General features: G+C 44.9%; 2 protein-coding genes across 2 annotated transcripts in view; both read right to left on the bottom strand.

The window, feature by feature from the left end:
• Positions 1-27,152, bottom strand: part of LOC142312033 (alcohol dehydrogenase class-3) — a 38,934-nt gene extending 11,782 nt beyond the window's left edge. Inside the window, exons 1-7 of the mRNA XM_075350906.1 lie at positions 27,054-27,152; positions 24,036-24,137; positions 23,780-23,921; positions 15,763-15,850; positions 15,390-15,609; positions 6,552-6,812; positions 5,905-6,040 (exon numbers count right to left, since the gene is read on the bottom strand). Coding sequence (XP_075207021.1) covers positions 5,905-6,040; positions 6,552-6,812; positions 15,390-15,609; positions 15,763-15,850; positions 23,780-23,921; positions 24,036-24,137; positions 27,054-27,071 — 967 coding nt within the window. The 5' untranslated portion in view covers positions 27,072-27,152. The remainder of the gene's footprint in view (positions 1-5,904; positions 6,041-6,551; positions 6,813-15,389; positions 15,610-15,762; positions 15,851-23,779; positions 23,922-24,035; positions 24,138-27,053) is intronic.
• Positions 27,153-49,821: 22,669 nt separating this feature from the next.
• On the bottom strand, positions 49,822-224,055 carry DAPP1 (dual adaptor of phosphotyrosine and 3-phosphoinositides 1). The gene is made up of 9 exons (XM_075336994.1): positions 223,869-224,055; positions 147,764-147,886; positions 111,475-111,608; positions 80,534-80,664; positions 67,346-67,393; positions 64,099-64,161; positions 58,621-58,706; positions 52,538-52,625; positions 49,822-50,625 (listed from the first exon to the last, which is right to left on the bottom strand). The coding sequence occupies exons 1-9, from the start codon at positions 223,967-223,969 to the stop codon at positions 50,593-50,595; spliced, it is 807 nt and encodes a 268-aa protein (XP_075193109.1). The 5' UTR covers positions 223,970-224,055; the 3' UTR covers positions 49,822-50,592.
• Positions 224,056-273,488: the final 49,433 nt, after the last annotated feature.

Here is a 273,488-nt window from a genome sequence, read left to right as displayed (position 1 = left end):
GGACCACTCGCCACCGTCCACGCTTTGACGGCTGAGATAATCTGCCTCCCAGTTGTCCACGCCTGGGATATGGACTGCGGATATGGTGGACCTGGAGTCCTCCGCCCATTGAAGAATGCGTTGTACCTCCATCATTGCCAGGCGGCTGCGTGTCCCGCCTTGATGGTTGATGTAGGCAACCGCTGTGGCGTTGTCTGACTGGACTCGAATGTGCCTGCCCGCCAGCAGATGGTGAAATGCTAGGAGAGCTAGAAGTACGGCTCTGATTTCCAGCACATTGATCGAAAGGGCTGACTTGGACCAACTGCCCTGTGCTCTGTGGTGGAGACATACCGCTCCCCAGCCGGATAGACTGGCATCCGTGGTGAGAATCACCCAGGACGGGGCCAGGAAGGAACGCCCTTGGGACAGGGAGAGGGGCCGAAGCCACCACTGAAGAGAGCTCTTGGTCCGTGGCGACAGAGCCACTGACTTGTGTAAGGAGGAAGGCCGCTTGTCGCAACAGCGGAGAATGTCCAGCTGCAGGGGGCGCAGACGGAACTGGGCAAAGGGAACAGCCTCCATGGACGCCACCATTTGACCTAGCACCTGCATCAGACGCCTGAGGGTATAACGGCGGGGCCTCAGGAGAGAGCGCACCGCCAACTGGAGTGACAGCTGTTTGACTAAGGGCAACTTCACAAGTGCCGGCAGAGTCTCGAACTGCATCCCTAGGTACGTGAGACTCTGGGTCGGAGTCAAAGTGGATTTGGGAAGATTGACAAGCCACCCGAATTGGGCTAGAGTGCTGAGAGTGAGCGAGACACTCCGCTGACAGTCTGCACTGGATGGAGCCTTGACTAGAAGGTCGTCCAGGTAAGGGAGCACTGCCAACCCCTGGAGGTGCAGAACCGCAATCACTGCTGCCATGACCTTGGTGAATACCCGAGGGGCCGTGGCTAACCCGAAGGGGAGAGCCACGAATTGGAAGTGATCGTTTCCTATTGCAAAGCGTAGCCAACGCTGGTGTAAAACTGCAATTGGCACATGCAGATAGGCATCTCTGATGTCGATGGACGCCCGGAAATCCCCTTGGGTCATTGAGGCAATGACTGATCGCAGGGACTCCATGCGAAAGTGCCGCACCCGAACATGCTTGTTGAGAAGCTTGAGATCCAGGATGGGTCTGAAGGTACAGTTCTTTTTGGGAACTAGGAAGAGGTTTGAGTAAAAACCTCTGAACCGTTCCCGGGCGGGAACTGGTACAATTACGCCGTTGGCCTGCAAGGCTGCCACGGCCTGCGAGAAGGCGGCGGCCCTGGAGCAGGGGGGAGTTGAGAGAAAAAAATCTGTTTGGCGGGCTGGAAGAGAATTCTATCCTGTAGCCGTGAGAGATGATATCTCTCACCCACTGATCGGAGACTTGTTGAAACCAAGCGTCGCCAAAGTGGGAGAGCCTGCCACCGACTAAGGACGTGGCTGGAGCGGGCAGAGAGTCACGAGGAGGCTGCCTTAGTGGCAGGACCTCCTGCGGTCTTCTGCGGACGCGCTCTGGAGCGCCAGTGGGATTTCTGGTCCTTGGCTGAGTTAGCGGACGAGGCGGAGGGCTTAGAGGACGACCAGTTGGAGGAACGAAAGGAGCGAAACCTCGACTGAATCCTACCCTGGGCAGGTTTCCTGGTCTTGGTTTGTGGCATGGAAGTACTCTTCCCGCCAGTAGCCTCTTTAATAATTTCATCCAGCTGTTCACCGAACAGCCGGGAACCAGTAAAAGGGAGTCCAGCAAGGTACTTCTTTGAAGAAGCATCTGCATTCCACTCTCGAAGCCACAAGATCCTGCGGATAACGAGGGAATTAGCCGAAGCCACCGCAGTGCGGTGAGAAGCCTCTAGCATGGCAGACATGGCATAGGAAGAAAAAGCTGAAGCTTGAGAAGTTAAGGCAACCATCTCGGGCATAGATTGCCTGGTGAGGGAATGCATCTCCTCCAGACTAGCAGAGATGGCTTTGAGGGCCCACACTGCTGCAAAAGTTGGGGAAAACGCGGCCCCCACCGCTTCATACACGGATTTGGCCAGAAGGTCAATCTGACGGTCAGTGGCATCCTTAAGGGAAGTGCCATCAGCCACCGACACAACGGTCCGGGCTGAGAGCCTAGACACCGGAGGGTCTACCTTTGGAGAGTGAGCCCACTCCTTGACCACCTCAGGTGGAAAGTGACTTTCCCTGACGAAGCCGCCTGCGTGCGCCCCTGCATCTCTTACTACAGCCCTCTTTTCTCCAGGCAGCCTGTCCGTGACATTGAGCTTCCATCTGGCTCCTTTTGTCTCCACATTTATGTGGAGCCCCTTTACAACAAGCTTTCCGGTGGTATAGCCCCTGGACAGGGTCCTGAATTTACCTCCCTCTTTTCCCAGCTTCTTTGGTGCCTATCAGTATTCATTTCTATTGCTATTGTGTATGTACTATACATTGTCCGGATTATAACCTGTGTTGTGATTATATATCCTGTATTGAGCTAACTGGGAATCCTTCAGGTGAGCATGCTCTCTGCCCTCATTTCCACAGGAATATACTATTGTGATAATTGTCCTGTGCACTAACTTCTTTGACTGAGGGTTCAGCTGCTGTACTATTGGCTGTATTTATGCACTTTATGTTTATTATAACATGGGGATTTTGGTTGCTGGCTGTGCAGCCTTGTTTTTAAACTGTTTTTAACATTGTTCAATAAAGGTGTCCTATTTCCATATTCTGGGTTGTGCTCTTACATGTGCAGTTTATTTTAGAGGGACCTTGGCTATTATCAAATACAGAAGACAATACAATTGTCAGACTGTAACATAATACTGAGACCACCCGTGGGAAGAATAAGGTGCTTTTGAGTAACCCGTTAATTTTGATATGATAAATATCAGCAATATATTTTAAATAATTTTATATTTTTTTTATTTTTTTTCATAAATGCTGTATTTTTATTCACATACTTTTTCCCCTCCCTTCCCCTCCCTTCATATAATTTAAACAATTGTTATCTACTTATGTGAATTATTTTTTCTTGCCATAATCTGCTAATCCTGTATCTCACTGCATTTCTGGCATGGCAGTTTAGAGTAAGCCGAGTCTAGTTTAGTTTTGCATTAGGCATATTCCTTATTTTTAGCTTTTGCGGTAGCTTTTCTAGATCTATCCCGCAAATTAATAGGAAAAAAAAAACAAACTAGAATTAGCAAGATGGAAAGAAACTTTCTTGGCCTACAGCCATTCATGGATACTGCTCATATTACCATTATGGATGGGTTTGAGGTATTAAAATAAGATACTCACTGTTTCCCTGCAGCATCGCGGTGTCCTCCTGTCTGTGTGCCAGCTGTTCTGTGTAGAGAGCGGTGAGCACAGCGATGACGTCATCGCTATACACACGGCTCCACACAGGTCAGCTGGCACACAGACAGGAAGTGAGCAATGCTGCATGGAGTGAGGAGTATACAGCAGGAGCCCTCCAGCTGTGACCGCAAATCCAGCCGCGGCTGAAGTGACCGCGATATCCGCGGGACTTCAGTCAGGTGATGAGCGGTGACAGCTGAAGTCACCACTGATCCAGCACAGCTCACTTCACTTGCGGCCTGACCCTTACAGAAAGCGGTCGTGTTGTATGGCTGCACTCTGTGATTATCAGATGTAGCAGATCTGGGTGCGTCGTGGGACATCGTGTGCATTACATCGAACCTGGGTGTTTTAAGGGTTAATAAAGTGGTGAAAGAGGGTGGTTTTTTTTGTCTTTTATTTCAAATAAAGGATTTTTATGTGTTTGTGTTTATTACTTTCACTTACAGCTTTGTGATGAGGGGGTGTCTCATAGACTCCTGCCATCACTAAGCTAGGACTCAGTAGCAGCTATGGGCTGCTGCCATTAACTCCTTGGCACCGGATCAGGGCAATCAGGATGAGCTGGGAAAAGTCCCAGGACTGTCGCATCTAATGCATGCGGCAATTCTGGGCGGCTGCTGGCTGATATTTTTAGGCTTGGGGGGCTCCCAATAACTTGAGTCTCCTCAGCTTGAGAATACCAGCCCCCAGCTGAGAGACTTTATCTTGGCTAGTTATCAAAATTTTATCTTGGCTAGTTATCAAAATTGGGGCAACCGCACACCGTTTTTTTTTTTTTTTTTTTTTAAATTACCCCCATACAGTGTCAGCAGCAGATCCTCGCCCCATAACAGTGTCAGGGCAACATTTTTTTGCTTAAAAATGTCATTTTCTTATTTTCCTCCTCTAAAACCAGGGTGCGTCTTATGGTCCAGTGCATCTTATGGTCCGAAAAATACGGTACTCCATACCACCTCATTAGGAATAGCAGGCATTATTCAAGATAATTGGCCCAAAACAAAAACCATACATACATGTCTGTCTCAGATAATACCATAGTACTCCACATCCTAGGACAGGAAACCACTGTGGCGCTACCTTTTTATGCCTGCAGGTCTCTTGTCCTATGAGGTGGACTCTCTCTCATGGTGCTATCACATCCAATGGGAAAAACATTTCTATCGAACCTGTGATTTCCATAATTCTACAGATTTTCATTCTTGGTGTCCCAATTTCAATGTTGAGGAGGATATCCTAGAAAATAACCTACTTGTGGTAGTGCTGTAGTATTAATGGACCACATGTGGCTTTTTGTGAAGTTCTTTTTACATTATTATACATTGCTCTGGGCATTTCATACCTTTTTTTTACTAATCACCTGATACCTATTGTATGCAGAGTAAGATAAAGGGACCCTCTTATTGGTTTTAGGGGTCTTTATGTACTGTTTGGGAGTAGGTCACGTGAATATTTTTTACATGAAGTAGAAAGACCTACTGTATTCTTGGCATTTTATATGGTTTAAAAAGCAAATGTTGTTCTCAACTGTGAAAGTGTATTAGAGCTCTTTCGCTTGCTTTCTAATGATTTTTCAAGCTGCTAGAACGAAGATATGCATGATTACAGGGAAACGGTCAGCAGATTTTTTTGCTATTCAATCTGAGAGCAGGAAAGTCTGATTACACGGATTTGTCACTTAGACTTTGTGTTGTACTGTTAATACAATCAGTATTTTATCATCAGGAGATTATCACTGTTGACTACAGCCTACAACAGGCTAATCTGTGTAAACCTTCCACCACCAATAAGCAAAGGGAGAAAAAAGGAACAGCACTCACCGGTAATTGCTGTGAAGTATTCAGGTTTATTTCATGGTCGGAGGATACATGCTTCGGCGTTACAGGGAGGGAATGAGGATGGTTAGCACAAAAAGACTATGGCCGTTTCGCCCCTGTAGGTAGATCCTATCGTAGTCTTTTTGTGCTAACCATCCTCATTCCCTCCCTGTAACGCCGAAGCATGTATCCTCCGACCATGAAATAAACCTGAATACTTCACAGCAATTACCGGTGAGTGCTGTTCCTTTTTTCTCCCTTTGCTTAATGTTTCATGCTCTGATGCTTTTGGAACAAGCACCCCGTAGCTGTATTCAGCATAGTCCGACCTGGAAGTTTTCTCTAGTCACAGCAGAGATCAATAGCACCGTGTGTGCTTTCTGCAACTAGCCGCTGGTTGTTTGATGTGGACGGTCCTCGGTGGAAGTAGTGCCCCGCAGATCCTTCTTGTTATTACTTCCACCACCAATGATTGACAACTTGCTGACAATTCAGTGTACATGAAAAGCTGTCAATCAGGGGTGTTGGTGGAGATATACACAGCTCAGAGGTCTTAACTCTGCTACATCTACAGCAAACAAAACAAGGATTATATGAAAACTACACCAAGCAATCCAATGAGTAAATCCCTAGTATCAGGCCTTCTTGCCCTATATTATGTTGCTCTCAGATCATACAGCAAAAATCTCCTTTAACAAATTGCCAAAATGCGTTTTCTCACCTCCAAAAGCCGTTCCTTTCCATGTACGCCCGGTGACCAGCTGAAACGGTCTGGTTGCAATCTCTTGTCCAGATGCTGCGACTCCCACAATGACACTTACACCCCAGCCTTTGTGACAAGCTTCTAGTGCTGCTCTCTAAAATAGAAAAGGCAAGGCTGTTAAAGCAAAAATAGCACCATAGACATACAAGAGCATGGTGTTACTATGCACCACACAAGCTGCATAGCCATCAAGTCCTCTCTGGAAGGAGCAATCTCTCCTTTAGAGGTTGATAGGCTCCTTATCTTTATGTTAGGCAAGTTTGGCTGGGCTATCAACCTCTGTTTAGAGAGTTTGAGATGTCGTATTTCACAGAAAGTTATCCCCCCCCCAATACTATCCTCTCCCCTTGTAAAATACATCAATATTAACAAGCACAAGCCAATGATTATGGTATAGGAATGGCTTTGCCCGGTGACAAGCTGCAAATACTGGGAAAATGAACTCTTTTTTTTGTCCTAGTCTTGGAATACCAGAATAAAAAGCCTTGGCAATAGTTACTTGGCCAAATACAAGATTTCACTGAGTCTCTTAGTGGATGAGAAATTACTGAACTAAAACCTAGTTGGATAGGAAGCCTAAGATCCATTTTTCACTGGATAATTACCATAACGCCAACATTTCCTATACACTCGAAGGAATAATCCACGCCTCCGTCAGTCATGTCCACCAGCGCTTCCTGGATCGGCTTGCTGTAGTCTGAGGGACTGATGCATTCTGTGGCGCCAAACTCTTTTGCCTTTTCAAACTTGTCCTTGTTCAGGTCAATTCCGATAATGCGCTTGGCACCAGCGACTTTACATCCCATGATAACCGCAAGGCCAACTCCTCCTAGCCCAAATACCGCACAGGTAGAACCTGGCTCCACCTGCCATAAAGTAACAGTTACTAAAATATAGCACAAAGTGACAAAAATCTCAAAGCTCAAAAGGAAATATATATTATATATATAAATATATATATGAAACAGTAAGACGTGACAGCTGGAACCCCACTGATCACTAGATTGTTGGTACCTGGTTCATCTCACCACAACACGACACTGAAGAGTAGATAGAGTTGTATGAAGCAATGGCCAAGCATGTGAGAGGCTGCTCCACTGAAAGTAAATGGGAATGATAGAGCCAGAGCAGCATCGCGCCTTCTTGACCCCGACTCCATTCAAACGTCCTCCTACAGTTTTTCTCCAAAAATAAGACACTGACATACTTTTTTTGCCCCCTAAAAAAGCACTAGGGCTGATTTTTAGAGTAGGTCTTACTCTTGGAGAAACATGATTGGGGGTAAGTTTACTCCTACAATAAGCAGACACCCACCCCCACACCTTCCTAGGAGACTCATACATACTAGGGCCCATATGGCTGCGTTGCTCCAAGGTCCTCCTGTGATCTCTGGCAGGCCCTCCCAGTAGGTATGCTGCACGCTGCCTCCCCTGCTTCTGGCTGACACACTCACATACATCAGATCGCGCACACACTCAAACACAGACATACACATCAGATATCACAGACACCAGATATCACACTCACTCACTACATCCAGCGGTACAGAATGCCTCCGGCCATAGGGTTGGGAGGAAGTCACGTGTTGCAGGTCCTATAAGCAAGCATTCCATTGGCAAGTTCTTACGCTCCACCGCACTAGGTCTCTGGATCTATACCGCTGGATGTGGTGTGTGTTTGCAATCTGATGGGTGATTGTGTGTGTGATTTTGTGTGATCTGATGTGTGTGAGTGTGCAATCACTGCAGGTCCTCCCGCTCGGCGTCTGGTGAGTATGATTGCGGAGTGTCTACTGTCTATAATGAAGTGTCCTGCTGTATTCTTTAACTTCATTATTGAACCACGACTATGGCTTATTTTCGGGGTTGGGCTTATATTTAAGCCTTGCTCCGAAAATGCTGAAAATCACCGCTAGGGCTTATTTTAGGCGGAGGTCTTAGTTTTGGAAAAACACGGTACATGTCATGCAGAAAAATGGAAGAACTGGGATGCCTGTTCTAGTCAGCATTGCAATGGTGGCTCCAGCTATCAAAGTTATCGCCTATCCATCTCTTTTTAAGTGATAACATTTTCTGATCACTTTATATTCCACTTTTTATGTCTGACAAAATGCAACGACAGTCTCAATAGTTAGGGTTGTTCTGGGCACAGCAATAATTATGTATCATTTTTTACTTTTGTTTTTAGAAATAAACTGCGTTTTTAGCAGGAAATCTTTTTTCAATATTTTGGTTGGCTGTGGATTACTATAATAGAAGGGAATTTTGTTTACTTACCGTAAATTCCTTTTCTTCTAGCTCCAATTGGGAGACCCAGACAATTGGGTGTATAGCTTCTGCCTCCGGAGGCCACACAAAGTATTACACTTAAAAGTGTAAAGCCCCTCCCCTTCTGCCTATACACCCGCCCCGTGCATCACGGGCTCCTCAGTTTTGGTGCAAAAGCAGGAAGGAGGAAACTTATAAATTGGTCTAAAGTAAATTCAATCCGAAGGAAGTTCGGAAAAACTGAAAACCATTCAACATGAACAACATGTGTACACAAAGAACAACAGCCCGAAGGGAACAGGGGCGGGTGCTGGGTCTCCCAATTGGAGCTAGAAGAAAAGGAATTTACGGTAAGTAAACAAAATTCCCTTCTTCTTTGTCGCTCCATTGGGAGACCCAGACAATTGGGACGTCCAAAAGCAGTCCCTGGGTGGGTAAAATAATACCTCGTAATAGAGCCGTAAAACGGCCCCTTCCTACAGGTGGGCAACCGCCGCCTGAAGGACTCGCCTACCTAGGCTGGCATCTGCCGAGGCATAGGTATGCACCTGATAGTGTTTCGTGAAAGTGTGCAGGCTCGACCAGGTAGCCGCCTGACACACCTGCTGAGCCGTAGCCTGGTGCCGCAAAGCCCAGGACGCACCCACAGCTCTGGTAGAATGGGCCTTCAGCCCTGAGGGAACCGGAAGCCCAGAAGAACGGTTCCTTGATCCACCGAGCCAGGGTTGATTTGGAAGCCTGTCACCCTTTACGCTGGCCAGCGACAAGGACAAAGAGTGCATCCGAGCGGCGCAGGGGCGCCGTACGAGAAATGTAGAGTCTGAGTGCTCTCACCAGATCTAACAAGTGCAAATCCTTTTCACATTGGTGAACTGGATGTGGACAAAAAGAAGGTAAGGAGAAATCCTGATTGAGATGAAAGGGGGATACCACCTTAGGGAGAAATTCCGGAACCGGACGCAGAACCACCTTGTCCTGGTGAAACACCAGGAAAGGAGCTTTGCATGACAGCACTGCTAGCTCAGACACTCTCCGAAGTGATGTGACTGCTACTAAGAAGACCACTTTCTGCGAAAGGCGTGAAAGAGAAATATCCTTCATTGGCTCGAAGGGTGGTTTCTGAAGAGCCATCAGCACCCTGTTCAGATCCCAGGGTTCTAACGGACGCTTGTAAGGAGGGACTATGTGACAAACCCCCTGCAGGAACGTGCGTACCTTTGGAAGTCTGGCTAGGCGCTTCTGAAAAAACACAGAGAGCGCTGAGACTTGTCCCTTAAGGGAGCCGAGCGACAAACCCTTTTCCAATCCGGATTGAAGGAAGGAAAGAAAAGTGGGCAAGGCAAATGGCCAGGGAGTAAAACCCTGATCAGAGCACCAGGATAAGAATATCCTCCACGTCCTGTGGTAGATCTTGGCGGACGTTGGTTTCCTGGCCTGTCTCATAGTGGCAATGACCTCTTGAGATAACCCTGAAGACGCTAGGATCCAGGACTCAATGGCCACACAGTCAGGTTGAGGGCCGCAGAATTCAGATGGAAAAACGGCCCTTGAGACAGCAAGTCTGGTCGGTCTGGTAGTGTCCACGGTTGGCCCACCGTGAGATGCCACAGATCCGGGTACCACGACCTCCTCGGCCAGTCTGGAGCGACGAGGATGGCGCGGCGGCAGTCGGACCTGATCTTGCGTAACACTCTGGGCAACAGTGCCAGAGGAGGAAACACATAAGGCGGTTGAAACTGCGACCAATCCTGAACTAATGCGTCTGCCGCCAGAGCTCTGTGATCTTGAGACCGTGCCATGAATGCCGGGACCTTGTGGTTGTGCCGGGACGCCATTAGGTCGACGTCCGGCATCCCCCAGCGGCAACAGATCTCTTGAAACACGTCCGGGTGAAGGGACCATTCCCCTGCGTCCATGCCCTGGCGACTGAGAAAGTCTGCTTCCCAGTTTTCTACGCCCGGGATGTGAACTGCGGATATGGTGGATGCTGTGGCTTCCACCCACAGCAGAATCCGCCGGACTTCCTGGAAGGCTTGCCGACTGCGTGTTTCGCCTTGGTGGTTGATGTATGCCACCGCTGTGGAGTTGTCCGACTGAATTCGGATCTGCTTGCCTTACAGCCACGGCTGGAACGCCTTTAGGGCAAGATACACTGCCCTTATCTCCAGAACATTGATCTGAAGGGAGGACTCTGGCTGAGTCCAGGTACCCTGGGCTCTGTGGTGGAGAAAGACCGCTCCCCACCCTGACAGACTCGCGTCCGTCGTGACCACCGCCCAGGATGGGGGTAGGAAGGATTTCCCCTTCGACAATGAAGTGGGAAGAAGCCACCACCGAAGGGAGGCTTTGGCTGCCTGAGAAAGGGAGACGTTCCTGTCGAGGGACGTCGACTTCCTGCCCCACTTGCGGAGAATGTCCCATTGAAGTGGACGCAGATGAAACTGCGCAAAAGGAACTGCCTCCATTGCTGCCACCATATTCCCTAGGAAGTGCATGAGGCGCCTCAAGGGGTGTGACTGGCCTTGAAGGAGAGATTGCACCCCTGTCTGTAGTGAACGCTGTTTGTCCAGCGGAAGCTTCACTATCGCTGAGAGAGTATGAAACTCCATGCCGAGATATGTCAGTGATTGGGCCGGTGTCAGATTTGACTTTGGGAAATTGATGATCCACCCGAATCTCTGGAGAGTCTCCAGAGCAATGTCCAGGCTGTGTTGGCATGCCACTCGAGAGGGTGCCTTGACAAGCAGATTGTCTAAGTAAGGGATCACCGAGTGTCCCTGAGAGTGTAGGACTGCTACCACTGTTGCCATGACCTTGGTTAAGATCCGTGGTGCTGTCGCCAGGCCGAAAGGCAGTGCCACGAACTGAAGGTGTTCGTCCCCTATGGCGAAACGCAGGAAGCGCTGATGCTCTGGTGCAATCGGTACGTGGAGATAAGCATCTTTGATGTCGATTGATGCTAGGAAATCTCCTTGGGACATTGAGGCGATGACGGAGCGGAGCGATTCCATCCGGAACCGCCTGGTTTTTACGTGTTTGTTGAGCAGTTTTAGGTCCAGAACAGGACGGAAAGATCCGTCCTTTTTTGGCACCACTAACAAGTTGGAGTAAAAACCGTGACCCTGTTGCTAAAGAGGAACAGGGATCACCACTCCTTCTGCCTTCAGAGTGCACACTGCCTGAAGAAGAGCATCGGCTCGCTCGGGGGGCGGAGATGTTCTGAAGAATCGAGTCAGAGGACGAGAGCTGAACTCTATCCTGTAACCGTGAGACAGAATGTCTCTCACCCAACGGTCTTGTACCTGTGGCAGCCAGGCGTCGCAAAAGCGGGAGAGCCTGCCACCGACCGAGGATGCGGTGTGAAGAGGCCGAAAGTCATGAGGAGGCCGCTTTGGGAGCGGTTCCTCCGGCGGTCTTTTTAGGACGTGACTTAGACCGCCATGAATCGGAGTTCGTCTGACCCTTCTGTGGCCTGTTGGACGAGGAGAATTGAGACCTGCCCGCGGGCCGAAAGGACCGAAACCTCGATTGTACCTTCCGTTGTTGAGGTCTATTTGGTTTGGACTGGGGTAAGGATGAGTCCTTTCCCTTGGATTGTTTAATGATTTCATCCAATCTCTCACCAAACAGGCGGTCGCCAGAAAATGGCAAACCGGTTAAGAACTTTTTGGAAGCAGAGTCTGCCTTCCATTCACGTAGCCACATGGCCCTGCGGACTGCCACCGAATTGGCGGATGCTACCGCCGTACGGCTCGCAGAGTCCAGGACAGCATTAATGGCGTAGGACGCAAACGCCGACGCCTGAGAGGTTAAGGACACCACCTGCGGAGCAGAGGCACGTGTGACTGCATTAATCTGCGAGTGACAAGCTGAGATAGCTTGGAGTGCCCATACGGCTGCGAATGCCGGAGCAAAGGACGCGCTGATAGCCTCATAGATGGATTTCAACCAGAGCTCCATCTGTCTGTCAGTGGCATCTTTGAGTGAAGCCCCATCTTCCACTGCAACTATGGATCTAGCCGCCAGTCTGGAGACTGGAGGATCCACCTTGGGACACTGAGCCCAACCCTTGACAACGTCAGGGGGGAAGGGATAACGTGTGTCCTTAAGGCGCTTAGAAAAGCGCTTATCTGGACAAGCTCGGTGTTTCTGGACTGCCTCTCTGAAGTCGGAGTGATCCAGAAACGTACTCATTGTACGCTTGGGAAACCTAAAACGGAATTTCTCCTGCTGAGAAGCTGACTCCTCAATTGGAGGAGCTGGGGGAGAAAGATCCAACACCTGATTGATGGACGCTATAAGGTCATTCACTATGGCGTCTCCTTCTGGTGTATCTAGGTTGAGAGCGGCTTCAGGATCAGAATCCTGATCTGCCACCTCCGCTTCATCCTCTAGAGAATCCTCCTGCTGAGACCCTGAGCAGTGTGATGAAGTCGAGGGAAGCTCCCAGCGAGCCCGCTTAGGCGGTCTGGGACTGCGGTCCGTGTCAGAGACCTCACCTTGGGACCTATGAGTCACCCCAGGAGCACTTTGCTGCTCCAACCGAGGGGGGCCTGGGGTCAATGATTCAACAGTGCCCGGGGCCTGTGTCACCGGCCTGGACTGCAAGGCTTCTAGTATCTTAGCAGACCATTTATCCATAGTCTCAGAAAGTTTGTCAGCGAATACTGCAAACCCCGTCCCTGTCACCTGGACAGTGGTAGCAGGTGGTTCCACTTGGGCCACCAGTGGCAGAGGCTCCGGCTGAGTAAGTGCCACAGGGGCCGAGCATTGCACACAATGAGGGTAGGTGGAACCTGCCGGTAGTATAGCCGCACATGAGGTACAGGTTGCAAAGTAAGCCTGTGCTTTGGCACCCTTGCTTTTTGCGGACGACATGCTGTTGTCTCCTCTGAGTACAATCCGGGAGGGTATATAGCCAAAAACCAACAGTGCGACCGTACAGAGTAACTGTATAGCATATAAGCATATATATATATATACACTTCGGCACCCAGGGGGGCCAGCACCTAGAAACAGGTGCGGCTTACCGACCGCCCAAAGCGGTTGTGTGACCACCAGATTCCCTGCCTGGGCCTCCCAGAGCCGTGTTGTCTCTCCTCTCCAGCTTCAGAAGTGCTGACAGGAATGGCTGCCGGCGTTCTGTGAGGAGGAGGGGGCCGTGGGCGTGCCCTAGAAAGTGCGGGAATCTGGTGCCCCACGGTGCTCAGTGAGGGGGGAGGAGGATACAAAGTATGCTCCAGCCCTCAGCGCTGACGTCCAGTGCAGCGTCCCTCCCTTCCCCTGACTGGCAGGCCCGGGGGCGGGAATATGCGGTACTAGGCCGCAGAAGCCGGGGACTAAAGTTATAAGCGCGGCCGGCAAACAAGCGTGGCCAGCGCGGCAGTCCCGGCGCACTAACACACCCAGCAGTGCTGCAGTGTGTATGACACGAGCGCTCCATGCGCTGTCCCCAAGGGGACCCAGAGTACCTCACAGTAGCAGGGCCTTGTCCCTGACGATACCCAGCTCCTGTCCAGCAGATTCCCCAGGGGCTGCGGAGGGAGCACGGTCCCAGTGCCTGGAGACCGATTAGGATCCCACTTCACCCAGAGCCCTTAAGGGATGGGGAAGGAAAACGGCATGTGGCTCCTGCCTATGTACCCGCAATGGGTACCTCAACCTTAACAGCACCGCCGACCAGAGTGGGGTGAGAAGGGAGCATGCCGGGGGCCCTGTTATGGGCCCTCTTTTCTTCCATCCGATATAGTCAGCAGCTGCTGCTGACTAAATTGTGGAGCTATGCGTGCATGTGTGCCTCCTTCGCACAAAGCATAAAAACTGAGGAGCCCGTGATGCACGGGGGGGGTGTATAGGCAGAAGGGGAGGGTCTTTACACTTTTAAGTCTAATACTTTGTGTGGCCTCCGGAGGCAGAAGCTTTACACCCAATTGTCTGGGTCTCCCAATGGAGCGACAAAGAAATATATATTACAAATGTGGTAGCACGGTAATCGTACTGACCGGGATAATCATATTGTGAAGTCGTTATAACCATACAAAGAATGACAAGAAAAGAAAACAGACAGCGTTTTCTTTGTTTCCCTTGGCTGTTCACCCCACTTTTCAGTACATTATATGGTAAAATTAATTGATCAATTGAAATATACACTTCATGTCACATGGCAATGGAAAAATAAAATTGTTATGGCTCTTGGAAGATAAGGAGAGAATACAGTGGAAACTCGCTTAACGAGTAACCCAGTTAACGAGAATTTCACTTAACAAGCAAAGCTTTCTGTAAATTTGTAACTCTGTTTACGAGAATGCTTTGCTGTACGAGCAAATACTCACCGCACACACTTCCGGTTCCGTACATCCACCGCGCTCTGACCCGCTCTTGCAGTCCATACAAACACACACGCACAGTATTATGCTCACCTTACCTTCCGTTCCATCGCCGGCCTCCTGGGTCTTGTAGTTCACCGGTGCATCGCGACAAGGGAGGAATCCTCGTGGTGAACTACAAGACCCAGGAGGCCGGCAATGGAACGGAAGGTAAGGTGAGAATAGTATGTGTACCTTCCGTTCCATTGCCGGCCTCCTGGGTCCTGTAGTTCGCTGGTACAGGATGTGTATCGGTAACCATCGGCGACGAGGCAGGAACTTCCGCTGTCACCGCTACTCAAAGGCAGCGCGCTGACCAATCAGAGGCTCCTGCCTTTGACGTCAGTGCTCTAGGTGCGGAAGTTCCTCCCTCGTCGTCATGGTTACCCGATACACAGCCCGTACTAGTGAACAGCAAGTCCCAGCAGGCCGGAGATGGAACGGAAGGTAAGGTGAGCATATAATATGTGCGTGTGAGTTTGTACGTGTGTGGAATGGCACAATAGGGGACCAGGATGGGACATTAACAAGTTGTGGAACGAATTGTCTGCATTGCAATGATTTCCTATGGGAAACCTTGCTTTGCTGAACGAGTAACTTGGTTAACAAGCACACTCCCAGAACAGATTGTTCTCGTTAACCAAGGTCCCACTGTATAATTATATTATAATAAAAAAAAAAGCTGGCCTAGAAGGGGTCAATGTATACATTGTTCAATGTATTTGACTTGAGGTATTCTTAAGATTTGATATGAATATAGCCTAAATAATGAAATTGAATGTGAACAGAGGCTATGGCTTGATGTGGTCACCTTGGCAGTGTTCAGAGCTGCTCCATATCCGGTGGACACCCCACAGCCCAGCAGGCAGACTTTGTCCAGAGGAGCAGAGTCCTCTATTTTAGCAATAGAGATGTCAGCAACAACTGTGTATTCAGAGAAGGTGCTGGTGCCCATGAAGTGGAAAATCTGCTTTCCTTTGCAGGTAAACCTGCTAGTGCCATCAGGCATGAAACCACGACCTTGAGTTATCCTGTAAAAAGCACAAGTCCCATAATACCGTGTTAAATCAAACACTATAAGACAAATGAAGTAAAGCAACTAAGTGTGTGTAAACGTAATACTAACATACACCATCAGTATATAGGAAAACCAATAGTGAGATTCCTAGGCTAGAAAAGGTTACCTGATCTTCTGACATAAGTTGGTTTTGGGGTTCAAGCAAAATTTGCATTCACCACATTGAGGAATATAAAGAGGAATAACTCTGTCTCCTGAAAATACAAAATCAGAGACGACAGACGTTATGAAACAACTTAGTAATAGTATCAAGAATAATCATACCGGGTCATCATGATTGCAGACTACAAAGCCTGTATGTTCCTCAATTCTACAGAATCATTTCCATCAGAGTATATGTAATCAATAAAGAAAGGACAGAAGGGAGATCATTAGGCTATGTGCACACGCTGCATCTTTGTGGTGACCACAATGATGCACATTTTTGGTCCCAAAAACGCTCCCTCGGCATACATTTTACTGCATTTTTTTATTTTTTTTTTTACAGCGTTTTTGACCAGTACGGTTTTTTTTTTACGTCAAATCTATTGACTGGAAAGGCTCAAAAACTCAGAAAAAAAATTGACATGCTGCATCTTTGTGGCCACCACAAAGACGCAGCTTAAAAAAAAAAAATCAAGGTGTGGAAAGCAAAAATGAAATCTCAGACTTTGCTGGGGAAGGAAATGCATGCAGATTTGGGACCAAAACTGCACCCAAAAAACACGGTAAAGAAGGGAATTTTGTTACTTACCGTAAATTCCTTTTCTTCTAGCTCTTATTGGGAGACCCAGACGATTGGGGTATAGCTACTGCCCTCCGGAGGCCACACAAAGCACTACACTAAAAAGTGCAAGGCCCCTCCCCTTCTGGCTATACCCCCCCGTGGTATCACGGGTTCTCCAGTTTTAGTGCCAAAGCAAGAAGGAGGAAGCCAATAACTGGTTTAAACAAATTAACTCCGAATAACGTCGGAGAACTGAAAAACCGTTCAACATGAACAACATGTGTACCCGCAAACAACAAAAAAATCCCGAAGGACAACAGGGCGGGTGCTGGGTCTCCCAATAAGAGCTAGAAGAAAAGGAATTTACGGTAAGTAACAAAATTCCCTTCTTCTTCAGCGCTCTATTGGGAGACCCAGACGATTGGGACGTCCAAAAGCTGTCCCTGGGTCGGTAAAGAGATACCTCATGTTAGAGCTGCAAAACAGCCCTCCCCTACGGGGGTGTCACTGCCGCCTGCAGGACTCTTCTACCTAAGCTGGCATCCGCCGAAGCATAGGTATGCACCTGATAATGCTTGGTGAAAGTGTGCAGACTCGACCAGGTAGCTGCCTGGCACACTTGTTGAGCCGAAGCCTGGTGTCGTAATGCCCAGGACGCACCCACGGCTCTGGTTGAGTGGGCTTTTAGCCCTGAAGGAACCGGAAGCCCCGCAGAACGGTAGGCCTCTAGAATTGGTTCTTTGATCCATCGAGCCAGGGTGGCTTTAGAAGCCTGCAACCCCTTGCGCGTACCAGCGACAAGGACAAAAAGTGCATCGGAACGGCGCATGGGCGCCGTGCGGGAAATGTAGATTCTGAGTGCTCTCACCAGATCTAGCAAACGTAAATCCTTTTCATACCGGTGAACCGGATGAGGACAAAAGGAAGGCAAGGATATATCCTGATTAAGATGAAACGAGGATACGACCTTAGGGAGAAACTCCGGAATGGGGCGCAGCACTACCTTGTCCTGGTGGAACACCAGGAAGGGAGCCTTGGATGACAGAGCTGCCAGCTCCGACACTCGCCGAAGCGATGTGATCGCAACAAGAAACGCCACTTTCTGTGACAGGCGAGAAAAGGAAACTTCCTTCAAAGGCTCGAAAGGCGGCTTCTGGAGAGCAACTAGTACCCTGTTCAGATCCCACGGATCTAACGGCCGCCTGTACGGGGGCACAATATGACAGACCCCCTGCAGAAACGTGCGCACCTTAGGAAGACGTGCTAGACGCTTCTGAAAAAACACGGATAGTGCCGAGACTTGCCCTTTAAGGGAGCTGAGCGACAAGCCCTTTTCCAACCCCGATTGCAGGAAGGAAAGAAAAGTGGGCAATGCAAATGGCCAAGGGGATACTCTCTGTGCAGAGCACCAGGATAAGAAAATCTTCCACGTTCTGTGGTAGATCTTAGCAGACGTCGACGTCCTAGCTTGTCTCATTGTGGCTACGACTCCTTGAGATAATCCTGCGGACGCTAGGATCCAGGACTCAATGGCCACACAGTCAGGTTCAGGGCCGCAGAATTCTGATGGAAAAACGGCCCTTGGGACAGTAAGTCTGGTCGGTCTGGCAGTGACCACGGTCGACCGACCGTGAGATGCCACAGATCCGGATACCACGATCTCCTCGGCCAGTCTGGGGCGACGAGTATGACGCGGCTGCAATCGGATCTGATCTTGCGTAACACTCTGGGCAAGAGTGCCAGAGGTGGGAAGACGTATGGGAGCCGGAACTGCGACCAATCTTGAACTAATGCGTCTGCCGCCAGAGCTCTTTGATCGCGCGACCTCGCCATGAATGCCGGGACCTTGTTGTTGTGCCGGGACGCCATTAGGTCGACGTCCGGCACTCCCCATCGGCGACAGATTTCCTGAAACACGTCCGGGTGAAGGGACCACTCCCCTGCGTCCATGCCCTGGCGACTGAGGAAGTCTGCTTCCCAATTTTCTACGCCTGGGATGTGAACCGCGGATATGGTGGAGGCTGTGTCCTCCACCCACATTAGAATGCGCCGGACTTCTTGGAATGCTTGCCGACTGCGCGTCCCTCCTTGGTGGTTGATGTATGCCACCGCTGTGGAGTTGTCCGACTGGATTCGGATCTGCTTTCCTTCCAGCCACTGTTGGAAGGCCAGTAGGGCAAGATACACTGCCCTGATTTCCAGAACATTGATCTGAAGGGTGGACTCCTGCGGAGTCCACGTCCCCTGGGCCCTGTGGTGGAGAAACACTGCTCCCCACCCTGACAGACTCGCATCTGTCGTGACCACTGCCCAGGATGGAGGCAGGAAGGATCTTCCCTGAGACAATGAGGTGGGAAGGAGCCACCATTGTAGAGAGTCCTTGGCCGTCTGGGAAAGAGAGACTTTCCTGTCCAGGGACGTTGACTTCCCGTCCCATTGGCGGAGAATGTCCCATTGAAGTGGGCGCAGATGAAACTGCGCAAAGGGAACTGCTTCCATGGCTGCCACCATCTTCCCGAGGAAGTGCATGAGGCGCCGTAAGGGGTGCGACTGGCCTTGAAGGAGGGATTGCACCCCTGTCTGTAGGGACCGCTGCTTGTTCAGCGGAAGCTTCACTCTCGCTGCTCGAGTATGAAACTCCATGCCAAGATACGTTAGCGACTGTGACGGTGACAGATTCGACTTTGGAAAGTTGATGATCCATCCGAACGTCTGTAGCGTCTCCAGCGTAGCATGTAGACTGAGTTGGCATGCCTCTTGAGAGGGTGCCTTGACAAGTAGATCGTCTAGGTAAGGGATCACCGAGTGTCCCTGAGAGTGCAAGACTGCTACCACCGCCGCCATGACCTTGGTGAAGACCCGGGGGGCTGTCGCCAGACCGAATGGCAGAGCTACGAACTGAAGATGGTCGTTTCCTATCACAAAACGTAGAAAACGTTGATGTTCTGTAGCAATTGGCACGTGGAGATAAGCATCTTTGATGTCTATCGAGGCAAGGAAGTCTCCTTGAGACATTGAGGCAACGACAGAGCGGAGGGTTTCCATCCGGAACCGTCTGGCGTGCACATGTTTGTTGAGCAGCTTTAGATCCAGAACAGGACGGAACGAGCCGTCCTTTTTTGGAACCACAAAGAGATTGGAGTAAAACCCTCGCCCTTGTTCCTGAGGCGGTACAGGAACCACTACTCCTTCCGCTCTTAGGGAGTCCACCGCCTGCAGCAGGGCATCTGCTCGGTCTGGATGTGGGGAGGTTCTGAAGAACCGAGCTGGAGGACGAGAACTGAACTCGATTCTGTACCCGCGAGACAAAATGTCTGTCACCCACCGGTCTTTGACCTGTGACGTCCAAATGTCGGAAAAGCGGGAGAGCCTGCCCCCAACCGGAGATGCGGAGGGGGGGGGCTGGAAGTCATGAGGTAGCCGCTTTGGAAGCGGTTCCTCCATTTGCTTTCTTGGGGCGTGCGTGAGCCCGCCAGGAATCTGAGACTCTTTGCGTCCTCTGAGTCCCTTTGGACGAGGAGAATTGTGTCTTGCCCGAACCTCGAAAGGACTGAAACCTCTGCTGCCATTTTTTCTGCTGAGGTTTGCTTGATCTGGGCTGGGGTAAGGAAGAGTCTTTACCCTTGGACTGTTTAATGATGTCAGCCAATGGCTCGCCAAATAGTCTATCTCTAGATAAAGGCAAGCTGGTTAAACATTTTTTGGAACCAGCATCTGCTTTCCAGTCCTTTAACCACAAGGCTCTGCGCAAAACTACCGAATTGGCGGACGCCATTGAGGTGCGGCTGGTAGATTCTAGGACCGCATTGATAGCGTAAGACGCAAACGCAGACATCTGCGAGGTAAGGGACGCCACTTGCGGCGCCGCTGGATGTATGATAGCATCCACTTTTGCTAAACCAGCTGAAATAGCTTGGAGTGCCCATACGGCTGCGAATGCTGGAGCAAACGACGCGCCGATAGCTTCATAGACAGATTTTAACCAAAGGTCCATCTGTCTGTCATTGGCATCCTTAAGTGAAGTGCCATCCTCCACTGCAACTATGGATCTAGCTGCAAGTTTGGAAATCGGGGGGTCTACCTTTGGACACTGGGTCCAGCGCTTGACCACATCAGGGGGGAAAGGAAAACGTGTATCCTTAGAACGTTTAGAGAAACGCCTTTCTGGATGAGCGTCGTGTTTCTGGATTGATTCTCTGAAGTCAGAGTGATCCAAGAAAGCACTCAATTTACGCTTGGGATAGAGGAAACGAAACTTCTCCTGCTCTGCAGCTGCCTCCTCTGCAGAAGGAGCTGGGGGAGAAATATCTAACAGTCTATTAATGGCTGAGATAAGATCGTTTACCATGGCATCCCCATCCGGGGTATCCAGATTGAGAGGGGTTCCAGGATAAGACTCCTGATCACTCTCTTCAGACGCATCACAGGGCGACTGATTGCGCTGAGACCCTGAGCAGTGTGATGACGTTGAGGGTCTTTCCCAGCGAGCTCGCTTAGGGTGGCTGGGGCTATCATCTGAGTCATAATACTCAGCCTGGGAAGCCGGGGACCCCCTTGCAGTCTGGGCTAATTCCAACTGAGGGGGATTAGAGGACAGAGACCTCGCCGTGTCCATAGACTGAGCCCCAGTCATGGATTGCAAAGTTTCAAGGATCTTTGCCATAGTCACAGACATTCCATCAGCAAAAACTGCAAAGTCTGTCCCTGACACCGGGGCAGGACTTACAAGCGTCTCAGCCTGGGTCACTACCCCTCCGGACTCCGGCTGGCGAAGCAGCACCGGATCTGAGCATTGCACACAATGGGGGTCTTTGGAACCTGCTGGTAGAGCAGCCCCACATGCAGCACACGCAGTGTACACAGCCCTAGCCTTGGCAGCCTTGCGTTTTGTGGATGACATGTTGCTGCCTCCTCAGAGCGATCTGGGGTATCCAGCCAGGAAGCGACCTTACAGTGCAAGAAATAACTAAATATATATATCTGGTGACACAGTACACCAATACACACTGAGGCACTAGAGGGGCCAGCTGAAATGCCGCTTACCGCCCGCTTAAGAGCGGGTGTGTGGTCGCCAAAAGCCCCCTAGTCCAGGTCTCCCAGAGCCTTGCGTCCTTCCTCTAGCCAGACTGCATGTAATGGCTGCCGGCGTCCTGGGAGAGGAGGGGGGGCGGGCCCTGGGCGTTCCTGACTAAGAGCGGGAAGCCTGCTTCCCTCTGTGCCTAGTGAGAGGGCTGGAGCATGTAAATCAGGCTCCAGCCCTCGTCGCTGCTGCGAAACAGCGTCTCTCCCCTACCCTGATTGACAGGGTGGGGGCGGGAACGAAGCGGAGCTAGGCCGCAAAAGCCGGGGACTGGATTTATAAACGCCGCCGCCGTAAAAGCGCGGTCGGCGTGTCCCCGGCGCACCACAAGTCACAGCAGCGCCGCCCGGTCCAGTGGGGGTCGGCGCTGCGTTCCCACAACACAAAGTCCCCCAGTAAACTGTAGGAACACTAACTCCAACGTTACGGTCCCCGGCGCACTACAACACCCAGCCAGCCCGGAGTGTGTCTGTGCCTGCCGGGGACACCGAGTACCTGTATGATGCAGGGCCATGTCCCTGATTGTACTCCTGCTCCGTATCCATCAGGTGCTATGGGTCTGTGGATGGAGCCCGGCGTCAGAGCTTAGAGGCCGGCAGGATCCCACTTCCACAGAGCCCTACAAGGGGATGTGGAAGGAAAACAGCATGTGGGGCTCCAGCCCCTGTACCAGCAATAGGTACCTCAACCTTACAACACCATCCTCGGGTGAGAAGGGAGCATGCTGGGGGCCCTATATGGGCCCTCTTTTCTTCCATCCGAAATAGTCAGCAGCTACTGCTGACTAAAATCTGTGGAGCTATGCGTGGATGTCTGACCTCCTTCGCACAAAGCTTGAAAACTGGAGAACCCGTGATACCACGGGGGGGTATAGCCAGAAGGGGAGGGGCCTTGCACTTTTTAGTGTAGTGCTTTGTGTGGCCTCCGGAGGGCAGTAGCTATACCCCAATCGTCTGGGTCTCCCAATAGAGCGCTGAAGAAAAACGCAGCGTGCACACAAGGCCTAAGGGCCGCTTTACACGCTACGACATGTCGTTGGAGGTCACGGATTTTGTGACGCACATCCGGCCGCGTTAGCGAGGTCGTTGCGTGTGACACCTATGAGCGATTTTGAATCGTTGCAAAAATGTTCAAAATCGCTAATCGGTGACATGGGGGTCTAATCCCAAATATCGTTGCAGCTGCAGGTACGATGTTGTTCGTTGTTCCTGTGGCAGCACACATCGCTGTGTGTGACACCGCAGGAACGAGGAACCTCACCTTACCTGCGTCCACCGGCAATGAGGAAGGAAGGAGGTGGGCGGGATGTTATGTCCCACTCATCTCTGCCCCTCCACTTCTATTGGCTGGCTGCTTAGTGACGTTGCGGTGACGCCGAACGCACCTCCCCCTTGAGGGAGGGAATGTTCCGCAGTCACAGCGACGCCGCTGAATAGGTATGTGCACGTGACGCTGCTGTAGTGATAATGTTCGCTGCGGCAGCGATCACCACATATCGGCCGTACGACGGGGCGGGTGCTATCACGCTCGACATCGCCAGCAAATGCTAGCGATGTGGTAGTGTGTAAAACGGCCCTTAGACTGCACAGGGAGAGTCTGTGGTCTGTAACCATGGAGATACATCAGTTTGCATAGGTGTTGTAGATACAAATGGGACTCATGAGAAAGGGCATTTCACAGTAGACGTAAGTAATCTAACAAGTCCATATATATAGGGTTAGAACATCTAGTTGTTTTATTGAATGGTAACGGAAGCTGCCCGGGGGCAAAATATCAACATTGTAAAGGGAATACAGTATAACGCGCATCCAGTTTACCCAGAAAAGCTTGGAGGTGATCTGATTTAGGCAAACAGCTTAGAGGGAACCTCAATAAATAGAGGGTTTCTGTGTTGGCCCCAGCATCTTGAAAATGAAGCTAAAAGTAAGCGCAGCTCTTCCTCCTGAGACCCGCAGCATCACAGGGCACTGGATAATGTTACATTTCCTTTACCGGAATTCCAGTTTTAGCTCATAAAATTCTGACAAATTACTGTATTCCTTTGTGTGACGCCTGCCATAAACATAATGGAGAGCAGACGTGGCGGTCACACAGAGGAGCCGTCGGCTGGGGATTGTCACAATCTTTTTCAGTGGAAATCTCTTGGTGTCTGTCTTTAATGCTTAGACACAGTCATGGCGTTTAGGATATTTCTGGATTATGGCAGGATCCTGGCAGATAACCAATCTCCATTGTGCACACCCCCTATACATGAATGCCAGCCTCATACACCGGGCACACTCCACTCATCTCGAGACTTTCCTACCATCCTCGGGTATTACGTGGATTTGTATTTACCGGCTTTAACTCTTGTAACGCCTTCTCCTACGCTTTCTACAATTCCAGCTCCTTCATGGCCAAGAATCACTGGGAAACATCCTTCAGGATCAGCACCACTTAAAGTATAGGCATCTGTGTGGCAGACAGCTGTGGACACGATCTGAAAAATCACAGAGCAAGTAAGGCAATAAACCAAGCTTTATGGCCGCTTATTCCTGTCTCTATAAAGCACATCCAGTCCTATAAATACAGAGGGCACTATACAAAAGGTTACCTTAATGCGCACTTCATGGGCTTTGGGTGGTGCCACCTCCACATCTTCAATCGACAGAGGTTTTCCTGCCTCCCAGGCAACTGCGGCCTTACAGGTAATCACCTAGAAAGAGAAAGAACCCAGCACCTGAGGACACAGCCACACTGACACTAGTGGAGCAACAGCCAGTGTCACCTGTGTGATCTCTGCCACCCCCGTCACACGGCCACTTCAGCTGCTACAAAACCTCCAATCACAGGCACCAAAGTCACCGTCACAGGCGGGAAAGCTGCGTGACTGGTGACCAAAAATCAGACGTCTGGCAACACACGTGTGTGTCTAATTATAATACACGCATTAATATATATATATATACATACACACACACACACACACACTGTATATACACACACACACACACTGTATATACAGACACACACACTTCTATTGGCATAGATTCCTGAATCCTGAAAAGCTTCTGAGGGGGTGGGCTCGTCATGGAAGCTTCTACATCATCTGCGGTCCAGCTTCTATTATACTGTGTATAGTCGGGTAAGAAGTTGTGTATGTAGCACTTGGTGGCACTACAGTGGGGCACCACGCCTCCCTCTATGGCATCCGCACAGTGGGGCACCACGCCTCCCTCTATGGCATCCGCACAGTGGGGCACGACGCCTCCCTCTATGGCATCCGCACAGTGGGGCACCACGCCTCCCTCTATGGCATCCGCACAGTGGGGCACCACGCCTCCCTCTATGGCATCCGCACAGTGGGGCACCACGCCTCCCTCTATGCCATCCGCACAGTGGGGCACCACGCCTCCCTCTATGCCATCCGCACAGTGGGGCACCACGCCTCCCTCTATGCCATCCGCACAGTGGGGCACGACGCCTCCCTCTATGCCATCCGCACAGTGGGGCACGACGCCTCCCTCTATGCCATCCGCACAGTGGGGCACGACGCCTCCCTCTATGCCATCCGCACAGTGGGGCACGACGCCTCCCTCTATGCCATCCGCACAGTGGGGCACGACGCCTCCCTCTATGCCATCCGCACAGTGGGGCACGACGCCTCCCTCTATGCCATCCGCACAGTGGGGCACGACGCCTCCCTCTATGCCATCCGCACAGTGGGGCACGACGCCTCCCTCTATGCCATCTGCACAGTGGGGCACGACGCCTCCCTCTATGCCATCTGCACAGTGGGGCACGACGCCTCCCTCTATGCCATCTGCACAGTGGGGCACGACGCCTCCCTCTATGCCATCTGCACAGTGGGGCACGACGCCTCCCTCTATGCCATCTGCACAGTGGGGCACGACGCCTCCCTCTATGCCATCTGCACAGTGGGGCACGACGCCTCCCTCTATGCCATCTGCACAGTGGGGCACGACGCCTCCCTCTATGCCATCTGCACAGTGGGGCACGACGCCTCCCTCTATGCCATCTGCACAGTGGGGCACGACGCCTCCCTCTATGCCATCTGCACAGTGGGGCACGACGCCTCCCTCTATGCCATCTGCACAGTGGGGCACGACGCCTCCCTCTATGCCATCTGCACAGTGGGGCACGACGCCTCCCTCTATGCCATCTGCACAGTGGGGCACGACGCCTCCCTCTATGCCATCTGCACAGTGGGGCACGACGCCTCCCTCTATGCCATCTGCACAGTGGGGCACGACGCCTCCCTCTATGCCATCTGCACAGTGGGGCACGACGCCTCCCTCTATGCCATCTGCACAGTGGGGCACGACGCCTCCCTCTATGCCATCTGCACAGTGGGGCACGACGCCTCCCTCTATGCCATCTGCACAGTGGGGCACGACGCCTCCCTCTATGCCATCTGCACAGTGGGGCACGACGCCTCCCTCTATGCCATCTGCACAGTGGGGCACGACGCCTCCCTCTATGCCATCTGCACAGTGGGGCACGACGCCTCCCTCTATGCCATCTGCACAGTGGGGCACGACGCCTCCCTCTATGCCATCTGCACAGTGGGGCACGACGCCTCCCTCTATGCCATCTGCACAGTGGGGCACGACGCCTCCCTCTATGCCATCTGCACAGTGGGGCACGACGCCTCCCTCTATGCCATCTGCACAGTGGGGCACGACGCCTCCCTCTATGCCATCTGCACAGTGGGGCACGACGCCTCCCTCTATGCCATCTGCACAGTGGGGCACGACGCCTCCCTCTATGCCATCTGCACAGTGGGGCACAACGCCTCCCTCTATGCCATCTGCACAGTGGGGCACAACGCCTCCCTCTATGCCATCTGCACAGTGGGGCACGACACCTCCCTCTATGCCATCTGCACAGTGGGGCACGACGCCTCCCTCTATGCCATCTGCACAGTGGGGCACGACGCCTCCCTCTATGACATCTGCACAGTGGGGCACGACGCCTCCCTCTATGCCATCTGCACAGTGGGGCACGACGCCTCCCTCTATGCCATCTGCACAGTGGGGCACGACGCCTCCCTCTATGCCATCTGCACAGTGGGGCACGACGCCTCCCTCTATGCCATCTGCACAGTGGGGCACAACGCCTCCCTCTATGCCATCTGCACAGTGGGGCACGACGCCTCCCTCTATGCCATCTGCACAGTGGGGCACGACACCTCCCTCTATGCCATCTGCACAGTGGGGCACGACGCCTCCCTCTATGCCATCTGCACAGTGGGGCACGACGCCTCCCTCTATGCCATCTGCACAGTGGGGCACGACGCCTCCCTCTATGCCATGTGCATGTCCATTGCACGGAGCCAATTGTCAGCTCCCAGACGTGGAATAGCGGCCATGGCCAGACTCCACTGCACAGATCCACCTCTCTCTATACTCCTAGCACTGGGGAAACCTCATCTACTATTGCAGGAGACAACAAATAACGAATTGCAGAGTCCGAGAAGTAACTGTATTCCTATAGGCAGAGCCCGGTACTCCGGGACACAGACCCGCGGCTTATCACCTGCTGAGCACAGCCAGGTGACGGGGCAGCACAGCGCAGCCGCCATTACAGGAGACGTCCGTGCACAGCTCACCTTCCCCGCAGTGTCCATGCTGCACGCTGCACGCTGCACGCCGCACTCTGCCTCCGGTGCACGCACGAGCTCCACTCCCTCTGTGCTGGACGTAGGCGCCCTATACAGCGGTGCTCACAAGTTGCAGGATCTTCAGCGCCCCCTGCCGCGCTGAAGGACCCGAGCACGTGACTTGTGACAGCTAATCTGGGGGGAGTCCCTGGGTGGGCGGCCATATCTGGTGCAGGGGGCTCTACAGCTATCCTCAGCTCAAGAGTGTAGGAAAATAATAATAATAATAATAATTACTATTATTATTATTATTATTATTAATAATAAAGGGAACCTGTCACCAGTTTTTTGCTTTTTAAACCAAACCTAGCGCCTAATTAGGCTATGTGCGCATGCATAAAAATGCACCCGCTGCAAAAAAACAGCGGCAAAAAAGCATGCGTTTTTACCGCATTTTGGTGCTTTTTTTGCTGCGTTTGGCTGCGTTTTTGCTCACTGCATTTTATGCGTTTTTATCAATGAACAATGTCATTAAAAATTGTTGAAAGAAAAAAAAGGTCTGATGTAATTTCCTTCTTCAATATGTTCTTCTTTCTCCAATAGTGTATGCAGGAGAGCAGACAGCAGCTGCGGAACTACAAGGCTCAGCATCCTCCATCCAGGACTGTATGCTGGAGGGAGAGGAAGGGGGAGCAGAACTACAAGGCTCAGCATACTCCATCCACTAGTGTATGCAGGAGAGCAGACAGCAGCTGCAGAACTACAAGGCTCAGCATACTCCATCCAGGACTATGCTGGAGGAAGAGGCAGGGTAAGCAGAACTACAAGGCTCAGCATACTCCATCCACTAGTGTATGCAGGAGAGCAGACAGTAGCTGCAGAACTACAATGCTCAGCATCCTCCATCCAGGACTGTATGCAGGAGTTTTTTGCCCTCCCCAAAAAATGACGTGGTCTTCGCCATATTTTTATATGCTAGCCAGGTACAGAAGGCAGGTACGGGCTGCCCCCAACCCCCAGCTGCCTATTTGTACCTGGCTGGGAACCAAAAATATAGGGTAGCCCTTTATTTTCATTATTTCATGAATTTCATGAAATAATTTAAAAAAAAAATGACATGGGCTTCGCCAATTTTTAAGTCCAGCCAGGTACAACTAGGCAGCTGGGGATTGGAATCTGCAGTGCAGGGTGCCCAAGCTTCCTGGGCACCCACGCTGCGAATTGCAGTCCGCAGCCACCCCAGAAAATGGCGCTTTCATAGAAGCGCCATCTTCTGGCGCTGTATCCAACTTTTCCAGCTGCCCTGATGCCGGGTGGCTAGCTGGGTAATAATGAGGTTAGGGCTAGCTGTATATTATCAGCTGGCCCTAAGCCCGAAATTCATGGTGTCACGCCAATATTAGACATGACCACCATGAATTTCTAGTAAAGATAAAAAAAACACAACACACAGAAAAATATTTTTATTAGAAATAAAACACAACACAATTAGTAACTCCATCTTTATTGAACTAAAGAACCTCCCCCCTCTGCAGTAATCCTAGGTCAAGAGTCCCGCGATGTCCAATCCAGATCCAATATCATCTGATCAGTTTTCTGGAAGGCAAAGCGATCAGATGATGTGTCATGTTCAAGGACGTGAATCACATAACACATCAGCTGATTGTATAAAAGCCGTTTATACAATCAGTTGATGCATCAGTGCAAAAAAAATCAAACTACTCACCTCTGTGCAGACTCCTGTCCGATCGCTGCAGGAGCCGGCGGTAATCAGATGATGTGGTCACCTGATGGTATCAGCTGATAGTTTAAGCCGGCCGGGAGGTTAAAAGCCGGCCTCACCGCTGGACTTATACTACCAGCTGATGCTGTCAGATGCCGCATCAGCTGATCACCGGCAGGTCCTGCAGCCATCGGGCGTGTCCTGGGAGTCTGCAAACAGGTGAATATGAGATTTTTTTAGGGCTAGCTGTATATTATCAGCTGGCCTAAGCCCGAAATTCATGGTGTCACGTCAATATTAGACATGGCCACCATGAATTTCTAGTAAAGATAAAAAAAACCACAACACAGAGAAAATATTTTTATTAGAAATAAAACACAACACAATTAGTGACTCCATCTTTATTGAAATAGAGAACCCCCCCCCCCCCCAATCGGCAGTAATCCTGGGTCAAGGGTCCAGCGATGTCTAATCCGAATCCAATATCATCTGATCGATTTGCTGGAAAAAAGGCAAAGGGATCAGATGATGTGTCAGGTTCAAGGATGTGAATCACATGACACATCAGCTGATTGTATAAATGGCGTGCACTGTGCGCACATAGTCTATGAGTTTTCATTTTTGCTGTCTGCACACAGCGTTTTTTTTAACTGCGTTTTTGTGGTGCCCACAAAAACGCAGCATGTCAATTATTCCTGTGTTTTTCACCCATTGAGTTCAATGAAATGTTCAAAAACGCAATGAAAAACGCAAATTGCAAATATAGCTGCGTTTCTATGACTAAACGCAAGGGGTGGGTAGTACAGTGACGTGTACAGGAAGAGGATTCCTTGTTTTGGTAAACACAGAAGCGTGAATCCTCCCGGTACCGCCACCCTTGCCTCCACCTTCCGGCGCCATGTCCAGACGGGAGGTGGAAACAGCTGCGAAATCAAAAGTAAACAGTAGAAAAAAAAAATTCTCATGCTCACCTGTCTGCAGACTCCCAGGACACGTCCGATCGCTACAGGACCTGCCGGTGATCAGCTGATAGTATAAAGGGTACTTTACACGCTGCGATATCGGTACCAATATCGCTAGCGAGCGTACTCGCCCCCGTCAGTTGTGCGTCACGGGCAAATCGCTGCCCGTGGCGCACAACATCGCTAACACCCGTCACACTGACTTACCTTCCCTGCGACGTCGCTCTGGCCGGCAATCCACCTCCGTTCTAAGCAGCTGATGTGTCATGTGATTCACATCCTTGAACCTGACACATCATCTGATCGCTTTGCCTTTTTTGCGGCAAACCGATCAGATGATATTGGATCCGGATTGGACATCGCTGGACCCTTGACCCAGGATTACTGTGGAGGGAGGGGGTTTCTTTATTCTAATAAAGATGGAGTCACTAATTGTGTTGTGTTTTATTTCTAATAAAATTATTTTTCTCTGTTGTGTTTTTTTTTTATCTTTACTAGAAATTCATGGTGGCCATGTCTAATATTGAACCGACAAGTAGAAAAACAGCCATAATCCAATGAAATATATATTCCTTTATTAACAATATGATTAAAAACAACAGTAAATAAGCAAGGATAATGATGACAGGACGAAGGTACGCCGAAACACGTGTAGGGTGGGTTGGAGGCTCCCTATACACAGTCCACATGGCTTCAGGTATATCCATTTGACTGAATGTATTTACATTTTGCTTGCTTGCACATTGCACTTTTATGTAGTCCATTCTGACTAAGCATTTATGGAGTTACCAAAGGTGGTTGGCTTGGTGTCTTTGCATGTGACCTTACATGGAATTGTCTGCCATAGAAGACATATATATATATATACTAGAAGGTGGCCCGATTCTACGCATCTGGTATTCTAGAATTTACGTATTGTGTAGTTCATGTATGATTTTTGTTATATATATAGATGTTGTTGTGTGTAGTTACCAAGTGTTTGTGTAGGGCGCTGTACATGTTCTGGGTGTTGTCTGGGTGTGGCGGGGGGTGAGAGCGGTGTTGTATGTGTGTTGCGTTGTTTGTGGAGCGCTGTGTGTCTGTAGCGTTGTGTGTGTGTGTGTGTGTTGCGCGGTTTGTGTGTGTGTGGTGTGTTTTGGGGGAAGGTATGTTTTGTGCAATGTGTGTGTTGTGCGGTATGTGCGTATATTTATGTATGCCGCGGTGTTTGTGTGTTGGGTGTTGTGTGTGTGCAGCGTTGTCTGTGTGTGTGGGTGTCTGTGTAGGGCGGTGTTTGTGGTTCCCAGTGTGTGTGTGTGTTCTGCAGTGTGCGCGTGTGTGTGTGTGTTGGGGGGAGGTGTGCACCTCCCATTGTGCTCCATCCCCCATGCTGCGCACCCCCCATCGTGCTCCATTCCCCATGCTGCGCACTCCCCATCGTGCTCCATCCGCCATGCTGCGCACTCCCAAACGTGCTCCATCCGCCATGCTGCGCACTCCCCATCGTGCTCCATCCGCCATGCTGCGCACTCCCAAATGTGCTCCATCCGCCATACTGCGCACTCCCCATCGTGCTGCATCCCCCATGCTGCGTACTCCCAAACGTGCTCCATCCGCCATGCTGCGCACTCCCAAACGTGCTCCATCCGCCATGCTGCGCACTCCCCATTGTGCTTCATCCGCCATGCTGCGCACTCCCAAACGTGCTCAATCCGCCATGCTGCGCACTCCCAAACGTGCTCCATCCGCCATGCTGCGAACTCCCCAACGTGCTCCATCCGCCATACTGCACACTCCCAAACGTGCTCCATCCGCCATACTGCGCACTCCCCATCGTGCACCATCCGCCATGCTGCGCACTCCCAAACGTGCTCCATCCGCCATGCTGCGCACTCCCAAACGTGCTCCATCCGCCATGCTGCGCACTCCCAAACGTGCTCCATCCGCCATGCTGCGCACTCCCAAACGTGCTCCATCCGCCATGCTGCGCACTCCCAAACGTGCTCCATCCGCCATGCTGCGCACTCCCAAACGTGGTCCATCCGCCATGCTGCGCACTCCCAAACGTACTCCATCCGCCATGCTGCGCACTCCCAAACGTGCTCCATCCGCCATGCTGCGCACTCCCAAACGTGCTCCATCCGCCATGCTGCGCACTCCCAAACGTGCTCCATCCGCCATGCTGCGCACTCCCAAACGTGCTCCATCCGCCATGCTGCGCACTCCCAAACGTGGTCCATCCGCCATGCTGCGCACTCCCAAACGTGGTCCATCCGCCATGCTGCGCACTCCCAAACGTGCTCCATCCGCCATGCTGCGCACTCCCAAACGTGCTCCATCCGCCATGCTGCGCACTCCCCATCGTGCTCCATCCCCCATGCTGTGCACCCCCCATCGTGCTCCATCCCCCATGCTGCACCAGCATCAGCCTCTCTGCCCGCAGCATCAGCCTCTCTGCCCGCAGCATCAGCCTCTCTCCTCCCAGCATCAGCCTCTCTCCTCCCAGCATCAGCCTTTTCTGTCCCTAGCATCAGCCTCTCTCCTCCCAGCCTACCCCAGTCTCAGCCTCCCCCAGCATCAGCCTCTCTTCTCTCAGCCTCCCCATCCCAGCCTTCCCCAGGATCAGCCTCTCTCCTCCCAGCATCAGCCTCTCTCCTCCCAGCATCAGCCTCTCTCCTCCAGGCATCAGCCTCACTCCTCCCAGCATCAGTCTCTCTCCTCCCAGCATCAGCCTTTTCTGTCCCCAGCATCAGCTTCTCTCCTCCCAGCCTCAGCCTCCCCCAGCATCAGCCTCTCTTCTCTCAGCCTCCCCCTCCCAGCCTTCCCCAGGATCAGCCTCTCTCCTCCCAGCCTCCTCCAGCACGCCATGCTCCTCTGCCGACACAGATCCGATCGCATACACACACACACACACACCCGATCGCATACACTCACACACACCCGATCGCATACACTCACACACACACATATTGACGATATTGAACATACGCGCTCACACTCACAATATCCGGAGATACCACATGCTTCTGGCCATGTGATCCTCTGGCAGGTCCTGGAAGTTCACTGCACAGTATCGCCGCCGAGAAGCAAGCGATATCCCAGGATGTTGTGAGTGTGTGGATGCGATGTGATGTGTGTGTGAGGTGTGTGTGAGAGTGAGTGTGAACTGATGTGTGTGTGTGTGCGTGCGTGTGTGTATGTTCCGCCGCTGCAGGACCTTGATGCGCTGGTAACTATGCTACCATGGTTACCAGTGTATCCCGTCCCCCACTCGCACGGGAGCCCACACCAGCATACGGCGGCAACCCCAGCAATGCGAGGGTATGTGTCGGCTGGGTTGGCGGCGTACGCTGATGTGGGCTCCCAGGGGTACAGTACTCACCTGGGAGTCGTGGCTCCGTGTCGGTCGGTTCGGGGAATGCGTGCGGGGGGCGGGGCCAGAGCGAGCGTGCATTGTGTGAGGGGGGCGGGGCGTGGGCGAGTTACCTGGGCGAGCGGCCAATCCGTGCGGGGGGGCGGGGCCATGGCGAGCCCAGCGGCCAATCAGCTTTGTGTCACCGTAAGGACACAATTTTGGAGCAAGACAGACAGACAGACAGACACACAGACAGAATAAGGCAATTATATATATAGATATATTTATATTTGTATTCTGTGGCAGTTTTCCATGTGTGCTCGCCTGCTTTGAAGACCTTGTTGCCATCTGGTGGCCTTTTCATGTAATTACATTTTCTATTTAATATTTTTTGGATTTTATATATAATTGTACTGTGTTGTGGGTTCCTTCTGTCATCATTATCCTTGCTTATTTACTGTTGTTTTTAATCATATTGTTAATAAAGGAATATATATTTTATTGGATTATGGCTGTTTTTCTACTTGTCGGTTTCATATTTATATAAATAGCCTATTTATCATAGTTGGGGTGTATTTATTATATTTATATATGGTGATAGTTTTTTTTAACACACTATATTATACCCTCCATCTTGGCATTAATCGGTCTAGCATGTCTAATATTGGCGTGACACCATGAATTTCGGGCTTAGGTTGAGTTGATAATACACAGCTAGCCCTAGACCCATTATTAACCAGTGAGCCACCTGGCATCAGGGCAGCTGGAAGAGTTGGATACAGCGCCAGAAGATGGGGCTTCTATGAAAGCGCCATTTTCTGGGGCAGTTGCGGACTGCAATTCACAGCGGGGGTGCCCAGAAAGCTTGGATACCCTGCGCTGTGGATTCCAATCCTCAGCTACCTAGTTGTACCTGGCTGGACACAAAAATGGGGCGAAGCCCACATCATTTTTTTTTTTTTTTTTTTTAATTATTTCATGAAATTCATGAAATAATGAAAAAAAAAGGGCTACTCTATATTTTTGGTTCCCAGCCAAGTACAAATAGGCAGCTGGGGGTTGGGGGCAGCCGTACCTGCCTGCTGTACCTGGCTACCATACAAAAATATGGCGAAGCCCACGTAATTTTTTTTTTTGTTACGTTTTTGGGCAGAATTAACTCCTGCCTACAGTCCTGGATGGAGGATGCTGAGCCTTATAGTTCTGCAGCTGCTGTATGCTCTCCTGCATACACTAGTGCAGAATGAAGAACATATTGAAGCAGGAAATGACATCAGATCTTTTTTTTTTTCTTCACCAATCTTTAATGGCATTGTTCACTGATAAAAAATGCATAAAAACGCAGCCAAAAATGCACCAAATCACGGTAAAAATGCGTTTTTTGATGGTTTTTGCATTTATCTGCGTTTTTTAGCGGCCAGAAACGCAGCATTTTTGATGCCACAAAAAATCGTTAGATGTGCACATACCCTAAGGTTACATGCGTACGCTGTTGCATTTTTCACTCGCTTTTTGGTGCAATTTTGTTGTCAGAAAGTTCTGACTTTTGACTTCCCAGCAAAGTCTATGAGAAATCAGATTTGCTGTGCGCACGTTGCAGTTTTTTTGTCATAAACATCTGGCAAAAAAAATGCAACATGTTCTATTTTTTGCATTTTGTCCCTGCGTTTCTCACTAGTGATGGGAGGATTCGCAGATCAATCCCCTGCTGACTCGGGTTGGTGGGGGATTGATCCCCGGTATCTGGCTGGATGCCGGTCCCCATATAATCTATAGGAACCAGAAACTGGTATAAAAGGGGTAGGAGCAAGCGCTTCATACTCCCCAATCACTGGCTGTTACACTGCTCCCCTGGCCTCTCATTCTTCTTTCGGGGCCGCTCATTAAGCTCCTACATATTCACTGCTTCCCCTGCCCAACGGCGTCTGTGATTGGTTGCAGTCAGACAGCGCCCCCAGGCTGTGTAACAGCCTGTCTGATGCTTCCAATCACAAACCCGGTCTGCGAGTCTATAGCGTACAGTAAAAATAAATAAATAAATAAAAAAAAAAGGTGTGTGATTCCCCCCAATTTTGATACCCAGTCAAGATAAAGCCAGAGAGCTAGGGTATGGTATACTCAGGCTGGGGAGACCCACGTTATTGGGAGCCTCCCAGCCTAAAAATATCAGCCTGCAGGTGCCCAGGATTGTCGCATCCATTAAATGTGACAACCCCAGCACTTTACCTAGCTCTCCCTGATTGCCCTGATGCAGTGGCAATCGGGGTAATAAAGGGTTAATCTCAGCTCACAGCTGACACTAAGCCCTATATTAGTAATGGGAGGCATCTATGAGACACCCCCATCACTAATCTGTAAGTGAAAAGAAATAAACAAACACCCCCAAATCCTTTATTTGAAATAAAATACAAAGATCTTCTTTAACCCCTTTTTTAACCCCAAAAACATCCCTGCAAGTCCTACGTAATCCACACAAGGTCCCACGACAATTCAGCTCTGCCTGGTGAGAATGAAATTATGTCCAATCTCTCCAGTCTCCGGGAAACGCTGACAAGCCGGACCCTGCTGGCAGCAGTGACATCTGTAGCAATCACTATACAGGGCTGACTAGCGCAGCAACTCTGGGCTGAAATGCACGACTGCCAGGAACCAGTCGTGATCGGCTCTTACGAACTGGTATAGTCTCTTAATGACCGGTGCTCGTATGCTCAGATGTGGCAGCACGGAGATGGTAACTCAGACTTGGCAGCACGGAGGTGGTGGCTCAGACATGACAGCATGGAGGTGGTGGCTCAGACGTGGAAACACGGAGGTCGTGGCTCAGACGTGGCAGCCCGGAGATGGTAACTCGGACTTGGCAGCACTGGGTTGCTGGCTCATACGTGACAGCACAGAGGTGGTGGTTCAGACGTGGCTGCACGGAGGTAGTGGCTCAGACGTGGTAGCACAGAAGTGGTGGTTGAGAACAGGCTCTAGGATGAGATACAGATGAGAAATACGGGACTGGTACTAGGACACAATAACAGAACAATACACAGTGGCGCACAGAGACCTGGGAACTAGCAATGCATTAATAGGCAATATTGCTCATGCACCTCCTGTAAGGGGAGGTAGTCATAAATACTTTTAAGGTAACAGGGAACCTCGGGATAGCTTTCGGGTAATGGGACACTGTCCCTTTAAGAAAAGGAGTGTGACCATGCGCTCACAGAAGAGCTGTGCGCAGCCTGGGAGCAAGAAGAGGCCGCGGCAGACCCCAGGGCAGGAGAGGAGTGAATGGAACTACCGAGCAAGTGAGAGGGAGGAGGCCCCTGCTGGAGCCTGGGAGCGGCAGCGTGCGGGAATACCCCACTGGGACCGGGCAAGTGAGAGGGAGGACGCCCCTGCCGGAGTCTGTTAGCGGGAGCATGCGGGAATACCACACTGGGACTGGGCAAGTGAGAGGGAGGACACCCATGCTAGAGCCTGGGAGCGGGAGCATGTGGGAATACCCCACTGGGACCGGGCAACAGAGGGAGGGCGCCCTGCGGGGACCTGGGAGCGAGGACGTGCGGGGATACCAAGCTGGAACCAGGACCGGGTGATACACCTGGATAAAGTAATCTTCCTCCCTGGATATGTGCCACCCCCGCGATAGCCGACGAGCTGCTCAGACCCGGATCCGCAGTGGCTCAAGGGGTCTCTGGATCCGAGGCGGGGTCGCGCGGTTACCTCGGAAAAAAAAAAGGGGGAAATGTGTTTTGGGTGGTAAATGGGATAATTTTCGTGACGCCACCCACGGTGTGTGGTAATGTGAGAGACTACCGCTGCTGTTGGGGAGCCCGGTGACGATGTTGAAGCAGCAGGATGTTTAACCCCTCCGTGGGCAGGGGTTTGGTGTCCCGGGGTCCGGTGATGGGATGTAGTGGGGAACCCGTCGGGGGTGAAGGGATATCGGGTACTCACACAGTCCAAAGTCACTGACGCTGACACCAGGTAAACCAAACACTTGAATGCCCTGTTTCTCTTGGTTGAGTACGCTGGGTCCGTGCCCCTTTGGTGTTGCTGGTTGGTCTGAAGCCTTGTCCCTTGGCACTGTGTTTAACTTGGTGGATCCCTTTCACCTAAGACTACTCGGGTCTCACTCACCTGCATGGCTAGCAAGTGAGCCTGCTCTCAGGATTCACGCTTGTGATTTTCTGAACAATTTTGGGAAGTCCTATCCCCCTCGTTGCGCTAGTACTCTGATTCTGGAGCGGGTGGGGAATGGTTCCTGAAGACTCCGTTCCCGTCGGATGAATTACTGGGCTGCGTGAAGCTACTTCCCAGCCTAGGGTCCACATACCCCATCGTGCCATAGCCCCTGCCCGGTTGTAGCACAAGGCAGCCGGCCTGCTCTCTGTAGCAGCACGGCACCCCCTGTCACTACCCCCTGCGACCGGGGTTCCAGCTCCTACTGGCCAGGCCAACGTCTGGCACCTGGGATGGGTACAGGAGCCCAGCTCCACAGTGTGACCTGCACTGTCACCACTGTCTCACTGCTCAACTCTACTCAACTCAACTACTGACATCTCTGCCCTCCCTCTTCCATCCCCCCATCTGGGTGGCCCTATTCCCCTCAGGCTACCCAATGGGTGGTTGGTGGGTGTGGTGCAGTGTGTTCCTCAGGATTTGTGTACACCTGTTGGTAGTAACACCAAATTGACAGGACCCGTAACCAAGGAGGAGCGGGTACCATGCAGAAGGGCAGGTTGCATGGCACCCTTGTGACGACCTGATAGGCCAGGGCGTCACAGCTACATTTTTCTTGCTCCCTTGGTAAATTCTTCTTGCTCACTGGGTAAATTCTTCTGCCTCCCTGGGTAAATTCTTCTTGCTCCATGAATAAATTATTCTTGCTCCCTAGGTAAATTCTTCCTGCTCCATGGGTAAATTCTTCTTGCACCCTGGGTAAATACTTCTTGCTCCCTAGGTAAATACTTCTTGCTCCCTGGGTAAATACTTCTTCCTCCCTGGGTAAATACTTCTTCCTCCCTGGGTAAACACTTCTTCCTCCCTAGGTAAATTCTTCTTGCTCCCTGGGTAAATTCTTTTTGCTCTGGGGGTAAATTTTTCTTTCTCTCTGGGTAAATACTTTTTCCTCTCTGGGTAATTTTTTCTTGCTCCCTGGGTAAATTCTTCTTGCTCCCTAGGTAAATACGTTTTCCTCTCTGGGTAATTTCTTCTTCCTCCCTGGGTAAATTCTTCTTGTTCCCTGGGTAAATTCTTCTTGCTCCCTGGGTAAATACTTCTTCCTCCCTGGGTAAATACTTCTTCCTCCCTAGGTAAATTTTTCTTGCTCCCTGGGTAAATTCTTTTTGCGCCTTGGGTACATTTTTCTTGCTCTCTTGGTAAATATTTTTTCCTCTCTGGGAAATTTCTTCTTGCTCCCTGGGTAAATACTTCTTCCTCCCTAGGTACATTTTTCTTGCTCCCTGGGTAAATTCTTCTTGCTCCTTGGGTAAATTTTTCTTGCTCTCTGGGTAAATACTTTTTCCTCTCTGGGAAGTTTCTTCTTCCTCCATAGGTAAATTCTTCTTGGTCCTTAGGTAATTTCTACTTGCTCCCTGGGTAAACTCATCTTGCTCCCTGGGTACACTCTTCTTGCTCCTTGGGTAAATTCTTCTTACTCCCTGGGTAAATACTTCTTCCTCTCTGGGTAAATACTTTTTCCTCTTTGGGTAAATTCTTCTTGCTCCATGGGTAAATTCTTCTTGCTCCCTGGGTAAATTCTTCTTCCTCTCTAGGTAAATTCTTCTTGCTCCCTGGGTAATTTTTTTTTTGCTCTCTGGGTAAATACTTTTTCCTCTTTTGGGTAAATTCTTCTTGTTCCCTGGGTAAATTCTTCTTGCTCCCTGGGTAAATTCTTCTTCCTCTTTGGGTCATTTCTTCTTCCTCCCTGTATAAATTCTTCTTATTACCTAGGCAAATTATTTTTGCTTTCTGGACCAATTCTTCTTTTATTTTCTTGCTACATTCTGTTGTACTTGAGACAAATTTTTTTTGCTTCCTGGAAAGTTCATCTTGCTCCTCAGGCAAAATGTTCATGTTCCCCAGGTAAATTATGGTGCTCTAGGGGCAAATTTGTCTTGCTCCATGGGCAAATTGTTCTTTTTCCCTCGCTAAATTCTGTTGCACTCTGGGTAAATTCTGCTTCCTTGAATATAGATAGAATACTGGAGCTTGTCAGTATCAGAAGCAAAAAGGGGTCAAGGGTATGTAATACCTATTTACTTCTGTGGCAGCTGCTTGGATTCGAAATAGGCCCTGTGTGGTGGCCTACACCTTGTGCAGAATTATTAGGCAAATGAGTATTTTGATCACATGATAATTTTTATACATCTTGTCCCACTCCAGGCTGTATAGGCTTGAGAGCCAACTACCAATAAAGTAAATCAGGTGATGTGCATCTCTGTAATGAGGAGGGGTGTAGTGTAATGACATCAACACCCTATATAAGGTGTGCTTAATTATTAGGCAACTTCCTTTCCTTTGGCAAAATGAGTCAGAAGCGAGATTGACGGGCGCTGAAAAGTCCAAAATTGTAAGATGTCTTGCAGAGGGATGCAGCAGCCTTGAAATTGCCAAACTTTTGAAGCGTGATCACCGAACAATCAAGCATTTCATGGCAGATAGCCAACAGGGTCGCAAGAAGCGTGTTGGGCAAAAAAGGCGCAATAACTGCCCATGAATTGAGGAAAATCAAGCATGAAGCTGCCAAGATGCCATTTGCCACCAGTTTGGCCATATTTCAGAGCTGCAATTTTACTGGTGTATCAAAAAGCACAAGGTGTGCCATACTCAGGGACATGGCCAAGGTAAGGAAGGCTGAAAAACGACCACCTTTGAACAAGAAACATAAGATAAAATGTCAAGACTGGGCCAAGAAATATCTTAAGACTGATTTTTCAAAGGTTTTATGGACTGATGAAATGAGAGTGACTCTTGATGGGCTAGATGGATGGGCCAGAGGCTGGATTAGTAAAGTGCAGAGTGCTCCACTCCGACTCAGACACCAGCAAGGTGGAGGTGGGGTACTGGTATGGGCTGGTATCATCAAAGGTGAACTTGTGGGACCTTTTCTGGTTGAGGATGGAGTGAAGCTCGACTCCCAGACCTATTGCCAGTTTCTGGAAGACAACTTCTTCAAGCAGTGGTACAGGAAGAAGTCAGTATCGTTCCAGAAAAACATGATTTTCATGCAGGACAGTGCTCCATCACATGCATCCAACTACTCCACAGCGTAGCTGGCCAGTAAAGGTCTAAAAGATGAAAAAATAATGACATGGCCCCCTTGTTGACTTGATCTGAACCCCATAGAGAACCTGTGGTCCCTCATAAAATGTGAGATCTACAGGGAAAGAAAACAGTACACCTCTCGGAACAGTGTCTGGGAGGCTGTGGTGGCTGCTGCATGCAATGTTGATCATAAACAGATCAAAATCTATGGATGGTAGGCTGTTGAGTGTCATCATAAAGAAAGGTGGCTATATTGGTCACTAATTTTTTGGGGGTTTGTTTTTGCATGTCAGAAATGTTTATTTCTAAATTTTGTGCAGTTATATTGGTTTACCTGGTGAAAATAAACAAGTGAGATGGAAATATATTTGGTTTTTATTAAGTTGCCTAATAATTCTGTACAGTAATAGTTACCTGCAAAAACAGATATCCTCCTCCTAAGATAGCCAAATCTAAAAAAAAAACCACTCCAACTTCCAAAAATATTAAGCTTTGATATTAATGAGTCTTTTGGGTTGATTGAGAACATACTGTAGTTGTTGATCAATAATAAAAAAATCCTCTAAAATACAACTTGCCTAATAATTCTGCACACGGTGTATTAGCAAGGGACAAACAGTATTTGAATCAAGGAAAACTGTGCCACATAAAAAAATGTGTATGTACATACAAGTAATGCTGTAACAACTGGGACACATCAAATGAAGGGTGTGATGAATTGCAGAAGGCAAATTCACAATTAGAACCAAGGATTGAAAAGTGCAAAGTACAAATTTAATAAAGTAGTATACAATACACACTACAAAAAGGTATAAAATAATATAAAATGGATAAAACAATTGCATAAATGAGGAATAAAGGTTTGCTGAAGTCCTTAGTTAATATTAGTTGATGATATATGATAAATCAATCCATGCTGACAATGACAGTTTGTTAAGAAGAGAAGAAACAGAGGTCCTCTGATGGATTAAGAGCCACTCACAGTTGCTGGTCCTGCTAATGTCTATGGGGGAGCTGTGCCACTCACAATCTGGAGATGTCCTGGTGTAGTGGGGCAGATCAGGGATCCTGCCTCCGATCTGCTGTCGTGTGCTGCTGGAGCTGAGGATGCTCTGGCTGGAAGCATTGCCTCAAACTAACAAGGTTCATGTGGGTTGGAGCATAAAGGGTGCGACGACATGGAGTGGCTACAGGTGCCTGGCAGACTCAATTTCCAACGCATTTCGAAGGATGTGCCCTTCTTCCTTAGGGAATGACTGTGCACAGGCCTGTAGCTAGTTTAAATACAGATTGTTATGGATGGCAATTAGAACAATCAATTAAGTAAATTAAGGCTGTTTGATTTGAAGGGAATGAAAGGCTCATAGAAACACTGGTGTGTGTTGTGGAAATATAACAATGGATTTCAGGTCACCTAGTGAGGGAAAATGAATGTGCAAGAGTGATAGGTGGATGTATTTTAGAATTTGGAAAAAAATAGTTATTTTTAAATAAATAATTAATTGAGAAAAAAAAATATTATTAATAGAGAAAAAAATATAATAATCCTGCCTACATCTTGGCACTAAAACCGGTGCTGAGAGGTGGGCAGGATTGTGGGCGTGGGGAAGAGTAAATATTCCTACTGTTTAATAGCAGCACATGTGATCAGCCAGCTGCCAAATTCCTGCAGCTGCTGGGGGATCACATGTGCTGCTATTAAAGAGACTGAATATTCACAGCTCCACACACCCATAATCCCATGCATGGGGAGCAGCAAATATGTCGGCAGCTGACGTCGTGCACTGTCAGTTGCCAGCATCCGAAGAGAACACAGCGCACCAGATTAGCAGAGGGGAAGTGAGTATAAAGCATTTTTTTTTCCTGTGTGAGGCATGATGGAGTCTTGTACCAGGATGTGTCTAGAATGAGGGCCATGTACCAGGATGGAGGTATGAGGAGGGCCGAGTACCAGGATGGGCCATGACGAGATTCATGTGCCAGAATGGGGATATATATACCAGGATGGGGCCATGATAAAGGCCATCTACCAGGATAGGGCCATGATGATGGCAATGTACCAGGATGAGGCCATTATGTGGGCCATGTACCAGCATGAGGCAATGGTGAGGGCCATGTACCATAAAGGGAACAAATATACCAGGAGGGGCCATAATGAGGGTCTTGTACCAGGATGGGGCCATGATGAGGACCATGTACAAGTATGGAGACATATATACCAGAAAAGAGCCATGATGAGGACCATGTACCAGGATGGGACATCATGAGGGCCATGTACTAGGAAGGGGACAAATATACCAGGAGGGGCCATAGATGTGTATATATATACCAGGAGGAACCATGCATGGGGACATATAAACCAGGATGGGGACATATATGCCAGGATGTAGATAAATATATCAGTATGGGGACATATATATCAGGATTGGGGATATTTATCAGGAAGTAGCCCAGGGTGGGGACAAATATACCAGGATGGGGTCAAATATACCAGGACATAAGGACATACAGTGGGTATCAATTTGAAAATAAGTATTTTATACACTGACGATTTTGCAAGAAATGTCTGTAATTTTTCTTGTATGTACACTTCAATTGTGACAAACAAAATAAAAAAAAAAAAATCCAGAAAATCACATTGTACAGTATGATTATTAAATAATTAATTTGCATGAAATATGTATTTGATCACCTACCAACCAGAAAAAATTCTGGCTCTCACAGACCAATGTTTTATGGCATGATGTATTATGGCACATTGCATAGAGGATTATGGCACATGGCACATTGTTTGTGGCATGATGTATAATGGCTTGATGTATAATGGCAAATGGCACCTTGTATTATGACACATGGCCAAATGTGTGGCACATGGCACAATGTATTATGTCTTGATGGACAATGGCACATGGCACAATGCGTTTTGACACATGGCACCGTGTATTATGGCACATGACACTGTGTATTATAGCAAAAGGCAAAATGTATTATGGCATAATGTATTATGGCTTGACGTATAATGGCAGATGGCATGATGAATTATGAAACATCTATTTCAGGGCAATCTTTTTCTTGAACAATGGTTGGCCTCTAACACATACATGACTGGATTTATGAACATCTGTTGAATATTTAACTTTTTGTGAGATGGGGGAGCCCCATTTAGAGTTTTGCTATGGGGCCTCATGATTTCTATGTAAACCTCTCACTGTAGGTATGCCTGTGGTGGGATTTGCGGGGTGTTCAATTCTCGGGGATGCCTGCAGTAGGATTTTGAAGGTCTATAATGCTGTGGGGGTGCCTGTGGTGGGATTTTGGAGGGGTGAGATGCTGTGGGGACAACTGTGGTGGGTCTTTGGGGAGTGTGTGACATTGGGGAGTATGACTGTGGTGGGATTTGGCGTCTATAATCCTGGTAGATGCCTGTGATAGTAGTTTGGGTGTATGCGATGCTTGGGACACCCCTGTGTGGGATTTGGGCTTTGTATAATGTGGGGATGATGAATGTGTTGAGATTTTTGGGGTCTATAATGCTGTGCGGATGTCTTTGGTGGAATACGGGATATGTGCAATGCTGGGGGAGAAGATTGTGGTGGGATTTACATCCCAGGGACAGTGCCCTTAGCCCTACAACCCAGGGATAGTGCCCCCAGCCCTACAACCCAAAGCCAGCACCCCTAGCCCTGCAACCCAGGGATAGCACCCACAGCCAAAAAATCCAGGGACAGCTTTCTTAGCCCTACAACCCAGAGACAGCGCCCTTAGACCTACAACCTAGGGTAAGCAGCCCTCAGTCCTACAGCTGAGGGACAGTGCCCTTAGCCCTACTACCCAGGGACAAATGTCATATAGCCCTAGTATCCAGGGACAGCTTTCGTATAGCCCTTCTAACCAGGGACAGCTCTTGTATATCCCCTGGCCAGTTTGTGCATTGCAGTCCATGGTCATACCGTGTTGCATGGAGATCTTCATGAGCTCTTACGAGCGTTTCTTTGAAGGCAACGATAATGCTGATCTGGCCTTTGGTGAAAATGTATGAATATTCTTTAATCTTCACATTACTTTTATAATCCACGTAGTCTGTGTTACCTCACAATCTTGTAGAAGAGCAGAAAGTACTTAGCAAAACAAGTAAATATGTAAAAAGTACAAATATATTTTATTTCTCTTTGCACAGCCTTTGGTCCTATGTAATAAATGGTAAACATTCTTCCATTCCACACCATGGATATATAGTTATTAGTTTGGAGATTCACTACAATTGTACATTGTATTCAAAAATTTCAACAAGCTAATAGTTGTAACAGGTAAGGATCACTACAAAGGGCACTCAAGGGCACTCAAGATACAGCTTGACCTTTCACAATGTATTGAAGACCTATCTGTATAATGGGTCATCAATATAAAATTGGTGCTGTACCCCCAGGACACCCACCGATCAGCTCTTATTAACTCCGGCAGTCTGATGTACACATTGAATTGAGTTGAACTGCACAGTTCCATTCCATCTGTAGCTGCCAATGCTGGGTACTAAGGATCAGCTTCAACCGTCAACTGTCTATGTGCCCGTCTACCCGGGCACATAGGTCTTCTTTGATCCACTAGCCTGTATTGATCCCTGCCACTGCAGGTCGATCTTTTTCTCTCTCCTGCCATTGCAGGCTGATCTCTCTCCCCTGAGGAACTCTTTTTTTATTAAGAGGGAAACGCGTCGGGAGTACATATATTTTCATTTTGTGGTTGTGGGGCAGACAACTTATTTGGGGCTGCCCTTGTCAGGGCGGAAGTCTAACCACGGGGCACGACAGGGTTTGCTATTCCATCACCCGACGCATTGCCCTGATTCTTCCAGCCAGTGATCAACCCCGGACCGGTGTCTAATCTTATCCATGGAGAAGATCTGGGTGAGATTGTTCTGACTTATTGCCATTTTGGCATCACCTTTTGTTATTTGCACAATTCATGCACTAGCACTTTGGTACCCTTTTAATGTATTTATTAAAAGCTAAGTTTTAGTCCTTGCTATTATTCACTATTATATTGGACTATTGGGCTATATTTTCTGCTTGACAGAATCTGCTATTATATTCAGCTTCAATTACCATAAGGTCGGTTTCATTCATGGTGCAAGTACAGACTGATGTGCCTAGATTGGCCATGGTTTTCCTAACTCGATCTCAACATCCTTATAGGCATATATATAAGACTGCTGAGTTCAGGTCAGTATGCTCAGCTGGTCTGTACGTGGCCCATAAATGTTGGACATGTGAAACGGCGTAAGTAGGAGCGGATCTGCAGCCCCACCAATTTGATATTGATAACCTATCCTAACAATACTGTACGTCTATACAACTCCTTTAACAAGTGTACGTTAAGAATGATGTTAAGTGTATAGCCATCTTTTACCCTAAAAATTTGCTTCCATCATCCAAAGGGTTAACTAAACACACCAGATCCGTAATTGTGTTCAGAAAAAGTTATGTAAAGGTGGCCATTACCCTTAAGCAGCTGTCAGTTATTTTTCCCAACTCCTCCATTCACATACACAGTGCCTTGCGAAAGTATTCGGCTTCCTTGAATTTTTCAACCTTTTCCCACATTTCAGGCTTCAAACATAAAGATACAAATTTTAAATTTTATGGTGAAGAATCAACAAGTGGGACACAATTGTGAAGTTGAACGAAATTTATTGCTTATTTTAAACTTTTTTAAAAAATAAATAATTGAAAATTGGGGCAATATTATTCATCCCCTTTACTTTCAGCGCAGCAAACTCACTCCAGATGTTCATTGAGGACCTCTGAATGATCCAATGTTGTCCTAAATGACTGATGATGATAAATATAAGCCACCTGTGTGTAATGAAGTCTCTGTATAAATGCACCTGCTCTGTGATAGTGTCAGTTTTCTGTTTAAAGCACATAGAGCATCATGAAGACCAAGGAACACAACAGACAGGTCCGTGATACTGTTGTGGAGAAGTTTAAAGCCGGATTTGGTTGCAAAAATTTTTCCAAAACTTTAAACATCCCAAGAAGCACTGTGCAGGAGATCATATTGAAATGGAAGGAGTATTATACCACTGCAAATCTACCAAGACCCGCCCGTCCATCAAACAAGGAGAAGACTGATCACAGATGCAGCCAAGAAGCCCATGATCACTCTGGATGAACTGCAGAGATCTACAGCTGAGGTGGGAGAGTCTGTTCATAGGACAACAATCAGTCGTACACGGCACAAATCTGGCATTTATGGAAGAGTGGCAAGGAGAAAGCCATTTCTCAAAGATATCCATAAAAAGTGTTGTTTAAACTTTGCCACAAGCCACCTGGGAGACACACCAAACATGTGAATGAAGGTGCTCTGGTCAGATGAAACCAAAATCAAACTTTTTGGGCACAATGCTAAACGATATGTTTGCGATAAAAGCAACACAGCTCATCACACTGAACACACCATCCCCACTGTCAAACATGGTGGTGGCAGCATCATGGTTTGGGCCTGCTTTGCTTCAGCAGGAACAGGGAAGATGTTTAAAATTGATGGGAAGATGGATGGAGCCAAATACAGGAACATTGTTGAAGAAAACCTGTTGGAGTCTGCAAAAGACCTGAGACTGGGAAGGAGATTTGTCTTCCAACAAGACAATGATCCCAAACATAAAGCAAAATCTACAATGGAATGGTTCACAAATAAACGTATCCAGGTGTTAGAATGGCCAAGTCAAAGTCCAGACCTGAATCCAATTGAGAATCTGTGGAAAGAGCTGAAAAATTCTGTTTACAAACGCTCTCCATCCAACCTCACTCAGCTCGAGCTATTTGCAAAGGAAGAATTGGCAAGAATTTCAGTCTCTCGATGTGCAAAACTGATAGAGACATAGCCCAAGCGACTTATAGCTGTAATCACAGCAAAAGGTGGCGCTACAAAGTATTAACTTAAAGGGGACGAATAATATTGCACGCCCCAATTTTCAGCTTTTTATTTTTTACAAAAATTTAAAATAAGCAATAAATTTTGTTCAAATTGTGCCCCACTTGTTGTGGATTCTTAACCATAACATTTTTATCTTTATGTTTGAAGCCTGAAATGTGGGTCCCTGCTCCCTTTGCTTATGGCATCCCTTTTGTTAAGTGGCTGCTGACTGCGTCCCTTTGATTTCAAAGATGATATCCGCTTTTTGCGTTCGTGCTGCCCCCTCTACTAAGAAATAGCTGTGTCTGCTCAGATTCCAAGATGGCACAAGCTCCCTTTTCCTGGCTCCATCACTCTGTTAAGTGCTGGCTATGTCAATGTAAAATACAGCCAGTACGTAGTAGAGGGGGTGGTACCAGCACAGGGAACAGGTGCAATCTTGGATTTTAAGTACACCAACACACTTCTCTTTAAAGAGAAGCTGTCTGTAGCATTTTACTAAGTAACGTACAGACAGGGCCATATTGGCGCAGTTATAGTGATTAAAATGATAACTGAGTTGAAGAATACCATTTTCAATATTTAAAGTTTTTTCTATTCATATCTTCGTGCATTGGGCAGGCCTGAGGGTCGGGACTGGTGGAAAGGTCTTCAGCTCTGTTCTGGCCCTTCCGCTGCATCTGAATGTCTTTTCTTCATCTTTATTTAAATTTTGCCATGGAGTTGTTCCAGTCACTTGCACAGATTAATCTCTTTGCAGTCTTCAGGAACAAACAGTTGGCGGCTCCGCATGCTCAATGCCACCTGCACCATTTTACTGAAGTCTACTATGAGATCAATCTGCGCAAGCACCGCCTGCGACTAGTTTAGAGCTAGTGCAAAATTTAAACTTAAATCCTTCTGTTTTTGTTTTTTTTTTACCTCGAGGGACACATAAAATTATATGGCAGGCTGGATTTGGAGTGTGGGCCTTGAGTTTGACACCCCTGACATAATGGGTGACCAGTTTGGTTTTTTTAAAATTGTGTGTGTATATATAGTGGGTACGGAAAGTATTCAGACCCCTTTAAATTTTTCACTCTTTATTTCGTTGCAAACATTTGGTAATTTCAAAAAAGTTCATTTTTTTTCTCATTAATGTACACTCTGCACCCCATCTTGACAGAAAAAAAACAGAAATGTAGAAATGTTTGCAATTTTTTTAAACAAGAAAAATTGAAATATCACATGGTCATAAGTATTCAGACCCTTTGCTCAGACACTCATATTTAAGTCACATGCTGTCCATTTCCTTGTGATCCTCCTTGAGATGGTTCTACTCCTTCATTGGAGTCCAGCTGTGTGTAATTAAACTGATAGGACTTGATTTGGAAAGGCACACACCTGTCTTTATAAGACCTCACAGCTCACAGTGGATGTCACACCATATGAGAATCATGAAGTCAAATGAGCTCAGAGACAGAATTGTGGCAAGGCACAGATCTGGCCAATGTTACAAAAGAATTTCTGCAGTACTCAAGGTCCCTAAGAGCACAGGGGCCTCCATAATCCTTAAATGGAAAAAGTTTGGGACCACCAGAACTCTTCCTTGACCTGGCCGTCCAGCTAAACTGAGCAATCGTGGGAGAAGAGCCTTGGTGAGAGAGGTAGAGAAGAACCCCAAGATCACTGTGGCTGAGCTCCAGAGATGCAGTAGGGAGATGGGAGAAAGTTGCACAAAGGCAACTATCACTGCAGCCCTCCATCAGTTGGGCCTTTATAGCAGAGTGGCCGATGGAAACCTCTCCCCAGTGCAAGACATATAAAAGCCCACAAAGAGTTTGCAAAAAAACACAAAGGACTCCCAGACTATGAGAAGTGATTCTCTGGTCTGATGAGACGAAGATAAAACTTTTTGGTGATAATTCTAAGTGGTATATTTGAAGAAAACCAGGTACCTCATCACAGTGAAACATGGTGGTGGCAGCATCATGCCAGGGGGTATTTTTCAGCTACAGGGACTGGACAACTGGTTGCAATTGAAGGAAAGATGAATGTGGCCAAGTACAGAGATATCCTGGAAGAAAACCTCTTCCAGAATTTCCTGGACCTCAGACTTGGCCGAAGGTTCAGCTTCCAACAAGACAATGACCCTAAGCACACAGCTAAAATAACAAAGGAGTGGCTTCAGAACAACTCTGTGACCATTCTTGACCGACTCAGCTAGAGCCCTGACCTAAACCCATTGAGCATCTCTGGAGAGACCTGAAAATGGCTGTCCACCAACGTTCACCACCCAACCTGACGGAACTGGAGAGCATTTGCAAGGAAGAATGGCAGAGGATCCCCAAATCCAGGTGTGAAAAAGTTTTTGCATCATTCCCAAGAAGACTCATGGCGGTACTAGCTCAAAATGGTGCTTCTAGTCAATACCAAGCAAAAGGTCTGAATACTTATGACCATGTGATATTTCAGTTTTTGTTTTTTTATAAAATTTGGAAAAAATTCTACATTTCTGTTTTTTTTCTGTCAATATGCGGTGCAGAGTGTACATTAATGAGAAAAAAAAAATCAACTTTTTTGAATTTACCAAATGGCTGCAATGAAACAAGGAATGGAACATTTAAAGGGGTCTGAATACTTTCCGCACCCACTATATTTTATATATATATATATATATATATATATATATATATATATATATATATATATAAATTGTAACAGAGTCTGGCACCATTGAATCAGTTATTTCCTTTTGGTTTAAAGCATAAAGACAGCATCAAACTTGAGGGATATATGGGTGCTCACTCAACCTCAAAAATTGCAGGTTAAATCAACAAAAAATAGAGGGATGAAGGATTAAGGTGGCACTCACCATCCCATAAAAACCCATTATTTATTTTCAGTAAACGGATGGATGCAGGTGAACGCGGGCGTCACTTTGGACGACAGCTATTTTGCGCACAGCTGCACTTCAATGGGTCTTTATTTGATTAAGACCTGTTGCGCAAAACGGCCGTCATCCAAAGCACTGCCCTTCCTTCTCATCTATACAGTATATATATATATATATATATATATATATATATACATACATATATATAGGATTGTGTGGTGAACAAGAGTCTTCAGAATCTGGACCAGTGCGTTGTCTTAGGTACATGTCTGTGAAACTTATAATGTTTCCTGTGCATTATGTTATCTGTCAGTTAATAATGCAATCGCAAATATTACTCTCCAAGAATAACGGTATGTTCCTCTTTGTATAAAATAGTAAAATATATAAAGCAAATTTAATAATGCAAATGTCCAATTCTGATGTATATGGTGTCCTGGTCCCATCAACAAAGTCTTCTGAGTGACTCTTCCCGATGCCGGTTATCTTCTCATTGTTTGCCTTTTTATCTGAGACTTGAACAAGAAGAAGACATATTAGGAATGGATGGGCTGCAACCTAGAGATATATGTAGCTATGCATATACACTGACAAAAACAGATAAATTATGGGAGTGTTAGGTATCCTACTGCAGCGAAATAGGGAGTGCTTACATAATGTGAGGTAAAACATTATATCTGGCTTGATGACCATAGGATAGTTAACACTCTACTAGCTGTATATGACTCCTCCTGCAGCTCAATTTTCAGTATATACAAGTGCATCTCAATAAATTAGAATATCATCAATAAGTTAATTTATTTCAGTAATTTAATACAAAAAGGGAAACCCATATATTATATAGAGTCATTACAAACAGAGTGATCTAGTTCAAGTATTTATGTCTGTTAATGTTGATGATTATGGCTTACAGCCAATGAAATTCAAAAAGTCATTATCTCAGAAAATTAGAATAATTACCACAAAACACCTGCAAAGGCTTCCTAAGCATTTAAAATGGTCCCTTAGTCTGGTTCAGTAGGCTACACAATCATGGGGGGAAGACTACTGAATTGAAAGACATCCAGAAAGCAGTCATTGACATACTCCACAAGGAAAACACCAAAAGGTCATTGGTAAAGAAGCTGGCTGTTCACAGATTGCTATATCCAAGCCTATTTATGGAAAGTTTAGTGGAAAGAAAAAGGGTGTTAAAAAAAAAAAGCACAAGCAACTGGGATAACCGCAGCCTTGATAGGATTGTTAAGAAAAGGCCATTTGAAAATTTTGAAGAGATTCACGAGAAGTGGACTGCTGCTTCAAGAGTCACCACACACAGACGTATCCAGAATATGGGCTACAACTATCACATTCCTTGTGTCAAGCCACTCATGACCAAAAGGAGAAAAAGAACTGGACTGTTGCTCAGTGATCCAAGGTGTTGTTTTCAGAAAGTAAATTTTGCATTTTTTATTGGAAATCAAAGTCCCAGAGTCTGGAGGAAGAGCGGAGAGGCCACAATCCAAGCTGCTTGAGGTCTAGTGTGACGTTTCCACAATCAGTGATTGTTTGGGGAGCCATGTCATCTGCTGGTGTAGGTCCACTGTGTTTTATCAAGACCAAAGTCAGCGCATCCGTCTACCAGGAAATTTTAGAGCACTTCATGCTTCCCTCTGCCGACAAGCTCTTTGGAGATGGAAATTTAATTTTCCAGCAGGACTTGGCACCTGTCCACACTGCCAAAAGTACCAATATCTGGTTTAAAAGCCACAGTATCACTGTGCTTGATTGGCCAGCAAACTCGCCTGACCTAAACCCCATAGAGAATCTATGGGGTATTGTCAAGAGGAAGATGAGAGACACCAGACCCAACAATGCAGATGAGCTGAAGGATGCTATCAAAGCAACCTGGGCTTCCATAACACCTCAGCAGTGCCACAGGCTGATCGCCTCCATGCCACGCCGCATTGATGCAGTAATTTATGCTAAAGGAGCCCCGACCAAGTATTGAGTGCATTTACTGTACAGACTTTTCAGTAGGCCAACATTTCTGAGTGTAAAATCATTTTTTTAGTTGGTCTTATATAATATTCTAATTTAATGATAATGACTTTTGGGTTTTCATTGGCTGTAAGCCATAGTCATCAACATTAACAGAAATAAACACTTGATATAAATCACTCTGTGTGTAATGACTCTAATTAATATACGAGTTTCTCTTTTTATATTGAATTACTGAAATAAATTAACTTTTTGATGATATTCTAATTTATTGAGATGCACTTGTAGATGTGCAAGAGTGAAGTTTTCCAAGTCTAAACTATATGTGACTGGCCCATATGGGTCACTTGGGAGTAGACAAATTACACGGCTGATGGAAACTATTTTAGAGGAAGAACAATGTAAGACAGAGTCAAAAGCCATTTGTGTAAGTTTTTAATTTCTTACCATTTTCCACCTTATAATCTTTATCCATTCATCTGCTTCAGCTCCAGTCTTTGCACAAAGATAGTACGTCCTCAGAGGAAACACTAAACTGTAAAGAAACCGCACAGTCAGCTATTGGCTTACAAGATATTTACAACTGTTTGTAGCTACTTAATCCTTAATGTTATATTTACCAAGCTAATTTTCACAAAAAAATTGTCTTTCATCATTTGCAGAATGTTTATAATGTGTTTTAGACACTTTTTAAAATTTGGTGCTTGAACTCTCTGAAAAGGGGGCATTCAGTATGTGGAAAGAGGCATGGCTTCTCATACAATATGATACGAAAAAAAATGAGAAATGAGGCAAACTTGTGGTGCACATTTATGTCATTCAAGTATGTAGATTCCAACTCATCATTGATGTTAGCCCCATCTGTTCGGAGGTCAGGCATCAGTTCTGCTGTGGCCTGGAGAAACAAGTTATGAAGAAAGAAGTAGTCAGGCCCCACCAACAGATTCTTCCTTATTTATATAAAATCCATACACCGGACATCACATGGTCACGACAACTGGTGAAATAGTGTTGCTACCGTATAATGCTTGTATCGACGCGTTTCGAGGGGTGCACTCCCCCTTAATCATGATGCGTTGACATTGTAGCCAATGCAGTTAAATAGGATCCCGTTCCGGTTCTGTCACCGGTGGAATAATTAATTTATTAACCCATATATAGATATTATGAAATATGAGACAAAAATAGCATACAAACAAAATAGTGCATTAAAACTTGTGACATCAGAATTATATTTCAACATTACTTTGTAAAAGTAAGTTGCATTATGATAAGATGTTAGTAGAACCAAGTTATATCTTAGGATCTAATGTCATAAGTTTTGGCTGCAATGTCAACGCATCATGATTAAGGGTGAGTGCAGACCCGAAAAGCCTAGCTGTGAGAGTTATAGTAACACTATTTCACCTGTCGTCATGACGTGTGATGTCCTATGTATATATTTTATTTAAATAAAGAAAATCTGTTCGTGGAGCCGGACTACTTCTTTCTTCATTGTAAGAGCTCATTAAGACGTCGTTTTTTCTCATGCAAGTTCTGTCCATAATTTTCACTGATAGAACTTGTATTTATTATAGTCTATATGGTTTGCACAAAATCACAGAGACTTAAGGCCGCTTTACACGCAGCGATGTCGCTAGCGATAGAACCCGCCCCCGTCGTTTGTGTATCACGGGCAAATCGCTGCCCGTGGCGAACAATATCGGCGGTACGTGTCACACACGACAATCGCTGTGGCCACCGAACAACCTGTTTTTTAAGGGGGTGGTTCGTTCGCCGTCACAGCGACGTAGAAGCGGAGGGGCGGAGAGCAGCTGCATGAACTTCACTCCCACCTCGTTGCCGGAGACCGCAGGTACGCTGTTGTTCGTCGTTCCCGGGGTCTCACACGTAGCGATGTGTGCTGCCTCAGGAACGACGAACAACCTGAGTCCAAAATGATATTTGGGAAAGGAAGGACGTGTCAACGATCAACGATTTGGTGAGTATTTCTGATCGTTAGCGGTCGCTCGCCAGTGTCACACGCAACAATGTCGCTAATGAGGCCGGATGTGCGTCACGAATTCCATGACCCCAGCGATATCTCGTTAGTGATGTCGTTGCATGTAAAGCGGCCTTTACCCGATTTTTTTTGGCCTATGCAAGTCTAGGGGTCCATGAAAAAAAAATCGTACAGCACTCCATGGAGGCCATCCATGTGCTGTCCGTTTTTCATGGACTGTTTATTATGACAACTTGAAAAAATGTGTTTTTTATTTCACCCAAGAAAAGTCTGATTAAACTCTGACCAAACACTGATGAAGATCTGATTAAAAACATTGATGAAACTCAGACCATTTTTTGCACTGATGTCTGCATAAAGCTGGCTAATAGGTGGTGTGAATTTATACTAGACAGTCTTAACATAAAGCATATTTATCAAGTCGCATGTATCAACACTTTTATAAAATTGCCACATTTTAAAGCACTACTGCAGCAGATTTTTTTTCAGCTCTGGAGTGGTGCTTTTATTCTAAGCCCCCTACCCCCTGTCATATACTCACCTTCCAGTGGCTTCATCTTTAACCAACCCTGTGGCTCCATCTTGTGACTAACATCTGACTGTCTGGAGGTCAGAAGTTACGTCCCAAGCTCCTAATGCACCCTTAAGATAGCCAGAATGAGGCTCTCATAGACTTGTATTGTTTTGTGACTTTCGGCGTGCTCCATGAAACAATGGAGTGTGACGGCAAGTCAGAAACCACCAGAGACCTACCGGAGCAGTGGCAATAGAAGATGAAACCACTAGAAGGTGAATATATGACAGGCGGGCAGGGTACTTAGATTTCAAGCGCCACTCCAGCAGTGTAAAAAAAAAAAAATCACTTGAATAGTGCTTCAGCCTCTTCACCCCCGGACAATTTTCTATTTTCCGTTTTTTCCTTCCCTTCTTCCAAGAGCCATTATTTTTTTATTTTTCTGTCAATCTTGCCATATGAGGGCTTGTTTATTGCAGGATGAGTTGTACTTTTGATTGACACCATTCAATCTGCCACATATTCTATAGGAAAACAGGAAAGAAAATCCAAGTGCAGTGAAACTGCAAAAAAAGTGCAATTCCATGATGATTTTTTATTCACCATGTTCACTATATGGTAAAACTAACCTGGCAGTTTTATTCCCTAGTTCAGTACGAGTTTGTAAATACCAAACATGTATAGTTTTACTTTTATCTAAGTGATGAAAAAAAATTCAGACACTGTAAAAAAAGAAAAAAGAATTGCGCTTTTGTTTCCGAGACCCGAAGTGTTCTCATTTTTTGGGATCTGAGGCTCAGTGAGAGCTTATTTTTTGTGTCTTGATTTGATGTTTTTAATTATACAATTTTTGTGTAAATGCGATGTTGTGATCGCCTATTATTGCATTTTAATGCAATGTTGCGGCGATCAAAACAATGTAATTCTGGCATTTTGATTTTTTTCTCGCTATGTCCTTTACTGATCAGATTAATTGATTTTACATTTTCATCTGGCATTTTAGAATTTTTTATTTTTTTTGTTCTTTTATTTTCAATTGGGCAAAAGTGGGTTGATTTGAACTTTTAGGGGCTTTTTTCATACTTTTTTAAAAAAAATTTTTACAGTTTATTTACTTCCTTTATCAAATCCCTTAGAGGATTGAAGCCGGCACTGTCCGATCGCTTCTGCTGTTCAGTTAGATGCTTCAGCATCCATCACACCAGCAGACATGCTGATTTCCTGTGAATACCGCCGCTCTGCCGGCATGATGGCTTATCATGGCTGATCACGGAGCCACCAATGTTGGCGGGGAATGGCACGTTCCCCGCCGGTACATGTTAGATTGCGCTGTAAAAAGTTTGACAGTGCGATTTAACTAGTTAACAGACGAGGGTGGATTTTCGATCCACCATCACCTGATAGCTGCACACAAAAAGATCTCATTGTTAAAAGTTATCTGTCAGGAGAAAGGTATCATTTTTTTTTCTAAGGCATTACATATACCATGGAACATTGTGTAGACGACCATGAAAAAGTGGCTTAAATTTGGAACAACAATGATATATCTACAACTTGACATCTCAAAACTTGATGAAAAGTTAAGAAAATTGGTCTAGGAAGCTGTCAAGAGGCCTACAGATACATTACAAAAGTTTCAGCAATTTCTGGAAAGTACTAGTTGTGTATTGCACGTGACAACAGTCTATTGTTCATATGTCTGCCCTGTCAGGGTAGGGTGGCAAGACGGAAGCCATTTTTTACAAAGAAAATATCCAAGCCTTGTTGTGTTTTGTCAAAACCTACATCAAGACTGCCTAAAGCATGTGAGAAAACATGCTATGGTCTCATGAGACCAAGGATCTTTTTGGCTATAATTCCAAAATGTATGTTTGTTGCAAAGCCAACATTGCACATCAACAAAAGTACACCATACCCACAGTGAAGCATGGTGGAGGCAGCCTTATGCTTTAGGGCTTTTTTTAGCAGCTGTAACTGAGGCTTAATTCAAAGTGGTGGGAAATATGAAAACTTCTAAATATCAGTTAATTTTACAACTAAACCTTCAGGCTTGTGCTAAAAAGTTGAAGATTAAGAGAAATTTCACCATTCAGCAACACAACAATCCTATGTATACTTCTAAATCAATAAAAGAACTGCTGCATCAGAAGATGATTTTGGAATGGCTCAGCTAAAGGCCCCACCCGAATCCAATGTTACATCTTTAGGCTATGTGCGCACTTACCGGATTTTTCGCGGATTTTGCCGCGGATTTGCTGCATGTTTCGCTGCAGAAAATGTTCATAACATCTCTGCAGTGAATCACCAGCAAATCCTATGGAGAAAAAAAATCCTGTGCGCACTGGGCGGAATTTGACAGCTGCATGTTTTACTGCGGGAATCCCGCAGCAAAAACAAGCGCATGCCACTTCTTTTCCGCACAGCGCTGCGGGATTTTACTCCATTGACTCAATGTTAATCAAGAAATCCCGCAGGGAATAACGCAGGCAGCAAATTCTGTGCGGTTCACTGCGTTTTCCTGCGTTATTCCCTGCGGTATTTTGCGGTTTACCTCCGGTAATGTGCATCACTTGCTTGCGGTTTTACAGGAAGAGGAAGCCGTGCAGAGTAAACACACACACAGATCACAGACACAGACATCACAGACACATAGATCACATAGACACAGACACATAGAACATACATAGAAAGAAAACGGAAATATAGAAAAAAAAGAACGTGGGCTCCGCTGCATATTTACCTTCCAGCCGAGGTAAGCACACAGCGGCGGCCCGGTATTCTCAGGCTGGGGAGGGAGAGGGGCAGGGGTAATGTCCCCCGCCTCACTCCCCCTCCGGCAGCCGAGAATATCAGCCGCAGCTGCCCCGGCACTGTCGCATGCAATATGCGACAATACCGGCGTGTCCTCGGCTCTTCTTGCCACCGTGTAGCAGTGGTGGCAAGGTAATACAAGGGGTTAATGGTGATGGGGGACCACCGCCATTAACCCCAGGCTTGATCATGGCAGCGTCTATGTGACAGCTGACATGATCAACCCGTAAGTAAAGTGAAAAAAAACACAGACACCGAAAAATCCTTTATTTTAAATAAAACAAACAAGCCTCGTTCACCATTTTATTAACCCCCCCCAAACAAAGCTCCGGCGTAATCCAGGTCCGACGTCCAGCGCTGCTTCCATCCAGCCGCGACTGTCACAGACACAGCGCTGAATGAAAGCAGCAGAGGTAATTACCGGTCATTTCCCACGGCCGGTAATGTGAACTCACTGCCGACCGTGGGAAATGCAGCGATCTGTCATCTATCTCTCTATCCCTCTGTCTATCTATCTATCCCTCTATCTATTCTTCTGTCTATCTACTCAGAATTAAATGACTTTTTTTTTTTTTTCTTCAATGTGCTTTATTGCATTGAATGCAATAAAGCACATCCCAACCCGCACGCGGCAAAACCGCGGCAAAACCGCGAATAATACCGCGGTAAAACCGCAGCAAACCGCGGCAAACCGCATGCGGTTTTCGGGTACGGTTTCCCGCGTTTTTTTACCGCGGGTGCGGTAATCTTTTAGGGCATGCGGAATTTTCTCAAGAAAATTCCACTTCCCAGTGCGCACAGAGCCTTAGGTTGATCTGAAGAGGGCTGTTAATATTACTTTACATATTTTTTTTTCCACAAGAAAAGATTTAAATTTATTTCTCAAGGGATTTGTATAGGATTATGGGAAAAGTTCTGAAATGACTCTTCTTGGTATCATTTTTTTTTACATTACAAAAACTTGGCATAGTGTGTAGACTTTTATATCTATAGTATGTTAAGAATATGGTAGATTATTATGTAAATGGCACATGGCAGGTGTACAGCCCTATTATAATTTTTCTGGTGATGTCCAGGAGTGTTCAGTCACTGATTGTAACCACTAGTTTAATTATCAGTTTCATTGACATTCAGTATATAGAGAGTCATATAAAGAGTCATGTATACAAAATCCGTGATATTGGCAATATACTATGTACATACCAAAAACAATTCACTTTTGCCTGTGAATAGTCAAACTGTACCGCACTACACTCATTAAGGTCCAGTGTCTTTATTGGCTCCTGTGACTGCAGAAAGAGTAAAAAGTAATGACATTTTTAGGATTATAGCATAATGGTAGTAAAGGCAACTCTAAATTTGATCATTTTAATATAATTATATATGGTTGCATAAAGTAATGCAAGTTTTTTAGCGTATATGAATATGGATAGCTGTTTACAGCATAGTTCAGTATATAGTACCATATATTCTATATATACATACATGTACAATACATAAACTATACATATGTGTATATGCATGTGCATATTTTATTTATGAATGTATGTGTACACAGTAGAATAAGGTTTATGACATTCTTGAAATTATTGGTGCTCAAGAAGGGTTTAAACCCGTCATTAGATGCCGGAGAACGTGGCACACCAAAATTGAATATAAGGACTTTATTATACAGGCAATCAAAAAAAAATAGTAAAATGTAACATTTCGACCCCTATGTTTGGGTCTTCATCGGTCACTGAAATTAGATAACCATGTATGCGTATATAGGTCTGTCATGTGTATGTATTTTTCTTTTCTTCATTTCGTCATTTTCATCATTTCACATTTTGTTAAATTTGAAAAATAAACCATTCACATTTCAATTTTTGAAAGCCTTCTTTATAGCATTGTTTCGACACCTGCCTAAAACCTTTGCACAGTACTGTCTGTACACCATATATGTACATAAATTATTTTATATTAGTGCACTAATATACTCTATTATTTGATTATTAAGGAGAACCACAAGAGCTGACGCATAAATATAATAACCTTTATTAAATCCGGCTAATCAAAGTGCAAAGTGCATACATAAAAAACAGACACACACTGAACAAAAAGGACAGAGGATAATATAGTAACATGAAATGAAATTTCATAGCAAAAGCCCCTTAATACAGACGTGCACGATTATACTTCCTGATACATATACCAAAAGTGCCAGTGTAATCAATAGTTATAATAATATCACATGGAGGAAAAGCAGTGCAATAACAAATTATTGGGATCACATACCCGTGTACTGGAGGAACCACAGGAATCTCATATAAAAAAAACCCATCTAGAGGGAATCCCCAATGCACTGTCATGGCCAGGGATAGAAGGTATACAGGCCATATAGGACAACACAAAGGGAAGGGGAAATGAATGCCCTATAGCAAGGGAAAGGGGGCTAAGTGGTGACCCCTAACAAAAATTTGCAGCTCACCCTCACCAGCCCTATACAGGTTCCGCACCTGTCGCTGAGCAGGAATACCTCACCTTAGACAAACCCTGATCTGGGCCCTAAGTAAGGATGGAAGGTATGAGCTCTTCGTCAACACCACTGTCACTAAAGGAAGACAAAAGGGAACAATAGAGGGGAAACAGCAATGACCAGAGCCCTGGTAGATAGCAAAAGACAACACTTATCTGAGCTGCAGCAACCATAGAAGTCTGGAGCAACATAAAATGACCTTTCCAGAGCTCAGCATGGAACAAACTATAAACTGCACCCAAATACCCCCAGGGTGAGGTTTATATAGGAAGTCAGAGGCTGGCAACTGAGAGGAAAAACTGACAGTTTCCCAGTGTCCTAGAGTCTGCTGCTGAAGAAACAGGGAACTCTTAGATAAAAACATGTGCTGCTAATCTCTGGAATTTTCTAACAATCACTGCCACTGGATTGTCAACCGACTGTGACATCTGTGACACGCACGTTTCGTGGTGCTCACAAAGTAAACCACTCAAACAGGGGGAAGGATTCATATGGTTCACATGACCTGTGCACCTGTTTAAGACAGCCCTGAACCCGGAAGTGCCGGTATCTTTGCAAGCCTCCAGGAGCGATGCAGTGCGTGTACGGCAGATTCCGTCATCCCGTGGCACAACCCTGGCTATCCGAACATTCCGCACGGGATCAAGGACATGTCTGCATGCGCAGACACAACTATTGGATGCTGGAGTGCACCCAGGACTCAGGAAGACACACATTAACGCGCACCCCTGGAGGGGAGTGCAAAAGAGGCCGAAGTATGGCAAATATAAGCAATTACAAAGGTTGATGCATAGATTTAACAATAAAATGATATATTACCATCCATAAACAATTTGATAACAATGAATATAAGTACATAAAGGGTAATTGTTCATATTTGCCATATTTCGGCCTCTTTTACATTCCCCTCCGAGGTGCGCATTCGCATGTGTCTTTCTGAGTTCTGAGTGCGCTCCGGCATCCACTAGGTGCAACTGCGCACGCGCGGGAGCCATGATGACGTGTCCCTGATTGAACGCCTGCGTGGAATGCTCGAATATCCGGGGTTGTGCCACAGGATGACAGAGGTCACCGTGCATGTGCCACATCACTCTTGGAGGTGTGCAAAAATAGCAGTAGCTACACTTCCGGGTTCGGGGCTGTCTTAAACATGTGCACAGGTGTGTTGGTGATTCCTCTTAGATGAGGTTTTTTATATGAGATTCCTGCGGGTCCTGCATAACACAGGTATGCTATCGCAATAATTTGTTATTGCACTGCTTTTCGTTTATGTGATGTTATTATAACTATTGATTACACTGGCACTTTTGGTATATGTATCAGGAAGTTTAACAGTGCACTTCTGTATTCAGGGGCTTTTGCTATGAAATCTCATTTCATGTCACTACTATTATCCTCTGTCCTTTTTGTTAAGTGTTTGTTTTTTATGTATGCCCTTTGATTACCCGGATATAATAAAGGTTATTAGATCTAAGCGTCAACTCTTGTGGTTCTACTTAATAATCATATGTGCTTAGCCAGGTGTGGGTATGATTCCCCAATCCACCCTGGTCACTTCTACCTAATCCTGGATAGATGTAAATCTACTTATTATTTGTAGTAATCCAATTACTGAGCAAGGAAACATCTCTGTAATTTAGCTACAGTTCGCTATCAGATTTTTTTCACAATAGTAACCTGAATTCTAAAGCTGGTGTCACACATAACGACGACGACAACGACGTCGCTGCTACGTCACCATTTTCTGTGACGTTGCAGCGACGTCCCGTCGCTGTCGCTGTGTTTGACATCCAGCAACGACCTGGCCCCTGCTGTGAGGTCGCCGGTCGTTGCTGAATGTCCAGCTTCATTTTTTGGTCGTCACTCTCCCGCTGTGACACACACATCGCTGTGTGTGACAGCGAGAGAGCGACGAAATGAAGCGAGCAGGAGCCGGCACTGGCAGCTGCGGTAAGCTGTAACCAGCGTAAACATCGGGTAACCAAGGGAAGACCTTTCCCTGGTTACCCGATGTTTACGCTGGTTACCAGCCTCCGCTCTCACTGTCAGTGCCGGCTCCTGCACTGTGACATGTGGCTGCAGTATGCATCGGGTAATTAACCCGATGTATACTGTAGCAAGGAGAGCAAGGAGCCAGCGCTAAGCAGTGCGCGCGGCTCCTTGCTCTCTGCACTGTGACATGTAGCTGCAGCACACATCGGGTTAATTAACCCGATGTGTACTGTACCTAGGAGAGCAAGGAGCCAGCGCTAAGCGCGGCTCCCTGCTCTCTGCACATGTAGCACAGCGACGTTATGATCGCTGCTTCTGCTGTGTGTGACAGCTAAGCAGCGATCATAACAGCGACTTACAAGGTCGCTGTTACGTCACCGAAAATGGTGACGTAACAGCGACGTCGTTGTCGCTGTCGCTTAGTGTGACACCTCTGTAAGAGATTCAAGGGAAAATATTGATGAAAGAGGTTGTCCATGACCTAAGTATTGCTTGAGCAGGTCAGTGGAGGTCCACTCGATAGTGAAGACTGGTTTGCAAGTCTCATGGCCTTCCAAACGTACACAATGTACAGAGCATTGGTGATCTGGCTCTGTACACTGTGTACTTTTAGCAGACCAAGGAACTTGCAAACTAGTCTTCACTATCGAGTGTACCTCCACTGACCTGATACTGCATAGTGACTTTCCTCTAGTACTGCAGCTCAACTCCCATTAGAGTGAATTAAAGCTGAGCTACAGTATCCAACATTGGATCATATGTACTGCCCTTCTCCACACACTGGATGCCTGTAACATGAAAACTGATTATGCGTTAGTTATAATCAGGCACAGCTATGCAGCAAACACTATGATAGTAGAACCGCAGCTGAACACGTGCTTGTAATGTGACATAGTTCAGTTCTACTGTACTATGCTAGTTATAATCAAGCACAACTCTGCAGTGAGATCAGGAGACTAAACTGTCAGTCATCATATGTCTCTGACTGGTAACGCACCCTTTAATTTAAAATAAGCTTTGGAGGCAAACTCTCAGAGAGATCTATGTTGTGCCCATAAATCTTAACAGCTTATTTACATATTGAGAAAAATGTAGATTTCTCTGGAATAAGACATGCAATCACAGAAATCAAGATAGCATTTAATTCATCTTTCTAAAACTTTTCATGATATGCATGCACACTTTTTTAAAGCTTATGAGGGTTCATCCTACTGACAGATTCTTTTTAATTGATAGAAGTTGAAGAGGTTATGGAAGCACAGACATAAGAAAAATTATTGTTTCATGATTTGTAGTTGGACCATCATGACCTGAGCTTGACAGCCTCATATATGCCCATAAGACCGCTGAGGCCCAGGTCAGGAGACCCACTGCCAGTCCGTGCATCTCAGTTTGAGTACAGACCATGAAACACAAATGTGTGAAATTGGCCTAAGGCCCCCTTCACACGTCCGTGAAAATCAAGCAAGTTTTTCACAGACGTGTCAAAGGTGTATATTGTCCTCCGTGTGCCGTGTTTATGCCACACGTGAGTTCTCCGTGTGTTATCCGTGATAACACACGGAGAATGGGAACTTTCTACTCACCTGTCCCTGGCGTTGCTCTCCGTGGTGCTGATCTTCGGTCTCCACTCCTGCCGACTCCCCGCTGCTGCTGCTTCCGGCCCGCAGTGGAGTGAATATATAATGAGCATAATGAGTGGGGGTCGGAAGCAAGTGACAGCAGCGGCAGAGACAGCAGTGCTGGAGAAGGGAAGTACAGATTTTTTTTTTTCACAGACACGTGTTTTCTCCGGTGTGTGTCACACGGATTACATGTGTGCGGTCCGTGTGACAGCCGTGATGCCGGAGAAAAACGGACATGTCTACGTGTGGCGCACAAGGGCACATGTATGCTCCACACGTATACACGGTCCATAGCAAAACACGCACGTGTGCACATACCCATTAATTTTAATGGGTCTACGTGTGCTCGTGTCTCCGGCACGTGAGGAAACGGACCAAACACGTGCCGGAGACACGGACGTGTGAAGGGGGCCTAAGGCATATACCTTTGACTCCAGAACAGGGCCCTTCCTATACACAACCACAGACGTGTGCAAATCATTCTGCTTTTTCTGGTAATGAAATCAATCCTGTACCAGTGAGGTCTACACTTTTGAAACAACTTACCAACTGCTCCTTATAATATTTCAGCTCGTTCCGTGTCAGTATAAACCATCTGGTTTTCCAGGTCTATTAGACACAAGAGGAGAATGGTCACATTGTTGCAATAGATACAAGTGAAACTCCACAGTCTAGATTTATCACAGAGTAAAGAGTGGTTAAGCAGAAGGAATACAACACTCACAACGACTGATGGCCTGCACAAAAATATCACCGCGTGACAGATTACATTTCAGCCTGTTCTAATGATGATGGCCATCAGTTTTCCTCTTTCATCACTACTATCATACGTGCACGTGTAGAATCAAAATACACATCTTCTATGGAGACTTAGGAGAAGGAACTTAAAACTTATTATAAACTTATGTCCAAGAGGTTTAAAATCCTAAATAAGCATGATATTGCTGTAAGGCTATGTGCACACGTGGCAGGTTTTTTTTGTGTTTTTCCATTCTTCTTTTAATCATTAAAAGCAAGTAAAAAGCATCCTAGCAAAGTCTATGAGAATCCTAACTTGCTGTGCACACGCTGCTTCTTTTTTTCTTTGCAGATTTTGTTGCTGAAAAAAAAAGCAGCATGTTAATTGTTTCTGCGTTTTTTTTTCCTGTGTTACTATAATCCCCTGCAATACTTTATCACTACAGTGGATTATATTGCAGCACTTTGCCTCACACACCATGCATACAGCATGGTCTGTGAGGCGATCCGTAGCTCAGTAACTCAGGGTCGTCATGGTGATGACCCAGGGTTACTATAGCAGCAATCAGGTTCCTGTGATCACATTCCATGAACCCGATAACCAGGGAGAGGTAAGCAATTCCACTCCCTGCCTCCTGAATGCTGTGATTGCTTTGATCACAGCATTTAGACGGTTAAATTGCCAGAAGCAGAGCGGGCACTGCTCCGGGCACTGAGAGCTGGGACCCAGCTGTAACATCAGCTCGAGACCCGGCGGCAATCACAAAGATACAGCGCCTGAACCCCTGCTATTGCCATGACTAAAAAAAAGCAGAGAAAGAAGCAGAAAAAAACGGATATGAAAAAAACGGACAAACACAATAAAAAATGTGTGTTTTGTCTGCTGCGTTTTTCCTGCCAAAACATGCTATATTGTGTGCAGAAAAGAAGCACATTAGAAAGCAATGTGGGCACATAGCCTAAATGTTGTATTGATATACAGTAAAGACTAAAGGCCGCTTTACACCCTACGACATTGCTCAAGCAATCTCGTTGGGGTCACGGAATTTGTGACACACATCCGGCCGCTTTAGCAATGTCGTTGCGTGTGACACCTATGAGCGATTTTGAAACGTCGCAAAAACGTTCAAAATTGCTAATCGGTGACATGCCCCCCTATTCCCAATTATTGGTGCTGCTGCGTGTACGATGTAGTTCGTCGTTCCTGCGGCAGCACACATCGCTATGTGTGACACCGCAGGAACGAGGAACCTCACCTTACCTGCGGCCACCGGCAATGCGGAAGGAAGGAGGTGGGCGGGATGTTACGTCCCTCTCATCTCCGCCCCTCCGCTTCTATTGGACAGCTGCTTAGTGACGTCGCTGTGACGCCGAACGAACCTCCCCCTTAGAAAAGAGGTGGTTCGCCGGTCACAGCGACGTCGCTAGGCAGGTAAGTAGTGTGACGGGTCTGAGCGATGTTGTGCGGCACGGGCAGTGATTTGTCCGTGTCGCACAACCGATAGGAGCGGGTACGCACTCTAGCGATATCGGGACCGATATCGCAGCGTGTAAAGCGGCCTTTATACTTGGATGGAAGAATTGTGGGTTAATTACAGTGTGCCACAGAATACTACTGCATTGTAATGTGTACAATGGTTACAACTAGATAGTATCAATATTTTAAAGGGATTGAATAAAAAGTTAAGTTCTGTCTGGCATTGCATAAATAGCTCAAGAAAATGTCTTTAAGCAGAAACTCCCATCAGAAAATATCTATTGTTTAAATCAAGCTTTTATGTGTCATTAATTTTTTTTTTAACTGTGACAGTTTTTTTTTTTTTTTTTTTTTTTTTTTTTATTTTTTATATGATGATCTAAAATAGGAACCTTGTAATTTTCACACTGGCCACTCGGGCTTTTTTAGGCTATGTTCACACACTACATCTTTTCTTAACCACAAAGATGCAGCATTTTTGGCCCTAAAAAACGCACCCGTGGCAAAAACGCATAAAAAAAAGAATGCATTTTTACCGCGTTTTGACCAATGCGTTTTTTTAAGTCAAATGTATTGACTAGAAGGGCTCAAAAATGCTGGCAAGAACGCAAAAAGAATTGACATGCTGCATGTTGGCTGCATCATCAAAAATGCAGGCAAAAAAAAAGATTGCCCGTGCGGACAGCAAAATAGAAATCTCATAAGCTTTGCTGGGGGAAGGAAATGCATGCATTTAGGTACATCATTGTGACCTCAAAAATGCACCAAAACCGCAGTAAAAGATGCCGTGTGTGAACATAGCCTAAGTGTCATATTTCCAGTCCTTTCAGGAACAGTTTTGATCAGGCCTTATACATGCCTTATACACAGATGATACAAAGTAACAGCTGACCCTGCCCCTTTTGCACAAGCTCATTAGACACTTCAATCTAAAAGATACGGTTGGTCTGTCCATTGGCTATATACATGTGTTATTTCCTGAAACATCAATAAGTTAGAGTCTAAATTTACCCATTTGGCCTGTGTGAACATTGAAAGAATTGTATTTTTTCATCTCTAATATAGGTTGTGATATGAAAAAAAATCCACTGTCAACATTTTACATAAAAAAAACAGAACACAAAACCCTGATTTAAACAACAGGTCATTTTCAGATGATAGCTTCTCTATAATGGGATATTCCAGTCTACAAAATGATCACATGACTATTGTGATAATTGATAGATTACTGTGGGGCCCATCCTAACAGCAGAAAGTGGAAGTTGTGTCCCTTGCCTTTTTCTGGTTCTCCTCTGAGCAGAAGTGGATTGGATCAGCGAGTCGCATATGCATGCTACATGTTCATTTGCTGACTGTGGATGAAATGCTGAGCTTGGCTATCTTTATTAGTCCCATAAGCTATTAGTGGCAGAAATCATAATGACCTGGCTACTCCATTCAAGTCCTTCTGGCTACAGTCATGGGGCTATAACAATTATAATCTAGCCCATGGATAGTTGATAATATTTGTAGACTGTAATACCTCTTTAAAGGATTTAGCATAAAAAACTGTGGGCTACTTGGGATAAAGATTCTTACCTTTACACGTCCTCCTTGTTTTGTAAGATAACCTTCTTTTGTGCCCAGCTGCAAACCAAAACATATAAATTGTATTTACTGACTTAAAAGTCTTTTTCAAGAATGTAATAACATTTCCCCTATATGGTAAGTCAATCGCAGCCTGTCCTAGTCACATGTCAAGCTGCGTCTCAACTGGCACAGAGGAGCTGTATTGTTATATGCACACATAACAGTGAGCTTCTGGAGGGAGACGTATTCAACAGGAGAAGAAATAAATATTCTACTTGGCTGACTGAGCACAGAGGATTTTTTCCCCAGCCTCAGTTCTCCATGCTCAGTCTAGGGAAGATCTATTTCTTCTCCTGTCACAAACCTCTCAATAAGCTCACCACTATGTGTGTTTAAAAATACAGCTCCTCTGTGAGCTAAAGGCTGCTTTACACGGTACGACCGATTGTGCAATTTAACAATCGATCGTACCCCCCCGTCCTTTTTGCGTCACGGGCAAATCGTTGCTCGTGTCGCACAAAGTCGGTAACCTCCCGTCACACGTACTTACCTCTCGTGCGACCACGCTGTGGGCGGCGAACGTCCACTTCCTGGAGTGGGAGGGACGTTCGGCGTCACAGCGACGTCACATGGCCGTCGGCCAATGGAAGCGGAGGGGCGGAGATGAGCGGGACGTAAACATCCCGCCCACCTCCTTCCTTCACATAGCCGGCGGCGGCCGCGTGATGCAGGTGAGCTGCTGTTCATCGTTCTCGGGGTGTCACACGGAGCGGCGTGTGCTACCACAGAAACGATGAACAACTAAATTAAACGACATTATGGAACCTAGCGACAGGTACACGACTCACGATTTGTGAGCGATACTGCGTCGCTAGGAGGTGTCACACAGGCCGGCATCGCCAGCGATGCCGGATGTGCGTCACAAAAACTGTGACCCCGACGATCTATCGCACGATAGATTGTCTGGTGTAAAGCAGCCTTAAGACACAGGTTTCGAGATCAGTGTTTCTTCAGACTGCAGCCCATTCAGACACATCACTAGGATATCCTGCCGTTTGGATTACTTGACAGGGGCCATTTTATTTCATCAGATTGCAGCTCTCATTTCAGAGGTCATTTAGAAAATTAAAAGGACGGTATAATTTGTTACTTTGCTTTTTGTTTGCAGTGTAAGGCATTAGGGTACAATAAACTAAGGAATAAATTCAGGTCTCAATCTGTAGAACACTTATCCACTTATTAATGGACCTTTGGATAAAGTCATATCATCAAAAAACTCTAACATTTGATTTTAGGATTTTGTTCGTACAGTTTGTACAGCATATATTATATGGTAAAAATAAACTTACATAGATTTTTTTTAATTTAAGTGGTAACATTTTTTGAAAAGTTTATAAAAAACAAACAAACTTGGTTTGTGTTGGCAGGCATAGAAGTAGATACCATTTTGACCACATCCCGCACTGATGACCCGTTCATTGTAAACAATGCCCTTTGGAACCGGATGATGAATGCCCCATAACTTCAAACACAGGTAAGGAAGTGAGCGGTACTCAAGTGTCACATCATATCATTCAAAACCATTTACATCAGCGTGGTCTGCGAGCTAGATGGCCTACAAGGGTACCTAACCACACTACCAGGCACAGGCATCATTGTCTTGCATAGGCCAGGGAGCATCTACACTGGACGAGGGACCGGTGAGACCTTAGTGCTGCTCACTGATGAAAATCGATTCCCTCTGAGCAGAAATGATGGACGCCAATAATGTTGAAGACATCAAGGAGAGAATTATGCTTCCGCCACTGTTGTCACAATACAAGCCTTTGATGGTAGTGGTGTTAGTATGGGCAGGTGTGTCTAGTCAATACAGAACTGACTTACACTTTGTGAATGGTACAGTGACAAGCCCCAACTATTTGAATAATATCAAAAGAGGAGAAGAAGGAGATAAGGCATAAATGATGTACAAAAGTATTGACAATTTTATTAATAATTTAAAGGACAATACAAGATGATAAAAGGCATACAAAAAATTGGAAAGGTAACCGTGGTGTGGGTACGGAATGAATTCCTATAGGATAGGTTGGGGGGTAAAGTGGTTGCCACACAGAACCAGACCCAGAGGTATAGAAATGAACATGTGTGGGTAAGATAAACCCACACGTGTACCAGTAATAGGTGTGAATAAAACCAGGGAATAATAAATGCAACAGCTCAATCTATGGGGGCACACGTACAAAATCATATATATAAATCTGAGTGTATACCTGTGATCAGGCATATGAAAAGACATGTGCCCTCTCAAAGAAGCGTGTAAGACATGTCAAGGTGAGAACCAAGGAACAAATAGCACAATGTCTGCTTAATGGCTGTGGGGCCGTGCCAAAAATGGGAATAATTACGCCAAAAAGCAGAGACAGTGTACATGCAGGTGGTAATCACCCCAAACTAAAGTGGGAAGGAGCTGCTGCATTACCTGGTGGTGAGTGGGGCTGGCTCTGGAGGCAAAAGGTAAACCTCCAACAGCCGTTTCGCATATGCTTTTCCTAGAGGAGGTGTGTTAAGTGCACTGAGGGAGCCAGAATATATAGGGATTGCAAAGGTGCAGTGGATCATGTTTAATAGTGGTGGTTACCAGTGCGCGTGCGCCGGCGGTCGAGCTTGGCCGGAAAGCAAGGAGCAGGGACATCGCTGTGTACGGCGCGCGCGAAGGGCCATGGGACGCGTCACCATGACCACCACGCGCGCGCACCAGACGGGCCCGACTCCAAACCACGCCCGCTGTCAGAGAGCCGGAGGACGCGCGCCACCACTGAAAGGGGGTAAGCAGAGCAGAAAGAATATCACAGACAATGACATGGATAATATAAGCGGTACAATATGAGCGGAACGATCCACACTGATGTAAATAAGATAAGTTCAGAAGTATTGCATAGAAGGTTCAATCCCAGTATAGATTGGCATCAAGACAACCTGCAGGAAAATAGTAAATAAACGATAAAAAATAAACAGATTAAAAACAGGAAAGTGAAACAGAGCAAACACAGGTTAAAAACAAAAACCCCACAACTCCAGGTGTCAGAGGGGTGTCATAATCTACACATACAGCTAGCACAAGGCACAGGGAGGAACCAGGAGAAGGACCGGGAAAGCAGAAAATGGGAGCCCAGAAGTAAATATACAGTTGTAAATGGAAGTGAACGAGAGCTGAACCAAAAGGCAGAGGATCACTACAAAAATGGAGCATAACTCACAGTTTCATTCAGACCAAAGGGGACGAGGGTGTTCAGAGAGACAATCCACCTGGACTCCCGCTGTGCGAGAGTCTTACGTAGATTGCCGCCCCGGACACCCCCGTGTACCACATCAATACCCCGTGTCACAAGTGATTTAGGGTTACAATTGTGGTAAGTTCTAAAATGACGGGGAAGTGTTTTGAGGAGGGTAACGTCTTCCACCGAACCAGCTGCCGCGATATCTCTGACGTGCTCCCTGATTCGTATGCGGAGCTCACGTGAAGTGAGTCCCACATATATCAGGGAGCACGGACACGTCGCGTAATAGACCACATGTACCATTTTGTTATCCACTCGGCGTATTAGCTATGGCCAAATTATTGTATTTAATCTATTTGAATAATATCATTAATCCAGTCATTGTACCTCTGCATGAGCAACACAGGCCTAATTTCATCTTCATGGATGACAATGCTCTTGCTCATTGAGGTTGCATCATTAGGGAACAGCTGCTGAAGACTGGGGTACCTCAAATGGAGTGGCCTGCACATTCTTCAGACCTGAATCCCATAGAAAACGTATGCGATCAGCGGCGTCACCATGTAAAGGCTCGTAACTCTAAGGCCCCTTTCACACATCAGTGTTTTGCCATCAGTCACAATCCGTTGGCTCAACGGATCCGTCGCAAATTGTGGAAAAACTAATGCGACTGATCCGTAGAAAAAACGGATCCGTTGCATCAGTTTTTCAGCCCAACAGTGTTTTTACACCCCATCTGAGCATGCGCAGTTAAAAAAAAAACTGATTCCGTCATTTGACGGATTACGATGGATCCTGCGCCCATAGGCTTCAATTATACCAAACGACGGACGGTGATGGATCCGTTGCTGTCTGTTACTTTGTCTGTTGTCTCCGTCCGACAGACGAACAATTTTTGACGGATCGGTCAAACGTCGGATGAAACGTGAAGCCATGCATTGCAATCCGTTGCTAATACAAGTCTATGAGAAAAAAACGGATCCAGCAGCATCAGTCGCCATACCGTTTTTTTCCAAAATTTGACGGATTGTGACTGATGGCAAAAAACTGATGTGTGAAAGGGGCCTAACCCAGAAGCTCAATGACATGAGGGCTACCCTCATGCCTCAACATACAATAACTTGTTTTGTGAACAGCATGAGACATTGTTATCAAGCTGTAATTAATGCCCAAGGCCGCATGACATGTTATTAAAGGGAACCTGTCACCACTTTTTCGGTCTATAAGCTGCCGCCACCACCACTGGGCTCTTATATAAAACATTCTAACATGCTGTATATAAGAGCCCAGGCCGGGGGTATAACATAAAAAACACTTTATAATACTTACTTAACAGTCGCACTGTGGGCCTTATGGGCGTCTCCGTTGTCCGGTGCCGACGCCGCCTCTTTTTGCCATCTTTGTTCTCGTTCTTCTCTAGCCGCGGTGCATGACATGTCCGACATCCTACACACTTGCTGGCATTCAGGTCCTGAGCAGGCGCATTTTGATCTGTCCTAAGCAGGGCAGATCAAAGTATTGTGGTGCATCTGCGCAGGACCGGCGAGTGTGTATGACGTAGCTGCGTCATGCACCCAGGATTCAGAAAGAGGACAAAGATGGCCGAAAGAGGAGGCGCCGTCACCGGACAACGGAGACGTCCATAAGACCCACAGCGCGACCATTAGGTAAGTATTATAAAATGTTTTTTTATGTTATATCCCCGGTCCGGGCTCTTATATATAGCATGTTAGAATACTGTATATAAGAGCCCGGTGTGGTGGCAGGTTACCTTTAAGACATTGACATTTTTGGGGGCCGCCACTGTTGTTGGCTTTTGTTTCAATAAATTGTTTGGAATGAGGAAATGACCATTGTATGCTTCTATTTAAATCCCTTACTTTCATGATAAAATATCACTGTACCGTGAACTTTTTACATTTTCCATAAATTTCACCCAAAAGTCACATATTCCTAACTTTTTGTGAGTAGTATATCACTTGCTGTAGATGTTACTGTTCTCCTGAATCTGGTGTTTTTATTTTGTTCTTGATTCTCTCCATTCCAAAGGTTTTTCCCCAACTTCCTTCAGGAACAGGGGCAGGGAACCTCCGGCTCGCGGGCCGTATGCGGCCCCCGATGACGTTTTATGCAGCCCCTGGGCACATTCCCGGGGCCCACAGTACTTGGGCGGCAGCTGTGGTCTTGTCGGTTGCCGGCCCTTTAAATCACAATGTGTGGTTCGCATACTATTAGCTCCTCAGCCTGCTGGTCTGTATCAGCGTGCTAAGGACGTCGTTTGTGGGTGGGGTAAGCGTGAGTGCGCTGCACTCCCGTCCCACAGAAAAAGAGGAGCATCAGGTTTTAACGGTCTCCCTTTTATATGCTTCCCGCCATGTGGTGAGCCTCCTGCCTCCCACGGTGCTGTGTGACTCTTGCCTACTGCCGTGCTGTGAGCCTCTTGTCTCCCGTGGTGCTGTGAGCCTCTTGCCTCCCGCAGTGCTGTGAGCCTCTTCCCTCCCATGGTGCTGTGAGCTTCCTGCCTCCCGCAGTGCTGTGAGCCTCCTGCCCCCGTGCTGTGCTGTGGTGCTGTGAGCCTCCTACTTCCCACGGTGCTCTGTGACCCCTGCCTCCTGTAGTACTGTGAATCTCCTGCCTCCTGTGGTGCTGGGAGCCTCCTGCCTCCCGCGGTGCTGTGAGCCTCCTGCCTCCCGCGGTGCTGTGAGCCTCCTGCCTCCCGCGGTGCTGTGAGCCTCCTGCCTCCCATGCTGTGCTGTGGTGCTGTGAGCCTCCTACTTCCCATGGTGCTTTGTGACCCCTGCCTCCCGCGGTGCTGTGAACCTCCTGCCTCCCGCAGTGCTGTGAGAATCCTGCCTTCCGCGGTGCTGTGAGCCTCCTGCCTCCCGCGGTGCTGTGAGCCTCCTGCCTCCCACGGTGCTGTGAGCCTCCTGCCTCCTGCGGTGCTGTGAGCCTCCTGCCTCCCGCGGTACTGTGAGCCTCCTGCCTCCCGCGGTGCTGTGAGCCTCCTGCCTCCCGCGGTGCTGTGAGCCTTCTGCCTTCCGCGGTGCTGTGAGCCTTCTGCCTTCCACGGTGCTGTGAGCCTTCTGCCTCCCTCGGTGCTATGAGCCTCCTGCCTCCCTGCTGTGCTGTGGTGCTTTGAGCCTCCTACTTCCCACGGTGCTTTGTGACCCCTGCCTCCCATGGTGCTGTGATTCTCCTGCCTCCTGTGGTGCTGTGAGCCTCCTACTTCCCACGGTGCTTTGTGACCCCTGCCTCCCTAGGTGCTGTGAACCTCCTTCCTCCCGCGGTGCTGTGAGCTTCCTTCCCGCAGTGCTGTGAACCTCCTGCTTTCAGTAGTGCTGTGAACCTCCTGCCTCCGATGGTGCTGTGAGCCTCCTACTTCCCACGGTGCTTTGTGACCCCTGCCTCCGTGGTGCTGTGAACCTACTGCCTCCAGCAGTGCTGTGAGCCTCCTGAGGTGCTGTGAGCCTCCTGCTTCCCACGGTGCTGTGAGCCTCCTGCCTACCGTGGTGCTGTGAGCCTCCTGCTTCCTGCGGTAATGTGAGCCTCCTGCTTCCTGCGGTAATGTGTGACCCCTGCTTCCCACTGTGCTGTGTGACATCTACCTCCCGCCATGCTGTGAGCCTCTTGCCTCCCGCGGTACTGTGAGCCTCCAGCATCCCACGGTGCTGTGAGCCTTCTGCCTCCTGTGGTGCTGTGAACATCCTGCCTTCCGCTGCTGTGAGCCCAACACCCAGTGCTGTTTCCCCCCCTAGTATTGTGAACGCCCACCAGTGCTATGTGCCCCAACCCTAGTGCTGTGTGTCACCCCCCAGTGCTATCTGTGCCCCCTTGGTGATGTCTGTGCCCCCTCAGTCCTGTCCGTGTCCACTAATCCTGTTTGTGCCCTTCTAGCTCTGTCCATGCTGCTGCCAGTGCTCTCCGTGCCCAGTAGTAGTGTCTGTATACCCCTAGTGATGTCCGAGCCCCAACCCCTTCTGTGATGTTACATAGTTACATAGTTACTTAGGTTGAAAAAAGACCTAGGTCCATCTAGTTCAACCTTCCTCCACCAGTTCTACATTTAGTCACTAAGTCATTTATAACCAACAATGTTTTGTGTACTGAGGAAATCATCCAGCCCTTTTTTAAAAGCTGTTATAGTATCTGCCATTACTACCTCTTGTGGTAGTGTATTCCACAGTCTGACCGCTCTAACTGTAAAGAACCCTTTCCTATTTAGGTGTCGGAATCGCTTTTCTTCCACTCGCAGTGAGTGTGTATATGCCCCCAGACCCTCCTGTGATGTGTATACAGTATGTCACCAGCCCCTCCTTTGATGTGTATATGTTACGTCACCGCCGGAGTCTGCTCCAGCGACTTCTGCTCCGATCGCCAGGCGACGCCGTGTTCCTGCCGTGGATGGTGCTGGTGATGGGAGAGAAGTCGATGCCAGCGGCACCAGTGGGCGCAGGCTCCGATCATCCACTGGGCTGGGTTAGCTTGGGATCTGCAGTACCGCTGGCTGACTGTGGGTGGCATGTGTCTTCCAGCTGAAGTTGCCAGCGTTCTGCTACAGCCAATGGGAAGACACCACACCCTTCTTATTTCCCCTCCTGTCACATGATCACTGCCAGGTATAGTTCTGATTTTCCTGGCTCCTGTTATGTCCTATTCTGATGGTGATTCCTGTGTTGACTTCTGCATGTTTTTGACTACCCTTCTGCCTACTGTTTTTGTACCTTGCTGCCCGACCCGGATCTGACCTCTGCTACATTTGCTGACTACGTCACTGCCTGCCGATTCTGTCCCGCAATTCCTGGTTTGACCCTGCCTGACTACTACTCTCATCGGACTGCAGCCTTCCACGGGTAGTGATCTCCAGGGTCCTGTGTAATTCCAAATTCCTGTATAGGGGTTAAAGGGTTTCAGGGTTCTGGGGGTCCTACTTGGTGAGTGGCTTCCCTCTAGCCTCCCCTTTACAGCCCATCTGAGTCTGTGGATCCAGGCAGGCGTTACATTATATCTGGCCCTCTGACCAGGAGAGAAAAAAAAAATGGATTCTCTCCATGCTGTGCTAAATCAGGTGCACACTCTTTCTGGGCTTGTACATGGACTGACACAGCAAGTGCAGGATCTCAGGTCTGCTCAGGTCCAAGCCCCCGCTGCAGTACCTACCTCAGCATGTCCAGAGTCCCGTCGACTGCAAGGGAGCAGATTACGTGGTGGAGTGCCTGGATCAGAGAGGCAATCGCTTCCAAGGCAGCAGCACCACCTAAGCGGACCCCAGGATACCCGCTCAGGTGCCCAGGTACTTCCTGCAGACCCTATGAGGTTAATGTTACCTGTCTCATTGTCTCACCAGGGAAAATCTGTACGGCTGCAGGCCTTTATTGATTGTGGCTCTGCTGCTAATTTTATAGACACTATTGTAGCAAAAGAGCTGGGTTTGACTTTGCTAAAGTTAAATGCACCTATTAGAATATCTGCTATTGATAGCACCCCTCTCTCTCAGGGTGTGGTTACTTTTGTAACTCCAGAGATCTCCATGCTTGTGGGGGCTCTGCATGTAGAAACAGTGTCATTTTTTGTTCTTGAGAATCTGATGTCAGCAGTGGTATGGCTGCGTAAACATAACCCGGTCATAGACTGGCATCAGGGTGAGATTGTGCGCTGGAGCCCTGAGTGCCAGGAGACGTGCATGTCTTTATCTGGGAACCTGACTAGAGCTGAACCTATCTTCATACCTTATGCATTCAGGGAATTTGTATCTGAATCTGAAAAATTACCTCCGCACAGAGATTATGACTGCCCCATAGATTTGGTCCCCAATTCCCAACTCCCCAAGGGTAAAATATATAATCTTTCTGGTCCGGAGCAGAGAGGGTTCATCAGACCATCCAGGTCACCAGTGGGCGCTGGATTCTTTTTTGTTGATAAGAAAGATGGTGGCCTCAGACCTTGTATTGACTACCGTGAACTGAATGCTATTAATGTAAAGAATCAGTACCCTCTGCCACTCATCCCGATCTGTTTAACCAGCTCATAGGAGCCCGGTGGTTCACCAAGCTGGATCTCAGGGGTGCATATAACCTCAGCCGTATCAGAGAAGGGGATGAGTGGAAAACTGCATTTAATACTCCAAAGGGACACTATGAGTACCTAGTAATGCCTTTTGGATTAAGTAATGCGCCGGCTGTGTTCCAGAACTTTGTTAATTACATTTTCAGAGATATTTGTGGTCAATATGTGGTGGTCTATCTGGATGATATCCTGATTTATTCTCCTGATGCTACGTCACATGTCCAACATGTATGCACTGTACTCCAGAGACTCAGGGAGAATTCCCTATTTGCTAAATATGAGAAATGTGTTTTTTTGAGGCAGAGGTTAATTTCCTGGGTTATATATTGTCTGCAGAAGGCTTCCGCATGGATCCCTCTAAGCTTCAACCGATTAAGGAGTGGGTGCAACCCAAGTCTCTGAAAGCCTTGCAGCGTTTCCTTGGGTTCGCTAATTATTATCGCAAATTCATTAGAGATTTTTCCAAAATTGCCAAACCCCTCACCAATTTGACTAAAAAGGGGGCTGATGTGGTTAATTGGAAGCCAGAGGCGATCCATGCCTTCTCAAAATTAAAAGGATGTTTCTCCTCAGACCCGATTCTGGTTCAGCCTGACCTTATGCGTCCGTTTTTTGTGGAAGTCGATGCATCCGAGGTTGGAGTGGGAGCGGTGCTATCATAAGGTACTCCGTCTCTCACTCAGCTTCGTCCTTGTGCCTTCTTTTCCCGCAAGTTTTCTCCCACAGAGAGAAATTATGACATTGGTAATCGTGAGCTGTTGGCAATTAAATAGGCCTTCGAGGAATGGCTCCACTTCCTCGAAGGCGCCAAACATAAAGTCACAGTCATCACAGACCATAAGAACCTCACTTATCTGGAATCTGCTAAGAGACTCAATCCTAGGCAAGCTAGGTGGGCATTGTTCTTCTCCAGATTTGATTTTGTGGTAACATTCCGGCCCGGTACCAAGAACACCACAGCTGATGCACTTTCCCGTAGCTTCTGTCCCTCTCAGTCTGAAGACTCTAAACCAGTGCATATTTTAGCTAAAGGCATTATTATGTCATCGGTTTCCTTAGATTTGATAGAAAAGGTCCATAATACCCAAGACCAAGCTCCTGAAACCACCCCTGTCCATAAACTGTTTGTCGCCCCCTCACTGCGCCTACGGGTACTCCAGGAATCCCACAATTCTGTGCTGGCAGGTCACCCTGGTATCGGCAATACCCTCCGATTAGTAACCAGGAATTTTTGGTGGCCAACCGTAGTGAAAGATTGTAAGGAATATGTACTGGCTTGTGAAACTTGTGCTCGAGCCAAGACACCCCGTACCCGCCCTGCCGGATTTCTCCAGTCCCTACCTACTCCAGTAATCCCTTGGACACATCTCTCCATGGACTTCATCACTGACCTTCCACCCTCAGAATGGAAGACTTGTATCTGGGTAGTAGTGGATAGATTCAGCAAACAGTGTCATTTTGTTCCTCTGTCCGGATTACCCAATTCTGAAACTCTTAGCAAGTTGTTTATTAGGCATATTGTGCGGTTACACGGGGTTCCGGAAAATATCGTTTCTGACCGAGGAACACAGTTCGTCTCAAAATTCTGGAGGGCGTTTTGTAAAAAGATCCATATAGAGCTATCTTTTTCATCTGCCTACCACCCAGAGACCAATGGTCAGACCGAACGTTCCAATCAAACCCTTGAACAATATCTCCGGTGTTATGTGTCTGACCGTCAGTCTGACTGGGTGGAATATCTGCCGCTAGCTGAGTTCGCTATCAATAATCAGTATCAGGAATCCATCAAGACTACCCCCTTTTTCTGCAATTTAGGGTTGCATCCACGTTTTGGTTCTTTTTCTTCGGCTGTGATGGATACTCCTGAGGCTGACTCAACTGTGGACAAATTAAAGGCTATCTGGTCTGAGGTGAAAGAGAACTTTAAGAAGGCAAAGGTTGGTCAAGCCTCCTCTGCTAATAAGAGACATTAAAAGGGCCCTAGCCTTGGAGTTGGGGACAAGGTATGGTTATCCACACAGAATATTAAACTCAAGGTCCTTTCTGCTAAGCTGGGTCCGAGATTTATTGGACCTTACGAGATAATCGAGGTAATTAATCCCACAGCTTTCCGCCTGCAACTCCCCCCATCCTTCAAGATATCGAATGTGTTCCATAAGTCCCTCCTCAAGTTATATCGTGTCCCCATTCACCCAGTCAGTGACCCTCCTCCTCCTGTTTTGGTGGAAGGTAACTTGGAGTATGAGGTACAGAGAATACTTGATTCCCGTATTGTCAGAGGGGCGGTACAGTATTTGGTGCATTGGAGGGGTTACGGCCCCGAGGAGAGGTCATGGTTCCCTGCGAGCGATGTTCATGCTAGGGGTCTGGTCCGGCGGTTTCACCTCCAATTTCCTGGGAAACCGGGTTTTGAGGGTCCGGAGGCCCTTCGTGGAGGGGGGGTACTGTTACGTCACCGCCGGAGTCTGCTCCAGCGACTTCTGCTCCGATCGCCAGGCGACGCTGTGTTCCTGCCGTGGATGGTGCTGGTGATGGGAGAGAAGTCGATGTCAGCAGCACCAGTGGGCGCAGGCTCCGATCATCCACTGGGCTGGGTTAGCTTGGGATCTGCAGTACGCTGGCTGACTGTGGGTGGCATGTGTCTTCCAGCTGAAGTTGCCAGTGTTCAGCTACAGCCAATGGGAAGACACCACACCCTTCTTATTTCCCCTCCTGTCACATGATCACTGCCATATATAGTTCTGATTTTCCTGGCTCCTGTTACGTCCTATTCTGTTGGTGATTCCTGTGTTGACTTCTGCGTGTTTTTGACTACCCTTCTGCCTACTGTTTTTGTACCTTGCTGCCCGACTCGGATCTGACCTCTGCTACGTTTGCTGACTACGTCACTGCCTGCCGATTCTGTCCCTGTTCCGCAATTCCTGGTTTGACCCTGCCTGACTACTACTCTCATCGGACTGCAGCCTTCCACGGGTAGTGATCTCCAGGGTCCTGTGTAATTCCAAATTCCTGTATAGGGGTTAAAGGGTTTCAGGGTCCTACTTGGTGAGTGGCTTCCCTCTAGCCTCCCCTTTACAGCCCATCTGAGTCTGTGGATCCAGGTAGGTGTTACAGTATATTTCCCTTGACCCTCCTGTGATGTGTATATGTCCCTGGCCCCTCCTGTGATGTATATATGTCCCCAGCCCCTCCTGCAATGTATATATGCCCCCAGACCCTCCTGCGATGCATATATGCCCACAGACCCTCCTGCGATGTATATATGTCCACAGACAATCCTGTGAAGTATATATGCCCCCAGACCCTCCTGCGATGTATATATGTCCCAGTCCCTCCTGTGATGTATATATGCCCCCCAGCCCCTCCTGTGATGTATCTACCTCCAGTGTATCCTATGTGATGTATATGATTTACCAATCAGTAGTCTGCGCTCCAGACCGAGACAAACCTGGAAAAGCAGTTGTGAGAAGCAACATTATCAATATCGCCGAACATCACAGCCGCACAAAATAGAAGCAGCTCCAACCACTACAATAAGGGTGTAGGTGTGAGTTAATTAATTGTTTGACTAAATATATTTTAGGTAATTTTCAAGCTGATAATTTTATGTGGCCCCCGAAGGTTGGTAGAAATTACCAAATGGCCCCCGGCAGAAGAAAGGTTCCCTACCCCTGTTCAAGAAGATGTCCACAGAATAGTTTAGGACCATGCCTACTCGGCTAAGAATTCTAGATTTACATACTGGAAAAAGGGGGCCATATATCAGGAATGAAAAACAACACAAGATTCAGGAGAACAGCAGCATTTACACAAGGTAAAATGCAGATTTATATCAAGTGACAGGTCTTGTACTTACGGAAGGGGCCAAAGGCACCAAGTCGTTCTCAGAGCGTCCAGTCTGCATAGCAGTATGAACTCTGACAGATTCGTATATGGAAGGTTCTTCTACTGCTCGAGGATATGGATATCTCAATAGGATTAAAGTGCCTGCAGATAACAAGAGAACCATATGTCACTCCTCATGACCTCCTGAGGTTTCATGTTAGAGCAGTTTGATATTTATTTTCTCTCCATGTGCTGATATGTTGAGGTATAACATGGTAATATAAATAGCATTGCACATAGCTTTCCTGTAATGTATTCACACTGACCATATAGAATCCCCTTAAAGGGGTTGTCTGATCTAAATCCACAAGTCTTCAGTCTCTCTATATGACTGCAGACTTGTGAATCCTCACATCCTCGCATGCACCGTGAGCTGCCAGAAACTGAGGTCACATGGTTGTGGGTATGCGATATGCATTCTTCTGGCCAGAATCCAACTAGATGAGCGTGGCTTTGTCCTTGCATTGACTGAGGCCGTGTCCATCTAGTCGGATTCTGGCCAGGAGTGTGCATATTGCGTACTCACAGACACATGACCGCCATTTGTAGAGCTGACACCGGAGAATCCTCGCAGTGCACAGTGAACATGAGATGTGAAGATTCACAAGTCTGCAGCCACATAGAGAGAATGAAGACTTGTGGATTTAGATTGGACAACCCCTTTGATAACTTTTTGTATGATTATATGCTTTTTCTTTTGCTTAGGCCTCTTTCACACGTCAGTGATTCTGGTACGTTTGTGCTTTTTTTTAAACGTACCAGAATCACTGACATACGCAGACCCATTATAATGAATGGGTCTGCTCACACATCAGTGATTATTCACTGACCATATCTCCATGCAGCGTTCACGCGTGTCCGTGATTGCCGCACGGAGACATGTCCATTTTTTTCTGGCATCACTGATGTCCCATGGACCTCGCAGTGGTGTGATCCGTGAGACACGTGCCAGAAAAAAATGTGCTTTTAAAATAAAAATCATTTTTACTCACCCGGCTCCAGCGATGTCCTCTGCAGCCCGTGCAGCCTGCTGCTTCTGAGCCGGCTCATTACTGTCGCGCATATTCATGATGCACGACACAGCCGACCCGGAAGCAGCTGCTGCGGGGGTCAGCGCCAGCCGGATGCTGCACCACGGGAGTGATCAGCACCATGGAGAGCAGGAGCGCGCACAGGTGAGTTAATCTCTAAGTGCAATCACGGGCCACGGAGAACGGAGCCCGGATTGCACTTAGACAACCCACGTGTACCGTGATTCACGGCACACCGAGGGACATGTGCGTTACACGCTAGTGAAAAACGTCAGTGTTTTTCACTGATGTGTGAAACGGGCCTTACTTGCAGAGTTTTGGGAGAAGAAACTGTATAGAAACTGTATAAAAACTCTCCTCGAAAACTAAAAACATTAGAGTTTCGGCTCGGTTTCAGCTTGAAAATGGATTTGGGGAATTTCCTCTAAGTTTCCGTTTGAGTTCTGCTCCAAAACCTCCAAAAAAACCTCCATGTGCACATCATACATAAAAACATTATCTGCTGCAATCATAAATGTTTCCAGCAGATGGCATCCGCACAGCACAGATAAGAACATGGCACACATTTTACCTATGTCAATATTTATATACTACACAAAGGGTTGTCAACATAATTTTTTTTGTTTTTTGACAACTTTTCTAAAAGCCAAGGACAGACATTATTCTTTACGAACACAATTGAAAAGCATAACTAATCAATACGATTTTAAATCCTAAATGTATACAGCCAATGATATTAATTTCACACATTGACAGCATTTACTGCAAGCTAAAATGCTGAAAATAGCTGTCAAAATGTCCTGCACTATATTTTCAGACCGTCCAAGGCTTTCTGCACAGTTGGCAATACTGTCATCACACATACTACTGGGGTCAACACATTTTAAGCAACAATAAATATCCTGGGAATTATAAATCTAGTCACACATAGACAATTTATCAGAATGGGAAACAAGCAAGTAAAATAGGAAACGTGAATGTGCGTATATGTCACTTAAAATGGTTGTCCCAAAACAAAGTACATTTTAATCAATGGATCCTGAAATAATAATTTCCTCAACTGGATATGTTAAAAAAAAAGTTCAAGTTCCTGAGCTGAGATAATCTTATATACGGTATGTGTCCCTGCTATGTACTATGCAATCAATGTAGTGGAGAAAAGGGAGTAGTAGTCTGCGCTGCTGCTGATCCACGAAATCCAGGAAAATATTGGAAATATGTTTTATTGTCTGTTTCAAAGCTCATCTGGCTTCTTCATCAAGAGTACTACAATAATACAGCTTTGATCTATTTTTGTGATTCTCCTGATGAAGCTGGCTGAGCTTCGAAACGTGTAGAGATGAAAGCATATTTCCAATATTTTCTTGGAATTCTTGAATCACTCCCTTTCCTCCACTACATTGTTTTCACTGCGGGATTCCCGGTCAGAGAGTACTGAAGCAACTGTCGCATCTGACATCCTCAGTTGTGGGTTTAAACAACCCAAAATGTTGAGCAATTCCTATCTTCCACCTAACAATATTATCCAGACAAGACCGTATTGCGCTATGTTTCCCCTTTCTATCAAGCACTGTGTAATGGCAGTGATTGACTGTAGTCAGCACATACCACATCCCCAGAACATGGGATGAAGCAAGAGTATACACACAGGACAGTATAGGATCGCTGCTGCTGCTTTCTGTGAGATAAAACATTTCCTCTCCTGTTATTAAACACGTTTTACCTCCCAGAAAGTAGCAGCTGTGATCCCATGCTGTTCAGTCTCTATTCACTTGCTTCATCCCCTGCCCAGGAGAAGTGATACGTTCAGCCTATGTACCTGTAGGTCACACAAAGCCATTAAAAACAAAATATCAGCCCATAGAAAGGTGCTAAAGGTTCCTTACATATATTTTGTCACAAAATGTGTAATCAGTAAAAGCATTTACAGATCAGTGTACGCTATAATAATAGCTGTAATCCAAAAGCAAAACATTCAAAACATATTCATAAGATACAATATCATATCTTTATTAGTAACATCACAAAATAGGTTAGGAACAAGAGGAGGGCAGCGCAAACAACAGGAGATGGGATAAGTGCACGATTACTCTGTATAAGGTAGATTAGGTATCAAGTGAAGTATTAAGATAGTCCAAGAACATGTTAGAATAGGCACAATAGTCATGTACTAGATTAGAAAGTGTAGGGTAAATGTGTATACCTGTATTCATCTCCCATTGAAATTGTTCCGGGTCCCGACGCGTGTTTTGACATTTAGCAGTTGCCAGGCTAAATGCCGAAAAACAATTCAGGACCTGGTGCCATTCCAACAGGATGAGATGAATACAGGTATACACATTTACCCTACACTTTGTAATCTAGTACATGACTATTGTGCCTATTCTAATAGGTTCTTGGACTATCTTAATACTTTACTTGATATCTAATCTACTTTATACAGAGTAATTGTGTACTTATTCCATATCCTACAGATGTTTTGTGCTGCCCTTTGTGTGTACTCCTCTGGTTCCTAACTTTTTTGGTAATTTTTGATATTACTAATAAACGGCCATTACACAGTACATAGCATGCACACATTTATAAGATTAATTAGGGATGATCGAATACCAAAATATCCTCTACGAAGAATATCCGACGAATAGGTCGGCACTATTCGACTATCCGCGAATATTCGATACGCAATGTAAGTCTATGGGAAACTCGAATAATTTCACGTTGGACCTAACGGCGAGCTGTGGTGACTGAGGAAAAAGCTGAAATGGATGGGAAAAGGCAGAAATAGTATGGGCACTGTCTGTGCAAAGTGCGTGACTACATTTCTGGTGTCTTGGAATAACTGCTCAGAGCAGCATGCGGCGTTTACATAGTCGCCAGAACAGCTCTCAAACCAAAGTAATCACTTTTTTGACAAACAGAAGGCAGGTCTTTCAGTCTCTCTCTCTGTCTGTTGGTCTCTACCTCTCCCTCCCCTCTCTTCTACTCACCGATCACTGGCACGGCGCTGCACGGCTGTCAAACTGCTACGGCGGCTTCTCCTGCTTTTGAAAATGCCGGCCGCTTATTATTTCATCTCATATTCACTGCTTCCCCTGCCCACCAGCGCCTATGATTGGTTGCATTTAGACGTGCCCACACGCTGAGTGACAGCTGTCTCACTGCGACCAATCACAGCCGCCAGTGGGCAGGTCTATGTAGTGCAGTAAAATGAATAAATAAATAAATAAATAATTAAAAAATTGGCGTGCAGTCCCCCCAAATTTTGATACCAGCCAAGATAAAGCCACACGGCTGAAAGCTGGTATTCTCAGGATGGGGAGCCTCCAGCCTAAAAATATCAGCCAGCAGCCGCCCGGAATTGCCACATCCATTAGATGCGACAGTCCCGGGACTCTACCCGGTTCATCCCGAATTGCCCTGGTGCGGTGGCAATTGGGGTAATAGGTAGTTAATGGCAGCCCATAGCTGCCACTAAGTCCTAGGTTAATCATGGCAGGCATCTATGAGACACCCCCAATGATTAACCTGTAAGCGAAAGTAAATAAACACATACACCCGAAAAAATCCTTTATTTGGAATAAAAGACGAACTTCCACCACTTTATTAAAATCCCCAAATAGCCCTCCAGGTCCGGTGTAATTCTCACGAGGTCCCATGACGCATCCAGCTCTGCTACATGAAGCTGACAGGAGCGGCTGTAGAACACCGCCGCTCTCTGTCAGCTCCACGCAGCAACTGAAGTGAGTCGCACAATCAGCGGTGACGTCACTCAGGTTACCCGCAGCCACAGCTCTCAGGTGGAGGACTCCAGCTGGCCATGGGTCACCTAAATGACGGCACCACTGATCGCGCGGCTTACTTCAGTCACTCAGGAGATTTGCGGTCACTGGTGTATCCTTCACCTGTGATCACAAATCAGGCCACAGCAACAGACAGAGCCACGTGATGACAATGAAGTTGGGAGAAGTTCATCCGAGTTCATTTTGATCGTGCGGCTCTGTCTCGCAGCCAGCCATGCTCTATGCTCTGCTTGCTGTCAATAAATAGAAACATTCCCCATCATCTCTGCTTGCTGTCAATAAATCAAAACATTCCCCAATCATCTCTGTTTGCTGTTTGTTCACAAAATGGTCGCTGGCTTATATAGCCCCTATGACGCTGTGCAACCAAACCAATCACAGTAACACCACAACAAAGATGGCTGCAGCGTTACTGTGAGGGCAGGCAACATCAGATGTATTCATTGGCTGGAAAACAGGCGCCAGGAAATCAGAAATGAAAATGAAAGTATCGAAGTGAATACCATATTAGCCGTCATATAGCGAATACCTCGAATACCCCATTATCCGTCAGATACTGAATAGTGGCGAATACATTCGTACATCACTAAAGATTATCTCAGCACAGGAATACATTTAACACATACAAGATTTATTGATTAAAATGCACTTTGTGTGACAGCCCCTACAAACAGAACATTAATAAAAGAAATAATAACACAAGGCTCTCGATGGACAATCGAGGCTCTCCATCGGCTGTAAGCCGTGAACAATGTTGTGACATGATTGTATCGTGATATAGAGTTTACATAATGGGAAAATCAGTGAAGACCTTCAATTTCCATTCAATTATTTATTTTTCTACTTTGTGTTCTATATACGGTATCTGACATTAGAAAGAGCCTTCTTCCTTCTTGAGCTTCTAAGGGTTAACAGGCAGGCAGTTTAAGAAACTAACTTTCACCTCTAAGAATCAACTTCACATTCGAACCTCCTGAAGTACACAACCAAATTAGTAGCGGCTGACAGCTGTTTTGTGACCTGTGTGCAATGAGTTTGTGGTAGCCGCCCAGTCCCCATCCAACAGGTGTCTACAGCTCACAAATACACTATCTCTGCTGGCAGCTTCCAACTCGTGTCGAATCAATGGGGCTTGTAAGTTAAGCCACTCACTCAATGCCGGTGTTGATCCTCTTTAAAGCAGCGCTTCAGCAGAGAAGCACGGTGTCCTGAGGCTGATAGGAGGCGGAAGGATTCTCAGGGTGAAATGTAATACTATGCAGAACACAAACTGAACCCAAAAGGAAAAATCCTAATATTACTTGTAATACTTACAAATGGCTTCAGCTTGCTATAGCTTAACTTATATAATGTTTTATCATTACACTTATATTGTTCCTATTGCCATTCTCTGGACAGACAGTATTCACTTATGTTTTATTGAAAGGCATTATCTAATTTCCTTACCACACGTCCACCCTAACACACTCCAACTAATCTTGTGAAAAGCCAATTGCTCTAATCAGTCTGTTTTTAAACTATGTGCGGAAATCAAATCATCCAGGCTAAATAGAGCTAATGCTTTGTACTTGATGCAAGCTCAAAATGTTTAGATTTGTAGGACCTGAGAAAGTTGATTTGCATTCATACAGTACCAAGGTGTAAAGGATGCAGTTTCCTGCACCCCTGGTAACCGCTCACTTACTTTTCACCATTCAGAACACAAGCTGAGGCAAGAAGGTATGAAGAGATATCTGTCAAAAAAAGAAAATTTAACTACCAGTTTTCTGATATATAGCCAGGTGTAGTCCCCAAGTCTTAAAAGGAACCAGTCAGATGACTCATGCGGAACAAACCATGACCGCAGCCAGGTACTATTTTTCTTCCATACATTCCACCTTACTACTTTGATGCTTACAGTTACATAACTCTTACTTCACTTTGCAATACTTCATCAAACCACATTCACATCCTACACCCTAAATGTCTATATACTCATGACAATTTCCAATCCTTTATTGCCATTTTCAACATGATAAATCACATACCTTACATCTTTCCTCTTTTCCTTTTACACAATTAATCTTATACTAATCATCTTCTCCCTCTCTTCATGCTTTTTCTATATAACCCTTCTTCCTCTTCTTTTTCTTTTCCTTGGCCCCCTTTTTTCCGTTTATTCTACATATTCCTATTTTTTCTTGACCTAATATGAATTTAAATATTTTGAACATTGTACAATTGTCACATGTATGGAATTATTATATATATGAAATCCCCTTTTTTTTCCAGGGAACTTTATCCTTATCATTCTCTAACAATATGAATTGAATATTATAAACAGTGTACAATCATTACATATATATACTCTTTATGAATTTTGCTTGTCCTCTGTGTTATATACACCTTTTTTATTTTTTACTCACTTGTATATATCTTATTTTATGTTTAGTGCTACTGAGGAAGGTCCAATTTGGGTCGAAAACGGTTTGTCACGCACATGAATAAATAAATATACTTTTCATCATACCCTGTGAGTGCCTTGTTACTTCTTGCTTAGGTACTATTTTTCTCTGAAACGTTTTGGCGGATCAGAGAAAAATGTTTAGATGCAATCAGGGATGAAAGCCAGAGACGAGACTAGTCTGGCGCCAGCGAGCTGGCTTTTTCCAGTGCCTCTCAGGTGATTGACAGGTCTCTTCTGCTCCGTGTTTGTGTACATAGGGAAATATCTGTCAATCACCTAAAGCAATTTGGGGACAAGCCCCCAAAGGTGACGCCAAATTAGTCTGGCCAGATATGGTCTTTGGCTGGATCTTTAAATTATATATTTTCTGAACACCGATGTGTTTCAGAGAAAAGTACACTAACAAGCAAAAGGATAACAATGTTTTGACCTTTTGACATTAAGGCTCCATACTTCACCATCCACTACAGCTTTGAACAGGACAATCGAGAAGCAGCCATGAAGATTTCACAAGAAAAGAGAAACTGCAACATCAAGCTCATCGATAGCAGTCTCTCGGCCAAGAGATCTTGCTTCACTGCATCATGTGAGTTCCATGACAGTTGGAAGAATACGAAATGAAGTGCATTCATCCATTCAGAAGCCAAGAGGTGGAAGTCCAGGCCTAATATCAGAGTCAACAAGTCAGCTCGTATACTTCGAAGCTTGTATGCTTCATAATAGTAAGATCACAGCCATCCATGCAAACACCATGCGACACACATTACACAAGTATGAAATGGTGGCCCGAAATAAGGTAAAGAAGCCTCAACTTTTACATTGTCATAAGAAATATTAAAATGAGGGAGCCAGCATGATTTCTAAACTGTACTTATTAATAAATGGAGATTTTTGGCAAAACATTGCAATATTTTGAGCTACCCCGCCACTCCACGGCAAATCTCAAGGGGCAGTTCTACACTAATATTTTATTTTATCTGAAAGGTGCCATGCGGCTTCACACATTTAAAAGCAGAACTATTTAAAACAGCACTTACCTGATGCTTTTCATTCCCGTACCTGTGACTAAATCACAGCTGTGGACGGGACACGCCCAGGCTATTGCTGCTTATATTAAATAGCCTGTGGACAGGGCTGATGGCTGAGTGTGAACAGTCACCAATTGCTAAAATCAGACCGCTAGAACAAACAATCGTTCTAGCGGGCTGATTTTTGGCAAGTGGTGACTGTTCACACTCAGCCACCAGCCCTGTCCACAGGCTATTTAATCCAAGCAGCACTTGCCTGGGCCTGTCCCGCCCACAGCTGTGATTTAGTCACAGGTACGGGAATGTAAAGCATCAGGTAAGTGCTGTTTTAAATAGTTCTGCTTTTAATGTGTGAGGCCGCATGGCACCCTTCAGATAAATAAAATATTAGTGTAGGACTGCCCCCTGAGATTTGCCGTGAAGTGGCGGGGTAGCTCAAAGTATTGCAATGTTTTGCAAAAAATGTCCATTTATTAATAAGTACAGTTTAGAAATTGTGCTGGCTCCCTCATTCTGACATAAGAAATGTTGTTCGAGTTTCCAAGAAAGTATGAAAAGTGGACAGTAGAATATTGGAAATTAGTGATTTGGAAGGATGAGACAAAAGTCAATAAACTAGGCTCTGATGGGTGCAAATAGGTCTGGAAGAAACAAGAGAAAATGGACTAACGGATCGAGAAATGGAAGGAACTATCAAATTTGATTGCGAAAGCCTGATGATATGGGGTTGTTTAATGGTCAAAGGTATGGGATATGGAACCAGGATTGACAGTGGTCTCAATGCTGAGCTATATGTGAATATCCTACAAGATGAGTCACTTTGTCACTTTGTACACTTGAGTACTATGGGTATGAAAAGGACGACATAGTGTTCCTCCAGGACAATGTCCCAAAACATATTTCGAGACTGGTGAAGAAATTGTTTAATTACAGTAAAGTAGAGGTGCTGGATTGACCCCCACAGTCAGTCCCCAGATCTCAACCCAATTGAACACTTGTGGGTAGAGTTGAAGAAAAAGCTGTATACACACCCAAGTGAGTTGACCAGTATGCACCAACATTGAGAACGTTTAGAAAAGGCATGGGATCAGATTTTGGTCTAGACATGCTTGAATCTGATGTAGAGCATGCCCAGAAAGATTCAGGCAGTGTTGAAAGAGAAAGTTGGATTTACAAAATACTAACAAAGTAATAATAATTACAATATAATCTTTTAGCAGCAAAACAGTAACAATGCAGTGACATGACAAGAATCTGCATAACTAAACATTCTAAATAGTTGTAAATCAAATTTATGTATGAGATAGCCAAGATGATTCTCTTTAAAATGAAGGTAGTTTCACGTTCAACGCTGTAGTGGATGGTTGGAGCCTGAAAATACATACATATATATATATATATATATATATATATATATATATATTGTGGTTTGAGTGTATTAGAATACCCAGAAAGGTTATCAAAACTAGGTCTATTTGCCCTAGAAAAGAGAAAACTTAGGGGAGACCTAATGAATATTTACAAGTAATTAAGAGGGCCATACAGGTATCTCTCCCATAATCTGTTTGTACCAAGGACTGTGACAAGAACAAGGGGGCATTCTCTTTGTTTGCATGAGTAACAAGATAGAAAGATAGAGCCTGTTTCCTGATTATTGCTGTGTATCTGGAAGCAAGAATGTGTACACCAAAACCTACAGTTAATGTCTAATACAAGGGAACAGAATGAAGATGTTGATAATGATGACTGGCTGCATCTGATCCATGACTGGGGTGCTTCGTGACAAAGACCCTACAAGCCATGGTGGGTTGAAGATAGTGGCCATGCGAGCAATGGAGGGCTGAAGAGGAAATGCCAAATATGGACATAAACATCATATGTTTTCTGCGTGTGCTTCTAATATAACCAATGCCATACTGTTAGGAATACCTCTAAGGTATCAACCCACTATTGCTCTATAAAAGGCTTGTGTACAGTGCCTTGCGAAAGTATTCGGCCCCCTTGAATTTTTCAACCTTTTCCCATATTTCAGGCTTCAAACATAAAGATAAAAAAAATAAATTTTATGGTGAAGAATCAACAACAAGTGGGACACAATTGTGAAGGTGAACAATTTTTATTGTTTATTTTAAATTTTTGTAAAAAATAATAAACTGAAAAGTGGGGTGTGCAATATTATTCGGCCCCTTTGCTTTCAGTGCAGCAAACTCACTCCAGAAGTTAATTGAGGATCTCTGAATAATCCAATGTTGTCCTAAATGACAGACGATCATAAATATAATCCACCTGTGCGTAATCAAGTCTCCGTATATATATGCACCTGCTCTGTGATAGTCTCAGTGTTCTGTTTAAAGCACAGGGAGCATCATGAAGAGCAAGGAACACAACAGGCAGGTCCGGGATACTGTTGTGGAGAAGTTTAAAGCCGGATTTGGTTGCAAAAAGATTTCTAAAACTTTAAACATCCCAAGAAGCACTGTGCAGGCGATCATATTGAAATGGAAGGAGTATCATACCACTGAAAATCTACCAAGACCCAGCCGCCCATCCAAACTTTCATCTCAAACAAGGAGAAGACTGATCAGAGATGCAGCCAAGAGGTCCATGATCACTCTGGATGAACTGCAGAGATCTACAGCTGAGGTGGGAGAGTCTGTCCATAGGACAACAATCAGTCGTACACTGCACAAATCTGGCCTTTATGGAAGAGTGGCAAGAAGAAAGCCATTTCTCAAAGATATCCATAAAAAGTGTTGTTTAAAGTTTGCCACAAGCCACCTGGGAGACACACCTAACATGTGGAATAAGATGCTCTGGTTAGATGAAACCAAAATCAAACGTTTTGGGCACAATGCCAAATTATATGTTTGGCGTAAAAGCAACACAGCTCATCACCCTGAACACACCATCCCCACTGTCAAACATGGTGGTGGCAGCATCATGGTTTGGGCCTGCTTTGCTTCAGCAGGGACAGGGAAGATGTTTAAAATTGATGGGAAGATGGATGGAGCCAAATACAGGACCATTCTGAAGAAAACCTGTTGGAGTCTGCAAAAGACCTGGGACGGAAATTTGTCTTTCAACAAGACAATGATCCAAAACATAAAGCAAAATCTACAATGGAATGGTTCCCAAATAAACATATCCAGGTGTTAGAATGGCCAAGTCAAAGTCCAGACCTGAATCCAATCGAGAATCTGTGTAAAGAGCTGAATACTGCTGTTCACAAACGCTGTCCATCCAACCTCACTGAGCTCGAGCTGTTTGCAAAGGAGGAATGGGCAAGAATTTCAGTCTCTCAATGTGCAAAACTGATAGAGCCATACCCCAAGCAACTTGCAGCTGTAATCGCAGCAAAAGGTGGCGCTACAAAGTATTAACTTAACGGGGCCGAATAATATTGCATGCCCCAATTTTCAGGTTTTTATTTTTTACAAAAATTTAAAATAAGCAATAAATATCGTTCAACTTCACAATTGTGTCCCACTTGTTGATTCTTCACCATAAAATTTTAAATTTTTATCATTATGTTTGAAGCCTGAAATGTCGGAAAAGGTTGAAAAATTCAAGGGGGCCAAACACTTTTGCAAGGTACTGTATATAACAATAAAAAAGCACGAGTGGGTGTGCACCTTCTTCTGAGAGAGGAGCTTATACCAGCAATCTTTGTGTGGTCTGAATTCCTTCTGCTAGCACCCAGTTACTTTTGATTTGAGATTCAGCAGACACTCACTGGAAGGAGATTTCCTGAAATTGTGGGATCATCCTTATCAGGGTCCCTATCCTAATTTTGCACCTGGCCTATATGAGTCTACCTACCTCATCCAAAAGCATAAAAACAAAAAAGTGAGCCGGAGTATGAGATGGTATACATGGAGCTTCTGAGCTCATGTTCACACTGGCCATTAGACAAAGAGAAACCAAGGGAAAAATTGTGAAAACATACCCTGCTGTAACTAAATAAAAGCATAGTGCATATAAACATAGGGTACTTAGTAAACACTGTTTTTGATCAAAAAAAGCATAAAGCTATCCCACCAACGCCAAGGTGTACCCAGTTGGGATAGTACCTACACTCTCTAATATTAAAACCTAATATTAGAGAGTGTAGGTACTATATGGCGTTGGTGGGATAGCTTTATGCTTTTTTTGATCAAAAACAGTGTTTACTAAGTACCCTATGTTTATATGCACTATGCTTTTATTTAGTTACAGCAGGGTATGTTTTCACAATTTTTCCCTTGGTTTCTCTTTGTCTAATGGCCAGTGTGAACATGAGCTCACAATCTCCATGTATACCATCTCATACTCCGGCTCACTTTTTTGTTTTTATGTAGTTTTTTTGTATTCAGTACAAATGGGGTGTGGCCCTCCCTCTTGGTGAGCTGGACATTTCATTCTGTGAATCCCCCTGACTGTGTGTGTCCTGTTGGGACCCGGTCGCTCTCAGCCCTTAGCCACATTGAGGCCTATTTTAGACCCATGGTAAGGTTTTAATATTAGAGAGTGTAGGTACTATCCCAACTGGGTACACCTTGGCGTTGGTGGGATAGCTTTATGCTTTTTTTGATCAAAAACAGTGTTTACTAAGTACCCTATGTTTATATGCACTATGCTTTTATTTAGTTACAGCAGGGTATGTTTTCACAATTTTTCCCTTGGTTTCTCCTCATCCAAAAGCAGTATAAAGGCGATATTCACACATTTTTGTCGCTGATTTTTTTGCCGCCTGCGGCCACAACCTGATCGCTTGGCTGTAAAAAGCTGCAGCTAAAATGCACGTTTTGCTGCCTTTTTTGCTGTGTTTTTAAAGTTTCCATTCATTGTTGCTTCCACCTTGGAAACATGAATAATACAAGATGTGATGACACCAGTGCAAGACATATGTGAAACCCTCAAAAAATAAGATTTTTGAACAAAGGGCACTTTGATCAAATTATTTAGGAAAAATATTTTTTTAGGCCTGAAAAAATAGTTACTGTTCTGATCAAAAAAGTTGGATACATTTATGAAGTACAGCCATGAACTAAGGTTACACGTCTTCATGAAAACATACACAATCGCAACGTAAAAACAGCAGGAAGAAGTTGTTTTGGCAGTGTATTGTTTACTTAAGTCAGTAGTAGGGCATTGTATACCTAACATCTTGGTAAGGCATTGTTTACTTTCACATGTTGGTAGGTCATTGAACTTGTCAGGTATTGTTTATTTTAACACATCACTAATTTAATTAAACTGTACTTGGAGTCAGGTGAAGAGTTTATGGTATATATATTGGGAAAATCACAAACATAAATAGTTTCACATCCTAGCATACCTGCACTTCTTGCAATGAAAAACTGATAGGAGCATTTTTGCTACAGTTGTGCTTCACTTTTGCACTTACTCATTGCTTTTTATGGTGAAAAACCGCTGCAGAAGTGCTGGAAGAATTGACATGCTGCAATTTTAAAAAACGCAGCAGTTTTGCAGTTCAGTCAGGAGAAAAAAAGAAGCTGTGTGTACATGATATTTCTGAAATGTCATAGCTTTGGCTGGTTATGAGGAGTTGACTGCGAACTAAAGAGTATTGGTCCAATGGACATAGAAAAGAGCCCACTGCTCTAAGGGATTTGGACTTTTTACAGCACGGAGCAAACGATTGTTGTAGTTTATTAGAGATTTCTTGCTCTTAGTTTAAGATGTTCTGACTCAAGGTCTCAGGAACCCCATTAAGCCAATGTTATCCCTCTAAAAGTGTAAACTCCAGCCTGCCTCCTTGGACTCTAATATAATTAGGCCTACAGGATTCATTGTCCTGCATCTGGTGAGCAGCTGTGAGTCTTTGTTCATCTCTGCTCATCTCTGCAGGGGCCTACCTCAATACACATCTTTTCAGACTGGACTTCTAGAACCTTCTGTAAATTTTGAGTTCATGTAACTAATGTTGGATGTGGGGGTTGGATGTGATCACCTTTCCTAAATCAGGTGGTTGATTCCAGGAGAAGTGAAAGAGTGAGCCACATGCTTAGTGAGTTGGTGCTGTGACGTGAAGGAGGAAGATCTGTTGATGTGGCAAGGTCCTGAGCTGGACACAAGCGCTATGGTTCTGATATCTGTCGTCTGGATTTAAAGAACTACCCTAAAGGCCCAGTCACACTAAACAACTTACCAGCAATCCCAGCAACGATACAACCTGATAGGGATCGCTGGTAAGTTGCTAGGAGGTCGCTGGTGAGATGACACACTAAGCGACGCTCCAGCGATCCCACCAGCAACCTGACCTGGCAGGGATCGCTGGAGCGTCGCTACACATGGAAGCATGCTGCGCTTGGTAACTAAGGTAAATATCGGGTAACCAACCCGATATTTACCTTGGTTACCAGCGCACACCGCTTAGCGCTGGCTCCCTGCACACCTAGCCACAGTACACATCGGGTTAATTACCCGATGTGTACTCTGCTATGTGTGCAGGCAGCAGGAGTCGGCTTCTGCGGACGCTGGTAACCATGGTAAACAGCAGGTAACCAAGAAGCCCTTAACTTGGTTACCCGATATTTACCTTCGTTACCAGCGTCCGCCGCTCTCAGCTGTCAGTGCCGGCTCCTGCTCCCTGCACTCCTAGCCACAGTACACATCGGGTTAATTACCCGATGTGTAGTCTGGCTATGTGTGCAAGGAGCAGGAGCCGGCACTGACAGCTGAGAGCGGCGGACGCTGGTAACGAAGGTAAATATCGGGTAACCAAGGTAAGGGCTACTTGGTTACCCGCTGTTTACCGTGGTTACCAGCGTCCGCAGAAGCCGGCTCCTGCTCACAGCACATTTAGTTGTTTCTCTGTCGCTGTCACACACAGCGATGTGTGCTTCACAGCGGGAGAGCAACAACTAAAAAATGGCCCAGGACATTCAGCAACAACCAACAACCTCACAGCAGGGGCCAGGTTGTTGCTGGATGTCACACTAAGCAACATCGCTAGCAAGTTGTGCCTCAGCAGCGATGTTGCTAGCGATGTTGCTTAGTGTGACGGTACCTTAAGGAGTGTTGTTGATATTCGTTGTCTGGATTTGAAGAACTGTACTAAGGGCTATTGTTGATATCTGGAGGAGGATAAGGACTATTGTAAATAAAAAGAATTATCTTGTTAACCTGCCTAGGTGATTAATACAACCCTCAACCTCAGATCTTCACACTGGTACTGTAAAAAGCAGTTTTTATTTGCATTAAAAAAGCAGCAAAAAAATCAAACAAAAAGGCCGCAAAAATGCCACTTGTGAATGTACTGTAGTCTAATGTACTGTAGGTAAAGAGACTCTGATTTCAATGATGCATCACTTAGTTTACTGGGTTCAGCAGTTGTAACACAATCAGAGTTCTTACATGTAGCATGTCTCAGAAATGTAACCTCACCCCTACCACAGCTTTTTGTTTATATTGATAGGGAGCTGCTTATCACAGGAAGGGGGTGTGAAGCCCCGCCGGTGCTGTGTCGGTGTCGGTGCGTTACCTTCAGGGACTCCACGTTGCTGGATCTCCGTCACTGGTAGGAAATCTTCAGTTTTGATCGTGACGCCACTCTCAGATTTGCGGTCAGTGGGGACCGCCACTGCAGGTTAGGGGAACGCCTGGGGCTGATGGTGTGTGCAGTTAGTTGGAATAGCCTCCTGAGAGTGAGGCAAGCCCCAGGGCCCAGTGTAAGTTTGTAGTACCACAAGGCGCAGAATGACCACACAGGCAGGAATGTCTTTCAGGGGCTTTACTCACATTTGATGGCAGGGTGAGTAGCCCGGGCGTAGCTGAGATGAACCAGGTGGGAACCAGGTATCCTTCAGGCTGACTTTATGAGGGTGACTACTGACTCGCCTTCCTTAGCCCTTGGTGGTTTGGGGTGACCCCGACTTTGAGTCCCTATGGGGGTCACCCAGGGAAGATGCTGCAGCCTCTCTCCCCTTGTTGTTTGCCGTGTGCTTGTTCCCCGGACCAGGCCACTCCAGCCTCTTGCCTCCTATGACCTATGGGCCCTAACTTGTGGTTACGTGGCTGCGGCTTTTGTAGTGTTGTGGTGTGGGCTTTAAGAGCCCCACACCGGCAGGTTTAGCAGAAGAAAGTTGAATCTATCCCCGCTTCGGGATCTGCCGCCCGGTTGGGCCTGGTGCTCTCTAGCAGTCTCCTTACTTCCCACTCCGTTGCACTCTCTAGCTGAAGCTGGCTTTCAGGCAGCACTCCTAGTTGACCGTTCTCCCCCGTCTGTAGCCACTGCGCGGGCGCTGTTAGACAGCAACAGCCCCACAGGTCTGCTCCTCACTGAGCCCTATGGAGTTCTGCTCTAACTGACTCACTGCTCCTCCTCTCCTGTTCTTGCCTACGCCACCTAGCAACCAGACTCTCTTACCACACCCCTTGAGAGGAGATGGAGGCTCTACCCCCTCCACTATTCCAGTGAAGGTGAAGGCTTGCCCCCTCCTGGGATCCCCAGGGGTCCTCTCATGGGTACATGTGTGAGACCTGATCACTATGCGCCTGTGTTCCACACCCCAGTCAGCCATCTGGATTACCTGTATTGTACTGTCCCCAGCATGGGTGCAGTACTCAGTGGTGCCTGACCAGGTCAGGGGCGCCACAGGGGCATGGTCGGACTAGAGCTGGGTTCACACATAGCGACAGCGACAACGACGTCGCTGTTACGTCACCATTTTATGTGACGCAACAGCGACCTTGTAAGTCACTGTTATGATCGCTACTTAACTGTCAAACACAGCAGAAGTAGCAGCGATAATAACGACACGCGTCGCTGTGCTACATGTACAGAGAGCAGGGAGCCGCGCTTAGCGCTGGCTCCCTGCACTCCTAGCTACAGTACACATCGGGTTAATTAACCGATGTGTACTGCAGCTACATGTGCAGAGGGCAGGGAGCCGGCACTGGCAGTGTGAGAGCGGTGGACGCTGGTAACGAAGGTAAATATCGGGTAACCAGGAAAAGGTCTTCCCTTGGTTACCCGATGTTTACCCTGGTTACAGCTTACCGCAGCTGCCAGATGCCGGCTCCCTGCTCGCTTCAGTTCGTCGCTCTCTCGCTGTCACACACAGCGATGTGTGCTTCCCAGCGGGAGAGCAACGACCAAAGAATAAAGCTGGACATTCAGCAACGAGCGGCGACCTCACAGCAGGGGTAAGCTCGTTGCTGGATGTCACACACAGCGACAGCGACGGGACGTCGCTGCTACGTCACAGAAAAAGGTGACGTAGCAGTGACGTCGTTGTCATCGTCGCTGTGTGTGACACCACCTTAGGTCTGTAGTCACAGCAGTGATAAGGTCCTGGTAATAAAATCTTCATCATAAGTAAACAATGCCACATTGTCCAAAAAAAAGAGCCTTTTCAAATAGCTTTAGATCAGAAATTCTGACGGATGAAAAAGGGACAAAGGATCTAAAAAAATGTAGTCATCTCCTCCAGACTTTGGAAAGAGATGAGAAAAAATGGATGCAAAAGAGAGAAAAATGAACCATTTACAAAAATTGAAGAATTAAAACATGTAAATGTAGACAAGTAGAGAGATTGTTAATCTGATCAATCAGTCAGAGACATTTTGTAATTGAAATCCCTACTCATTTTGTTGTAAAATCTCACATTAGGGTAAGTTCAGACGTGCGTTTTTCGCGGCATTTTTGCGCAGTTTTCGGGTGCGTATTTGCTCAGAAAACTGCATGACTTTGCTTCCCCAGCAAAGTCTATGAGTTTTCATTTTTGCTGTCTGCACACAGCGGTTTTTTTCAGCTACGTTTTTGTGGTGCCACAAAAAAGCAGCATGTCAATTATTCCCGCGTTTTTCACTGCGCTTTTCATCCATTGAGTGCAATGGGATGTTGAAAGACGCAATGAGAAACGCAAATAGGTGCGTTTTGGTGCGTTTCTAAGACCAAAAACGCAGCTATAAACGCAGGAGGTGGGTAGTAAAGTGACATGTACAGGAAGAGGATGCCTTCGGTCAGTAAACACAGAAGCGTGAATCCTCCCGGTACCGTCACTGCCGCTTCCCCCTCCAGTCCTGTGCATGTATGCTGCCGTGCGGTGTCATGTACGGGCAGGAGGTGGAAGCGGTTGCGAAATCAAAAGTGAACAGTAGAAAAAAAAATGTCATACTCACCTGTCTGCAGGGTCCCGGTGCCATGCCCGCTCCCATCTCCTCCCGGTACCGCCGCTCCGGGTGTGTGCAGTCTCCCCGGGTACGTATGCCTGCAGGATGCAGGACCTGGTGATGGATCACCTGATGCAGTCACCTGACGCATCAGCTGATCGTAAGTCTCGGGGTAACGCCAGCGGCCGGCCGGTTTAACCTATCAGCGGATGCGTCAGGAGACTTCATTACCGGCAGCTCCTGCAACGATCGGACGGGATCAGACTCGCTCCAGGAGCTGCCGGTAATCAGCACATAAGTAAGTATTTTTATTTTTTTTTTACACCGATGCAGCATCTGATTGTAAAAAACGGCTTTTATACAATCAGCTGATGTGGGATGTGATTCAGGCCTTGAACCTGACACATCATCTGATCGCTTTGCCTTCCAGCAAACCGATCAGATGATATTGGATCCGGATTGGACGGCGCGGGACCCTTGACCCAGGATTACTGCGGAGGGGGTGCTTTATTTCAATAAAGATGGAGTCACTAATTGTGTTGTGTTTTATTTCTAATAAAAATATTTTTGTGTGTTGTGGTTTTTTTTATCTTTACTAGAAATTCATGGTGGCCATGCCTAATATTGGCGTGACACCATGAATTTCGGGCTTAGAGCCAGCTGATAATATACAGCTAGCCCTAACCCCATTATTACCCAGTGAGCCACCCGGCATCAGGGCAGCTGGAAGAGTTGGATACAGTGCCAGAAGATGGCGCTTCTATGAAAGCGCCATTTTCTGGGGTGGCTGCGGACTGCAATTCGCAGCAGGGGTGCCCAGAAAGCACTGGCACCCTGCACTGTGGATTCCAATCCCCAGCTGCCTAGTTGTACCCGGCTGGACACAAAAATTAGGCGAAGCTCACGTCATTTTTTTTTTTTTAATATTTCATGAAATTCATGAAATAATAAAAAAAAAAGGGCTTCTCTATATTTTTGGTTCCCAGCCGGGTACAAATAGGCAGCTGGGGGTTGGGGGTAGCCTGTACCTGCCTGCTGTACCTGGCTAGCATAGAAAAATATGGCGAAGAACACGTCATTTTTTTGTTTGGGGGGGGCAAAGAAATCCTGCATATAGTCCTGGAAGGAGGATGCTGAGCCTTGTAATTCGACAGCTGCTGTCTGCTCTCCTGCATACACTATTGGATGGAGGATGCTGACCCTTGTAGTTCGACAGCTGCTGTCTGCTCTCCTGCATACACTATTGGATGGAGGATGCTGAGCCTTGTAGGTCTGCTCCCCCTGACTCTCCCGCCAGCATACAGTCCTGGATAGAGCATGCTGAGCCTTGTAGTTCTGCAGCTGCTGTCTGCTCTCCTGCATACACTATTGGATGGAGTATGCTGAGCCTTGTAGTTCTGCAGCTGTCGGCTCTCCTGCATACACTAGTGGAGAATGAAGAACATATTGAAAAAGGAAATTACATCAGACCTTTTTTTTTGTTCACTGATAAAAAACGCATAAAGACGCAGTGAGCAAAAACGCAGCAAAACGCAGCAAAAAACGCACCAAATCGCGGCAAAAACGTGTGCGTTTTTTGCCGCTTTTTTTACGCGGGTGCGTTTTTGTGCGGTTTTTGCCGGAAAAACGCACAAAACCGCAGCGTCAAAAAAACGCAGTGTGTGAAGCTAGCCTTATATTGCATTTTTGTCCTTGAAGACAGGACAAATTAACACTGGGACTGGAGTAACATGTACACTTGCTAAGACTATGTGCACACGCTGCGTTTTTTTGACGCTGCGTTTTTGTGCGTTTTTGGCCGCGAAAAATGCACTGTGTGAACTTACCCTAAGAAGTATCTATAATTTACACAATGTAATTCTTTTTTTACCAGTATCAATGTGATTGACAGACTATGCGATACCTTGAATGTGCACACAGCCTAGGGTCCATTGAAGCGCCCCGAGGCTGTTTGATCCTATTCCTTGTTTTTGGATCATCTTTGACATACTCCATCAACTGTCTGTGTTATTATAAAAAGCAATATACTGTACTGAAAAATAGGTATGTATCAAAACAGTAGAGTAAAAAAATGATACATATATATTATTCTTGTCATGAGAAAAAAGTAAAAAAAGAAATAAAAACTAGTAATGCTCATTTTATTCTTTTCTACATTTCTAAGAAACTTGCTTTGGTACAGATATATTTCCAGTATTGTGTAACGCTGTGATAAACCATATTCTTCCCTTTTCTCAGAAATTAGACAACCAGCATTCACCACAGATGAGACACAATGCAAAAAAAGGACAGGCAGATGTTCAAACCTATATACTATAGCAGTATGAGAAATATTCAGTGAAAAGTTATTCAGAGAAATGTATTGTGACACCGGACCACTTTCCCTGAGATGATCTATGTTCTGTGTAGAGCCAGGGGGGTCCAAGTGATATTCCTGATGTACAGGTAATTAGGGTACGTGCACACTATCAGGACACGCCATGCTCTAGACTCAGTGTCTTCCTTCCTGCGGAGACGCAAGAGTCCTCCATGGGAGAACACAGCTATCCGTGCCCACGATCAGGATTCTGAGTGCAGCAAATTTTTGTTGTGTTCCTCCACTGAGAAAACTTGCATCTCCGCAGCATAAATTGACATGCTGCAGATAGAAAATCCACACCATGTCAGTTTACATTGCATAGAAAAGAAGCACAGTGGGCAAGGGATTTCTATAAATGCCATCCACTGTGCTTGCACTGTACAATGCAGCATTATGGAAGTAGTGAAAATATGCTGAGTCCAAAACGCTATGAACCCTGATTGTTGGAACGTACCCTTAAAGAAACCTGTCACTTTCTCAAACCGCCCCCAAGTCTTTATTCAACCCTTATTAAACTTTCAAACAATCCTCTTTTAGGAGCTTATGTCTTTGTCTATGACAATAGAATTGTATCCATACCTTGTCCTGTGATATGTTACCGTAATTAGTGGGTGACTAGTCCTGGGTATATTTTTTTCCCCAGAATAATCCCCGCTAACCATGTTATCACACCTCTGTGGCCATGAGTGTCATTATTTGCAAGAGCGGCGTCACCGCCAATTCTTTTCAGAACTCTGTCTCCTTGGGGACATAGCACAGCCAGCCACGAGACATGCAGAGGCGGCAGTATTGACTGATGGAGTCCTGCATTACCACTGTCTCTTTGGGCATATGCCAAGCACTGATCTTAATGTTAAGGAGCGTGTACACCTGTCTTACTGCGCAATATCAGGGAGGGAGTGATTATTATTATTATTATTATTATTATTATTATTATTTATTTATAGAGCACCATTAATTCCATGGTGCTGTACAGGAGAAGGGGGTTACATACAAAATACATATACAAGTTACAGTAGACAGACTAGTACAGAGGGAAGAGGGCCCTACCCTTGCGGGCTTACATTCTATAGGATTATGGGGAGGAGACAGTAGGTGGGGTGTAGATTGGGCGGCAGCTCCGCACGGTGGTCGGACGGCAGCTCCACACGGTGGTCGGGCGGCAGCTCCGCACGGTGGTCAGGCGGCAGCTCCGCACGGTGGTCGGGCGGCAGTGAGTTCATTGTAGATTGTAGGCATTTCTGAACAGGTGGGTTTTCAGGTTCCGTTTCAAGTTTGCAAGGGTAGGGGATAGTCTGACGTGTTGAGGCAGCAAGTTCCAGGAGACTGGGGATGCTCGGGAGAAGTCTTGGAGTCGGTTGCGTGAGGAGCGAATAAGAGAGGAGGAGAGAAGGAGATCTTGGGAGGACCAGAGGTGACGTGTTGGAGGGTAGTGGGAGATTAGTTCGGACATATACGGAGGAGAGAGATTATGCACAGCTTTGTAGGTCAGTGTTAGTAGTTTGAATTGGATACGGTGGAAGATTGGGAGCCAGTGGAGGGACATGCAGAGGGGAGAAGCGGGTGGTATTGAGGAGAGAGGTGGATCAGTCGGGTAGCAGAGTTAAGGATGGACTGGAGAGGGGCGAGCGTGTTGGCAGGGAGGCCACAGAGGAGGATGTTACAGTAGTCGAGGCAGGAGATTATGAGGGCATGCACTAGCATTTTAGTAGATTGCAAATTGAGGAAAGGGCGGAGTCTGGAAATATTTTTGAGTTGAAGATGGCAGGAGGTGGTGAGGGATTGGATGTGTGGTATGAAGGATAAGGCAGAGTCAAAGGTCACTCCGAGGCAGCGAACTTTGGGTACTGGCGAGAGCATGGTGTTATTTATTGTAATAGATAGATCAGGTGGAGAGTGTAGGTGAGATGGAGGAAAGATGATTAGTTCAGTTTTGGCCACATTGAGCTTTAGGAAGCGAGAGGAGAAGAAGGAGGATATAGCAGATAGACATTTCGGGATTTTGGACAGCAGAGATGTGGCATCTGGGCCAGAGAGGTAGATCTGGGTGTCGTCGGCATATAGGTGGTATTGGAAGCCATGGGACTTTGAGTTGTCCCAGGCCAAATGCGTAGATAGAAAAAATTAAGGGTCCTAGGACAGAGCCTTGAGGGACGCCAACAGAGAGATGGCGGGATGAAGAGGTTGTGTGAGAGTGGGAGACACTGAAAGTGCGATTTGAAAGGTATGAAGAGATCCAAGAGAGGGAAAGATCTCTGACACCAAGGGAAGAGAGAGTCTGTAATAGGAGGGAGTGGTCAACGGTATCGAAGGATGAGGACAGGTCTAGAAGTAGGAGTATAGAGAAGTGCTTGTTAGCTTTGGCAGTAAGTAAGTAATTCGTAATTTTAGTCAGGGCAGTTTCGGTAGAATGATGTGGATGGAAGCCGGACTGTAGGTTGTCAAAGAGAGAGTTAGAGGAGAGGTGGGAGGAAAGTTCAGCATGGACATGCTGTTCCAGGAGTTTTGAGGCAAGTGGGAGTAGTGATATGGGGCAATAGCTGGTAGTAGAGGTTGGATCGAGGGATCTTTAGGATAGGTGTGACTGTTGCATGTTTAAAGGCAGAGGGGAAGGTACCAGTCGTTAAAGATAGGTTGAAGAGATGGGTTAAGGCTGAAATAATAATAATAATAATAATATAATAATAATATTAATCTTTATTTCTATAGCGCCAACATATTCCGCAGCGCTTTACAATTCAGGAGGCTCATATACATATACATATCATATACATAAACATATACAAACAAGTAACAATTATAGAAGATACAATATTTAAAAGGAAAAAAAAAGGCAACCCTGCTCGTGAGAGCTTACATTCTACAATGAGATGGGGGGGAGGGGCAAGGTACAAGTGCTTATTTACAATGACAATCCAGCCATCTCAAGGAAATGGGGGATAGATAATGGCTTCCTGGACCAGTTGGCCAGAGCCTTGAGATGCATATGGGTGCCATGGAGTTTGACGTGGGGTTATGTTCTGAGAAGTTGTAGAGGGATTAGGTGACATTAGTTTGGCTAGAGAGTGTGATAGGCCGCCCTAAATAGATGCGTTTTTAGGGAAAGTCTGAAGCTGAGTAAGTTGTGATTTGTCCTAACTTCTTGGGGTAGAGCGTTCCAGAGGTTTGGTGCAGCTCGGAAGAAGTCTTGGATTCGGGAGTGGAAGGTTCGAATTAGTGTGGATGTTAGTCGAAAGTCATTTGCAGAGCGTAGAGAACGGGTGGGATGATAGACAGAGAGAAGGGTGAAGATGTAGAGGGGTGCTGCACTGTGGAGAGCTTTGTGGGTGAGAACAAGCTGTTTGAATTGAATCCTGTGATATATGGGCAGCCAATGACTGGCACAGAGCAGAGGCATCGGAGTAGCGGTTAGCCAGATAGGTGACCCTGGCTGCTGCATTAAGGATGGACTGTAGAGGAGAGAGTCTAGTTAGGGGGAGACCAATTAATAGAGAGTTACAGTAGTCAAGGCGAGAGTGGATCAGGGCCACGGTGAGGGTTTTTGTCGTTTTCATTGTCAAAAAGGGGCGGATTCCAGAGATTTCTTGAGGTGCAAGCGGCAGGAGTGGGCAAGAGATTGTATGTGGGAGGTGAAGGAGAGATCAGTGTCAAGTATAACCCCCAGGCAGTGGGCTTGCTGCCTAGGACTTATCGTTGTGCCACACACAGAGAGGGAGATGTCAGGTTTAGGAAGGTTGGGAGATGGAGGGAAAAGCAGAAGTTCAGTTTTGGAAAGGTTAAGTTTCAGATAGAGAGCAGACATGATGTTGCAACCTGCAGTCAGGCAGTCACTTGTGTTCTGTAGTACAGCAGGGGTGAGCTCAGGGGATGAGGTGTATAGCTGTGTGTCATCAGCATAAAGATGGTACTGGAAGCCAAATCTGCTGATGGTCATTCCAATTGGGGCAGTGTACAGGGAGAAAAGAAGAGGGCCAAGGACTGAACCTTGAGGGACCCCAACAGTGAGAGGAAGAGGAGAAGATGTGGAGCCAGCAAATGATACGCTGAATGAGCGACCAGAAAGATAAGAAGAGAACTAGGCAAGAACAGTGTCCTTTAGGCCGATAGAATGGAGCATAGAGAGAAGGACATGGTGATCAACAGTGTCGAAGGCGGCAGAAAGGTCAAGAAGGATAAGCAGAGAGTGGTCACCGTTACGTTTTGCTGTCAATAGGTCATTGGTCACTTTAACAAGGGCAGTTTCTGTTGAGTGTAAAGGCCGGAAGCCAGACTGTAAAGGATCTAGAAGAAAGTGAGTGGAGAGGTAGCGGGTGAGGCGAGAGTAGACCAGGCACTCCAAGAGTTTAGAGATGAAGGAGAGATTGGAGACTGGTCTGTAGTTGCTTGTGCAGGACGGATCAAGGGAAGGTTTTTTTTATAATGGAGTAATGATAGAGTGTTTGAGGGAGGAAGGGAAGATACCAGAAGAGAGAGAGAGATTGAAGATTTTAGTTAAGTGAGTAGTGACAACCGGAGTGATTTCAAAGACCTGGCTATGACGCTGCTCTTATGTCACTCGCACATACAGGGAAGTAATAACATGATTAGTGGGGAATAGTCTGGGAAAAACAATTCCCCCATGAATAGTTACCTACTAATTACAGGACAAGCTATAAAAACTATTTTAATATCATAGACAAAGCAATAAGCGACGGAAAATTAATTACGGTATATTAATGATTAAATAAATACATGGGGGTGGTTTGGGTGCCTGGGGAAGTTACAGGATCCCTTTAAACACAGATACAATACCACTGTCTCACTAAGGCCTGAAGTGTCTAAGGACTGTCTGAGGAATAAGCACATTTAGCTCACCCAAATTATAGCAACATATCATTATTAATTCTGGTCTTTTTACCACTCCATTTTTCTCAGAAAACAGTCTAGTAGGTGTCAGAATTCTGGGGCATTTGCCATAGTAAATCTGATTCAGTCTGGTCCAATGTTAGTGGCCACAAAGGCCCAGTAGCTATCAGACCTCCTTCATCCTTTTGTGATTTTGTCGGCTTTAACCAGCTGCTTCCTTTTTTCAGGTTGTGTGATGTAACCACGAAGTTCAAGGCTGCCTGGATCTATCATGAGCCATGACAGGTTAAACAGGCTTCATAATTGTGGATAATGATTTGATGACACCAGCTGTGAAGAATTCTCGTTCTGACTGAGTGTATTGTCATAGTTGTTGATCCAGGCTACAAAGATGTTTGTATGGATTATTGCATCTCTAATTAATGCAAGGTCTGTGACTTGAACTCCTTGTCTATTAATAACAAACATGATGCTCATAAGACTCTGATGACATTGGGAGTATTTCTGGCCTATACCTCGGAGTAAAGTCTCCGATATATGGTAGTATGATGAACCATATACTATGCACTGTTCCTTCTTTGGATTCCTTGTATAGAATAGTTTAGCAGTCTACTCTTTCAGAACACTTTTTTGGAAGTCTTCGTGTGCATGGAGGTCTATGTATACGTTTTATATATGCACCAGGAGATTTCACAGTTCATACACTTCATATGAAAGAAAGCCAAGATGTGAAATAAATGTTTGATTTTTCTGTGCCTGGCCATCTAATGTGCCCAGGAGCCTCCTGAACCTCCCCTGATAAATAATTATAAAATAATAAGCGGAAATAGGAGTCAGGTAGGAGGAATTGTAAAACGGTATCATTTTGTTCTCCAGGTAGATAAGCCACTGCCAGATTAGTCTGACATCATCTTACGTTGATTTCCCCGAGTATGAGGAAGCTCCTGGTCCGTGGTACATTTGCCCAACAGCTATAAGGTATGTGGACACCTTTGGGGGTGGTCTGTACACACTTCTCTTTTTTACTTTGGTAACACAAAGACAGAAGCAGTAGAGTCAAGGAGGACATTATACAGCAGTATTGACCAGTCTAGCTGTGATTCCAGCTCTGTGGTGAGACTTACTAGAGAAGCAAATTTCTCTGTTTCAGTGCCTCGATTTGTTCCCCCTCCCATCCATACCCTCTCTATAGATTTCAATAAGCTGTCTACTCTGAAACCCAGCTTGTTTTTATCAAAATGGATTTGGGCTGTTTTTTTGAGAGTGAATACTGAGTTCAGGAGGCAGGGGCTAGGTTGCTAACTGTCCTGAACTTCCAGGACAATCCATAAAAACAGGGCACTCTTTTGCCTTGTCCGTAAAAACAATTTAATGCGTCCGTGTTTTATTTTTTAGGCTGAAGAAACTTGTCCAGATTATTTTGACTGTAATTATCATCATTTTAGAGTTTACACTAAGTGCATCCGATGAATTTATAGCTGTAGCCATATAATCACTTTTAAATCATAATTATTTATTATGGTTATACAATTTGTCTAGAAAATATTTTGTGTGTCTGTATAATTTTTTAATAAGTTGTCAAAAAAAAAATCAGTTTGGCAATCCTAGGGAGGAGCAAGGAGAAGAGTCGAGAAAAGTGGAGAAAGAAGTGATTTTCTCTGAGAAGATATACTACAAAGTTTCTTATTATATTTACTTGTACTATTGCTTTATGCAAAGTTTGGTAAAAGTACAGTTCCAAGTTAAAATGGTACCTCATCTGAGAGCACCTTAATGTACGAAAAAAGCAGAGCTCAGAAAGCTAACCATACCTACTCCAGGCTCTCTATGTACAATGTCTATAGACAGTAAGCTGCTCATCACAGCAGTGTCTGAGTAGGGATCACGCACTGCTTTAGCTGACCTAGTTTGAGCAATGATAATCTCCTGAAGCTAAAACAATCATTTCAAGTAAACAAAAGCACAGACCTTGATAAGAGACATCTCTGAATTCTGTGTTTTAACCCCTACAGCATTCAGCCCTCAGATTACACAGCAAAACCTGATCCTTTAATGACATATTTAAACATTATTTTTTTTTCTCTTCCATGTGCTGTTTATTTCTAAAGTAGACAGTACATATGGCTATAGAGTTTATTAGAACTATTTACATATCCTTTTTATATGGATCGATATGTGTTCTATTAAACATATCCTACTCTCATTCAGTTTTGTGGAACATTCTTGGCCATGAAAGTCTATGTGGAGCCACTAAAAATATAAGACATCTGTTTTCCAACAGCTTTCCATCTGCTTTTCATCTATATTTATCTCATACTTAACCATGAAGAAAAGGTTCAGTTTACCTCCTTCGGTTTTCACACATGAGCCAAACAGTCCGTCTTTTTGGAGACTGAAAATGGGGACTGATATGTGAATGTGCCCTAAAAATTCTGTCTATAAAAGCTGATATATTCCTTATTCACATATTAGATTAGACACTTATTCATTACTATTTGTGACCTAAAATCAGGAGGAAAAAAATTTAGAATTGAAAGATTCACTCCTGCTTTGGATTTTGGAGTCACTCCTGATTTTGGCTTTTAATATTAGAACATTACTTGTCATCCAAAGAAAAAAGGAAGAAATATAGAATAACATTCAGAACAATGGGCAATAAAAGGGCCATCAACTATTATCATTTATAAACAGACTTCAACGTTGAAATTGTAACACCAAGAAAGAAAAGAAATGTGGAAATCACACAGTAACATATATATATATATATATATATATATATATATATATATATATATTATATATATATATATATATATATATATATATATATATATATATATATATATATATATATATATATATATATATATATATATATATATGTGTTAATGATATGCAAATGATGAGAAGAATAAGTGAAATGTTTATAATATCTTGAGTTATTCAGTATGGAGAATGAGCGCCAGCCACAGAAATACATGATCTTACACATTTTGGCATGCTATCAATGAAGTTATTAATGGTTGTGAGAGGCGGCATTCCATACTGAAGGCAACTGAGCATGCAAATCATCAAGATCCACAGCTGGCAGTTCCCTTTACAATTGCCTATCAATGATGTCCCAGAAGTGCTCGGAGGGAGAGAAATCCAGAAATAATGCAGGCCATGGTAGCATATTTAGGCTACACAGGCTTCTCACAGTAGCATGGTGTTACAATTTCAATATTTAGGAGTGTTTTTTGAAATTTTACATTTACAAGATTTTTAATGGCCCATTTACATTGAATGAGCATTCTTAAGAGCATTCGTTTCCCAATAATCTTGCAGTCCAAACAGGCTGCTTATCACCCAACCAAAGAGGAAAATGTTCACACGTTGGACAAAATGATGTTTTGTGCTGCACAAAAGATCATCATTCTCAGCAGCACATCGTCCTATGTAAACAGGACTGGCGATGCCGAGAACAATGGCAGCTTAATGTAAGATTGATCAATGTGCAACTAAAGAAAAATGGGAAAGGGAAATGCTTATGTTAAAGGATATTAAAATGACCAAAAACCGACAAGCATATTACAGATGTACAGGTGAACCTCAATAAATTAGAATATCATCAAAAACTTAATTTATTTCAGTAATTCAATACAAACAAACAAAATAATATATAGAGTCATTACACACAGACTGATCTATTTCAAGTGTTTAATTTCTGTTATTGTTGACGATTATGGCTTACAGCAAATGCAAACCCCAAAAGTCATTATCTCAGAAAATTAGAATATTATATAAGACCAACTGAAAAAATGATTTTAAACTCAGAAATGTTGGTGCCTACTGAAAAGTATGTACAGTAAATACACTCAATACTTGGTCAGGGCTCCTTTTTCATGAATTACTGCATCAATGTGGCGTGGCATGGAGGTGATCAGCTTGTGGCACTGCTGAGGTGTTATAGAAGCTCAGGTTGCTTTGATAGCAGCCTTCAGCTCGTCTGCATTGTTGGGTCTGGTGTCTCTCATCTTCCTTTTGACAATACTCCATAGACTCTCTATAGGATTTAGGTCAGGCGAGTTTGCTGACCAATCAAGCACAGTGATACTGTGGTTATTAAACCAGGTTTTGGTATTTTGGCAGTGTGGGCAGGTGCCAAGTCCTGCTGGAAAATGAAATTTCCATCTCCAAAAAGCTTGTCGGCAGAGGGAAGCATGAAATGCTCTAAAATTTCTTGGTAGACGGCTGCATTGACTTTGGTCTTGATAAAACACAGTGGACCTACACCAGCAGATGATATGGCTCCCCAAACCATCACTGATTGTGGAAACTTCACACTAGACCTCAAGCAGATTGGATTGTGGCCTCTCCACTCTTCCTCCAAACTCTGGAACCTTGATTTCCAAATGAAATGCAAAATTTAATTTAATCTGAAAACAACTCCTTCGACCACTGAGCAACAGTCCAGTTCTTTTTCTCCTTGGCCCAGGTAAGACACTTCTGGCATTGTCTATTGGTCAAGAGTGGCTTGTCACAGGGATTGTGACAGTTGTAGCCCATGTCCTGGATACATCTGTGTGTGGAGGCTCTTGAAGCACTGACTCCAGCAGCAGTTCACTCCCTGTGAGTCTCCCCCAAATTTTTGAATGGCCTTTTCTTAACAATCCTATCAAGGCTGCGATTATCTGGGTTGCTTTTGCACCTTTTTCTACCATACTTTTTCCTTCCACTCAATTCTCCATTAAAATGCATGGATACAGCACTCTGTAAACAGCCAGCTTCTTTAGCAATGACCTTTTGTGGCTTACCCTCCTTGTGGAGTGTGTTGAGGACTGCCTTCTGGACCTCTGTCAAATCAGCAGACTTCCCCATAATTGTGTAGCCTACTGAACTAGACTAAGGGACCATTTTAAACACTGAGGAAGCCTTTGCAGGTGTTTTGTGTTAATTATTCTAACTTTCTGAGATAATGAGTTTTGGGATTTCATTGGCTATAAGTCATAATCCTCAACATTAGCAGAAATAAACACGTGAAATAGATCACTCTGTTTGTAATGACTCTATATAATATATGTTTCTCTTTTTGTATTGAATTACTGAAATGAATTAATTTTTTGATATTCTAATTTATTGAGATTCACCTGTGAGTCATTTAACAGTGTAAACAGAATTTTACAAAGCCTTTAACCTTACTAATTGTAGTATTTAAAGAATAATTACACTACTGTGTATGCATTATTAAAAGCCAAAAAATGTACCGAAACGTAAAACCATTAGCAGATACAATGTAGCATACCTGATTCGCTTCCAATCAAAGGTTGATTAGCAAAATGTTCGATAAAATCTTTTACAGATAAGAATTCATTGAATCCGAACTTGATTGAGGTCCCACACTGATAGACTTGAAAATGTTTAACAGAGTCCTTGGCCCTAAAATAAAGAGAACCTAAAGGTTGTGAGTATTCTTTCATTGCCCAGAGAATATATTATAAATGCATGTAAATTCAATTATGCGCAGATATGGTACCATCACTTTTGCTGTTACCGCTGTTATTCATTTTTGTCATGTTATTGTTTATACGGGGAGCATCATCAAAGGAAAGACATAGTGAAGTAACTTAGGATTCCCCAGTATCAAACTCTAAAAATATTTTTAGGCGATTATCAAAGATAAACTCCACTGATAAATAAATGTGGGAAATAGTGGACAAAAATAGGTTGTAATCGTATATAAAGTTTAACATTTAATACAATTAATTAAAATGAATAATAAGTAGGGATGATCTAATATCACAAATATTCAGCAATATTCGGCTTCGCGAATATCCGACGAATAGGTCGCCGAATATTCGATGCGCAATGAAAGTCTATGGGAAGCCCGAATAGTTGCTATTCGGCAACTATTCGGGTTCCCCATAGACTTACATTGCACATCGAATATTCGCAAATAGTCGAATAGCGGCGACCTATTCGTCGAATATGGGCGTAGCCGAATATTTGAGGTATTCGATCATCCCAAATAATGACAAAAGAATAAACCATTTACATACAAATTCATCTTTTGTAAATATCAAACTAAAGAACAATATGTTAGACTCTGATATGGAAGGGGTTATCCACTACTCTCACAATCTCTTCTTAATCACTGTTTCAAATACAGAGCAACGTAGATTAAAGAAACCTAAAACGTAACTTTTAATTGACAAATAATAAAAAGTGAAGGCGTGTTCACTATAATAAAAACGTAAGAATAAAAACGTAGCAGTTTGGTCACCAAAAACACTGATGTCAAAGCTGAAATAGGGCACAACAACAGACCCAATCAAAATCACCACCATAAGTCTAGCTAGGCTGATGATAGGGCACAATGGCAGACCCAATCAATATCACCACCATAGGTCTAACTGGGGTGAGTTCCAGAGCCCCCTATAGTACACATACAGCAACCCCCTAGACGACCTTACAGGGGGAGGTACAGGGATACCTGGAAAGATATAAAGCGCCACCTGGAGCTGGACACCACAATATTAAATCTCTAAACAAAAGGGAACTGTCAACCGGTCTTCACTGTCCACTCCTTCTGACAACTCAGACATCCAGAGAAAGTAGGAGAGCAGCCACAGCTCTCAATTCCTTTGGCTGTCATATAAGTCCAAAGAAGGGGACAATGAAGCAGAAGCTGTTTGGCTGCAGGGCAATAACAATGTCATGCAAGTCCCAGTAGAGCCAGCGCCAACATCGAGGGAATGATGTCTGCACCAGAGGGGAGTATAGCGATTATTATCTTACTTGGTGGAAACATAGTGATTAAGAAGAGGTTCTTCAAGTAGTGGACAATCCCTTTAATATTTCAGTGAATCTGGATCTGGACTTCATCCTGGTTCAATTTTTGGATATCAGAGACAAAGTATAATAAGTGTTATATAAAAGGTTATAAAAGGTCTGTTATTCCTGTGACCTCAACATTTCACATGACTGCATCCTTTTAAGCCTGCAACACACTTCCGCCAAAAACACGTGCGTGTCTCACGTTCCGTTTTTCGGGTCCGTGTTCCGTTTTTTATGTCAGTTTCGCTGGTACGTGTGACATCCGTGTGATGGCGTATGCTCACCGTCCATGCGTGTTGAATGTCCGTGTATGCGTAAGATACGTATGTGTCATGTCCGTGTTCAGGCCGTTTGTCTTGATCCGTTTCTGATGGAAAAGGACGATCAAAATGCCTAACCAGAATCTCATAATGTGCCTAATTGGACTATCAGCTGCCATAATCACTACTAATTGGCAACCTTTGTTTAAACTCATTTAAAAGGGTTAAAATAGCTCTATAGACAGACACAAAGATGTCTCTTTCAAATGAGTGTACTATGTATCTACTCTGGTTGATTTCAAGGAGATATGGTTTACGGCGCCATATGCTAGATTTTAAACCAACAAGTGAGAAAAGGATGTGGATCCACCCCCTAGTCATGCTACGCAATACACATAGCCATTTTTATACATTATATGGTGAAATTAGAAAATATCCTTTGAAGTTCCACGCCTACTGCCTAAACTATTAACTACTAAAAACGCACACGGACGGTACGGATAGCACATGTACATGCTATGTGTCATGTACGTGCAGGCACGGACCCATTGACTTTAGCGGGTCTGTGTCTGCGTGATGCCAGAGAAACGCGGACATGTCAGCCGTGTGAAAAAACGCACACACATACAATCCACATGGACACACTTTCCATGTGGCTTTACGTGTGTGTGCTTGTTACCATAGGGTAACATTGGTGCACGTGTGCTCGTGCCGCCGGTAAGTGTAAAAATGCCCCTAACACGTACCGGCGGCACGGAAGTGTGTCGCAGGCCTTACATAGCCTGAAGTCATTGTGTCTTAATGCATCAAATACAGATCACACATAGAGGCAGCAAAGTTACCAATAATTACAGGTTTATGACATACAGCTGCATGGGTCAACATATAAAATCCAGGCCTGCCTGTCTTGTCACACTCCGATCAGTTGTTAATGTGCTATGTTTGGTTAAGCAGCAGGACTAAGCATTGCTTGGACTACAAAGTCACATTTACAGTAGTCCGGCACGCCCTGTCCTCTGATTAACACCTCACTATCAATGTACAATCTCTATAGAGAGCCTGATGTGGGCGGGACAGCTCTCTCATCTCTGCAACAAGATTAAATCTAAAAATTCTGATTGTGTCAGGACGGCTGCAGCCAGTAATCTAAGTGGTACATTGTTGGATTAACGATCTCTTTGCCTACATCATGCTACTCTCAGATTATGTAGGACATCCCTGCAGATTTTTTTAATTAGATCTGTCGGTCCTGAACTTTTAGGTTCATGAATAGAATGATCAAAGTACAGCTGAGTCTGATACAGAGTCAGCACAGGAGACAGTGATGCATCTCTTTAATGTAATACAGAAATCCCCAGGTACAGCAACCCTAAAATGCAAATCTAAACGTCACACTTGTCATTTCCTACCCCAAAATTACTTATATGATAACCTACGTGAAAAAGCAGAAGTCTCGGAAGGAATTATTACTGAGGTAAAATCCAGCTTTCACAAGCTCAGCAACAGTTTCAGAAAGAATAATAACTAAGCTGAAACACAGCTTTTATAGCCTTTGTAGCAGATTTTGAAAGTATCACAGAGCTGTAATCTCTGAAAGCATCATCACTAAGCAAACCAGATTTACCAGTGTCAACAGCAGTCTCAGATCACATCATCATTAAGCAACAACCCAGCTTTTCCAGCACCAGCAGCAGTCTCAGAATGTATTGTCATTGTGCTACAACCTAGCTTTCCCAGCAACAGTAAAGCTGGGTTTACACGCTGCAACATCGCAAAGGACATCGCTGTAACGTCACCGGTTTGGTGACGCAATAGCGACCTCCCTAAGTCTCTGCTAAGTCTCTGGTGAGCGTTCAAACAGGCAAACCTGGCCAACAACTCAACAGCGATCCGGACCTGCAGAGCGACCTACGGGACGTTGATAAGCAGCCTTTTGAAAGGGAAGTTGCTAACAAAGTCGCTGAAAAGGCTTCACACACTGAAACTTCATGCTGCACAGCGGGAAACAAAGGACCTAGGAATGGTCCTGAACGATTTGTAACGATTACAACTTCACAGCAGGGGCCGGGTCGCTGATAGGATTCACACACTGCAACATCGCAAACAACATCGCTATTGCGTCACAAAACCGGTGATGTTACAGCGATGTCGTTTGAGATGTTGCAGTGTGTAAACCCAGCTTATCACTCTCACAGCTACAACATAGCTTTCCCAACATCAGCAACAGTCTCAGAATATACAGTCATATGGAAAGGTTTGGGCACCCCTATTAATATTAACCTTTTTTCTTTATAACAATTTGGGATTTTGCAACAGCTATTTCAGTTTCATATATCTAATAACTGATGGACTCAGTAATATTTCTGGATTGAAATGAGGTTTATTGTACTAACAGAAAATGTGCAATCCGCATTTGAACACAATTTGACCGGTGCAAAAGTATGGGCACCCTTATCAATTTCTTGATTTGAACACTCCTAACTACTTTTTACTGACTTACTAAAGCACTAAATTGGTTTTGTAACCTCATTGAGCTTTGATCTTCATAGGCAGGTGTATACAATCATGAGAAAAGGTATTTAAGGTGGCCACTTGCAAGTAGTTCTCCTATTTGAATATCCTATGAAGAGTGGCATCATGGGCTCCTCAAAACAACTCTCAAATGATCTGAAAACAAAGATTATTCAACATAGTTGTTCAGGGGAAGGATACAAAAACTTGTCTCAGAGATTTAAACTGTCAGTTTCCACTGTGAGGAACATAGTGAGGAAATGGACAGCACAGTTCTTGTTAAGCCCAGAAGTGGCAGGCCAAGAAAAATATCAGAAAGGCAGAGAAGAAGAATGGTGAGAACAGTCAAGCACAATCCACAGACCACCTCCAAAGACCTGCAGCATCATCTTGCTGCAGATGGTGTCACTATGCATCGGTCAACAATACAGCGCACGTTGCACAAGGAGAAGCTGTATGGGAGAGTGATGCGAAAGAAGCCGTTTCTGCAAGCACGCCACAAACAAAGTCGCCTGAGGTATGCAAAAACACATTTGGACAGGCCAGTTACATTTTGGAAGAAGGTCCTGTGGACTGATGAAAAAAGATTGAGTTGTTTGGTCATACAAAAAGGCGTTATGCATGGAGCCAAAAAAAACACGGCATTCCCAGAAAAGCACTTGCTACCCACAGTAAAATTTGGTGGAGGTTCCATCATGCTTTGGGGCTGTGTGGCCAATGCCGGCACCGGGAATCTTGTTAAAGTTGAGGGTCGCATGGATTCAACTCAGTATCAGCAGATTCTTGACAATAATTTGCAAGAATCAGTGACGAAGTTGAAGTTACGCAGGGGATGGATATTTCAGCAAGACAATGATCCAAAACACCACTCCAAATCTACTCAGGCATTCATGCAGAGGAACAATTACAATGTTCTGGAATGGCCATCCCAGTCCCCAGACCTGAATATCATTGAAAATCTGTGGGATGAATTGAAGCGGCTGTCCATGCTCGGCGACCAACAAACTTAACTGAACTGGAATTGTTTTGTAAATAGGAATGACCAAATATACCTTCATCCAGGATCCAGGAAAACATTAAAAGCTACAGGAAGCGACTAGAGGCTGTTATTTTTGCAAAAGGAGGATCTACAAAATATTAATGTCACTTATGTTGAGGTGCCCATACTTATGCACCTGTCAAATTTTGTTTAAATTTGGATTGCACATTTTCTGTTAGTACAATAAACCTCATTTCAATCCAGAAATATTACTGAGTCCATCAGTTATTAGATATATGAAACTGAAATAGCTGTTGCAAAGACCCAAATTGTTATAAAGAATAAAGGTTAACATTAATAGGGGTGCCCAAACTTTTTCATATGACTGTATTGTTATAGTGCTACAACCCGGCTTTCCCAGGATTTGCATCACTGTCAAAGCTACAAAGCAACTTTCCCAGCACCAGCAGCAGTCTCAGAATATATTTTCATAGTGCTACAACCCAGCTTTCCCAACATTAGCAGCAGTCTCTGAATATATTGTCATTGTGCTAAAACCCAGCTTTCCCAGCATCCGTATCACTCTCACAGCTACAACCCAGCTTTCCCAACATCAGCAGCAGTCTCAGAATATATTTTTATAGTGCTACAACACAGCTTTCCCAGCATTTTCATCACTGTCAAAGCTACAACCCAGCTTTCCTAGCATCAGCAGTAGTCTATGAATATATTGTCATAGTGCTACAACCCAGCTTTCCCAAATTATCACTCTCACAGCTATAACCCAGCTTTCCCAGCATCATCAGCAGTATATGAACATATTGTCATAGGGCTATACAACCCAGCTTCCCCAGCATCAGCAACAGTCTCTGAATACTGCATATTGTCACTTATCTACAACCAAACTTTTCCAGCTTATCTCAGTGAAAACAATGCAATAAGCAGTTGGCCAACACCCCCATATGAATTAGACCATCGACAAACCCATCAATATCAGGTAAATCCGTGGAAAAAAAAATGGATTATGGATTGCTAAATAAGGATTTTTTTGTCTTTATCCGATATTTGTGCTGACCTTTCCCTTCAGACCTCAATAAATAAACATATGTATTAGGTCTGCAACACACATCCGTTTAAAACGTGCGTGTTTGGTCCGTTTCCGTACATACCGGAGATACGACCAAACGTGCACATATGTTGTTCTATGGTAAAAGACACACGTGCGTGTTATTTGATCTTCCGTGTGTTCGTGTGCGTCCCACGTTTTTTGCTCCGTTTGGCAAGGAAGCATGTTCGTTTTTGGGACGGAGCACGCACACACGGACATAATCTTAGCCTATGGGAGTCCAAATAAAACGTTCCTTGCACGGATGTGTGGTTATGTTGTCCGTGAGAAATGTCCATGTGTGATGCAAAATGTCGTTACTACATGTCGGAAGACAGAGTAGCGGGATGAGAATGAACTCGGGTGAACTTTACCCGACTTCATTGTCATGCCGCGGCTCTGTCTGTGTGCCGTGTACTGATTAGCAGTCACCTGTGAAGGATTCACCGGTGACCGCTAATCCCCCGAGTGACTGAAGTGTCCCCCCTGCTCTCATACTCACCGATTACCGATCACCGACGCTGCACGGCGTTCACACTGCTCCGGCGGCTTTTTCTAATTTGAAAAAGCCGGCCGCTCATTAAACAATCTCATATTCCCTGCTTTCCCCGCCCACCAGTGCCTATGATTGGTTGCAGTGAGATACGCCCCCACGCTGAGTGACATGTGTCTCACTGCACCCAATCACAGCAGCCGGTGGGCGTGTCACTATGGAGTATAGAAATAAATAAATAAATAATTAAAAAAACCGGCGTGCGGTTCCCCCCAAATTTAATACCAGCCAGATAAAGCCACACGGCTGAAGGCTGGTATTCTCAGGATGGGGAGCTCCACGTTATGGGGAGCCCCCCAGCCTAACAATATCAGTCAGCAGCCGCCCAGAATGGCCGCATACATTAGATGAGACTGTTCTGGGACAGTACCCGGTTCTTCCCGATTTGCCCTGGTGCGTTGGCAAATCGGGGTAATAAGGAGTTATTGGCAGCCCATAGCTGCCAATAAATCCTAGATTAATCATGTCAGGCGTCTCCCCGAGATACCTTCCATGATTAATCTGTAAATTACAGTAAATAAACACACACACCTGAAAAATCCTTTATTAGAAATAAAAAACACAAACACATTCCCTGGTTCACCAATTTAATCAGCCCCAAAAAGCCCTCCATGTCCGGCGTAATCCAGGATGGTCCAGCGTCTCTTCCAGCTCTACTGCATGAAGGTGACCGGAGCAGCAGAAGGCACCGCCGCTCCTGTCACCTCCACGCAGCAAATGAAGAGAGCCGCGTGATCGGCTGAGCTGTCACTGAGGTTACCTGGAGTGGATGCAGCGGTGGCCGCGGGTAACCTCAGTGACAGCTTAGTGACACGTCCACCGGCTGCTGTGATTGGGTGCAATGAGACACCTGTCACTCAGCGTGGGGGCGTGTCTCACTGCAACCAATCATAGGCGCCGGTGGGCGGGGAAAGCAGGGAATACGAGATTGTTTAATGAGCGGCCGGCTTTTTCAAATTAGAAAAAGCCGCCGGAGCAGTGTGAACGCCGTGCAGCGCCGGTGATCGGGGATCGGTGAGTATGAGAGCAGGGGGGACACTTCAGTCACTCGGGGGATTAGCGGTCACTGGTGAATCCTTCACAGGTGACCGCTAATCAGTACACGGCACACAGACAGAGGCGCGGCATGACAATGAAGTCGGGTGAAGTTCACCCGAGTTCATTCTCATCCCGCTACTCTGTCTTCCGACATGTAGTAACGACATTTTGCATCACACACGGACATTCCACACGGACAACACAAACACGTCAGTTAAGTTTCACACGCACACACGGACATTTCACACGCACATACGGCTAGCATACGGGATACATACGCAGGCCACACATACCATAAAAACGGACCTAAAAAACGGAAAACGGCCCGTTTTACACGGACGTGGTTTTCACGGATGTGTGTTTTAGGCCTTAAGCAGGTATGTTTTTGTAATAGGACAGCCTGTGGGTGATAGATGTTTTTTTAAGTATGTATTAATTAGATAATTGACAATGCATATTTTATTTTATTTTATATATGACATTCAATGCAAAAAAAATATTTTTTAATACATGACTTATAAACAAAAAAATGGAGATGTTAACTATAAATAGGAGCTATCTTTATTTGGAATAATTTTTTTGATATGATGTCTAGAAAAAAATATAACCAGGTACAAATAGATAGGGCTTATGGCAAAAGGTAGGCTTAATAATTGCTCTAACCAGTTCAAGACGAGCCTATTCCAGACCAGGCTTCTTTTTTTGTGATAAATGGTTTTTCTATCACTGTCATATTCTCTTTTTTTCTGATATCTGTCAAAATTGGTGTAAAAATAAGAGAAATAAATGTCTGTTTTTACACTTTTTATGACCACAAAGGATTACCAAAATACATTAAAAAATGTGTTTCCTATTGTGTAACAAATATTTTTATATATTGGACATGTTTGTTTTTCTTACGGGAAAGTAGCAGGGACTAGTAATGGCGATTTGGATTGACAGTGACATAGTTTAAAAAATATATTTATTTTCTACCTGTTATTTTTTATTTATATTTCCGTTTACTTTACACTTAGTGCCACCCTATAAGGGCATAAAATACCTTTGGGGTACACGTAAATATTAAAAATGTTTAAGTTTCATCTTATTTCCCTTGTAACTGGGGCTTGTATATTACCCTCAGTTACAGTGGAAATGTGGCTTTCTGGCTCCATAACAGAGCTGTCTTGGTCTACTATAAATCAAGAACTCCTGCTCCCTCACTATACGCAGCCATCATATGACTGCTGTATATGGAGGAGGAAGCGCCATAAAGCTATGTGCGCACACTGCGTCTTTTTGATGCTGCGTTTTTGTGCGTTTTTGGCCGCTAAAAACGCACAAAAACGCACCTGCGTCGAAAAAACGCATCAAGAAACGCATGCGTTTTTGCCGCGATTTGGTGCGTTTTTGGCTGCGTTTTGCTGCGTTTTTGATCTCTGCGTTTTGCTGCGTTTTTCAAATGCATTTCATGGGGGAAAAACGCAGAAAAACGCAGGAAAGAACTGACATGTCCATTTTTTTTTTTTAACTCAAAAACGCAGGTAAAAAAAACAGATGTGTGCGGACAGCAAAAATGAAAACTCATAGACTTTGCTGGGGAAGCAAAGTCCTGCAGTTTTGAGGCCAAAAACGCACCCGAAAAACGCGCAAAAACGCCGCGAAAAACGCACTGTGCGCACATAGCCTTAGCCTGCTGTTACTGCACACAGGGCTTGACACAGGCTGTAATAAAGTGTCTGACAGTCAGATCCCTGCTCCCACAACTGCATGATGTGCTTCTTTGCAGTGACATTTTAGAATGTCACTGCGGAGTAAGAGCAGAATCACCTGGGAGTTTAAAGTCTATGGGTGGTCCGGAACCTGGTAACATGTACACTGTGGACAATCAAGAGGCTGGTTTATCCTGCCTTCAGTACGGTTTCTTCAGGTAAAGGTAAAGCCATTATCCATGCTTCGGACTGCATAGGAATAACTGCACGGTGAGCTGGTACATTTTCTCACTCAACATATATACTGTGCATAGGATCAGAGAAATGACGAGAATGCAAGCACCATTATGCCCCACTTTCAACACTTGCTAAAGATCAGAACTTGTGGCAACAAGTTTTAACAAAGAAGATAGCTGGAGCAGTGTGCAGTGTGGGCATATTATATGCATTGATTACATACTTCATACATACATATACAGTATATATTTATACTGTATATATATATATACATACTTCAGTACTTGCATCCAAATTTATATTACGCACTTCACACACGAACACACACGTGTATATAAAGTACAGGCCAAAAGTTTGGACACACCTTCTCATTCAAAGAATTTTCTTTATTTTCAGGACTCTAAAAATTGTAGATTCACATTGAAGGCATCAAAACTATGAATGAAAACATGTGGAATGAAATACTTAAAAAAGTGTGAAACAACTGAAAATATGTCTTATATTCTAGGTTCTTCAAAGTAGCCACCTTTTGCTTTGATTACTACTTTGCACACTCTTGGCATTCTCTTGATGAGCTTCAAGAGGTAGTCACCGGAAATGGTTTTCCAACAGTCTTGAAGGAGTTCCCAGAAATGCCTAGCACTTGTTGGCCCTTTTGCCTACACTCTGCGGTCCAGCTCACCCCAAACCATCTCGATTGGGTTCAGGTCTGCTGACTGTGGAGGCCAGGTCATCTGGCGTAGCATCCCATCACTCTCCTTCTTAGTGAAATAGCCGTTACACAGCCTGGAGGTGTGTTTGGGGTCACTGTCCTGTTGAAAAATAAATGATGGTCCAACTAAACGCAAACCGGATGGAATAGCACGCCGCTGCAAGATGCTGTGGTAGCCATGCTGGTTCAGTATGCCTTCAATTTTTAAGAAATCCCCAACAGTGTCACCAGCAAAGCACCCCCCCACAGTCACACCTCCTCCTCCATGCTTCACGGTGGGAACCAGGCATGTAGAGTCCATCCGTTCACCTTTTCTACAAAGACACGGTGGTTGGATCCAAAGATCTCAAATTTGGACTCATCAGACCAAAGCACAGATTTCCACTGGTCTAATGTCCAGTCCTTGTGTTCTTTAGCCCAAACAAGTGGCTTGTGCTTGTTGCCTGTCCTTAGCAGTGGTTTCCTAGCAGCTATTTTATCATGAAGGCCTGCTGCACAAAGTCTCCTCTTAATAGTTGTTCTAGAGATGAGAGGGTGTGTCCAAACTTTTGGTCTGTACTGTGTGTGTGTGTGTATATATTATATATATATATATATATATATATATATATACACACATATAGATATATATATATATATATCTAATATATAAAGCTGAATGTGTGTATGTATGTCCGGGATTGGCATCTGCACCGTCACAGCTACAGCCACAAAATTTTGCACACTCACACTTCTGGACCCCGAGAGCGTCATAGGCTATGTTTTGAGGGGAAATTTTAACCCCACGCTTTACAGTTATTCGCCAAAAAACCTGCCTCAATTAAAGCGAATGGAGCTGGGAGCCACAGTGCAGCCAGAACTTCAGAAGAATGCGCAGCCACGCCCTTATATGGAATGTTGGCGTGTCACAATGCAGCCAGAGAAAGAGACAGACAGGGAAAGAGGCAGACACAGACAGGGTAAGAAACAGACATAGACAGGGTAAGAGACAGACACAAAAAGACAGACAGACAGGGAAAGAAAGGGAAAGAGACAGACAGGGTAAGAGACAGACAAAGAGACAGACACAGGGAAAAACACAGACAGGGAAAGAGAGGGAAAGAGACAGACACAGACAAAGAGACAGTGACAGACACAGGGAAAAAGACAGACAGGGAAAGAGAGGGAAAGAGACAGACAGGGTAAGAGACAGACAAAGACAGGTAAAGAGACAGACACAGGGAAAGAGACAGAGGAAAAGAGACAGACAGGGAAAGAGAGGGAAAGAGACAGAGGGAAAGAGAGGGAAAGAGACAGAGATAGACAGACAGACAGGGAAAGAGAAAGACAGACAAAGAGAGAGAGACAGAGAGATATATACAGAGGGGGAGACAGACATTATAATTACATTTATATATATTTGTTTTGTGGTTTTTGTGTGCAGAATACATTTTTGTTAATACATTCTATTTTGTTAACAGCAGTTATTAACCCGGGAGAAGCCGGGTAGTACAGCTAGTATTATATAAAGCTGAATGTTTGTATGTATGTACATGTACAGTATGCATGTATGTATGTATACCATACTATGAAGAAAAAGACATGGATCGCACATCCCAAAAATACAATGATCTAAAGCCGCTAGGCAAAAAAATTAAATAGAACATGAGGTTCTTTTGTTACCATTCTGATCAGATTGTATTAAGCCCACTGCCACGTCACGGCAAACCTCTTGAGTGGGTCCCTAACCTGACCTTTTTGTGTGGCACCGTGCACTGACCACCGCCGCAGCGACAAAGTGCCAGCAGGGCGGGCGACCTGGTGCCTCACAGCACCCATGCTGCAAGGCAAAGCCCCCAAGGCTCCAGGCCGCGCCACCCCACCAACACCACACCACCACAACAGCAGCCACCACACAGCACCAGCACACAGTGAGAGGAGCTGTGCACTCACCTCCCACTGGCTCCCATATGTGAACTGGGAGCAAAAAGAAGGCTGACCCCTCTTGCAGTCTCCTGCTGATTAAAATCACCTGTGCCAAATGGGGAGAGTGCAGATCCAAGCAAAAAAAAGCTTAATACAATCTGATCAGAATGGTAACAAAAGAACCTCATGTTCTATTTAATTTTTGCCTAGCGGCTTTAGATCATTGTATTTTTGGGATGTGCGATCCATGTCTTTTTCTTCATAGTATGGTATTTATATCAGTCTATCCCCCTCTTTTTTTTTGCTTGGATCTGCACTCTCCCCATTTGGCACAGGTGATTTTAATCAGCAGGAGACTGCAAGAGGGGTCAGCCTTCTTTTTGCTCCCAGTTCATATATGGGAGCCAGTGGGAGGTGAGTGCACAGCTCCTCTCACTGTGTGCTGGTGCTGTGTGGTGGCTGCTGTTGTGGTGGTGTGGTGTCGGTGGGGTGGCGCGGCCTGGAGCCTTGGGGGCTTTGCCTTGCAGCATGGGTGCTGTGAGGCACCAGGTCGCCCGCCCTGCTGGCACTTTGTCGCTGCGGCGGTGGTCAGTGCACGGTGCCGCACAAAAAGGTCAGGTTAGGGACCCACTCAAGAGGTTTGCCGTGACGTGGCAGTGGGCTTAATACAATCTGATCAGAATGGTAACAAAAGAAGCTCATGTTCTATTTAATTTTTGCCTAGCGGTTTTAGATCATTGTATTTTTGGGATGTGCGATCCATGTCTTTTTCTTCATAGTATGGTATTTATATCAGTCTATCCCCCTCTTTTTTTGCTTGGATCTGCACTCTCCCCGTTTGGCACAGGTGATTTTAATCAGCAGGAGACTGCAAGAGGGGTCAGCCTTCTTTTTGCTCCCAGTTCACATATGGGAGCCAGTGGGAGGTGAGTGCACAGCTCCTCTCACTGTGTGCTGGTGCTGTGTGGTGGCTGCTGTTGTGGTGGTGTGGTGTTGGTGGGGTGGCGCGGCCTGGAGCCTTGGGGGCTTTGCCTTGCAGCATGGGTGCTGTGAGGCACCAGGTCGCCCGCCCTGCTGGCACTTTGTCGCTGTGGCGGTGGTCAGTGCACGGTGCCGCACAAAAAGGTCAGGTTAGGGACCCACTCAAGAGGTTTGCCGTGACGTGGCAGTGGGCTTAATACAATCTGATCAGAATGGTAACAAAAGAACCTCATGTTCTATTTAATTTTTGCCTAGCGGCTTTAGATCATTGTATTTTTGGGATGTGCGATCCATGTCTTTTTCTTCATAGTATGGTATTTATATCAGTCTATCCCCCTCTTTTTTTGCTTGGATCTGCACTCTCCCCATTTGGCACAGGTGATTTTAATCAGCAGGAGACTGCAAGAGGGGTCAGCCTTCTTTTTGCTCCCAGTTCACATATGGGAGCCAGTGGGAGGTGAGTGCACAGCTCCTCTCACTGTGTGCTGGTGCTGTGTGGTGGCTGCTGTTGTGGTGGTGTGGTGTCGGTGGGGTGGCGCGGCCTGGAGCCTTGGGGGCTTTGCCTTGCAGCATGGGTGCTGTGAGGCACCAGGTCGCCCGCCCTGCTGGCACTTTGTCGCTGCGGCGGTGGTCAGTGCACGGTGCCGCACAAAAAGGTCAGGTTAGGGACCCACTCAAGAGGTTTGCCGTGACGTGGCAGTGGGCTTAATACAATCTGATCAGAATGGTAACAAAAGAACCTCATGTTCTATTTAATTTTTGCCTAGCGGCTTTAGATCATTGTATTTTTGGGATGTGCGATCCATGTCTTTTTCTTCATAGTATGACATGTATGTATGTACAGTTAGGTCCAGAAATATTTGGACAGTGACACAAGTTTTGTTATTTTAGCTGTTTACAAAAACATGTTCAGAAATACAATTATATATATAATATGGGCTGAAAGTGCACACTCCCAGCTGCAATATGAGAGTTTTCACATCCAAATCGGAGAAAGGGTTTAGGAATCATAGCTCTGTAATGCATAGCCTCCTCTTTTTCAAGGGACCAAAAGTAATTGGACAAGGGACTCTAAGGGCTGCAAATAACTCTGAAGGCGTCTCCCTCATTAACCTGTAATCAATGAAGTAGTTAAAAGGTCTGAGGATGATTACAGGTGTGTGGTTTTGCATTTGGAAGCTGTTGCTGTGACCAGACAATATGCGGTCTAAGGAACTCTCAATTGAGGTGAAGCAGAACATCCTGAGGCTGAAAAAAAAGAAAAAATCCATCAGAGAGATAGCAGACATGCTTGGAGTAGCAAAATCAACAGTCGGGTACATTCTGAGAAAAAAGGAATTGACTGGTGAGCTTGGGAACTCAAAAAGGCCTGGACGTCCACGGATGACAACAGTGGTGGATGATCGCCGCATACTTTCTTTGGTGAAGAAGAACCCGTTCACAACATCAAACTGAAGTCCAGAACACTCTCAGTGAAGTAGGTGTATCTGTCTCTAAGTCAACAGTAAAGAGAAGACTCCATGAAAGTAAATACAAAGGGTTCACATCTAGATGCAAACCATTCATCAATTCCAAAAATAGACAGGCCAGAGTTAAATTTGCTGAAAAACACCTGATGAAGCCAGCTCAGTTCTGGAAAAGTATTCTATGGACAGATGAGACCAAGATCAACCTGTACCAGAATGATGGGAAGAAAAAAGTTTGGAGAAGAAAGGGAACGGCACATGATCCAAGGCACACCACATCCTCTGTAAAACATGGTGGAGGCAACGTGATGGCATGGGCATGCATGGCTTTCAATGGCACTGGGTCACTTGTGTTTATTGATGACATAACAGCAGACAAGAGTAACCGGATGAATTCTGAAGTGTACCGGGATATACTTTCAGCCCAGATTCAGCCAAATGCCGCAAAGTTGATCGGACGGCGCTTCATAATACAGATGGACAATGACCCCAAGCATACAGCCAAAGCTACCCAGGAGTTCATGAGTGCAAAAAAGTGGAACATTCTGCAATGGCCAAGTCAATCACCAGATCTTAACCCAATTGAGCATGCATTTCACTTACTCAAATCCAGACTTAAGACGGAAAGACCCACAAACAAGCAAGACCTGAAGGCTGCGGCTGTAAAGGCCTGGCAAAGCATTAAGAAGGAGGAAACCCAGCGTTTGGTGATGTCCATGGGTTCCAGACTTAAGGCAGTGATTGCCTCCAAAGGATTCGCAACAAAATATTGAAATTAAAAATTTTGCTTGGGTTTGGTTTATTTGTCCAATTACTTTTGACCTCCTAAAATGTGGAGTGTTTGTAAAGAAATGTGTACAATTCCTACAATTTCTATCAGATTTTTGTTCAAACCTTCAAATTAAACGTTACAATCTGCACTTGAATTCTGTTGTAGAGGTTTCATTTCAAATCCAATGTGGTGGCATGCAGAGCCCAACTCGCGAAAATTGTGTCACTGTCCAAATATTTCTGGACCTAACTGTATGTCCGGGATTGGCATCTGCACCGTTGCAACTACAGCCACAAAATTTTGCACACTCACATGTCTGGACCCCGAGAGCATCATAGGCTATGTTGTGAGGTGAAATTTTAACCCCGCGCATTCCAATTTACCAATCAATTTTGCCCCTATCTACATAATGGGGAAAAGGTGAAACGAAAAGTGTATCCTCATCGTCGCATTTACAATCACGAAATTTTACACAGACACCTCATGTGACCCAGGGAACATCGTAGACTATGTTTTGACAGGAAAATGTAACCCCGCGCTTTGCAGTTACTCTCCAAAAAACATGCCTCCATTAAAGTAAATGGAGCCTGGAACTACAGGTTATTAGTAGGAGCTGTGATTGATTGCTATAGGAACAAAAGACATTCATAGTAGAAGAAGCTTATCTGTGAGGTAATAAGATGTCGGTGGGGAGACGGACAGAGATAGACAGAGAGACAGACAGGGAAAGAGACAGACAGAGACAGACTTGGAAAGAGACAGATGGGGAAAGAGACAGATGGGGAAAGAGACAGACAGACATGCAGACAGGGACAGAGACAGGCAGACAGGGAAGGAGGAGACAGCCAGAGAGACAGGCAAAGATAGATGGGTAAAAACACAGACCTTGATAGAGACAGACGGGGAAAGAGACAGAGAAATAGACAGACAATGAAAGAGACAGACAGAGACAGGCAGACAGGGAAAGAGACAGACATGAAAAGACACAGACAAAAAGACGGGGAGACAGATGGGGAAAGAGACATACCTGGGAAAGAGACAGACCTGGAAAGAGACAGATGGGCAAAGAAACAGAGAGATAGAGACAGACAAAGAAAGAGACAGACAGAGACAGGCAGACGGGGAAAGAGACAGACGGGGAAAGAGACAGACGGGGAAAGAGACAGACGAGGACAGAGACAGACGAGGACAGAGACAGACGAGGAAAGAGACAGACGAGGAAAGAGACAAACGAGGAAAGAGACAGATGAGGAATGAGACAGACGGGGAGAGAGACAGACGGGGAAAGAGACAGACCTGGAAAGAGACAGATGGGGAAAGAGACAGATGGGGAAAGAGACAGACAGAGACAGACGGGGGAGAGAGAAAGACGGGGAGAGAGACAGATGGGAAAAGTGACAGACCTGGAAAGAGACAGACCTGGAAAGAGACAGATGGGGAAAGAGACAGACAGAGACAGATGGGAAAAGAGACAGATGGGGAAAGAGACAGATGGGGAAAGAGACAGAGAGACAGACGGGGAAAGAGACAGACGGGGAAAGAGACAGACGGGGAAAGAGACAGACGGGGAAAGAGACAGACGAGGAAAGAGGCAGACCTGGAAAGAGACAGACCTGGAAAGAGACAGATGGGGAAAGAGACACCTGAAAAGAGACAGACGGGGAAAGAGACAGACAGAGACAGATGGGGAAAGAGACAGATGGGGAAAGAGACAGATGGCGAAAGAGACAGACAGAGACAGATGGGGAAAGAGACAGACCTGGAAATAGACAGACCTGGAAAGAGACAGACCTGGAAAGAGACAGACGGAGGACATTACTTGGCCAATTTAGTTAAATCTGTGTGGAGCTGCAGACTGTTATGTTGGCATCACTATCTGGGGAGACCTATAATTCATAAGCAAGCTGGCAAGAGTTAATCTCTGCTGGGCTGCTTATTAGGGCTCATTTACATGACCGTTCCGTTTCTCCTGGTCAGTTCCTGTTTTTTTGCGGACCGACTGACAGGACTATCTTTAAAATGTCTTTTGCGTAGGATTGGATGGCACACGGATGCACTTCCGTGTGCATCTGATCCTACAAAAAACACATCGGATGCCGTATGTCCATTTCGTTATAAGGACTATCTCCTATTCTGTTCCGTAATAATGGACCGTGACTCAATACAGGTGGTGACAGGAGGTGACTCAATACTTCCGTCGGGTGCCCCAGCAGTCTGTGTCCCGCTCACGCGCCAGCCCTGCTGCTGCTCGCACTGCAGGGTGTCAGCAGCTGCCCGCACTGCAGTGTCAGCATCTGCCCACACTACAGTGCGAGCAGCTGCGGAGATTATGAGCACTGCCGTCAGGAGGTTAGTAAAGTTCATTACCTGCTGTGATAAATTCCTGCACTCCTGACGTCAGCGCTTGTCACTGACATCTATGCCCGCCGCGTTCTTACATCACCTGTCACGGGCGGCTTGATACTGTGACTAGCGGTGACATCACGGCCCGCTCGCGAGAGGTGATCTGAGAACGCAGCGGGCATAGAAGTCAGTGACCAGCGCTGATGTCAGGAGTGCAGCGGTTTCCATCACTGCAGGTAATGTACCCAGCTAACCTCCTAAAGTCAGGGATGGTCATTCCCTGCAGTGACTTGGGCTGACCTACTGATGTTAGCTGAGGTCACTGCACTGCTCTCCCAGCCAATGCGGAATGTTCTGTTCTTCATTGACTGGGACAGTGGGTATGGATCGCGTGGGACCCTCTTATTGGATTACGCCGGACGCGGATTTGTTTTTTCTTTCCAATAAATTGGTGAAAAAGGGAATGTGTTGGGGAGTGTTTTTTCAAACAAAAATTTGTTTGTCGTCTATTTATTTTTTATTACTGACTGGGTTAGTGATGTCGGGTCTCTGATAGGAACCGTGACATCACATATGCCAGGGCTTGATGCCAGGTGACATTACACAGCTGGTAGCAACCCCATATATTACCCCATTTGCCACCGCACAAGGGCATCGGATGAGCTGGGGAAAAGCACCAGGATTGGAACATCTAATGTATGCGCCACTTCTGGAGCAGCTGTGGCCTGCTATATTAGGCTGAGGAGGGTCCAAGAACTGCGGACCTCCCTAGTCTGAGAATACCAGACCACAGCTGTCTGCTTTACCTTGGTTGGTGATCCAATTTGGGGGGCACCCAACGTTTTTTGTTTTAAATTATTTAATTTAAAATAACAGCGTGGGGTGCCCTCTGTTTTGGATTACCAGTCAAGGTGAAACTGCCAGCTGTGGTCCGCAGGCTGCAGCCGTCTGCTTTACCCGAGCTGGTTACAAAAGATAGGGGGGACCCCACGTTGTTTTTTTTAATTATTTATTTTTTGGCTAAATACAAGGCTAAGCACCCTTTACTGCCACATGAAAGGCACTAAAGGGTGCAAGATTAAAAAATGCAGGGGAGTGGGACATTATATATGTCTTTCTCATCTATTATCTATCTATTTATCTATCCCTCTAGCTATCTCTCGATCTATCCCTCCATTCATTCATTCATTCATTTATCCCTCTATCCATCTGTTTCTCTATCTATCCCTCTATCTATTCCTCTATCTATATCTGTCTATTCATCTATTTATCTATCTCGCTGCTTCTGTTTTTTTGCGGTCTGCAAAATAATGGAAGGCACACGGATGACACACGGCCCGATGACACACGGCCCGTATACAGAACGAAATTGATGACACATGGATGCCACACGGATGCATCCATGAAAAAACAGTACCGTTTTTTGTGGACCGCAAAAAAGGGATGGTCGTGTTAATGTAGCCTTATTCTCCTTGGTCACATGCTATGGGAGAGCCAGTCACAGTTGTTCTCCTCCTATGCAAGTGCAGCTCAATAAATTAGAATATCCTCAAAAAGTTTATTTATTTCAGTAATTCAATACAAAAAGGAAAACTCACATATTATATAGAGTCATTACTGACAGAGTGATCTACTGTATTTTCTATTATGTTGATGATTATGGCTTACAGCCAATGAAGACCCAAAAGTCATTATCTCAGAAAATTTAGAATAATTATCACAAAACACCTGCAAAGGCTTCCTAAGTGTTTAAAATGCTCCGTTAGTCTGGAGCAAAAAATTGTAGATACAGCCCTGTACTACTGCATTTACCTTGCGAGGGTCTCACAGCGGAGTGGAACCTGGGCTTCAGGCATTCAAAGCTGCGGAGTGCTCGTCCAACAAAATGACAGACGTCCAGAGAATGTTCAAGTAGAAAATAGAAGAAAGGGACCGCACAATCCACATGCCAAGTGATACTTCTTTTATTCCAAAAGGTGCGGCATAAAAAGCAGGGAGGGAGCTGGGTGCAAGCTCCTCCAAGGGACGACAGCCATTTCGCGTTGGTGTACGCTTCGACTGGTCCACAGGGAGAGACGGGAAGTGGCTCCTTAAGAGGAGTGCACCCAGCTCACGTCACTACCGTTAAAAACATAGAGAATGCAACATATTCAAGAAACATTATGTACAAATAAAATATCCAAAAGATAATTATTTCAAGATTAATCTTAAACATTCATTACAATAAATAAAAAATTGGAGGATACAGAGGTAAGGTCGTGGATTTATAGAAATACCGACAGGTCATTCCTGTCGTTCAGACCCAAATCACCTTGAGCTCTAAATTTTATAATCAGATGTACCTCCATCTGCAGCAATAGTCTATGCAAGTTGCCGCCCTGTGGAGGAAGACTAACCCTTTGCAGGCCGGCAAAGCGTAGAGTTTCAGGATTGCCCCTATGACAAGCCCTAATGTGCTCAATTAAACGGGGAGAACCTTTGCCTGTCAAAATGGAATTAAAGTGCTCCTTGAAACGTACATAAAGGAACCTTATGGTTTTGCCGATATAAAATCGTCCGCATGGGCAAAAAATTATATACACTACGAACTTCGTTCGGCAGGTAATAAACTGCTTAACAGAATGTGAATACTGGCCAATCTGAAGTGGATCACAGGTTAGATGCAGATTGCAAAACTTGCAATTCCCACAGCGGTGATTGCCTGTTGGACAAAATCTATCCAGCCACGTATTGGGGCTATTCAATCTGCATCTAATCAACATATCCTTCAGGTTATTACACCTTCGATAGGTTACCATAGGTTTCAAAACCGTCATGTCACTCAGGTCAGTATCCCTTTCTAAAATGTGCCAGTTTTTATGAAGCACCTTTTTTATAGTATTTTCTAGGGGGACCAAATTTGAAATTAAAAAAAAATCTTTTCCCCGGATCTTTTTTGGGAATCACAGAAGCAGGACAGGAGGATCTGGAAACAACCTTATCATATGCGGCATCGATAACGGAAGGTGGATAGCCTCTATTTTTTAATCTGAATTTTAAATAAGTAGCTTGTTCAATAAAAGTATTGTCATCGTTGTTAACCCTGTGAAGCCTCAGAAACTGGCCATATGGTAGAGCGGTTTTAGTATGCATAGGATGGGCACTATGGAAATGCAATAAAGAGTTCGAAGCAGTCGGTTTCCTGAAAACCTTAGTGTATATACTCCCACCTCGGACCTCAACATCAACATCCAAAAAATTGAGGGATTTTCCACCAAAAAGAGATGTGAAGGTCATATTCATCGTGTTGTTGTTATTTAAGTGGGAAACGAAAATTTCACCCGATCCGTCCCACGCGATAAATATGTCATCCACATATCTCAGGTAGTGTTTAATATGCTTCAAAAATAGATTAGTGTTTGCAAAAATATACCAGCTCTCAAAGATGCCGAGAAAAAAATTTGCCATGGCACAAGATACAGTGGTAGTATCACTTGGCATGTAGATTGTGCGGTCCCTTTCTTCTATTTTCTACTTGAACATGCTCCATTAGTCTGGTTTAGTAGGCTACACAATCATGGGGAATACTGCTGACTTAATAGATGTCCAGAAATCAGTCATTGACACACTCCACAAGGAGGGTAAGACACAAAAGGTCATTGTTAAAGACGATCGCTGTTCACAGAGTGCTGTATCCAAGCATATTAACGGAAAGTTGAGTGGAAGTAACAAGTGTGGTAGAAAAAGGTGTGTGTGTGATTTGCTCCTCCTGCACCTGTGATGCTTCCACTTTAGTGGCGGTTTAGTTGTATCCTGGTAGAGCACTAGTTTTTGGCCTGGGCGATGTACACACTGCAGCCCAACTTGCTGTGAGTAATAGAAAAAAGGTGCACAAGCAACCGGGATATGACAAGGCGTGAACTGCTACTGGAGTCAGTGCTTCAAGAGCCACCACACACAGATGTATCCATGACATGGGCTACAACTGCCACATTCCTTGTGACAAGCCACTCATGACCAATAGACAACACCAGAAGTGTCTTATTGGGCGGCACGGTAGCTCAGTGGTTAGCACTGCAGTCTTGCAGCGCTGGGGTCCTGGGTTCAAATCCCACCAAGGACACTATCTGCAAGGAGTTTGTATGTTCTCCCCGTTTTTGCGTGGGTTTCCTCCGGGCAGTCCAAAGACATACAGATAGGGAATTTAGATTGGCAATGCTGTAACAATTGGGGCTCACAATGTATGTAAAGCGCTGTGGAATTAATAGCGCTATATAAATGAATAAAATTATTATTAATTATTATTATTTCGACCAAGGAGAAAAAGAACTGGACTATTGCTCAGTGGTTTAAGGTGTTGTTTTCAGAAGAAAGTAAATCTTGCATTTCATTTGGAAATCGAGGTCCCAGAGTTTGAAGGAAGAGTGGAGAGGCCACAATCCAAGCTGCTTGAGGTCTAGTGTGAAGTTTCCACAATCAGTGATGGTTTGGGGAGCCATGTCATCTGCTAGTGTATGTCCACTGTGTTTTATCAAGACCAAAGTCAGCGCAGCCGTCTACCAAGAAATTTTAGAGCACTTCATGCTTCCCTCTGCCGACAAGATTTTTGAAGATTGAAATTTCATTTTCCAGCAGGACTTGGCACCTGTCCACACTGCCAAAAGTACCAATACCTGGTTTATTAACCACAGTATCACTATGCTTGATTGGATAGCAAACTCGCCTGACCTAACCCCATTGCAAATCTATGGGGTATTATCAAGAGGAAGACCCAACAATGCAGATGAGCTGAAGGCTGCCATCAAAACAATCTGAGCTTCCATAACAGTTCAGCAGTGCCACAGGCTGATCACCTCCATGCCACGCCGCATTGATGTAGTAGTTTATGCAAAAGGAGCCCTGACCAAGCATTGAGTGCATTTACTGTACAGACTTTTCATTAGGCCAACATTTCTGAATTTCAAATAATTTTTTCAGTTGGTATTATATAATATTCTAATTTTCTGAGATAATGACTTTTGGGTTTTCATTGGCTGTAAGCCATAATCATCAACAGAAATAAACACATGAAATAGCTCACGCTGTGTGTAACATATAATAAATGTGTTTCACTTTTTGTATTGAATTACTGAAATAAATTAACTTTTTGATGATATTCTAATTTATTGAGATGCACTTGTAAATATCGTCTAACTGAGGGTAAACGACAAGAGGGCACTAAAGCGGATCTGCAATCAACAAAACGCTGTGACCTTCTGATCCCAGATTCCCCCGCGATCACATCTGCCCATTACACACTCATGACAATTTCTGGCCGGTGAACCATAAGAACATTTTCTATTTTGTGAGATTTTTTCATTCTTTCCTTATGAGTGTTCTCACCCTCTTGACACTGAATAATGTTGCAATGCTGCTCAGACAACATACGGTAGTTACTCAGGTTATGTGAAAGAACAAAGGTAGTGTAATCATAAGTATGTCACCATGTCTCTCTAACAAGAAGTAAAAACTAAGCTCTGGCCAGACGCTTATGGTTATAGGGTGATCAAAATGGTTTATGTTATTAAATGTAGAATTTAAACAGTCCAACAACCAATGCTACCTCACTATACACTTACAATGGATTATTTTTTACTCCTGTATCATATCACACCAAATACGTGTGGTCTATGGTAATAAATATCTGTTCTTCCTATGAACAGTGACATGACTTATGCGTTTTAATATCAGTTAATATTATGGAATGAGTACATGGTATTAACGATAGCGGTACATTACTTTGTACACTATAGGGCACTATTACATGGGCATTTTTATCAGTATATATTAATGTAAGGTGCTTGTTGGCATTACAATTTTGGCAGTATTATATCTGTACCACTCTCCAGCACCTTCACTTCTAAGAAAAGATTTTGATTTTACTTTTCTCATATTACTCATCGTAGTAGCCCTTCATTATTTGCTATTACTGCTTTGTGATTGATTCATAGGATTGCACAGAAATGACTTTCAGAAAATCTATAATTAACATTGCTTTTAAAGAATTGTTTAAACAGATACAGCCCCTAGTAGAAAGCTAACACTGATATGTTACATAAGCTAAATGGGGTAATACAGCTTTTTGGTGCCCAAAGCAAACTGGAAAAATACCGTTTTATACAGAGATCCATAAAAGCGTCATTACAGTGTCTCCTTAAGGTTAAGGTGTCAGCAACAGTTATTCATAGTGCCCCTATAATGAGGGGCACTGCAGCCAGAAACTTGAGATGCTGCCCCCTGACTGCTGGCCCCTCTGCATGTTAAAATAGAGTTCTCCCCCCTGGAAAGACACTGACCTGCCGCCCCCGCCTCCTGTGGTGTGACTGGCCTAAGCCCCGCCTCCTGGATACATATCACCGTGCTGCCCAGCTTCCAGCCTCTCGGCTGCAGGACCCGGACCTGTTTCCCACCCTCCCTCCCTTTTGTTTTCCAAGTTTGTTGGAGTTTACTGTGTTTTAAGTCGCAGCAGCGGAAGGGGTAGGAAAAGTGGTGGTGAAATACCCGCGCCGGACGGCCGGAAGGCGGTACATTTGCCTGAACCCCGTGATGTTGGCAAGTTAATGCCTGGTTAAAAGCTGCGACCAAATTTTATGCCAAAAGATGAGAGTGGTTTTTCCCCATACCTCTCTCCAAAAATGGAAAATTCAAATAAAAGTATTTTAATTTATAAAAGAACGGTGTTGTGTCTTTCTAGGGGGGGAAAAATGGTGGTTGTTGGGTCCTGGCAGTCAAGTGCTAGCTGAAATTTTACTACAGGTGATTCAGCTAAAGTGCCCTTTAGGCTATGTGCGCACTTTGCAGTTCAATTCTGCAGCGAAAAAGTCACTGCGTGTGCGTCTCAGAACGCAGCTGAAAAAGACGCATTCTGCAGAACACAAAGTGCGGACATTCCTGGTGAGAATTCATGCGTTCTGGATGCTTTCTCTGCAATAGACAGAGTGGGAAAAGCATCCAGAACGCACATTTTTCACAGTACGCACCCACTCGGCTCTGCAGCATCCCCATAGACTTGCAGCAGAGCCGAGTGGGACCGCACTGTCACTGTCATGGCTGGCTGCGGACAGTGCCGCGAGATCAGAATGAACTCGGATGAACTTCACCCGACTTCATTGTGATCGCACGGCTTTGTGCGTGTACCATGACTTGATTTGCGGTCACACGTGAAGGACTCACCTGTGATCGCAAATCCCCTGAGTGACTGTAGTGAGCCGCGCGATCAGCTGTGCTTTCACTCAGGTTACTCGCTGTCACAGCTGCAGTCCTCCACGTGAGAGCGGTGGCCGCGAGTAATCTCAGTGACAGCTCAAGCTGATCACGCGACTCACTTCAGTTGCTGCATGGAGCTCACAGGAGCTACGGTGTTCTAGTGCCGCTCCTGTCGGCTTCCGATGTAGCAGAGCTGGAAGCGTCGTGGGACCTTGCGTGGATTACGTCGGACATGGAGGTGTTTTTGAGGGATTAATAAAGTGTTGAAAGAGGGTGTTTTTTGTCTTTCATTCCAAATAAAGAATTTTTTGGATGTGTGTGTTTATTTACTGTAACTTACAGGTTCATCATGGAAGGTATCTCGGGGAGACGCCTGACATGATTAACCTAGGACTTAGTGGCAGCTATGGGCTGCTGCCATTAACTCCTTATTACCCTATTTGCCACCGCACCAGGGCAAGTCGGGATGAGCCGGTAAAGTCCCGGAAATTTCGCATCTAATGGATGTGGGAATTCTGGGCGGCTGCTGGCTGATATTGTTAGGCTGGGGATCTCCCCATTACGTGGAGCTCCCCATCCTGAAAATACCAGCCTCCAGCCGTATGGCTTTACCCTGGCTGGTATCCAAATGGGGGGGAACCGCACGTCGTTTTTTTTTCCATTTATTTATTTATTTTTTAAACTGCTTGATATAGACAAGCCCACCGGCGGATGTGATTGGTTGCAGTGAGACAGCTGTCACTCAGCGTGGGGGCGTGTCTGACTGCAACCAATCATAGGCGCCAATGGCCGGGGAAAGCAGGGAATACGTGATGGATTAATGAGCGGCCGGCTTTTTCAAAAGAGAATAAGCCGCCACAGTATGAACGCTGTGCAGCGCCGCGCCGGTGATCGTGGATCGGTAAGTATGAGAGATGGGGGAGGGAGAGACTGACATGGACAGAGAGAGAGATAGAGGCATAGAGAGAGAGAGAGACCGACCGACAGACCGACTGACAGAGAGAGAAAGACGAAAGACCTGCCTTTATGTTAAAAAAACATGTGGATCACAATAAAATAAACACTATGAAAAAAATGAAATAAAATGATAACAATTATCATGCTATAAATCATACACAAAATAGCTAATTTTATTAAAAAGATTAATGTGATCTAATATTTATGTATAAAAAACCGTTAAATTATTGTTTTTCTCTTTTTTATAGTCGGGCTATATGTGTGTGAAAAAGGAGACGTCATGACCTCACTATAATGATAAAAACGCATGCTTTTATTTTGTCAAAAAAGCATGCGTTTTGAATCAAAAAAGCATGTAAAACGCTAGGAATTTGATTTAGGATGCGTTTTGATCATTATCATTGATTTTAATGTTAGCAAAACGCTGCTAAAATGGCAGAAAACAATTGACATGTTGCTTCTTCAAACACAAAGATTTTGAAAAATTTTAAGCAACTAAAACGCTGCGTTTTTAAAAGCATTGTGCGCACAAGAAAGCCCTATTTCCCATAGACTTTGCTTGTAAATCAAAACGCATGCATTTTTGCATTAAAACACTGCAGTTGAAAACGCTGCGGAAACGCATGAAAAAACGTAACGTGCACACACAGCCTAAGGCGGGCTTTAAATGTTGCGCGATAGCACCCGCCCCCATCGTAGATGCGATATCTGGTGCTTGCTGCCATAGCTGTAACAGCGTGTCCCTCCTCCGCCTGTGCTCATGGTGTAATAGTCTGTCCCTCCTTTGTACTGCTTCTGCTGGGAGATTGTTTGTTCTTCTCAGCATGGGACTTCTCCAACCACAACTTGGTAAACAGAACAGAGCCAGGAGTCTAAAGGCCACGTCACACTAAGCAACATCGCTAGCAACATCTCTGCTAAGGAACAACTTTTGTGACATTGCTAGCGATGTTGCTGTGTGTGACATCCAGCAACAACCTGGCCCCTGCTGTGAGGTCGTTGGTTGTTGCTGAATGTCCTGGGCCATTTTTTAGTTGTTTCTCTCCCACTGTGAAGCACACATCGCTGTGTGTGACAGCGACAGAGCAACAACTAAATTTGCAGGCAGCAGGAGCCGGCTTCTGCGGACGCTGGTAACCACAGTAAACATCGGGTAACCAAGAAGCCCTTACCTTGGTTACCCGATGTTTACCTTCGTTACCAGCGTCCGCCGCTCTCAGCTGTCAGTGCCGGCTCCTGTTCTCTGCACACGTAGCTGGAGTACACATGGGGTAATTAACCCGATGTGTACTGTGGCTAGGAGTGCAGAGAACAGGAGCCGGCACTGACAACGTGAGAGCGGCGGATGCTGGTAACGAAGGTAAATATCGAGTAACCAAGGTAAGGGCTTCTTGGTTACCCGATGTTTACTGTGGTTACCAGCGTCCGCAGAAGCCTGCTCCTGCTGCCTGCACACGTAGCAGAGTACACATCGGGTAATTAACCCGATGTGTACTGTGGCTAGGTGTGCAGGGAGCCAGCGCTAAGCAGTGTGCGCTGGTAACCAAGGTAAATATCGGGTTGGTTACCCGATATTTACCTTAGTTGTAAAGCGCAGCATCACTTCCACGCGGCGCTGGGGGCTGGTCACGGGTTGCTGGTGAGATCTGCCTGTGTGACAAGCTCACCAGCAACCCATGTAGCGACGCTCCAGCGATCCCTGCCAGGTCAGGTTGCTGGTGGGATCGCTGGAGCGTCGCTTAGTGTGACATCTCACCAGCGACCTCCTAGCAACTTACCAGCGATCCCTATCAGGTTGTATCGTTGTTGGGATCGCTGGTAAGTTGTTTAGTGTGACTGGGCCTTAATGTCCATTCATGTATCAGATGTCTAGGGGGAGGTGTGCCCACCTAAGGGGCTGATCCCAAGAGAGAAGAACAATGAGACCCTGGTTAGGTTAGTTGGATCTCGGCTGCGGAAGCACTAGGATCTATAGCTGAGGCTGGATCCTAGAGCCTGTGTATGGACTATGGGACATTGAGGATCAGCTGCCATGCTGCTGGATTTAAGGAACTCATATAAGGACCATTGCCCTATTTTCCCTGGCATCGGAATACCAGGCGGTGCCCCTGGATCTTTTGTTTTGTTGTGGACTCCTTGCAGACTTTAAGGATTTATATTTGTTTGGTGCTTTATCGTTGTGGTTCCAATAAAGCCCTTTGGATTGTTCCTTGGCCTGGCGTCCCTCACTGCTCTGTCGCATACCCCATCACAGTAGCGAACATTATCGCTACGGCAGCGTCACACGCACATACCTGGTCGGCGACGTTGCTGTGACCGCCGAACAATCCCTCCTTCAAGGGGGAGGTGCGTTCAGCGTCACAGCGACGTCACCACGACGTCACTAAGCGGCCGGCCAATAGAAGTGGAGGGGAGGAGATGAGCGGGATATAACATCCCGCCCACCTCCTTCCTTCCGCATCGCCGGTGGATGCAGGTAAGGAGATGTTTGTCGTTCCTGCGGTTTCACACACAGATGTGTGGTGCTGCAGGAACGACAAACAACATCGTATCTGCAGCAGTAACGACATTATGGAAATGAACGACGTGACACAGATCAGCTATTTTTTACGCTTTTGCGCTCGTTCATCGTCGCACCTAGGATTTACACATTGCGATGTCGCTACCGGCGCCGGATGTGCGTCACTAACGACGTGACCCCGACGATATATTGGTAGCGATGTCGCAACGTGTAAAGCCCGCCTAAGAGTGACAGACACTGTGTGAACCAGAGTTCCTCAATCCCAGAACACCTAGAAGAGCATTACTGGGTACCCAATAATAGAATTAGCTGTGATACACTGTTGGATGTAGTTTCTCAATATCAGGGTCTATATCTAAAACAATGCCAACTCTAGTACTCCTATTATTGTGTTCAAGTAAGAGCATGTGTGGCCACAGTTACACCCAGCATGGACTCATGAGAAACTTATTTTAATATCAAATAGGAAATTTTGACATGGATTTGCAAAGTAGCACATTAGGTCTATGGGTATGTGCACACATTGAGTATTTGGTTGCAAAAATTTCTGCACCAATTCTGCATCTCTTGGCAGGAAAATGCTGCAACAAAAATGCTTTTTTTTTTAATGCATTTTTGCATGAGGCTTTGCATGCATTTTCCAACTGCTTTTTTCTAGTGTCTTTGGACACCAATGATTGCTATAGAGATAGATAATAGATATAGATAGCAGGGAGCCGGCACTAACAGCTGAGAGCGGCGGACGCTGGTAACGAAGGTAAATATCGGGTAACCAAGGTAAGGGCTTCTTGGTTACCCGATGTTTACTGTGGTTACCAGCGTCCGCAGAAGCTGGCTCCTGCTGCCTGCACACGTAGCAGAGTACACATCGGGTAATTAACCCGATGTGTACTGTGGCTAGGTGTGCAGGGAGCCAGCGCTAAGCAGTGTGCGCTGGTAACCAAGGTAAATATCGGGTTGGTTACCCGATATTTACCTTAGTTACCAAGCGCAGCATCGCTTCCACGCGGCGCTGCTGGCTGGGGGCTGGTCACTGGTTGCTGGTGAGATCTGCCTGTGTGACAGCTCACCAGCAACCCGTGTAGCGACGCTCCAGCGATCCCTGCCAGGTCAGGTTGCTGGTGGGATCGCTGGAGCGTAGCGTAGTGTGACATCTCACCAGCGACCTCCTAGCAACTTACCAGCGATCCCTATCAGGTTGTATCGTTGTTGGGATCGCTTGTAAGTTGTTTAGGGTGACTGGGAATAATACCCTTGCTAACATAAATAGCATAGACTGACTAGGAAGATAAATCTTCCTTATCTGAAGGCACAAACAAAACAGGATACAATACAAAAAAACTTCAGAGATAATTCACAGAAGCAATAAGCAAATAACACACAAAACTATGAAGCAAAACCAAGAACTTAGCTTAGCTTGATAGCGAGGAAGCCAGGAGGACAAGAGACAGATTCCTATAGTCTCAGAATTTCAGACAACTCGCAAAGACAAACAGCCAGCACACGTCTATATCCAAAATTAAGGTTTGAGCTGCTAACCAGCTGTGTAGAACTGAGGAAAAGAATCTAACCCACTAACATCAACGACCACAGGAGGGAGACCAAGAGCGGAGCTCCACCAAACAGTATTCACAACAGGTCGCTCCTATTTTTAAGAGAGAGAGTTTTTTGTAACCAGAAATTAATTTATACATCTGAGCATGCTCGGTTGCTAAAAGACGGATCCGTCACCAGAATCCGTCATTTGTTCCTGAATTTATTTGGATCGTGTCATGGTGTCTAGCTTTTGAGGGTCTTTTGGTCTACTTCACTTTGTCAGGCAGGTCCTATTTAAGTGATTTCTTGATTGAGAACCAGTAGTAATCAGACCTGGGTGTGGCTAGGGAAATTGAACTCAGCTTCCCAGAAATGTTATTAACCACAGTTAATTTATGTTTTAAGGGGGGGGGGGGGGTGGCAGTGACTTTTTCACACAGGGCCCTGTAGGTTTGAATTTCTTTTTCCCTTAATAATAAAGACCTTCATTTATAAACTGCATTTTGTGTTTACTTGTGTTATCTTTGTCTAACATTTAAATTGATTTGGTTATCTGAAACATTTAAATGTGCCAAAGATGCAAAATAATAAGAAATACGAAAGGGGAAACTTTTTCACACCACTGTATATACTGTTCACCTTTCTTTTCTATAGAAATATGAGGGATCTGTTTATTAAACGTCTATTCGGAGTGACATTACTCAACTCCGTCTATGTCCTTCTTATATCCTTCATCTCAGACAAGTCTTACAATTTCAACCGTTCATAGTTACAAAAGAGAAGTTTCTCAAGCATATCTCAACCAATACAAGGGTGAATAAATCTTACTGATGATGCTGGTAACAGAAAGCTACAATGTAGTATGAAGATATATTAATGCCATAATACATAACACTATAAAAAAAAACCACTGAAAATGAAAAGCAGCCATACTTACCAATACCTGGATACTTACTAATACAGAGCAGGATACAGCAAGCTCTCATTATGAAAGTCCAAAATACTACAACCACTCATACACCTATCATCCATGGGGGATGATTGCCTAGTTTCTGTAATGCACACAGATAAGGCTTGAATAAGGTTCCAGTTTGATAGACAAGTGTAGTTTATCATATTGGGGTTACCAACCGACTATAAGTTAGCACGGTGCACTAATCATATGAGTTCGATTGTTTTTTTTTAACAATCCTCATGACTGTGCATTTATAATACTAAACAAGCACCCTCCCGCCATGAATGATAGGTGTGTGAGGTGTTATTTTTCCTATGATCTTTTTTCCATTAATGACCTTTTCAGGGAATTACATAACACCATGAACCAGAAGAAATACAGTGCCTACAAGTAGTATTCAACCCCCTGCAGATTTAGCAGGTTTACGCATTCGGAATTAACTTGGCATTGTGACATTTGGACTGTAGATCAGCCTGGAAGTGTGAAATGCACTGCAGCAAAAAAGAATGTTATTTCTTTTTTTTTTTTTTTTTTTTTTTTTTTTTTTAAATTGTGAAAAGTTTATTCAGAGGGTCATTTATTATTCAACCCCTCAAACCACAAGAATTCTGTTTGGTTCCCCTAAAGTATTAAGAAGTATTTCAGGAACAAAGAACAATGAGCTTCACATGTTTGGATTAATTATCTCTTTTTCTAGCCTTTTCTGACTAATTAAGACCCTCCCCAAACTTGTGAACAGCACTCATACATGGTCAACATGGGAAAGACAAAGGAGCATTCCAAGGCCATCAGAGACAAGATCTTGGAGGGTCACAAGGCTGGCAAGGGGTACAAAACCCTATCCAAGGAGTTGGGCCTACCTGTCTCCACTGTTGGGAGCATCATCCGGAAGTGGAAGGCTTATGGAACTACTGTTAGCCTTCCACGGCCTGGACAGCCTTTGAAAGTTTCCTCCCGTGCCGAGGCCAGTCTTGTCCGAAGAGTCAAGGCTAACCCAAGGACAACAAGGAAGGAGCTCCGGGAAGATCTCATGGCAGTGGGGACGTTGGTTTCAGTCAATACCATAAGTAACGTACTCCACCGCAATGGTCTCCGTTCCAGACAAGCCCGTAAGGTACCTTTACTTTCAAAGCGTCATGTCAAGGCTCGTCTACAGTTTGCTCATGATCACTTGGAGGACTCTGAGACAGACTGGTTCAAGGTTCTCTGGTCTGATGAGACCAAGATCGAGATCTTTGGTGCCAACCACACACGTGACGTTTGGAGACTGGATGGCACTGCATACAACCCCAAGAATACCATCCCTACAGTCAAGCATGGTGGTGGCAGCATCATGCTGTGGGGCTGTTTCTCAGCCAAGGGGCCTGGCCATCTGGTCCGCATCCATGGGAAGATGGATAGCACGGCCTACCTGGAGATTTTGGCCAAGAACCTCCGCTCCTCCATCAAGGATCTTAAGATGGGTCGTCATTTCATCTTTCAACAAGACAACGACCCAAAGCACACAGCCAAGAAAACCAAGGCCTGGTTCAAGAGGGAAAAAAATCAAGGTGTTGCAGTGGCCTAGTCAGTCTCCTGACCTTAACCCAATTGAAAACTTGTGGAAGGAGCTCAAGATTAAAGTCCACATGAGACACCCAAAGAACCTAGATAACTTGGAGAAGATCTGTATGGAGGAGCGGGCCAAGATAACTCCAGAAACCTGTGCCGGCCTGATCAGGTCTTATAAAAGACGATTATTAGCTGTTATTGCAAACAAGGGTTATTCCACAAAATATTAAACCTAGGGGTTGAATAATAATTGACCCACACTTTTATGTTGAAAATTTATTAAAATTTAACTGAGCAACATAACTTGTTGGTTTGTAAGATTTATGCATCTGTTAATAAATCCTGCTCTTGTTTGACGTTTGCAGGCTCTAACTTATTTGCATCTTATCAAACCTGCTAAATCTGCAGGGGGTTGAATACTACTTGTAGGCACTGTATGTCATGCATATTTATGGGAAGTGTTATGGTTTTCCCACATCACTAGTAGTGTTATATAGCCCAAAAGTGCCAAGAAATCTAAAAGGGATCCTGTCAGGTAATTCATGATACTCAACTTGTGGACATCCCAATCTAGTACAGGCTCCCTAATTGGAAATACATGGGGCAGATTACCGCAAGCTTCTCCCTGCCCAGTTCTGTATGAGTGACAGGTCTCTACTTAGGCGTGTATAGGGCGGGATGTATCTGTCTAGGTGAGCGGGGCAGCAAGAAGCTGGTGGTGACCAGTTTCCATGTTCACAACTCATAGTTAAACTATATGTTCCTGGAAATGCTGATACTTTTCCAACTAACATAGGTAACTGCATATATGGTAGACTACAATAGTAACTTCTGATGGCTTGTAGATGGTGGTTCAGAAATAAGATACAAGAATCAGTTTTAGTTCAGAGTTGGCAACATTCATGCAATACCATAGAACGGATACAAGTCAGGGCAGACACCGATCCAAAAGAGATAAGAAACCGTCCAAGCAAAACAGGAACAAATACCTCAAAAAATGGACCGGATCCAAGAAGCCTTGTTGCTAAGCAGGTTATGGAAGTTATTAGAAGATCTATCTAATTAAAAGTGACCTTCCGCAGAAGGTATAAACAGTTATGTAGGTGACAAAGTCACGTCGCTTGAAGTTGTAGGAAAGGGTTAACCGCGCTGCCGTGGAGATAAACAGGAGACGAATCCAAAGGATAATCTTCGTGATTTTTATTTTTCTACGCAGTTCAGAGTCTGACTGACTCCTTCATCAGGAATCAGAAACCACTTATGTACAGTTTTCTGCATCCTGATGAAGGAGTCAGTCAGAACCTGAAGCATGTAGAAAAATAAAAATCACAAAATTACCCTTTGGATTCATCTCTTGTTTATCTCCATGGCAGCGCAGTTAACCCTTTCCTCCCTCTCGCTATTATCTTGCATCTGCTGGGTACACGGCAGTCTACGTGGCTTGATACTACACTTTAATGGTAGTTGTGCCCCTCACAACTCCCTGAGGTGAGTGTTTCCAAGCTCTTTTTTCCTGTTCCACTGGGATAAGACACAATTTGCGGCTTTTTGTCTCCTCCACATTTTATTCTACCTTCAAGCTGTAGCATAGCTCAAGTGTGCTGCTGTAGAGGGGAGGGGCTAGTGATAGTGGTAAAGGAGAGGGACATTGGCTGATGTTGAGGGATGAGCTGACCCATGGAAATTGAGGTTCACCGGGTTCGACCGGACTTTAGTTAAAAATTCAGTTTGGGACCCAGGCCCTGAACCCGGAACCCCATATGATCCAATGGAAACTCAAACTTCTGTGCTCTAAAAGGGCTGTAACATGGGCATAGTAAGGGCTAGTAGACTGCAAAATGCAGGCAATTGCCCTGTAAACAAATGGTATGAGGAATACATTTTAAAAAAATGACGTTGGGTCCCCCTTATTTTTGATAACAAAAGCAAGTAAAGCAGACAGCTGCAGGCCTTGGTTGGTTATCATAAATAGATGGGATCCCACACCATTTTTTTTTTCTTCATTATTTAAATAAATTAAAAATACAGAGTGAGCTCTGCATTATTTTTGATAACAGCTAAGGTAAAGTGGACAGCTGCTAGCTGATATATCAAGATAGCAGAGCCCATGGTTATTTGGCCCTTCCCAGTCTAAAAATAGGAGTGCATCAGATGAGCCAATTCTGGCACTTTACCCGGCTCTTTCCAATTGCCCTGATGTGGGGGCAATCGGGGTAATACTTTTGGATGCATCACTTCTGGGACAGCTGCAGGCTGATATTTTTAGGCTGGGAAGGGCCAAAGAACCATGTGCCTTTACAGCCTGATAATGCAAACCCTCAGCTGTCTGCTTTACATTGGTTGGTTATCAAAATTAGGTGAGATACCACTCCGTTTTTAAAAATTATTTAACATTTATTGTACTGTATTTTAATAACCAGCCAAGGTCAAGCAGACAGCTCTTAGGGCTGCAGCCCGCAGTTGTCTGCTTTACCTGCACTGGTTATCAAAAATAGGCAGAAGCCTACATTATTTTTTTTCTTTATTGTTCACAGCAACGTACAGGCTGCTTACACATGCAATAAAGCTTGCTGATTGGCCAGGTCTTTGTAGCCATACCTGTCTTTTCAACTAAAGATTTCTTCCCTATATGCTTAGACTTCTAGGTACAATAAACAAATAGTGCACAGGCTTGGGTACATTAATCCCTGTTTAATCACATAAAATATAATTTACTGATATACTTGCTCTCGGACATACTATCTTAAAATTTGGATCTGGCAACGAAGATTAGATGCAGCACTATTGTTCTGCAACCCTCTTATGTTGTTACTCTAAATATTCTTTTGCTCCTTTATCACATTGACTTGTTTTATTTGCCAAAAACTTAGCTATAAGAAATTAATATATAATGGTTCTTTTTTGGCTGTACAGCTTCTGATGGGATTGAAGAATAGTCACTAAGGGCTTGTGCGCACGTTGCGGAATAGCATGCATTTATGCTGCGCATTGCACTGCATCGTAAATGCATGCGTCCTGCGTCCCCTGCACAATCTAAGTAGATTGTGCATGATACATGCGCACAATGCTTTTATGAACGCAGTGATTTGGGCGCTAAAATTTTGACCCAAAGCCGTGCGTTCATAAAATGAGCATGTCAATTATTTCTGCATTCTGGATGCAGCTCCCACCCTGTCTATGGTGGGGGCAGCAGCCAGAGCGCATGAAATCGGCTTTTTTTAACAAAAAAACTGCATTCATTATGCAGTCTTTCTTCAGCGATTTGACACCCACATGTGTTGTCAAATCGCTGCAGAATATTCTGCAGTTACGTGCGCATGAGCCCTTACTGTATTATGTTGTGCAATGTTGCAAATGGTATATCTATGTACACCACTTAATACAAACAAATACATTATGTTACGAAGATTTACATCTCAGTACCTACTGGATGTCACCTGTCATCCAGGCGTGCACCTACCTCACTGACAATGAGTAGACATTTTCCTTTGAGTCGCTGTTCCTCAGGAGATAACTCCCATCCTGGCCATTTGTAAGCAAAAGAGCTTCGGCTGCATGTCGGGACAGATTGTCATGGAACCACCTGGTAAAAAAAAGGAAAGAAACATTTGTAGCTACAAATCTGCAGCTCTGTAAAACACGGGGATAACTATTGTCTATATATCCACATTACTTGATATCAAGGCAGCTGACAAAGTGAAGTCTGCTACAAGATTAACCATACTTAGCAATTAAGAGGAAACAGGACTGATGCGTCTCCGGAAGTCATGATGACATACTGTGAAACCATCTATTGCAAGATCATCAAGTTTTAGGTAAATAAACACATCGCTGTGGGGGTAAGCACATACACATTCAACTATCTGACCAATATAGAACATTTGTGTGTAAACCGGTATCTAGAAGACAACTCCAGTATATCGAACAGAAAGGCTTTATTTTAGGTCAAAAGAACAAATAAGGAAGATGAGAATATCTGTAGGTGGATTCTTCATAATCTTCCTTACTCCAGAAAGTAACTTGTGCAGCTTCCTAATTTATACTGTGTTCCAACATCAAGACCACTGCTTGCTCCATAGAACTGTTTGCCGTATATACCAAGGGTAGAACTATCTCCATGTTTTAGTCCTTACAAGCTACAGATTTTCATCTTCTGAAAAAGTAAAATGTCTACCACCAATCTGTTTCTCTTTGTGACACGAGTGTATCAAATGAGGGCTTATTCAGTATTTCACATACAAGTGCTATCCATTAGGCCCGTTTCACACTTCAGTGAAAAACACTGACGTTTTTCACTGGCGTGTAAAACACGCACATGTCCCTGCGTGTGCCGTGAATCACAGCACACGTGGGTTGTCTAAGTGCAATCCGGGCTCCGTTCTCCGTGGCCCGTGATTGCACTTAGAGATTCACTCACCTGCGCCCGCTCCCGCTCTCCATGGTGCTGATCGCTCCCGCGGTGCAGCATCCGGCTGGCGGTGACCCCCGCAGCAGCTTCTTCCGGGTCGGCTGTGTCGTGCATCATTAATATGTGCGACAGTAATGAGCCGGCTTAGAAGCAGCAGGCTGCACGGGCTGCAGAGAGTGCGGCTGAAGCCGGGTGAGTAAAAATGTTTATTATTTTAAATGCACGTTTTTTTCTGGGACGTGTTTCACGGACCGCACCACTGCGTGGTCCGTGGAACATCAGTGATGCCAGAAAAAAATGGACATGTCTCCGTGCAGCAATCACGCACACGCGGGTACGCCGCACGGAGACACGTGCAGAGAAAAATCACTGACGTGTGAGCAGACCCATTCATTATAATGGGTCTGCGTATGTCAGTGATTCTGGTACGTTTAAAAAAAAGCACAAACGTACCAGAATCACTGACGTATGAAAGGGGCCTTACGGATAACACTTCTACCTATGACAGTCTGTGGGGCTGTTCACATGTGAATAGGCCATGATTTTTTGTGGACTGTATAAAATCACGAAGACATGTCAGATATTGATCCAAGTGTTGGATCCAAGTCGGCAATGAAAGCCAATGATTAACGGACAGCATTAGGGTACCATACATGTGCTGTCTGTTTTCCACTGATTGATAGGAGAAGGTGGAGAAACTATTTTTTTCTCTAAACTGAATAAAACTGATGACACTCTGACCAAACTCTGATGACTGACACTGATGAAAACCTGATGAAAATCACTAATCAAAGTTGTTCTTTTTATCTCGTGCTTCAAAAATATGACTTCTGAATTAGGCCTGACAGGTATCTGTTGCGCCTCATTCACATGTCCATGTTTACATACATTCGTGAAAAAAATGTTACCAGTGTCATCAGTGTTTTACATCAATGTGTCATCCGTGTGTGCGTTTTTACCATAAGTGTGTCATCTGTGTTTGGTCTTCTGACCATTTTTACCATCAGTGTGCCATCAGTATACGGTCCATGTGTCTGTTTTTACCATCAGTGTGTCAGTGTATGGTCCTTGTGTCTGATTTTACCATCAGTATGTCATTAGTGTACGGTCCGTGTGTCTGGTTTTACCATCAGTATATCATCTGCATTTGGTCTTTGTGTCCGTTTTTACCATCAGTGTGTCATCAGTGTACGGTCCATGTGTCCGTGTTTACCATCAGTGTGTCATCAGTGTATGGTCCGTGTGTCCGATATTACCATCAGTGTGTTATCAGTGTGCGGTCCGTGTGTCCATTTCTAAAATTAGTGTGTTATCAGTGTATGGTCTGTGTGTCTGTTTTTACCATCAGTGTATCATTAGTGTTTGGTTCGTGTGTCCATTTTTACCATCATTGTGTCATCTATGTTTGGTCCGTGTGTCCGTTTTTACCATCAATGTTTCATTAGTATTTAGTCTGTGTGTCCGTTTTTACCATCAGTGTGTCATCAGTGTTTGGTCTGTGTATCTATTTTTACCTTCAGTGTGTCATCAGTGTTTGGTCTTTGTGAACGTTTTTACCATCAGTGTGACATTAGTGTACGATCCTTGTGTCCGTTATTACCAGGGGTGTAATGACCATGGTTGCAGAGGTCGCCATGGTGTCCAGGCCTATCAGATTAGGGCCCGGCGCCCGCCCTGCAGATCAACAACCAGCTTCTCTCTGTGAGAGAGGAGCTGCACTGTTCTGTAGCAGACCACACGCCTGCTATATGGCCTGTGAGTAAGGGGGGCCCGGTGTCAGTGGCAGCAGCATCGGGCCCTCCTCGCCCATTATGGCACACAGCAATGATGAATCATCGAGCAGCACGCTCCGCTCCATGCTTCATCATTTTCCCTCGTGCCTGTGCTCGACTTCACAGTGCAGTTGAGTGCAGTGACGTCAACACTGTGTGATTGCTGTGCTGAGACTGCAGAACGTAAGATGGGGCATGCTCTGATTAGAGCAGTGGGGGAACGAGGAGAGGTGAGGACGGAGCAGCGGAGGAACAAGGAGAGGTGAGGACTTGTTTTTTTTTTAATCAGTGAGTACACGGTGGCCAGAGGCCTATGGGGCTGGATTATACATGGAGGTCTATTGGGCTGCAATATACATGGAGGATTATGGGGCTGCATTACATATGGAAGTCTATGGGGCTGCATTATACATGGAGGTCTATGGGGCTGCATTATACATATAGGTCTAAGGGGCTGCATTATACATGCAGGTCTATGGGGTTACATTATACATGGAGGTATATGGAGCTGCATAATACAACATGAAGGACACTTTATACATGGACTATAGGGGTGCATTATATATGGAAGAGTATGGGGCTGTATAATGCAATATGAAGGACACCTTATACATGGACTATAGGGGTGCATTATCAATGGACTATAGGGGTCCAATATTCATGGAGGGCTATGTGGCTGCATTACACATGGAGGCCTATGGGGCTGCATTATACATGGAGGTCTATGGGGCTGCATTACACATGGAGGTCTATGGGGCTGCATTACACATGGAGGTCTATGGGGCTGCATTATACATGTAGGTCTGTGGGGCTGCATTATACATGTAGGTCTGTGGGGCTGCATTATACATGCAGGACTATGGAGCTGCATAATGCAATATGAAGGACACCTTATACATGACTATAGGGGTGCATCATACATGGACTATAGGGGTCCAATATACATGGAGGTCTATGGGGATGCATAATGCAATATGAAGGACACCTTATACATGGACTATAGGGGTGCATTTTACATGGAGGTCTATGGGGCTGCATTATATATGGAGGTCTATGACTATACATGGAGGTCTATGACTATAGGGGTGTATTATATATGGAGTACTATGAAGCTGCATAATGCAATATGAAGGACACCTTATACCTGACTATACATGGAATATAGGGGTGCATTATACATGAAGGAGTATGGGGCTACATAATACAATATGAAGGACACCTTATACATGGACTATAGGGGTGCATTATAAATGGAGGACTATGGGGCTTCATAATACAATAGGAAGGTCTATGGGGCTGCATTATAATACATATAGGACTATGGGGGCTGCATTATAATATATGGAGGACTATGGGGGCTACCTTATACATTGACTATGGGGGTGCATTATAAATCATGGAGGACTTTGGGGGTGCATTATAATATATGGAGGACCATGTGGTGCAATATAATATATGGAGTACTATGGGTTGCATTATAATATGTAGAGGACTATGGCAGGTGTATTATATTATATAGAGGACTATGTGGTGTAGTATAATATATGGAGTACTATGGGGTGAATTATAATAATTGGAGGGCTATGAGGGCTACTACCTAATTTATACTGTGTTCCAACATTAAGGCGGGCTTTGCACACTACGACATCGCAGGCCGATGCTGCGATGCCGAGTGCGATAGTGCCCGCCCCCGTCGCAGCAGCGATATGTGGTGATAGCTGGCGTAGCGAAAGTTATCGCTACGCCAGCTTCACACACACACTCACCTGCCGTGCGACGTCCCTGTGGCCGGCGACCCGCCTCCTTGTTAAGGGGGCGGGTCGTGCGGCGTCACTGCGACGTCACACGGCAGGCGGCCAATCAGAGCGGAGGGGCGGAGATGAGCAGGATGTAAACATCCTGCCCACCTCCTTCCTTCCGCATATCCTACGGAAGCCGCAGTGAGGCCGGTAGGAGACTCGCTCCTGCGACTTCACACACAGCGATGTGTGCTGCCGCAGGAGCGAGGAACAACATCGGACCGTCGCGTCAGCGTAATCATGGATTACGCCGACGCTGCACCGATGATACGATTACGACGCTTTTGCGCTCGTTAATCGTATCATCCAGCCTTTACACACTGCGATGTCGCATGCGATGCCGGAAGTGCGTCATTTTCAATTTGACCCCACCGACATCGCACCTGCGATGTCGCAGTGTGCAAAGTGCCCCTAAGACCACTGCTTGCTCCATAGAACTGTTTGCCGTATATACCAAGGGTAGAACTATCTCCATGTTTTAGTCCTTACAGCCATAAAAAAATAAATTCATGTACGTGTACATTACAAATTAGCCATATACAAAAATTCGTCTAATGATTTTGAAAGGTTACCTGGATGAATTCATTCATGAATGCATAACAAAAAAAGGTCTCCTAGAAATGTATCAAATATTGATCAAAAATGCAACTACAAGCTACAGATTTTCAACTTCTGAAAAAGCAAATTTAGTAAAATGTCTACCACCAATCTGTTTCTTTTTGAGACATGAGTGTATCAATGAGGGCTTATTCAGTCTTTAACATACAAGTGCTATCCATTGTTTTTACGGATAACACTTGTACCTATGACAGTCTGTGGGGCTGTTCACATGTGAACAGTCCATGAGTTTTTGTGGACCAAGTGGACTGTATAAAATTAGTGTCTGGTTTTAACATCAGTATATCATCTGCATTTGGTCCTTTTGTCCGTTTTTACCATCAGTATGTCATCAGTGTACGGTCCATGTGTCCATTTTTACCATTAGTGTGTTATCAGTGTATGGTCCGTGTGTCTGTTTTTACCATCAGTGTATCATTAGTGTTTGGTTTGTGTGTCCATTTTTACCATCATTGTGTCATCTATGGTTGGTCCGTGTGTCCGTTTTTACCATCAATGTTTCATTAGTTTAGTATTTAGTCTGTGTGTCCGTTTTTACCTTCAGTGTGTCATCAGTGTTTGGTCTGTGTGAACGTTTTTATCATCAGTCTGACATTAGTGTATGGTCCGTGTGTCCTTTATTACCAGGGGTGTAATGACCATGGTTGCAGAGGTCGCCATGGTGTTTGGGCCTATCAGGTTAGGGCCCGGCGCCCGCCCTGCAGATCAACAACCAGCTTCTCTCTGTGAGAGAGGAGCTGCGCTGTTCTGTAGCAGACCACACGCCTGCTATATGGCCCGTGAGTCAAGGGGGCCCGGTGTCAGTGGCATCGGGCCCTCCTCACCCATTATGGCACACAGCAATGATGAAGCATGCTCCGCTCCATGCTTCATCATTTTCCCTCATGCCTGTGCTCGACGTCACAGTGCAGTTGAGTGCAGTGATTTCACCACTGTGTGATTGCTGTGCTGAGACTGCAGAACGCAAGACGGGGGACGCTCTGATTAGAGCAGCAGGGGAACGAGGAGAGGTGAGGACGGAGCAGCCGAGGAACAATGAGAAGTGAGGACTTGTTTGTTTTTTTTAATCAGTGAGTACACGGTGGCCAGAGGCCTATGGGGCTGGATTATACATGGAGGCCTATGGGGCTGCATTACATATGGAAGTCTATGGGGCTGCATTATACATGGAGGTCTAAGGGGCTGCATTATACATCCAGGTCTATGGGGTTACATTATACATAAAAGGTATATGGAGCTGCATAATACAACATGAAGGACACCTTATACATGGACTGTAGGGGTGCATTATATATGGAAGAGTATGGGGCTGCATAATGCAATATGAAGGACACCTTATACATGGACTATAGGGGTGCATTATCAATGGACTAATGGGGTCCTATATTCATAGAGGTCTATGTGGCTGCATTACACATGGAGGTCTATGGGGCTGCATTACACATGGAGGTCTATGGGGCTGCATTATACATGGAGGTCTATGGGGCTGCATTATAAATGGAGGTCTGTGGGGCTGCATTATACATGGAGGACTATGGAGCTGCATAATGCAATATGAAGGACACCTTATACATGACTATAGAGGTGCATCATACATGGACTATATGGGTCCAATATACATGGAGGTCTATGGGGCTGAATAATACAATATGAAGGTCTATGGGGCTACATTATAATACATATAGGACTATGGGGGCTGCATTATAATATATGGAGGACTATGGGGGCTACCTTATACATTGACTATGGGGGTGCATTATAAAACATGAAGGACTTTGGGGATGCCTTATAATATATGGAGGACCATGTGGTGCAATATAATATATGGAGTACTATGGGTTGCATTATAATATATAGAGGACTATGGCAGGTGCATTATATTATATAGAGGACTATGTGGTGTAGTATAATATATGGAGTATTATGGGGTGAATTATAATAATTGGAGGGCTATGAGGGCTACTTTATACATGGAGGACTATGGGAAATGCATTATAATACATGGAGGACTATGGGGGTGCATTCTATTATATGAAGGGTTATGACGGGACCCTTTATACTATATGGAAGGCTATGTGGGGGCCATTATTGTATTTGGAGAACTATATATGAGGGGGATGAAGATACAAGCATGGGATGGGAAAGTTTTGTGCTGAGGGGAAAAGGCTCTTTCCCTCAGCACCCAGCTTTCCCATGCTCTGCTATACATCTTCTCTCAGTACCCAGCTTTCCCATGCACTGATATGGGAAAGCTGGGTGCTGAGTGAAAGATGTATAGCAGAGCATGGGGAAGCTGGGTGCCAAGGACAAGATGGATATCAGAACATAGGAAAGCTGGGTGTTGATAGAGGGATTTCGGATCATGGGAAACCTGGGGGCTGAGGGTAAGAGCCAAGTGTCAGCGTCATTATCCCGTACCCAGAGTGTCGGCGTCATTATCCTATATCCCGATTGTTGGTGTATGTGGAGGGGAGCAGGTCCAAACTTTGCACCGGGGCCCATCAAACTCTACTTATGCCACTGGTTATTACCATCAGTGTGTCATCAGTGTACGGTCCATGTGTCCGTTTTTACCATCAGTGTGTCAGTGTTTGGTCCATGTGTCCGTTTTTACCATTAGTGTTTCAACAGTGTTTGGTCCGTGTGTCCGTTTTTATCATCAGTGTCTCATCAGTGTTTGGTCCGTGTGTCCGTTTTTACCATCAGTATGTCATCAGTGTGTGTTCCATGTGTCCATTTTTATCATCAGTGTATCATCAGTGGTTAGTCCGCGTGTCCGTTTTTACCATCATTGTGTCCTCAGTGTACGGTCCGTGTGTCCGTTTTTACCATCAGTGTCATCAGTATTTGGTCTATGTGTCCATTTTTACCATCAGTGTGCCATCAGTGTTTTTCACAGATGGAGTAAATAAATAATAAATGAGAGCCCTAATAAATAAGGGTACATTTTTTGGAATTTATCACAAGGGGAATTATAAAATCAGTTTTACTTGTGCTTCTGTTGTCCTTATTGATTCCAATGTTTAGTTTATTCGGCACATATTTATTATTAATACTTCGGTCTAGAGCTGTTTTTCATCTTTTTAGGCTACTTCTCCACAGTAGTGAGATATCTGACTTTTTTTTTATAAAGAAAAACAAAATCACAGTTCATAAATCTGGTATAAAAAACTTCTTGCATAACTAACCATACCTACTTTCTCATCCATTTTAAAAAGTGTTGAGATGAAAATAAAAATACAAAGACACATTTTTGCACAAAAAAGTACAATGCAAAATGAGCACATTTTTAATTCCCAAAAACCTTAAATAATCAGATTAAATCACTAATACGGCAGTGAATCTTTGCGGTGTATTATAAAGCGCCTGTTTATTAAATGTTGAAAGTGGACTCGCGCCACTACCCAATATGTAGCTAGAATGTTGAACAGCATGGCCCCTGGTAAGTTGTATAGTATACTGTTCCTGTTAACCCTCTTATAAGAGAAACTGTTCCTCTGACTTTTTCCCACAAAACTATTACTTTAGCACCAAACTTTGCATTTCCACAAGGGAAACAGGAGAAAATGCACAATAGAATTTGTTGTGCAAATGCACCTGACCACGTTGATACCCATATGTAGTGGAATACTACTCTTTGGACGCACGACAGGGCTTGGAAGCGAAGGAGTTCCATTTGACTTTAGGAGCACAAAATTGACTGGAGTCGTTAGCGGATGCCATGTTGTGTTCAAAGAGCCCCTTATGTGCCTAAACAGTGTAAATCCCCCAAAAGTGACCTTATTTTGGAAACTATACAGTTCAAGGAATTTATCTAGATGCTTGGTGAGCAGTGCACCTTAATTCCCCAGGTACTTAACAGAATTTTATAATGTTGTTGCAATGACAATATACGTTTTCCATAAAAATGTTGTTTCAATTCCAAAACTTTCATTTTCACGAGAGTAGCAGGAGGAAATGCACCAAACAATTTGTTGTGCAATTTCTCCTGAGTACGCTAATACCCCCTATGTGGTGGAAAGCTACTGTTTGGGTGCACGGCAGGGCTTGCAAGAGAACCAGGGAAGGGAAGCAGCATCATTTGACATTTTGAATGCAAAATTGTCTGGAATCGTTAGCCATGCCTTGTTTGGAGAGCCCCTGATGTCCAGAAACTGTGAAACGCCTCCAACAAGTGATCCCATTTTGGAAACTAGACCCCTCAAGGAATTATTCTAGAGATATGGTGATCATGTTGAACCCACAGGTGCATCATAAAGATCTATAACGCTGAGCCGTGAAATTTAAAAAATACATTATTACAAAAATGTTGCTTTAACCACCAATTTTCATTTTCATAACAGGAGAAAATAGACCATACAATTTGTTTCACAATTTCTCTTAAGTTTGCCCATACTCCTTAGGTGGCCAAAAACTACTTTTTAGGTACAGTGCAAAGCTCAGAAGGGAAGAAAGGCCATATTGGAGTCCAGATTTAGTTGGAATGGTTTGGGAGTGCGATGGCACATTGTCAAAGCGCCTGAGGTGTCAGAACAGCAGATATCTCCCATCCTCCACAAATGACCCTGTTTTATAAACTGCACCCATCAAATGAATTCATTTAGGGTGTAGTGAGCATATTGACACCACAGGTATGTCACAAACTTTTATACTATTGGGTGGTGAAGAAAAAATAATTACATTTTTACTATTACTGTTTAGCCCAAGGTTTCCAATTTTCACAAGGGGAATAGGCCCACAATGTGTTACACAATTTCTCCTGAACGTGGGAATACTCCACATGTGACTGTAAAGTATTATTTGGCCACACGGCAGGGCTCGGGAGGGAAAGAGTGCCATTTGACTTTTGAAACACAGATTTTCCTAGCATAGTTTATGAACTCCATTTGCAGAGCTCCTAAGTGCCAGAGCAGAAGAAACCCCATCAAGTGACCACAGTTTGGAAATTACACCCCTCTGGAAGTTCATCTATCGGTGTAGTGACTATTTACCCCTGGAAATACCCATGGAGTCAAATGCTTTGAATGTTGCAGAATAAAAGATTGCAAATAAGCCCTTTTTGTGCTCAGTACTTTGCAGTGCCTATGAAATTAAATGGGCTTCCTCACTACAACAAAGGCAAACATGTGGACACTATCTGTGGATTAGGAACATTGTGGAGCTCAGATGGGAGAGGGGGCATTATTATAATGATTTGGCAGTGCAGGTTATGCTGGATTTCTTTTTTAGGGGAGCAGCCATAGCACTTCTCCAGAGCCTTTGTGCTTCCAGTAAAATGGAAGCCCCCTATATTTAGGTAACAGATCACAGAGCCTAGTGGGATCTTGTGTTTTTGTGAGTTGAGTAGGTGGCAACATATTAGTGGCAACTTGGGTACAGAACATTTTGATTCATTTCACATTTTTCCTGTGTTCTATGCTGAGCATTTACATCAGGGTTTCCTTCTACATCTACGAAATACGTGGTTCAGGTGAAACGTCCGACATATCCATTCACTAATGAGGCAGCAGTTATTCTGGACTTTGGCCTCTTTTCAGTGGTTTCTGTCTCTTCAAAAGGTGCACAAAACTGTTGCTGACCACACTTTTGTGCATGAATAATAAGACTCTTACAAAGATGGTCACCACCGGACCACAGGACAGACGGTAGTTCAACGTGACTCCCTTTGCCTCATTGCAGTGAATTTTCAATTGGGAATTTTGTCTGAATCACGTTTTCCAGAGATTTACACGTAATCCCTGATGTAAGCGCTCAGTGTAGAGAGCAGAATAAATTTGAGCTGAGCCTTATTGCAATCATTGGGAGGCAGAATAAACAAATTAACAGCAGTTGATGAATTGGCTTTATTCTTAGTTTTTACGCCATTCACCTTGCGGTATAAGTGTGAGAGCGGCTTTATTCCTCAAGTCAATATGATTGCAGCAATACCAGATTGGGTTCTATCAAACTAAAAAATGTTTTTTTTAAAAATTAATATTTTATGCATCACCGAATTTTGAAAGCTATAGTTGTTTTTATTTTTCTGCTGACAGTCATATGAGAGCTTGTTTTATGTGGGTTGAAATGGAGTTTTTCTTTGTACCATTTTGGGCCACACAGTATTTTTGGATCGCTTTCAATACCACTTTTTGTGATGCAGAATCAAGAAGAAATAGCACTTCATGAATTGATTTTTTCAGTTTATTTTTTTACACAATTCACCATGTTGAAAAAGTGACAAGACAGTTTTATTCTGTGGGTCGATATCACATTTCTATTGTTTTTTTTTTTTTAAGGTTTTGCTGCTTTTATACCGTAAAAATAATTTTATAGAAAAAAGTTGTTGCATTGCTGTATTCTGAGGACTATTGCTTTTTTTATTTTTTCGATGATGGAGATGTATGGGAGCTTGTTTTTTGCAGGACAAATATGTGTACTTTTTTTTTTTTACATAAATATACTTATTTATTTGTACAATTTTTTTTCTTAATTTTTTTCTTTATTCTCTGATTTTTTAAAAAAAATATATATTTGTTTTACTTACTTTTACTTTTTTACTTAGTCTCTATATTAGACATTAACTTTTATTGCCCTGATCGCTGATATATTGTATGGCAATGCACCAGCATTGCCACACACTATAGCTGTCAGTGCTGCACTGATACAAGCCTCTGAGATCATGCTCCTGGCATGATCTCAGAATCTTTCTATAGCTGGGTCACCCAGAGGTCATCATCATGATCTCAGGTCACCATAGCAATGATCGGGCCCTCACGATGGTGTCGCGGGGACCCCGATCAGCTGTGAGAGGGAGCGCACTTCCTCTCCCAACCACCTACATGCTTTGATCGATTGCAACATTTAAGGGGTTAAACAGCCATGGACAGCGCTGGGACTCTGCTTTCATGTAATCTGAGCTCCCAGCAGCAATAGCATGGGTACAACTCCTGCGCCCGCACGATCGCCAAGATGTACCAATGTGTACAAGGTTTAGTCACCCCTGACAAATAGGACATGCCGGTACATTTGGGGCTGTGAAGGCATTAAATACAATGGAAAGATTCCTAATAAAATATTGGTTGGACTGTTACTTGTTTGTGGCTTATTGTCGGGGGTACCAGTGTTAGTGCTTGTTCCTGACTATAGAGGACATTCTACTTTTATCGAATTTCTTACAAGTATTCCTTTCCACTTTTGCAATGTTTTTGCCACATGCACAGAATAGAATGATCTAATGAATTCCAGACATTTTTACTTCCCCCTCATTTTAAGGCCAGCAAAATGTGAAGGAATACATTGACACAGTATGCTGTGTTTTGTGCAGATACTGAATAGCCACTTCATGTCTCAGGAAATCTTTCTGTGTTTTTCTGAAAAAATGTCTTTAAGTTGCATAAATTAGAAAAGTGACAACCCCACTAACCTACATAACATTGACAAAACAGAGCCCATCATAATGGTGACCATGGACATCATCTGCAAGGAGTTTGTATGCTCTCCCCGTGTTAGGGCTCTATTATGGGGTCCTGAATTATGCATGTGTAAAGTATGTATAAAGCTTCCTTCACACATCTGTGTCTCCGGTACATGTAGTCTCCGTTTTCACATGTATCAGAGACACGTTCACATGCATACTGATTAAAGGGAATCTGTCAGGTCCGCAATGCCATCCCACCCAGAAGCATCCCTAACCAGCCCTGTCTAATGCTATTTACTCTATTTACTAATATGAATGTTTAAAAAATTAACTTATTAACCTTGCTAATTAGGACCTTGACTAGTCGCAGGGGCGTTAGTTCCCCAGTCTAGTCATCCCTTTTTCCAATTTGTCACGCCCTATGGGTAGGATAACATGATTACCATGAGCCGTTGTCACCAACAGCTAATAGAAGTCTTGCGGCTCATTCCAGCCACGTCAGTGCGCTTCAGAAGCAGAGTGGATGTTTCTCGGCTTTATTAAGTGCACTGAGCATGACCAGAAGTTCAGAAGATGTCTCACATATACGTCTTCTGAACTTCCGGTCATGCTCAGTGTGCCTAATTGAGCTGGGAAGCAGCTAAAATGAGCCAAGCTAATGTATGAGATCACCAGGAGCTGGCCAGGAGAGGCGTGAGAACATGGAAAGAGAGGTGACTAAACTGGAGATCTAACGCCCCTGCGACTACTCAAAGCCCTATTTAGCATAGGTAAAGCAAGATTAACAAATTGATTTGTTAAAAATATTCATATCCGTGAATAGCATTATAAGGGAAGGTTAGGGAGGGAATTTGGACATACAACCATGAATGCTGCTGCTTTGGAGGGCATAAGTGACATGACAGGTTCACTTTAAAATCAATGGGGATCTTCAGATCTCCGTGTTTTCACACGACCGTGTGTCCATGTGAACCACGTGCTTGTCCGTGTGATTCACACGAAGACATGTCCATTTTTTCCAGCAGACAGCTAAAAGATGTACAAAACTAGATAAAAGATAGATATAAAAAAGTTGATAGATTGTACAGCTAGTTAGCCAAATAAATTAATTAAAGAAAAAAAAAAAGACATAGAATTTTCCCTATTTTTGAAAACCAGCAGAGGTAAAGCAGCAGCTGGGGGCTGCAACCCTGAACTGTCTGCTGTACTTCTTCTTGTTAGGAATAATAGAGGGAATTCCATGCTGGTGTTTTAAAATTATTTGGATAAAAAATTTAAAAAAAACACTGTGGACTCCCTCCTCATAGTCCATAACCGCCACGGTAAAGGAGACAGCTTGGGGCAAGTGAGAATCAGAGCACAACTGAGGAGAAGGAGGAGAAATTAGTCTCTCCATCTTCTCCATTGTCTGTTGCTGCATAAATCAGACTGTTCGCAGATGTCATCTGAGTGTAGCCCAATATTTCACACGCACCTACACACTTGTATGGTTGCGCGTGATCCGAGATACACTGCCAATCGTAGCATACTGTGATTTTTCTCTCATGTAAAACGCAGATCTACTCTGCGTCATTGAATAACCGGTCAGAGCGCATTGAGAGATTTTCTCACATTGCACTGATCTGATTAATAAGCTCGTGTGGCCCCGGCCACACATAGATATTCTTGAAAGGCAAAACCTCACTGTTACTTTATTAAATATTCAGTTTTAGTAAACTTTTGGACTGACTGCAGTGTAGTTGTTCAACTATAAAATTAATTGAATTTCCTAATTGTGCTCAGTGTTGTACATGTTTCTATTTCAACAATAAGGCTGTGTGCGCACGTTGCGCTTTTTCATGCGTTTCCGCAGCGTTTTGAACCGCAGCGTTTTAATGCAAAAATGTATGCGTTTTGATTTTCAAGCAAAGTATATGGGAAATTGTGATTTCTTGTGCGCAAAATGCTTTTAAAAACGCAGTGTTTTAGTTGCAGAAAATTTGTCAAAATCTCTGCGTTTGAAGAAGCAACGTGTCAATTGTTTTTGCCATTTTGGCAGCGTTTTGCTAACATGAAAGTCAATGAGAACTTTCAAAACGCATTCTAAATCAAAATCTTAGCGTTTTACATGCTTTTTTGATGCAAAACCCATGCTTTTTTGACAAAATAAACGCATGGGTTTTTGACAATATAGTGAGGTCATGATGTGTCCCTTTTCACATGCATAAAGTCCGACTAGAAAATAATTGAAAAACTATAATTTAACGTTATATTATACATAAATATTAGATCATATCAATCTTTTTACTATAATTCGCTATTTTGTTTATGATTTAAAAAATGATATTTGTTATAATTTTTTTCCATTTTTTTCATAGTGTTTGAATGTTAAAACTTTATTAAGTAGTGTATTTGTATTGAAAACGCATCTGACTTTAAGCAATGATAAAGCATGTAAAATGCGGTCAAAACGCAGGAAAACGCATGCGTGTTTTTAGCGTTTTTGTGGTCAAAACCAAATTTGACAATGACAAGTTCTGCCAGAAGATGCATTCATTTCTGCAAGGTACTGGACGCAACGTGCGCACACAGCCTAATTAGTTAATTCTTAACTTTATATTTTTTGAGCTTTTGTAACATATATTACAATTTCATACAAGTTATAATAAATTGGTGGCATACCACAGACAAATGGTATCAGAAAGAGAAGATCATGAAACTAATGTGCACAAAAATATTGTGTCCTATATCGTATACATCACTGTATGAAGATACTCACTTTCAGTTCTAAAAGGTTATGATCCAAGTGTGAAGCCCTGATAACAGTGTTCAGGTGAAAACGATCTGCTTACACCTGATGTGAATGTGATAATCCACAATGAAGCTCCGCCATGACATTTGGCACACTTTGTGAAACCCACACCTGTGGCCCCAAGCGCCAGGCCAACTGGCTGAATTAGTTGTGAACATCTTGTCATCAGAGAGTGTCCTTGCACCACGAGAAAATCTATTTCATGTAATTTAGGCCCAGCAGGTTGGCTTGTCCTCAATTTAGTATTTATTGCCGACATTTAATAGCATCATCTTGAGAAACCTGTTTCTATTATAGGACTAAAAAAAGCAAGAACTGGAAGCTCCATGATTCACTGCACTTTTTGTCCATATTCTTTCCAGGAGCTTGAACACATGGAAATGACCTCTATCTAGAGAACACTGATGATAGACACACGCTGAAAGTCTACGAGAACTATGGCCTCCACAGCTGAGTGAGCTCATATGGTACATTGTGTAGAAGGCTGGAAGCAATGTGCCGCTCACTTTGTACTCGCTCGAGGACGTGGTTTATCCTGTGTTGACAGATGAAAACTGCAGACATTTAATACCTGGTGACTTTTTTTGTCTTGGGTCTGCTGCTCTTCCATATTTAATTTAGAAACCTTCACGTCACTTCTTAGTTTTCTGATTTTGTTAACATTTTTCAATAGTATTGAACAGTACAACACAATCGTCACAATTCATGTTCGTAAAACATAATATTAACGTAAAACACAATATTTTGCATTATTATGTGAAAGTTCAGCTAAAAGACCGAAATTATTCTTTGTTCCTTCACTATGGAGACATCAAGGTACTAGATGTTATTAAAGGGAACCTGTTACCAGATTTGGGGCCTATAAGCTGTGGCCACCACCACTGGGCTCTTATATACATCACTGGGAGGCAATCACAAACACATAAAAACACAATATATAAATGTACACATACAGTTAATAAACATTGCCATAACACTTACCGGTCCCCGCAATGCATCCTGCACTCTGTCTCCTGCCGCTATTCCTTCCGATAATCGCTGCATCCTCCCCGTAACCAGCACTGATGATAAGACCTATCGTGACGTCAAAATAGCACGTGACTAGTCACGTGTCTGTTATCTCATTGACTACAGACTGGTCACATGGCTTTGACGTCATGCTAGGACTTGTCAGTGCATCTCTCCAGTACACGGTGATCGTTTGTGTATCTCCGTGTACCGGCGACATGCTCTGGCACACATGCTCTCGGGTTCCCGGTCTGCTTCCCCGTTCCGTTATTCACGGGCTGCCACAGCCGATCAATAACGGAGATCAACGTTGCTATAGCAATGCGCCTGTCAGTGGTGATGTCACCGCTAACAGCACGCAGCCTCTGATCACTCACGGAGTGAAAAGACTGCACGGGAAGCAGCACCATCTTCTTCCAATGCAGCGCTGCTGATGTAGCAGAGCTGCATGTGTTGAAGGAGAAAGAAGACAGAAGAGCAGGATCGTGGAGGGATAAGAGGGAGTAATAAACATGGAGTCTCTATTGTGTCTGTCTATTTATTTCTATTAAAGTATTTTTTACTAGGTCTAGAACTCGCGACCTTATGCTTCTTAGGTGTTACGGGGGGCTGTCTGATAATAACCGAAAGGAGTATCAGACAGTCAGGGTCCACCGTGCAAAGACTTTGCTGCAGACTATGGCAGAGTGCAATACCTCTGTTAACTCACAGAAGGATATAATAAGTAAGTAAAGCAATTCCTCCCTTACTTGGAGGGTGTGTGGAATGATCTCTGTTAACAATCACAGAGACAAAGGCAATGTGTGCGAAATGGCACCTACCTAGGTCCGCTCTTCTAGTGGTGCAAAAGAGACGAACAGCAGCGTAAGCCGCACAAAGCTCCTACCTGCGTTCGCTCCACTAGTGTGCGAGGACACGAACCACTAGATATGGCACCTGCCTAGGTCCGCTCTTCTAGTGGTGCAAAAGAGACGAACAGCAGCGTAAGCCGCACAAAGCTCCTACCTCTGTTCGCTCCCCTAGTGTGCGAGGATACGAACAACTGCCAGACGCAGTATAAGGAACGTTACCCTAGCGGCAACGTCCACCTACGAGTAGAATCACAAGGCCCAGCCAGACCATGTGCCTCAGGCACCTGCCTATGTCCGCTCCCCTAAGAGGTAAGGATACGGACAGCAGCCGAAGCTGTAAGGTATAAGAACGCTACCCTGCCGGTAGCGCTCACCTAGCATAGACAGAGGAATGCCTAGAGGAACGCGCACAGAGCGTCTACTCATATGCATGAACCAAGAGGACTGAGCACCATGCGGCGTGTGTCAGGGTCTTATATAGACTCTGTGCCTCATCCAAGATGGAGGACACCAGAGCCAATCCGCTGCCAGAACGACAGGAGTGACGTCATGCTGGCCTATCACCGAGCAAGACGTCACAAGCACATGACCAGCGACCAATCGGCATAGAAGGTGTCAGAGACATGTGACCTCGTGTCAGCGATGATGTCACCCACACATGTGCAATGGCTCCAAGATTGGACTTAGTCTCCGGCGCTCGCACATGTGCAGTAGCAAGAAATCTGGACTTAGTCTCCAGCGCTCGCACATGTGCAGTAGCACGAAATCTGGACTTAGTCTCCAGCGCTCGCACATGTGCAGTAGCACGAAATCTGGACTTAGTCTCCAGCGCTCGCACATGTGCAGTAGCAAGAAATCTGGACATAGTCTCCAGTGCTCGCAGCAACCGTAACATTAGGTGAGCGCTCTATCCACTCAGCTATTGCCTCTAATGTGGAATGCTGAAGTCTCAGCTGACCATGTGATTCACTTGATTGCCACGTGGAGCTCATACAGAGCACTCGTGTTCTGTAGCAAAGATGACAGTGTCGTGTGGATTATGTCGGACCTGGAGGGGTATTGGAGAATTTTAATAAAATGGTGAAACTGTGTTTTTTGTCTTTTATTCCAAATAAAGGATTTTTTGCGGTGTTTACTTTCACTTTATAAATAGATAATAATTATAATTTAAAATTAAAAAAAAAAATAAAATTCTTTACCGGCACCAGAACTCGCAACATTATGCTTCTTAAGGTCCAGTCACACTAAGCAACTTACCAGCGATCCCAACAACGATAGGGATCGCTGGTAAGTTGCTAGGAGGTTGCTGGTGAGATGTCACACTGCGACGCTCCAGCGATCCCACCAGCAACCTGACCTGGCAGGGATCGCTGGAGCGTGGCTACACGAGTTGCTGGTGAGCTCACCAGCAACCAGTGACCAGCCCCCAGTCTCCTAGTTACAGCACACATCAGGTTAATTAACCCGATGTGTGCTGCAGCTAAATGTGCACAGAGCAGGGAGCAGCGCACACTGAGCGCTGGCTCCTTGCTCTCCTAGTTACAGCACACATCGGGTTAATTGCCTGATGTGTGCTGCAGCTAAATGTGCACAGAGCAGGGAGCAGCGCACACTGCTTAGCGCTGGCTCCTTGCTCTCCTAGTTACAGCACACATCGGGTTAATTACCTGATGTGTGCTGCAGCTACATGTGCACAGAGCAGGAGCCGGCAGCACAGGCAGTGAGAGCGGAGGAGGCTGGTATCAAAGGTAAATATCGGGTAACCAAGGACAGGGCTTCTTGGTTACCCGATGTTTACATTAGTTACCAGCCTCAGCAGAAGCTGGCTCCCTGCTCACTGCACATTAGTTGTTGCTGTCTCGCTGTCACACACAGCGATCTGTGCTTCACAGCAGGACAGCAACAACTAAATAATGGCCCAGGACATTCAGCAACAACCAACGACCTCACAGCAGGGGCCAGGTTGTTGCTGGATGTCACACACAGCAACATCGCTAGCAACGTCACAAAAGTTGTTCGTTACCAGCGATGTTGCTAGCGATGTTGCTTAGTGTGACGGGGCCTTAAGGCAGGCGCTTTTTCAACTAGTCTAGTGCCTCTAATGATATAGAGAGGCAGATTTGATAATCTTGAAGTCTGCAGTGCTGACTGAAGTCTCTGCTAACCGCGTGAGTCACTTCATTGCTACAGTGCCACTAGATCTTCAGGGAGCAGAGCTGACAGTGTCGTGTGGATTACTTCGGACCTGGAGGGGTATTTTTGGGATTAATAAAGGGGTGAACCAGGGTGTTTTTTGTCTTTTATTCCAAATAAAGGATTTTTCGCGGTGTGCGTTTCTTTACTTTAACTTTAAGTTTAATCATGAAAGGTAACTCGGGGAGACGCCTGGCATGATTAAACTCATTATTACGCCGATTGCCACCGCTCCAAGGCAATTCGGGATGAGCTGGGTGGAGTCCCCCGGGACTGTCGCACCTAATGGATGCGGCTATTCTGGGCAGGGCCGCCATCAGGGCATTACTAGTGGAACTCCTGTAGCGGGCCCGGTGAGCAGCAGGCAGGAGGGGGGCCCGGGCACGCTGACAGGCCCCTCCCCTTTCATTCCACTGCTCACCGGGCGGGCCCCAGGGGCAGGGAGCATGTACGTTGACACGTCACACTACATTTGTCAACGTCCACGTCCCCTGCCCCTGGGGCCCGCCCAGTGAGCAGAGGAATGAAAGGGGAGGGGCCCGGGCAGTCAGCGTGTCCGTCTGGGCCCCCCCTCCTGCCTGCTGCTCAGCTCACTGTACGGCCCGGGCCAGCCCTGCAAAATGTAGTGTGATGACGTGTCCACGCCCCCTGCCACTGGGGCCCGCCCGGTGAGCAGAGGAATGAAAGGGGAGGTGCCCGGGCAGTCAGCGTGTCCGGGCTCCCCCTCCTGCCTGCTTCTCAGCTCACTACTAACTGCACGGCCGGGCCAGCCCTGCGAAATGTAGTGTGACATGTCTGGCCTGGACACGCTGACACTACATTTCGCAGGGCTGGCCGTGCACAGTGAGCTGAGCAGTAGGCAGGAGGGGGGCCCGGACACGCTGACTGCCCGGGCCCCTCCCCTTTCATTCCTACCCTTTGTCTGTTAGCGTACGTGTCAATAAAGTTTATTAGATGTGACATGTCAATTGTTTTTGCAATTTGAGTTTTGAACTGCAAAGCAGAGTTTTTGCCCAAATTTCTGCCACAAAAAGACTGCAGATTGAACTGCATAGTGGGGACAAGAAAACCAAAATCCCATAGACTTTGCTTGAAAAGCAGAACACATCCATTTTGGCATTAAACGCTGCAGTTGAAAAAGCAGCAAAAAAGCAAGTAAAAAGCAGGTAAAAAGCAACGTGGACACATAGCCTTAGGCCCCTTTCACACATCAGTTTTTTGCCATCAGTCACAATCCATCGAATTTTGAAAAAAATGGATCCGGCGACTGGTGCCGCTGGATCAGTTTTTCTCTCATAGACTTGTATTAGCGACGGATGGCCTCACGTTTTATCCGTAATTCAACGGATCCATCGAAAATTGTCTACGTTGAAAAATGGACAGCGACATGCCGTCCATAGTTTAGCATAATGGAAGCCTATGGCCGCAGGATCCATCATAATCCGTCAAATGATGGAATCCTGCGACGGATTCCGTTTTTTTTCACTGAGCATGCCCAGATGGGGTGTAAAAACACTGTTGGGTTAAAAAACGATCCAATAGGTCCGTTTTTTAGACGGATCCATCGCATCAGTTTTTCCGTAAATCTGCGATGGATCCATCGAGCCAACGGATTTTGACTGATGGCAAAAACTGATGTGTGAAAGGGGCCTAAGGGCTCATGCGCACGTAACTGCAGAATATTCTGCAGCGATTTGACAGCACATGTGAGCATCAAATCGCTGCAGAAAGACTGCATAATGAATGCAGTATTTTTGTTAAAAAAAAGCTGATTTCATGCGCTCTGGCTGCTGCCCCCACCATAGACAGAGTGGGAGCTGCATCCAAAACGCACAAATAATTGACATGCTCATTTTATGAACGCATGGATTTGGGTCAAAATTTTAGCACCCAAATCACTGCGTTCATAAAAGCATCGTGCGCACGTCTCATGCACAATCTACATAGATTGTGCTGGGGACGCAGGGTAAATGCATGTGAGTACGCAACGTGCGCATGAGCCCTTACTCAGAAAGGTAACTTGTTCTATCGATGCCTTCATCAAAATTATGGCTTGACGTTTTGGAAAAGAATGAGGAAGACTTTCAGGTTTGTTTGTACAAAGGTGACAACTACAGAGGCATAAATCTGGTTTTGCTGTAGGGTGTCTACAAGCTGTGCAGACAAATATTGACAAACTGCAGTGCATTTTAGGGATCCTTAATCTCAATTCCAAAGAGAAGAAAAAAATTTGATGACACATTCAGTTATGAGAATTCTGCTTCTTTTCAAAGAAAGCCAATTATTTCTGATTAGATATGGAAGACAAATGCAGTAGGGAGTTCTTCCGTTTATACATCATCGGTGCTGAATGTGAAGGGGCCAGAGAGAGCTCTGATAGCTGCTGTTAATCATTTAAATGCCGCTGTCAATCTCTGAAAGTGGTATTAAATGGATGCCATCAAAGGTCACCAATGTGTTACCTTGACAGCCAAGGGCCTGCTTAAAGGGAACCTGTCAGCAGAAATTTTTCCTCTAAACCTAAAAGTTTCCCCTTCTGCTGCTCCTGGGCTGCATTCTAGCAAGGTTCCTATAGTTTTTGTGCCCCCTTTTAGACCAAATTAAATACTTTATAAAGTTGTAGCTCTTGGTATGCAAAGCTTCTAAATATCCATGGGGGCGGGCTGTCTGGTGTCCGTTGCTGTCCCTCCTGCCGATTTACGCCTTCCCCCAATGCTCCATTTCATACTTCAGGACGCCGCCCAGTGCGCCCGTGGTCCCGCGCATGCGTCGTGGGACTGTACCGGGACTGATCATCTGACTTAGTGACAAAATGTAGAATTGGTGGAGGAAGATTGAACTAGATGGAGCTAGGTCTTTTTTCAACCTAAGTAACTATGTAACTATGTAGTTTTAGTTAGATATTGGATCTCTAACATAAATTAGGTTGAGTCACACTTGCGTGTGACTTTTGCGAGGATCGCATTGCACTGCCTGGACCAGCCACCGGCTCTCCTGACATAGAAATGCATGAAGCTGACACAATCAGGTCAGGAGAGCTGCCTGCCGGTCAGGACAATGTGATGTGATCTTTGCGGGTGTTACAGAGATGTACAGAGACTTGGCATAATGCATGAATATCAGATCAGTGGCGTTCTGGTTCCTAGCAGCTCTATAGATCAACAGATTAAAGGGACTAGTCATGAGCAGATCGTTTGGGAATCAAATTCTACAGTTTTTCCGAATTTTGCCAAGAAATAAATAATTTGCACTGAATTGAATGCTTTTTGTTTTGTTTTTTATTATGCTGTAGGGTCTCTCCAGATCCCTAAGCATAATAAATGTAATATGCATAAAACAAAAATGGTAATACTTACCTCATCTCTCTGGCTGCCCTGCTGTTCACTTTCCGATCTTCCTTCTGATGTTACATGCTGCATCTCCTTCCTCTTCACCAGAGGCCCTGACGTCCGGCCTTGTCACTGAGTGGTGAGGTGAGTATTGGGATTTCTTTTTACCACTTGCTGGCACTAAAAAGTTCACAAAAATGGCTTTTTTTTCCAAATCGCAAAGTTTTTGAATTTGCGTGGAAGGCATAAATTCAAGAAAGTCAACTTGAACTTGAAATTCTGTGCATCGATCCACTCATCTCTTGAGGAGCCATATCCACGCCACTGTTCACCAGGCAGAGCTCTGTACATTTTGCATTAAAGCATGCTTTACACCTTACACATACGATATCGTATGCGATTGCACCCACCCCCATCGTATATGCGACACGTTCAATTTGTTGACTGTGTCGCACAAACGATTATTTCCCATCACACGTACTTACCCTTCCATACGACCTCGATGTGGGCGGCGAATATCCACTTGCTGGAGTGGGAGGGACGTTCGGCGTCACAGCGACGTCACGCGGCAGCCGGCCAATAGAAGCGGAGGGGCAGAGATGAGCGGGACGTAAACATCCCGCCCACCTTCTTCCTTCCGCATTGCCACAGGAGCCGCGGGACGCAGGTAAGATCTGTTCATCGCTCCTGGGGTGTCACACACTGCGATGTGTGCTGCCTCGGGAACATTGAACAACCCGACGTGCAATTTTAAGGAAATGAACGACGTGTATGCGATGAACGGTTTTACGTTCAATCGCACGTAGCTGTCACACGCTACAACAACACTAACGATGCCGGATCTGCGTCACTTACAACGTGACCCCGCCGACACATCGTTAGATTTGTAGCGTGTAAAGCCCGCTTTAGGCTGCATTCACTGGTTGAAATGGATTCAGCAGCAACCTACTGTCAAAACTTTTTTTTATCCGGAAAGAAAAAAACTGATTGAAGATGGATCCATTTTGTTAACATTGAAGTCTAAAGAAATCGATTCGGTTAAATAGCCATTCGTTTTACTTACATTTGAAAAGGACCCATTTTTGCTTACTAGATTAGTTTCAAATGGAACAAAATGCATGGCTATTTAACTGATCTGTTTCCATAGACTTCAACATAAAAATAAAAATAATTTTTTTTAGGGCTCATGCGCACATTGCGGGGTTTTTTGCGTTTCTGCAGCGTTTTAAGCTGCAGCGTCTTATTGTCAAAATTCATGCATTCTGCTTCCCCAGCAAAGACTATGAGAATCATGTAAAATCCATGCGCACCTTTCTGTTTTGAACGCAGCATTTTGATTGTCAAAAATTTGACAATATCTCTGCGTTTAAAAAAGCAGCATGTCAATTCTTTTGTCCATTTTGGCAGCGTTCTACACCTATTGAAATCAATGAGTTGTAGAAAAACGCTACCAAAATGCTACGCAGTGCGTTTGTACTGCATTTTTGTTGTGATCCGCATATTTTTCTGACATAACAAACGCAGGTCTTTCGGTTTCTGTCTCTCTCTGTCCATGTCGGTCTCTCCCTCGCACCCCCTCGCTCATACTCACCGATCCACGATCATCGCAACGCTGCATGGCGTTCACACTGTGGCGGCTTCTCCTCTTTTGAAAATGCCAGCCGCTCATTTATCCATCTCGTATTTCCTGCTTCCCCTGCCCACCGACGCATATGATTGGTTGCAGTCATACATGCCCCTACGCTGAGTGACAGCTATCACACTGCAACCAATCACAGCCTCCGGTCGGCGTGTCTATATCGTGCAGTAAAAAAAAAAAAATTAAAAAAAAAGAACATTAGATGCGACAGTCCCGGGACTCTACCCAACTCATCCCGAATTGCCCTGGTGCGGTGGCAAACTGGGTAATAAGTAGTTAATGGCAGTAGCCCATAGCTGCCACTAAGTCCTAGGTTAATCATGGCAGGCGTCTCCCCAAGATACCTTCCATGATTAAACTGTAAGTTAAAGAAAATAAACACCCACATCCAAAAAATCCTTTATTTGGAATGAAAGTCAAAAAAGCACCCTCTTTCACCACTTTATTAATCCCAAATACCCCTCCAAGTCTGACGTAATAAACATGAGGCCCCACGGCGTCTTCATGCTACATGAAGCTGTCAGGAGGGGCCATACAACACCGCTGCTCTCTGTCAGCTCGACACAACCACTGAAGTGAGCCACGTGATCAGCGATGACGTCACTCAGGTTACTCGCGGCCACCACTTTCAGGTGGAGGAGTCCAGCTGTGGCCGCGGGTCACCTGAGTGACGGCACTGCTGATCGCGCTGCTCACTTCAGTCACTCAGGGGATTTGCGGTCACAGGTGAGTCCTTCACGTGTGACGGCAAATCAGGCTGTGACACAAAGAGAGCCGCGCGATGTCAGTGAAATCGGGTGAAGCTCTGACGTCACTGCTGCGGACTCCTGTGTCCTGGCATTGGGCTCCGAGGTTCATCTGAGTTCATGACAGCACACAGAGACAGAGCCGCGGGATGACAATGAAGTCAGGTGAAGTTCATCCGAGTTCATTCTCATCGCCCGGCTCTGTCTGTGTCTGCTGTCAGCGGCCATGTAGCAGAGCTGAATTGCCGGGGGAACGCACTGACAAAAATACATTCAAAACGCATGTAAAATGCATGCAAAATCCATCCAAAATACATGCGTTTTGGATGCATTTTTTTGTCAAAACGCAGCGTCAAGCCTGCCAGAGGGTGCATTTATTTCTGTACTAGTCAGAACGCAGTGTGCAAACGAGCCCTTAGCTGGACAGACTGCTGTTGGATGCATTTCAACGGATGATTATTGAACATGTGAACTTAAGACCACTTTACACACACAGATACATTTTTGGCAGATCTGTGGTTGCAGTGAAATCATGGACATATTGTTCCATTTGTACACAGCCACAAACCTGGCACTGATTGTCCACAATTTCACTACAACCACAGATCTGCCGCAGATTTATCTCTGTCTGTAAAGTGGCCTTTAGTCTTAAAGGGGTTGTCCACTACTTGGACAAAATAAGTATATATCCGTAGGGATGGAGGTCAGCGCTAAGACCCAATATTCCTATAGTTCTGCAGCTAGATTTTTAAAACAGTAAACCCCTTACTTTGCCTGGGGTCGGACTAGAAAAAATACATAGAAATAAATTCCTATATGTAAAAAATCTGCGCTGAATTAAGGTATATCTGTATTCTTATTTTTACTCCAAGAATGGGAATAATATTTTCCGATTATATGGTTACAAGAAATAATACATATAATCACATAAATTTGCACAATAGTAAGATAGACACTCAGAAGGACTCTAAAAAACCTCTAAAAAACTGTATAAAAATGAGGAGCCCCGGCCGGTAGCTACCACAAATTAATTGAAAAAGGGTAAAAAAGTAGTAGTGAAGAAGGGGTTGAACGTTTTCTACAAATATATAAATAAATCCGGAGACGTCCAAAAATTCCACAAGGATATGGTCCGTTCTAGTTTGAGGCAGTATAAGTATTCTTTGATCTTATTGAAAATTCACAGTAAAAGTTATTATACTGCAGAACTGACCATATCCTTGGTAATATTATTCCCATTCTTGGAGTATAAATAAAAATAAAAATACAGATATACAGTACAGACCAAAAGTTTGGACACACCTTCTCATTCAATGAGTTTTCTTTATTTTCATGACTCTGAAAATTGTAGATTCACATTGAAGGCATCAAAACTATGAATTAACACATGTGGAATGAAATACTTAAAAAAGTGTGACACAACTGAAAATATGTCTTATATTCTAGGTTCTTCAAAGTAGCCACCTTTTGCTTTGATTACTACTTTGCACACTCTTGGCATTCTCTTGAGGTAGTCACCGGAAATGGTTTTCCAACAATCTTGAAGGAGTTCCCAGAGATGCTTAGCACTTGTTGCCCCTTTTGCCTTCACTCTGCGGTCCAGCTCACCCCAAACCATCTCGATTGGGTTCAGGTCTGGTGACTGTGGAGACCAGGTCATCTGGCGTAGCACCCCATCACTCTCCTTCTTAGTCAAATAGCCCTTACACAGCCTGGAGGTGTGTTTGTGGTCATTGTCCTGTTGAAAAATAAATGATGGTCCAACTAAACGCAAACCGGATGGAATAGCACGCCGCTGCAAGATGCTGTGGTAGGCATGCTGGTTTTGTATGCCTTCAATTTTTAATAAATTCCCAACAGTGTCACCAGCAAAGCACCCCCACACCATCACACCTCCTCCTCCATGCTTCACGGTGGGCACCAGGCATGTAGAGTCCATCCGTTCACCTTTTCTACAAAGACACGGTGATTGGATGCAAAGATCTCAAATTTGGACTCATCAGACCAAAGTACAGATTTCTACTGGTCTAATGTCCATTCCTTGAGTTCTTTAGCCCAAACAAGTCTCTTTTGCTTGTTGCCTGTCCTTAGCAGTGGTTTCCTAGAAGCTATTTTACCATGAAGGCCTGCTGCACAAAGTCTACTCTTAACAGTTGTTCTAGAGATGAGAAGGTGTGTCCAAACTTTTGGTCTGTAGTGTACCTTAATTCAGAGCGGATTTTTTACATAAATGAATTTATTTCTAAGTATTTTTCCACTACTTGGACAAACCCTTCTGATTCCATATGTTTCCGCCAGATAAAATAATAAAGTCTATACCCACCTCTTGTACCGGCGCCATTCCAGCAGTGCCACGGTTCGCATTCCGGGGTCACGTGATGTTATGAGGTCACTCAAGCCCTGCATCCAGTCAGCACCGGCTTTCTTCTCTCCGCTTTCAGACCAAATGAGCAATCAACAGGAAATGATCGTAGCCACAGCGCTCACTTCCTGTTGATTAACTTGTTTGGTCCAAAGGCGGGGATACAGAAGCTGATGCTGATTGGACACAGGGCTTGCATGATGTCACAACATCACGTGAGCCCCGGGAACTCAAACCACGGCACCGCTGGAATGGCACCGTAACGGCAGGTGAGTATAGGGTTTATTAATTTACCTGGGGGAACCATGTGGAATCAGAAGTTGTTGTCCTAGTAGTGGACATGCCCTTTAACACTAGAACTACTGGACTCGTGACACCTATATAGAAATACATGGTGCAAAGTAGTCAAAATGACTACCTCAGTAGTTCTAGTGTTAAGGCCACGTGCACACATTGAGTATTTGGAGAGTTATTTACTTCAGTATTTGTAAGCTAAAACCTGGAGTGGAAGAATAATACAGAAGTGGTGCTTGTGTTTCTATTATACTTTTCCTCTGATTGTTCCACTCCTGGTTTTGACTTACAAATAATGAGGTAAACACTCACCAAATACTCAATGTGTACACATGGCTTTAGTGTTCCTGAAACTAGAGCTCTCTGCAGCTCTGTCCCTGAATAGAAGCTGCAATACCATGTATTACCACTACCACATGTAAACAAAGAACATAACATGTCCTGCTCAGTCAGCAGATCAGTAGGAGTTCCATTCCCAGTACACTTTTAGGGCTTAAAAAAACCAAAAACATTTTAATATATTATTTTAAAATGAGAGGAACTCAGGTTATGTTTTACAAGTAGAGAGCAATAATTCCTAGTAATCTGTCTCTGAATGCTTCATAATTCCTTCTAATCTAGCATGCAACAAAAATAATCCCAATGACGGATTGTAGGATAATCCACCACTGGGCTGCCTATGCTTGTTTTTGGCTTTAATACAATAAATATCATTGTGCTCTACTGTAAAAAGGGGATTGATCTTCCTAATTTTTCTGTTTAAACAACATACACAATTACACTTACAATAAAATACAGGTTTAAATGTCAAAGAGCCACTGTTAAATCATCCATTGGCAAAATATGGGATTGTAAAAGCCAGGTTAATTAACAGTGAAAGGTCACCTATCCATATCAAAGTAGAGGACTTATTAGTTCCAGTGCAGGTTCTTGGTAGAGACTAAAAATACACTACATCCTACCAGGGACGAGGGGATTAAGAAAACTCATCCGGGATTGTTGGAAAACCCCATGAACTCTGCTAATACAGATAACACTGCGAGGCCTCCGAAAGTGCTAAAGGATTGATGGATCCCGCGAAAGAGAATAGATCTGACTTTAGGAGTAACTGTCGTTATAAATATTTCTTCATAAATCAATAGTACATGTGAAAAAAAAAACTTTAAAACATAGCTCAGAGAAATCTACTTTTTTCTCCTCTTGGACTGATCTTTCATTCTCAAAATTCTCAATTCATGGGTTTTTACCTGTCTTCAATGAATAACCTGTGAAAGAATCAACTTCTACAGTAAATGACATCTAGAAACGACACAACCCTCAAATCATCACAGCTGCTTTTGTAGTACGAAAACTGAGTTTTTTATAATCTATTTATAAATGAAAGATCCCCATGGTCTGACTTTTTATAACACTTATGTATGGGCAGGTGGCAGCAGTGCATGGAGAACGTTGACATCCTTTGATGGGAATTTCCATTGTTTTTTAATTGATATACTAAGATTATATATTTTCCAGTAGAACAAAAAACCCTTATAGCAAAGCAGAGTACAAGTGTGAATGGAGAGCAGACAAATGTGTAATGATACTTATACATCTTCAATAGATGTGGATCAGTTGTTTGCTCACCAAAAACACCCAATCTTATCGCGTCCCCTAGACACACGCATGTGTTTTCAGTCTGTCAACAAGAGTACGCTTATCTCCTATGAGCATACCCAGTTCTCCACACTCTCAACATCTCCACAGTTGGTTAGTACTACCAAAATTGGATCCACCAATGTGTATGGGCACCATAATACTAAAAACATTCTTCATTCAACGTTTACAATGGCAGGACAGGTCCTGTGAAGGCGCACTTTGATCTGCCATGTGCAGGGCAGATCAAAGTATTGTAGTGCGCCTGCGCAGGACCTCACTGTCGGCTAGTGTAAAAGACGTAGAATGTGTCATCCACACTAACTTCAGAAGGAGGACAGAGATGGCCGAAAGAGGCGGTGCGGGACCATGAGAACGGATACGTCAATCCGACCAGTCTGCTCCACACCGACCGTTAGGTAAGTATTATAATATACGGTGACAGGCTCCCTTTAAGTGTTTTAACACACAAGACTAAATACTTTAAGTGTTCTTCATAGTCCACCTCATCAGCTCCTTACTTTTCCCAGAATGAAAATATATAAATCTCAAATAAAGATCATTTTGAACCTAAATTAAAGTTTATAAATTTATGACATGAATTAATTTGCTCAGGAAAAAGCAATTTCCTGAGATGGCCATTTTCTGTATAAGATAATAGGCCCAGGAGAAACTCTCACCACATATATTGAAGACATGATACAGGAGTTCTCCTGTCCAAATGTATGTCCACATCCATTACCATAATGGGAAAACTGAAGGACAAATTAATGAATAGGATTGCCATATTATGGGTAACAAGACAAATTTGGTTCAAAACTGGCCACAGGCAGCTTTATTTCCTACTATACAGCAAAGTACTAAATCACAGAGTAAAAATAAATCCTCATCATCTGCCCTCAAACTATAACCAGTAGCTGTTGCTCAACAACAAATATGTATGCCTGTTGCCTGCTACTTAAAAAAAAAAACATAGACCATACCTTTACAGAAACTGACAGGTAAACATTCCCCATGAGAATGTTTTTAAAAATAAAAGCATATATAGAAAAAGGGAGTACCAGCCCACTGAATATATTCTATAAAACTCCACTTTCACCACACAGATATAAAGAACAATATAAACTACAATCGAATCAAAGTACGATTGAATGAATGAAAGCAACTAAGTCAAATGAGATTAAAATCCCACCCCCTGAAAAAGCAAGGGTGAAACACATGTTAAGGTGAGAGAGGTGGCATCAGCATACACCCATACTTACTCCAGTGACGCACCCATGGTAACTCTTATCTTTACACAGGTTGTATCTGCATCTTGGTATAATGCCGCTGGTAGCCATTACCCCCTGGTCTATGGGGGGACAGTTGGATGATCAGTCTGGCTGGTTAGACGGTGGAGCCCCCAGAGGGTTAAGGATTGGTAGCTCCCAAACTTCATGGTATGCCTGGGATCAAACAGTTTTTGATCCTATATATGGAGGGTTTTTGTTAGTATACCCAAGCACATCAATGTTTAGATATTGGTATTGATGCATCATTGCATCTAAGAAAGAAAGGCCGCCTGATGAACCCCAGCCATGGAAGGGGGGGAATCGCATCGAGGCAGAAGAATTTATGATCTAGACTCCTAGATGGGAAAGGATTGAGACATGATAGGTTGCTCTGGACTGAATGGAGGTTTTTATACCCCGTGGATATTTGTGAGCACCCGTTAATGTCAATAATTTTTGAACTTGGATCCCCATGAAGCCACTATTGAAGCATTTAAGGAGAGAATGGAGATATGCCTAAACATTATCCACTGTTATTGCCATCAATGTTTGTGCTTTGGGCTATATCTACAAGGGGATAATTTTTTGTGATATGTTTATTGTCAGTAACATTGATTTATGATGTTGTTGAATCCTTCTTTAGGACCATATAGGTGCCTATAGGCAATACACTATGTTTATATTATCTTTATGACCATTGGCCTTCAGATTAGGGGCTTATAGGATCATTAATAGGGACAGCCTCTGTGGCGCAGGGGCACCAATTAACATCAGGGTGTTCCTCCGCTGATAGGTAGGCATTGTTTATTAGGGCAAGTATATGGTTATTTAGAGGGCCAACCATGAATATACTAACTTGATTAATGTGGCAGTCCTTGATAATCTCTTCATATATTGGGAGTTTAATAGTGGATGTTTTTGCTTGCTTTGATGTTTTAATTGTGAGTTAATAAACTTATATCTTTTTAAAATAATCTGGGGTTTTACATTTATAGATTTTTTTAATAAAGGCTTTGGATAAATTATTTTTGGTATATATAACGCAGCCATTCTGAGATCTGCAGCCACTATCCTTTTATACCTGTATAGACTGTAGTGCCCGGACTGCATGTTATTCCTCGGTACTGCCTGTTTGTGTAGACAAGTGGATTTTTATAAACCTGAGCATCCGTTTGCATGTAAACCTCTTTAAACCCAAGCACTTTTATCATAGATATTTCCTCTTTAATTTGGAGCAGCCACAGTGGATTGATTTATTTACCAGCCATTCATTCATTATTGACTTTCTAGTATTTTTCCACTGCGATAACTGGAGTAACATAATACTACTGTTTTATCTTATAGGCGATTATATACCTTAGCATTTGCACTTTACTTGCCGCTTAACCACTTTGCTGGTCCCCCATTTCTCCATTTTATTTGAAGCACGTATTGCTAAATTTTATTCTTAATTTTTAACCTATTTTCAATAGAAGGTGCTTTTAATCTCACTTTCGTTTATACAATCATACTGTGATTGGATTTTTCTTTAGGCTATGTGCGCACTAGAAAAGTGATTTTTCTCAAAACATTTCTTGAGAAACTTTTGGGAGTTGAAAATTACCGCACCTGCAGTAAAAAAAACACACCAAAACCGCGGGAAAAACGCCTGCGTTTTTGCCGTGGTTTTTCCGCAGGTTGGTCCCTGCGATTTTTTATGATGTAACAGCAATAAATAATATAGATAATAGATAATCGATAGATAGACAGACAGATAATGGGTAGAGGGAAAGATGGATAGATGAATAGATAGATAGATAGATAATAGATAAGAAAGACCTATATAATGTCCCACCCCCCTGCATATTCTAAGCTGGCACTTTTTAGTGACTTTCATGTGGCACTAAAGGGTGCTTAGCCTTGTATTTAGCCAAAAAGTAAACAAATAATTAAAAAAAACGACGTGAGGTCCCCCCTATCTTTTGTAGCCAACTAGGGTAAAGCAGACGGCTACAGCCTGCAAACCACAGCTGACAGCTTCACCTTGGCTGGTAATCTAAAACAGAGGGCACCCCATGCTGTTATTTTACATTAAATAAATAATTTAAAACAAAAAAGGTGATGTCCCCCCCCAAATTGGATCACCAGCCAAGGTAAAGCGGACAGCTGTGGTCTGGTATTCTCAGACTAGGGAAGTCCACCGTTATTGGATACTCCCCAGCCTAAAAATAGCAGGCCACAGCCGCCCCAGAAGTGGCGCATCCATTAGATGTGCCAATCCCGGCGCTTTGCCACAACTCATTCCGTTGCCCTGGTGCGGTGGCAAACGGGGTAATATATGGGGTTGATGCCAGATGTGTTATGTCCCCTGGCATCAAGCCCTGGGGTTAGTGATGTTAAGCGTCTATCAGATACCTGACATCACCAACCCAGTCAGTAAGAAATAAAAAATAGACAACAAAAAAAGTTTTATTTGAAAAAACACTGCCCAAAACATTCCCTCTTTCACCAATTTATTGAAAAGAACAATCAATTCCAGGTCCGGCGTAATCCAATAAGGGGGTCCCACAATGATCCATACCATAGTCACTGTCCTAGTCAATGAAGAACAAAATGTTCCCCATTGGCTGGGAGAGCAGTGCGGTGACCTGAGCTAACATCAATAGGTCAGCCTAGGTCACTGCAGGGGATGACGAACGCTGCTGTCAGGAGGTTAGATGAGATCATTACCTGCTGTGACGATCTCCTGCTCTCCTGACGTCAGCGCTGTCACTGCCTATGCCCGCCGCGTTCTCAGCAGTATCGCGAGATCCCGTGACGTCACCGCTAGTCACAGTCTCGGGCCGCCCGCGAGACGGGCATAGAAGGCAGTGACAGCACTAACGTCAGGAGAGCAGGAGATCGTCACTGCAGGTAATGATCTCATCTAACCTCCTGACAGCAGCGCTCATCATCCCCGCGGCTGCCTGCACTGCAGCGTGAGAAGCTGCTGATACTGCAGTGCGGACAGCCGCAGGGCTGGAGCGGGACACAGACTGCACGGGCACACGACGGAGGTCACATGGAAGTGCTTCTGTGCAGCGTCCAGGGAGTGTGATGTGGGTGTGTTTATGCTCTGCTCCGCTTCCTCTTCCTGTCATAATGACATCACTTCCCTGAAGTCCTCAGTGGTTGATACCTTTTAATGGCTAACTGAAAAGATGGTAATAATAGCAAGCTTTCGAGACTACTCAGGTCTCTTCATCAGACATGGTATAACACAAAATCTGAAGAATCACATATTTATACACAACAGGACATAGAATAGTGCAGTAAAAAAAAAAGTTATATGACACAGAACTCTCACTATGGAAGGGGGGCAAACTGTTGTGGCCATAAATATTGCTGCAGTTCAGTGTGAAAGTTTTATTGTCCTCTGATTAGGATCTGGTCCAGGGCTGTGATGCGTTTGGATGGTCAGAGGAGCACATCTCTTAACTGATGCAAAAAGACATGAATCCATGAGACACATTAATTCCTGCTCTGAATGTGTCAAAGGTCATCATAAGTTTGTACTCCCATAGTCTCCTATCTCTCTGGGACTTGAAATTCCCTTTCAATACCAGCAATTTCATGTCCATGATGCTGTGGTCGGGGTTACAAAAATGTTTGGCCACAGGTAGATCTATTCTTTTTTACTTAATTGTGTGGCGGTGAGAATTCATCCTTGTCCTGACCTGTTGTCCTGTCTCCCCTACATACAGACCCCAGTTGGACATTTGGTACATATAATTAAGTACACCACATTGGTTGTGGTGCAGCTGAAGTTACCTGGGATCTTGTAGTCCTGATGTGATCTGGGAATCTTTATCTTGTCCTTTGTCAATATAAATGGACAGGTCTTACATTTTTTCTGGTTGCAGGGAAATGTTCCTGTTGTTGTTGGAGAGGACAGGGAGCTTCCACAATGATGCTTCTTAGATTTGGGGGCTGTCTAAAACACAGAAGTGGGGGGTCTGGAAAAATAGATTTTAATCGGGCATCTTTTTGCAGTAATGGTTGTAGTTTCCGTGCAGCTCCTCTAAACACCTCCAGATGTGGATTGTAGGTAACTACAAGAGGGATCTGCTTGTTTTCTTCTTTAGTTTTATAATGTAGGAGATGGTTTCTTGATATTTTGGTGGCTCTTGTAATCTGGTTTTAAATTGTTCTTGGGTGGTAGCCTTGATTCAAAAAGGTCTTGCTGAGGCCCTCAAGGTGATTGTCTCTATCTGTACTGTTGGAACATATCCGATTGTACCTGATGGCCTGGCTGTATACAATAGAGTTTTTTATGTGTTTTGGATGAAAACTGTCCCATTTCAGGTATGTTGGACGGTCAATTGGCTTCTTGTACAGGGATGTCTCTATTTAATTGTTCCGTAGTTTAATGAGGGTGTCCAAGAAGTTGATTTCCGTGCAGGAGTAGTTGAGTGTTAGGTTGATGGTGGGATGAAACTGATTAAAGTGTTCATGGAAGGTCTTCAGCTGCTGCTTAGACTCTGTCCAGATGATTAAATTATCGTCAATGTAACGGTAGTAGGCAAGAGGCCTGAAAGGACAAGAGGATAAAAAGTCAATTTCAAGCTTGGCCATGAAAAGATTTGCATATTGTGGTGCCATTTTGCTTCCCATTGCAATCCCAGTCTCCTGTAGATATATGTTATTGTCAAATGCAAAGTAATTATGGGTGAGGATGAATTTTGTAAGCTTCATTACAGAATTGGCAACAGTTCCTGTATTTTCCAGGAACATTTTGCAAGCATTTAATTCATCCTGGTGTGGAATATTCGAGTACAAGGATTCCACATCCATGGTAGCAAGGATGGTTCCCTCTGGAAGAGGACCTATTGCTGATAGTTTTTTCAATAGGTCAGTAGTGTCCTGGATCTAGCTGATTGTATCCCTTACCAAGGGTTTAAGGATACCCTCTACCCATCCAGAGACTTGTTCAGTGAGGGTCCCCACACATGAAATGATGGGTCTTCCTGGGTTTCCAGATTTGTGAATTTTGGGACGCAAGTAGAATGTGCCTATTCTTGGACTTACCGGTATCAGTTCATTAGCTGTTGAGGATATGTCAGGCAGACAAGAGACCAACTTGTTAAGTTCTTTGTAATTGTCCTGTGTAGGGTCAAACTCCAATTTTTTATAGTAGCATGTGTCCATCAGTTGTCTGTGTGCTTCATTCATGTAGTCTGATTTGTTCATCATGACTATTGCACCTCCCTTGTCTGCAGGTTTAATGATGATTTCTTTGTTGGTTTTAAAAGATTTTATGGCCCTTCTCTCCTGGGCACTGATGTTGGATAGTTGCCTCCTCTGTGTGTCTAGGATAGTGGATTTTACCAAATGTCTGAAAGTGTCTATATAGTTATCCAAATGAGGGTTGCGTCCTGGTGGAGGTGTCCAATCTGATCTTTTCCTGGTTGTCAAGATCCGTCTTCCTTCAGTCTGGGTGGATTCTGAAACATCTGCATCGTTAAAATATTCCCTCAGGCGTAGTCTCCTGAAGTAATCTTCCAGGTCACTGCAGAGTTCAGTTTTGTCTAGAGCTTTAGTAGGACAAAATGAGAGTCCTCTAGAAAGCACAGCAAGTTCCACTTTGTTGGGTTTGTAATCCGAGAGATTGATAACACAGTTAGATGCTTTTGTGTCTTGAATGGAGTGGTTGACAAAGTTGTCAGGTTTTGGTTTTGGTTTTGTTCTCAACCTGTTTGTATTAAGTCCAGAATTGAGGCGCAGTCTATGTAGCTTCTTTTCCTTGTTGTGGATCAGAAGGGTTCGTAGTCTGTAGTAGTATTGTTGTACTTTTTGTTCTGTGCTTTCTGGAAGTGCCTTCCTTTGTGTTTCAAATTCTCTCTGGATTTTACTCTTGATGCTGTAGAAGACATGCAAAAGGTGGTTCCTTAGTCTCTCAGACGTCCTGTGACAAAGGTTTTGTGCATAATGGGTATTGTAGGTATGTAGAATTGGGTTTGTAATCCAGAGTCCTTTGAGGATCAGATTCTCCTTTTTGCATTTGGATAAGAAAAATATGTCGCTGTCCAGTTGTGCACGTTTCTTCAGAAGTGTCTTAAGTTCCATAAAGATGCGGTACATTATGGTATCCTCCATTTTGATACAGGTAAAATATATCTTATATCTTATCTTATCTTATATAAAATATATCACTGGCTAACATGGTACAAAGATATATTTTACCTGTATCACTTCCCTGCAAAACGCAGGTAGTGATGAACATTACCGCAGGTAAATCGCGGCTATACCGAGGGTATACTGGACATCATTTGCTACCTGCGGTATACCCGCGGTATTTCACGATTAGATTACAGTGAATGGAGTGAAATACCGCAGGTACCTGCACAAAAGAAGTGACATGCACATTTTCTCAAGAAATTTTCTCAAGAAATTCTGCAGAAAGAATTTTCTTGAGAAAAAAACGCCATGTGCGCACAGCTATTTTTTCCCATAGGTTTTGTTGGGAAATATCTGCAGAAAGATTACAAACATTTCTCAAGAAATTTCTGCAGCAAAACTGCAGGTAAAACCGCGGGTAAAAACGCAGTGTGCGCACAGGGCCTAACATTGTTATTTTGAAAAGATGTCAGTACACTTACATTATCATAGGACAATATTGTGAACTTTTGAAGTATAAAGAACACTCTAACCTACTGTATCCTCATCTATCCCTTGTAGACTGTGAGCCCTTGTGGGCAGGGACCTCTCTCCTCCTGTACCTGTCTGTGTCTTGTACTGTTTATGATTATTGTACTTGTCCCTATTATGTATACCCCTTTCACATGTAAAGCGCCATGGAATTGATGGCGCTATAATAATAAATAATAATAATAACACTCAGTTGTTGTGGGGGTAACCAATACATGGCCCTCAGCCTTTTTTACTGGAGTAAGTGCCCTTTATATTTGTGTGGTAAAGATGGAGTATACTAGAATATATTCAGTTGGCTGACACTCCCTTTTTACTATATATCTGTAACTTCGACGTTCTGGTTTCGTACATACGCCGGTGTCCCGGTGCATCCTGGTGCCAAAGTACTTGCACTCTCCTCCCCCCTACCAAGCTGGGATACCGTTGCTGTTTCCTTTTGGTTGTGCAGTTCCCTGCTCTGCTGCACTGCGACTCACGTGTTGTGTGGTCCACGTGTGTTCAGTCCCTAGGTCCCAGGCCCTGAGCTTGTCCTGCTGGGTTCCCGGCGGAACTCTGGTAGTCACTATAAGACAGTTACATTGTACTGGTATTTACGATATATATTCAAGTATATTGTAGTGGTATACAGTTAGGTCCAGAAATATTTGGACAGTGACACAAGTTTTGTTATTTTAGCTGTTTACAAAAACATGTTCAGAAATACAATTATATATATAATATGGGCTGAAAGTGCACACTCCCAGCTGCAATATGAGAGTTTTCACATCCAAATCGGAGAAAGGGTTTAGGAATCATAGCTCTGTAATGCATAGCCTCCTCTTTTTCAAGGGACCAAAAGTAATTGGACAAGGGACTCTAAGGGGCACTTTGCACACTGCGACATCGCAGGTGCGATGTCGGTGGGGTCAAATTGAAAATGACGCACTTCCGGCATCGCATGCGACATCGCAGTGTGTAAAGGCTGGATGATACGATTAACGAGCGCAAAAGCGTCGTAATCGTATCATCGGTGCAGCGTCGGCGTAATCCATAATTACGCTGACGCGACGGTCCGATGTTGTTCCTCGCTCCTGCGGCTGCACACATCGCTGTGTGTGAAGTCGCAGGAGCGAGGAACGTCTCCTACCGGCCTCACTGCGGCTTCCGTAGGATATGCGGAAGGAAGGAGGTGGGCAGGATGTTGACATCCTGCTCATCTCCGCCCCTCCGCTCTGATTGGCCGCCTGCCGTGTGACGTCGCAGTGACGCCGCACGACCCGCCCCCTTAACAAGGAGGCGGGTCGCCGGCCACAGGGACGTCGCACGGCAGGTGAGTGTGTGTGTGAAGCTGGCGTAGCGATAACTTTCGCTACGCCAGCTATCACCACATATCGCTGCTGCGACGGGGGCGGGCACTATCGCACTCGGCATCGCAGCATCGGCCTGCGATGTCGCAGTGTGCAAAGTGCCCCTAAGGGCTGCAATTAACTCTGAAGGCGTTTCCCTCGTTAACCTGTAATCAATGAAGTAGTTAAAAGGTCTGGGGTTGATTACAGGTGTGTGGTTTAGCATTTGGAAGCTGTTGCTGTGACCAGACAACATGCGGTCTAAGGAACTCTCAATTGAGGTGAAGCAGAACATCCTGAGGCTGAAAAAAAAAGAAAAAATCCATCAGAGAGATAGCAGACATGCTTGGAGTAGCAAAATCAACAGTCGGGTACATTCTGAGAAAAAAGGAATTGACTGGTGAGCTTGGGAACTCAAAAAGGCCTGGGCGTCCACGGATGACAACAGTGGTGGATGATCGCCGCATACTTTCTTTGGTGAAGAAGAACCCATTCACAACATCAACTGAAGTCCAGAACACTCTCAGTGAAGTAGGTGTATCTGTCTCTAAGTCAACAGTAAAGAGAAGACTCCATGAAAGTAAATACAAAGGGTTCACATCTAGATGCAAACCATTCATCAATTCCAAAAATAGACAGGCCAGAGTTAAATTTGCTGAAAAACACCTCATGAAGCCAGCTCAGTTCTGGAAAAGTATTCTATGGACAGATGAGACAAAGATCAACCTGTACCAGAATAATGGGAAGAAAAAAGTTTGGAGAAGAAAGGGAACGGCACATGATCCAAGGCACACCACATCCTCTGTAAAACATGGTGGAGGCAACGTGATGGCATGGGCATGCATGGCTTTCAATGGCACTGGGTCACTTGTGTTTATTGATGACATAACAGCAGACAAGAGTAGCCGGATGAATTCTGAAGTGTACCGGGATATACTTTCAGCCCAGATTCAGCCAAATGCCGCAAAGTTGATCGGACGGCGCTTCATAGTACAGATGGACAATGACCCCAAGCATACAGCCAAAGCTACCCAGGAGTTCATGAGTGCAAAAAAGTGGAACATTCTGCAATGGCCAAGTCAATCAACAGATCTTAACCCAATTGAGCATGCATTTCACTTGCTCAAATCCAGACTTAAGACGGAAAGACCCACAAACAAGCAAGACCTGAAGGCTGCGGCTGTAAAGGCCTGGCAAAACATTAAGAAGGAGGAAACCCAGCGTTTGGTGATGTTCATGGGTTCCAGACTTAAGGCAGTGATTGCCTCCAAAGGATTTGCAACAAAATATTGAAAATAAAAATATTTTGTTTGGGCTTGGTTTATTTGTCCAATTACTTTTGACCTCCTAAAATGTGGAGTGTTTGTAAAGAAATGTGTACAATTCCTACAATTTCTATCAGATATTTTTGTTCAAACCTTCAAATTAAACGTTACAATCTGCACTTGAATTCTGTTGTAGAGGTTTCATTTCAAATCCAATGTGGTGGCATGCAGAGCCCAACTCGCGAAAATTGTGTCACTGTCCAAATATTTCTGGACCTAACTGTATACTGCACATTTTGTACTGGTAAATACATCTGTATATACTAGGACATAATCCGTTATACCTAAAGATCTAAATATTATTGTTTTTTATATCTACAACCAGTACCATATATACTAAAACATTATACATTCCTCATCATTGAAATTTCATCAACAAGAAGGAAAAGTCCTGTAATTATTAAAATCACAGAATCAGTTGACATGTGAACAATATGAAAATACTGAAAAATGGAAACAAAATTATTCAAAGCATCTCAATTTATTTAGTATCGAGTATGAACAGCATGCTCAGGAATACACACAATAATACTCCTTGGCATATTAAATATAATGTTATTAAGGGTTTTCTGAGAAATGTTCTGTATAGATCGTGATATCATTGGAAGCTATGCAAGTCTGGGCTTTTCTAAATGTGTTGGATGCAATCTTGATCTATCCGGACTTATGGAGCTACCGGTTACCACACCGAACAGCGTTGTCTGAGACGCTTGTAGACGCTGCTGGCTGGTGCTCACTTGTGGACAATCAAACAATTGCGCAGTAAATATTTATGTATTAAGAGAATACTGTAAAGCTTATGGAACTTTAACCTATAGCTTTGATTGTAGTAAAGTGCACAAGATTGCAGCTCTAATACATTAATGACACAAAAGAGCAAATCGGTCTTTATACACTGAATGTTGCATAAATACACGTTTCCTAGCTACTTGAGCTGATATTAATACTACTGTGTAGGAGGATGTTGAGTCAACAAATTCTGTGAACGTTGTCCAAACTGTTATAATTAGAAATATCCAAATCCACATAATAATTCTTCACATGTGCAATGTATTAAAATCCAGCAGAACAATGTAAATAACAAAAATGCATTAAAAAATTACAGGTTACAAAAAAATCTGCAGATACAGAGGGTGAAATAAGTAGTGAACACGCCACCAATTTTCTAACTAAATATATTTCTAAAGATGCTATTGACATGAATTTCTCCCCAGATGTTGGTTAAAAACCCATCCAAGCCAAACAGGCAAAGTAATAAAACCATAGATGTTCATAAATTTAGTGATGTGTAATAATGATAAATGACACAGGGAAAAAGTACTGAACACGCTTACTGAAATGTATTTAATACTTTATACAGAGGTTTGTTGGTGGTGATAGCTACAAAATGCCTCCTATATGGGGAAACTAGTCGCATGCATTGCTCAAATCCTGGAGGTTCAATGGGCTCCATCTATTAATTCTGAGCTTTAGTTCCTTCCATAAATGTTGTATTGAATTCAGGTCAGGTGATTGTCTAGGCTATTCTAGCAGCTTTATTTTTTTTCTCTGAAATCAATTGAGAGTTTCCTTGGCTGTGTGTTTGGTATCATTGGCTTGTTTAAATGTCCACCCTCGTTTCATGTTTATAATTTTGGTAGATTATACCAAAGTTTCATCAAGAATGTCTCAGTGCATTTGTCTATTCATCCTTCCTTCAATTATATGGTTTGCCAGTTCCATATGCTGGAAAAAAAGCCCCACACCCTGATGTTCTCACCTCCAAACTTCAGTATTGGTATGGTGTTTTTGGAGTGATATATAATGCCTTTTGGCCTCCAAACATGGTGTGTATTATGGCATCCAAAACGTTACTTACTTTCCTTTTTTAGCTCGTCTGTGTGCCCAAACAGTAGTTTTCCGCCAAATATGGGGTAGTGGCGTACTCAGGAGAAATTGCACAACCGTTTTTGGGGTTTATTTTCTACTGTTACCCTTGTTAAAAACATTGGGGGCTAAAGCAATATTTATGTAGGAAAAATGTGATATATTTTTTTTTTTCTATTTTTTATTTTCACGGCTTAGTGTCATAAAATTCTGTCATGCACCTGAGTGTTAAAGATCCTCACCACACCTCTAGATAACTTCCTTGAGGGGTGTAGTTTCAAAGGTAGGGTCACTGGTGGCGGGTTTTCACTCTTTAGATACATCAAGTATTCTGCAAATGTGACATGGTGCTCGCACACAATTCTATCAAAGTCTGTGCTCCAAAACATCACTCCTTTATTTTGGCTCTTGGCAGTGTGCCCAAACAGTAGTTTTAAACCACATTTAGGATATTGGCGTACTCAGGAGAAATTGCACAACAGATATTGTGGTCCATATTGTGGTCCATTTTCGTCGTTACCCTTGTGAAATTAAAACATTTGGGGCTAAAGCAACGTTTTTCAGGGAAAAATGTGTTTGTTTTTTTTCTTTTCACGGGTCAGTGTAATGATATTGTGTAAAGCACCTAGGGATCATCATTGCTCATGACACATCTAGTTAAATTCCTTGAGCAGTCTAGTTTCCAAAATGTGGTCCTTGTTGGGGATTTACACTGTTTAGGCACATCAGGGGCTCTGTAAATGTGACATGGCGTCTGCTATCGATTCCAGATGATTTTTTTTTTTTTCACAGATCAACATTATAAAATTTTGTGAAGCATCTGGCGGTTGAAGGTGCTCATTACACATCTACTTAAGTTTCTTGAGGGGTCTAGTTTAATGGCCCTGTCACACACAGATAAATCTGCGGCAGATCTGTGGTTGTAGTGAAATTGTGGACAATCAGTGCCAGGTTTGTGGCTGTGTTTAAATGGAACAATATGTCCATGATTTCACTGCAACCACAGATCTGCCAAAGATTTATCTCTGTGTGTGACGGGGCTTAAATATGGGATGAATGGTGGGGGTTTCCACTGTTTAGGCACATCAGGCGTCAGCAAACGTGACATGGTGTTCGCTGTCGATTAGGCGTTCCAAAAGTCGAATGGTGATCTTTCCCTTCCAAGCCCGGGCATGTCCCTAAACAGTAGTTTTCAACCACATATGGGGTATCGGCATACTCAGGAAAATTTGCACCCAAAATGTATGGACCATTTCTCCTGTTAATCCTGTGAAAATAAAAAATTAAGGGCTAAAGCAATATTTTTGTGGGAAAAAGTAAAAATTATTTTTTTTTCTTCCACATTGCTTTAATTTCTGAGAGTACCTTAAGGGTTAATAAACGTATTGAATAGATTTTAAGCAGGTTGATGGGTGTAGTTTTTCAAACAGTGTCACTGAGTATTTTATGTTATATTGGCCTCTGAAAGTCACTACAAATGTGATATGGTCCCTAAAAAAATGTTTTTGTAAATTTTGTTAGAAAAATTAGAAATTGCTGATAAGCTTTTAACTCCCTAACAAACTTTAACTTCTTAACAATAAAAATATATATGCTTCAAAAATGGTGCTGATGTAAAGAAGACATGTAAATGTTATTTTTTAACGATTCTGTGCGGCATAACTATCTGGTTTAAGGGCATAAAAAAATAAAAGTTTGAAAAATTGAACAATGCCGTTTTCAGTAGAGAAGCGCCAGACTGGAGAACAGCTAACTCTTGGCCTAGGATCTGGCTTCATATGGGTGCTCTAGGGAACAATTGCCTGCATTCTTCCTCTGGTCACCCTACTGCCTCTTCCTGTCTGCTGCGGTACTGTGGATATCTTCACCTCTACGCTGCTGTCCTCGCTCTGCATGCCACCTTGTCAGGTTGGGTCAATGACTACATCATTCACCACCTCGTCTTCCACTTCCTCACTTTGGTCCTCCTTTTGACTTATTGACTTAACATGGCTTGTTGGCAACTGTGTCTCATCATCATCCACCTCTTGAGATAGTAATTGCCATTCCCCACCTTGTGTATCTTGTGACCATGGCTGCTCAAATATTTGTGCATCACCGCACATGATCTCCTTAGGTCTCTCTTGAAACATGCATGGTAAGAGGCCAATAGAAGCCATAAATGGAAAGGTAAAGAGTTTCTAGGAGTGTCAAAGTGTGGGGTCCCTTAACTCCTGGGACTCGCCATGATGGGAGGAAGGAGGATCACGGTGATGATTACATGGTTAAGACTCTTAGCTAGTGAAACTGGACCGTGTAAAAGACAGGGTGGTCCTGGGAAACAGACTAGAAGCATTATCTGCCATCCAATCCACAACAATCTTGCACTTTTCTGGCTTCAACAGTGGTGTCCCGCACCCACCTGCAAAGTGAGACAGGAAGCTAGATCTAGATGATGCATGTGTTTGGTGTGCTCCTGCAGTAGGACCAGTTTGCCTTTGACTCTGTGTGCAATACAATCAGTGAGACATTCCCTTCCCCTCCCTTACCACATGTCTTGCGCATTTTAAATTATATATGCAGCTAAGAGCAGTATTAATAGAGAATGGAATAAATTTAAATTGGGCCTGAAAGGATTTTTGGTTCTACTTGGCAGCACCAAGGACTGTAACCCAATAAACCCAGCCTAAATGCCTCTAATATGCTATCTCTACTCCAGCAGCTCACCCTATACTAAATGCAGCTAAGAGCAGTATCATTATATAACATAATCTGTTTGAATTAGCCCTGAAAAGGACTGTTGGTTGTATGTGGCATCACAAAGGACTGTAATGCAATAAACCTTGCCAAAATACCCGTAATACACTATCCCTATTCTAGCAGCTAACCCTACATGAACTGCAGCTAAGACCAATATTATTATAGAATAGAATCTGTTGCTTGTACGTGGCATCACCAAGGACTGTAATGCAATGACCCCTGCTTAAATGACTAATACGCTATCCCTACTCTAGCAACTAACTCTACACTAATGACAGGTAAGAGCAGTATTATTATGGTATTGAATCTGTTTGAATTAGTCTTGAAAAGAACTATTGGTTATGTGATGATACGGACTCTGTCAGTGCCTAGCAAGGGTTAAAGTTTCTGAACATTCACCCGGACATGAAGATATTTTGTTTATAAATGATAAGCCTCTCATTGTTTGGTTTCATTGAGTCTAGTGTTAAGGCCCCGTCACACTAAGCAACATCGCTAGCAACATCGCTGATAACGAACAACTTTTGTGACGTTGCTAGCGATGTTGCTGTGTGTGACATCCAGCAACAACCTGGCCCCTGCTGTGAGGTCGTTGGTTGTTGCTGAATGTCCTGGGCCATTTTTTAGTTGTTGCTGTCCCGCTGTGAAGCGCAGATCGCTGTGTGTGACAGCGAAACAGCAACAACTAAATGTGCAGGCAGCAGGAGCCGGCTTCTGCGGAGGCTGGTAACCACAGTAAACATCGGGTAACCAAGAAGCCCTGTCCTTGGTTACCCGATATTTACCTTCGTTACCAGCCTCCTCCGCTCTCACTCTCAGTGCCGGCTCCTGCTCTGTGCACATGTAGCTGCAGGACACATCGGGTTAATTAACTCGAGTGTGCTGTAGCTAGGAGAGCAAGGAGCCAGCGCTAAGCATTGTGCGCTGCTCCCTGCTCTGTGCACATGTAGCTGCAGGACACATCGGGTTAATTAACCCGATGTGTGCTGTAGCTAGGAGAGCAAGGAGCCAGCGCTAAGCGGTGTGCGCGGCTCCTGCTCTGTGCACATTTAGCTGCAGCACACATCGGGTAATTAACCAGATGTGTGCTGTAACTAGGAGAGCAGGGAGCGAGCGCTCAGTGTGCGCTGCTCCCTGCTCTCTGCACGTGTAGCTCCGTGCGCTGGTAACCAAGGTAAATATCGGGTTGGTTGGTTCCACACGGCGCTGGGGGCTGGTCACTGGTTGCTGGTGAGCTCACCAGCAACTTGTGTAGCGACGCTCCAGCGATCCCTGCCAGGTCAGGTTGCTGGTGGGATCGCTGGAGCGTCGCAGTGTGACATCTCACCAGCAACCTCCTAGCAACTTACCAGCGATCCCTATCGTTGTTGGGATCGCTGGTAAGTTGCTTAGTGTGACTGGACCTTTAAAGTTCTTGTTGACTCATGTAATTACCTTGGCCAGAGAGGATCAGATACCCAGACAAATCAATTGTGCGAACCTCCATTGTATTGCTGGATGCGATGTGGCTGGGCTGTCTCTTCTTTGTCACTGTCAGAGATCATGACTACTAGGGATATTTTATATGCGGTTTGAAATCTAGCCAATAAAGCCCAGTCTTATCCACCAATCGTGAAAACCCCAATGGTCTGAATGGAGAGCTCAGGGGTATAAGAAGGAGGACTGTCCATTGACCGGGTTGACTCTTGCTACATGCTACCAATCTAGGATCTGCGGATCCGATTGGCAAGCTATAGCTGAACCTGGATTATAAGACTACATGGACTTCAGCATCGAATGCAAGGATTCGGCTGTGATATCAAAAACTACCTAAGGAAGGAATCCAGCTTGGGACAATACAGTCACCGGACTACAGACTTTGCGGTACTCAGCCAGCTTCCTAAATCTGGCGTTATTCCTTTATCGGTGGGTGCCCGACGAAAACGGGGTGCTGCTGGATTGGAGTAAGTAGCCCTGGAAGCTCTGAGGCACTGACATTCTAATCCCTGGTGAGAAACTGTTGCCGATTACATATTGTGGTTTTGCTGGTTATGTGCTATGTGCCGTTATTTGTTTGGGGATCCAATAAAGTCTTAATATTGTGATTCCCTCCCCCTGTGTTGTCTGAGAAATGTTCCGCCCACGGTTAAGGAGGTTGGGCATTCAGTTGGGATGAGCCCTGGGCCATGCTGTATTTCTAATGGCGGCTGGGCCAGCGGACGAGAGCACCCACTGACCCCCGTGTCTCCACAATTGGTGGCAGCAGTGGGATACTAGTCAGCCTGGTTTATCCAAGGGAGCTGCAAAGCACTGGTGTTCGCGGACACCGTCCAGGGCTTAACAACCAGGGAGGCACATAAGCATACCCAGCAGGCCATAGGGGAGGCATTCAGGTTTCGGACACTGCCATGTCCAACCCCACCAGCTCAGCCATAGGACAAGGACCGGAGAGGAGTTACGACCGCAGCAGTTAATGGATGCTACAGGATCTGTGCCAGATGCGAAAGATTGAATACAGGAACACTGACACTCTGTCAGACTTTATCCGGAGATTGGTCCATTGGGAGACCCAGAATGATGCCGAGAATGATGAGGACACCGCCAATGTGGTATCAGAGGATGTAAACCGTGTGTCTCATTGTAGATCCAGTGACAGTCTGGAAACAAACCAAGCCCAAGCAGACCGAGTCAAGGAATTGTTGACTGCATTGGGGCCTGAAGCTTAAAGGGAAGAAAGGGCTGGTGTTCTGCAATTAGTGTTGGGATTTCCAATTTCCTTACCACCAGCACCTACCTCCAGGATAGACCACCACCAAGGAAGTCATCTTCGCTACAGGGACGTACCAGTGTTTAAGGATTCCAACACTGAGATACATGAATACTTGAAAAACTTTGAGGTGCTAATTCATATGCACCAGGTGCCCACAGCTGAGTGGTCCAAATACCTGTGGACAAGCTTGACTGCCCGGACCCAGGAGGCTGTCTGATCACTTGGGCGACATGACTGCCTGGACAACGGAATTATTAAGGACACTTTGTCGGCCCTTTTTACCATAACCCCCGGGAGACATCGCACTAAGTTCCGGACTATGTCTTGCCAGGGTGTCTCGTACAACGAATTTGGCAGTCAACAACGACAACACTGTAACCGCTGGCTCAATGGTAGGGCTGCCCACTCCGCTGCTGCCCTCCGGGATGTGATAGTGCTCGAACAGCTGCTGGAGTAATTGGACCCGGAAATCCGAGAATGGGTAGCTGACAGGAAGCCTGATAGCCCAGAGCAAGCAGTGTGATTGGCTGACGAATTTACAGCCAACCGACCCAGCTGGAGGCCCGATAGGCCCACCGATCCCAGGAGGTCCTCAACCATGGATCCAAGCGACCTCCAGACTCCCATGCTGGACTAACTCATTACACCAAAAAAGCCCCAACAAGACAAAGGTTTACCAACAGGGCCAGTGACTTGTCTAACCCACGGCGCTGTTATACGTGTGAGCGCCATGGACACATGGCCAAAGAGTGTCTTCAAATTCGGGGCCCCATGTCTGGAGCCCATTGACCAGTCCAACCAGTCAACCTATGCCGAGATGAATTAACGAGACCTGAGGAATGCTACTCCCGAGAAACACCAATAGCTGAGGAGGTAGTTTACCCAGTTCACACCCTACGGCAGACCGGACAACGTACACCAGCCAACCTCCATTGCCACATTCAGACTGTCAAGGTTGGTGATATACAGGCTCAGGGACTTTGAGACACTGGATCTTTCATTCCCCTTTTCAGCCCAGATTTTGTTCCCACAGAACATCATTTGCCTGGCCGCCAAGTGACCATCTCCCTTGCTGGGGGCCAGCGCTCGAACATCCCTCTGGCACGAGTGCAGTTGGACTGGGGAACTGACCAAGGAGAGGTTGAAGTGGGGCTCATGGATGGCCTCCCCACCCCTGTTATTTTGGGAAACGACCTAGGACAAGGACTATCCAGCCAGTTTGTCACCGCCATCACCCGCAGCCAAGCCAATCACCATCCTGGTGCAGGTCTTTCTACCAACCCATCCGAGAAGAACCCTCCTCAATCTTCAACCTCCTCATCGGAGCCAACAATTGTGAGTACATCAGACCCAACTGTGGCCATTGACTGGGGGGAGATAGATTGTAAGGAATTCAGGGAAGCCCAACTGACAGACCCCACCCTAGGGCTTATCCGTAGCGCGGCCGTCCAACCTGGGGGAGGAAATCAGGGGGAGGTATATAGATGGGAAAAAGGCCTCTTACATCGGGAAAAGCGCACATCCTGCCCAGAAAAACCCTGGACCTGTGTACATCAGCTTGTGGTACCCCAGCAATACCGACCCCGACAATTGCGTTTAGCTCATGATGTCCCTGTGGCTGGGCACATGGGGGCCAAAAAGACCTTGGCCCGCCTGTTGCACAATTTTTTCTGGCCAAAGGTCACTCAAGAAGTGCAAAAATACAGAGCCTCTTGCCCAGTGTGTCAATGTATGGGGGGAGCCCCATGTAGTGCCCCACTCCAACCCATGCCCTCAATAGGTGAACCATTCCAGACAGTTGCCATTGATGTAGTAGGGCCCTTAGCCATCCCCAGCCACAGTGATGGAAAAAGATTCATCCTCACCCTAGTAGACTTTGCCACCCGCTACCCAGAAGCCGTTGCCTTATCCTCCATAGATGCAGAGCACATGGCTCAAGCTCTGCTGGACATCTTTAGCCGGGTAGGATTTCCACAGGAAGTATTGACTGACCGGGGGCCCAGTTCCAGAGTGAACTGATTCAGACCCTGTGAGAGAAACATGGAGTCCGCCCCATGCACACCATCCCCTACCATCCTGAAACAAATGGATTGTGTGAACGCTTCAATGGAACGCTTAAGCAGCTCATTAACCGTTATGTAGAGTCTGAGGAGGGGGACTGGAAGAAAAATCTGCAGCAGCTCCTTTTTGCTTACCGGGTGGTGCTGCAGGACACCACTGGGTTCTCCCCCTTCGAATTGCTGTACGGCCGAAAGGTACGAGGGCCCCTAGAACTGGTACGAGAGAGTTGGGAGGGCACCTTTCCCACAGAAGAGGTTCCCATACTGGACTATGTTCAAAAGTTTAGGGAAAGGATGGGGCACCTCATGGCGTTAAGGCCACGGTAATTTAGAAGTGGCTCAGGAAAGGCAAAAACGATGTTACGACTGCACTGCCCGACCCAGAGAATTTGCCTGTGGACAGAAGGTCCTAGTACTAGTACCGGTACGGAAAAATAAGCTGCAAGCCATGTGGGTGAGTCCATTCACCATTACCAAGAAATGTGGCAATTCTGACTACACCGTGGCCCTGGATCGAGCAGGTGTTCGTGAGCGCACCTACCCCATGAACAGGCTAAAAGCTTATGAGGAACGAGAGGTCACCAATTTAGCAGTTTGTTGTCCAAAGTTAGATGACCCAGAGTTGGACCAGATCCCAGACCTATTAGTGAACTCCAAAAGGGAAATAGGGGTAAAAGATGTATCACTGGGGCAACAGCTTTGTCTATCACAGAAGCGACAGATATCAGATATACTCGGAACATATGAATCCCTGTTCACGAGTCAACCTGGTAGAACCCCCTGATCCAGCATCATGTCAACACAGGGGCAGCCACCCCACTAAGACAACCCGCCTACCGGTTAACCCCTCCTGTGTTGGCAATGATGAAAGCCGAGGTGGATGACATGTTAAATATGGGAGTCATAGTTCCTTCCCATAGCCCATGGGATACCAGTGTTGTGTTGGTGCCAAAAAGGGACAAGAGTACTCATTCTGTGTGGACGATAGACGGCTCAATGAGGTCACGACTACAGATGCTTACCCCATGCCCCAGGTGGATGAACTACTAGATAGTTTTATAGGGATCTTGGTTTATATTTACCCTCGATCTAAGCAAGGGTTACTGGCAGATCCCACTCACAAAAGACGCTCAAGAGAAAATCGGCCTTCATAACCCCTTTTGTCTATTTGAGTTTACCAGCATGCCTTTTGGGATGAAAAATGCCCCGTACACCTTCCAGAGGATGGTAGACCATTTACTAGAGGGATGTCAGGGGTATGCCCAGGCCTATATGGATGACCGCTGTCTTCAGCGACACTTGGGAAAAGCATCTTCAACACGTGTCCCAGGTGCTGCAGAGGGTAGCCAAAGCCCAGGTCACCATCCGACCTGACAAATGCCAAATGGGGATGGCCGAAGTGCTATACCTGGGACATCGGGTGGGAAATGGGTGCATTCGTCCCGAACCTGCAAAAGTAGCAGCCATTACCCAGTGGCCACGCCCGGTCAACCAAAAACAGGTCCGCGCGTTCCTAGGAACCGCAAACTATTATTGAAAGTTTATCCCCAATTATAGTACCGTAGCAAAACCGCTCACTGACCTCAAAACCAAAAAATATGCCCGTAACCTTATCTGGACCCCAGAATGTGAAACTGCCTTCCTCCAGTTGAAAGACCGGCTGGTCCAGAGCCTAGTCCTGACTTCCGTTGCAGGTTCATCGTCCAAACAGACGCATTGGACAAAGGACTAGGAGCTGTGCTTAGCCAAGTGGGGGATAACGGTGAAGAACATACGATAGCTTACCTCTCCCAGAAACTGTTGAACCGAGAGAGGGCTTAAGCCACCATAGAAAAAGAATGCCTGGCCATAGTCTGGGCCCTGAAAAAATTGCAGCCCTACCTCTATGGCAATGAGTTCACAGTCCTCACTGACCACAATCCATTGAGTTGGCTAAATCGCACTGCCGGGGACAACAGATGCTTGCTCAGGTGGAGTCTGGCGTTACAATCCTACAATTTTTCCATCTCCCATAAACAGGGCAAGAACCATGGAAATGCGGATAGGCTTTGTCGACAGGTGGAGAAAGATAATCGAAAGCCTATCATGTCTGGCTAATATTAAGAAAGTGGAGGAATGTGACGACACGGACTCTGTCAGTGCCTAGCAAGGGTTAAAGTTTCTTAACATTCACCGGGACATGAAGACATTTTGTTTATAACCGGGGGATAAGCCTCTCATTGTTTCGTTTCATTGAGTCTAGTGTTAAAGTTCTTGTTGACTCATGTAAATACCTTGGCCAGAGAGGATCAGATACCCAGACAAATCAATTGTGCGAACCTCTATTGTATTGCTGGATGTGATGTGGCTGGGCTGTCTCTTCTTTGTCACTGTCAGAGATCATGACTACTAGGGATATTTTATATGCGGTTTGAAATCTAGCCAATAAAGCCCAGTCTTATCCACCAATCGTGAAGACCCCAATGGTCTGAATAGAGAGCTCAGGGGTATAAGAAGGAGGACTGTCCATTGACCGGGTTGACTCCTACTACATGCTACCTATCTAGGATCTGTGGATCCGATTGGCAAGCTATAGCTGAACCTGGATTATAACACTACATGGACTTCAGCATCGAATGCAAGGATTCGGCTGTGATATCAAAGACTACCTAAGGAAGGAATCCAGCTTGGGTAAATACAGACACCGGACTACGGACTTTGAGGTACTCAGCCAGCTTCCTAAATCTGGCGTTATTCCTTTATCGGTGGGTGCCCGCCGAAAGCGGGGTGCTGCTGGATTGGAGTAAGTAGCCCTGAAAGCTCTGAGAAACGGACATTCTAATTCCTGGTGAGCCAGCGGAAGGGTGAGAAACTATGCCGATTACATATTGTGGTTTTGCTGGTTATGTGCTATGTGCCGTTAATTGTTTGGGGATCCAATAAAGTCTTAATATTGTGATTCCCTCACCCTGTGTTGTCTGAGTGATGTGTTCCGCCCATGGTTAAGGAGGTTGGGCGTTCAGTTGGGATGAGCCATGGGCCATCTGTCTTTCTAAAGGCGGCCGGGCCAGCGGACGAGAGCAACCACTGACCCCCGTGTCTCCACAGGTTGTATGTGGCAGCACCAAGGACTGTAACACAATGAACCCTGCCTGAATGCCTCTAATACTATTCCTACTCTAGCAGATAATCCTACACTAATTGCAGCTGAAAGAGCAGTATTATTGTAGAATAGAATCTACCTGAATTAGCCTTGAAAAGGACTGTTGGTTTAATGTTTCAACAGCAGGTACTGTAATGTTATAACACACTGTCCCTTCTCCAACAGAAACTCTCCCTACACTATTTCAGGGTACAGTGCCTCGAGCAATCCGTCATCTTATTTATATAGACCTGATGATGCTATACGGAGAGCCAATCACAGTAATGTCAGTAGCCAACATAGCCATGACATTACTGTGATGGCAGGCAATCACCGCATGTTTACTGGCTGACAATTAGCCTGTAAACATGTGGGGCAGGCAAACAAGCATGGCTAGTTTCTGCAGGAATGCAGCAAAATAGGGTCATTAACACTATTACAATATTTTTGCAAATCACATACCTCACAATAAAATGAGAAAAAAATATATTTACTTTTAAATATTATGCTGTGTGTATGTATGTGAGTTAGACGTAGACATTCCCACTCCTTAAAATATTGCTCACAATTGTATTATTGTACTATTATCGTTCTGTAATAGTAACTAGAGCATGATTCTGTTATCTTGTTTTTCACTGTATTTTGTACTTGGCTGTCTTTTGAAAATCAAAATAAAGAATTTACCCAAAAAAGTATGATATTTGTCTGCCAGCAACAGTTGCAGATGACTGTAATCCTTGTATGATCCTTTCAAAACTATTATGCAATATTGTTAAAGCAATTATTATAATTTGAACCAAAGTACTAGTAAATTATAACACTTGAAAACAATAAAAAGATGTCAATCTTATTCCCCATTGTGGCAACGGCAAAAATATCCTAAAAAATAAGGGGTGTTCTATGATAGATCTTAGGAACACATTAAAATGCTGCACATCTAAAAATTCTTTATCCAAAAATAGCCTCTACAGGGAAAATAATCCTGAGAAGTTATATTTAGATTTTCAAGGTTAGCCTGAACAAAGTTTACAATTTGTCCCATACCAAGCATAAAGCTTGAGTAAGGTAGACAGAATGCAAATGTTCTTTATTAACTATTTCGTGTGGTATGACAATCTGGATTAAAGATAGAAATCTAGTTTCAAAATCGCAATTTTTTTGTCAAATTCCTGATATTCTCATAAATAAACCCAAATCATATTGAATTAAATAAACCCATCATAAAGTATAATGTGTCATGAAATTCATTCTCAGAATCACAGGGATATGTTGAAACATTCCATAGTTATTGCCACATTAAGTAAGAGGTCACTTTACATTTTTAAACAATTTGGCTTTGTCACTAAGGGGTTAAATGAAAACAAGCCAGAAACCCAACAACATCCAAGTCCGGTACATATGCACCTCCTGGCCATGGATATGGATATTAAACATGCAGCACTGCTAATGTAAGGCATGGGCATAAAGCTCCTGCTCCTGTATTTTAGCAGAAGAACATCAGTTCCAAGCGGGTTCAAAGGAGAGGAAGTTATAACCTCTCCGGTCTGCTTTTCTATTTTTTTTTTTAGGTACTTCCTTCTTGATGCTTCATTTGAGAATCCCAGTGCATGCTAGTATACTCAAATGAAGCGTCATTAGGGGAAGGGTCAGTTGCAGTGACCAGCACTGCCCCCACAAGTGACATCACTGGTCTCTGCAAGCCGGGTATTCTGACACCGGTCTATCACCGGCTCATTACTAGTAATCTGAGCCGACAACAGAGGGTGCACTGTCATTGTGCACATCGCATAGTGCACGTGCAGGGACTATCCCAGCCCCTGAAACAAGCGTTACTGATAGTGTTTTGTTTCATGGAGAGAGCATAGGCTGTGGCAGTGAAAAGTAAGGAAAAAAATTAAAAGCATAAGGAACAGTAGAGATTTGTTAATGCAAGTATATTAGAAAATAGTTTAGATCATGGCACTAAAGAGAAAGGGATTTAGAATTAAAATAACTTTGCCTTCGGACCACCCCTTTATCTAAACTTGTTGTACATAAAACATGGAGAAACCCGTTTAAGCAAATAAAATTATTACAACTAGGTATATTATGAGAAGCAACTTTGGCTAAAAGGTTAGTTAGGATGTTATCATCGCTTGCTTTCTGTCCTTGCCTGTAATTACACAGTAGGGAAGCTAAAGGAGCACTTCAATGTGAGAGTCCAACCCAAAAAAAACAAAAAACGCTTCATATCTCAACTTCCTGCGTGAAGTTGGTTTATTTATCCCTGAATGATTGTCTACAAATCTGTATCACTTCTGCAAGACATGTCACACATGAGGAGCATACGCCAGGTGTAGATTTGTATAATGTCATAGGGGGAATGGCTATAAATGGCATCATATTAGCCTTCACATTTCCGGTTAACATCAGCTTTAAAAGGGGAACTTTTCTCTGGTGCTTTTTTTTTAACACTTCTGCAATTACAAAGGGCCATTTTCGATTATCACAGTTTATTCTCACTGGCCAAACCTTCAAATGTGAACAGAGATTTGTGCCATTCCTCTTTTATGCCTCCCAGAAATGAAGCACAATAGAATTCCCCTTGTCAATATGGTTAATCCCTACACTGGGGGTGTACCGCCAATAACAGCGGACCACATAGCCGCTATGGGGCCCCTGAGTCCAGAGGCCCAATGCCGCTTGGCACTAGGCGCCTACCCTCACCTGTCATCATGTGGATACAATAAACTGCATTTTATGCAGCGCTACATTGAGTGGGCATTCAAAAAGGGCACGTGTCATGCAGTAAGAGAGGCACGCAGCCAATGAACACTTCCCCATCACACTGATAAAGGTGCTCACTGACTGATGTCTTTCTCCTGCACTGCACACCCCAATGGTGACTTCTCATCTGTAAAGTTAGCAGGCCCAGCAGCAAAGCACACAAGGGACAATAGTAGAAAATGACTTAATATGACTTAATATGTGTCTTCTGCTTCCTGCAATGTTCCCTTCTAACTACAGGAATTTTAGCAGTAAAACGTCAATAGCAGAGGACAGAAGGAGGGCTCACATCACAGGACAGCACGGCAGGAGCAGAGACCTTTCATCAGTCTTGTTTGTGCGGTGTCCCCGTCCTCCACAGTGATTTCTGCCACCATTTTCAGCTGATCTATGAACTATATGGCAGACCTCCTCTAAATGTAGCCTGGGATGGGGGAGAGCTACATATACGATCTGCTGGGTAAAAGAACTGAATAATATGTCTATCATAGAAGATTAATGTATGTGTATGTGTAGTTGTGTGTATGTATATGGGTGTAAACATATTTTTTTGTTTCATGGATGATACTGTAATTGTAAAGAAAAGTAGACCCTGGGTCTTTACAGGGTTATTCACCCAAAAATCAAGTTATCTCCAATCTATAGGATAGGGAATAACTTGCTGATCCCTGGGGATCCTACCGCTGAGCCCCCGCAGAGATCCGGAGAGCAGGGCACTGCAGTCCCTTTCTAAGTAGAGAGGAGTTGTGCATTCTTGGCCTATGCTAAATTCATTAACTATAGAGCTGCTAAGTGCTATGCTCGGCTATTTCAATCAGTTACATAGAAAATGAATAAAGCAAAAGTGGGGCATGCGCAACTCCAATCCATTCATGGCTGAGCTGCAGCGTCCCATTCTCAGGATTGCTGGGGGTCCCAGTGATTAGACCTACAACAATCAGTAAGTTATCCTCTATTGTTGGTCTGGGATAAGTTGAGTTTTTGGCAATAACCCACTAAATGGACTTTGTTTAGGGAATACACCAAGATGCATATGTTAAACAATTGCCTCCTATGGATGCCATACAGTTGTTTCCACAGTCTAATCTAAAAAAAAAAAAGTAAAGATTTTAGTTATATCTTGTATAGGATACCGTTGTATGGAATAATGCAATCTAATATACTATTCCATAGTTTTATCTGTAGTATACTACCAGATATCACACAGACACATGATTTAATATTATATATGGTTGGGCTTTGATGGTTCCAGCAATTATCAGATATCCACGAGTATGTGCTTTACATACTTGTTGTTACGTGCCACTAAAGTGGGCTTTACATGCTACGATATATCTAACGAGATGTCAGCGGGGTCACGTCGTAAGTGACGCACATCCGGCATAGTTAGTGATATCGTAGCGTGTGATAGCTATGAACGAGCAGAAATACTCACCTTCTTGTTCATCGTTGACACGTCACTCATTTTCTAAAAATTGAATGTCCGGTTGTTCATTGTTCCCGAGGCAGCACACATCGCTCTGCGTGACACCCCGGGAACGATGAACTGCAGCTTACCTGCGGCCGCCGGCAATGCGGAAGGAAGGAGGTGGGCGGGATGTTTATGTCCCGCTCATCTCCGCCCCTCTGCTTCTATTGGCCGGCCGCTTGTGACGTCGCTGTGACGCCGAACGTCCCTCCCCCTTCAGGAAGTGGATGTTCGCCGCCCACTGCGAGGTCGTTTGGAAGGTAAGTACGTGTGACGGGGGTTACAACATTGTGCGACACGGGCAAGAAATTGCCCGTGCTGCACAAACAATGGGGGCGGGTGTGATCGCAAATGCGATCGCACGATAAATTGTAACGTGTAAAGCAGGCTTTAGAGTCACATACATAGTGCGACAACAACACACTGCAACTAATGAATACATGAACTCCAATATTGCTGTAAAAGTTAATAACGTAAGGTACTTTAGGTCAAAGAGCGCAAAAAGCTTCAACCACGTCAAAGTGGGTCTAACTATGGATGGTCCCTAGCACTATTGTCCATCTCTTCCACACAAGTTTTTACGCCTGGTTCACATTTCACTCCCCACTGAGGTGAGGCTGGATTGGAACATGGAGAGGTAAAACATGTACTCATTAGGGTCTAGCCATATTAAAAGGTACAGCTTGACTTGGTTGGTGGCTTTTGTGCTCTTTGATCAAAAAACGGGAACTAAGTACCTTACGTTTTTAATGTTTAAATCAATAGTGGAGTTCAAGTATTCATCAATCGCAGTGTGCTGCCAGACCGTGTAAGGATATGTCTTTATTTTGGCCACATAGTGTATTTCTGAGCCTATACATTAATTTCATCAGTCCTTGGTGAGCTGGACTCTCCCCTATCTTCTTGGACACATATCTCGGCTTTGTCCTGTGCTCCTGACGGACTTTTTTGATACTATATTATATCTATACATATATATCATGTCAGAATCTGGACCGGATTTCCCTATGGATAAAGAGGATTATTCCAACAGACTCTCTAAAGTGGCCTCAATTTTTAATGCACCTGAAACCACATCTATCTCTGAACAGGACTCATTACAAAGTTCCATGCTGGATCTTGAAAGGAATATGGTTAAAGAACTCAAGACTTGGTGGGATTCAACCTCTCTAAAGAATTACATCGATAAAGGTATGATTCCTAGGGGTTTACGTAAAAGAAAATTCCCTACCAGTCAGTATAATGCAGAGTTCACCAATAATTGGAATACTATACTGAGTGACTGTTCGGTTAAACTAATGAATCTCATTGTGCAACAGGAGGAATTGGAACTTTTACAGATCAAATCTAATATTTCTAATATTAAGGACTCACTCAAAAAATTTAATATGGAAAATTTGAAAATCTCCTATGATAAAATACATTCCAAATTATCCAAATTAGAACATAATATAATGGAAATTAAAAAGAAGAAATTTTTGAGAGACTCCAATGATTATGCCAAAAATGAAGTTTATACCTGGAATTATAAACCCAGATCCATTATTAGAAGGAGACGTCACTCCAGCTATAACAGAGTGGATTTTGATTGCACAGATTCTGCAGGTGACATGTCTCTCCCCTCTACATCTGATGGGGCAACGGATCTTTCAAATTCCTCATCTGATTCAACTGGCATAATCACTCGCTCTAAACAATACAAAACAAGAAATCCTACACAACCTTTTTTAAAAAACAAGTCAAAAAACGGACAAGACGAGCAGGGAGGAAGCATCAGAAACAACACTCCTTTGTACCGCTACCAACATCAGAAACATTAAATATTCCTGTTTGGAACTTGTCCAGTTACATCTTGTCAGAACAACAGATCTCCCTACTCAGTAGGGGACTGGGATTTGCTCCTAACATTAATTTTGACATTTTCCAGACCATTTTGGACTTGAACAAATTTGCTCGTAATATCACGTTAAAATGTCATTTTTTTGATACTAACAAACCTATTCCTCCACAGGATATTAATCATGATGTTGTTATTGATAACAGTGCTGATGTCCCCTTATTGTCATTTTGTGAACAAAAAAGTTTAATGACCTTGCGACTTCTCTCTGCTGAGACTGATGTTTTGCCAGACAGAATTGCCACTAACATACAACCTCCACTTCCAAATAGGGATTATTATCCCCTTCAATCTCGACCTCAAATCCTGGATTTATTTCAAGAACTTATTGTTAAAGATTTTATTGAATTGAGTGAGACAATGACGCCCCCTAGAGACAATCTGAGCCACCGGGAAAGATTGGCCCTAAAAGAATTGGGGACGAATTCAGATATTATAATAAGGGAGGCGGACAAAGGGGGCGTCATTTTTTATGGCTATCATGTGATGTAATATCCCTCTATCCTTCCATACCTCATAACATTGCATTACGATGTCTGTCTCAGCATTTGGATAGATTCAGTGATTATGATACATGTCTCAAGGACTTCATAGTTTCCTCAATTGATTTTCTTTTAAATCATAATTATTTTTCATTTGACAGAAAGTTTTATTTACAGTGTAGAGGAGTTAGCATGGGGGCCCGCTTCTCCCCCTCGCTTGCAAATATTGTGATGGCGAGATGGGAGGAGGATTTTTTATATGCTGAACAGAATAGATTCTCCGGATATCTGCAATGGTATGGTAGATATCTGGACGATCTGCTTATGATCTGGTCGGGCCCTACTGATACCATACAAGACTTTCTTGCCTATATTAATTACAATGGTTTCAATTTGAAATTTAGGAAAAACCTTTCAGTCTACCTCAAATCAAAAAACTTTCCACATAAATTCCCTAATCAATTGTAACACGACCTTTGTCATATATCTAATAACATGTAAAACCTGTAACATTCAATATACAGGCTGTACGACAGGCCCTTTGAAAGTAAGAATTAGAAGACATCTTTCAGATGTTTTTAAACAGAACGCAATTGCTATATCAGCAGTTTCAAAACACTTTGCCTTGGTGCACCAGGGTGATATTAGCGGCTTTCAATTCAAGGGTGTAGAACAGATATCCAGACCGATCAGAGGTGGAGATCATAAAAGGAAATTATTAAATAGGGAATCCTTCTGGATTTTTACTCTCAACACTAGATATCCGGAAGGCTTAAATAATCGCCAGGATTTGATATTACATTATTAAATATATCTGGTATTATACCCTATTGATATTACATGTAATGACAATTTGTTTTTTTTTTGTTTTTTGTTTTTTTTCTTTCTTTCACAACCAAAAAATTGCTATTGTGATATTGCTTACCTTTATATGAATGGAAGGTTAGATCAGCATACAATATCCATCCCCTATTGCATTTGGTATATTGTTGAAGGGAAGGCACTTGTTACATATATGTGGAAAGCTATTTGTCAGATTGTCATTCTATTAGAGATCATATATCTCTTGAGGCATTTAATTATGTCTATACTGCTATATGCAGAGTGTCTTGTTGGATCATTATATACTATATTTATAGTTATACTAAACAACAAGGGAAACCGGTCTATACAATTGTTTTTAATATGTTTGTTATTTTATGTGTATATGTTGGTGTATATATTTTTTGTATCTGTGCACATTTGTATTACACCATACTATTTCATATATACTCATATATGTGAATTTGTTACTGTGTATCTCCACTTGTTTCTGATCCCTCGTAGTTACTGGTTGAGGAGTTGCCTCTAGTGAAACCACACATGTGAAACTAATTAGTGGACCAGGGATCAGATTTAAGGGAGATGGTTACACTTTAAGTTAGAACATGACTAAGACCTGAAGCGTCGAAACGCGTTGTTCTGCCATCTTTCTGACATGTAATACAGTACCTGCTGGATTTTTAATACCTATTTTTCAATAAAAAAGGATTTTTAATCTATTCCTGGCGCTGGAAACCTTTCCTTCTATACATTAATTTAGTACTAAATGTGTGCGGGCCCTATATTTTTTGGAATTTTTGCTTTGAGGCCCTGTGCTTTCTATGTACACGCATAAATAAATAAAAATCACCTACTTCTGTAAAGGGTTATTCCTACCTTGGTAAATGACAGCATTGGATATACCATCACTTTAAGGCAATCCGTTAGCAGGTTTTTACTACCTCATCTCAGAGCAGCATGATATAGACACAGAGCCCCTGATTTCAGTGATGTGTCACTTAGATTACTGGCTGCAGCAGTTCTGACAGAAATTTTAGGTTTAGTAATGGAAAAGCGCTGAAAAAGCTGCTCCACCAATGCTAGGCTCTCTAAATACAATGTCTATAGGCAGTGACGTGCACTGCTAACTACAAAAAGGAGGGACAACAAGGCACCGCCAGCTAGTCACAACAATGATAAGGTCCTGCTTCTAAAAAAAACTCCGAAGAAAATAAAAATCAACAGAGAGGCATTGCTGAATTCTCTGTTAACCCTTACCGTATGCTGTCTTCAAATTAATTAGCAAAAGGCTACAAATAGGTTCCCTTTAGGCCCGTTTCACACGTCAGTGAAAAACACAGACGTTTTTCACTGGCGTGTAAAACACGCACATGTCCCTCCGTGTGCCGTGAATCACGGCACACGTGGGTTGTCTAAGTGCAATCCAGGCTCCGTTCTCCGTGGCCCGTGATTGCACTTAGAAATCAACTCACCTGTGCCCGCTCCCGCTCTCCGTGGTGCTGAATCCTCCCGCGGTGCAGCATCCGGCCGGCGCTGACCCCTGCAGCAGCTGCTTCCGGGTCGGCTGTGTCGTGCATTATTAAGATGCGCGACAGTAATCAGCCGGCTTAGAAGCAGCAGGCTGCACGGGCTGCAGAGAGCGCGGCTGAAGCCGGGTGAGTTAAAATGTTTATTATTTTAAATGGACGTTTTTTTCTGGCACGTGTTTCACGGACCGCACCACTGCGTGGTCCGTGAGACATCAGTGATGCCAGAAAAAAATGGACATGTCTCCGTGCGGCAATCACGCACACGCGGGTACGCCGCACGGAGACACGTGCAGTGAAAAATAACTGACGTGTGAGCAGACCCATTCATTATAATGGGTCTGCGTATGTCAGTGATTCTGGTACGTTTAAAAAAAAGCACAAACGTACCAGAATCACTGACATGTGAAAGGGGCCTAAGGCTGAGTTCACATGTCCTGAAATCATCAGTTAGAATGGATTCTTCAGAGATCCGTTGCCAAAATGACGTCTGCTGGATCCATTATTTTTTAACATTGAAGTCTATGGAGAACGGATCAGTTAATGGATTGCTATTTATCTTCAACTGAAACTGATCCTGTAAGAAAAAAACGGGTCAGTTACAAATGCAAGAATAATGGTTGACTAAATAGTAGCAACACATCCGTTCTCCATAGACTCTCATCTTAAAAAAACGGATCTGGCAGACATGTTATTTAACAACGGACAAAAAGTTGTGTTTGCAGAACTTTTTTACCAATGGATCTCTTGAGGATCCGTTTTACAGATGATTACAGGACGTGATCTCAGCCTTCTTTCACAGTCCCTCCCTGCACAGCACCGATCCATCCACCTACATGTGCAGGATATTGTGCGTGTATGTCCGTTATTGGCATCTGCACCGTCGCAGCTACAGCCACAAAATTTTGCACACTCACACTTCTGGACCCCAAGAGCCTCATAGGCTATGTTTTGAGGGGAAATTTTAACCCCGCGCTTTACAGTTATTTACCAAAAAACCTGCCGCCATTAAAGTGAATGGAACTGGGAGCAACAGCGCAGACAGAACTATAGAAGAATACGCAGCCACGCCCTTAAATGGAATGTTGGCGTGGCACAATGCAGCCAGGGAAAGAGACAGACACAGACAGGGAAAGAGGCAGACACAGACAGGGTAAGAAACAGACATAGACAGGGTCAGAGACAGACACAAAGAGACAGGCACAGACAAAGAGACAGAGACAGACACAGGGAAACATACAGACAGGGAAAGAGAGGGAAAGAGACAGACAGGGTAAGAGACAGACAAAGAGACAGACACAGGGAAAGAGACAGAGGGAAAGAGAGAAAGAGACACACAGGGAAAGAGAGGGAAAGAGACAGACAGGGAAAGAGACAGACAGGGAACGTGACAGAGATAGATAGACAGACAGGGAAAGAGATAGATAGACAGACAAGGAGAGAGATTGAGACAGACGGAGAGAGACAGAGACAGTCAGAGAAAGACAGGGAAAGAGACAGACAGACAAAGAGATAGAGAGAGAGACAGAGAGATATATACAGAGGGGGAGACAGACATAATTACATTTATATCTATTTGTTTTGTGGTTTTTGTGTGCAGAATACATTTTTGTTAATACATTCTATTTTGTTAACAGCTATGTTGTGAGGCGAAATTTTAACCCCACGTGTTCCAATTTACCAATCAATTTTGCCCCTATCTACATAATGGGGAAAAAGTGAAACGAAAAGTGTATCCGCACCGTTGCATTTACAATCACAAAATTTTGCACAGACACCTCATGTGACCCAGGGAACATCATAGACTATGTTTTGACAGGAAAATTTAACCCCGCACTTTACAGTTACTCTCCAAAAAACATGCCTTCATTAAAGTAAATAGAGCCTGGAACTACAGGTTATTAGTAGGAGCTTTAAGTGGTTGCTATAGGAACAAAAGACATTCATAGTATAAGAAGCTTATATGTGAGGTAATAAGATGTCGGTGGGGAGACGGATAGAGCGAGACAGAGAGAGACAGACAGGGAAAGAGACAGAGAGATAGAGACAGACAGGGAAAGAGACAGAGAGATAGAGACAAACGGTGAAAGAGACAGACAGAGACAGACGGTGAAAAAGACAGATGGGGAAAGAGACAGACAGAGACAGACCTGGAAAGAAACAGACCTGGAAAGAGACAGACCTGGAAAGAGACAAACCTGGAAAGAGACAAACCTGGAAAGAGACAGACCTGGAAAGAGACAGACCTGGAAAGAGACAGACCTGGAAAGAGACAGACCTGGAAAGAGAAAGACATGCAGACAGAGACAGGCAGACAGGGAAGGAGGAGACAGCCAGAGAGACAGACAAAGATAGATGGGGAAAGACACAGACCTTGATAGAGACAGATGGGGAAAGAGACAGAGAAATAGAGACAGACAAAGACAGGCAGACACGGAAAGAGACAGACAGGAAAAGACAAAGAGACGGGGAGACAGACCTGGAAAGAGACAGATGGGGAAAGAAACAAAGACAGAGACAGGCAGACGAGGAAAGCGGCAGACAAGGAAAGAGGCAGACATGGAAAGAGGCAGACCTGGAAAGAGACAGACGGGGAAAGAGACAGACGGGGAAAGAGACAGACGGGGAAAGAGACAGACGGGGAAAGAGACAGACGGGGAAAGAGACAGATGGGGAAAGAGACAGATGGAGAAAGAGACAGACAGACATGCAGACAGGGACAGAGAAAGGCAGACAGGGAAGGAGGAGACGGCCAGAGAGACAGACAAAGATAGATGGGGAAAGACACAGACCTTAATAGAGACAGACATGGAAAGAAACAAAGAAATAGAAACAGACAAAGACAGGCAGACACGGAAAGAGACAGACAGGAAAAGACAAAGACAAAGAGACGGGGAGACAGACCTGGAAAGAGACAGATGAGGAAAGAAACAAACAGACAGGCAGACGAGGAAAGAGGCAGACGAGGAAAGAGGCAGACAAGGAAAGAGGCAGACAAGGAAAGAGGCAGACGAGGAAAGAGGCAGACGAGGAAAGAGGCAGACGAGGAAAGAGGCAGACGAGGAAAGAGACAGACCTGGAAAGAGACAGACCTGGAAAGAGACAGACCTGGAAAGAGACAGATGGAGCACATTAATTGGCCAGTTTAGTGAAATCTTAAATCTGTGTGGAATATCTGTGGTGTTGAAATATATGTTGTGAAATGCTTCTATTAGCTTAGTTTTTGCCTTTTTTATAATTACATTTCTATCTATTTGTTTTGTGGTTTTGTGTGCAGAATACATTTTTGTTAATACATTCTATTTTGTTAACAGCAGTTATTAACCCGGGCGAAGCCGGGTAGTACAGACACAGAGAAACAGACAGGGAAAGAGAGGGAAAGAGACAGACAGGGTAAGAGATAGACAAAGACACGTAAAGAGACAGACACAGGGAAAGAGACAGAGGGAAAGAGGATAAGAGACAGACAGGGAAAGAGACAGACAGGGAAAGTGACAGAGATAGACAGACAGACAGGGAAAGAGATAGATAGACAGACAGGGAAAGAGATTGAGACAGTAAGAGACAGACAGGGAAAGAGACAGACAGACAAAGAGATAGAGAGAGAGATATATACAGAGGGGGAGACAGACATTATAATTACATTTATATATATTTGTTTTGTGTTTTTTGTGTGTAGAATACACTTTTGTTAATATATTCTATTTTGTTAACAGCAGTTATTAACCCGGGCGAAGCCGGGTAGTACAGCTAGTATATATATATATATATATATATATATATATATATATATATATGTACACAATATATAGCTGTATAGACATATACAATTTTAAAAAATGACGTCGTGATCCGCGGTATTTTTGATTCTCAGCGCAGATGAAGCGGATTGCTACGGGCTGCCACCCCCATCTGCCTGGCTTTACCTGACTGGCAATCAAAATACAGGGAAGACCATTGATTTTTTTTTAATTATTTAAAAAAATAATAAAAGAAAGCGTGGGCTCACGCCGTATTTTGATTGCCAGTCAGGTAAAACTAGGCAGCTGTGGGGCTGGGATTTTCGGCAGTCCGTAGCCGTCCCTGAAAATGGTGCATTGTTTCTTTCCAGGCGCTTTACCCGGCTCGTCCAGCAGCCTTGATGGCGGTGGCATGCTGGGTAACAAAGGGGTCAATACCAACTTTGTATTCTCAGATGGTACTAGGCCCAAAATTTATGGTGTCACACCAAATTATACATGGCCACCATGAATTTCTAGTAAACAGTAAAAAAAAAAAAAACACAACACAGAGAAAACATTTTTTTATTAGAAATAAAACAAAAAAAACATTTAGAGACTCCATCTTTATTATAAAATAAATCCTTAGTCCGACGTAATCCACAGGTAGAGCATTGTCAGATTCATCACCCTGTACAGACACAGTCTATACAAAGTGAGAAGCAGAGAGAGCCATGTTAGCTCTGCTACATCACTCTCTACAGAGCAAGAAGCAGCCTGACAGTGAAGGGATGATTGCACTTGCTTATCGCATGGGCATTACCTCGCACGGACTGATCTCAGGACAGGAGCGCTTCAGCTGCATGGAAACACATGCAGCCAACCTGCTGCTGTCGGGAGATTGTGTGCCGTGATGCAACACTCACACAGTGACAGTCAAAGTTCAATCAAGTCCATGAGCCATGGACTCTGGGGAACCCTGACATCACCACGAACACGGCCAAAAACAGCCGATGACTGCCGAGTGACGAGCAGTGCAGGGAATACCCCTGGAAGTTAAGAGGACCTTTGATAACGTCATAGTCATGTGATCAGTCTTTAAGCCAATGTCTGTACAACATTCACACCAGACTGGTCACGTAGCTATGACATCCTTGACGGTCCTTACGGTCCTGTAAGTCCAGTGTTGGTTACTGGGCGGCACAGCAATGATTGATCGCGGAGGCAGAAGCGGCCAGGAGGCAATCTGCAGGACGCATTGCAGGACCTGTAAGTATGATCATAATGTTTTTTAATACTATACTTTCTTTTTACAACCCCTGGACCTGATCTGTACCCGAACTGTAACACGAGCTTTCCAGGAAAGCTCGTGATCGGGATCAATCACGCGATCACTATGTGATCGGTACGATCCCCGATCAGATCGGGATCGCCCGTCCCTACTTCCAGTCTCTATATATAATGAGCTTCTGCTTAGCCCTCCTTCACACATTCATGCAAATCACTAACGTTTTGCACGGTCGGTGGTGTAGGTACGTATGTGTGTGCGACTGTTCATGTGTGTGTTTTACGTGTGCTGTTCCTGTGCTCTCCGTGTGACATCCGGACAGTATGAGCTGATATACTTACCTGTCTCCCTGTCTCCCACTCTGCTTTTACTTCCAGGTCCGTGGTGAGTGCAGTGAATATGCAATGAGTTTAATGGAAGCAAGAGCAGAGGCAGAGACAGCAGAGCAGGAGACAGGTAAGTATAAACGTTGTTTATTTTTATGTGACCTGTGTTTTCTCCGGCTAATGTCACATGGATCACATTAGTGTGCGGTCCGTGTGACACCCGTGCTGCTGGCAGAAAACGGACATGTCGCCATGTGGAGCACACGGACTTGCATGTCCTTCATTTTGGACACTCAGTCCATGTCAAAACATTGATGCGTAAGAAGACTCATTGATTTTAATGGGTCTATGTGTGTCTGTGTCTCTGGTACGTATGAAAACGGACGTCACACGTACCGGAGACACGGATGTGTGAAGGAAGCCTTATACAGAGTGAACACTGATTGCTGATTAACTTTTTTAGGAGCAAACAATTGATGATGGCTTCTCCACAAAATGGAAAGCAAAAGCAGAAAGACGTGGAAGAAAACGGAGGAGGACCATTTGAATGGATCGAAAAATAGCCAGAATTGCAAAGGCTTAGCCAATGATAGTTCCAGGATGATCAAAAGCATCTCAAGTTACATGTGAGTACTAAGACAGTTAGAAGACGCCTGTGTGAAGCTAATCTATTAGCAACAAGTCCCCGCAAAGTCCCACTGTTAAAAAAAAGACGTACTGAAGCGGTTACAATTTGCCAAAGAACACATCAACTGGCCTAAAGAGGAATGGCGAAACAGTTTGTGGACTGAAGGCGGCAGACAGTTCTTCAGATGACTCCCAAATAGAGTTGATCGAATCCGCCAAAAATCCGGGACCGGCAGATCACAGCCGGATTGAAAAAAAAATCCGCTCCAGATTCTGGTGCCCATATAAGTCTGTGGGGACCAGAATCCGTAGATTAAAAACATTGGTGGAAGGGATAGGGGGGTTAGGAGCGCGCGCGGTGTACTCACCCGAGGCTGTGTTATTATGGCAGCAAATTCCTTTCGGGTCACGCTTTTCCCTTCCAGAGCCGACAATTCAATATTCATTGTTTTGCCCACCGACGCGCGTAATTGGTTGCAGTTAGCCGTGCCCCCACCCTGAGTGTCAGCTGACTGCAACCAATCACAGGTGGCAGGACGGCCGGTGGGCGGGGAACGTGCATGTCTTTCAGAAACACATTCACGCTCCTGTTAGAAGTGTGCGGCTGTGCCGGTGATGCGATGTCAGACTCATACAAGTCTGACATGACATCACCTGGCACAGCCTGCGCTCTCTGAACATGAGCATGCATGTACCTAGAAACACATGCACGGTCCTTTCAGAAGTGTGCGTGGCTGTGCGCGACAATGACTGAACCGCGATGACTGCACGGCAGGCAGATACTGTCACAGGCTGGGGGTGCGGTCTGCCTGCAACCAATCACAGATGAGAGGACGGCCGGTGGGCAGGGAAAACACGGAAAGCTGTGTGTATACGATGCACAGTACAGGAAGTGAATACGCGACCCGGAAGCAGTGTGCCTTCTCTAAGCAGAGAGTCGTGATCAGTGGCGTAACTACAGTTTGATGGGCCCCGATGCAGAGTTTGAGCCTCCCCCCCCGTCAGATGTATGGGCCAATGTAGAATTCTAAATGCTATAAACACATAAAAGTTGCCCCCCGCTTCATTGTGTAGTAATGTCCCACATCCTGTACTAATGTCCCCCATCCTGGGCCACTTCCTGGTAAATATGTCCCCCATCCTGGTAAATATGTCCACATCATGGCCACATCCTGGTGCATGAACCCATCATGGCTATATCCTGGTATATATGGTCCCATCCTGGTATATATGTCCTCTATCATGGCCCCATCCAGGTATATATATCCCCAACATAACCCCATCATGGTATATCTCACCAAGGCCCCATCCTGGTGTATGACTCCCATCATGCCTATTTCCTGATATATATGGTCCCATCCTGGTACATGTCCCCATCATGGCCCCATCCTGGTATATATCTCCCCCATCCTGGTATATAGCACTCCATCCTGGTATATAGCCCCTCATCCTAGTATATAGCCTTCCATTGTGGTATATAGCCCCCATCCTGGTATATAGCCACCTATCCTGGTATATAGCCCCCTCATCCTGGTATATAGCCGCACACCGCCGTAAAAAAATAAATAAACAATTGTACTATTGTACTTTCATAATGAGGCATATGCAATTTTGTATAGATAGATAAGATGGATGTGTAAATAGGATGGATAGATAGATAGGATGTACAAACAGACAGTATACACAGATAGACAGACAAAATATAGAGTAGGACCCCTCTATTGAGATGGGCCGTGACGTGGCAGGGGGCTCAAAAATTGATGAATTATTTGCTAAAAATCTCATTTAGCATTATAGTACAGTTGGAATATGTGAATTTTCACTTTTAATTGTTTGCATGCCATTCTCAAGCAGTGCTGGCTCCCTCTCTTTTTACAGATAGACAGTATACATAGACAGACAGTGTACACAGACTGTATAAACAGACAGAGAGTATACACAGAGTATACACAGACAGACAGATAGTATACACAGAGAGTATACACAGATAGACGGACAGTATACACAGACAGTATACACAGACAAACAGTACACACAGACAGTATACACAGGCAGTATACACAGGCAGTATACACAGGCAGTATACACAGACAGATAGTATAGACAGACAGATAGTATAGACAGACTGTATACACAAAGACTGTATATGTGGCGCCCTGGACTAGCCAGGTCGTCACAGATAACACACAAACACCCCCACCCCCATTAGACAGGGACACCAGCCAAACACAAAACCCTTGTTGCCTCCTCCAGTGTCTGATGTCCACACCAGGTGGGGTGGAGCCAAGCGGTTGACCCCACCCACTGAGGAGTTCACAGGCCTGGAGGTGGAAAAAGTAACAGTTTAGTCCAGGAGGTGGAAGTGAGAGGAGTAAACACTTGGGTGTCTGGGTTTGTGGCCCAGGCACTGACAGCAAGGTTGGCAGACGGTGGTGGCCGTCTGCAGGAGTGGTGAAGCAACGCGGAACCGTAGGACCGGGGTCGGGCGTTGGCCCGCCGGTACTGACCGGGGAGCGAAGTGAAGCCAGCACACACAGGCAGGGCCATCGGACCCCGACCAGGCTTGGAGCAGCCGACAATAGTCAAATCCGAATGTGACCAGAACCCCAGGGGTTTCCTAACAGCCAGAGACCCAATACAAGGCAACCGCCCACACCGTGAGGGTATACAGCTACCGCCTAAGGCTAGAGACCCAAGGGCCAGCGCCTGCGGGCAAACGGGCTCCTCCGGTATCCATACACTGGGGAGCGGACTACCGTTGGGGATCCATAGTAGTCAAACGAGAACATCAAGGTGCAGGGAAAGACAGCCGCCATCACCTGTCCAGGGAGAGACACTGCAGCCGCCTGCGGGACCCGTCCATCCAGCCGTTTGGTTTACCGAGGACTTTGTGCATCTCTTACTGAGTGAGTACACCCGTGCCATCCGGCACAGTGCCGCGCTGTCCCTGCGACCCTGCACCTCACCAACCCTGCCTCCCTGTCACATCATCGGGCCCCGGGACCACCGACCCCTACCCACGGAGGGGGAAAACAACATCCTAGCTGCTCCCTACCAACGCTCCCGGGATCCCCGTCACCAGCAGCGGTGGTGCCCATCTTCACCACGACCCGTGGGTGGCGTCACGGACTAAATCCCCCAAACCAACCACCCCTTTCACTCACGGGCGAGGAGCGCCGCTCAAGTCCCCGGATCCGGCCCACCGCTTGAGCCACCGAGCAGCCGCAGCAGCGCCGGACCCGAGCATTAGCGAGAGCGCAGCAGCGGCGGCGTCCTCCCCGCCCGCGACATATACACACAGACTGTATACACACAGACTGTATACACAGGCACACTGTATACACAGACAGACAGACTATACACAGACAGTCTGTCTGACAGGTAGTATACACAGAAAGACAGTATACACAGATAGTATACACAGATAGTATACACAGATAGTATACACAGATAGTATACACTGACAGATAGTATACACAGACAGATAGTATACACAGACAGTATACACCGATAGACAGTCAGTATAAACAGACAGTATACACAGACAAACAGTATACACAGACAGTATACACAGACAGTATACACAGACAGACATTATACACAGACAGATAGTATACACAGACAGACTGTATATACAGACAGACAGACTGTATACACAGACTGTATACACAGACAGTATATACATACAGATAGTATACACAGAAAGACAGTATACAAAGACAGATAGTATACACAGACAGTGTACACAGACAGTATACACAGACAAATAGTATACACAGACAAACAGTATATACAGACAAACAGTATACACAGACAGTATACAAAGACAAATAGTATACACAGACAAACAGTATATACAGACAAACAGTATACACAGACAGTATACACACAGACTGTATACACACAGAAAGTATACACAGACAGACTGTTTACATAGAAAGATAGTATACACAGACAGATAGTATACACAAACTGTATACACAGACAGACAGACAGTATATACATACAGATAGTATACACAGAAAGACAGTATACACAGACAAACACAGTATATACAGACAGAATACACGGAAAGATAGCATACATAGACAGACAGCATGCACAGTATACATAGACAGACAGACAGCTATATATTGCACACTATACAGGACACACGTATCTTATACATAACACATACAGACAGCACATAACACATACAGACATTACACACATGATTCACATTATACTCAGCTGCCCGTGATGCAGTTCAGCGCCCTCCCGCGCATCTAGCTGAGCCAAGGCAGGGGCTGGGTTCGGAAGCCCCCCCAGTCTGAGACCAGCGCCCCCCCCCTGGGCTGAGATCACCCGGTCTGAGATCAGCGCCCCCCCCCCCCCAGTCTGAGATCAGCGGCTCCCTGGGCTGAGATCAGCGCCCTTCCCCCCTTGGTCTGAGATCAGTGCCCTCCTGGTCTGAGATCAGCGGGCCCTCCTCAGCGAACTTCGTCCCCCCCGGCGATTGTCTTCAGCTCACAGCGCTTACCTGTCCCCGGGGGCTGCCGCGTCCTTGCCACCTAGTGTAATGAGGTCGCAGAATGATAACCTCACCACACTGCTGCAAGGCACAGCAATGACGCGCCGGCGCCCTGCTCTGCTCCAATGACCCTGCCTCCACTCCACCACATGGCTAATTTGCATGCTCGGCCCCGTCGCATGCAAATTAGTCATGGAAGGAAGTGAAGCGACACTGCAGGCCCCTCTGCTGGTGCTGTGACTGGGGCCTGGTGAAAAGAGGGAACCGTCCTGCCGGGAGCTTAATAAAGCTAAGTAATTGCCCCGGGCCTGTCCGGGCCCCCTCTCTTCACCGGACCCCCTACAGCAGTCACAGTAGCAATGCCCTGATGGCGGCCCTGCCAACAAGTGATCCCATTTTGGAAACTAGAACCCTCAAGGAATATATGTAGACATTTCATGAGCACCTTGAACCCCAGGGGGCTTCACAGAAATGTATAATGTTGAGCCATGAAAATAAAAAAACACATTTTTACCACAAAATTGTTACTTCAACCAAATAGCTTTTTTTTTCCACAAGGGTATCAGGAAACAATGCATTATAAAATTTATGGTGCAATTTCTCCTGAATACACGGATACCTCATATGTGGTTGAAATCTACTGTTTGGGCGCACAGCAGGGCTCGGAAGGGAAGGACCGTCATTTGACTGCAAAATTAGCTGGAATCATTAGCGGACACCATGTCGCGTTTGGAGATCCCCTGAGGTGCCTAAACAGTGCAGCTAACCCACTAGTGACTCTATTTTGGAAACTAGACCCCTCAAGGAATATACCTAGATGTTTGGTGAGCCCCTTGACCCCCCCCAGGGGCTTCACAGAATTTTATAACGCGGAGCTGCTGTGAAAATGAAAAAAATAAATTTTTACCACAAAATTGTAACTTCAACAAAGTAGTTTCTTTTTCACAAGAGTATCAGGAGAAATTGCACAATACATTTTATGGTGCATTTTTTCCTGAGTACACTGATACGTCACATGAGGTAGAATTCTACTATTTGGGGGCACGGCAGGGCTCGGAAGGGAAGGAGCGCTATTTGAATTTTAGAGCGCACAATTGTTTGGAATAGATAGCGGACGCCATGTTGCGTTTGGAGAGCCATCCATATGAGGTCTTGTATTTTGTGTGATGACTTGACGCTTTTACTGGTACCATTTTTGGGCATATAACATTTTTGGATCATTCTTTATTCTCATTTTTAGTAGGTAGAATAAACATGTAATAGCAATTCAGGAATTGTTTTTTTGCAGAATTTGTTATGCCATTCACTGTTTGGTAAAATTAACAACACATGTTTATTCTTTGGGTCAGTACAGTTACACTGATACCACATTTATATCATTGTTTTATGTTTTGCCGCTTTTACGCCATAAATACAATATTTTAGAAAACAATTGGGAGGGGTTTTGCTCTATTTTAAGAGCTATAACTTTTTTATTTTTCCGCTGATAGAGTTGCGTGGTGGCTTATTTTTGCGGGACAAGATGTAGTTTTCAGTAATAGTATTTTTGTATATGTTCAACTTTTTCATTGCGTTTTATTCCACTTTTTTCCTGCAGTATGATGAAAAAGCATTTTTTTGACATTTTTTTTAAACTGTTCACTGAAAGGGTTAAATATGTGACAGTTTTATAGATCAGGTCACGCCAGACGCAGTGATACCAAATACTTGTGCTTTTTTTTGTTTATATAAATAAATGTATATTGGGGTATAATGTTTTGTGATTTATTTTTTTTTCACATTTTGCAAGTTTTGTTTTTTTTTACTTAACATTTTTACCTAGTACTTTCAGGGTTTTTTTTATATCATAGCTGGTATAATGCATTCCCATGCAGCAGCATAGCAATTCATTATACAGGCAGCGTCAGGCTTCAGACTCTGCTGCAGGCTGGGTCTGTCAGGTCAGATACATGGCAAACCCATGGCTTCCCCATGACCGCGTCACAGGAGCGTCGGGAGAGGAAAGAGAAGCCACTGCTCCTCTCTAACTTTTATGTTTCGCGATCGCTATTGATCGCGGCACATAGACGAACGCAAACGGTTAACATCATCAGAACCTGATGCAATCAGGTCCTGATGATATCTCCAGGCAGAACTACCGTTCTGCACCAGATCTCGGAGATGGGAGTGCGCAGGGGGTTGCAATCCCCTCCTGACGACTGACCGTAAAAATATGTTGGCTCTGCACAGAGCCCAGCAAGCGTTGACATATATTTACAGTGGGCGGGCCTGAAGAGGTTAACGTATGTTTTAAAACATACTGCTATTATTTTGAATACAACTGTAGGTCGTGAGAGACATTTGCCAATTACCGTTCCCATGTGATCAATTGTTCTAACATGGGCATTGGGAGTGCCACTTCACATACCTGATAATCTGCCCTTGATTGTTCTATAGCATTGCAGGAATCTTAGGATTGTTAACAACACAGAATTGTAAACATTTTTGAAGCTGCAAGTATTAAAGCTGCTCACTGCTGCCCAAAAGAGATGAGAACAAAATATCCCTTTAATTATTATGCTAGGTACTGTACCATGAAGTACCTCAGTGTTTTCTGGAGTGCAACTGGAGTGCAACTGGGTATATTCAGGACTTTTAAAAATAAAAATAAAAAAAGTGCCGTGTTGGCAAAGAACAGTACTGGGCACAACAGGCAGGCAGGTAGCCACTACCTGCCTGTTAGTGCTTAGGCACATTTTTTTTGTAAAGTCCAGATCTGACCCTTTACCTTTTGGACTGAACAATCCTTAATTATAGTAAAATTTAAGAAAGTATAAGAATGTGCATCCTACAAGAAGTCCAATAATAAGCATAGTATACAGCCCCCTCATCCCCACACCCTGTCCTTATCTACACTCCAAATGTCGATTGACAGGTTTCTCCCTATGAACAATCATACAGGAAAACCTGTCAGTCAGCACCTGGAGGAAGGGGGGAGGACATTAATAGTGTCTCTGTCACTATAATGGGCTGCACTCAGAGGGATATCATCATCCCTATAGAAATCATCACTGGCCTAGAAATGAATCTAAAGCAATAGAGGAGCGTCGGGGGATTTAGGATCTAGCTATATTCCTTATTTTCCTAGATAACCCCTTCACGCAATGATGTTTGATTACTATGTATGTACTTGAACTAATCATTATTGGTTGGTGAGAACAAAAAGTGCTGTGTGAAAATGTGTCGAGAACAAGAACACATGTTGTTTGCATTAATCCGAAAAGACCACATCCACTTTCATGTAGTAATTTTGTAGTGTGGTACAGACCCGCATCATATCACCATACATGTGCTGTAGTGTGTACACAGCCATTATATCACCTTCACCATACATGTGCTGTAGTGTGTACACAGCCATTATATCACCTTCACCATACATGTGCTTCAAGAGGAACCTCAAGACCCACCTCTTCCAACAAGCCTACAACCTACAATAGCCCTCAGTGCAGTAGACCACTGCGCAACCAGCTCTGTCCTCACCTACTGCACCATCACCCATTCCCTGTAGACTGTGAGCCCTCTCGGGCAGGTTCCTCTCTCCTCCTATACCAGTCTGTTTTGTACTGTTAATGATTGTTGTATGTATACCTTTTTCACTTGTGTAGTGCTATGGAATAAATGGCGCTATAATAATAAATAATAATAATAATAGTGTGTACACAGCCATTATATCACCATACATGTGCCTCAAGACCCACCTCTTCCAACAAGCCTACAACCTACAATAGCCCTCAGTCCAGTACACCACTGCGCAACCAGCTCTGTCCTTACCTATTGTACCATCACCCATTCCCTATAGACTGTGAGCCCTCGCGGGCAGGGTCCTCTCTCCTCCTATACCAGTCTGTTTTGTAGTGTTAATGATTGTTGTATGTATACCTTTTTCACTTGTGTAGTGCTATGGAATAAATGGCGCTATAATAATAAATAATAATAATAATAATAGTGTGTACACAGCCATTATATCACCATACATGTGCAGTAGCGTGGTACAGACCCGCATCATATCACCATACATGTACAGTGGTGTGTACACAGGCATTACTGTGTGCGTACTTCACTGCCTAAACGTACCCACACACACATCCAATGCTTTACTCTAGTAACTGAATGGGTTGTGTTACATTACCCCAAAGACTCCAGGTCATCCACTTCCATCTGGTCATCTTCCCTATCGCCTTGCCCCTCCACAATGTTCTTCCAGCTTGCCCTGTGCTCCCGATAGGTCATGCCTGGCTGTCATGTATCTGTCTGTCAGTGAAAACACCTGGGATCCACTCTGAAAACTCTGTAAAAACTGAAACTCAAGCAAGTCAGACCTGTAACACAAACCAGGAAGTTCCCCTGGCCCATCCCATAATAAAAGCAGTGAACCAGCATGAGGAATTGTTTGCTACACTGGAGTCATACGTGGTGTGGATAGAAATGTATCGCTAGGATCATTCAGACACATTCTTCTGTTTTTATTTTCCTTCACAATCTGAATTTTTAGTATTTTTTTTTATTTCAATCGGTTTTCCATGAGTTTAATGGCTTTAAAATGAGTTTCCAATAAGAAACTTTTATCAGTTATTTAAAGGACAGAAAATAAATGTATGATGAGCGGAGTTCTGATTGCGTGGACCCCACTTATTAAAGGCTCCTGGAACCTTTTGTGAATGGAACAGTAGTGTACATTTGCAACCATCATTCTTTTCAGTATCGATGGGACTGATGGGAAGAGCTGCCCCAGAAGTGAATGGAATAGTGGTATCACATCATGCACACTACCGCTCCATTAACACAAAGGACTAGGGGCCCCATTGTCACCATTAGTGGGAGTTGTCCTTGGTGCTGAGATTTCCATTGCTGTCAATAAAAGCTGAACTGCCGTATCATAGGATAGGTCATTAATATTGGATCAGTGTGGGTCTCACATGCGACCCCCCCCCCCCCACCACCGTTCTGATATTGATGACCAATGCTAAGAATCTGTTATCAGGGTCTAAGCACTAAAGATAACACCCTGAAAGCGAATCTGTCACCTGGTTTTTGCCACCCAATCTGAGAGCAGCATAATGTAGGGGCAGAGATTCGATTCCAGCGGTGTATCACCTACTGAGCTGCTTAGTGTAGTTTTGATAAAATCACTGTTTAATCAGCAGTAGATTAGAGGACTACTTGGCGTGCTGCCAGGTAGTCCAGCATATTCATGAGCTCCATATAACTGCTAGATCTGCAGCAGTTAATACATAGATTTTATCAAAATGACAGCTAACAGCTCAGTAAGTGACACATCGCTGGAATCAGGGTCTCTGTCTCTACATTATGCTGCTCTCAGATGGTGGAGCAAAAACCTGGAGACAGATTCCCTATGAATCTTGGGTACATAAAATAGCATGTACATATAGTATTTCATAGAACCTCCATCGGCTAATATTTACAGCAATAATGATGCCAGCAGTGCTGTTTACAACACTAAACTAAATGACTAAGTTCAATTTATTTTATTTTGCAACCACTTTCTATCTTAATCCAATGCAAAGAAAAAAGAAAAACTGATGGCATTCACTGTGTGCGGAAAAAAGATTCCTTCTTTATGAAGTTAGTGGAAAATGTTACAGGTAACGCCAACACTTCATATCTCTGGTGATTTTACGCTTGTAGATGCAAAACTGACGTCGGCTGTAACGTTTTTCACTAGCGTCATATACCTGCTGTATTGCTTTTAGTGGTAAAGGAATCAAGAAGAAATGTTTTTTCCCTGCACACGGTGAGTGGCGTCCGTTTTTCTTGGCTTCGCACAGTTCATTATTAGGGATGATCAAATACCTCAAATATTCGGCTTCGCGAATATTTTCCGAATAGGTCGCCGCTATTTGACTATTCGCGAATATTCGATGCGATATGTAAAGCGGGCTTTACACGCTACAATATCGTTAATAAATTATTGTCGGGGTAACGTTGTTTGTGACGCACATCCGGCGTCTTTAACGATATCGCAGCGTGTAACACTTAAGAGCGATCTTAAACGATCGCAAAAGAAGGCAAAATCATTTGCCGTGGAAAGGTCACCCTGAAACAAAAAATCGTTTTCAGGATGTTAGCGATGTTGTTCCTCGTTGCTGTGGCAGCACACATCACTATGTGTGACACCGCAGGAGCGAGGAACATCTCCTTACCTGCCTCCATCGGCTATGCGGAAGGAGGAGTTGGGCGGGATGTTTACGCCCCGCTCATCTCCGCCCCTCTGCTTCTATTGGACGCCTGCCGTGTGATGTCACTGTGACGCCACACGACCCGCCCCCTTAGGAAGGAGGCGGTTCGCCGGCCAGAGCGACGTCGCAGGGCAAGTAAGTCCGTGTGACGGGGTAATCGAGGTTGTGCGGCATGGGCAGCGATATGCCCGTGTCGCACAACCAACGGGGGTGGGAACGATCGCTTGCGATCTCACTAGCGAGATCGCAGAGTGTAAAGCCCGCTTAAGTCTATGAGAAACCCGAATAACAACTATTCAGAACTATTCGCGCTTCCCATAGACTTACATTGCGCATCGAATATTCGCATAGCGGTGACCTATTCGGAAAATATTCCCGAAGCCGAATATTTGAGGTATTCGATCATCCCTATTCATTATCTCTCCGGAGCTGAACACCTCTGTTTGATAAAACACTTGTAGACGCTGATGCAGATCATGTCTAGAACCTGGACCATAAAGCCGTGTTCCCACAATTCTCATTTGGTGAGTTTTTGACATTGTGCAGCGTCTTACATTTCCAGCAAAATGGATGGGATTTATAGAAATCTCACATCCACTGTGCATCTTTTTTACTTAGTGTAAACTGACTTTTGTTTTGGGTTTTACATCCGTGGCATGTCATTTTCTCTTGCGGTACACTGAGTTTTATGTGCAGATTTTTGCCATAGACTTACATTAGATGTGGAAAATCCACAGTCAACTGCGGAAAGGCATCAAAAAAGCTTTGGAGACACGGGTCAGTGGGTGCTCTCATCCACTGGCCCGGCCGCCTTTAGAAAGACAGCATGGCCCAGGGCTCATCCCAGCTGAACGCCCGACCTCCTTAACCGTGGGCAGAACACTTCTCAGACAACACAGGATGTGGGAATCACAATATTAAGACTTTATTGGATCCCAAAACAATTAACGACATATGGCACATAACCAGCAAAACCACAGAATATAACCGGCAACAGTTTCTCACCCTCCCGCTGGCTCACCTGGAATAAGAATGTTCGTGTCTCAGAGCTTCCAGGGCTACTTACTCCAAACCAGCAGCACCCCGCTTTTGGCGGGCACCCACTGAGACTGGAAGAACGCCAGATTTAGGAAGCTGGCTGAGGACCGCAAAACCTGTAGTCAGGTGACTGGATTGTCCCAAGCTGGATTCCTTCCTTAGTTGGTCTTTGATAGCTCAGCCGAATCCTTGCATTCGATGCTGAAGTCCATGTAGTATTATAATCCAGGTTCGGTTATGGCTTGCCAAACGCATCTGCAGGTCCTAGATTGGTAGCATGTAGTAACAGTCTACCTGGGCAATGGACAGTCCTCCTTCTTATACTCCTGAGCTCTCCAGTCAGACCATTGGGGTCTTCATGATTGGTGGATAAGACTGGGCTCTTATTGGCTAGATTTCAAGCCGTATACAAAATATCCCTAGTAGTAATAGAAGATCTCTGGCAGACACAAGGGAGATACAGCTAAGGTACATCGCAATATAATGGGAGGTTCTCATAACTGATTTGTCTGGGTATCTGACCTTCATTGGCCAAGGCAATTACATGAGTCAACAAGAACTGTAACACTAGACTCCTTAAGGTCCAGTCACACTAAGCAACTTACCAGCGATCCCAACAACGATAGGGATCGCTGGTAAGTTGCTAGGAGGTTGCTGGTGAGATGTCACACTGCGACGCTCCAGCGATCCCACCAGCAACCTGACCTGGCAGGGATCGCTGGAGCGTGGCTACACGAGTTGCTGGTGAGCTCACCAGCAACCAGTGACCAGCCCCCAGTCTCCTAGTTACAGCACACATCAGGTTAATTAACCCGATATGTGCTGCAGCTAAATGTGCACAGAGCAGGGAGCAGCGCACAATGCTTAGCGCTGGCTCCTTGCTCTCCTAGTTACAGCACACATCGGGTTAATTACCTGATGTGTGCTGCAGCTAAATGTGCACAGAGCAGGGAGCAGCGCACACTGCTTAGTGCTGGCTCCTTGCTCTCCTAGTTACAGCACACATCGGGTTAATTACCTGATGTGTGCTGCAGCTAAATGTGCACAGAGCAGGGAGCAGCGCACATTGAGCGCTGGCTCCTTGCTCTTCTAGTTACAGCACACATCGGGTTAATTACCTGATGTGTGCTGCAGCTACATGTGCACAGAGCAGGAGCCGGCACTGACAGTGAGAGCGGAGGAGGCTCGTATCAAAGGTAAATATCGGGTAACCAAGGACAGGGCTTCTTGGTTACCCGATGTTTACATTGGTTACCAGCCTCCGCAGAAGCCGGCTCCTGCTGCCTGCACATTAGTTGTTGCTGTCTCGCTGTCACACACAGCGATCTGTGCTTCACAGCAGGACAGCAACAACTAAAAAATGGCCCAGGACATTCAGCAACAACCAACGACCTCACAGCAGGGGCCAGGTTGTTGCTGGATGTCACACACAGCAACATCGCTAGCAACGTCACAGAAGTTGTTCGTTACCAGCGATGTTGCTAGCGATGTTGCTTAGTGTGACGGGGCCTTAAGAGTCTTGTAGAAACAATGAGGGGCTTATCCTCCGTCTATAAACAAACTATCTTCATGTCTGGCTGAATTTTAAAAAATTTAACCTATCCTACGCACTGACAGAGTCCATGTCATCACAAACGTATCTAATCCACATCTGGCTATATCAATACTGTTTAGTCAAAACCAAATTCTAGGATGTATCAAACCAAAAGAGCTTTATTTAACCCCTCCACCACCCGGTGATTTTCTGTTTTTTGGTTTTCCCTCACCTTCTTCCATGTACCGTAACTTTTTGATTTTTTTCCGTCAACATAGCCATATGAGGCTTGTTTTTTGCAGAATGATTTGTACTTTTGAACGACATCATTCATTTTGCCCCATATTGTACTAGAAAACAGGAAAAAAAATCTAAGTGCGGTGAAATTTCAATAAAAGTGAAATTGCGTGATTTTTTTTTGTTTTTTTATCTCCCATGGTCACTATATGGTAAAACTGACATGTCAGTATGATTGCCCAGATTAGTACAAGTTCATAGATACCAATCATGCATAGTTTTACTTTCATTTGAGTGGTGAAAATAAATTCAGAAGTTTGCAAAAAAAAACCAAATTGTGCCTTTTTCGCCATTTTCCAAGACTTGTAGCGTTCTCCTTTTTTGGGATCTGGTGCTCAGTTATGACTTTTTAAGTCCTGAGCTGATATTTTAATTCTACCAAGTTAGGATAAATGCAACGGTTTAATTGCCTGCTATTGGATTTTGATGCAATGTTGTGGGACCAAAAAAACGTAATTCTGGTGTTATGATTTTTTTCTCATTATGACGTGTACCAAGAAGATTCATTGATTTAATATTTTGATAGATTGGGCATTTCTGAACTCAGTGATACAAAATATGTGTATTTTTTAATTAATATTATTTTTTTATTTTTAATATGGCAAAAAGGGTGTTTTTTTTCCATATTTTTAAAACTTTTATTTTTCAATTTTTTTTATTGATTTCACTAGTCCCCCTAGGGAACTTTATGCCTACACTGTCTAATCACTTCAGATCTGAGACATGCTTCAGTACCACTCTGATCAGCAGAAATGCTGTGTTTGGTTATGGATCCACTTGTGCATAGTTTCTGATGCAAGAGTATCAGAAGTGATATGCTAATGACCCTTTGCTGCGAGCGTCAGCCGAGGGTCATGTGAGGGTCAGCCCCCATACAGCGGTGGATTCTGCGTCTGACAGCCCACACAGCGGTTTCCCTCACATATGTGCTACTGAGGAAGGTCCACATAGGACCGAAAACGTTTTTGTTACGCACATGAATAAATATTTCTTCAAATCATCTTGGGAGTGCCTTGTATACTTCTCACTGTTTGGCTTTGGAACCTGAAGCGCACCCCAATATCTCCTAGACGCATATATAGGAAGTGCCATTCTCTTCTTGCTATGAGGGTCATGTGAAAGTGATCCAATCTTGTGATCACATCCCAGCTGCAGAGAAGAGGGAGGGATCACTTTCTCCTCATCTCCTCCCCTGCCTGTGTCTCTTCGTATATCTCACTGCACTTGGATGACATGAGAGTGCAGTGCGATGTTTCATGCACTCCCATAGACTTGTATGGGTGCGTGTGAACCGAGACTTGCTGCCAAACGCAGCATGCTGCGATTCATTCTGCATGCCGCTATGGCATGAGAAATCAATAGCAGATGGACACTGCCCCATAGTTTTGCACTAGTGAGAGGAACTCGATGTTTTATCGGATTGCTCTCATCTGTGCAAAACGCTAGTGGAAATGCACCCTTTTTGTGAGTGTCGATGGTCTGCCGGCATTTACAGGAAACACGTTGTGGCAGCGATATGGGTCAGCATCTGACCCCATGCTGCCATGGCAACCCTTTGGCGCCTCATGATTGCGTCACGAGGCTGCCAATGGTAGCAGGGAACAGTGTGATCCCTGCCGGTACGCGTTAAATCGCGCTGGCAGAGATTGACAGGGTGATCTAAGGGGTTAATAGGTGCAGGTGGATCAGAGATCCACCCGTGCCCATTAGCTGCACATGTCTGCTGATCAGATCAGCAGGCCTGTGCTGGAAATAATGCGGGCTTGCTTTAACACTAGAAGTCCCAGGAATTTCGAGCTCCATAGGGTTCCAATGGTTGAAATGTTAAATGACCTCTCTCTGGGACTTCTAGTGTTAAAGGGACAGGCACAGCCAAGGACGTACAGGTGCGTTCTTGGTCATGAAGGGGTTAAAACATGACATACCAAAAAGATACAAAAATTTGCAGCATCAAAAACACAATAAAAACACGTAAAAAAATATAAGTATAGTCGTTTACTTAGTGGGTGCAAAATATCTTCAAGAACAAAAATTCACCAAAAGCTCATTGTGGCAACGTAATCTAATCATGAATGGGAATAATGGCGATGCCAATTTTTTTCTTTACAGGTGGCATTCTCCATCTATTTTGCCCTTTTAATTTTTTATACATTTTTCAGCTGGCACCAGAGAATCCTCACAGCACACTGTAGATGTGATGTGAGGATTCATACGTCCGCAGCCACATTTTTTTCTTGTACCCATTGACTTATATTGGAGAGTCGTATTATGCGGCATGATGTGATTTATTTCCTCAACCTCATTCCAGCTATTAGAACTCACAGATGGACACTGCCTCATTGTTTATCATTGTTGCGCGTACAACCCAATTTTTTATCAGATTGCACTCGCCGATTTTATACCAGATGTGAGTGAACCCTAATTCTGACTGTTCGTCCTTTGTGATTCTTACAGTTAAAATATGGTAATAAACACAAAACTGACTTTCCTCTTGAGGATTTGAAAATGTTTTTGAAATTTCTGTGTTCATTGAAGCGAAAAGAGGAAGCGAAATCTGGCAGCTCAAACAGCGGCAGCGAGTGCTAGCACAATGTCCCTGCAGGAAATGAGTTGCCCAATATAAAAGTACATGTGAGGCATTCCGGTGTTCATTTATTTCTCTTTATTTTTCTTGGAATCACATTGAATACCTAATGGCCCCAAAAGTGAAGAAAAAAAATTAACATAAAAATAAATATACTCGGCATGGTTTACTATTGTACTAGCTATTATTATATTATTATAATTATATTATTAGGGCTCATTAAGATGATCTCTATATTGGTGTATTTCACAGATCGAACTCATACCTATTTTATATATAGAGACTGATCATATGTTCGTATATTTTGGCGGACTGAGTGGTCCATGCAAAATCACAGACACGTGTCCAATTTTTGATCCGAGTCTCAGTTTAATTTGATCAATGCATTTTTGTAGGTTTGTGAAACAATTAATCAGCACTTAGATGCCATCCATGTGCTGATTGTTTTTTTACAAACGGTTTGATGTGAGATAGTTGTGAAACCTCCATTTTTTGCCAGAGATACTAAATACAGCGATACTGGGCTCGTAGTTATATTAAAATCACCGTTTTATCACCAGGAGGTTATCACTAAAGGAGTTGTCTCGTGCTATGTAGTCCTCTGGCTCTGTAACCCCACCACTGATTACCATCTTTCTGCCTATGCACAGTATACACAGCTGTCAATCAGTGGTGAGCAAGGTTACACAGAGCTCAGAATTCAGAGAACTGCTAGATTTGCAGATGAGAAAACATGGATTTTATTAAAATAAAAGCACGCAGCCTAGTAAGTTACACATCGCTGGAATGAGCGTCTCTGTCCTGACATCATGCTTTTCTTAAATGGAGTAGCAAAAATCTGGTCCCAGACTCACTTAAATAGATTGATTGAAAACCTGTACAAACTTAAGGAGCATTATAAATATAGTTGTTATCATTTATCCAGTCTAAGCAATCGACCATGAAGAAAGCAGATGGGTGGACAAGAAAGGCATACATCTAGGGAAATAACCACTGAGCTCTGAACTTAAAGCTCCACAAGCAGGCAATAAAAACAGAAGCAAGTCTCAGTTCAACATAGATCAACTTAGATGACTAAAAATATTTTTTCTTTGTTTGTTTGTCTATAGCATCTATTACTGACACTGATCTGCAGATAAGAGGTGATCATCAGTCAGTATTTTGAGATTCCAGATGTTTAGAAAATGATATGCATTATGAAAGGGTGGCAAGTGTACCATAAAGGGGTTGTCCTGCTCAGAGGAAATTTTTGTCAAGCACTGCAGCTTGTTGAATCTTAACAGTGTGTAAAGTACACACTTAGAAATCAGCTCTTCTTTTCGGTTCAAGCAGTAATCTCCGTAATTATGCAATTTGGTGACTAGCTTGTCACAATGTTTAGTCAGAAAAGCAGCAAAAAAAGTTATTAGCATTTGAATGCAATTATGCAAACCACATACTGACAGTCACGTGATGATTGCTCAAACCAGCAAGCAGAGCTTTAACTGACCTAATCCAGACACTGTTGCATGCCTTTTGTTTATGAGCAGCATGAAGCTCAGACACCAGATATAGAGAACGGAGGGATTTTTAGTATATTTAATAGATATTTAGTATATATCTCGTTGCCTTGGATACTGACCATGTCATGAACAGGCGGGGAAGTCACTCAGAAATCCGCAGCTGTTCACTGATTTGTTACACACGACTACTCTCTAGCGCTTCCCTTGTCTGCAGGCCACTTTTGGTACTGCAGGACAATGCATAAGATGAGGCTGCTGAGCTAATAATGCCAAATATTGGAGGTCTCATAGCAAGGGTAAATGTATATATTACCGATTCCTGCTAATGGAATATATATATACACACCTCCGTACCCTTAATGATAGCACTCCAATAATTCTATGCAATAACAATTACGCTGCCACCACCCAGACTTTCTACAGGTAACTGGGGACCCGTTACAGATAGCATAAGGCCCTTCGGGTTTATTGGATTCGTATATAAAGCATGAGGAAGAAACTATTAAATTTTTATATATTTAATCCGAAAATAGGCAGTGTTTAAAAAAATATACAAGAATTTACAAAAGGGAACAATACAATTGCAGTATAGACAGTTACATAAAATAAAAGGTATAAACGTGAAACTTACTAAGCTTGTGCCATAGAAGTGGCGTCTACTTAGGGAGTGGAGGGAACTCCAAGATGGTAGAAGAACGGCCAGCATCACCCTTCATGATGCCCTCCAAGTACTGACTGAATCCCCCCAGACAGGAGCGGTCTCTTATTCCCTTGCTAGCCCCCCTTTTTCTGTGACATCATTTTACAATCTTTATGGGCTGTGCTTGAGATGGTTACAAAGCTTCTTAATTCTAGGATTTTGCATATCTTTGCCCCTGGGCCACTCAGGTGCAAGATTTTAGCGTCATATTTAATATCTCGATTTTACATTTACATTGATACCAAACACAACGCCTCTAGTACAATTTTACTGGCCAATACTAATTTGTCGTGATTCCAGCGATCTCCCAGTGGAACTAGACGATGTGTTGGGTTCAGCACTCCACAGGGATTCTGGAAATATGTTTTTCATTTTTCTGGCATTAACACAGCACTTAAAAACTGCTTTTGGCAGTTTTCCCGCCAAAATAACAAAAGATTGTCTTTCTCTGCATCTTGGTTTGCTGTAGATGTACCTCTACCCATGTCATAAATACCTAGACTCTCAGGCCGATCAGATAATTGTCATGACGATCTCTGGCTGATGGTGGACAGGAGGGGGATGGAGTCCCTTCAACAGTTTTACATGACACCTCCCCCTTTTTGAGGTAGCATGGGAGATTAATTTGCCAATCGTCTCCTAAGCCTACCTCGCTGGCATCTCCCTGCCGGGACAGCCCATCAGCGTTGCCTGCAACACCCTTCCTGTGTTGAATGGTAAAGTCATACTGCTGTAGTGCCAAGCTCCACCGCAGTAGCTTACCATTGTCGCCGGCCACCCGGTGTAGCCAGCTGAGAGGGTTGTGGTCTGTTACTATGGTGAAGTTGCGTCCATATAGATAGGGCTGCAGCTTCCGCAGGGCCCACACTATAGTGAGGCACTCCTTCTCCACAGTGGCATAGGCCACTTCCCGGGATAAGAGCTTACGGCTGAGAAACACCACCGGATGCTCTTCTCCCTTCCCATTTACCTGGCTGAGTACTGCACCCAGGCCAAATGCACTGGCATCTGTCTGAACTATGAACCGTCGGTTGAAGTCTGGGGCTTGTAGGATTGGGGAATTGGCGAGGACAGCTTTCAGTGCTCTGAAGGACCGTTCACAGTCATCTGTCCAGGTGACTACTTGCGGTAGCTTCTTTTTGGTGAGGTCCGTCAACGGCTTAGCAAGAGCACTATAGTTAGGAACGAACTTCCTATAGTACCCTGCCGTACCCAAGAAGGACATCACCTGCTTCTTTGACTTAGGGGTAGGCCAGGAGGTGATGGCATCAACCTTCCCTGGCTCTGGTTTCAGGGTCCTGCCACCCACTCTGTGTCCTAGGTACTGTACCTCCGTCATGCCAATCTGACACTTCCCTGGCTTTATAGTCAGACCAGCGCTTTGGATCCGCCTGAGCACCTGCTCCAGGTGCCCCAGGTGTTCCTCCCAAGTGGGACTAAAGATGGCAATGTCATCCAGGTAAGCGACTGCAAACTCTCCTAGTCCCTCAAGCAGCTGGTCGACCAATCGCTGGAAAGTGGCAGGGGCATTTCTCATGCCAAAGGGCATGACGAGGGATTCATACTGCCCGAATGGGGTGATGAAGGCGGACTTTTCTTGTGCTTCCTTGGACATAGGAATCTACCAGTACCCTCGACTCAGGTCCATGATTGTCAGGTACCGGACCCCGGCTAAGCAATCCAGTAGCTCATCGATGCGTGGCATTGGGTACGCATCGGGTGCTGTGATTGCATTTAGCCTCCTGTAGTCCACACAAAACCGCGTTGTCTGGTCCTTTTTTGGAACCAAAACTACAGGCAAGGCCCATGCACTTTTGGACCTCTGGATCACTCCAAGGACTAGCATTTCATCAATTTCCCTTTTTATGTCTTTTTGTACCTCTAGGGAGACACGGTATGGGGGTTGACGGACAGGGGAATGACTCCCTGTGTCCACCTGGTGGGTGGCTAAGGATGTCTTCCCTGGGACATTCGTGAAGGTCATCAGGTAGGGCCGGAATACCTCCCGCAGCTGGGACCTTTGGTCCAGGGATAGCTGTGGGTTGAATGCCGCCTCCTCGATAGACCCTCCATCCCGGGCCGAGGTGAGCAAGTCCACCAAGACTTCACTTTCGCCTTCCTCGGGAAGACTACACACAGAAAGGGCAAAGGCTTCCCTGTCATGATGAACTTTCATCATGTTGACATGGAAGACCTTTTACCTCTTCTTGGCATGGTCGATGGTAACCACGTAGTTTTCGTCATTGAAGCGCTGATGCACAAGGTATGGACCCTCCCAGGCCGCCTGAAGCTTGTTCTGAGTCATTGGGACTAGGACCCACACCTTCTGACCCACTTCGTACACCCGTTCTCGAGCGTGTTGGTCGTACCATAGCTTCTGGCTTGCACTATATTCTCATGAACCATCTGCGTCATTGACTGCATTTTGTCACAGAGCCAGATGACATACTCCACAACGGACACTTCTGGTGAGTTCAGTTCCTCTTCCCAGGATTCCCTTACCAAACCAAGGGGCCCCCGGACTCGTCTGCCATACAGGAGCTCGAAGGGGGAAAACCCCGTTGAGGCCTGTGGTACCTCCCTGTAAGCAAACAACAGGTGTGAGAGATACCTCTCCCAGTCACGTCCATGTGACTCAACCAGCATCTTAAGCATCTGCTTAAGGGTACCATTAAATCGCTCACACAAACCATTGGTCTGTGGGTGATAAGCGCTTGATATCAGATGCCGCACCTGCATTTTCTTACAGAGAGCCTCCATTAGACGAGACATGAACAGAGTCCCCTGGTCGGTAAGTATCTCCCTGGGAAATCCTACTCGGGAGAATATGGCCAGGAGGGCATCTGCCACCTTATCGGCCCTAACTGAGGACAGAGCTACTGCCTCCGGATACCGGGTAGCAAAGTCTACCACAGTAAGGATGAAACGTTTTCCAGAGCTGCTGGGGACGGCCAGAGGCCCGACGATGTCCACAGCGACCCTCTGGAAAGGCTCCTTTATCACCGGCAAAGAGATCAGGGGAGCTTTGCGAGCAGGCCCTGACTTACCCACTCTTTGACATGTGATACAGGAGCGGCAGTAATTGGCAACATCTGTCCCCATTTTGGACCAATAGAAGTGGTGAAACAGCCGGGCCTTGGTTTTGCTGACCCCCAAGTGTCCGGCGAGTGGGATCTCATGGGCAATCCGCAGCAACTCACCCCTAAAGCGGTGAGGCACTACCAGCTGTTTTTCTTTAGCCACTCCTGTTGGGGGTTACAGGGAACAGTCTCCCGGTACAACCTCCCCTGGTCTCAGAATACCGGTCTCGGTCTCGGAGGAGGGCTTCTCTGCGAGGTCCCTTAACGTCTCTAGACTGGCACCAGTTCGTAGAGCCACCTGGAACTTTTGGCTAGAGGCAGCCAAAAGTGACGTTAAGGTTCAAACCTCATCAGGACCCTCTGGGACCTGCTCTGGGTCCGTAACCAGTTCCGTTATCCCTCTGGGTGAAGAGGTATCAGAAGGCAAGGTTTCATTTGCGTTCTGGGCACTCTGACTGCGGGTGACAGCACCGATGAAGGCTATCTCCCCGGGGAATAACCACTCTTCCCCATCAGCCTGACAGGTACTACTGGCTGTGTCACTGTCCGCTGTGACACTGCTCAGCTGCATTTGACCACTGTCCTCGTGGTTCTCATGTCTGCCTCCATCTCTGTCAGTACAGAAGCTTGCTACCTTAGGGTCGTCCTCGGCCACGTCACCCTGCAGCGTGGCATGGCTGAGTTCCCCTGTACAAATCTCCACTTTATTACCATGCACAACATTTGTAATCACGTTCTGGATATCCGCATTCGAGTCACATGACTTATCAACAACATTTGCATCACATGATTTAATGACATTTGCATCACATCACTTATCAACAACATTTGTATCACATGACTTATTGGATTCGGGAGGATCATCAGGGAGAAATTGTGCAACCAATCGCCCCAGATCAGTCCCCAATAAAACATTGGTTGGTAGATGTTCGTCCACCCCCACTTCCCTCCACCCTCTCCCAGCACCCCAGTCGAGGGGAACAAGGGCCATTGGGAAGGATTGGTGAACACCCCCAGCCACAGTGACAGTCAGGAGTTTTCCAGAGATAAAGTTTTCAGGGGGTACCAGTTCGGGGCGGACCAGTGTTCTGTCGGCCCCAGTGTCCTTGAGCCCCACAGTGAGGGTTCCGCCCACGGTGACGGGGTGTAGGTTTTCGCATGCCCTACCACCCGCCTCCCTTGCCAAAAGGACAGTTTCACCAGGCCTTTGGGCCTTGGATGTGGGGTTCCTCTTCTGCCTCTCTGGACAAGCGGAGCTGAGGTGTCCAGGCTGGTTGCAGGAAAAACACCTGCGAGTGTCAGAGGTGGGCCGGGCACTGGTGGATGACACAAGACCTACGGGAGGTCGGCTGGTAGGGGCAGGGGTGGTTGTAGTTGTCATCTTACCCCCTTTCCAGCTGGCGGTGGACGGCTTCCGCACCTCCGATGCACGGTTGGCCACATAGGCGTTGGGAATCTGGGCTGCTTTTGAGGCCTCCTTGGGCTCTCGGTCCATAACAAACTGTTGAACCTCCACAGGACAGACATGTAGGAGTTGGTCCTTCACCATGAGGTCCTCTATTCCCTCAAAGGTTGTAACGGACAGTCCTTGGATCCACTGGTCAAAGGTGGTCTGGAGCCCACCCTCCAAATCGCTGTAACTCTCATGAGGTCCGCGCTGGGGGGTCCAGAATTTTTTTCGGTACACCTCTGGAGTCAGCTGATACTTCCGTATTAGGGCCTGCTTTATGGCCCCATAGTCTCCACTCTGCTCTTGAGGGAGACTGGCAACGCGTCCAGGGCCTTGCCTCGCAGCCCTGGGGTTAAGCATCGTGCCCATTGTGCTGATGGCAACTGATACTGCAAGCAAGTCTTTTCAAATCCCCTCAGAAAGGTGTCCAAATCCCCGTCCTTTTCCATCACAGGAAAGGGCTCCGGTCGGGGCTTAAAGCTGCTGGCATTATTGGACTCACCGTTCAGTGAGGAAGATGTTTGCTGCTGGGCTTTGAGGATGTTCAATTCATGGTCTCTTAGGGCTTGACGCTCTCGCTCTGCTCTCTCAGCCTCTCTCTCGGCTCTCTCAGCCTCTCACCCGGCCTGGGCCTGGCGCTCGGCTCTCTCATGAAATTGCTGAATGAGGTTTAGCCGTCCCTGCCAGTCATCTGCAGCGAGTTGCTGTAGGGCCATCTGTAGGTAGGAGTCCATGCTGCCCTGGCCGCTGCTCTGGCTTGCAGTTGATGGTGGGGACTCTGCAGCAGCCCCGTCCTGGGCTTGGCTTGCCTCCCCTTCTTCAGCACTGGGGGAATGAACGTGCTCTGCGTCCCATTGTAAAAGTTCTTTAATGAGGTCTTGCCTCGTTTTGCCATGGCTATCAATCAACTTGGATCTGCAGAGTGCAGCAAGAACCTCCTTCTTCTGCTGATCTTACCAGGCTTCTGTCACAGCATCCATTATTGCCAAATAAAAGATAGGATAAAAAAAACAAGAGAGAGGGGAAGGGGTAACTGCTACTAGTACAGTATTGTTCCAGGTATATTTAAACACTGAGTTCGATCCTCAAAACTTTTGCAAGTTGGGGATGGGATGGGAAAGGGATGATTGCTCAAACCAGATCACTAATGCTCTATATCCCACCGCTGCCACCAATTTGTCATGAACAGGCGGGGAAGTCACTCAGAAATCCGCAGCTGTTCACTGATTTGTTACACACGACTACTCTCTAACGCCTCCCTTGTCTGCAGTCCACTTTTGGTACTGCAGGACAATGCATAAGATGAGGCTGCTGAGCTAATAATGCCAAATATTGGAGGTCTCACAGCAAGGGTAAATGTATATATTACCGATTCCTGCTAATAGAATATATATATACACACCTCCGTACCCTTAATAATAGCACTCCAATAATTCTATGCAATAACAATTACGCTGCCACCACCCAGACTTTCTACAGGTAACTGGGGACCCGTTACAGATAGCATAAGGCTCTTCGGGTTTATTGGATTCGTATATAAAGCATGAGGAAGAAACTATTAAATTTTTATATATTTAATCCGAAAATATGCAGTGTTTAAAAAAATATACAAGGATTTACAAAAGGGAACAATACAATTGCAGTATAGACAGTTACATAAAATAAAAGGTAGAAACGTGAAACTTACTAAGCTTGTGCCATAGAAGTGGCGTCTACTTAGGGAGTGGAGGGAACTCCAAGATGGTAGAAGAACGGCCAGCATCACCCTTCATGATGCCCTCCAAGTACTGACTGAATCCCCCCAGACAGGAGCGGTCTCTTATTCCCTTGCTAGCCCCCCTTTCTCTGTGACATCATTTTACAATCTTTGTGGGCTGTGCTTGAGATGGTTACAAAGCTTCTTAATTCTAGGATTTTTCATATCTTTGCCCCTGGGCCACTCAGGTGCAAGATTTTAGCGTCATATTTAATATCTCGATTTTACATTTACATTGATACCAAACACAACGCCTCTAGTACAATTTTACTGGCCAATACTAATTTGTCGTGATTCCAGCGATCTCCCAGTGGAACTAGACGATGCGTTGGGTTCAGCACTCCACAGGGATTCTGGAAATATGTTTTTCATTTTTCTGGCATTAACACAGCACTTAAAAACTGCTTTTGGCAGTTTTCCCACCAAAATAACAAAAGATTGTCTTTCTCTGCATCTTGGTTTGCTGTAGATGTACCTCTACCCATGTCATAAATACTAGACTCTCAGGCCGATCAGATAATCGTCATGACGATCTCTGGCTGATGGTGGACAGGAGGGGGATGGAGACCCTTCAACAGTTTTACATGACAGACCACATCTGTACTGGCCGGCTTGTTAAGCAAGATGTATGCACTTGAGAGCTGTTTGCTATAGAACAGATTATTATTATAATTATTATTATAATAGATATTATAATAGATCACCATTTATTAGATTTATTATGATTAAGAACCCATGGAGTAGGGTTTGAAATGCGTCTACACACGTGTATTTTTCTTGCGTTTGTGCCGTTATTTTTTAATGAATCTAATAAATGGCAATATTTTTATTGAACATTGTCATGAGTGCTGGATACATGTTTTGTATATTCTTTAGGACCGGCTGCCTGCTTCATTACATGCACCACCTGGCTCATGAAAACTTGAATTTTGCTTCATAGAATGGTGAGCTAAAATTGCATTTTTCCCCCAAGCTGTTTGCTATACAGCTTGCAAGTGCTGCTCTTAAAGGGAACCTGTCACCAGATTTTTCCCTATTAAACTAAAAGTATCACCTTCTGCAACTCCTGGGCTGCATTCTATGAAGGTGCACCTTGGCCCTGACTCCCCTTCCAGACCCCAAAAATAACTTTATAAAACTTGTCCTTTAGGTATGCTAATTACCTGTGTTGGCCAGATGGGTGGGCTCATTTTCTGCTTCTGTCTCCCCTCCTGCCGCTGATCGGCGTCCTCTTTTCTTGATTGACGGGATGACGTCTCCATCATCATCCTTGTTGCATTTTCAAATCTCACGCCTGTGCAGTTAGGTCGGCTCGCGCAGGCGCAGTTCGCTTTGCCATATAGAAAACATAGCTGCCCTCGCTCGTGCCAGTGAGCTAAAAGCGCAGGCGCGAGATTATGGGTTGGTACAAGCATGGTGCTGGTGAGGTCAGCACAGCGCCGACCATAATCTCGTGCCTGTCACTGGCACGAGCGAGGGTAGTAACATCTCTTCTAAAACTCGCTCTATAGCCGGCTAACCCGACCTCTAGATGGCAGCTTTTTGTAACCTGATAAACAGTCCTTACAAACAGTCCTAATTCTGCTACATGTGGAACCTATTCTTTTCTAAAAACACTTAAATATCAACACATGCATTTATAATATTCAACAGTAAATACATAAGACATAGCACAGTTGCATCATAAGGTCCTGCCCACCTATTACAGCAGCATCAGTGACCAAACAGTTCAGACCTGCAGCTTTGCCATGCCGCCATCCGATTTAACAGTCATCAGGAGGATACCTGAGGAAGCAGGAACTCAGGAGGCTGAAGATAGTGATCTTGAGACGACCCCTTTAACTTATTCATAACTGGAAATACACCTTAAGTAAACTGTCTCTTGCGAAATTTTACAAATTAGTCACTGTAAAAAAATAACATTACTGAGCAATCATGGATTGGTGAAATATATGATGTGCTGCATGCTGACATTCTGTGTAATATACACCTCTAGGCAAGGGTCAAACAAAACCTTCAGTCTCCCTTAGGATATGGAGCCAGATAATAAGTTATATCGTCCGGCTCTGTTTATTGATTTATTATTGCAAGAATTCCAGAAAATGGTCAAACTCAAGGTCATTATCTTGTATAAATACGACCTAGTACGTACAACTGGATGGCCATGGCTTTGAGTTATCTTTTTGAGTCCATTTGAGGCCTACACACTACCTAACAGGTTCAAAATATAAAATAGGAGACATTTCACATTGTTGCCTGACCAATAGCTGTTGAAATCTCATACACAATTGCCCACCTATATAGTGACCACTATATTAGTGTTACCCCCAAACGGAGGTTGATAATGTGACACCCTAGACTATTCAGGTCGTCACAGGGTTCTGCACAATCTTTCTCACCCCCCATGGTTCTGGGAACCTAACCTGCAGTACTGCCTCCACCAGCATTCACAAATCCTAGATACACCTTGCACCACACCCTGTCAGGCACACCAGTGGGCTGCTTAAGCTGGAATAAAGCCGCCCACCTAGGGGTCAGGCAGGGAGGTGGGAGGTGTCAAGTCCAGGCAGTGGTAGCCCTCGAGCTGTGAGGAGCTCTGAGGAAGCTATGAGTTGTAGCTCCCAGGGGTAGAAGCAGACTAGGTCGCAGATGGTGGTTTGGACCTAGAGAAGTCGGACCCCCGGTCGCAGGGGATTGAGGCTAGGTGCCTGGGACCTGTCTTTTAGGACGGTCAGCAGCCTGAGCCTAATCATCGGTCTGGGACCGAAGGCATCATGGGGTACACGGACCCTAGGTCAGGGAGAAGCTTCAAGCAACCCGGCAATTAACCTGTGGAGGACAGGACCTCTATGGACTGTTCCCACAAAGCTCAGAGATCGGGGGCACTAGCGCAACGAGGGGGATAGGGCTTTCCAAACAAGCAGCCCACTGAAATCCCAAGCTCCTGAGAGCAAGCTCTTCTACTTAGCCACAGTGGGGAGCGGGGCCCGGAAAGCTCCAAGCTAACAGGCCACAAAGGACACTCTAAAATACTGTGCCAGGAGGCAGGTCACGGACCACCAGGCAGTGCTGCAGGGGATGAGACCCGGACGAGCTCCCCCAAGAGGGCAGCGACACGCAGAGACTTGGTTTACCCAGTTGTCAGCGTCTGCTTCATTGCTGAGTGAGTACCAGATTAACCCCTGCAACCAGCGAGCCTGCGCTCCCCCTGCATCCCATACCACCATCCATAGTCTCGGGGCCTTTACCTACCCGTGGAGGGTAACGTCATCTTGTTGCCCCACTTCATCACCCCGGGTGCTACCATCGGCAGCGGCAGTACTCCCAATTACTATACACCACGGGTGGCGTCACGAACTATATCTCCCCTGTAAATACCCCCTTCTTCATTCGGGTGTGACCTTTAGCCCCCGGGTCCGGAGACCCTCGAGCCACGAGCAGTGACATCCAGATCCGAGCGGTTCGACAGCTGCCGGGGGGTTACAGATAATGATGCAAGCTGCTCTATGGTATGTTCCTGAACAAAGCGGTGCCTAATGTCTAATGTCATATCAGCGAAATGCCATTAGCTGACCACAGAGGGAGTTTTCTGGGTCCTACCTATTGTGGTCACACTATATCTATATACCTAGCTGTGGCTGCCAGTAGTCATACCAGTATTTATTTACCAGCTGAAACCCACAGCAAGGTTATCATGCACTAAGACAAGTAGAGAAGAAAAACATAGTGCTGGTAACTGGGAGGTACTGCAGAAATCCCCTTTTGTGGTCACTGGTCATATCTTAACATTCTCAGTCATGTTTATCATCCAGCATATGTGCACTGCCTCATGCTATAATGAAATCAGAATATGAGTATACACATACTGTACTCACTGAGTGAGCAACACTTAAATATTTTGGGTGTAGTTACACAATACATGTTATAGATAATTTTATAGCTAATACTCATTTAGAAGTTAGGACATTTAAAGGGCTTGACCCATCAGGATAACTATTAAATTGAGTGAATGGTAGAATAGGGCTGGCTCACAGGTTAAGTAAGTAGGTGCTCTGAAGTAAAAAATAAGTACTAGTATATGGATAATAATTTAGCACTCAAATAGAGGGTAAAGAAAATCAAAAATCAAGAACAAAAATTATTTTTTTCGTAATGCTTTTATTGTGTATTCAAAGGCAAGATTGTGACAGACATGTTGTTTATCCAGCGTTTCGGCTGGTAGCGTCAGCCTTTTTCAAGGTGAACATGTCGGGAGGTGTAGCCTGGAATGAGGGGGGGAAAGCCGTAAGTGAAGGAATAGATGTAAAAGGTAAGTGCCTTAAATAGAGTAAACTGGGGGTGAATATAGGGGTAATGCTATTAACACCCAGGTACCTTTATAGGTAGCTTTTGTGCCACGTGTGCGACGCAATTGGTTGCAAAGGACTGCGTGTATCTTATGAAGCTGAGACTTTTCTGTCCATAGGGCCAGGGTTGTCCAATGACAGTTATAGTAACTGTAAGCAGTGTTGCTGTAAAAATATAAGTGGGCTTGCTGCACCTTTTAAATGGTGACTGTCCACCCAGGGATGTGTATATATATATAGCTTATATGGAGGCTCCATCTGAGATCCTGCCTCACGCACAGGGGGTGAAATAATGATACTGTATGGGTTAGAACGCATCCAATATAAGTGGGCTTGCTGCACCTTTTAAATGGTGACTGTCCACCCAGGGATGTGTATATACATAGCGTATATGGAGGCTCCATCTGAGATCCTGCTTCATGCACAGAGGGTGAAATAATGATACTATATGGGTGAGAACGCATGCAGGATGGAGGTCTATTGTATTTACCGTGTGTCACCTTGTTACTTGTGTATTGATAACACAATGGGAAATTACGGTACTTGATAGACCTTGATCCTACATAGGGTACAAGTAAATAAATTGCCACTGATATGGGCAGAATGCCTTAGGGGAAGAGGCAGGGACCCATTTCCGGGCCTGGTAGGGGTAAGGTATCTTGTGAGGCAGTTGTGGCAGCGGTGATGGAACCTCCATATACGCTACATCTATTCCTTCACTTATGGACTTTTCCCCCTCCCCCCTCCAGGATACTCCAACCGACATGTTCACCTTGAAAAAGGCTAACGCTAAAAGAGAAAACGTTGGAGAAATGACATATCTTTCACAATCTTGTCTTTGAGTACACAATGAAAGCATTATGTAAAGAAGAAGACTTTTTGTTCTTTGATTTTTAATTTTTTATACCCTCTATTTGAGTGCCAAAGTATTATCCATATACTAACTCTTAAATTGAGGTCGGGTAGAGAAGAGAGTGACTCATAAATTTAGCCTGGCATATTAGTGAGTGGGTCTTGACACAGAAGCTCATATGGTAGCTTGTAAAGCTTGGCATGCTGGGGATTTCCTGAAAGGTCCATGACATGCTGTGTTGCACACACTACTGCAAAGGAAAGCTTTTTGACTCTTACACAACCATCTTGAATAAACACAATTATTCACATTGACTGGAAATATATAGGTGTGTCCGTGCTTGATGCTATGTGTTTCTGGGGGAAATAGAGCAATATACAAACAATCGCCTGGCTGGCTAACCTTCCAGCTTGAGTTCATGTATGCCAGTCAGGCTATAAACCAATACCCTGGCACATTAACACTCCATTTGACAGCCAATCATGACATAAGTTATATATAGAGATCCTCTCTAGTGGCATAGACTTACCTGAGAAGATCATCTAAGATTAATCCAAAACATGATCTCTGGGGGGTCTCTAGTTGGCAGTTGTTTCTGTCCAGCCAAGCACAGTGAGAAGGAAGTGCCCTAAGTCCTGTATGCTTCACTTTCCTCTGACAAGATCTTATCTTAAGACGGCAGAGACCAACAGTTTAACCCTCACCAATGACAGCTCTCCCAATTTCCTTGGTCAAATAATATATCTTGAACTCTTGTTGGACTGGAGTTGGTTACAAGTTTTATTTAAAATTCAACCATTAATCCAGTGTCGTGTATATCATCCCTATGGTTGAAGTAATATGTCAATCAGCGGCCCCTGGTGAACAAACCTGTCTTCAGCTGCAACAATTCACCTCCACAGTAACCATCAACCATCTGCTGTGGTGTGTCATAAGGAGGTATCTAAAGCGCACTAAAATCTGAAACAAATAACAGTGTGAGCGTATATCACCAAACATAAAGACAAAAACATCTGAATAAGGATGAGAAAGCAAGATGCTCTAGAAAAGGCAGCTGAAAAGAGGCAGCTCAAGGCATGCATGGCACTTACAGTAAATTAATATGAGTTTGTTGTACTATCAAATAAATGCAGATACATTGGGGGTTAGAGGGGGCTTGAATATACAGCCCAGACAGATGGTAGCAGTAATGGCAGATGAAATGTGGGGTAGTCGGTGTGGAGGAGACAGGCTTAGGGTTACTTTGCACGCTGCGACATCGCTACTGCGATATCGTCGGGGTCAAATCGAAAGTGACGCACATCCGACGCCGGTAACAACATCGCAACGTGTAAAGCCTAGATGCGCCGATAAACGATTGCAAAAGCGTTGAAAATCGGTGATCTGTGTAGCGTCGGTCATTTTCATAATGTCGCACCAATAGGAGATATGATGTTGTTCCTCGTTCCTGTGGCACACACATCGCTGTGTATGAAGCCGCAGGAGCGAGGAACATCTCGTTACCTGCCTCCACCGGCAAAGCGGAAGGAAGGAGGTGGGCGGGATGTTTACGTCCCGCTCATCTCTGCCCATCCGCTTCTATTGGCAGCCTGCCATGTGACGTCGCTGTGACGCCGCACGACCCGCCCCCTTAGGATGGAGGCGGGTCGCCGGCCAGAGCAACATCGCAGGGCAGGTAAGTGCGTGTGAAGCTGCCGTAGCGATAATGTGCCGGGTGCCTTTAGAAAGACAGCATGTCCCAGGGCTCATCCCAGCTGAACACCCGAGCTCCTTAACCATGGGTGGAACACTACTCAGACAACACAGGGTGAGGGAATCACAATATTAAAACTTTATTGGATCCCCAAACAATTAACGGCAGGTAGCACATAACCGCCAAAACCACAAAATGTAACCGGCAACAGTTTCTCATCCTTCCGCTGGCTCACCAGGGATTAGAATGTCCGTGCCTCAGAGCTTCCAGGGCTACTTACTCCAATCCAGCAGCACCCCGCTTTCGGCGGGCACTCACCGAGAATGGAATAACGCCAGATTTAGGAAGTTGAATGAGGACCGCAAAGCCTCTAGTCAGGTGACTGTATTGTCCCAAGCTGGATTCCTTCCTTAGGTAGTCTTTGATAGCTCAGCCGAATCCTAGCATTCGATGCTGAAGTCCATATAGTATTATAATCCAGATTCGGTTATGGCTTGCCAATCGGATCCGCAGGTCTTAGATTGGTAGCATGTAGCAAGAGTCTACATTGGACTGTCTTCCTTATACCCCTGAGCTCTCCATTCAGACCATTGGGGTCTTGGTGGATTGGTTGATAAGACTGGGCTCTTATTGGCTAGATTTCAAGCCGTATACAAAATATCCAGAGATGAGGGTGAGACAGCTAAGTTACATCACATCTAGCGATTCACTTAGGGATACTTTGCACTCTGCGACATCGCTAGCCGATGCTTGCGATGCCGAGCGAGATAGTACCCGCCCCCGTCGCACATGCAATATCTTGTGATAGCTGCCGTTGCGCTACGGCAGCTTCATACGCACTTACCTGCCCGGTGACGTCGCTCTGGCCGGCGACCCGACTCCTTCCTAAGGGGGCGGGTCATGCAGTGTCACAGCGACGTCACATGGCAGGCGGCCAATAGAAGTGGAGGGGCGGAGATGAGTGGTACGTAAACATCCCTCCCACCTCCTTTCTTCCACATAGCCGGTGGAGGCAGGTAAGGAGATGTTCCTCGCTCCTGCGGCTTCACACACAGCGATATGTGCTGCCGCAGGAACGAGGAACAATATCGTATCTCCTATTGGTGCGATAGTATGAAAATGTCCGACGCTACACAGATCACCGATTTACGATGCTTTTGCGATCGTTTATTGGCGCATCTAGGCTTTACACGTTGCAATGTCGTTACCGGCGCGTCACTTTCGATTTGACCCCGACGATATCGCAGTAGCGATGTTGCAACGTGCAAAGTACCCCTTAGGGTACCGTCACACTAAGCGACGCAACCAGCGATCCCACCAGCGAACTGACCTGGCAGGGATCGCTGGAGCATCGCTACATGGTCGCTGGTAAGCTGTCAATCAGGCATATCTCCACAGCGATCAGAGATCAGCCACCAGCCACCAGCCACCAACAACCCGTGTAACAATGCTGTGCTTGGTAAGCATGGTACACATCGGGTTACTAAGCAAAGCATTTTGCTTAGTTACCCGATGTGTACCATGGCTACCAGCGTCCGCAGCTGCCAGAAGCTGGCTCCCTGCACACGTAGCCAGGGTACACATCGGGTTACTAAGCAAAGCGCTTTGCATAGTTACCCAATGTGCACCCTGGCTACGTGTGCAGGGAGCCAGCACTAGCAGCCTGAGAGCGGTGTACGCTGGTAACCAAGGTACATATCGGGTATCGGCTTTGCTTAGTTACCCGATGTGTACCATGGTTACCAGCGTACTGCAGGCTGCTAGAAGCCGGCTCCCTGCACATTCAGATCGTTGGCTCCCGCCGTCAAACACAGCGATGTGTGCTTCACAGTGGGAGAGCAACGAGCAAAAAATGAACCAGAACAGTGTGTAATGATCAGTGATTTCACAGCAGGGGCCAGGTCCCTGCTTATTGTCACACACAGCGAGATCGCTGATGAGGTCACTGGTACGTCACAAAACCTGTGATTCAGCAGCGATCTCGCTATGTGAGAAGTACCCCATAGTAATACAATGGGAAGTTTGCATAATTGATTTATCTGGGTGTCCGGCCTTCATTGGCCAAGGCAATTACATGAGTCAACAAGAACTTTAACACTAGATTCTTAAAGGCCACTTTACACACTGTAACATCGCTAGCAATATCGCTGTAACGTCACCGGTTTTGTGACATAATAGTGACCTCCCCAGCAACATTGCAGTGTGTGACACGCATCAGAGACATGGCCGTCGCTGTGAGGTTGCTGATGGCTACAAATCTTTCAGTACCATTTTTTGGTCCTTTGTTTCCTGCTGCGCAGCATGCATCGGTGTGTTTGACACCGTTGCAATGACATCGTTAGCGACTTTCCCGTAGGCGTGCTATAACGTTCCCTACCAGCGAGGTCGTTCTGCAGGTCCGGGATCACTGGAAAGTCTCTAAACGCTGCTATGTCGTTGGCCAGATCTGCCTGTTTGACAGCTCACCAGCGACTTTTTAGATACTGTCCAGCGATCCTGGCCAGGTCGGGATCGCTCGTGGGATCGCTAGAAAGTCTCAAGGGTGCTTTACACGGTGCAACATCGCTAGCGATAGCTAGCGATGTCGTGCGCGATAGCACTTGCCCCTGTCACTCGTGCGACATTTGGTGATCGCTGCCGTAGCGAACATTATTGCTACAGCAGCGTCACACGCACATACCTTGACAGCGACGTCGCTATGACTGCTGAACAAGCCCTCCTTCAAGGGGGAGGGGCGTTCAGCGTCATAGCGACGTCACTGCGGCGTCACTAAGCGGCCAGCCAATAGCAGAGGAGGGGCGGAGATGAGTGGCCGGAACATGCCGCCCACCTCCTTCATTCCTCATTGCCGGTGGATGCAGGTAAGGAGATGTTCCTCGTTCCTGCGGTGTCACACATAGCGATGTGTGCTGCCGCAGGAACGACGAACAACATCGTACCTGCAGCAGCAACGATATTAAGGAAATGAACGACGTGTCAACGAGCAACGATTTTTCACGTTTTTGCGCTTGTTGATCGTCGCTCATTGGTGTTACATACTGCGATGTGGCTAACGGCGCTGGATGTGCGTCACTAACGACGTGACCCCAACAATATATATTGTTAGCGATGTTGCAGCATGTAAAACACCCTTCAGTGTGTAAAGGGGCCTTAAGAGTCTTGTAGAAACAATGAGGGCTTATCCCTCATCTATAAACAAACTATCTTCATGTCTGGCTGAATTTTAAGAAATTTAACCCATGATAGGCACTGACAGAGTACATGTAACACTGGGTAATGTTTATTAGAAGCTTAAACCTGGCTCTTCAAGTTAGTGACACCTTCCCTAAACAGTATGCTGTCATCAAGACCGCAGAAACCCATAGTTAAACACTAACCTATGATGGCCCTCCTTCTTCACTTGGCCAAATTGCACACAACAAATAACACACCATTAATAATTTATGTAAAGTGCAATCATTATCCAGCTAATGTGTCATGTAAATTATCACCGTACTTGAAGGAACTCTCCGATCAGCATACTCCTGAAGGGCGAGTGTCACGACCCGTACCGGGGGAGTCACTCAAACGTCCCTCCGCTCGGTCGTGGACCTGTGAATCTGTGACAAAACCGCACCTCGCGGCCCCACCCTGACGTCTCTAACACGTTGGGGCCATGCAATATGACCTTGTAACCTTTGTCAACACATGACGTTCCGCACCCCAGAGGGGTAAGTAAGATCAGCTTGGCGCAATGTAACACTGACACCTCCTGTCACCGCGTGCACAGGGAGGCACAGGGAGGGAGAAAGAGCAGGCCGCGCAAGCTCCGGCCCGGCACCCAGCTTTCTCACAACCCCAATCTGCCGCCAGAATCTTTCCACTAGCCCCACTGGAACAGGATTGTTCTGGTCTAGTACAGACCAGGCCTATATCTAATGAGGAACTGGTGGCAGACTACTGTACTGTAGTCTGCCACCAGTTCCTCATTAGATAAAGGTCTGGTCCGTTAACAGGACTATATCGGACCAGAAACCAGCCCAGGTAGCATGTAATATTAAACCGAGCTCACGGATATGGGATTGAGATAAAAGTAACAGCCCAAGATTAAATTAAATATTTAATTGCCTTAAGGGCACACTAGATTATACACTATATACAAGATTTACAGATATTATGTCAGTAGTACAGTTACAGATAAGTTATAATCATGTGCCAGTCCTTTGTATTGACAACCAGGCTCAGACTGTCTCACCGGGCAATCCTCCGGTAGGCCACGCTGCAGTGGCAACACTTACAAGACATGAAGGCTCCTCCGCATACTATCCTAGCACAGCTATTACCTGCTCTGCTAATCTGCATTCATAGTGGCACATACCTCCTCCCACTGCTCTGCTATGCTCGCAGGAGAATTGCCTAAGACAGTAACCTCTCCTGCATAGGTGTCAGTCTGACTCCAACACCTAGCGTGACACAGCAGGAGAAGGAGGGAGTGCACTGCTATGGATGCGGATTAGAAGAGCAGTGAAGAGTTTTGCTAGGTGACACCTCTCATGCAGAGGTACCAGTCTGACCAGCTTCATTGTCCCCTTTCCTCATCCCCCACCATGAGGGGGAATCAGTGAGGCTACCATAGCAGCCACATACTGGAGCAGTCCGCACTACCACTGCTCTTGCACCTCAGAGTAGAGGCTTAGTGAGGATGTGATGTGATTGGTGCTGAGCCAGTGCAGCAGTTGCCAGCACCTCCTCTCCTCCCTCTTCTGCTAATGTTGCAAATCAAAAAGGTCCGTGGAACCTGTGTTAGGAGTCTTGACACGGAAAATAGCCAAATATCCCTCCGGGAAGGACCTAGCCAAGGAGTGGCTCTTTTTAGGAGACCACCATAACCACCATATTAAGTGGCCCTTTTAGTCAATATCCAGCTCTTGATGAGTTTAAAGATATGACAAGGGAAATCCCTACTTCCCGGAGGGATATCTGGCTATTTTCCGTGTCGAGACTCCGAACAGAGGTTCCACAGACCTTTTTTATTTGCATACTTCCCAGGGGGCAATACACCTAGGATTTCACTGTGTTGAGCGCCTTCGCTGGCTGCCGGCAGTGTTTTCTCTAGCTGGTCTCCCCAAGATCAGTGATTGTTTTGTTTTCTGCTAATGTTATAAGTGACAAGACTCGTTCCTGGAGCTGAGAAGTCTGGTATGAGAAGCAGTTTTCATTTTTAAATACTATTTTATGTGAAACTGATATGTGTAATTGAAAAGTGGATCTATATGCACCCGTTTTTGGAGAGTGGGGACTTGGCTCTATATGCTATATGTGGGGGAGTGGGGACAAAGCTGTATAGGCTATATGTGGGAGAGAGGGGACTTGGCTATATGTAGGGGAGGGGTGACTAGGCTAAAAAGGCTATATCTGTGTAGGAAAGCGACCTGCAACCCCCTGAAGACATCATTGTTTTTATAAGAGTTTCTACTGTGTATTTGTATGTGTAGTGATAATAAGATGTTTAAGTTCCCTGTGTTTGTGGCTGTGGGCGCAGTATTACCACTCACCATTAGATGTCACCAGTCCTGGGTTCCCTAGTTGAACAGGGAAGCTTAGGCTTCAGGTATAGTGATAGGGCTGAAGCAGTTAACTGAAGAGGCCCACAGTGAAGCAGATATAATGTTGAGTATTTTTTTATTTTAGACAGCGTAGAGTGTAGGGAGACAGAGTTCAGTGAGGGGTGTGGTATGGAGAGGAAGGAAAGGCATAAGTAATGTACAGAAGAAAGTAGAGGTGACCGAAGATGGATTGCGGTGTTAAAAAGTTAAATAGATGACATCATGAAAAAAGAAGATTATGTGGCAATATTGAAGCAACATCTCAAGACATCAGCCAGGAACTTAAAGCTTGGGTGGAAATGGGTCTTCCAAATGGAAAATGACCCAAAGCATATAGCCAAACTGGTTACAAAGTGGTGTAAGGATAACAAGGTCAATGTTTTGGATTGACCATCACAAAGCCCTGATCTCAATCCTATTGAAAATTTCTGAGCAAAGCTGAAAAGGCTGGTGCGAGCAAAGCAATCTACAAACTTGGCTCAGTTATACCAGTTCTGTCAGGAGAAATGGGTCCAAATTCCTACCAACTATTGTGAGAAGCTTGTGGAAGGATATCAAAAACGTTTGACCCAAGTCATACAATTTAAGGTAGCAAATACTAATGAAATGTATATAAACTTTTTACTTTGCAGAAAGTAATAAAAATGCCTTAAAACATTCTCTCTTTCTCATTACTCTGGCATTTGGCAAATATAAATAGTTTTGGTAATCCTAATTGACCTAAAACGTGAAAGGTTTATTCTGATTTTCATGTCAGTGAGAAAAAAATGCATGTGCATCTTGTGTATGCTATATGTTGGGAGGGGAGACTAGGCCATAATGCTACCAGTTTTAGGTAATCATCTGTGACCTCCCCACCTGTTATGTAGCCTTCTTGTCTTCTGGGATGTGACGCACAAGTTCAAAACAGTACTTCTGTCTATAGACACAAATTCTATCTCTTTCCTTAATTTTGATTTGTACTGCAATAAGTTGGTCCATCAAAATTGTTCATTACCGGTGGAGGTTCATGTTTTTACTTTTGTCCCCTTTTAATTAATAATCAATTAATAGGTTTCCAATATCACAAAAAAAGTAATATATGTAGAGATGGGCGAATAGTTAAATATTTGTGTTTGGATTAGGCTATCCAAATACCGAGTGCTATTCCAGTATTTATCACGAATAATGAACCTTATGCAAGTCCATGGGGAACCCGAGTTTTTTTCTTGAAAATTTCCCAAAATGCTTGGGTTCCCCATTGACTTGCATTAGTCCAATTATTCTTGATGAATACTGGAATAGCACTCGGTATTCGGATAGCATAATCAAAATATGAATATTTTACTATTCGCCCATCACTAAATTTATAATGTATTCTAGCAGTAAGATTATTCATATATTATATGGTACTATATAAGTTAAAATATAAGAGCAGTTTATGAGCCACCTTGTGGTCATTACAGGTTCTAGTGATTATTCTAAAATAACCTCAAATGTTCAATTTTAGGATATTTTCACAGTCTTTAAAAGTGACTTATGGAAAAACCACTGCATATTCTTAATTTCAATAGGAAATTACACCTATGGTGCACATGGTTCTATTTTGTTCCCCAGAAAAAAAAAAGACATGTCAATTCTTGAGGAATTCTGCTTGAAATAAAAAACAATAGTACAAATTTGACTACTGAAGAGATAAAAGCAGAAAAAAAGTTTCATATATAAAGACTTTGCAAAAATCATGCAAAAAAGCAAAAAAAAGCTTATGAAAATACCCTTAAATTATATATGCTAGTAATCTGTCTATATAATTGTCTAATTCTTTCTGTCTGTAACGGAAATCCTGTGTCGCTGATTGGTCGCGAGCAGGACCAATCAGCTAGTACTAAGCCCAAGATTCATGGTGTCATGCCAAATTAGACATGGCCACCATGTCAGGAGAGTGTGCTCCGTGACGGGTGATACCCATGCGAGACTCGAACAGTGACAGTCAAAATTCAATCGAGTCCATGGCTCATGGACTCGGGTGAACCATGACATCACCGTGAACATAGCTGAAAAAAGCCGAAAACTGCTGAGTGACAAACAGTGCAGTGAATAACGCCGGAAGGTAATGATCGGACCCGGAAGCAGAAGCGGCAGGCAGACAGCGGCTGAGCGGGTCTGCAGGATATGTTGCAAGGTCGGTAAGCATAATCATAATGTTGTTTTTGACTAATGTGGTTTTTTTTACAGCCCCTGGACCCGAACTGTAACACGCGTTTCCTAGGAAAACGTGTATTCGGGACTATGTGCACGAACACTATATGTTCGGTACGGACCCTGAACTTTAAAATTCGGGTTCACTCATCACTTTTACTAACCTCTCCAGGAAGAACAAGAAGCTAATAAAAAGATTGATTACTGTCTAATTTCGTATTAGAAATGCACAGAATATCAAGATGCAAGTCATGAGTATAAGCAGTCAAATACTTCCTGTGCCAGTCAGGTATGTGACTTTTCTTTAGGCAGGTAATATTAACACTAGAACTACTGGACTCGTGACACCTATATAGAAATACATAGTGCAAAGTAGTCAAAATGACTACCTCAGTGGTTCTAGTGTTAAAGGTGTTGGGCACTACTTTTTTTATTAATGATCAGTGATCTCATAGGTGGGGGTTTGACATCCGGCAAGCCCCCCCCGTTCAGCTGCTACCAGTCCCAGTGATCCCTACCCATGAGGGTGACTAGTGTCACACACTCACCAATCAGTTGGTACTGTTCCGAGTGGCGGAGGGATGTTCTCAGATGCTGCTGGAACAAAGCAGTTCCTTAAAACTATATTTGCTATGACTGATTACTACAGATCCACTCGCTATTCATTTGATGGGAGGGTAGTTCTGTAGTAACGGCGCCGTCCACTTTATAAATGACGAGCTGTTGTATTCTGGCAAAATCCAGGCACCAGTAACAGCTGATCACATGGGGGTGTTGTGCCCCCATTAATCAGGTATTGAAAGGCCGTCAATAAATAATTACCGGTAGTTGTCACACTAATTTAGGAATATTAAATCTAGAGAGATCCAAAACAATCTATCAACTATTTAGAAGTCTTCCTTTGTCCCCTTCTTCATAAAGATGTCTTCATGTAATAATGTCTTATACACCATTAGTGGCCAAGGAAATTGAATTTGAATTGATAATGAGCGTTGAAAACTTTGCACATTATTGCGGCATGTATATTGTATATACTGTGTATCTATTTTCATATGGTAAATGGAGATGTCTTTCATCTTCTGTACTCGATGTAGTTGTCCTTACTGAAAATTAACCCGGGGCCATTGCTCAACTTGAACATAACAAAATTGCAGACATGGTTTAGTAAAGAGTTGGCTTCTAGCATCCACTTTGGATTGTCACGTTGCCAGCCTCCACTTGCATGAAATTGGCACCATCATGTGTGATCTCTACGTGACATATTCACAGTGCTACAATTACACTGAAATATGAATATGTGTTATTTAACGGTGGGTAATGACTTATAAACTAACTTCCATTTATTATGATGATATTTTCCATTGTTCTGTTGGCTTTTTCATATGTTACATTCACTCCTACTTCTAAGTATAGAAAATAAAAACACCTACACAACTACAAATACAAGTATTAAATATCTGGCAAACATTTGGATTACAAGGTGAATCATTTAATACCAGCAGAATGATAGTCCTGTAAATAGTTTTGGCAAAAGGCTTTTTGGCCGGAGTAGTTCTATGTTTTGTTCCAGACTGTCCAGGGAATATTCCAAGCTCAGTTCAATGGCCACATAAGGTCAGCTGGAAACGCAAGAGACTTGCTCATTTCAATGCTGAGCTATGGTGAAGGTAACATTGTGTATTATAAACTTTGGATGAATATAAAGTTCAAAGGCAAACGACTAATAATAGTACAACTACGCATGTTACCTGGTACGTGTTATTATTAGAACATTAGTACTACACTGCATATTTACTTTTTTTAGATCATGGCTAATGTAATGTTAATTTTTTTCTTTTGAAGCTGTAGTCAGACAACTGAGTGTTTGAGGACACGAGGCTCACAAAACTGCTGACTTTCCATAGTTAGGGTAGGTTCACATAACCGTTTTCTCCACATTCGAGAAAAACGGTCTTATTATTCTGATCATACTTTGATAAGAGTTTGATCAGAGGTTATCAGAGTGGGATCCATTTTTCTCGGTCGTGGAGAGAAAAAAAAGATTCTAGACCTTTTCCATTATGTCAGTCTGATATCATCTACATAAGCAAGGATGATTGACCTTAGGGAGATCAACATCCAGCACCACGGAGACACCATCATGTGTTTGTCAACGCAGTGATTCCGGATAAGGCCCCCTGGCATAGGCGGTTTCCTTGACTGGAGACTTCCCTTCCCGTGGTTGTTCCTTCCCGGTGAAAGACCTGGCTAGTTTCCTGCCAGCGTTGAGACATGTGATGGTGTTTCCGCAGCAGTCCTTTTTTGCATATTTTCCCAGGGGGCCTTGTTCTAGAATCACTGTGTTGAGAAACACGTGATGGTGTCTCCGTGGTGCTGGATGTTGATCTCCCTAAGGTCAATCATCCTTGCTTATGTAGTCTTTTACTAGGTATTGCTCCCACTAGCCAGTTTCCTACTCCACACTGATGTGCGGCAAATACCCCGAAACAGCTGTCTGTGGATGGATACCATGTTTTGGCATAGGCGGTTTCCTTGACTAGAGACTGCCCTTCCCGTCTTTGTTCCTTCCCGGTGAAATACCTGGCTAGTTTCCTGCCAGCGTTGAGACATGTGATGGTGTTTCCGCGGCAGTCCTGTTTTGCATATTTTCCCAGGGGGCCTTGTTCTAGAATCACTGCGTTGAGAGACACGTGATGGTGTCTCTGTGGTGCTGGATGTTGATCTCCCTAAGGTCAATCATCCATGCTTATGTAGTCTTTTACTAGGCATTGCTCCCACTAGCCAGTTTCCTACTCCACACTGATGAGGGGCAAATACCCCGAAATAGCTGTCTGCGGATGGATACCATGTTTTGGCATAGGCGGTTTCCTTGACTGGAGACTGCCCTTCCCGTGGTTGTTCCTTCCCGGTGAAAGACCTGGCTAGTTTCCTGCCAGCGTTGAGACATGTGATGGTGTTTCCGCGGCAGTCCTAGTCTGATATTATCTGACTGCAACCTTATTTTTTTCACGAAAAAGTCGATTCAGTCCAAGGAAAAAAAAAATCAGACATTTCAGCCCCATAGAATATCATGGGTCCGAATGTAGTCTGTGAAAACTAAGGATGGCACTTGGATGAGAAAATCAGATGTGTTAATTGGGACGATAGTCACTTACGGGAAAGTCTAGAGGTAGGGTAGTCGAATGTTCCGTCTGATACCAGGAGAGTTAATTGTGGATACAAGGAGTAAACTGAGACGTAGCCAGATAATGGTCTAAGCTTCAGGATACCAGGAGGACATGTCGTGACTACAGGCAGTAAACTGAGACATAATCAGGTAACAGTACGGGGTCAGGATACCAGGAGGGCAAGAGCACCTCCTGGATACAAGTAAACTGAAATGCAGTCAGGTAACGGTTCGGGGTCAGGATTCCAGGTCAGAGTGCAAAACAGACAATAGAGGTAATTCAAGAGATTAATAAAAAGGTAATTCCAAGGTCAGGTGCGCAATGATTCAAAAAAATAGACTAAAGGTTTACACTCCACAGAGTTAGTTAAGACTGAAAAGGGCTGACCATAGTATGCCAGCTATATAGCAAAATAATTATCGTTAACAGGCGACACCCAGAGGAACCCCAGCAGACCTGGCCATATTGGACAGCTGGGCTGTAACTAACAATACTGACAGCTCAGAACGCCCCTTAATTCAATAGGATGGTTGAGCTGTTACTCCCTGCATCCCTAGGATAGAGTGGTGAAATCGTGACACTACCTCCTTTTCTAGGGCCATCCATTTCCTTGAATAGATGACCCTGACCAAACGATTGGCAGCAACCCAAAATCTCTCCTTGGGTCTGTATCCTCTCCATGAACAAGATATTAGAGAGAATTTTGGACAGTCTGAGAATATAATATCCTCTGTACTTGGTACTCCAGACCTAAACTGACTGACAACGGAGGAGGCGGGGACGAGATAGATACTACCGAAAGAACAAACTCCTGTAATAGAGATCTATGGAAAATGCTCAGAATACGAAGTGATGGATAAAGTTTCAATTCAAAGGCCACCAGATTAACTACTTCCAGAATCTTATTGTAGCGCCCCTGAGACACTCAGGGCACTACAGGGAACTGCATCCTCACGAGGATGCAGGACCTACCCCCTGGGACCTGGAACACCAGTGCCAGAAACACCAACACACACCAAAATCCTAGTTACCACTCCACACCAGGGGGCACTGCCTAGTCACACAAGGGGATGGCGACCTAGAGGGCGGAGCCAGACAAGGGAACTAGACAGCCTGGTAGGAGGGGAAGACAGTCTGAGTAGGAAGTGAAAGTGGAGAGACGTGCCTGAGAGCTGGGTCGTGTAACAGTGATCCGGGGGCACAGGAGAGTGGTCGCCAGGGCAGGTACACCCGAGTACCGCTGGGACCAGAGCACGCACGGGGCACAGGGCCCTAGGTCAGGCGACAGTTTCAGACAGCCCGGCAAATACCTTCACAGTGTGGGGACTTTCACGGACCTCACTGACCCACAAATCCTGAGGCACCAGCAGTAAAGCAAGGATCAGAGTTCAGGACACAGACCAGCCCTACAGGGTCCACACTGCCCACCATACGGAGGAGACTGCCACCAAAAAGGGACAGTCAGGCCCCAAATGCTCCACAGTACGGGGACCCAACCACACTGAGCGTGTCAGGCACAGAGCAACCAAATCATCAACTGGCACTGGAAATACAGGGATCTGAATCAGCCGTCCAAGGGTCCACGAGTGAGTAGAGACTGTTAATTACAACCCCGGTGGGGCCTCCCTTATTCCGGCTCTTCCACCATACAGCTCCCTGGGCTCAGCCCTACCAGCAGAGGGCCTACCACCTTAGCTGTCATTACCACCAGCCCTAGGAGTAACCAATCCAGCATCGGCGGTTCCCCCATATTAACCGCAACCCGCAGGTGGCGTCACACAAATGACTTTATACTCCCCTGTAAATACTCCCCATTAAAAAGCACCCAGGGCACGGGACTGGGCAACGGCCACCACCAAAGTGACCTACCCCAGTGATACACTGCCCGGGACCGAGTACCCCATTCCCTGGGCGACACATTATACAGGCCAATGAATTTAGGAACAAACTACGCCGATGGTACTTTAAGTGTGATATTCTTGGAAGACAACCAAACCATATTGCCTACTTTAAAGACAGGACTCACCTAACGTTTTCTATCAGCTTTCCATTTTTAGCGAGTCTGAGCAGCCCCAATATTCTTTAGAGCCTCCCTGCAGAGACCCCCAAGTTGTCGTATGGCAACCTCCACCCCAGGATACTCGAACTTATCCTAAAGAATACACTAAAATGGGGATGAAAACCATAATTTAAAAAAAAAACAAAAAAACAAGATTCCAGTAGATTGATTAACCCGACTGTTAAAGGCAAATTCAGCGAGGACTAGAAATGAGGACAAGTCCTCTTGCTGAGCCATTGCAAAACATCTTAAAATTTGTTCCAAAGATTGGTTTGCCTTTTCTGTCTGACCATTGGTTTCAGGATGGTAGGCAGAGGAGAAAGACAAGTCAATCCCTAGTTTGCTACAAAAGGCTCTGCAGAATTTGGAGACAAATTACACTTCCTTATCATACTCAATTATAAGAGGAATACCCTCCAACCTCACAATGTGGCTAGTAAGCAATTTGGATAGTGTCCCTGCATTAGGTAACCCGAATATAGGAACAAAATGAGATTGCTTACTGAATTGGTCAACCACCACCCAAATGACAGTTTTTCCATGGCACAGGTAAATACATGATTAAATCCATGGACAGGGAGGCGGAGCATGGCTGCAGCCAGGGCAGGATGCACATTGCTGAGCTCTTGCTAGTAGCATCTTCTTTACTGTTTTTTTCTAGTGCTAGTTTGCCTGTTGGTAACTCTAATCTCCAAAATCTGTGTGGGGCACCTCCCAGCTATCTGTGTAGGGGTTTTTGTACCCCCTCTATGCTCTTTAGCAATGCGGCCTACTTGCACCATCTGAAGCCGGTGCCTTTCCTGTGCCTGCATTCAGAGCTGTGCTCCACCTTTGCCTGCTGTGTTCCTGCCAGACATCAGAGCTCCATCTGACTCTTGCTCCAGGGGCTAAGCTTTCACTGGAGGCTGCCTCTGTTTTGTGGGGACCCCTCTTCCTTCTATATACAGCCGTGAATGGACTCTGGCTTGCCATATTCTTATACTGAACATAACACTCTGCAGTCCTCTGATGATTTTGCTTTGAATACTGTTTGCTGGCACCTAACCTACTATTAATGTGAACTTTTCATTTGTGCAACCTCCGGAAGTCAATGCTAGGCAGTGATTACTGCTTTCTATAGTGGCGCCTGAACGTATTTGTTTGGATATATCACAGGTAAAACCCACTCCACCTGGGCTCGCCCTCCGTATTGCTGTTGACCCCAGCCCAATTTGAGGTATTTCTCTACTCATCTGTTGCCTGGACTTTACCTCTACTGTCAACTCCGTCTCTCATATATTTTGTTTTCTGGATCAAGTTTTGTACCGCCCGGTGTTAGTCTTGCTGCTCGGATCCGGGATCATCGGGGCTCGAGGGGTACGGATTGGCAGACACTTTGATCTGTAATAGGGGATATTTACAGGGGAAAAGTTTGTGATGCCACCTGCGGGTTGCAGTAATGGGAGTACCGCCGCTGCGGGAAGGAGTACCGGGGCAGATGGTGTGAAGCAGCAAGCTGTCAGTCCCTCCGCAGGTAGGGAAGGCCCCGGGCTCAGGAGGGATGGTAGATTTGAGAGGACAGGGTGCAGGGATCAGGGTACTCACTGCGCGTAGTCGTGGTGTTGGAAGAGGTTTAGAAAAGAGGCACAAAGTCTCTGTGTACAGCCGCCGCTGCCGGGAAACCGTCCAAGTACCCAGTCTCACCGATGTCACTTAGTGATCCGGAGCCTGCCTCCGTGCACAATTTATTGTCCGTTGGTGGTCCCCATGACTTGAAGCTATTGGGGGCCCTGCTCACTATGTGTAGTGTAGCCGTGCTCTTAAGGGCTGGCACTTGGGACCTCAGTGGGTTGCTGTGTCTGGAAAAACCCTGTACCCCTCATTGTGCTGATGCCCTCAATCTCTAAGCATTTAGGGAAGTCCTTGAAGATCCTATCCCTTTCAGGTGAATTGTCAGGACATTGAATCGGCTCCTGACATAGAGTCCTGTACCCTGTCGTGCTCGGTACCGGTCAGTTCTGTTGGGCTCTTCTGGTGCTGAGAGTCCTCCAAGACTACATCTGTCACACCCTTTTCCAATGTCCCTGCAACCGGTCCCCGACTTCTCTGGACCCGAATCACTGCTTGCGACCCAATCAGTTTCCCTAGCTCCCCAGGAGCTACTTCTCCCAGCTCCTCTCTCTCTGGAGCTCACTTCTCTACTCTTCCTCTCTTTCAGTCTGCTCAGCTCCCAAGTGGCTGTCCCTTTTTCCAGCTAGTCCAACACCCCTGGTGTGTCTGGCAGTGACTGATGTGAGGTGATTGGGTTATGTGGTGCAGATGGGAGTGACACCGATTTCTTGGGTACCTGGTACCATGGGGGGTAGGCCCTGCACCCTGGGTAAGGATGCAGTTCCCTGTGGCACCCTAATGTATTCAGGGGTGCCACAGTTTCACTCAGCCGTTCCTGATGCCTCAACTCTCTATCCTGGCTATTTAGGCCTTCCTTACTGAGTCCCGGCCGTGGTGACCCCCTTTATACGTGCATACCTGGTAACTATATACTTTCACTGCTGCTGTTCTTTACCTTCATGGATAAATACGTGAACCCTGCCAGCTCCAAATCTAATAAAACTAGGGCTCAGGTTTCCAAATCTCCTCCTAAAGTAACAGGCTTTAACATCGTCATGTCGGAGGCATCTCTGGAATCCATTGCCACATCTATCACAGCGATGCTCATGCCGACGATTGATAATAGACTTCAGACATTTCAATCTTCCTTGGAGCTAATCATGTCTCTGCTGACTGACCCCACCAACAAAATTTCGGCGGCTGAGCAGCGGATCTCTGACTTGGAGGACACCCTGCAGTCTTATTCTGTTCAATTTGGAGGACAATGCTTAAAAGGTGGAGCAGCTTCTTGGAAAAATCAATGACTTGGAAAATAGAAGTCATCGCAATAATCTTCGGATCATTGGCATCCCTGAGTCGGTGAAGGACCTTCATCACCTCACCTCTTCTTGGCTACTGTGGGCACTCAATCTACCTGAGCTTCCTGGTTCCATGGTGGTAGAAAGAGCTCATAGAGTGGAGCCCGAACATTCTGGCTCAGCGGCTCACCCACGTCCTATCATCTTTAAACTGCTCAACTTAAAGGACAAAATGCAGTTGCTCTGGCCATTCCATGCTGTATCCTCACTGCAGTACGAAGGTCCTTCTCTCCTACAGTTCCAGGACTTCTCCACTTCAGTGGCGACCAAGCAGCATGCCTTTTCATCTGTCTGCAAGCTGTTACATGACAAGGATATTCGTTTTGCCCTCCTGCACCCTGCTTGTTTTTGGGTGGTGCTCCATGGAAAACTGTTGCTGATCCTGGCAAGGCCTTGGAAGTTATGGAGCGCTCTTCCCGAGCATCTTCTCCTGTTACTTGACTGTTACTTATATTCATACATCTGTGTGCCTTTATGTAGTCGGACTTGAATTCCAGTGTGGTCTTACTACAGGGGCACTATTTTGTATCTGTGATTGGTTACTAGCTATGCATCTTTTTGTTCTTATTCTGTGAATTTTTCCTTTATAGGGGTTACTACTGGTCAGGACATTATGTTTTGATGTTTTGCACTTATGTTTGTATGCTGTTTTCTTGTTCTTTAGGGGATTGAGGGTGGGGGGTGGGTTCCTCTTCCTTGGGCACAATGCATACTTGGTCTTCTTTGATTTGTGTTGTGGGGTTTGCTCGCTGGGACAGACCCTCATCCATTTGGTTTGTTTGTCCTATTTCTGCTCCTTGGCCTCAATGCGGGATAGGTTAATATGGCTACTACCCATAACGTAGTTTCTCACATTAATGTAGACTCCCTTAAACTATTATCCTGGAATGTTGCAGGCCTAAACTCTCCAGTGAAGCATAGGAAAGTGTTAGACCATATCACTCGCTTGCGCCCTCATATTGCATTTCTGCAGGAAACTCATTGGCTTCGCAGAGGCCACCCAGCACTCCGTAATAGACATTATTCAGAGTGTATTGAGGCTTCCTTTGTACGGAAAAAGCTTGGAGTTGCCATTTTGTTTCATAAGTCCCTAGACTACTCTATACTTGAAGTGGTGAGAGATCGGGCGGGACGGTACTTACTAATCAGGGCCCTTATTGAACAGCGGGAATATTGCCTCATTAATGGCTTTGCTCCTAATACCGCTAATTCTTCCTTTTTTGCCAAACTTCTGGAAGTGGTTCATGGTTGGCATTCCACTAATATACTGCTAGGTGGAGACTTGAATGCTCTTCATGACTCATTTCTTCATAGATCCAGACCAATGCCTGCGTCTCATTCCTCCACTGGGGTGATTCCTACACTACTGGATAGGAACGACCTAGTTGATGCTTGGAGATGTTGCCACCCCACAGAGAGGGAGTACACCTTTTATTCTAGAGTGCATGACGTCCATACTCATATTGATTACTGGTTGACCTCTGCTCCTCTCCTTTCTTCCCTGAAAGCAGTCGATATTCTCCCTTCTGTCATTTCGGATCACTCACCGGTTTTGCTTACTTTAGAACTTCCTACTTGTAAAACTGTATCTTTTCGTTGGCGCTTTCCCTCTTATATTTACACCTCTGATGATTTCAAGCGCTATCTGACCAGTTGGTGGGAGACCTTCATGGAGGACAACCTAGAACATCTGGATGATATTAATTTATTTTGGGTCACTGCCAAGACGCTGCTCAGGGGACATATTATTTCTTATGTTTCCCAGAAGAAAAATAAACTGTTGTCCTTCTTGCGGCCTCTCTTGGACCGGCTCACTCAATCATACAAGGACTTCAAAGTATGTAATACTTCCTCTTCTAAAGAGGCATACCTTGCAGCTAAGCAGGGCCTAAATACAGGCACACAATCAACTGCCCCATCAACGCAACCGATATTTTCGCTGGGGTAATAGACCAGGTGGGCTTCTTGCATCTTTAACAAAGCCATTTAGGACAGCTACTAAAGTCCCTAATATTAAAATGCCCGATGGTTCTATCTCCCGCGACCCGACCCAAATCTGCATTGTTTTCCGTGATTTCTATGCAGACTCTCAGGAGGACGGCTACCAATTTTTGCGTAAAGTCAATCCGCCGAGGCTTACTGCTTCTCAACGGGAGGTGGGATTAGTCATTAAGTCCTCTAGGTTGCTGAAGGTGCCTGGCCTAGATGGTTTTTCGGTCAAATTTTATAAACTACTACAACCCTTACTTACACCTCACCTTACCTATCTTTATAATCATATTGTTAATTCTGGTTCTCTGACTGACCGATTTAACGAGGCTTTTGTCCTTGTTGAAGCCGGGCAAAGACCCATTTCTCCCTGCCTCATATCGGCCAATCTCCCTTCTAAATGTTGATTTTAAAGTGCTTACTAAAATCATGGCTAATAGGATGCAGTCCATGTTTCCTGATATTCTTACTCCATCTCAAACAGGTTTTGTTCATGGCCGGTCTATTACCTTTACTATCAGGACAGCACTGGCTGCCATCACACACAGTCGTCAAACTAAGGCCAATCAAAATATACTGGTCAGCCTTGATGCGGATAAAGCCTTTGACCGATTATCATGGACTCAAAACAGTGGCCGTTCCCCTTTCCCTTCCAGTGGAGGGGATATTTCCTGCCTTATCTTGGAGTTCATCTGCCTTCAAACCCCTATAATATTTATAAATTGAATGTTCGTCCTCTTATCTCTGCTGTTGTTCAGGAAATTCAATCCTGGAAATCCCTTCAACTGTCCTTTGCATCTTATTAAAAATTATTTCTTTCCCTAAACTTCTTTTTCCCTTACAAACATTGACAGTTTTGCAATCTAAAGCCGACGACCGGCTTCTAACGAAGGTCTTTCGTCAATTTATTTGGGGTTCAGAATGGGGTTCCAGAAATAGTATTTTTAAGTTGCAACAAACTAAAATTTTAATCTCTCTAATGTAGGCCTTTACAGTATTGCGGCCATGTTTCGACATTCTCTGTGATTCCACTTGCTTTACTAATACCCCAATATATGAGGTTATGTGTGGACTCTTTAGTCTCCCTGCTTTGCCGCATCTGTGACCAGTTAATTCCCCCATAGAGCTTAAAGAGAACTCCTTACTATGGTCAGTTGTTTCAGGTTGGCGCTTTGCAAGATGACTTGTTGGACTTGGCCCTCACACCTCAGTTCTTCTTCCCTTTCGGGGTAATCCCTACTTTTTGCAGAGTAGGCCACCTCCTGTCTATCATGTACTTGGGAATAATGGTTGTCAATTAGTTTGCAATGTGCTGTCGGATAAACAACGCCCTCTTACCTCAGAGGACATTGCCCGTATGTATCTGATCCTGGAAGGCGATAATTTTACTTATGTCCAGATCAGACATTATGTAGACTTTGTGTCTGGCTATCCCAGAAGATGTTAGAGAGCAACCTTTAAATTTAATCTCCATTAAAGCCCATATGGGGACTTACTCTCTGAGTCTCATATATAAGCTTCTCAAGCCTTCTAACCAATGGTCGGACTCTTCACCAGGCCCACAGAAATGGGTATCTCAGTTAAATTGTTAAGTAAAGGACCTATTGCAGGCCATGCTGCAAATTATGTCCATGTTACCATACGATAGTTACAAAACCATGGAGCTCATGATCTTTCATAAAGCATATATTTCCCAGGCAGTTAAATCTATAAATCTAGGATGTCCCCCTCTGGTAATTACCCTTGCCCTAAATGCATTCATTCCCCAGCTGATATTTTTCATTGTCTGTGGGATTGCCCGAGGATACGGGAGGTCTCGTATGCACACTCAACACCTTACTAATACCTTTGATCTTTCTATTCCCCTCTCCCCTGAATGGGCTATCTTGGATGGGATTCTGTGAAGTTCTCCCAATTTGTTGGTTTATACTTAAAACATGCCGTCTAATCTCCCTTTTTTTGTTGTACTACTGACAAACTGTATTTCCTTTTGTTTCCTTTTATTTTATCTTGGATATGTCTGTGCACCTTGTATTTTCTTTCAATAAAGACGGTTTTAAAAAAAATAAATAAAAAAAATCCATGGACAGATGAGTCCATGGTCTTTTTGGAATTGGCAATGGAACCAGTTCCACAGCTAGCTGGTTATGATAAACTGATAAACATTAGTGGGTGTGCAAACTTCATAGGCGGAAACAAAATATCTAATATAATTGTGTTGCCCCTGAGTGTATCAGGGTGCCACAGGGTACTGCAACCCTTACTAAGGATGCAGGATCTGACCCCCTGGTTCCAGGTTCTTAAGAAACCGGTATCACTAACATCAGCACAAATCCCAATCACACCTCACATCATGACCTGTCAGACACACCAGTGGGTTGCATAAGCAGAATAAGGCCACCCTCCTAGGGGTCAGGCAGACTGGTGGGAGGGAAGTTCCAGTCAGTTCAGTTCAGGGGAGTGAGGAGTTGAGTGAGAGCCCTCAAAGAGTGAGGAGCTGGAGAAGTAGCTCCCGGAGAGCTAGACCAAGGTTGGGTCGCAGACGGTGGTCCGAGACCAGAGGAGTCGGGGACCTGTGGCAGTGACATTGGAAGGGTGCTACGGACATAGTCTAGGATAACTGTCAGCATCAGAAACCCAAAAGAACTGACCGCTACCGAGCACGACGGGGTACAGGACCCTAGGTCAGAAGCAGGTTCATCGGTCCTGATAATTAACCTGGGAGAGAGGGTCTCTTTATGAACTTCCCTAGGAGCTCAGAGATTGAAGGTGACAGCACACCACAGGGGATAGGGCTTTCCAGTAACGCAGTCCACTAAAATCCCAAGTGCTAGCCATCAAGAGCACAGCTACACTACAAATATAGTGAGCGGGGTCCCAACAGCTTCACTTCAAGGGGTCACACAGAGAACTAACTTGTGCACGGAGGTGGGTCTGGATTACCCAGTGACACCGGTGGGAGCGGACACCTGGACGGGATCCCCTGTAGAGACTGTAGACTGTGATGCACAGAGTCTTTGGTTTATCCTCAGTGTGAGTGTCTGCTTTATAATCCTCATCCTGCACCACGACTACCCACAGTGAGTACTGTTGTGAATACGTTTTGCAGTTTGGGGCTCCGTCTTGTGGTCAGTGCTGGAAGTTGATTTGTGGAATGAAAGCCACACACCTGTAGAGGACTGGAAATCAGGGTCAGATTGGGACTATATAACTGAGTATTTTTCTCTTGTTACTTGCCGGTGCTCAATGGTCTCCTGTGTGTTAAGGACATTCTGTAACCAGCTCTGCTTACTACCAGAACTCCTCTCAGATAAGTGGTCTTTGTACCTCTGCTGTTTGTTTTCCACTTTCTTGTTGTTTTTTCTGCTTTGATACTAATGCTTGATTCCTATTTTGTCTGTGTGGAGTTCTTTGTGGAATGGGATCATTCCCTGCTGGGAGTGTCTGTATACTTAGCTCCATGATTCTGCAAGGTATTGTGTTTGTCATGCTTGGTATTAATTCAGTCCCTCATCTATATTAGTGTTTTTGGATCCCAGTAACATCAGAGTGCTGATACAGTGGGGGAGAGGTTGTGTGACCTCAGGATTTTTCCATATCAGAAGTGCTGGTATATATTAGGGTTTTTTACGGTTGTAGACAGTGCTCCTTCCTATCCTTTCCTATAAAGATCGTTTGGGCCTCACCTTTGCTGAATCTGTCTTTTCTAGCTTTGTATTGTGTTTTTCTATATCACTGTAGCCTTTACATGTGGGGGGCTATTTATCTATCTTTGGGAACTGCTCCAAGGCAGATTAACTTTCTTATATCTATAGCTCTGAGAATATTTAGTTCTTAGTCTGTGTCGAGATGACTAGGCCATCGTAGGCTCGTCCCATGGCTACTTCTAGTTGTGTGTCATGATTAGGTCTGCAATCTGTTAAGGTTCATGCCACTCTGTTACCATTTGGGATTCCGCGTTTTTTGATCCTCCTTGGTCCCTGAATCATAACAGAGTACCCTGGTTCCCCTGCACCCTGCGCTCCCAAACATCCCAGCAAAAACCCCAGAGGCCTTCCCTACCTGTGGAGGGACTGACACCTTGCTGTTCCACACCATCCGCCCCGATACTCCTTCCAGCAGCGGTGGTTCTCCAATTATCGCAACCCGCAGGTGGCGTCACGAACTTCTCCCCTAGAAATAATCCCCCTTTTAAGGATCGGAGTGAGTGCCGAGCCTGGGTCCGGACCCCTCGAACCACGACCATCCCGGATCCGAGCACCCCGGTCTGCGCCGGGGCGGCACATAATTATGCAAAGATGTCTACCAAAAGAATTTCATAATGGCTTTCTGTGTAGCTGTAACTCCAGGGTGACCGCTCAGGACGGAATCATGAAACTATTGTAACAGACATAATCTTAGGTACAGAGGTACAAACAATTTAGACCCAGGAGTAGCAGAATGAGCCATAGAATGGGCTTTACGGATCTCTGCGGATACCATAGTAACCACAATACCCTGAGGAAGAATGGGGAATGGAAGTTCTGGAAGAGATACAGGATCAAGATTCCCTTATAATGCATCAGACTTCACATTCTTGGACCCCAGGAGATCCTCCAGACTAGCAGAGCATGTTTGTACAGAACCCATACATTTCTTATAACAGTTTTGGTCCCACTCAAACAATCTCCTTCTGATATCAATTAATAACAGGATTGTGAATACACAACCATGGAAGCCCCAGTACTAACCAAGCAGGTAAATTATCCAAAACAAAACAGGAGATGGATTCAAAGTGTAGTGCTCCCACTCGGAGCGTGACTTCTACCATTACCAACTTGACAAGATTCAGAAAACAGTGTCTTGTCCATGGTGGAAATTTGAATGGTTCTTCCCACACTGTCTGTCCCTAAACATAATTTCAAAACTAGTTCCGCATCAATAAAGTTAGCAGCAGACCCGCAGTCAATGAAAGCCAGCGCTGGTAACACCTGGTTCTTGAAAAGTAGATCCACTTTAAGCATTACTTTATTAGAAGAAACAAAGGGTGCTTGGAAGTCTGAGTGACCTCCTTGACAATCACTCACTAATTTTCCCCACGGCTTGCTTGAAAGCAAGTTTGAACAGTCCTTGAGAAAATGTCCCGCAAGACTACAGTAGGAACAAAATCTGAAATTAGAATGATGTCTCCTCTCCACGTTATGAGAACTCGCAGCTCCAATTTCCATTGGCTCCACTTCAGGTAACTGGACATGCTCAGGAGGAATAAAACAAGCACTCTGTCACTCATGTCATGAATTCTGCATTAAATTTTTATGGCCTAGGACGGTCATGGCCTCCTCCAAAGAACAAAAAGAAACATGAAGAGCCTGAGTGTCCTTAAGAGCTTCAGAAAGGCCTCTACAATATTGGCAACTGAGGGCTGCATCATTGCACTGAACTTCTGTGGACCATTGCCGAAACTCAGTTCTATAGTCCTCAGCAATGAGTCTCCCTGTGTCAGGTTCATGATCCTTGCCTCAGTGACCTGGGTCCTTGGAGATTCATCATATATTAACCCAAAGGTGTCAACAGAAAGTTGTTCTGGGGCTTGTGGGGCTGTAGACACATGATTAGTCCCACCCTATGGCATGTGAACAGGATCCATACTGGCGAAAAGAAAAAACTGTTACGGTCAGTCTTTAAATGTGACGCTAGTCACTTACTCACCGGCATGTCTAGATGCAAGGTAATTGGATATTTCTGGGTCTGATACCAGGAGAGCTTGTTGTGAATACAAGGAGTAAACTGAGACTTTGTCAGGTAACGGTCTGGCGTCAGGATACCAGGAGGGTATGTTGTGAAAACAGGGAGTAAACTGAGATGTAGTCCGGTAACGGTCCGGTGTCAAGATTACAGGTAAGCGTGCGTAAGAGAAAAATAGAGGCAATCCAAGAGAGTATTCAAAAGGAAATTCCAAGGACACATCATCAAAGGATCAGAACAACAGACTAGAGGTACACACATCACAGAGTTATCTAAGACTGACAAGGGATTGTTGTGGAGATGACAGGGGGCTGTAGTCGTGGACAGAGGCAAGCCCCTGCTTCCAGGCAGGGTTTCTTTTCTTTGCTGCACTCCTCCCACCTCCACAGTGCAACAAGGAACACCACAACCCCACTTCCTAGGGGTTATTTCAGAGACAGAGTCCAGAATAATGGTTAACATAACTTTACTAAAGGATTCACATAATTTCTATGGAATACATCCGCTGTGGGCACATAGCTTTAACATTAGAGGTATGTTACGGTTTGATTTCATTTCATATTTTCGTGCACACTACAATCCAGGACATCTCTCCGGCTACTTTAGGACTGTCTTTCTCTCCTGGCAACACCACAATGGCATCTAGTAAATTCATAGAGTCCCACATGGATTTAACCGCATCCCCCCAAAGGGATTCGATACACCACTGGATGCAGTTTCTCCACTGCTGTCTCTATGCTGACCCTTTTGCCCAGGTCTCTGTTACCTCACACCTAGACCGGTCCTATTGGAGTCAGTAACTTCACGGAGATTCCACTAAAGTCAAGAGCCAGAACTTCAGGGTCAGCCATGCCTCTTTCCACCCGGCTACTGAAGAGCTTCTTTGTCCACTTGCTCTGGGTTTCCTGGGGTGACCCTGAGGGTCTGGCCAAATTATTCTGGACTTCTCCTACAATACCTCCCTCAGGTACAGCTGCTTCTCTCTACTCACTGGTGTCCCTATCTAATCAGTTGTGGCTAAATCCCAGTGGATAGAAGGACCTGGGCGTGACCGGCCTCCTTAGTGGGCATGACGGCTTGTTTGGTGGGTGTGGCGATGTATCCTTCCGTCCACTATACTCATGCAAGGGGGGCCTTCGCACCCTCTGTACCCCCCATCTGGGGGTCTTACCCCCAGACCCCCGCTTCTATTATAATCAACTCTATGCCAACGTGGACTTAGAAGAGTAATGTATCTTCTTGGTATGAGCAATGTCGGTGGAGGTCCCGCCCCTTTCTGGTCACATGGGTGTGACGTCAGCAGAGGCCTGTTAACCCCTTAAATCGTGCTCTCAAATTGTGACAGCGCGATTTAAATGCCTGAGGCGGTAGATGTGCACTTACCCGCCTCCATCGGCAGCACTATGATGTGATCACGGAGAGCCGATGGTTGCCATGGTAGCACAGGGTCATGTGATGACTCCTGTAGCTCGCATGACTCACTTCCTGTAACAGCCGGCAGAGCAGCCTCTGTTATAAGAGATGAGCGTTTCTGGTGATCATACCTGTGTAGCTGTGATCAGCAGAAATGAATGAGTGATCAGACTGCTGATCCATATAGTCCCCTAAGGGGACTAGTAAAATAAAGAAAAAGTAAAAAAAGTTTTAAATAAAAAAAATAAAAACTTAAAAGTTCAAATCACCCCTATTCACCCTATTGAAAATAAAAGATTTAAAAAAATTTATCCACACATTTGGTATTGCCACATTCAGAAATGCCCGATCTATTAAAATATAAAACCAATTAATCTGATCGGCAAATGGCGTAGCGGAAAACAAATTCCAAACGCCGAAATTATGTGTTTTGGTCGCCGCAAGTTTTGCGCAAAATACAATAACAGGCAATCAAATTAAAGCATCTGCGCAAAAATTGTGCCACTAAAACCATCACCTTGAGCCACAAAAAATAAGCCATCACTGAGCCATAGATCCTGACAAATTAGAATGCTATGGGTTACAGCAAATAGAGCAAAAAGTATGCCACTTTTTTTGGACAAAGTTCTGAATTTTTTTAACCTCTTAGATAAAAGTAAACCCATACATGTTTGGTGCCTACGATCTTGTACTGACCTGAGGCATCACACCAACACATTAGTTTTATCATATAGTGAACACTTTGAATAAAATATTCCCAAGATAATTGTACAATTGAACATTTTTTGCCTTTTTCCACACTAGGAATTTTTTTTGCCGTTTACCTGCACACTATATAGTAAAACTCATGGTTTCATTCAAAAGTACAACTCATCAGGCAAAAAACAAGCCCTGATATGGTAAGATTGATGGAAAAATAAAAATGTTACACCTCTCAGAAGAAGGGAAGCAAACCCCCCCCACCAAAAAAATGAAAAATCGTCTGGGGGTGAAGGGGTTAACTCCTATCAGACTACCTTCTCATCCCTTGATGCTGGGGACTCACCCAGAGAAGCAGTGACTATGGAGGGGGTCATCATCCGGTTCAAGCCCCACTAAACCTTCCCAATACAGACAGAAGGAAGTGAGGGAGTTGCTCACAGTCATAATGAAGGGCCATAAGTCGTTGATACTGCCGACAGTTCCAAGTAGGATGATGGGCTACTGGGATGGACCATTATCTGAACATGACATATGTACTTCTCCTCCATCTCTTCTGCCTACAGCCTCTCAGATATTATAGGTTCATACTCTTCCACCCAGTTTGGTCCCACAGATCAGAGTCATTAAGTCCTCGTCAGCTCAAGGTCGGTGTCCCACCCATGGGGAATTATGTATGGCCTTCGACCAGACTGCACAGACTATTCAGCTCGTCTAACACTATCTAGAACCACCACTAGATGGCCACACTTTTACTCTACGCATAAACACATTACATACGCAATATATAGATACAGGGCCGGATTAAGGTTGGTGGGGGCCCCTGGGCAGAAAATCTGGTGGGGGCCCCATAACGTTAACATTTTTAGCCATAACAGTAGAGCGCGAACTGTAGCATTTAGATAGAAATCCAATGAACATTTATCCTGTTCTGCCACATTCAGATTTACAGTACTA

The sequence above is a fragment of the Anomaloglossus baeobatrachus genome, chromosome 1 (assembly GCF_048569485.1).
Source record: "Anomaloglossus baeobatrachus isolate aAnoBae1 chromosome 1, aAnoBae1.hap1, whole genome shotgun sequence".
Taxonomy (NCBI): Eukaryota; Metazoa; Chordata; class Amphibia; order Anura; family Aromobatidae; genus Anomaloglossus; species Anomaloglossus baeobatrachus.
Note: the sequence above shows the minus strand (reverse complement) of the source record. Positions and strands in the feature narration are given on the sequence as shown.

Bases quoted from the DNA above. Each gene is read 5' to 3' on its own strand.
- DAPP1 (XM_075336994.1), bottom strand. From the start codon at position 223,969: ATGACCTATCGGGAGCACAGGGCAAGCTGGAAGAACATTGTGGAGGGG. The intron at 67,394-80,533 runs GTAAGTACAAGA...TTTGGTTTGCAG, and splicing joins TGGTGCCTTTGGCCCCTTCC to CTGGGCACAAAAGAAGGTTA. The intron at 50,626-52,537 runs GTAAGAAATTAA...TTCTTGTTCAAG, and splicing joins AGATTATAAGGTGGAAAATG to TCTCAGATAAAAAGGCAAAC.